This window comes from Cricetulus griseus, chromosome 6 (assembly GCF_003668045.3).
Source record: "Cricetulus griseus strain 17A/GY chromosome 6, alternate assembly CriGri-PICRH-1.0, whole genome shotgun sequence".
NCBI classification, from domain to species: Eukaryota; Metazoa; Chordata; class Mammalia; order Rodentia; family Cricetidae; genus Cricetulus; species Cricetulus griseus.
This window is the reverse complement of record NC_048599.1, coordinates 105,617,665-105,859,988: the sequence shown is the minus strand read 5'-3', so window position 1 is coordinate 105,859,988 and position 242,324 is coordinate 105,617,665. Positions and strand designations below refer to the sequence as shown.

At 41.5% G+C, this 242,324-nt stretch overlaps 2 protein-coding genes and 1 non-coding gene across 3 annotated transcripts; 1 reads left to right on the top strand and 2 right to left on the bottom strand.

The window, feature by feature from the left end:
* Positions 1 to 2,936: 2,936 nt before the first annotated feature.
* LOC113836291 lies at positions 2,937 to 3,042 on the bottom strand. The gene has a single exon (XR_003486357.1). It is a non-coding gene; the product is annotated as a U6 spliceosomal RNA (small nuclear RNA).
* Positions 3,043 to 40,028: 36,986 nt separating this feature from the next.
* Dhrs9 (dehydrogenase/reductase 9) lies at positions 40,029 to 66,966 on the top strand. Its single transcript, XM_027420246.2, has 5 exons — positions 40,029 to 40,214; positions 53,520 to 53,899; positions 55,015 to 55,273; positions 57,645 to 57,808; positions 61,214 to 66,966. Exons 2-5 carry the CDS (start codon positions 53,578 to 53,580, stop codon positions 61,435 to 61,437), a joined length of 969 nt encoding a protein of 322 aa, XP_027276047.1. The 5' UTR covers positions 40,029 to 40,214; positions 53,520 to 53,577; the 3' UTR covers positions 61,438 to 66,966.
* A 21,108-nt stretch (positions 66,967 to 88,074) lies between these two features.
* Positions 88,075 to 217,711, bottom strand: Lrp2 (LDL receptor related protein 2). Its single transcript, XM_035447068.1, has 80 exons — positions 217,654 to 217,711; positions 212,215 to 212,286; positions 203,555 to 203,662; positions 201,791 to 201,913; positions 199,989 to 200,105; positions 191,250 to 191,360; positions 190,813 to 190,926; positions 189,612 to 189,728; positions 188,613 to 188,762; positions 187,344 to 187,463; positions 182,868 to 182,996; positions 181,025 to 181,194; positions 179,578 to 179,801; positions 178,770 to 178,976; positions 177,701 to 177,903; positions 176,903 to 177,043; positions 174,851 to 175,054; positions 173,333 to 173,525; positions 171,658 to 171,783; positions 170,931 to 171,061; positions 168,729 to 168,866; positions 168,087 to 168,368; positions 166,597 to 166,839; positions 165,499 to 165,618; positions 165,302 to 165,418; positions 163,438 to 163,815; positions 162,138 to 162,386; positions 160,843 to 161,054; positions 159,957 to 160,141; positions 159,181 to 159,409; positions 158,377 to 158,554; positions 157,045 to 157,173; positions 154,589 to 154,755; positions 153,961 to 154,104; positions 151,229 to 151,338; positions 150,504 to 150,681; positions 149,116 to 149,329; positions 148,021 to 148,260; positions 146,711 to 146,899; positions 143,587 to 144,507; positions 143,293 to 143,458; positions 142,844 to 143,002; positions 141,734 to 142,023; positions 141,041 to 141,244; positions 140,225 to 140,467; positions 139,715 to 139,840; positions 138,253 to 138,375; positions 136,038 to 136,169; positions 134,281 to 134,482; positions 131,363 to 131,658; positions 128,934 to 129,450; positions 128,054 to 128,206; positions 127,467 to 127,637; positions 126,301 to 126,524; positions 125,069 to 125,246; positions 123,574 to 123,770; positions 122,707 to 122,952; positions 121,635 to 121,763; positions 120,692 to 120,808; positions 119,335 to 119,451; positions 118,530 to 118,646; positions 117,674 to 117,811; positions 115,603 to 115,725; positions 112,752 to 112,880; positions 106,803 to 106,934; positions 105,926 to 106,057; positions 104,084 to 104,227; positions 102,621 to 102,786; positions 101,217 to 101,345; positions 100,321 to 100,541; positions 99,512 to 99,688; positions 97,175 to 97,294; positions 95,200 to 95,290; positions 94,415 to 94,482; positions 94,159 to 94,276; positions 93,530 to 93,659; positions 92,703 to 92,804; positions 90,981 to 91,109; positions 88,710 to 88,781; positions 88,075 to 88,559 (listed from the first exon to the last, which is right to left on the bottom strand). The coding sequence occupies exons 1-80, from the start codon at positions 217,709 to 217,711 to the stop codon at positions 88,401 to 88,403; spliced, it is 14,028 nt and encodes a 4,675-aa protein (XP_035302959.1). The 3' UTR covers positions 88,075 to 88,400.
* Positions 217,712 to 242,324: the final 24,613 nt, after the last annotated feature.

The window sequence follows — 242,324 nt, the reverse complement described above, 5'->3', positions numbered from 1 at the left end:
AAATTAGTGTGTTGTATACTTCATTCAGATGGACTTTGTGCTATGTAACTTATACCTCCACGGGCTGTTAACATGCACACAGAACACTCCAGGTGAGAAGAGTCCACCATGGAGAAACAGAGCGATGAACACCGATGCCCAGCTAGCTCTCTCCTTTTTCTGTAGTTTGGGACCCAAGACCATGAAATGTCGGTATCCACATTTAGGATTTGACCAACCTAGTCAAAAACATCCTTCACAGGCATAGAGAGAGGATATCGAATCTACATAATTCCTTCCTCACAAACAGGCTCATGGGTGATTCTATATCTTGCAAGGTTAATAAATTACTACAATTAGGAAGTACAGAAGCTTTGATATATTCTTATTTGACACCAGTGTGTCAAATCTGAAAATAAGAACTACATTTAAGTTACAACTGCCATATTTATGAAATTTGACTAAATTTCATAAGACATTAGATAAATTATGCTGAAGTGAGCTAAAGGCTTCCCCCATACCAGCTTTCATTAGTGCTAGAAGGTGCTATACAGGTTACTGGAGGAGAAAAGTTATCAACAGTCTTCCATAGCTGTGGATCCTGCAAACTATAATAGTGACTTGCCAGATACAATGTATCATTTAGTGCAACACTATCATGGCTATTATGGGGACAACTAACTTCTCTCTGGTTGAATTTAAGGCCCACTTCACAGGAGAAAACTTTACTTCCTAGTCAAGAGCCCATGGCTGAGGAGGTCATGGGCCATAGTGAAAAACTTCTACTATTATTTTCCTAATTGTCATGTTGTCAAACTGTCTTCTAAATACTCAAGTTTGTATGCATAGACAAGTGCTATGCCCAGCCTTCATCAGAGAAGCTTCTAGACAGTGGTTAACACAGAAGCCCATAACTGGTCACAGGTTCAAGAATGTTTGGGTGGTGGAGTGTTTAGCCCTAAATCGGAAAGCTATATCACACCCTCCAAGGCCAAAGATCATCACGGAAGAGGGAGCAGAAAGAATAAAGAACCAAAGGATGAGGAGATGTGCAGCAAACAGACATCTTCTGGGCATGATACAGCCATTGCACTCACCAGCCCACTGAAGCTATGAGTTCTCTGCACTAGACCTGCACAAGGCTGGACCTCTCAATGTTTCCTCATGCATAGGGCGGGACCCATGAGGCCCCACCCTTCCCTGAGATACTATAAGCAATTAACGGCTGTCCAGAGAGGAGGCGTCATTTTCTTCAGTCAAGTCGTCATTGATGAGCTGTTCTTGCTCCAATAAGCAGCTTTCCATCTATGCTCTTTTATTTATTTATTTATTTATTTATTTATTTACTTTTCCTTTCTTTTTAGAATTTTTTTTTTATTTCATTTTACATTCCAACCAAAGTTCTCTCTCCCAAGTAGAATGGGAAAGTTGAGGATTCCAGCAGGAGAGGGAGGAAGAAGTAAAAGGAAAATAGGTGGATTGAAGGATGACTAAAATTCATCATAAAAATGTAGGAAATTATTAAACAGTTAAAAAAGAAAAAACCATCTGATTACTAATAAGAAAACAGAATTTCTATATATAGCTATATTTTTAATTTTTATTTCAAATTTGCATATAAAATATATTTTGATCACAATCTTCCCTCCCCCTGATAATTAATATTTCTATATATAACTTTTAGCATATATTCTGGCATCAATGTAACTGAGTAAGAAATAAAATATTGAACGCTATTAAACTATACACATTTGTATTCAACAAAATTGTGTGTGTTATAACTTTAAAATGCATGCATGCTAAAGATGAACTCACAATGAAAATTAGGAAACACTCGGAACTTGATAAAGACAGAAAAGCTGTGGGACCCTGCTAAAAGGACCCTCAAAGGTTTGGCTGTAAACATAAATTGCACTTAATATTTTAAAAGATTAATGAAGGCCTGGCGGTGGTGATGTATGCCATTAATCCCAGCACTTGGGAGGTAGAGGCAGATGGATCTCAGTGAGTTCAAGGCCAACCTGGTCTACAGAGCGAGTTCCAGGACAGCTAGGACTGTTACACAGAGAAACCCTGTCTTGAAAAAACAAAACAAAACAAAAAGGTTTTTGAAAGAACCTTTCAAAAACAAGGTTAAGGGCCTGGGGATGATACCCTGTGGTACAGAATTTGCTCAATGTTAGAGGCCCTGGGTTCAAGCCTCAGCATAACAAAGGGAAAAGGGGGATTTCAAAATTAGTAAGATTAAAAGAGAAACATTGAGAGGGCAGAACAATTTAAAAGCTGTTCTTTTCAGATAGCTGAAGACCAGACAGAACTCAAAAAGAAAAAAAAACCATGTCAAGAAAATAGATGTTGCCGGGCGTTGGTGGCACACGCCTTTAATCCCAGCACTTGGGAGGCAGAGGCAGGTGGATCTCTCTGAGTTTGAGGCCAGCCTGGTCTCCAGAGTGAGTGCCAGGATAGGCTCAAAGCGACACAGAGAAACCCTGTCTCGAAAAACCAAAAAAAAAAAAAAAAAAAAAAAAAGAAAGAAAATAGATGTCACAAATAAACAATAGAAAACAAATTGATAGAAGACTAGGCAGAAAAAGTTAAAATCATAATTAAACACTATAAATAACTTTATAGTAATATACTTGAAAACCAGGATAAAATTGATTTTCTAGAAAAGCTATGAATTATCATACTTTGTTCAGAAGCAAATTTTAAAATGTAAAACTAATAATTATTAAGGTCATTTATTTAATAGTCACCAAAACCTCCAACCCCCCCCAAAAAAAATATAGGGTTAGATTAATGACATAGACAAGTTTTATCAAACTTCAAAAACTGAGCGATTCTAATATTGCATATAAATTACATTTTCATTTGTAGGTTTTTGAAAGAACCTTTCTGTTTTAGTTAACTTGTACCTTATATGAAACAAAAATACAAGAAGCAAAGAACAAAGTCATCAAAATATGGAATGCTTCACAAATTTGCACGTCATTCTTGCTCAGGGGCCATTCTAACCTCTCTATAGTGTTCCCATTTAGCATTTGTAGGGCTTATAGAACACTATCAATTGTTTTGTTAAATAGCAAAGTAGGATAACTACTCCATTTATTTTGTAAGGCGACTTTAATCTTGACATCGGATAGAGAATATTATATGGGGAAATAAAAGACTTATCAGAAATTGATTTTTAAAAAACTAAGCAAGATATACTAAATGTATATTCAGTAGCTTACAAAATAAAATGAAATGAGGTTGATTTGTAATGGTTATTTAGTAAGACAAATGATCATTTTTAACAGATTCAAAAAAAAGGATTTGATACAAATAATATCGATTCCTGGTTTTAGAAGACCTATTAAGTTGGAAAAAAATAAAGTTTTGCAAAGGTAACAAAGAAATTCTGGGTCATGATCAAGAATAGGTACTAAAACCATTGGCCAACATATAGGGGTGAACTAAACTCCAACAGCACATAGTGCTGTGAGGACAGAGAGAGAGCTCTCTGTCATACAGCTAATAAAAATATGAGATGATTAGATAGCTTTGGAGAGCAAATTGGAAATACAAGCAAGACTAAATATGTTAATGATAGGTTGTAGAATATCCTAATCTATAATTTTCCCTAGTAATTAAAAAAACAATTAAAACTGAAATGGTATTTCGGAACACCAGGAATGTTCTTTATATGCGTCTTGACTTTAAGTCTTTCAATAGGGGACTAGTGAGATGGCTCAGCCTCTAAAGGTGCTTGCTACCAACCCTGACTACCCTAGTTTAATCCCCAGAACCTGATGCCCAAATGGTAGAAGAATAGTAGAATGAATCCCACAAATTGTCCTCTGACTTCTATCAGCATGCTGTGGGATGCACACATGTGAGTGTGTGTGTTCGAACACACACACACACACACACACACACACACACACACACACACGGTGGGGGTGCTGGGGGGGACAAAAAAAAAACAATCAAATCCTTGTCTCCTGAGATGGAAACTAACTCTTTCCTCACTTTCCAGACACTAGCTCTAAGGCATGAAGGGATTAAGCTACAGGCTCAAGAGCACATTAGTAACTGGTTGGTAACTGACAGAGCCTAGATTCAAACTCACATCATATGAGATCCATGCTGACACAGGCATTAGCATATTTACTACAGCATGTCTTTCGAACCAAAAGCTTGAAGAAAATATAAAATAACCAGAGAACGAGTTCACAGTGTACTAGTGTACTAAACTTTCGTGATTCAGACTAAATGAAGTGATAAGGTGAATCCAGGAAAAGTATAGATTGGAGAGATATATGATAAATCCTCTCTCTCTCTCTCTCTCTCTCTCTCTCTCTCTCTCTCTCTCTCTCTGTGTGTGTGTGTGTGTGTGTGTGTGTCTGTCTGTCTGTCTGTCTGTCTGTCTGTGTGTGTCTCCCTCTCTCTTTCTGTGTGAGTGTCTCCCCCTCTTAGCACCTCCCCATTCCTATCAACCTTTACTTTCCCTTTCCCAGATTCATAACTTAGTGTTGCATTGGGTGACCTATTTACTTCAACCAGAGCCACTGGTGTGACCACTGAAGCCTGGTGGGGGTCACAGTAGACACTGAAGGCAATGATTCCCCCTCTCCCTGATGCATGACAATAGCAAATAGTGAGGGTAGGCTCCCTTGAGACTAGCAAGATGTGTTCTTTTTTATTCAGTCAACAATTATTTTTCCTAACTTCCTCCTTCATTTAAGAAGTTTCTGCCCACTGCTGTGCATATCTTCGGCAGTATCAAGAGGCCAAAAATGCCATGCCTTCCCTCAGACTTTGGATGTTCACAGACTCTTGCTGTTGCTTGCTGCTCTACTGATTTTGGACTGAGGGCACACTGGGAGTTGACACAAGATCTTACTTACTATGCAGCTCTCTGGCCAGGAACTCACTATGTAACCCAAGGTTTGTCTTTAACTTGCCTCCTTGAAGACTGGGACTATAGATAACACCACCAAGTCAATCATGTTTTGTACATTATCTCTGAGTCCTGGCTAATTGATCTTTAGCTCCAGAAGCTGATCCTGGTAAAATCCACAAAGGAAGAGAACACAGTTTCTTTGCCCTTTACATTCCTACACCTACTCCCGTCGACCCTTCCCTAACTCTGCCTTCCAGGGTCCTGTACAGTCAACCCACTAACCTGAGTTTATTCTCCTATCCTAGTCCCTTGGCATCCCACACATGAGATTTTCTACAGTTTGTGCCTGTCAAGACATCCTTATAATTTATTTCTGTGCTTTATTCTATTCTGGCAATGAAACATTCTCAAAGACAAAGCTTTATTTCAAGCATGGATTTTGATCCTCATAACATCACTAATGTCCTTTAGCAAAGACCATCATGAACACAATTCTGAGTCAACAAGTTGAGTTACAGAGGGCACATTGGTGGTCATGAGATGTCTCAGTTGAGAGTGTCAGAAAGGTCCAGTTATGGGACTTGGGCTTCCATTAGGTCATTTGAGGAAGAGCCTAAGGAAACAAGTTGCCTCTAAATAGATGCTGTCAAAAAGTTGGGAAGCTTTAAGATGGGTTAAAAAAAATAGCACTCACTCATGCTCTGCATCTTGTGGCAGAACTGTTAACTGTTCTTGTATTGTCTCATTTTATTATGTATGTTCTCCAAATAATGTCTGAGCATGGTGTTATGTGATTGCTTATGTCTTATAGGAGAATAACAGAGCTTGACCAACGTAGCAGACTAGCTACTGGATGTCAGAGGGTGTTTTCCTATTCCCTCTTCTTCATTACTCTGAACTACATAGTTGCATTCTCTTTTTTGACATATTTCACAAGACACATGTCTCCAAGGCCAAAGACGTTTTTTGTTTTGTTTTGTTTTGTTTTGTTTTGTTTCAGAATTGGAAGGTGCTGCCACAATCTCTGGTAGCTTAGCCAGGGCAAGGATGATTTTTTGAAAGCCATTGTGCTGAAATTTTAATGACTTCAGGTCACAAAGAAACTGAAGTTTTTTAACACTAAGTGTAGGGGAAGTGCATGGAAAATTGAAAATTAATAGATCATCTCCAGAATAGATTGTCTCATACCATTACAACATAGAATGCAACTAGCCCGTCATTAGATGATGCTTTCATCCATTTGTTTTAAGAAAGGTCTTAGAAAAGGCTTGCAGCAGTCCTGGAAGACATCTCTGCTGGACTCCAAAACCCTAGCAATGTAGAAATAGTGTTCCACGATGAACAGACATGATTGACAGGATCTTGAGGATGCTCCTCCTCCTTCAGAAGATCCCCTCCACTTAATCAACAGAAGCAGCCACATGCCCCTGAATCCTACTTTCTCAGCTAATACGTTATAATGCTTAACACCTAAACTATTTTATCCATTGCCAAAAGCTGTAATCAGAATGTCTTAATAATCTGCTATAATAATTTTTTAATAAAGGCAAGAAAATTCAGAGGGAAGGAGGAAGAAAGGGGAGGAAAGAAGAAAGGAGAAACAGACTCTTAGAAACTGGTTTCAGTGTAAAGAATCCTACAATCCTATTGAAATAAGGGCAACCAGCCAGCTGCCTGCTTGCTCAATCTTTCTCTCTCTGAATCATGGTTTTATTAGAATATAGTTATTACACTCACTCATTTTTATTTTTTTATATTTTATTTTTATGAGTATCTCTAGCATAAACTGAATGTCCTTTGCTGTATTTACTCTCTGGCTCTTTACAGAAACCCCTTCTGCTCCAGTACCACGAAGTCAGTTTGGAACAGTGAGAAAATTCTCAAAGATGTGATTTTTCAACTAAAATATTGTCTAGAGTACCAAGCTTCTAACTAGATTCACTCTCATGGAGCTTCTTGAGTGAACAAAAGACTGGTGATAGACTCACGGAAAAATTGCAGGTGTGATTACTGTAAGTATTCAGGCGTCTGTACTGGCCTGCTCTTGGGATTCTGACAGGATACGCCCTCAGCTGCAGCCACTAAGAGCACCACCTGTGCACATTCACTGTGTTCCCTATGTTGCCTTTTAGAAGGGCCCTGCCTACCTCTTCTCTCTCTCCCTCTCCCTCTCTCTCTCTCTCTTCTCTCTCTCTCCCTTCCTCTCCCTCTGTCTCTCTGTCTCTGTCTCTGTCTCTGTCTCTGTCTCTGTCTCTGTCTCTGTCTCTCTCTCTCTCTCTCTCTCTCTCTCTCTCTGCATCTCCTCTTCTACCACTCCTGTCCCCAGAAGCTGGTCTCTCCCTCCCCTCCCCCATTTTCCCATTCACCTTCCCCCAGTAAAAAGACCCTCCACCCAAGCTCTGTTACATGGCATCTTTCTCTAACAGACCACTTTTTAAAATGAGCACAATGACCATAGGTGAAGGGGATGCACGAGCACTCACTCGGGAAGACCTGGAATTCACCATGAATTTGCCCTGGAAGGAAACCCAGGGGAAGAGCAGAAGGAAGTGAGGAGCCTATGGAAGGACCAGACCCCAGAGACAGACAGGGGCAAGGGCTGAAGAATACCCATGCCTCTGGGAAGGGGTTGGGATACAAGCCACCTCTGGAGCTGCTGTTGGTCTTTAATACTGGAATCTTGGGGCTTTATCCCGTGAACAATGGAAGCTAATGAAGGGTTGTAGGCAAGAAAAGAATAACTGATATCTTAAAGTCTCTGATAAGGCTTGTGATTTTTGTGATTATTAGTTCAAACACAATCATGCTTTTATAATGCCAAGTTTATAAAGCATCTCTCTGGTATTTTTACTTTTACTTCGGGTGATCATTTTTTTTTTTATCCATTCACCCATGTTTACCACACACACACACACATTTTCAAGACAACTGATGTACAAAATAACATTGCTATAAGATAATCACCAGGCCTCCCGCATTGAATATATCAAGAAATCAGCCATGAATATGTGTGAAGACACATATACCCAAGGGCTATAGCCTTATCTAATATGACACACTGGGCTTTTGGTAAATCTGAAACACAACCCCCATAAATTGAGATTAAAAAAAAAAAAAACAGATTTGGAAAGCATAGACTTAAAACACTACAGGCAAATGCAAGTCACTTACCTCCGGATGTGAATTGGAAGATAGCAGAAGCAAGAGACTCCACTGTGGAAAGTCAGGGCTGTACACCCCTTTCCCAGTTCAGTTTTCATCGTAATAAGGCACTGAACAGAAATCGGGCTTTTTCCAAAACACTGTTTGCTTACAGGTCAATGCCCTAAAGTCCAGATCTAACACAGTTCAGTGACATGAGAGGAAAGGTCAACCATACTCAAGAGTGTACTAGGAGGGTATCAACAAGTTTTAGAAACAGCTGCTTTGCCTTAGGATGAGGCCTAACCACAGAGGGCCTGGCAAGAGGCCTGACTCTTCTTTTGTAAACCCTTGACTTTAAAAAGTTACTTACAAGAATCTAACAATACAAAAATACTTCTAGTCTTCTCTCCTCGCTTTGAAGTGGCCTTTGTGACATCCTGGGGTTGCAGGCCCTTGGTGATCTGGAACCAGCCCTAACATTTGGTGGAGAATTGATAGCATGCAATTGCCTTCTGCTCAGAGCTCTGAGCACACACATGACCCTTGAACCCTGGTCTGATCAGTCAATAACCTCGGGCTCTGCCCACCAAATGCAGTGGAAATGCTTGACTTTGAAAACACATTTCCATTAACGAAGACTCAAGGAAAATAAATTCTTAGAGCTACCCAGGTCTCCTTTTCTGCCTTCTTATTGTTAGTCTCCTCCATGCATTTCTAAAAAAGGATAGTTTTTTTAACATTTTTTTCTTCATTTTTAATTTGAATTACATTTTAAAGTAATATAGTCATATCACTCAAAATGCTATTTATTTCTTTTATATTTCTCCTTGAAAAGGGAGGATAGTAGTTGTGACCCCTACTGAATGTGGGGTCACAACTCATGCCTAAAGTCAGAACTGGCCACCTGTCATTTATAAGCCAATAAAAATAGGCAAGCTAATAGTAGAAAGCAGAAAAAGAAGATTTATTCAGTGTTCCACGAAGAGACAGTGAACACCCAGTAACAGGGCTCCTGAAATGAGATTGAAGTTTAAATAGAGCACCATGGAAATGCACATCTAAGTGGTACAGTCAAGCTGTGGTCCTCCCCACCACTGACTGTGCTTCAGTCCCATCCCTGTAAGGTGGTTTGAACAAGTCATTAGAACTGAGTGAAACCTCAAGAGACAAGTCTTCCCACCCCAACCCACCCCAACCCACCCCCCACCCCACCAACCCCACCCAACCCCACCCCACTGGTATCTCTTCCTTCTCCCAGCATGAGATTCTCAAGGACATTTCCATTTCTTGGCGGTGCGCTGTTTCAGTAGTCTGAATGTCAGATTGAGAGACACAAAGCGTCTCTTTAGAATGTCTTCACTTCTTCCAGGCCAGTCAGAGGACTATGAAAAAAATCAAATCTTTACAGGCAATCGTTCTTAAAGCCTGTCCACCATGCCAGGAGATGGCTATTGAACAAAAAGGCTGGATGTTGCAATACAGTAGCATGCATGTTTACCTAAGGAGGTGAAGGCAGGCCAAGAATGGCTTTCAGAGGCAGGGAGATGAGTTGCAGTCTGAGATTGGAATGTCAGCCCAGTGGCACAGAATAACAGGGAATGGCTAGCAATGAACTCTTTTGCCTTGTTATTTTCACCCCATGGATCAATATGAATTGTAAAAACTCAGCAAGGACCTAGGATGACAAAGCTTCTGTCATGATGATGTGGCTCTCAAGGTCTCCTGAGATATTGGCATCTGACTATCACACAGGGAAGGATGACATGGGATCTTTTACCTGAACAGTTTCCATGGGTCAAATCTGGGAATGGCATTTATTATTTATTAGTTCACATTCCATTCACAGGGTCTGTGTCACCTGGCCACCCCATACTGAAAGACAAACTAGGAGAATAGGTCTAACTATGTGCCTAGAAACTCTGGTTAAAAGTTAGACAACCTCGGGAGATGGGTTTTGAAATCATGAAGACTATAGTTTATGTAGTACCACCTATATGACTGAGTCAATGACTCAGTCTCAAGTAGTGTCAATATCTCCATCTGTAAAAAAGGAGTGGGAATACCACACTCCTCCTGCCCCCTGCCTGATGCTATGCATTCAGGGTAGACATTCTGCAGGTATACAGTGTTTGGATGCTGAGGCAGAGCAGGTTCTCTCTTGCTAAGCATGGGTGCTAAAAAACAAACAAACAAACAAACAAAAAACCAGTTGGCCTAACTGGGAGCTTCCCTGGGATACCTCCCAGGGAGCCTGCTGCAAGGTTAGCAAGTATAAGGGTTGAGTCAGAAATTCACAAAGAAACAGAAGGGCAACTCAGTAAAAAGAAACCCCACTCAGCTCCCTGGTAGGGGAATGATAGCAGACATCTCATCCAAAAGCTAAGTCAGGTGGCCAGGTCAAAAAGAGACTGACAAACCCACTCACAGCTCTACAAAGCTCCAAGTCCGGTTGCAGACTTTGATGAACCAGTGACTCCTGCAGCGACACAGGCCAGTAAATGGAGAGGAATTTCCTTCTGCTTGAGACAGAACGTAACTGCTAAAACTGAGACAGTTTGAGACCCCCGGTAATGAGGAGTAATCAAAACCAGGGAGACCAGCTATAACCCCCAAGGTAAAAGATAGACAAGGGAGACAGTGGCGACAAGTGCTGAAGGCCAGCTATCTCTATGCCTAAAAGTGAAGACTGAAGGAGGCTCAGAGAAGGCAGTGGAGTGTGCAAAGAACAATAGCCCTGCCCTTTGTGGCTAAGAGGAAAATAATTGAGAGTAAATCTGGAGTTTAGTACCCCTGAACCTGAGGAGAGTGGGTAGACTGCTCTCAGGAGCCAGCTATGTGCTGTATGGTTCACTGAGAAATCTGAAGACCTGGCCAATGACTTGACCTCCACAGCCTCAATGAGCAACCCCTTGTTCAGGTCAGCTGTTTCTGTGGGTTTCTCCAGCCTGGTCTTGACCCCTTTGCTCAGCAACTGGATTCCAGAGTCCAGCTCAGTGTTTAGCTGTGGGTGTCTGCTTCTGTTTCCATCGGCTACTGGATGAAGGCTCTAGGATGGCATATAAGGTAGTCATCAATCTCATTATCAGAGAAGGGCATTTAAGGTAGCCTCTCAACTATTGCTTAGATTGTTAGTTGGGGTAAAACTTGTAGATCTCTGGACATTTCCCTAGTGCCAGAATTCTCTTTAAACCTATAATGGCTCCCTCTATTATGGTATCTCTTTTCTTGCTCTCCTCTATTCTTCCCCTGACTAAATCTTCCTGGTCTCTCATGTCCTCCTCTCCCCTCTCCTTCTCCCCTTCTCTTTCTTCTAGCTCTCTTAGGGTCCTTCTTGTTTCCTAGCTTCTCTGGTGGTGTGGTTTGTAGGCTGATACTCCTTTGCTCTATGTCTAAAATCCATATATGGGTGAGTACATACCATTTTTGTCTTTTTGTGACTGGGTTACCTCACTCAGGATGGTTTCTTCTAGTTCCATCCATTTGCCTGTGAATTTCAAGATTCCATTGCTTTTTTCCACCGAGTAGTACTCCATTGTGTAAATGTACATTTTCTCTATCCATTCTTCCATTGAGGAGTATCTAGGTTGCTTCCAGGTTCTGGCTATTACAAATAATGCTGCTATGAACATGTTTGAACAGATGTCCTTGTTGTATGAATGTGCTTCTTTTGGGTATATGCCTAAGAGTGGAATTGCTGGATCTTGTGGTAGACTGATTCCTATTTTCCTGAGGAACTGCCATACTGATTTCCAAAGTGACTGTACAAGTTGGCACTCCCACCAGCAGTGGAGAAGTGTTCCCCTTTCTCCACATCCTCTCCAGCATAAGCTGTCATTGGTGTTTTTGATTTTAGCCATTCTGACAGGAGTAAGATGGTATCTTAGAGTTGTTTTCATTTGCATTTCCCGATGGCTAAGGATGTTGAGCACTTTCTTATGTGTCTTTCAGCCATTTTATATTCCTCCATTGAGAATTCTCTATTTAATTCTGTACCCTACTTTTTAATTGGGTTAGTTGGTGTTTTGTTGACTAGCTTCTTGAGTCTTTGTATATTTTGGAAAGCAGTCTTCTGTCAGATGTGAGGTTTGTGAATATCTTTTCCCACTCTGTGGGCTGCCGTTTTGTCTTGCTGACTGTGTCCTTTGCCTTATAGAAGCTTCTCAGTTTCAGGAAGTCCAATTTATTAATTGTTGATCTCAATGTCTGTGCTACTGGTGTTATGTTCAGGAAGTGGTCCCCTGTACCAATTCATTTGAGGACACTGCCTACTTTCTCTTCTAAGAGGTTTAGTGTGGCTGGATTTATGTTGAGGTCTTTGATCCATTTGGACTTAAGTTTGTGCATGGTGATAGATATGGATCTATCTGCAGCCTTCTACATGTCAGCATCCAGTTATGCCAGCACCATTTGTTGAAGATGCTTTCTTTTTTCCATTGTATAACAAACTAAAAATTTTGAAGAAAGAAATTAAAGAGGACATTAGAAGACAGGAAGCCTCTGTGCTCATTGATTTATAGAATTAGCTGTGAAAATAGTTGTACTGTCAAAAGCAATCATAGATTCAGTGTAATGCAATCCCATTAAAATTCCTACAATATTCCTCATGGGACTAAAATAAGTAAATAAATAATAAATAAATGGATAAATAAATTTCATATGGAAGCCATAGATTACCAAATAAAAAGCCCAGTGCTGTGTGGGGCACCTCCCTTCAAATTATTGTTCAGAGAGGTCTCTCAAACACCCAGAAAAATGCAAATCTCTGCCATTATTCTTGGTAGCACAGGAGAACTTGATGGTAAGATCCTATTGCAGAAGTTAGCACACATTAGTCACAGGATATAGAGAAATCACGTTGGAGCGCACCAGGAAGCTTCTTCTCTGATGGCTAGCTTTCATAGTATGGAAAGGTGCTACATAGGATGCTGGGGACATGGGGGTGGATGGGTCATCAATTCTTATGGGTCCTATGAGCTACACAATGACTAACATGGCAGGTTATGCTTCTGGGTACAAGGTAACATGAATGCTAGCTATATGCCGAATCAACTCTTTCTGGTTGGACTTAAGGTCCTTTCCACAGGAAGAAAAACATGCCTGGTACTGCAGATCTGGCCAAGAATCAACCACAAATGGGTAATCTCCCTCAAAGAGTTAGGGACCATTGTAGGGAAGGGTAGAAAAATTGTAAAAATCAGACGTTGGGAAGAACCAGCAAGAAGCAGAGTCTTCTGGAAATGCAGGACTTACAGTAGCTGTGGTTGCCTGCATAGGTCTTGTACAAGGTCAACCGGTCAATACTCTTGCATGAAGGGAGAAGGGATTGCAGAACTCCCACACTTAACTGAGGAGCTGAAGCCAGTTGATGGCTTCTGGGAAAGTCAGGTTTTTTGTTTTTTGTTTTGTTTTGTTTTTTTAAGGGTTGACCCTGGTAGATCAACGATGCTTAAATGACACAAATTGGATATGAAGGCTTATTTAAAAAAAAAAATGAGGATGTGAATTTGGGTGTGGTGTGGGGAGATAGGATGGGTGAGTTCAAAAGAATGAGTGGCAAGTGATTCTGATCAAAATACATTGTATGAAAGTCTCAAAAATTAATGAGAATGTTACTGCTTTTAACAAAAAAAATTAGTATGGAAGCATAAAAGACCCCAAATAGCCAAAGTCATGCTAAGGATACAGAACCATTAGAGGTATCACAGTGTTTGATTTCAAATTGTACTGCAAGCTACAAGACCATCATGATACTAGGACAAAAACAGACATCACCAATGGACTTGGATAGAGGACACACACATCTGTAACCACTCAATTTTTGACAAAAATGAGAAAGTCACATGTCAGAGAAAAGACAGTCTCTTCAACAAACAGTCCTAGAGAGTAGATAGTCATGTGTCTAAGAGTGAAACCAGAACTTTATGCCTGGTCCTGAAGAAAGATCACTTGAAACTGCATCAGCAACCTTAATGTAAGACTGGAATCTCTGCCACATTAGAGGAAAATAGGGAATACTATATTACAGTGTGTAATACAGGCTAGGACTTTCTGAAACAGGGTCCAGTAGCACAAGAAATACTGCTAAGAACTGATGTATGGGATTGCCTGAAATGAAAGGGCAGCGCAGTAAAGGAAACAGTTCCCAGTGTGAAGACAGGCTAGAGAATGGGAGAAAATCTCTGTGAGCCTCTACAAAGAACTTTAAAATATAGGAGAAGACCAATGATCCAGTCAATAAATGTGCAAATGCATGAAACAGTTCTCAAAGAAGAAATACAAATGGCCAAAAGGTGTTTGAAAAGCTATTCGGCATCCTTAGTCATTAGGGAAATGTTAGATAAAACTGCATTGAGATTCTATCTTATCCTAGTCCTAGTCAGAATGTTTACTGACAAAAAAAAAAGAGAGAGCAAATAACAGCAAATGCTGTCAAGGATGTGGAGGAAAAGGGACCTTTATACACTGCTAGTAAGGGTGGAAACTACAGCCACTATAAATCAGCATGGAGAGGTGCTGGAGAGATGTCTCAGCAGTTAAGAGCACTGGCTGCTCTTCCCAAGGACTTGGGTTCAATTCCCAGCAACCACATGACAGCTCACAGCTGTCTGTAACTCCAATTCCAGGGGACCTGATACCTGTGGCAAAACAAGAATGCGCATAAAATAAAAATAAATAAATAAAAAAAAGAAATCAGCATGGAGGTTTTACATAAAACTAAGCACGCCACAACTGTATCATCCAGTTATACACTCTAAGATATACTTGAAAGACTCTAATCAACTTATCACAAAGATACCTGCGTGTGTATTCCTGTTTATTGCTGCACTGTTCACATTAGTCATGTTGTGGAACCAGTCTAGATGCCCTCCAACAGATGAATGGATAAATAGAATGTGATAGATATAGGTATAGAGAGATATAGAGTGTGTGTGTGTGTGTGTGTGTGTGTGTGTGAGAGAGAGAGAGAGAGAGAGAGAGAGAGAGAGAGATGAATTTTATTCAACCATAAAGAATAAAATTGTGGCATTTGCAGGAAAATGGGTAGAACTAAATATCATCATATTAAATAAAGCACCGTAGGCTTTATTTAATACACACACACACACACACACACACACACACACACACACACACACACACACCTGACATGGAAATAAAAAGGAGACTATGTGGGAAAAGAAGGATCTAAAAGAGAGAGTAGTAGAGGAAGACAAAATACTACATTTTTCTCATTTGTGGTATCTAAGTTTAATTGTATGTGTATATACAAATGTATTCATGACATGAAAAAAGGGGGGAGGGACTACTTGTGAGAATAAAGAAGACCAGTGATATGGCAAAAACAAGGAAAGAACAGAGATTTATAAGTGTGAAAATGTCATAATGAAATATTTGAATCACTACTAAAAACTTAATACACATGTGCCTGGTGCATAGTCATGCCGGATACCCAAACATAGAAAACACTAAAATAAGAATCCAAAGTTTTTTAAATAAATTAAAAATTTATACAATAAATAGATAAAATGCACTGGTTTCTCCAGCTACTTGTCATCTTTAGCACACAGTTCTTGGACAGAAATTCTATTTTTAGTTCCCTCTCTAATGGAGAATAACGCACGAGATTATAGACTTGATTCTATTGGGGGATATTCAATCACACTGTGAACCCCAAGTTTATATTTATGTTAATTAAATAAAATTAACCTTGGGTGATAAGGTTGAGTTAGCAACTAGTTGACAGAAAGTAATCATAGAGCAGCAGAGGCATCGGGAAGAGTTAGATGTACAGGAAGTAGCCAGGAAGGATTTGGAGTGCCACTGTTTTTTATACTTTGATGGAGCAGAAGGACACTCTCTTTCCAAGACCAGCAAAGACAGAAGGTTAACTAGTTGCTACTCAGCCTCTCTGAGCTCGAAGGTTTTCACCCCAGCCTTGGAATCTCGAGTCTTGTTGATAAATAGAATGATAGAGATTTAGTTAAAGCTACCTTTAGTGGCAACAGCAGAGCCAGTGCCTGAAAGAACAGAATTCATGCCAGGCTTTGTCCTGAGAGGCCAGGCTGCTGCTAGAGATACAGGCTGGTAACTTCGGAGTTGCAATTGCTGGCTGAAATAGCAATAGATTAAGGTGCAGCCACAGTGCTGAATTTAAAACAACATGATTTATTAGTGAATCTTTTCTTCTGGACAGATGTGGTGGCAGATACCCATGATCCCAGCACTTAGAAGGCTGAGGCAAGGATTTATTGTAAGTTTGAGGCTAGCCTAAACTACATAGTGAGACCCTGTTAAACAAACAACAGACAAAAAAAAAAAAATACTTGACTGTAATAGTTCTTGTTTTTTTCTTTCTCTTTCCCTGAAGCACTATCACAGAAAATGTCAGAGATTTTACAACAGAGAGAAATAAGTAGAATAAATGGGGAAATGGGGAAGAATTCTGCAATAGAATAAAAGAAGTCATTAGTAAGTACTTGTACAATGGTGTGGAGTCATTACTCCTGTCACATGAATTCTTTCATCCCTAGAGGGGAACCAGCCTGCCTGATGCCTTGGCTGATGGGTTTTCATGTCTGGGCTTTATCCAGAGCACCTCCCTCTTAGTGATGCATCAATCTTGGATACGATCCTTCACTGGTGCTTGTTTACAGGCAAGCACGGGTCACGGAGATGCCTGCCAAGTGATTATAAATGTGGCGTGGGTGTTGTCTATGACTCCCTAGCTTAGAGCAAGGTGGTTCATACTTCACACAATGTAGACTGGTATTGGGGAATAGCTTTTCCAAATTAGTCAACCGCATCTTGAAAAGCAACCAAATAAACTCCTGAACTCCGTATCTATCTTTCTTTAAACATTCCAACCACACATATAGTGAAAATGAGACAGGCACATTGTTTTTATTATTGTATTTCAAATGGCTTCTTAGAGCCTCTCAACCCTTTTTTAAATTAATGCTGTGGCATCTTAAGAACCAGGAACTTTGGCCTGTGTGTGAAATGTTGTTGCACCAGTCAGGGTTCTCTTAAGGAACCAAACTGAGAGAATGAACATATAATTATAATAGGGGATTTATTAGACTTAAGGATGTGGTCCAGGTAGTCCAACAAGGTCCAGTTCATAATGGAAAGGCCAAGAATCTGGTAGTTGTTCAGTCCATGAGGCTGAATGTCTCTACAGTCCTAACTCTGGAGCCCTGGAAAGTTGCCGGTCTTCTACTACCTAGTCTATGTGTTCTCCAATCAAAAAAGAACATCAAATTCCTTCAGAAATTAGTGCTGCATCGAGGACTTGAAAGATGGAGTTCCCACTGTAAATCCCTTTAACTCTCCTAATTGACCTGTGCAGAAGACAAATGGATCATTGAGAATAACAGTTGATTATCACAACCTTGATCAAGTAATGACTCCAATAGCTGCTGTACCAGATGCCGTGTCCTTTCCTGAGCAGATTAATGCATCTCCTGGTGCATGGAAGGCAACCACTGATCTAGAAAATGTCCTTTTCTCAGTGCCTGTTCATAAGGACCACTGAAGTCATTTGTTTTCAGCTGGCAAAATGACAGTCTATGTTTATAGTTTTACCTCCAAGTTATATTAACTCTGCTATCCCGTTTTATAACTTCATAGTTTGAAGGGATCTTGAATTTTGTCTCTTCCACAAAATATCACATTGGTGCACTATATTGATGACATTATGCTGATTGGACTAAGTGGACTTACTGGTAACACATGTGTGCATCAAAGGATGGTAAATAAATCCAACCAAAATTCAAAGACCTTCTACCTCAGTGAAATTTCTAGTGATCCAGTGGTATGGGGCACACGGAAATAATTTTTCTAAGATTAAGGATGCACCTGGGCACTCCCACCACTAAGAAAAACACTTAGTAGGCTTCTTTGGATTCTGGAGGTAGTACATTCCTCACATGGGTGTGTTTGGCCAACATGTCAAGTAATTCAGGAAAGTGCTAGCTTTGAGTAGAGCCAAGAACAGGAGGAGGCTTTTCAACAAGTCCAGGCTGCTATGCGGTGCCATTTGGACAATATGATCCAGCAGACCTGATTGTGCTGATGGTGTCAGTGGTAGATCAGGTTGCTAGCTGAAGCCTTTGGCAGGCTTCTGCCTTAGTTTGCTTCCTATTATTCTGATAAAGACCAAGACCATAGGCAACTCCTCAGAAAGTAAAAAACTCAAAAGCTTCAGAAAGTCCCTGAAACTGACCAGATTCACTAGACTCTTCCCTCCCCAAGTTTATATAAATAGTAAAAACTGCTAAGAGAAATATTATACAAGTAGAACTGCCTGAGATAAGCAGAGACCAACTAAGATTCCTGAAAAAGACATTGCCCAACCTGTTGAACTGCCTGCAAACTATGCACTGAGCTCCAGGTTTCTAGAATCTGTGTTTCCAACTTTTCCATGCTAGGGTGGGCTTTTGATAATGTAGTCATCTTTGAGTCATTTCTGCTCCTGTAAGTAACCTTCTACTCATACACTTGGAAGGAACCCCAATAAAACTCACTATTTCCACCAAGTCAAACTTCAGTTGCATCCTTTCTTTGGTCTGCAGCTAGCTCCATATCTGGGATGAGCAGACATTTTTTTTTCATATCTCTTTAAGAATGCTGTCATACAGCACACACACATACAATGTGTGTGTGTGTGTGTGTGTGTGTGTGTGTGTGTGTGTGTGTGTGTGTGCACTGTACACCCAATTATATATACATTCTGGAGATTTTAGCATAGGGAATTTAGGAAGTGGCACAAGAAAGCAAGAAAAGGAAGGACAAAGCAGTCCAACTAAGAGACCCTTCAATGACACATCTCAAATCTTTAATCCAATGACTCATCACTTTAATGGTCTTTAACTTCCTTCGTCTCCTTCATGTGAAATCCCAATGTGTCACTACTCATTCACACCCACTTTTACAGCAGTGAGCATCCCTGTCCTCCTCACTCCATTTCCTGAATCTTTCTTGTTACCTATCTCAATTACACTGGCTCAGCCAGCCATTCGGGTTGTCGTCATGCTGAAGTCATAGTCCGGTCTACCCATAGCTTCACTGAGAAGACTATGATGATGATGAGCTTACGTTTAGGCTAAAAGTAGGAACTGAAGTTTTGACAATGCCACCAAGGTAAAGTTATCTTGTCCGTCCCCTTGGTGATGCTTACACCTACCTCAAGACCAGAAAAAAATATCCTGGCTCCAAACAGTTGACAGTGAAAGAAGCTGTGCTGAATGCTAGAGTGTAGACATGCCTTTTTATCTGTGGGATCATAAGCAAAAGATTGGTAAAGACTAGTCTCCAACACTGGTTATTTTAGTTTATTATCTGAATGTTGTTGAACCATGTGTGATCAGACCTTGATCTACATAAAATAGGATTGTGGCGGTGGGGGGTCCATCCCTTTTCTTCACATCCCACTGAATTCACTTAAAAATATTTCCCCCTTTCAAACAAATACAGAGACCCACAAACAGACAGGCAGACAGAGGGAAAACAGACCTTGGAACACTCAGCTCTGAATGGGATGCCCCCATCAAATCCTTCCCCTCAGAGCTCAGGCAACCCCATAGAAGAGGAGGCAGAAGGAGAGTAAAAGCCAGAGGGGATGGAAAACATGAGGAGAACAAGGCCCTCTGAAACAACTAAGCAAAGCTCTTATTACCTCACAGAGATCACAGCAGCAAGCACAGGGCCTGCATGGGTCTAGACCAGGTCCTCTGTTTATATATTATGGCTCCCAGTTTAGTGTTTTTATGTGACTCCTGAGTACATCAATGACTGGGTTTCTAATTCTTGTGCCTTCTCCTGGGCTCTTTTCCTTCCGTTAGTTTGCCTTGTCTAAATTTGATGTGATGGTTTATGTTTTTTGTTTGTTTTTTTCAAGACATGGTTTCTCTGTGTAGCAGTCCTGGCTCTCTGGCACTGATGGTTTATGTTTTTTTCTTATTATATTTTATTTTGTTATGTTTGGTTGTATCTCTTAGAAGCCTGTCATTTTCTAATAAGAAACAGGAAGGGAGTAGACCCAGATAGGAGGGGATATGAGGAAGAACTCATATGAGGAGTAGGAAGGGGAAACCATGATCAGTATATATTGTTTGAGAAAAGAACCTATTTCTAATAAAAGGGGAAAATGTAAAAATAACATTTTTTAAAAAAATAAGAAACTTCCCCTTTCAAGGGCTTGCAGCTGAGTTTTTGTCCAAGCTGTCATATTGTATCTCACTTCTTGTGACTTTTGTTCTCATTTTCGTTTGATTCATGTTATCCAAACATTTCTGATGAATTTCTCTTATTAATCTATGGCCTTAAAAGGTCCCTAGACAATCCCGTGGGTTTAATTTCTCTTCTCCATTATCAGAAATTTCTGACTCATCTTAAGCCTAAGAAAGACTTCTCCTTATCCTTGACTGACTGACCTCAGTTTTTATTTCCTCCATCTCAGAGCATAGACTCTGGGAGGCAACTCACATTCATGACACACATAGGGAAGAAAAGAACCAGGACAGAGGGGTTAACTAACTGTTAGGATGTATGAACATGCCTTGGAAACACGCATGGCTCATTTCTCCTTAAGGAGACCCATACTGGGATATGTCTTCCCATAACCTGGCTTCCTTTCATTTATTCATTCAACAAATACTTTTTTAACCCAAGACTATTGGTCAACAAAGAAAAGCCTTTGTTGGATAGACACTGAAGACAGAGATAGTAAGCAAAGCAGGTATGGTCTCATAAAACTTACAGTCCAAAGGAGAACCAATAAAAAAATAATAAACTATCATAGAAATGGACATTCGAGTGAATTAAAATCCAAGAAGACCTATGAATAGTATATGTCTAGCTTCTTTGTCTTTGCTAACGTTGTTAAGCTTTAGCTATTTGGATAAACTGGGTCATATAAGAAATTGTGGTATTCCATGATGGTGGGCTATGAAAGGATCAAAAAAGTAAAGTTCTCAGTCTCCATATGGATTTTATTTATGTTTAAAGTTTTATTTTGATGCTAAAGGATCTTCAGTTAAATCTTCAATTGAAATTTTTAAGACTCAAAGTTAATAGCTGTAAAATCTTAATCTTAGAAAAGTGACTAACTTTTTGTAACCTGCTAGAGATAATTAAGACTTGAAAATTAATGGCCAGTCACCTTATAAATGATCAAATTCTTTAATGTGCTCAGAACAATGCTTGTAGCCATGCAAAGCACAAATGCAATTAATTCATTATTTAGCCTCCTCCATGTGTTTTCAAGGTTAAGCTTAAAGCAAATAATTAAAAATAAGTAAAGTTCATTTAAAATCTGGTTTACTTAATAGATAATGGTCATCAAACTCGTCAAAGATATGCTGAATATGGCATTTAAAATATTTAATGGGAAAACTTTCCTATGATAAACAGACATGCCAGCTCCTAGCAGCAACCCTAAGATCTCCAAAGAAGATGATGGGGCACAGATGACTTCACCCAGATTGTGGTAATGCTAACCACTGGCAAAGAACTGGCCCCTGCCTCGTCTGATGCCAGGTCACTGTGCACACAGTGGACACGGTTGGGTTGACTGCTCTACTCTGCCTCTCTAAGGTAGGACAGTTTCCACAAGTTCCTCCTCCACAGGAAAATCTCTCAGACCTTCTGGGTCAGGCAGCCAAAAGACCATGCTGCACTGTGTGGCAGCTGAGGACTTAGTGTCATCCTGTGTGGCAGCCAAAGATTGACAAACTGCTTCCAAGGGAACCATTGAGATTACCGTAGGAATCTAGGGTAACCGTTCAGGTAGCAGGTAAATTGACACAGACGTGATTTACTTCACACTTCCTGCTCTGACTTATCCTTCTCAGAATTCTGTAGGTTGGTCGATTTGGAGACAGCAGGCACCCAGCTCCTTCCTTCCCCAAGGGTTGCAGCTGCCTTGTCTGTTCATTTCAGATGTAAAAATCAGGTCTGGCTTTTTCAAGAGCTGGCAGATCTGCTGCTGAGAAAGGCTGACAGTTTACTTTGCTGGCAGGATTTACAGGTAAAGAGATAAACTGACAAAACAGGTTTCAATGTAAATTTTTATTGTTTACTTAAAGAAACTTGCTTTGCAAAGACGGCTTGCTGTCAATAATCAACCACTTGTGTCTCATAGTAAATTATTGAATGGAAAGAAAAGGTGTTAAGTTTATGTGAGTGTCTCAAAAGTAATTTATGGTATGTAAGAAATGTTTCAGATCGTTTCTCCCCAGCTGTGCTTTTGTTCTATGCCCTATATTAAGACTTTTGTTTTGCTTTGCTTTATTTTGTTTGTTTTTCAAGACAGGGTTTCTCTGTAGCCTTGGCTGTCCTGGAACTCACTCAGTAGACCAGGCTGACCTCAAACTCACAGAGATCTGCCTGCCTCTGCCTCCCGAGTGCTGAGATTAAGACTTCTAAAGTTCAGAGTTTTAACATTAATTAATGGAGCTTTGATAAGCTATTAATCTATCTGGTAAAGCACTGACTACTGTCATGATCACAAGCTCAAATTTTAAAGTTTCCTAAATTTGTCTTCTAAATGTAGACTTAAAAGTGCCAGCCAGGCGGTGGTGGCACACACCTTTAATCCAATCAAAATTGGACAGAGGAAAGAATAGTCATGCTTCAAACCCCAAACCATAACTTTTGCTATGACTCAAAGTTATGAATGTACTTCAGCTGTTTATAGACACTTACAATGAGGATTTCAGTACAGATTACAGACAGTGGTAATGTTAATATATCTAAGAATTTCATCTCTTTGTGAACTTAAAACATTATCTAAGCTTCAGGGAGCCATGAGCCTTGGAGCCAGCCACCTGTCACAGGTCAAATGGATTCCAGATAGGTCTACCTGTCCATTAACAGCCTAAGCTTTCCCCCTGCTATCTACCCTCTGAAAGTGAGTTCCTCCTGCTCCTCCCTCTCCCTGGTCTGGGGACTCCTCTCCTCCTTCCTAACTACCAGGACCATGCCCTGAAGGTTTCAAGTATACACCCAAGATAAAGAATTTCCCTTAAACTCCTTACCTAGTCTTATCGATATCTGTCCCAGCAGATATCCAATCCACTACAGACAGCAGATGACTGGTGCAAACTCTCCAGCCCTGAATTTCTGGCTAGCCTGAGCCCCTGCATCCCAAATGCTCCAATGTGGTCTGCACTTCCCTAACCCCAGGTGATCCCTCAGAACCTGGGCACCGAGCAAAACAGATGTCCCTCAGCTTGTGCTCCTCTCTTCCTTCCAGGCCTTGACCAGCATTCCAGGAGCCTTCCCGGGCCCTGACAATGACAATCTAATTTCAACCAAGAAGCAGTTAAGTTGCCCCTTATCATCAACAAACAGATTGGAATGTTAGGCCCAAAAGGAACCCCAGGACAAATGTCTAACTGTGATGCCTATTAGCAGCCAAAGCACATGCTGGCCCCTTGGCTCTCTGAGCAAGTGCCTGCTACAGAGTCCATGATGGCATCCTGGCTCTTCTTAGCTTGTCTCACCCTGCCCCTACCCTAAACTTCTCCAGCTCATGACTTTTACTTCTCTTCTGGTTTCCTATAGAACCCTGTCACTTTGGCTCTTTGCCCTCTCCCCTCTTGTTTCTCTGCTCTACCCTTGGTCCACTTGCCCCTCTCTCTTCTCTTCCTCTCTCTCCTCTCGTGGCTTGATTCAGTCTACCAACCATGTTCGGTCTACTGCTTTCTCTCCCTGCTCTGGACTCTTCGAGATAGATGCCTCTGGTTGCACTCTGCCTCATATCTACAATAAGAGCCTTCTCCTCAAGCATACGTTAGAGAAGCTGTGACCTCATTCTCATTCGGGCCAAAGGCTGATTATGCAGACCTTGTGAGTCACATTATGACTTTGACGCATGCAAAGAGCATGACATTTGGCTCGTGCTCAGTCTGACGGCAGGTAGTTTGGGTTGGGCGAGCTGGGAAGCAGAGAAGTGAGTAGGCTACTTGAGAGATCCAAGGAAATGTGGTCTGGCAGCTTTATCTTGTTTTCCTATGGTGGACTTGGCAAGGAATGGACACTTGACAGAGTATCAGGTTATCTTTTATTAATTATGGAAGGCAATGGGAATCACTTCTCTGCCAGTCTCATTCGACAGTCCAAGTCATGTTGCCACACGAAAGCTACGCTTCTCCAAAAAAGGTCTCTTACCCTAGAAGACTTCCTCTGCTAAATCTAACCCCACTGATGACTCCCTTCCTCCTGGTTTCATTCCAAGGCCACTCAGCCTTTCCTTGCTATTCCCTTCTGGCTCTTATTCTCAGTCCCTGTGACCTTCCTCTCACAGATGCTGTGGAAACAGCCCCTGCCCACGGGCCTTGGAAATGAAGCAGCTGGCTGAAGAGTCAGGGGCAACTTTTTTCTCTCCTGCATAAGATAGTAGGAATGGTACCTGCTTGCTGGGTGTAGCTCTCCTTGCTAGCCAGATTCCCAGCTACAATCAGGCCTTAGCCCGAGCTTCTGAATGGTTGTGCTCTCTTTCTCCTCCGACCCAGCTCTGAGGCACTGGGTACAGGTGGTGGCTCCCTGCTGCACTTCAAGCTGGGACTTCCCTTTAGCTTCTCCTGTTTGAGAGCTTCTCTATAAAATGTCCATGTTTCTCCCTTCTCCTGTTCCATTTCCCCAAGCCTGGTGCTGACACCAGGCATTTCCCATCTTCTTCTGCATGTGCTCTGTATGGCTAAGAAGGAAGAAAGAAGGGCTGGAGAGATGGTTCAGTGGTTAAGGGCACTGACAGCAGTGCTCTTCCAGAGACCTGGGTGCAATTCCCAAAACCCACATGGCAGCTAACAACTGTTTGTAACTCTAAGATCTAACACCCTTGCACAGACATACATGCAGGCAAAACGCCAATGTATGTAAAATAAAAAAATAAAAATTAAATAAAAAAAGAAAGAAAAATATTAACGAATTTCTATTGCCCCCTCCTTGGATACGCACTACTAGTCACTGTTTCTTGCAGCAGAAAAATGCTATCATATCTCAACCTCCAATTTCCCTTCCTAGACAGATTTCTGTTTTAATATATATTTTGATATTATAATACTTCTATACCATTTTTCCTTTTCCTTCCCTACCTCTAACCTTTTCCATGTGAAGGGACCAGCTCCCCATTTTAGCAGCCATAACAGCCGAACATGTGTTTGTCTGACCTTGTCTTAATCACTAGGAGGTCAGATGCCTGCCTTGTGGCAAGGAACCAATCAGAAGTTAGCTGGTGGTGCTATGCTTTATGGCTCTGGGTGTGCTTTTCAGACAAGTGCACAGCAATGACGCACAGAGCATAGCAACCACCCTGGGAGGGCCCATGGGCCATAACAACCAGTTGACCAATCAACACAGGGCAAACCCTCCAAGCCTGGAGGCACACCAATCCTGAGCCTGTGCATACCCCTAGACACTCCCCTTACACCACCCTATAAGATCTCTATGCAGACGCTTTGAGCTGTCTTTTCTAGTCATCCGCCATGATGGGTGGATGATAGACCTGAGCTAACATGGGGTTAGCTCGTTAAACAACTATAATAAAGCCTCATGCTATTTGCATCAAGCTTTTGACTCCGCCTGGTGATTGGGGTGACCACGGTCCTGGGTTGAGATCCTGGAGGCCTGAGCTTCCGGGGGTCTTAAACATGTACCCCCTTCTTGCTTTCACTCAAATTCATGAACTATTTTTCTTTAATTGTTGTGGTATACACAAGTGTGTTATGTATATATGTGTTATATAAGTGTGTGTACTCATAAATCTATGAATATAACCTGCTCACCATGTGTGTATTCATGAATACAACTTGTTCAGTCCATATAATGTTGCTTCTATGTGTGTTTTCAGGTATTGGGAAATGAATTGTTCTGTTCTTCCCCAGGGAAGATAATTGCTCCTGTTCTCAGCATTCCTTAGTTGTCTATAGTTCTTTGTCTAGGGCTGAGGCCTTGTGAGTCATTAAAGACTTGGAGCAATCAACTTCAGATGAGAGGTACCATTCAGCATTTGTCTTTCTGGACCTGTGTCAACTCACTCAGCATGATCTTTTCTAGTTCCATCTGTTTACATGCAAATCTCACTAGAAAACTGAAGACATTGCATGCTTATACATTGGTAAACATAATATTATGAAAATGAAATCCTACCAAAAGTCATATACAGATTCAATGCAATCTCAATCAAAATCCCCACCTCATTCTTCACAGAAATTAAAAAAAATTATCCTAAAATGCATATGGAACTGCAAAAGACCCCAAATAGTCAAAACAATCCTGTGCAAAAAAAAAATAGTGCTGATTACTATTTCAGACAGATTATATTACAGAGCCATGATAATAAAAACAGTATGGTACTGGCACAAAACCAGACATGTAAATAATTGAAACAAAACTGAAGATCCAAACATGAGTACATGTAACTTCAGCCATTTAATAATTAACAAAGATGCCAAAAACATAAGCAGAAGAAAAGAAAGCATCTTCAACAAATGGTGTTGGGAAAACTGGATGTCAATATGTATAAGAATGAAATTAGATTTGTATCTATCACCTCACACACAAAAACAAACTCCGAATAAATCAAAGACCTTAACATGAAACCTTGAAACACTGAAACCAATAGAAGAAAACATAGGCAGTACCCTGCATGATATAGATGTAGGAAAGGACTTTTTGAAGATGACTCCATTTGCCCAAGAATTAAGGCTGACCATTGACAAGTGGGGCCTTATAAAGCTAAAAAGCTTCTGCACAGCTAAAGAAACAATCAATTGATTGAAGAGGAAGCCCACACAATGAGAGAGAATCCATGCTAACTATATGAAATAGGAAAAATTAATAAAAGTCTAAAAACTTAGACTTTCAAGCTCCTCTGAGCTCCCAAAGGCAGCCCAACAGATAAGACTAAACAAAGGACTGGATACGTGACTAAAGGCCTAAAACCAGAAAACACACCCTAGTTGTGTCAACATTTTTCTGTCCTGAAGAAGACCAGATAACCATTAACTTAAGGTTGTAAAAATCCCTGGCCCAGGAGATAAATAACAAACTTATTTCCCTTACAATGTCCTGCTCAATTGTATCCTACTTAAACATGCAGTTATTGTTTTATCCTAAGTAAGCATGGGAGCTTTGTAATCTCAAGACTTTTAGTCTTGTGGACTTCCCCCCCACACACACACACACACTTAGCCGTAAGTGGCATTCCACTTGCTCCTAACAGAATTCTTGCCACAGCTTGATAATAAAGAAACCTTTGTTTTTGCATTCGCTGAGTCATCTCCTTGGCAGTGGTTCCTTTGGGGTCCCCCCGAACTGGGCATAACACTATACATCTAACAGAAGACTAATATCCAGAGCTAATAAAGAACTCAAGAAAAACAAAGAGTCAAAACCACAAATGACCCACTCAAAACATGGGCTTGGGATCTAAAGGAAGTTCTCATAAAAAGAAAAGTGGCTAAAAAAAAAATCTCAAAAAAAAAAAATTGTCATTTCTAGCAATTGAGGAAATGCAAAACAAAACCACTTTGAGATTTCCTCTTACCCCAGATGGCATAGCAAAAGCCAAACCAACAACAAACACTGGAGGGGATGTGGGGAAATCTGGAATTGCAAACCAGTCCAGACATTGTGGAAAACAGTTTGGAGAATCCTCCAAAAGCTAAAACTAAACCTACCATGTGACCCAGCTGTATCACACAAAAGACCCAACATCCTCCTCCATTTTCCATTGAAAAGCAATATTCGCACTTGGACATGACTTATGCTTTTTTCTTAAGACCCTCTTTTTTATCCCTCATGCTTCAGGCTATATTAAAAGATACTCTTCTAACTAGTCTAAAATTTTCTTTCAGTGGTGAAGCCATAAATCTGTTTGATCTGGGTCGAAGTCCCTAAAATCTCAGAAAAACTCCTTAGTCTGTTAAAGGTGGCCATGTGCAGGTGTGTCCCTGTCCTCTCTTTTCTGACATTTCTGGAGGCCCATGTTGAGATCCATCTTGAAGCATCCATCTTGGTGAGATTCCCTTGGCTCCTCTACCCTGCTGAGTATGACTTGCATGGTACCTTGGTTTACTTTCCTTCCATTTTTCTGGTGTGAGACCCATCAAGTATTTGGTAGGTACCACTGGCACCAAAAATAGAAATCCCCTAGATTCATCCATACTCTGTTCCTGGGTCAGATGGAAGAGTGCATGACTTTTCCAGGGGACAGCATAAGCACTGATTTCTCCCAGATGTCTTAAACCAATCTCTTGCCTCTAAAAAGAGCAGCTGGAGACACAATGGAGAACTATGTCCCCATGGAGCATATTAGGAATAACTGCCTCTATGCCTCTCTTAACCTGAATTCTTAACCAACTCTCTCTGCTTCTTTGCCATCCTGCCTATCTCCTCTGCTTTCAGTAAACTAAGAGCTTGGACAAGGGGAGCCTACTGATGATTACACCTGTGGTGTAACTTTTATCGTCTAAATAGATCAATTTAAATTCCATTTGTTCTCACTTTTTGAGAGGTTTTCTTCTTTCCTTCCTTCCTTCCTCCCTCCCTTTCTTTCTTTCTTTCTTTCTTTCTTTCTTTCTTTCTTTCTTTCTTCCTTCCTTCCTTCCTTCCTTCCTTCCTTCCTCCCTTTTTTCCTTTCTTTCTTCTTTCCTTTCTTTCTTTTTCTGTATCTGTATCAATAAACTTTTACACCAGACAGAAGCATTTCTGATCAAAGGGCCTCTAGGATACCTACAGGAAGAAGAAGTCACACGATTATTGCTGATGACTAAGTGATTGATAAATGGTTACATGGGACAGGCATGTGTTGCCTAATCCAAGATAAGAAGCAGGCCAGCTCTAGAAAGGGAGCTCCAGGTTGACACTGGGTGGGGAGAAGACCCCTGATTCAAAAAACAACTATACTTTTACTTCTTTCTTTTCCTTTCCTTTATCTTTTAGATAGATACAAAGGATGTATTTTAGCCTCACTACAAATTAAAAGAGTAAACAAAGAACCAGACAGATAAACAAAAAGTAGCACTGAGAACATTTTCATCAGTAGAGACATCTCCCCCTCAGCTACTTAACTCACAAAAAGAAAAATGATATCCCCTTATGTCTGCATGACAAATATTACCCTTTGATCGTGTACACTATTAAGTCTTTTTCACACTTTACAAAGATGGAAATTTACCCTTTCTATCTTTTTATTTTATGGGTACATTTAGATTTAATATAATTATGTCTTGTGTGTATATGATCATTTTTTCATTCATTGTTTATACCAAAATACATATGTCACAAATTGTGGAATAATAACTTTTCTTACTTGCTGGTGTATTTTCAATAATGTTTATGAAAACAGCTTAGAAAAACAAGGACTTTAAATAAAATGACGAAAGTTTAAGAATTCATTAGTCTTCCTTAAAGGATAAAGAAAACCAGATGATTTCACCAAAGAAGAGATTCAAAAGGACTTCACATCAAGACTATTCTGACTGAAAGAAAAAGACTGCATCAGGAGCTCCGGACTGAGTGCTGCTATAAAGGTCAAGGACACTGTCTTGGAGTTTCTATTGCTGTGAAGAGACACCATGACCACAGCAACATTTATAAAGACAACATTTAATTGGGGAGGCTCGCTTACGGTTTCAGAGGGTTCTTCAGTCCATTATGAGCATGGTGGGGTGGGGGGGAGGGGGGAGCATAGCAGCATGCAGGCAGACATGGTGTTGGCTACATCTTGGCTTGCAGGAAACAGGAAGTTGACTGAAACACTGGGTGGTATCCTGAGCTTAGGAAACCTCAAAGCCAACCCCAGAGTGACACAGTTCCTCTAATAAAGCCGAACCCACTCCAATAAAGCCACACCTCCTAACAGTGTCTCTCCCTGTGAGATTATGGGGGTCAGTTATATTCAAACTACGGCAGAGATGAACATCAGTCATTTGCTAACTTCATCTGAGAACACATCCATGTGGACTTCAAAGTTATTGGATGATCCTCATCTTCAACCTCATTGACAGTTGGGTACCCCAAGTAACTGAACATTTTCTCATTTTTTGTTTCTTAGACCCTTTTATAAATTAGATTCTTTAATGGTTTGTTATATTTAATATTTCACTCCAGATATTTCTAAATGGAAAAATAATGCCAATCTCAATATTACAAATGAGAATATTATTTCCTTTCACTAATCATGTTTTTATTATAACTGTTTTCCCCACCTTACTAATATTTAGTTTGAACATATTTATATTCATGTCTAAGAGATTCAAATGTTTTCACTGTCTTTGTTAAAAGAAATTCCTCATTATTCAATATAATTTTGTTTTGTTTTGTTTTGTTTTTTGTTTTTTTTTTGTTTTGTTTTTTTTCGAGACAGGGTTTCTCTGTGTAGCTTTGAAGCCTATCCTGGCACTTGCTCTGGAGACCAGGCTAGTCTCGAACTCACAGAGATCCGCCTGCCTCTGCCTCCGGAGTGCTGGGATTAAAGGCATGTGCCACCAACGCCCGGCTAAAGTTTAATTTTTAAAGTAACAAAAACTTATTTTAAATCTTCCAAAAGAAATTCCATTTATATGATATCTAAATTTTAAATCCAAGTTCTTAGAACCAAAACAAATAAATATTTTTGTATTACAAAAAATTGTATCTCTCTCTCTCTCTCTCTCTCATATATATATATATATATATATATATATATATATAGTAACTGGGTCTAATCAATTAGATTAGTATGTTTTTATTATTGCTAAAAAATGTCAAGATACAAAAAAATTAAATACTGTAGTTGTAACTTGAACTCTATATACTAGAGCTGGGAATACCCAAAGATTGGTGTTAATTCTTCCTAACCAAACTATACAGAAAACATCTGTCTCTAAGAACAACATTCATGATATTTCATACCCTAGGTGCTGATGTTTCTTGATTAAAGGGGCATTAAGACTCATCTATAATTCCCAGAATTAAAGAAAAGTTAATTAAACAACATCTATATTTTGCTAATAAAAAAGAAATGGACAATAATACAACGACTCCTTTCAGAGTCTATTTTCATTTCTAACCATTAAAATAAAAGAAAAATAAGATTTGGTTCCTCTCTCCAAGACCTATAAAATTCTGATTTCTAACAGGATCTCACCTCTTGCTCCTATCACTATTATAAAATTTGATAATATTTAAAAAGATAACTTTTTTAAAAATTAAAGAAATACTAACTTTATTGTTATCTAATTTCTTCTGTAACATGGATCTTCATTGACTTTTCCAAACTAAACCTTTTTTTTTTTTTTTTTTTAATTTGAGGCAAGGTCTTTGTATGTAGTCCTGGCTAGAATTTAATTCACTGTATGGACCAGGCTGGCTTCAAACTCACAGAGATCCTCTTAACTCAACCTCCTAAGTGTTAGGATTAAAGGCATATTCTGTACCTAGCTTCCAAACTAAATCTTGTATGATATCATTATAATAAAATAGATCAAGTCAGTAACCACAGGTAAGAATCATGAAGATTTAGAGATTAAATACCAGTTGTTCTTAAAATTTGGAGTTTGCTGCTCTACATGAGGCTATAGCTATGAGATCAAGATAGACGAAAGAGAAAATTTTAAAATAAGAGTGTGTTTACAAGCCAGGTGGTGGTGGCGCATGCCTTTAATCCCAGCACTCGGGAGGCAGAGGCAGGTGGATCACTGTGAGTTCGAGACTAGCCTGGTCTATAAGAGCTAGTTCCAGGACAGCCTCCAAAGCCTCAGGGAAACCCTGTCCCAAAAAAACAAAACAAAACAAAAAAAGTGTGTTTACATCAACTACAGTTGAGCTCATTCATAAAATACAAAAACTGTAAATACAGAAAGAAACATATAATCAGCATAGCTATATATATATATATATATATATATATATATATATTGGTTATTTAAAAACTTGTGTTTTTGCTGGGTAGTGGTGGCACATGCCTTTAATCCCAGCACTTGAGAGGCAGAGGCATGTTAATCTCAGTGAGTTTGAGGCCATCCTGGTCTACAGACCAAGTTCCAGGACAGCCAGAGCTGTAACACAGAGAAACCCTGTCTCAAAAAACCAAAAAACCCTGCTTTTTTTATCTATTACCTTCACATCCAAGCAGATGTTTTTGATTATTTTAATTTTTGGCATATTACTCTTAATATATGCCAAATACAGAGGATTAAATACTAAACCAATCTTACCCAGATCACAAAGTCTAATAGATCTTGACGACAGGTGTCCCCTAATGGCTGTACCAGCTATCCCTGTCTTCTGAAGGTTGTCCTCCTGCCTCCTGTGGAGGACTTCAGATCCTGGGGAGCATTTCCTAGCAATGTGAAACATTAGTAATATTTAATAAACATGTGGTCCTTGGTGCTCAGAACCTGCTGATGCTTGGCCAACAGAAGGAAGTATGGACCAGAGTCCTGGAAAAAAATTTCAGCTAAACCTTCTGCAACATTGATTAACTGATTAGGTCATTCAGAGACTAATTACAATTTATCTTGGACTATATTTATTCCCCCTTAACAGCCATTCCTTGCCCAGCTCTAAGTCTGATTTCATGTCCTGTGACTCACAAGCAAAACTTTTAAATTGCATTAACAGACCTCTAGCTTCCACCAACCAGGTAGCCCCCCTGAGGCCCATAGCAGTGATTTCCCACTTTATCCCACTGACCTAAACTTTCCATAGTGTATTTGGCTCTCTTTGTTCTGTTTCTATAAAAACCTCATCAAACCATTACCATATTGGAACATGGAATTTGAAGTAACCTAAATAGGTGTTGCTCAGTAGAGACCCACAACCAAAGTTCAAATTGAAAGTCTATATTGAGCCACCAGAGTCTGCCTTGAGAGAACTACTACTCACTTTGCAGCCAGGAATGCATATTACAGGGAGTTTTAAAAGACAAAGAACACAGGAAAACTGCATCCTGGTTGGCAGTTGCAGGGGGAAGCAATCCAGCAGTTTAATAAAAGCCAAGAATATGCAGTTCACTGGGGCATTTCGACCCATTTCTAGAATGGGGTTGGGTGCTTTCCCAAGGGACTTTTCAGGGCAGGGGATAGAAACCAAAGATGGATTTGGCTGAGACAAGACAGAGACCCTTTGCTCTGTTATTACTGTATTTCCAGTGGATGGTCAATAGTATTTGGCTCACCAGTAAACTATCTCTTATCCCTTTGGAGGTGGATTGCCAGCATCCATGTAAAAAGCCAGTTCTTCAGTGCAAGCCTGTAACTCCAGCTCGAAGGAGGCAGAGGCAGGAGGCTCCCTGGTTCTTGCTAGTCAGCCAATGCAGTCAAATTTATAAGCTCCAGGTTCGTGAGATACCTGGTCTCAAGAATTAGGAGGTGAGTGATTAAAGAAGACAACTTGGGCTTCTGGCTTCCATACGCATATGTACCTGCACACACACACACACACACACACACACACACACACACACAGACATGTATACACATACACAAGCACACACATGTACACATACACACAGGTATACACACACACAGCACCAAGAGAAAAGCTAATGATTGCATGCATGATTAACAGCTAGTTTCTTAGAAGATGGCATGGAAGCCAGAATGAACTGAGATGGCATATAAAGCACTGGTGCATTTTTTTTTAAGTTAAAAAAAAAGGTTAAGAAACAATAGGGCCTGTGTGATCAACAGAAGATACTGTTTAAAAGGAGAAGAATGCAGGAACAGAATGGAAATGTGTGTCTGATAGGTATCTGGAGCCTCTGGGCACAAAATCCTTGACCAGACACCTCTCGGTTATTCCTGTAGCCTGGAGTCACAGAGAATAGATGACAAAGTTTACATTCCAGGCAGCAGCTTCAATCATGCTTAAGACACGATTCTATATAATGAGCTTCTGACTCCATTTTGAAGTTTTTCACAGCTGATTTCCCTTTGATTAACCACATAAAACAAAATGAAAATGAAAGGAGAAAACAAGCATTCTCTAAAACTAAGTGAACAGAAAGTATGTCTAAGACAAACCTGCAAGCTTATCTAATCCATAAACGTCGTTTCGAAACTTCCCATTTCAACTGGTGCACGGATGACTAAACAGTGATAGAGGAAACACCCTCCTCCACCCGCCCCCTCCAGCAGTGCTCCACCCCCCACCTCACCCACTCCACCCCCCACCCCCGTGCTACCCACAAGGTGCTCGATGATAAGAAAGAAAACTATCTGTACAGTCAGGTATTGCTGTACTTAAATCATCCCCCTTCCCTCAAATTCATACATTGAAGGCTTAAGCCTCACAATGGGGGTGCAAAGAATATAGCGTTTAAAAGATGTAATCAAGTTAAAATGAGGCTCTTGAGGGTGGAGGGTTCTAGTCTTATATAAGAAGAAACCTGGGCACACGAAAGACACAGGTGTGAGGATAAGGGCACACACAGAGGACCCAGTGTGAAAGGGTGTGAGGACCCAGTGAGAAAGAGATCATCTGCCAGCCAGCAGGAACGGCCTCAGAAGAAACAGAGCAGCTTGGGCACCCCTACCCTGCCCCCATCCACGTGGGCACTGTTCCCACATGGTGCACAGACATACGTGCAGGCAAAATGGCCTTACCCATAAAATAAAAATAAATAAAATCTAAAAAGAACATGAGAATCATGCCAATGGGAGAGAAAGTTGACCAAAAATAATGTGAATATGATGAAGATTAGCAGTGTAAGTGACAGAAAGTGAAGACATAAAGAAAAGGTGAGATTGAATAAAAGATAAGAGCAAGAAAACTGAGGAACCAGGGGATGTCTAATTTTTCTAATTGTGGTGCTGGTGGGGAGGCAGGGGTCAATAAGAGCAGAATATACCTGGTTAGCTCATGGCAACAATTTCAAATCACAAAGATATTAGCTAACCACTGTCTTCTGGAATATAACCAGTTGCTTGCTGCAAAATAAATTAGGAATTTTGCTACCAAAGGAATTAAGAACTCTCTGTATCTTTAAAGTGCATACTAAATGGCCTGTGTGAGGGGAAGGCCTAATGAGCCACCCTCTGGCAGACATCAACTTGCCAAGCCCCACTGCTGTCACATTCCACCTTGGAATGGCACATGACTCTGTAGGAACCATGTAAGACACTGCACATCTGCTCGCCATGCATGTGTCACCTGGCCCTCCATAGAACTGCTGCTCACCAAAATTGGTATCTAACAGTACCATTGAATTCACTGATGTTAGAGAAGAAAGGTGATGTCTTTTCCCTACCTATCACAAGGTGTCAGGCTAAATCCCTTACAGAATGATTAGCACAAGCAAAACACGAGGCCCAGGAACTTTCACAAATGAAGACCCAAACACCTGGAGAAACTATTTGTATGGACTGGTATGCAGACACGAGAAAGGAAAATAATAAGGTCTGAGCTGAGGGACTGTGTAGCAAAGCTGTTCCTCCACGTTCTTCTCTGCTGGTGGGTGGAGGGCAGCACATCCTCTGGAATGAGGATCTTGAGATCTGCTTACAGGAAACTAGGTCAAAGAATTATTTTTCTGGGCAGCATCAGGAGGAAAGGTGGGAGAGGACCAGCCTGAGACCTCTCATCTGTGATACCCTGAGTTTCCTTCAGATTAAGACACTCAGTATGCCAGTGTCCTGTGTTTGGGGATACTGTGTTCTGAGCCCTGACACCAGACAATTCTGTGGGTTGAAACTGAGTTAGTTTCCACGGGATGAAATGGTCCCTGCTATTACACAGGTGTTGTGGTTGTATGGTATCCACCTAGGACCGATGGTATGACACGTTCGATGCTAGTTTGGGGCTGGCTACTGACTATGCCACAGGTTACCAGCAAGCCAACCTGAAATGTGGTGACAGCATTCTCAGGGGAGGACTAATGTATTCTTTTCTAGGGCTGTGCTCACTGATATCTCACTGACCAGAAAAAAATGGCACAGCCAGAGCCAGTCTATGTGGGAAGGGGCTGTATCCAAGAATATGGACATATTCAGGCTTGTGCAGTTCTCAACAGGGTAACACATACTTCAACCATGTCAACATGCTTCAGTGGTCCAACCTTTAGAAACTGGTATAAAGAAACAACTGGATGTGTATAAGAACTTTCACTCATTGATGCTCTTACAAGTCTTATTCCTAATAAAGATAAGTTAGAAACCATCCAAATGTTCAATGACAGGGTTTGGCCAAGCAAGTCTGTGTGATTAGTACAACACAACCATTTGTTCTTGTTGTTGTACACATGCGTGCATGCATGCTTGCGTGTGTGTGTGTGTGTGTGTGTGTGTGTGTGTGTGTGTGTGTGTGTGATAGACCTTATGACATAGACCAGAGTCACCTTGAATCAACTTAAACTAGGCCAGATCTCCTTTACTGAAGGTTCTTCCAACTTATCTACAACCCACAACATAATATCTGTGAACAATGTCATCTGGGCTGGAGAGATGGCTCAGTGGTTAAGAGCAGTGGCTGCTCTTCCAGAGGTTCTGAGTTCAGTTCCCAGCAATCACATAGTTGCTCACAACCATCTGTAATGGGATCTGATTCCCTCTTGTGGTGTGCCTGAAGACAGGTCACTCATATACATAAAATAAGTAAATAAATAAATGTTTAAAAACAACATCACCTATTTCTTGGTTTCATTGACAACATTGGTATTCCAAGGATTAATAATCTTTCTTGGCGCATACCTAGGATCATGGTTGGTGTCCCTATTTTTTTAATGAGGTTAACAAGGTTAATGTAAGTTTTATGTGACATGGAAGCCTTCAGAAATGTAGATCCTCAAGAAAGCAGGGAAACTTATGTGTTTTTTATGCTGGGCTAGGTGAGAAGTGGTAGTTGGGCAGTACTATGATTGGACATGATTTAAGGGCAATAAAACCAGGGGAGCTCAGTAATGCTGGCATGTCCCTGAGTTCCCTAAGATGAAATCACTCCTTCCTTCCCAGGATAAGATGGACACCTCAGGATCTTGTTCAGGTCAGCGGGTACCATGGATACTTTCAGGGATGCTTTCTTACTATTGTGGTTACACTGGAAGGAGTTCCCTCCTCCTCCCCTCTTCAGAGTCACATTTTTCTTTCTCACAAGTCTCTATTGCTAGGAAGCCCTACTCTTTCTGGTCAGTCATTACCTCCACTATCACCCACCTTTTTCCTGGACAATGGTTGTCCCATGTAATCTTCCTCACCCCACTTGTTGAAGCCAGACCTCTGTGTATAGCTAAAAGGATGTGTGTTCTGCAAATATGAAAAATCTTTCTTCAAAGAATTCTCCGGATGTTGCAACAACTCGTCCTCTTACCATTACAGGGGAACAAAGGATTCGCCCAGATTCATCTTACAACTGAGAGAGTCAGGAAATAACAAATAAAAACAAAGCTCCTAGTTTGGGTCCAGCCATGGTACTCAAGTTTCTCATAAACAAAGGTCCTGTTGGTGTATAAAGGGGGACTAAGAGACAGGTGCCCTTTGTAGAGAAAGTAAGTGACCCATCTGTTGACACAGGGAGGAAGAAGGAAATACAAAAGTCTATTCTTGCATACTGGAAGTCATAAAGCCATTCAGAGCAATTCGAGATCTGAGAGTGGCCTGTACAAAGCACTGCCTGATCCCACCAGGGAAGAGAAGGGCAGCATGCATGTCACCAGCTGGTGTTGCCTTGCCAGCCAGCCTTAGGGAAGCCATCGCAGACATCCTCGGAACTGGGGCCACCACAGCCTGCTGGGGGAGAGGAGGGTACGTGCTTTTCTCTACAGGACAGTTCTCTATGGTTGGATCAAAGATTCCCTCATGTCAGCACATGTCCAAGGAGTCTGACAGATGTTGGCTAGGAAAGCTGGGGACCCGGGTAGTTGCATCGTGTTTGGGAAAAGGACAGTTGGAGAATACACTCTTAGGCAGATAGATATATGGAGGGCATACAGATTAATACAGATTAGAAGAAAGGGTGAGTTGGGTGTTTAGTGTGTTGCCTTCATGTGTATCTGAGCACACTCCTATATAGCTACAACCCTACAACCCAACCAGAAAGTAATCTTCTCTCTCTCTTTCTCTCTCTCTCTCTCTCTCTCTCTCTCTCTCTCTCTCTCTCTCTCTCTCTGTCTCTCTGTCTCTCTTCTCTCAATTTTGTTTTGTTTTTTTGAGACAGGGTTTCTCTGTATTGCTTTGGAGGCTGTCCTGAAACTTGCTCAGTAGCCAGGCTGGCTTTGAGCTCACAGAGATCTGCCTGCCTCTGCCTCCTGAGTGCTGGGATTAAAGGCGTACTCTACCAATGCCTGGCCACACCATAACCTTTTAAACAAGGAACTAAAAGTAAAATCAAATGTCACTTTGGTGGGATACATGTAAGTCAACTTTGATGACCATTGGTCTGATGCAAGGAGAATCTGAACAAAGTATTTTCAAAGGTTACACTCTTTTACTTTGAAAAAAAATGTTTATTTCTGTCTTTCTGTATTTAGTGTGTGTGTACATGTATGTCCCCAAATGCACACACACCACAACGCACATGTGCTCAGAGGACAACTTTCAGGACTTAGTTCCCTTCTTCCATGTGGGCCCTGGAGATCCAACTCAGACTGTCATGTCTGACATGTCTCCACGTGGGCCCTCAGGTTGCCTGTTTGAGGAATCTTTTGTCCTCTCAGCCATCCTACTGGCCTTCACAGGTTACATCCTAAAGGGACAGAGTGAAAACAGAGCAGAGCTAAGCATGTGACTTTGAATGTGGCTGTGATTTCAGTCTGGGGACAGTGCTGCTGACAAATGATCCCACTGATGGACACCTTTATCAACAAGGCGAGGCTGGGGGTCATCCTGACTCCACCCAACCCCCACCCCACATGCCAGGGTACTGACACTGAACTCTTCAGTTTAATCCATCAGTACTGAGAGACTTGCCACATAGCTGGCAAGAATTCTCGACCATGGTATGTAAATTGATCTTGACATTTAATTTCTTTTAAAGTCTATTTGGGGAATTTTTTAAAAACAGAGCTGCATTGAAGCAAGATTATTGAGTAAAACTTACTAAGGTATAACCTTTCCGTTGCCCTTTCCTTCAGTCCTCCAGGACTACCCAGGTGCTGGAGGGCTCTCCACCTTTCAGACAGAATAGCTGCTTATGAGGCGGATTAATTATCATAGCTTTCTTCATATGGGTTTCCGCCTAGGATGTTTTTCTCTAAGGCTGCATGTTTATGCCTTTACTCTGTCTTATGGATTACTAAAAAAGAAGAGTATATATGGAATACATTGGGTACCCCAAATATTTATCTGGATACATTTTTCTTTTCTTTGTTTTGAAGGAAAAGGAAACCCACCCATTTCATTCAAAAAGGCCAAAGCAGGGTGTAGACTCCATTAGAGGGATGGGCTCCTTCATTCTCTCGCTCCAAGTAAACAGTAACTACTTTTCAAGACTGAACAGAGAGCCGAGGAAGTAGGAAGAATTCAACATGAAATTAAATTGAAACTTCTGGGCACCGTTGCCTGCCTGTACAGTGCAGTGCGGGGAGGTTTGGCAAGCTGGAGGGAAGGTGGGCGGCATCTCATCCCCCACCCTTACAGGCCCAGCTGGCACAGGGAGAGCCAGGTCTGCTGGGAGAAGCACTAGAAAAGGCCAGCTAGGGTGGGAGGGGCAATTCTTTCCTGTTTTCACTTCCAGAGACCCTGTCAAGTAGTTTTGTCATACCTTAAAACACAAGTTAGGAACCACAAATTATTCCCATGCCATGCTTCCTTAACATTTATTATGTTGAACTTCTTGCTGATAAATGTTTGAAAAAAAAAAAAAAAGAAAGAAAGGAAGGAAAGGGGGAAATGATCCATTCGATATACCAAGTGTTTTCGGTTGCCTCATTTGGTCAAGAGAGTGTAAGTCATTTCTCCAGTTAGAGTTACATTTAATTAATTAAAAAAAAAAAACAACAAACCCTGATGATTCCTTTGGAAACCTGTGACCCACAGTCTCTCCGCCCTCTGTCCACTGAAGAGAGGCTTAGTCACCACTCACAGAGTGTTGCAATGGGTGTGACTCACAGAGAGAAGTAGAGAAGACTTCACATACACAGGTCGCAGATCTCCCTGGACACCTTGAGAGGATCAGCTTGCTGAGGGCGGGCAGCACTTCCTTCCCCTGGGCAAGTCAGGAAGGTGAAAAGCAGCTGTCCAAGTCACCAGCGGCTTCTGCATCCCCAGTCATCTTCAGTGAGGTAACTGCTGACTGTTTGGTCATTTGTCCCTTCCCTTACCATCTCAACCTAAACTGTCTTTGATTTTCCATGCTCTGACAGAATGAATCAGGTTGTATTTCGGTTATGGTCAACTGGTTTTCTTTAATATAGTATGAGAATGATGGGAGCAGAGTCCATCTCATAAGGAAATGATTTCAGTGTGAACCAGGAGCCTGACTGAAATTCTTCCAGGACTCCGGACTCTGAATATCCCATAGCATCCTGTAGTCACAGCTAAATACTCTCTCTGTCCCTCTCCCTCTCTCCCTCTCTCCCTCCCTCCCTTCATCCTTACAGCCCTATCTGATGCCTTCTGTGAGTCTTGCGGCCAATGAGAAATAGGAGAGCACAGAGACCTGAGAGTTGTAGGCATCTTAACAGAGTATCTCGGGTGGAACAGTGATGGCCATCTGTGGCCTGATATGTCTCTCTCCCTGCTTTCCCAGTATCATCGGTTTCCATGAGCACCTATAGACAAACACTCACCTGGAAGAGAAAAATTGTTGGAAATGAAGAAAGGATATTTCTTCTTTTTTTAGTAAAGCTTTTTTTTTTCATATTAATTCCAGTTCCACCCTCTATCCCCTCCTCCCACTCCCCTCATCCCATCCCTCCTTTTGCTCCTCAGAGAGGGTAAGGCCTCCCATGGGGAGTCAACAAAGTCTGTCCCATCACCACATTGAGGCAGGAACAAGGCCCTCCCTCCCGTGTCTAGACTGAGCAAAGTATCTCTCCAAAGGAAATGGCTCCAAAAAGCCAGTTCATGCACTAGGATAGATCCAGGTCCCACTGCCAATGGCCCCACAAACTGCCCAAGTCACCCTCTGTCACCTACATTCAGGGGGTCTAGTTTGGTCCTGTACAGTCAGTAGTCAGTGAGCTCCCACTGGCTCAGGTCAGTTGTTTCTGTGGGTTTCCCAGCCTGGTCTTGACCCCTTTGCTCATATTATCGCTCCTCTCTCTCTTCCACTGGACTCCAGGAGTCTGACTCAGTGCTTAGCTGTGGATCTCTGTATCTGCTTCCATCAGATATTGGATGAAGGTTCTATGATGACAATTATGATAGTCCTCAATCTGATTTCAGGGGAAGACCAGTTCAGGCACCCTCTCCTGATATTACTTAGAGTTTTATCTAGGGTAATCTTTGTGGATTCCTGGGAATTTTCCTGGTGCCAGGTTTCTCGATAATCCTATAATGGCTTCCTCTATCAGGATAATTCAAGAAAGGATATTTCTAAGGTGCGTGCACAGCCTGACCCCCAGGTTCTGGGTTGGTTCTGGGTTGTCAGTTAAAAACAACAAACAAAAACCTCTCCTCAGATAGTTACTCCACATTTTATGAGAAAGTGACTTGGTGTTTCAAACACCTGCGAGCACACTTGATTTTTGGCAGGTGGGGGCAATAACTCTGTAAAGCCCCATGACACTCTCAGTCCAGAGCTAAGGGTTGGGCTTTATTTATCATACAGTCGCTGGGCACATATTAGATGTCTGAAATATCCTTGGCTGGATGAGGCATGACGTGAGAAGGAAAGGCTCTTTCATTGTCACTGTACTGTGTACTTTCATGTTTGAAAACGGTGCCCAACTTTTAGAATAAATCTCAGTGTTTCGATACAAGGAAAATTTGTTGCTTCATACATTTCAAAAGGAGAGACCCTAATGACAAATGCCACTTTCTCAAGGGACAGAATTTTAAAACACTAACATTTTCACCTGGAGTAAAGCTGTGGCTGAAAGAAATATCCTGAGGATTCGGATGTGCTCCCTGCATTGATACACATCCGCTCTATTCGGAACTTTCTCTCAAGTGTTGTGACTGGGAATTATATAACACAAAGCATACCATCCCTTCCAGCTAGCAGTTACTATTTTGTGGCCATAACTGAAGAAACTGTAGATTTAACAGTGATTCCTAATGTGCTATTACTGTCTGGAAGCACAGAGACAAAACAATAAATGTAAGAGGACCTGGGGTGATCAGTATTCATTAGCAAAGATGCTTAGTAAATTGCTTTAGTTTAAGAATGTTTACCTATCTATGGGACCTGCTGTAGTAGTTCAGTACTTATCCCTAGCATAGGTGTGGACTTTGGGAGCCCATTCCAAACAGAGGAATACTCCCCGAGCCAAGACACACGGGGGTAGGCCTAGGCCCTATCCTAAAGGATATGATAGACTCTGATGGCACCCTATGGAAGGCCTCACCATTCAGGGGGAGCAGAAAGGATATGTGATAGGTAGGGTTTTAGTTGGGGGGGGGAGTGGTAGGGGAGTAGGGGAGGGAGAAGGAAACTAGGATTGTCATGTAAAACAATCTTGTTTCTAATTCAAATAAAAAGAAAATCTGGGAGAAAAAAAAAAAAAGAATGTTTTCCTGAGATGGGAGTGGGTTTGTACACCCGGGGAGGCAGGACAGCCTCTGGTGCGAAGCTGCTGAGGAAGCCTATGTGCCCTTCTCCCACCAGGCACTGGGTGTGGCGCTGAGCCCTCCCGGCAGGAATTCAGGTGAAATGTAACTAAGGAAGTTTTGCTTCCTCCAGTTATGGGAGGGAACTCACAATTCCAGGACACCGACTACTATCTAATCTCAACTGTGTCATCTTTGTGGTCAAAATGTTTCTCAACAGAATAATTGAGTGTGGGGGTCATTGGCTCCTTTTTAAAATTCATTTCAGAGTTTTCAGGTGCCTGCTTTAATCTTCCTTGCCAAGTGAGTACACCTTCTTCCGTGTATAAGCTCATTTGTAGCATCAGGCTCTGGTGAGAAGGGGAGCAGATGTATCTGAAAGGCCACCTAGGCTTAAAAAACAAGAATTTCTACTTCAGTAAAAAGGGCACCAAATAAAAATGAGTTCTGAGTAACGAGCCATATATGTAACATCCAAATATAAGAACACGTGTTCCCCGGCAGTCATTATTAAGAACACTTGCATAAGAAAACTCACAGAGGGCTGGAGAGATGGCTCGGAGGTTAAGAGCACTGGCTGCTCTTCCAGAGGTCCTGAGTTCAATTCCCAGCTACCACATGGTGCCTCACAGCCATCTGTAGTGAGATAAGATGCCTTCTTCTGGTGTGCAGGTGAACATGCACATAGATCACTCACATACATAAAATAAATAAATCTTAAAAAAAAAAAAACCTTACAGAATATTTCAGACAGCCATCAATAGATGTTTTATCTTGGCAGAGCCACTCAGTTGCTGATTCAGAGACTGCAACAAATTGAAGATAAATAAAGATTTAATAAACTCCCAGTGTTTTCTGAAAGAAAACCTTCCATGGAATTATGTAGACATACAGTGAGTTAGTCTGGGAGGAACCATTTAGAAAGAGCTTTACTACCTAACAAGGACTTCAAACGTTAGCATCTATTTTTGTCCTGCCACCCACTTCCTATCAGCAGAGGAAGGGCAACTAATAGAAGTCAAATCAAAGGAGTTTATTTTAAGTTTCTTACTAAGAAACCCAAGATGAGAAGGCAGAAAGCAGAAGTGGGGACCGCCGTGGAGCAGTGTTTTCTGACAGATGCTGACACATGGTTCCAACGCTAATACTCTACAGGGCCAATGAAAACGGTAATCAGTCTCCTCTCATGGTTCCTTCTGATCCTCTGTTGTATGGCAGAGAATTTCTTATAAACATCATTCCTCCTAGTGACTGAAATGTGTTCATTTCCCCACATCTTTTCCCTCTCCTCTTACACAGTTTAAGATTTCAAGGAGAAATTCAGTTCTAGATACCTTTTAGCAAACATTCTAATTTGTGATATTCATCCCAATTCCCAAAATATCATGAGGATTAAATGAGATACATGTTATGAAATTTATAAGATATGACCCTGGACTTTCTCATTGTCTAAACTGGAAGTGAACACATTGCACGATTGTCCTTGTTCTCCTCCTTTGTCCCAGAGTTCAACGATCTCAGTTATTGGTCCAAGTGCCATCAGAGCCCAGGAGCCAGAGTGGATCACTTCCTTCTCTTCCTTCTGTTCTTCCTATTGCTCTTCTGACTAAGGTCACGTATCGCACACACAGCACAGAGGTAGTTGAGATGTAGGCACACATCTAGATGCTAGAGCACAGTGGGAATTAATACAGTCCAGGAGGGACCAGAGGGGCCTGTCCCAGAGTCACCCCAGAATCATAGCTTGTGTGGTCTTGAACCAATTAGCCTAAGTTCCTGAATTCAACTCTTCTGTATAGAGATGTGTTTGTTTTTTGTGTTTTTTTGAGGCAGGGTCTCACTGTGCTGCCCAGGCTGGCTTCTCCCTTCTATCTTTGGCCTCTGAGTGCTGAGATTATAGACATGAGTTGCCACACCCAGAACAAGAGGAGATAATTTTATCATGAAGTTTAAGATAAATTATTTATAGGTCCAGGCAACAACCTAGAACAGGGTTTCTTAAACTTTTTCCCAATTTTGACCCCTTTGCATCCAAGAAATATAGATCTGTAAAATGGGCATACAAAGCAAACACATACTGACAAATCATAAAGAAATTTATTTTGAAACAATTCTCTTGGGTATACAATTATTGAAGATGAAAACAAATTTACATACTGATGATAGACATGCTTGGTTATTTAAAAATAAAGAACTAAGTCTTAGTCAAATATGTGATGCTACAGGGCACAGTATCTTCAGTGTTTTTCAGAGTGGACCTATATTTTGAGTTTTGATTGTGAATACTGAGAATGTCATTTGGCATAAATATGTAGTGCAAAATAGCAGAAACTTGTCTAAGACCATTTCCAAACTGTTGAAATTTTTGTCCTAATCCCAAACCCAAATTCATTTAATGATTTTAAAAAAAAAGAAACTCAAGTCAGCAAACTCAGTGATTTTTGAAACGATTTACTTATTTTATTTTTATGTTTAAGAGTGTTTTACCTGAATGTATACATGAATACCTGGTATCTTTGGAAGCCACAAGATGCCAGATCATCTGGAAGTTGAGAGCCACTGTGTGGGTGCTGGGAACCGAACTTACAAGAGCAGCAAGTGCTGAGCCATGTCTCTGTCCCTTCAAGTAGTAATTTTTATAATCAAATGGCCTATCTCAATCCAAAGACATACCAATGTGATATTTACATGAAGAAGAATGACTGTAAGAAAATATTAAGCCAGAACTTTGTGTAATTTAACTGTTACATTCCAAGGAGTAGAAAAACCTCCTATGTATACTGAAAATTCTGCACATCTTTACATACAATAAGTCTCAAATCTGGGCCTGAGCCGAGGTGTTTTAGGCAGCATTGGCTGGCATTGCATGCACAAGGCAAAGTGTGTGTGCTGTGTGTTCAGAACCGAAGCTGCAGTGAAGTCATTCAACGCAACAGCGACAAGTGCTGACCAAACAACCTTAGATCCATTATGTTTGGTTTTGAAGTAATTTTTAGTAATTGTACATTCAAAACCATTTTATTGTTGCTTTTAAAAAAACTCCTACATTCAGTCACAATACCCTATATTGGGTCTTTATCCATGGTTCAGAAAACCTCAGCATTCAGTCAACCATAGCTGTTACTCACACATGTACCTGACTTTATAAACCAGAAATCTGAGAAAGGTGGACTTCCCAGGAGCATTTGCCCAACTCTACAGGGTCAGTTTGCTACCCAGCACAAGGTGTCATGGCCCCCACTCAAAAGGCTCAGTCAGAATCCAGACCTTACAAATGTTGTGAGTGCTAATGTAGTCATTTCTAAATCTACAAATGGTATTATGTATAATTTGGTCTTTTGGGTGTCTTCTATCCTCATAGTAAGAAAAGTAGATATTTTTTAGATTGTAAAAATTAGTGCTTGCCAAAGCAGGATATGAGCAATTTTATAAGCAACAAGTCTTTTCCGTTCAAGTCATAAAAATATACTCATAGAGGGAACATCAGTAAGAAAGCAATGACCAGATTTCCAGAGAAGTGGTCCTGGGTACAGGGACACTCTGGACCTTCCAAAGAAGAACCTCTGGGTCAGCAGTTCAAAAGTATGAGCAATTTTGTCTCCTAAGGGACATTTAGCAATGTCTGAAGAATCTTTATCAGAAGTGCTACTGGCATTGAGTGGATAGAAGCCAAGGCCACTGCTAAGCATGCTGTAATATACTCGACAGATTTTACATTGTTCGTTATATGGAGTCCAAAAATATCAAAAAGACTGCAATTGGAAAGCCCTGCTGACATAAGAGCAACAGAGAGAGCAAGCCCTTTCAGGCAGGGGAGGTGGCTGGTTCTTCTCATGTAGCAGGCATTAAACTACATCAATTCACCAGGTACTCTCTGACAAAAATATCCCATCACTGTCCTACCACTGGGAAAGGCCCAGAGGAGATAAGTAAATTGCTCCAAGGTCTGAACTCCTGGACACTGCTCTAATGCTGGGGGCCAAGGGACCCGGACTCTTATTAAACAGTTTGTTGTGAGATAAATTGAAAGACATAGCTGATAAACAACTAAAGCAACTGAGGTCGGTGTCATCCTGATAAATGGCTGGCATCGGAGAACTGCAGAGAAATGACCAGAGTTCGTGGAGAATGGTTGAGGTCGTCCTGTCAGCAGCGTTACTCATTTACTTCTCAGGGGAACTGATTGGCTGACTGTCCATCCCTTTCTCTATGCAGGCCATGGTCCTGAAAGCCCTGACCTGGGATTGTTGTTCATGGTTGGTTTCTTGGCTAAGTACTACTAGGGGTCAAAGATATGTGTTGGTTTGTTACTGACCTGGTTCAATGACCTAGAAGAATGCAAAATGCAGAGATGAAAAAAAGAACTAACGTTTTTAGATAATAAAAAGGACAGCCCTCATGAATCAATTATCCTCAAGATCAGGATTAGCAGTAAATAGGGTTCAGGCTACTGGCTGGGACACCGACCTCTGTGATGACCATTAGCCCAGAAGGGTGCACAATGACAATACACTTTCATAGGGTGCATCCTTAATGACTAGAGAGTTCCCTCTCTCCTCTGTCACCAAGGAAAACTGTGTTTGTTTGGGGAGGAGGTTAAGTGGGAAGTGGAGAAGATGAGGCCGAGGAAGAATTGCTTAGGTTTTAGTTTTTCTTTTCTTCCAGTAATTGTAAAAACAGGCTTTCCAGACGACAGAAGGCAGGTGACCTAGTATCTCAGGTCACTTCAAAACCCTGGCATTTTGTTTTATACATAGAACCCAAAGCAGTTCAATGAAGTCTTTATAGGGGAGGGAGGGGCTTCATTTTTCTTTGCCAAATTTTTACTTTTTTGTTTTGAAATGTAGTCATTCATATAGGGGAGCTTGACTCCAGAGCCCCTTCACACATGGACATCCAAATCTGGATTCTCAAATCTCTTATACAAAATGTCACAGTGCTTGTGTATGACCTGTACACTTTAAATCACCTCTAGGCCATTTTTAATACCTGGTATGAATGCTGTGTAAATAGTTACACTGTTGTTCAGGGAGAAAAGAACAATGGAAAAGTCTGTGTTCAACAAAGATTCAGTGTATAAAACTACTCGTCTGCCATTGGTTGAATCTGTGGGTGTAATTAGAGGAAAATTAAAAGAATGCTACAATCTAGAGTCTCCAAACATTAGCATTTTTTCACTTTCATTTTTCATTTTTATTCTCACTTTGTGTGTGTGTGTGTGTGTGTGTGTGTGTGTGTGTGTGTGTGTGTGTGTATGTGCGTGTGTGTGGTGTTTATGCATATTATTCTCTGAACTTTGTATTTGTTTTATTAGGTTTTTGTTTGTTTTGTTTTGCTTTTGAGACAAGTTCTTACTATGTATCTCCTGCAGGCCTGGAACTCACTATGTAGACCAAACTGTATTAAACTCACAGAAAACTGCTTATGTCTGCCTCCTGAGTTCTAGAATTAAAGACCTGTGCTCCCATACCCAGCATGAATCTTTTGAAAGCAAGTTGAAGACATCCTGCACCTTAATCTTTGGGTAGTTCTATATAAATTATTGAAAAAACAGGGCATTTTCCACAATATAATTTTCAAAATATGAATGGTTCTGAAGAGCACAGGGCACAACATTCTGTAGAACTGGAAGATGTTTTTTCATGCACGATTAGCTGGGATTTGTGCAGAGTGCTTCCCTGTCCTTTCTGGCATCAACCAGGGGCACATACTGTTGGTTTGCTCCATGACTAAGAATAACAACTTATATCTCTGTTGTTAAAGAGATCTCTCAGATTTCTTCACTGTGGAATCACTATTGTTCTCTTTTCACTTAGTAATTGTCTCTGGGGGACATCTTTTGAGATTCCACACTGTCTTTATAACAGCCATTGATAATCCTTGCTGGAAACAATTGTTATTATGTCAGCAGCTAATACTGATTTTCTAACTGCATCCTTCCTTTGACACTTGTCAGTTAGCATGACTTCCTTTGTTTTATATAGTTGCTTATTGATGTTCACTAAAATGACTAAGTCTGCATCACAGTCAATGACTTAGGATCCATTGTGATTATTATTTGCTTGGATGCTCAATTGTGTCATACTTTGCAAGTAAAGACCCTTCCAACTGGCTCTTATGTGTTTTTGATATGTGCCCAACATTATTTGAGTCTTTTCTTTCTGTGTGGCATAAGATACTCCAGAATCATTTTATAATTCCTCAGACTAATTTAATCCTCATATTGACTTCTCCAAAGATGATAATATTGAGAAAATGGGCTCTGGGACCTTGGTCTGTTCATTGTTCTTAGGTTTTCCTTATGCTTTATCAGGTAGATCTAAGTAGATAGTTGTCCATTTATTCATGTATCTACATGCACATATTCAAAACCATCAGATGATGCTGTGTCTTCTCTCTAATTTAACTCCACAGGGCCCATGCCAGTATCCCCTCCCTTTCCCATCTTTGCAGCTCCTCTCTTTGAGAGGGTAAAACCTGGCACCTGTTAGCCATATATAGTTATTTATTTCCCCAGTCAAGTAATTTGAAGTTTGAAGATTGTCTGTTGTCTAATGCATGGATTCCATGTGATTTTCTTGTTCTTATGTATTTGGGGTGAAGATATTCCAGAATTTTTTTATTTATATGATTGTCATAACCATCTAGAATTGTAAGTACTTTTCAATGCATGAATTAAAAAACATAAATTGTGCCGGGCGTTGGTGGGGCACGCCTTTAATCCCAGCACTCAGGAAGCAGAGGCAGGCAGATCTCTGTGAGTTAAAGGCTAGCCTAGTCTATGTGGCAAGTTTCAGTAGCCAGAGCTACATAATGGGACCCTGTCTCAATGAAAAAGAAGGGGACACATACCATATTTTGTGATAAGTAACATAAAAATACGAGTGGTGGTACACACCTTTTATCCCAGAACTAGGGAGGCAGAAGAAAGCGGATCTCTGAGTTTGAGGCCAGTCTGGTCTACAGAGCGAGTTTCAGCACAGCCAGTGTTATACAGAGAAATCCTATCTTGAGAGACAAAAGCAAATCAAACAAAAAACCTGCGGCTGTAATTTTGATAACAAAGTCTCAGGTACTGCAAATACTACTGAAGTGTCTTACTTGCTTCATAACTAAAAGATGTGCTGTTTCAGTAACAAATTAGAAAAAAATATAGAGATTCTCTTCCCTGTCTAAGTGAACCATTCTTCTCTCTAATTTAATTTAGAGAGCCTTGAATTCTAAGCACAGATTATCTCCAAGTTCTACGGGAACCCCAAAAGGCTTTCATTGATGTTCTCTCCAACCATCCTAATTCAAGCCTCTTCTGTTTGGGAACTCACACCATCACAGGAATAGCACCCACCTTCCTCATGGTTTCCAAGGCTCCTGGTCCCCTGGGAACTAACCCACCAGTTATTATACATGAACAGAGGAGGCCATGAGGGAAGATGATGAAAGGAACAACCACTTTGGATGTCAGAGGTTGTTTTTGTCCAAAGACTTGTAGCCTTGCCTCTTAGTACCCCTGGCAAGGTGCCTGTGTTGACTCTATCAGCTCAGCTTGGACACTGTTCATAGCTACCAGAGAGTTCAGGGTTTCCAGTTCTCTCACATGGGAAGTCATGGTGCTCCAGGTTACAACAGTCTTAGCAAATCACCTTGTATCTTTGAACCTGTTTTATCTTCTATAAGTGAGAAAAATAATATGTTCTCTATAAGGCTAGTGAGAATCAGATGAGATTGTGTGCAGCTTTCCAGTGAAGAGGCCTTTGCCAAGGTGAGTGGCAATCTCACTATTTAGCCATCTCAATTCTGCCCCTGGCAAAGTTGACGACAGGAGAAGTTACATCCTTTGTTGTAGGAACATTGAAACCCACAAATGTTTTGCTTTCTTCAAATAATTCCTCTGGAAATTTGATTTACTATTATAATTAGACAGTTCAATATTCAATAACTATCAAGGGCAGTTTTAAATAAACACTATAACTAATTGGATTTACAAGTAAGAAATGTCATTAAAATCTCGAAATGTGTCATTTCGTAAATGCTCTCTGCTTCTCCCCATAATTAGACATTTTAAATTATTATGTATTTGAGAAGCAGAAACCCTTCTGCATGGACATTTGTATGCAATAAACCCATTCCTACACAAGAAAGTTTTGGGGAAACTAAACCAGATCAGTAAGTAATTTAAAAACCAGTTTTTAAATACCTAAAACTGTACCACAAGTCAGCTACATCCCTATGCTTCCCATATTTTAATATTTCTCATTGGTTAATACCTGTTAGTTGTTTTTATTTCTTTCTTTGTAAGTCTTTTAGGGAAAAAGATGAAAGCAGCCCATTTTCCCTTAAGAAGTAAAGAAGATACACTAAATTTTATTTATTTATTTATTTATTTTGGTTTTTCAAGACAGGGTTTCTCTATATTGCTTTAGAGCCTGTCCTGGAACTTGCTCTGTAGACCAGGCTGGCCTCGAACTCACAGTTCCCGAGTGCTGGTATTAAAGGCGTGTGCCCCCAACACCAGGCTTATTTTTTATCTTAAATATACAGTTGCACCAGGTGGTGGTAGTGTATGCCTTTAATCCCAGCACTGGAGAGGCAAAGGCAGGTAGATCTCAGTGAATTCAAGGCCAGCCTGGTCTACAAAGCGAGCTCCAAGACAGGCTCCAAAGCTACAGAGAAATCCTGTCTCAAAAAATAACCAAACTAAATAAATAAATATAAGATTGCTTATACAGTGATAGAAGTTAAGTACTCATATGTATTTGAAATCCTATTTATGCATTTGTTCATAGATGCACTTATTTATCAAAATACTGAGTCAAATGTAATAACCACTATTTTAAAGGGGGGTGTTAAAGAGAAAAAAGAAAAGAAAAAACTTCTTAATACCCAAAAGTGGGCATGATTCTGGAAGTATCCACACAGGTCTGCACTTCAGTCTGTGTCTATTGGGTTTCTTCTGTGAAACATTCCTGACCTGTGTGAGTCTAAGGAAGAATGAATCTAGGACAGAGACACTGTTTGGGGCTGGAGAGACGGCTCAGCAGTCAAGAGAACTTACTGCTCTTGTAGAGGACCCAAGTTCTGTTTTCAGCATCCACACTAGGCTGGAACAAGAGCTTCAGGGGATCCTATTATCTCTTCTGGCCTCTGCAAGCACCTGCACTCCAGTGCAGATTTTATGCACATGCACACGCACACGCACACGCACACGCACACGCACACACACACACACACACACACACACACACACACACACACACATATTTTAAAAAATAAATCTAAAAGGAGAAAACAAAGTACACTGTGTAGATATGGTGGGGAACTTTCTAGGCCTCTAGACTATGGGGAAAGAGAGAGCTCGTTCCAAAGGCAATGTTCTCTCTGGCTCTCTTCCCTGCACTGTCTTAGGGGGACTAACACACAGTGTTCCTACGTGGAGAGGGAGCTGACCTCCTCTCCTCTTGTTCCCCCTCACCAGAAGTTAGAAGGGCAGGGCCGCCATGACCTCAGACCTGAAGCAGCCAGAGAACAGCAGCAGCCTGCCCTCTGACTCTTGTTGACTTCCTCCTCCTGAGTGGAGTGCCATCCACAGGTGCCAATGCCCATGGTAAGCATGGCATGCTGAGGGAAAACAGAGGCACAGGTCCCTGAGGAAGAGTCCAGGAAGCCCTTCTTCTACTTGATATGAAACACTGAACTACTCCCAAGTCACAACAAAATTCAAATTCCACTTGGCTCTCTTCTGGGAAGTTTGGCCAGTTTTACAGTATAAAGTTGTTTCATTTTGTCCTGTTTGTACATGCCTTTACTTTTCTTCCAAGAGGTTAGTGGTGAAAACAGAATTGAAAGAGTTGAGATACCAGGCATTCATTTCCACCTTGCTCTTTAACTTACTGGGATCTCTCACTTCTGTTTCTCATGAATACAGTAGCAATATTCTCTGGGCCAGATGGAAGGGGGACTCTAACACATTTACAAATAAGAAAATGGAACCCAGTGATGGTGGCACAGGCCTTTAATGCCAGCACTCAGGAGGCAAAGAGAGGCGGATCTCTGAGTTCAAGGCCATCCTGGTCTAGGGAGTGAGTTCCAGGACAGAATCCAAAGCTACAGAGAAATCCTGTCTCGAAAAATCAAAACCAAAACCAAAAAATGAGAGAAAGAAACCACACTGGAAATGCTTCCTTAGTGACAGCTGCGCTAATGCTCCCCTCTCCTGGATTCTGAAAATAACTGGGAGTCTGGCAGAACAGGAAGACTGAGATAAGTACAGTGGTTCTTAATCTGTGGGTCACGACCCTTTGGGGGGTTAAATGACCCTTTCACAGGGGTCACCTAAGACTATCAGAAAACACAGATATTTACATTATGATTCATTGGTAGTAGCAAAATCACTCTCATGAAGTAGGAATGAAAATAATTTTATACTTGGTGGTCACCACAGCGTAATGAGCTGTGTTAAAGGCTCTCAGCCTTAGGAAGGGTGAGAATCCTGCTCTAGAAGACTTTGATCCTGTTCTGCTCTCCAGTTTCTCTAAGTGATGAGATGTAAGATTTTACTGTGAGAATCTGTCTCTCAGATGGATGAGTTCATGTGTGAGGTTAATGCCGCTACTCTATGCAACTATGGCGGCTCCTTCTGCCCATGACCCATGCCAGCTTTACTTCCACCCCATTTCTTACCATCTGGATTTTTCTGAACCCTTCATGGTTGGCTTTGGCACTATCTTAAAAAAAAAGTAGTGTGTGACGCAAATGACTTGTCTTTCCAACAAGCAACTGAATAATCACTTTAGCATCTATTTGTCTACTCAAATTCTCACATTCGTCAACCTGTGATTGTTCTAATTTGAATTTCCTTTCTAATCTTGAACATCTAGGACTCCATCTTTTATTGTGCATGAAAGAAGCGTCCCTATCACGTACAGGAGAAAGAAAATGTTGTTGTTGTTGTTTTGGGTGTCGGCCCTCCTGGTCCTCTGTGCTTTTCTGTGGAATTACAAAGGACAACTGAAGATAGCAGACATCACTGACAAGTACGTCTTTATCACTGGATGTGACACAGGCTTTGGAAACTTAGCAGCCAGAACTTTTGATAAAAAGGGGTTCCGTGTCATTGCTGCCTGCCTGACTGAGTCAGGATCGACCGCTTTGAAGGCCACAGCGTCAGAAAGACTTCACACAGTGCTTCTGGATGTCACCAACCCAGAGAATGTTAAGAAGACTGCCCAGTGGGTGAAGAGCCATGTAGGGGAAAAAGGTAAGAGAAGAGATCTGTGGGGTAGGGTGGTTGAGAGATGGGGAAGAAACTAAAGCAAAATAAAACAAGTTCAAAGCTTAAATGGCTTTTCCAGAAAATGTCTCCTAAGGCCCAGCAGCATATTTCTTAGTCTCCACAAAGCTTCTGAGTGATTCCAGTGTGAGGGTGTGAGATATGCCCCGAAAGACTGCCTTGAGTCTCAGCAGGTGAATCTAGAACACAAGTGAATGCCCTAACTGTCGCTGATCTTCTCCAACAACATTGCAACAAAGGGAGTCGAGGTTCAAGCCTATAGGAGAATATGGAGTCAGCATCCAGATGACCACTTGGATTACCTGGGATCGACATCTCAACAGATGGGTTCCAGAGTGTATACATCGATAGTGGTCTGTAGAACAGGACCCAGGAATGTGAGGCTGAGGGTCCTAAGGTGTCCAACTGGTCCCCTGAGCAATAGACATTCCCATTGCTATGGATTTTGTTAGATAGCTTCTCTCTGAATTGGGAGGGTTTTGCCAGCTTTGAATATTGAAATATTCTCATAGAAGATGATAGCACGGCCCACAAAGGAGAAAAGCAAATACATGTGCTTCAGTAACATCTTTGACTCTAAGCCTCTGAGCCTCAAATGCAATGATTTAATAAAGCCTCTGAACAAACTTGAATTCCAGCCCCTTTAGCAATGCTATATATTTCCAATCAAGAAACAGCCAGGTGGATGACTTCTTTTTCTAGAAAATTTCAGCATCAAATAGATCCCTATCACTTTTCTGTCCATACAAAATAGTTTATAAATAGGCACTGGCTGCACCATCTTGCAAGGCAGGAAAACAGACTCATTTTCTCTACATCAGAGATGAGAAATCGGAAAGTCTGCCTCAAAGGCATACAAAAATATGACACTTGGAACCAGAAATAGAATAGCAGTGAGACTGAATTCCAGTAACTAAACATGAACGACCTCAACTTAGTCTCTCACTCTGTCAGCTACCACTTTCCCAAGATGCAAAAATATTTCAAAGCAGGAAAATAGCACCCTTGTGTAAAGAAAGAACTCTATTTCCATCAGAGATGCCCGTATAAATGACATCTCCTTCCCTCCCTCTCTGCTCCAGGTCTCTGGGGACTGATCAATAATGCTGGTGTCCTTGGAGTGCTGGCTCCCACTGACTGGCTGACAGTGAACGACTACAGAGAACCCATTGAAGTGAACCTGTTTGGACTCATCGACGTGACACTGAATATGCTTCCACTGGTCAAAAAAGCTCGAGGGCGTGTTATCAATGTCTCCAGCATTGGAGGCAGGCTTGCATTCGGCGGAGGGGGCTACACTCCATCCAAATATGCGGTGGAAGGTTTCAATGACAGCTTAAGGTAAGGTGAATTAACTAGAGTATAACTGCTGCTAACACATCCTGGACACTTAGTATATATGAGGTATCCATTTTAGCACGTTAAATGTTTCCACTTGGCCAGGGTTACACAGCTCATAAGTGGCAGAACTCAGATTTGAACCCAAGTCTATGTTGAGTTGAACTTTTTTTTTTCTTCTTGTATGAATGCATGATGCCCATTTACAGTCAACAGGCCAATTTGTCCAGTAGAGAATCATCCAGGGTTGGGCTTGCTATTGTTATTTCTGGAAGGTGTTAACGGGATTATCTATGCCTCCAGCAGAAAAGCATTAGCTATCAATGGCTGCCCAATACACTCCAGCCTGGGCTCTGCAGTTGTATCCGGTGGCAGAGGCAGGAAGGGGATGCTTGACTTGTCTTACCTAGAACCAGAATTTGTGACTATCAGTTCAAAGCCCATAAATGTTTCTTCAGTCAAGGTTCTAAAAAGAGATGACAGCACATTAAAATTGTGTTAAGAGAACAGAGCTTACTTAAAGGACAATTTCCAAACATGTGGGAGGTGTAGCAGGAATAATGGTTAACCCCACTGGGGTTAATAGAGGCTGATAACTCCATTCTGCCACATGATCTAGGTGCCAAGCTTGAGTCTCCTAAAAATCAAACTCAGTAAAATTCTTCTAAAACATTAGCATGAAGCTGAATAGCCTGGAGAACTTGTTAACGATGCATATTTTGATGGGGGTGGGTCTGGGATGTGAGCAGAGAGTTTTTCTACAGAGTTAACAGATGCTGTTGATGACTCGGAGACCATCACACTTCAAGTAACAGTCATTGTAACCTCTCTCAGTCTCAGCCAGCCTTTCATTGCATTGTGCAAAAAGCAGTATCATAACAAAACGCTAGTATTTAAAAAGATATTTTGACTGGAGTGTTTATAGAATCTGTTAAGTATCTAGACACTGTCTGAAAGTAATCAACAGAAAGTGTCTATGTCTTTATGGACCATAGAGCTGGTATTTGACATGGAATTATGCATGCAGCCTAGTCCAATGGCTGTTCCAGGATATCTACATATATAGAGAAGGACTGAGGGACCACCGTCCAACAGAGAGAGGACTAGGACTCTGCGGCTGTCTTTGCTCAGCAAGCATATTGGTTTCATGTTGTCATAGCAACATGTAGACCTCATAAGCTTAGCAGAGTGGCCTGTTTCCTGTCCCTGTGTCGTTTTCGTGAGTAATAGGAAAGAGATCTTCTTAAATACCTCCTTAGAATTGTCGTCTCCCAGATCCAACAGACATCAGTTGACAGATGAATGAAACATAATTAGGTTGAAAAATCACCTTTAAGATTTTAATGTAGCATACCTTTCAGAATCTCTCAGGGTCAAACTGATTTACATTGCCAGTCAATTATATTTCAAATAGTGAAATAAATAGTTTTGTTGCTAAAAAGCACAATCTGGAAAGGATTCAATTACATTTTAAGATTACAACTAGAGTTTATTTTTAAAAAAATACCTTATGATGAGGAATGGGGATGTAGCTTACTGACAGAGCTCTTGCCTACGGCTACAAGGTTCTGGGTTCAAACCCCAACATGGGTAAGATGTCTATAACATGAGTAATTGCCTCTTTATACATTCCTAGTAGAAATACACATTAAATTTAGGAACTAATTATTCATGAACTGCTCTGCAATACGTTTTTCAGTTGACAGGAAGGAGGCACCAACATCTCAAACCTGTGACTCACTAAATATGTAGATTTGAGGCTGTCTGTAGTGGTGTGAAGGGAAAGCCTGCTCCACAGCACCACAGGGATGAGGGTGGCATGCCAGGGACTGTGATGCTAGATCTTCCAGCATCCTCAGTCATGCTGCAATCGGCATTCCAAAGCCCAAGGTATACTTGCCCATCCAAGCCAGTCACTCACCCATTTCTCCATCAGATACTTTGAGCATGGAGAAGAAATAGCCTTAACCCAAATGCTTATCAGTTTAACAAGAAGAATGTGGCTTAAGAGGCAAACACTGGATTAGTGTGGGGTTATTCAGAGGGTTGCTCCACCCATATCCATTTCCTGTTCTGTCATTCAGCATCACTGGACCACCTTGAACTCCAGTTTCTTCACCTTTGGAGTGACAGGGTAGAACAAGATGTTTGTTGCCAACACAGCCACTCTGTGATTCTATGAAAAGATTTATGAGAAACTAATTAACAAGTAGTAAGCATTCTCTCTCCAAATAAATTTGAATGAAACAACAAAGCCTGGAGATGTGATACAGAATGCTTGCCCAGAATGAAGGAAGCCTTAGATTGGACCAAAGCTCAATGAAAATATGTTTTCTTAATTAAAAAAAAAAATCTTTGATTGTTCTTCTCCCAGGCGGGACATGAAAGCTTTTGGTGTGCATGTCTCATGTATTGAACCAGGACTGTTCAAAACACAACTGGCAGATCCAATCAAGACAACTGAAAAAAAACTAGCCGTTTGGAAACACCTGTCTCCAGACATCAAGCAACAATATGGAGAAGGCTACATTGAAAAAAGTGAGTCTGGGGTTAGATGTAGTATCTTCTGGGATTCACTGTCCTCGTCCTCATGAAGGAGTCATAAACACAGTGATGGGCATGTTTAATATGGTTATTAAGTCCGGCTCCCTCTCTTGCTTCGCTGAGTGATTTTAAGTGCTTACTGAGAAACTAAACAATGCCAAGGTTTATGCTAAACATTTCTGAATTACATCATTTATGCCTCAAAAGAAGTACTGGAGAAGTGAATAGAGGCTTCTCAAGGTAAAATGTCCTTACCAGGGTGATCCAGTATCTCCTGGTCATGCCAGATGTGAAGCCAGGCAGCCTGGCTCTCAGAGTCTTCATTTCTATGCATATTTCATCTTGTTACTAAACCCAAACCACTCATTCAGCATTGTTCAAGGGTCTGGGGAGGTGACAATGATGAAGAAGACTCAGACTGTGATCCTTACAGTCCACTATGGCTGATTACAAAGAGTAACCAAGTAAAACTGAGAAACATGAGGCTACACAGCATCAAGAAAACAGATCATCTTTAGGCTGACCCGGAGAGTCAAAAGTGAAGCTGATGGTGCAGTCTCTAATTACCTCGGAATATAGAGCAGGAAAGGAACCCAGCTAGTCAAGAAGCCTTAACAGGACAGGACAGGTTTGAATAAGGCTTTAGAATCCAGGAAAGAGTCATTTGGGTGGAGGATGCTGTCGGGGTCAGGAACACGTGGAAGGGGAAGAGGAAGAAGAGATAAAATGAGTCAAAAGATGGAGTCAAGGGGAGAGAATAGCAATGAAGATTACACAATGATGATTAACACTGTGAATATTTACAAGCACTTGTCATCATTCTAAGTGCCTCACACACCCACTTTCATTTATTTACAATCCCCAAACTCTATGGAGTAGATGCTTTCATGTCGTTCCTGAAACTGCGTAGCTAGATTTGAACCCAGCATAATTGTGCCATGCATTCTCGAGCACTCTAATACATAGGAAGCAACGTAGTGAAGACTTCAGCCAAAGTTCCCCTTCAAACCTTCCTCCCACCTCCAGCTGCCTGGACCTGTAACGCTTGCCCGGTTAGTCCTCAAACACTGAGCTCTTGCCTTCAGGGAGCAAGGTCCTGCCTCTCTCCATGTCACACCACCCCTCAAAAATGTGACTCTGCCTTACCACTAGTCACGAACACAGAGAACTATGACAAGGTTGAAGATCAGCTGTTTGAGTGTAAACGCAAGACTCAAGTCAGAAATACATGGAAGTTTTCAGAATGACAGACATCCCCAAGCACCACCTCAATATAACACACACAAGAAAAACAACCTCCTGAGGTTTTCACTAGAATGTCTGGTTGACAAACTTGCCAAGGAGTGTCTCTCTGTAAGCTTAGAGCCATCGCTGTTAGAAGCTGTATTTCTTACACGCTGACTCTGAAGGTATTATATAGGTCAACTTTACCCTGTTAGACTCAATACTTCAGAGACAAAATCCTTCATTTAAAAGAGTTTTCTATATTAGATAATTATAGTGATACTGATAAATGCCTATGACTATCTCACAAAATTTCATGCCAAAATTTTTCTATTCTGGCATATAACAATTGTACATATTTATGAGGCATAGCATGATCTGGATACCAAAAGTAATAAATAGATCCAGGTGGCTGGTATATTGATTTTCGGAAACATTTGTCATTTCTATTGAAAATTGTCTATCAAAATTGTCTTTTCTAGGAAACACAAAATAGCACTGAGCCCAATTTTATATTGATTTGTCATATTAAATATTTCCAAGTCAGAATTTAGAGATGAGCCAGACTTACAGCCCCATCACAGACCAGAAATTTAAGGTCACCTTTCTTTGTTTCCCAAGCTGAACAACAATGTAAACTCGTCATTAATACTTACTACATTCTTTGAACAACTTGTGGCCACTTAACGAATACCATTGTCACTTATTCTTTGAATAACTGGGGGCCTGAGATCTAACATGGTAGGTTTTCTCCCTGAGAAGACACGACTCGGTATGTTTGAAAGCTGGTGAATATCATATGGTAGTCCTACTTTTCGGTTGTTTTGTTTTTGAGGAAGTCCATACCATTTTCTATAATTGCTGTTTTAGTTTACGTTCTCAGCAACCACATGCACAGGGTCTCTTCCCTCCCCACCCAGGTCAACACTTCTTGTCTTTTGTCCCATCAACACTCTAATTGTTCAATGTAATGTCTTGCTGTGCATTGAATTTGAGCACTGGACACTGGATCTGTTCATGCATTGTGAATGACAGTCAGGCATCCCCACCCCCACCCCTACTCCCATCCCTGTCTGTGGCCTCTTGAGAAATTTCTGTTTGGATCCTTCTCATGTTTTTTTCTGTTAAATTGTTAGCATTCCCTTTATATTTCTTTTGGATATCAACCCTTTATCAATGTATGGTTTGCAAATAATTTTCTCATTCCATGAGTTGTCTCTTTATTTCTTTAACTGTTTCCTTTGATGTACAGGGGAGTGTTAGTCTGATGCAGGATTCTCCATCCATCATGGATTTTGTGGTCTGTGCTGTAGGGATCATCTTCAAAACTTACTGCTTAGTCCAATTTCAAAAAGCTTTTACTCCATATTTTATAGTTTTAGGTCCTACTTTAAAGTCCTTGATCTGTTCTGAGTTGACCTTTACATTTCATACCAATTTCATTCCCTTGCCTGTAGATAGCTAGTCTTTCCAACACTTTTTTATGACAGTGTCTGGCACTCCAAACCATTCCCAATCCCTTGTGAACGCATTTGCCTCGTTGTGGGGGTGGGGGCGGATCTTAGGACAACTAGGAGACTTTTCACTTCTGATTCAGGACAGAATTGTAGAGGTGTCAGTGGTATAAGTGTCCCCTCCATCCCCATGTGTACACATGAACACTCATGCACAAAAATGTGTACATAATCGTGTTTCCTACGACACAGTACTCTCCAGAAAGGATTAGGAATCCAAATCATAACTCCCTAGAGGCAAGGCCCTCATGGACTCTATACTGTGTCCTTTCCCTACTGCCTTTAAAGAAACAGTCCTTGAAGTCCTCAGTCCAGCAAAATCACTTGAAAACATGTAGAAAATGCAAACACTAAGTAAGACTTCATGTCATGCCTACTGCCTCAGGAATTCTGTATGTAGAACCCAGAAGTCTGGGTTTTCATAAGCCCTCTAGGAGATCCTACTGCCCACTCTAGTTTGAGATGAGACCAACTAGCCTAAAGAAGACATCCATCATAGCATCCTTTTCTGGAGAATGGAAACCCATCCCAGTGAGTCTCAATTACAGTGGCAAATTCATAATAAAAGTCCCTGTCATGTGTCTTCCTGTTGCACCCTAGCCTCCCACTCTGCTTCTCCTTTTCTGCAGAAGAGTAAGCATATTTTTGTCTCTGTTTATAGGTCTACACAAACTGAAAAGTAATACATCCTTTGTGAACTTGGACCTCTCTCTAGTGGTAGAGTGCATGGACCACGCTCTAACAAGTGTCTTCCCCAAGACTCGCTATACTGCTGGAAAAGACGCCAAGACATTTTGGATACCTCTGTCTCACATGCCAGCATTTTTACAAGACTTTTTATTGCTGAAACAGAAAGTAGAGCTGGCAAATCCCAAAGCAGTGTGACTCAATGGACTACAAATGCCTGCCCCAAGTCTTGGGGTTGGCTGATTTCAAAGACTTACCATTTCAATCTCGGTCTTTACCAGACCCAACGTGGACTCATTTTGACCATGCTTCTGTGTATAAAAGAGGGAGTCCCATGGTCCCTTAACAAGGTCAGAGAAGACCTATCATATATGCCATTCTTGCCTGATACTGAAGCCTTGGTAGGATGAAAGGGAAACTGAAAGACTTCTCAATCCAAAATATGTGTGCTGCTACCTGGCCCTTGCTGTTTCAGTAATCCAGAATGTTAAGAGTTGTCTTTTATCAAAACACTGAGAGATAAGAAGTCTTTCGTAAGTGGGCCTGATGGCTCTGGTAGCTCACAGAGGAGAAGGCTCAGGCTGGAACTCACTAGGTTCTGATAAACTTTGACAGGAACAAGAAAGTGATAAAGCACACTGTCACACAGAGCACTGGTATGAAGTGAGAGGCGGTGAGAAACAGACAGAAGAAATGCAAATAGAAGGACAGAAACAACAGGGAAGGCAATGAGAGGCAGGGACTGCAACACAAGCTCCATACTCCAGAGGGACACAGAGGAGGCACTACAGTGACTACTGGGACCACCATCATCCCAGTTGGTCCTAGTCCTGGAGGCACTTCACATCTGGCTTCATCTGTTTCAGTCAGCCACATCACGCCAGAAGTTCACCAGCTCTGTTGGCCACAGCCACTCCTCATTTCAACAGCCAGGCTCCATTTCACAGCTTCAGACTCTGTCTGGCTTGGTGTCCTTTGACTTTCCAGATGTCCCAAGGCTGCCAAGATCTTCGGAATCTGAAGGAAACTCCTTTGCTGATCTTCCCACCATACTAGTCTAATTGCTCAACCTTCCAAGTCTGTCTTCGTTTTGCCTTTTCCTGAGATCATTTTGATTTTTCTTATTCTTTTAAGTAGCTACAATTTGCTGCGTCTTCCAACCAAAAACTAAGTGGCATTCAGTCTCCCGTTAAGATCAAGCTTGCCGACTGCATTAACCGTGTTAGCAGTGTGCCAGCTACTCTTCTGCAATGCTTTTGAGTACTTCCTCCTTAGCTGTAGCTCTGCCATCAGCTTCCCCTCAGAGAAGGCTCAATAGACCATGGTGGTTACACTTCACCTGTTGATTCAGAGATACTGTGAAGGAGCCTGCTGCCATAATAAGCCATCCTGAGCCCAGGGGTCACCAAACAAGTCGAATGAGTGTCAAAAACAAATTACTTATTTCTGTGGCTGAAAGCAGGGCATGTCTAAACTGTCCAGAGTAAAGAAAATCTCTTCCATTTAAAATGTCTTCAAGAACCCTAAAACATCTGTGGGCAGCTCAGCCTAGTGTATGATAAGGAAAATTCCCAGGAAGATTCTAAGAAAAATGCTCAAATTTCACCCTTCTTTGTGGTATTAGTCCTAACAGTTTTTGGTGGTATATGATATCTCGAAGATTCATTTACTGATGTGGAGGAAATAGCCAGACATTCTCGAAATGAAAAAAAAAAAACAAAACAAAACAAAAAAACCTCTGGTATCTACAAGTGATTTATACCAATTTTAATCTAAGTGACCACCTCCTATATTCTTGCATGCCAAACAAGACAATTCTGATTTGTTTTGTTTTGTTTAACTTATTTTTATTTTATGTGCATGGGTGTTTTGCATGGGTGCTAGCTCCCCTAGAACTGGAGTTTACAGACAATTGTGAGCTGCCATGTGGGTGCTGGGATTGAACTCCCGTCCTCCAGAAGAGCAGTCAGTACTCTTAACCACTGAGCCATCTCCAGTCCAACAATTCTGATAGTTAAATTTTTCCTTAACCCCACGGTTATTTTTACCCTTCTTTTTGTTACTGGGAGTCAAATATCCAGGCTCTGACACAAGAGCCCATTGAATACCACTGAGCTACACCACACTCCAGCCTTTAATTTATTTTTCAAAAAGAAAATGTTTATAGTTCCCACCATACTTTCTGAAGCATTGTACTAACCAAAGCACTCCTGCCAGCTGCTTAACAATTTCCAAGCTCTCTTGTTAGTACACTTTCCAGAGAAAGATCCAGATCCACAGTCCAACTGTGTGCCTAGAAATAGGATATAACCTGAAATAGGTCAAGCAAGGACAACCCAACCCTCTGTCGTTCTCTGTAGTCAGTAACTTCCCTAAAGTGACCTACTTCACTTCCGTTAGAGAAATTTAATCCCAGCACTCAGGAGGCAGAGGCAGGCAGATCTCTGTGAGTTCGAGGCCACCCTGGTCTCCAGATCAAGTGCCAGGATAGGCTCCAAAGCTACACAGAGAAACCCTGTCTCAAAAAAAAAAAAAAAAAAAAAAAAGGATTCCACTATGGATTTGTAGCCTACATTGTAGACAACAGCCATCTAATCATCCACAGGGAAAAGTTTACTCTCAGTCTTTGGTCTGGTTTTCCTCCTCCATGGCAGTTATAACTTGAGTATATATGAACCAAAATGGCGGAACCTGGGTTATGAAACAGACAATGCAGAAAAGAGCCTTCCCACTAGAGTAATTAGAAAAGTAATCCAGTTGGTGATTTAGTGGATGCTCTGTGTGTTTCAGAGTCTTAGTGCAGTTGCTATGTGTTCCAGGAACAGTTTAATCTAAACCTCACCATGTCTCAGTCAGTTGTGCATTTTAGACATGGGGAAATGAAATCATAGCCGACTGGGTGATTTTCTGTATTTTAGAGTGCTAGTCATCTTGGGTCAGGACTCACCCAGACAGCCTCATTTGAAAGACCATGTGATATAGTATATAATAAAGAATCCAAGGCTTGCAGTCTTCATAAACACTGATTCTGACTGCACAAAAATGAAACCTTCATTAAAGTCTAACATTAGTCTTGCCTACTCAGTAATGATCGTAAGTACAAGTGGCACATAGTTTTGAGAAATGTAAAGATACACTCATTTTTGTTTTTATAAATTCTACTTTTATTTTTTCTCACTTATGATAAAATACCATGAGCATTTATACAAAGTATCTCCCATCTTAGGGGGTTTTGAAATTTCTGAATTTCTTTTACCTGTTTCTCTTTTCTTCGTTGTTATTGTTGATTTTGTCCACATGTTGTTACCTGCTTAAGGAATTTATTTGTGATCACTTTTCATTAATCTCAATAATGAGCTTTGGTAACCTCTCCTCACCCATCTAAAAAGTCTTTAACTTTTAAAATCAGACAAAAAGATAAACACCAAAGATTAGCATATTAGCAAAAAATAATAATAAAAATGAGCATACAAATACCAAGTTTCTTATTGCTGTTTTCTTTTGTTTTTGCTTTTGCTTTGAATAAAAACTTGGTGGACTGTCCTGGTCCCTGTGGCTAGAGACAACCTAGGAACTCTAGAACAGACATCTCCAGAATGAGCTAAGAGCCTCAAGCACTACCACACTGCAATCTAAGAAAATGCCAGGCTCTTACTGAACCTTATACTTTGATGGGAAGAGACCAAGTAACCCAGTGTCTGTCTCTGGAACGTGTCCTGGGGAACATTCTCAGTGTCACACACTTCAGCCCCCACGCTACTGAAGAATGAAAGGCCACCACTTTGTAATTACCTTGCCAACTAGCTCCAGCTGCTAGAACACTTTTATTATTTTTGAGTTAAGTCTTTTGGGGGAGAGGAAAGAAAGGGCACCCACTCCTGCTTCCATCATCATAATAAGGGTTTCCATTAACTTTCCAGACGAACCCAAGCCAAGCCCCAGCCCAGAATGGTATCCATGTGTTTTCTATAAATTCTGGCTTTTACCCAGAAGATGCATTTAGCATTCTCTTTTACAAATTAGAAACCTAATATCCAGTCTTCCATCTATAATAATCTAAGATCCCTAAATTCTCCATCCTTGAAGTGCTGTCTGAGAAAAAAGAAAGAAAGGGAGAAGGAAGAAAGAAGAGCTACCTATCACACAATGAATTTTAAACTCAGTGCTTCCTTTGAATTCTTTCTGGCATTCCAGAGCCACCGTAGATTAGCAATTTTCAAACTCTGAGTACTGAAAATTATGTAAGACAAGCCTCTTGGCTAATGACTCCAAATATTTTCTCCATTCCATGTAACTGTTCTCTTTTTTTTTTTCACATCTCTGTGTGGGGTGGGGAAAGAGAGAGAAAGAAGAGAGAGAGAGAGAGGGCTGTGTGGTGATCAGAATATAACTTGTGGGAGTCAATTTTCTCCTTCCACTATGTGACTCCAAGATTTCCACTGGGTAGAACTCAAGTAGTGAGGCTTAGCAGCAATTGCCATTACCCGAGGAGTCATCCAGTAGACCCCACGCCCTGGGACTCTAAGAGGATGGTAGAGAAAGGTGAGCAAGTGCTTCTCTTTCTTCCTGCTCTCCAACCCCTACTGCAAGAATCCGTGTAAGAAACTCGGATTCTCTTCATTAGCATCAATACAAACTGTCATTTTCATGTTTCACAAATTGCCTTCAAAAAACTAAGTAAAATTTTTCTGGTCAGATCCTTAGCCTCCAAGCCCTCAACTGTTATTTAGAACTTGTCTCTCCTCCCTCCAGGCCCCTCTTTCACCTCCACACTGGGAAGGGATCGGGTCTGAGGGGAACCTTCCATCCATGGCCCCACTGGAGACAGAAACAGGTTGTGTTGACACAGAAGGTGATATGAGGACATAGAATCTGGAAAAAACAGTTCTGTAAGTTCAAACCACAGAAGACCTCGATAAAGGTACAGATTTATCTGTGTGTTCTGTGCAAGAGGCAGCTCAAAACGAGTCAATAGTGATGTAATCATGTGATATAACCATCCCTCTACCTCCATAAGGAAAAAAAAAAACATGAATGATACCCTGATCTTGGCTAAATTTGTTCAAAATTTCATCTTGTGTAATCATCATAGGTGCTACTATTTACATAAAAGCATTTCATACATATATTACACATTGAGCATAGATCCCACACCCTCTGCTCTCTCTTTCTCATCCTCCCCACCCCTGTTTGTCCCTAGACAGTTTCAAGTCCACTTTTATGTCATTTATACAGATAAGATACAGATATGTATGTGTACAAAATCCAGGACTCAAATGAAAAAAAAAAGATATTTGTCTTTTTGAAACTGGCTTATTTAGGTAAGTATAATTATCTCTGGTTGCATAAGCTTTTCCGAAAATAATGTTCTTCTTTATGGCTGAAAAGCAATTCCTTTTGTTTAGGCTACAATATTTTGTTTATCCATTCATCTCTGTTGCTGGATATGTAGTTTGGCTCTGTAACTTAGCTACTATGACTGGCGACACAAGAAACAATAATAAGTATACATCTCTGTGGCTTGACGTCTTCTGGAAAAATACCCAGCAGTTGTATAGTAGGGTCACATGGCAATCTATTTTCAATTTTTTAATAAAGTGGACTAGTTTACATCCCACCAGCAGTATATACGATAAAAATTTGCTTTGATCCATATTCTCACCAGCATTTTTTTTCTTAATGTCTGCTTGGCCTAAAATTTAAATAAATAACATACAGAAGAAGGTTGATGATGGCTGTTTCTATTCTCACCTGCTCAGGGCACTGTTGGGAGCTCTGCGCATAAGTAACTGTGTATATTCCATGCAGGTGATCAAGGGTAGCTGAAATCTAGGTTAGCAGCAGAAGAAATGAAGAGGCTGGGGTGACCACCTTGGGAAGCAAAAATAGGGGAGACAGAATAGCCCACTTGAAGGAGGACAGACAATAGAACAAGGGCCATGGGTGGAAGTTCCATGGAGTTCAAATTCAAATCCTCTTTTATGAAGAGGATTTTTATACCAGTGGGTTGACAGTTACTGTGTGGGTGGGCAAAAGAAGATTGCCCTGAAAGACTACTCTGTGACACAAGGATGCCAAAGAAGGGACTCAAGAAATGTGAGGTAGAGCTTGCTGTCTCAGTTGGAATTTATAAATTCTTAACCCCTCTGATTCTATCATTGTGGAAGGGGCCCTCCTCAGAATGCACATACCTGTCCATAAATAGCTAAACTTCTAGACTCTAAAGCCTGAGGAAACAATTCAGATGTGTCTTATCCCAGCTGTGACAAGATGTGAAACTGTATTCCTCCAAGCCTTGAAGGCTTGCCTTAGCCTCAAATAGGAGAAAAGCGGGTAGTACTAAAAAGGGGGTGGGGGAGAAATCTAGGCAAGGTTAAGCTAACTTCTGACCTTGTTTAGAGAAAGCCCCAAGATTAGTACAAGAGAAGGAAGCAGGAATGTTTCTGGAGCAGCTCACAGCCTGAGGGGCATAGTAGTTCAGCTGTGTGTGTGCTTATCAAAGTTAGCTCTCTCTTTCATCCATGGGTTCTGCAACAATGGGTTCAACCACTCATAGGTTGAGAAGCACTTTTGGAAAATGCACCTGTATTGCATATGCACACATTCTTTCTTGGTTGTGCTAATGGGATCATCCATCCATGAATAAATGGTTTCCAAGGTGAGTTGTACCTCTACAGGAATCCAAGTAATTAGTTTAAGCAGCCATTTAGAAAATGCCACATTGCCCTGCAGGGCTATCTAGTTCCCAGAGTGATTTACTGAGAGCTGGGCCCATGGCATGACCAGTCACAGCCTCAAAATGTTAGACACCGGAGCTAGCGAGATGGCTCAGCAGTTCTTTACCTGATTGCTGCCAAGCTTGATGGCACACACGAGTTTGATCACAAGAACTCACATGGTGGAAGGAGAGAACTGACTCCTGGCAGTTGTCCTCCGACCTCCAGCCATGTGCCTCCTTCCAACAATGTAAATGTTGGACATTTACTGAAACTCTCCTTGTATTTTTTTTCCCTAATCCCATGCTTTCTGTTTTGTATACTAATATGCACAGATCAACTCACTCGACTATTGGCTAAAAGTACTATCAACAAAGTTGTTCCATATGATTCTAAAAGCCCAAATTTTTAACCAGATACTGTGGTGAAGGGACCAGCTCCTCATTTCGGCAGCCATGACAGTAACACATGCTTGCCACGATCTTGCCTTGGTCACTAGGAGGTTAGGCTCCTGCCTCGTGGCAAGGAACCAATCAGAAGTTATCTGGTGGTGCTATGCTTTACGGTTCTGGGTGTGCTTTTCAGACAAGTGCACAGCAATGATGCACAGAGCATAGCAACCACCCTGGGAGGGCCTATGGGCCATAACAACCAGTTGACCAATCAACACAGGGCAAACCCTCCAAGCCTGGAGGCACACTAGTCCTGAGCCTGTGCGTACCCCTAGACACTCCCCTTACGCTGCCCTATAAGATCTCTAAGCAGACCCTTCGAGCAGTCTTTCTAGCCATCAGCCATGGCGGGTGGATGAAAGGCCCGAGCTAACATGGGGTTAGCTCATTAAACAACTATAATAAAGCCTCGTGCAGTTTGCATCAAGCTTTTGACTCCATTTGGTGATTGGGGTGACCGAGGTCCTGGGCTGAGATCCTGGAGGCCTGAGCTTCTGGGGGTCTTACAGTGGCACACACCCTTAGTTCCAAAACTCAGGAGATGGAGGCAGGTGGATGTCTGAATTGGAGGGCAGTCTGGTCTATAGAGCGAAAGAAAAAAAGAACGGTCAACATAGGGAAAGAAAAAAAAAGTTCTCTGTTAACAAACCCTTGCTATGAGGAAATGGAGCCATCATAATGATTATTGCCTGGAAATGACAGGTGGAAGCTGTCTGGGTTTCTAAAGCCCTAGTGTCTCAGAATCTGACCTTGCCTGAAGCCAGAGTCTCTGTAGAAATCAAGTTAAAATGAAGTCTTAAAGCTGATCTCGAAAGCGCACGGCTTTAATCCCAGCAACAGAGAGGCAGAGGCAGGGGAATCTCTGTGAGTTCCTGGCCAGACTGATCTACAGAGTGAGTTCCAGGACAGTCAAGACTACATAGAGAGACCCTGTCTAGAAACAACAAAAAGAACAAAGAATCAAGTCTTAGGATTGGTGTACTCCTAAGAAAAAGACATTTTAGCCAGTTGGTGGTGTCATACACCATTAATGGCAGCATTTGGGAGGCAGAGACAGGCAGACCTTTGTGAGTTGCAGACCAGTCTGGTCTGTTGTCTAAGCCACTAGTGAAATAAAAGTATCCAGGTAATGATACAGCAAAACTGTCAACTTGTACTTTGCTAACTTCGTGTAATGAAAGTGGATACCACAGGAAACACTGTGGGCAGAGTGGTGGTTTGGGGTTTTGTTTTGTTTACTTTTTCTTCCTTCTCTTCTCGCCTCTAATTTCTCAAAATTTTTTTTAAAATCCTTGTGAGGGTCTGCAGAGATAGCACAGTGGTTAAACGTGCACACTGCTCTTGCAAAGGAGTTCAGTTCCTGCCAGCATGCTTTGGGTGTCTCACAACCAACCACCTAAATAATTCCAGGTCCTGGGAATCCTTTCTGGCCTCCACGGGTGCCTACATACATGTCCACATACACACACACACACACACACACATACAACTGAAAAATAATAAAAATCAACCTTTTTTTAAAAATCTTCATGAGGAATTTATGTGGGAGCACTTCTCATGGGGTCATGGAGAAAGACTCAGAGGTGAAACACCCTTAGTGAGAGACCAGTGCTGCCATTCACATTGGCTTGAACACTAGCTGGAGAATGAAGGCAAAGGAAGCAACTAGCTCAGTCTTTAAAACTGAACAGTGACATTTGTCAAATCTTGGCATACTGCTAAGGAATGCCAGGCGTTCTTCATTTGTATGCACATAGTAAAATAAACTTAGGTTCATGGCAGAACCCATCTCAACCTATGACTTGACTAGGCTGGCCAAAGGCAAGAACAAGAATGTATCGTGACTTTTGTTCTTCTCAGTTTTGTAAGTGTGACGCGAAGGGCCTGCTGAATGGTGAAAAGAAGAATCAGGGTGTATGGGATAAAACATCGTCACTCAGCATTTTCTCAGCGTCTCTTCTGCAGAGTCCTACCTTGTGAGACTGTGCAGATGGGAAGTAGAGTTAGAGTCTGGAGGACTGGTCTCAAAGGATGCTAGAGTATCAGGGGTTGTAGAACTGCAAGGCCTTTGAATCTCTCACTCACCTTGCAATTTCAAAGAAAATTGTACCAGGTAATTTCAAAGAAAAGGGAACAGTGTACCGGAAAAGCGGGGGTGGGGGGTGGGGGGTGGAGAGACTGGGAACATGTTCTTTGCCAGATTCAGGACAGAGTCAGACTTGGGCAGGAAGAGACAGGTTTCTTGTATTTGGGAAATGATAGGAGGGCTCTATTGCATAGTAAGAAAACTGACCTCAGAGAGTGACCAGAACAGAGAAGTAAGCCCAGGGCCTCCTCTCTGAACACTTGTAGAATCAAGATGGTGGCAAAGGTGATGGTAGTGACGACAATGATGATGGCTGATGCCCAGTGTCGAACTACTGTTATGGAACAAGGCTTTGTGTAATATAATTGCTAATTATTAATTAAATTGTGTTCGTTGCATGCATGGTTGTCTCACTTATGCTTTATACAACAGCCTTGCAAAATTCCTATGAGGAAAAGTCGAGCCTGGGTGGGTTTCACAATTTGCCCTACATCTTATAACCAGGGCAGCAGTTAAGACTACCGGCCTCACTGTCAGTGTTCTCCTAGAAGCAGTTCTAGTCTTTCTTGTGAGATGAGATGCTTTATCTTCTACCATCAAAGTCAACTCATGTAGGGTTTGAATTCTAAGTACTGTCATTATCAAAAAATAATGGCCACAGTTATCTTGTTGTTCTCATCCAGTCTTCAGTGGCTTTCAGTCTGATACTGATTGCCATTGTAGTCCCATGAACCGTGTTGCTTTCCTAGGTAATGATACAGCAAAACTGTCAGCTTATACTTTGCTAACTTCATGTAAGGAAAGTGGAGACCACAGGAAGCACTGTGGGCAGAGTGGTGGTTTGGGGCTTTGTTTTGTTTGCTTTTTCTTCTTTTTTTTTTTAGACAAAGTTTTTCTTTTTTTTTGTTTTTGTTTTTTTGTTTGTTTGTTTTTGTAGTCTAAGCCAGCCTCAAAGTCCTAACACAGCTTCTGTCTTAGCCCCTAGGTTACTGGGATCATTAAGTGTGCACCACCATATCTAGTTTATGGTCTTGAACTTGAATTTTCACCCTCAACCTGAACGTCGTAACAAAGGTACCATGATATTTCTTTTTAAAGAGAAAACAAACTGGGGAGACCCCATTCTTTCTTTAGGTAATGAAATAGCCCAGTGGCAGCAAGAGAGACTTCATGAAAGTGTGCAAGTCAGATCTGGTAGCTCACACATGCAATCTCAAGATTTGGGGAGCTGAAGCAGGAGACTAGCTTTAAGTTCAAGGCTATAAGTGAGTTCCAGAACAGCTTGGGCTACAGAGTGAAACCCTGTCCTCCCAAACAAGGAGGAGGGACAGAGAGATGGCTCAGTGGATAAGAGTGCATGCTCATCTTACAGAGAACACAATTTCCAGGATCCACATTTGGCAGCTCACAGCTGCCTATAACCCCAGCTCCAGGGGGATTCCATACCTTTGGCCTCCACAGATGCTGGCATACATGTGCACATGCCCCCACACACACACACACACATGCACAGATGTAATTTAAAATCGAGGGAGAAAAGAAGGAAATGCCAGAGGGAAAACATAAATGGCTGCAGAACAGCTGATGCGGACTTTTGTTTGCAGCCATCTCCACAGAAACCCAGCCGAGGAGCAAGCAGAGATGGCTCCTTGCAGAGCCGTGTAAGATCTGTGCCACTGTTCTCTGGATGGCTGAAGACACAGCTGCATTTCCATTTCAACAGGAAGTGAAGCAAGATCACCTGTACTTCTGAAAAATGCCAAGGAAACTTGCACAAGCTGCCGTATGAACCCCAAAGAAGCCAGAAAGAGTGAGCGGAGAATAGAAAAAAGAGACCGTTATTAGACACTTTTGATGTGGATATATGTACAATATGCATGGACTGATGCCTTCTCAACAATTTTATGACAAATTAAGTGACACCATGAGGCCTCATTTCACAGGTAAGAAAACTAGATTTGGAAAAGACTGAGTGTTGTGCTCAAGGACACAAAAAAATAATTAATAAAAACCATTTAAGCTTCAAAGTATGGTGGCACGTTTCTACAATCCTAGCATTTGGATGGGTGAAGCAGGAGGATCATAAGTTCAAGACCAGCCTGGGCTATGTTCTGAGGTGCTGTCCCAGAAAACAAAATCAAAAATCAATTAGAACAGAAAACAACTGAAAAAACTCTCTTGCTGTATTTAGTGGGTAGAAATAGCCATTCACAAACACAGTCCACAGAGGGCCTTTCAAACTTAGATAAGATGCAATTGGAGCTGAGAAGGATGTTTCACGAGTCTCTCACTCTCAAATACACATATTGCAGTCACCATTTTGAACATTGCCCTCAGATATATGAAACGCTTTGAAGGGGCCAGCTCCCCATTTCGGCAGCCATAACAGCCGAACACATGCTTGTCTGACCTTGCCTTGGTCACTAGGAGGTCAGATGCCTGCCTCGTGGCAAGGAACCAATCAGAAGTTAGCTGGTGGTGCTATGCTTTATAGCTCTGGGTGTGCTTTACGGACAAGTGCACAGCAATGACACACAGGGCATAGCAACCACCCTGGGAGGGCCTATGGGCCATAACAACCAGTTGGCCAGTCAACAACACAGGGCAAGCCCTCCAAGCCTGAAGGCACACCAATCCTGAGCCTGTGCGTACCCCTAGACACTCCCCTTACGCTGCCCTACAAGATCTCTATGCAGCCCCTTCGAGCTGTCTTTGCTAGCCATCCGCCTGGCTGGTGAGTGAAAGACCCGAGCTAACAAGGAGTTAGCTCGTTAAACAACAATAAAGCCTCATGCTGTTTGCATCAAGCTTTGGACTCCACATGGTGATTGGGGTGGCTTCGGTCCTGGGCTGAGATCCTGGAGGCCTGAGCTTCTGGGGGTCTAACACTTTCATCCCAGGACTTCTCCAAAGCACCTTTCCTCCCACATCTTGATCCAACCCCTTCACACAGCACTATCAAGTGAATACTAGGAGGTGCCTGATGCTTATTGAAAGAAAGAAAGAAAGAAAGAAAGAAAGAAAGAAAGAAAGAAAGAGAAAGAAAGAAAGAAATCCTAGCAGGAGCCCTTCAGATTCTGCCTGAGCTTAAACCCTGGGAAGCTGCTATCAGGGCTAGCAGCTCCTCCCACTTCCCCCCAAAAGAATCACCCATAAATGAAGCAAAGCCTACCTAGCATGTCTCCTGTGAACAGTCCCCACAGTCTGAAGGAAAAGGAGGGATCAAACTAGCTCTGTCAACCCTCATGATAACCCAGAGCAGCCCAGGAGGCAAACAATCAATGATGAATGTAATTTTTACATGATCAAAAATACTCTAAGGAGCCGGGCATTGGTTGCGCCTTTAATCCCAGCACTCAGGAGGAAGAGGCAGGCGGATCTCTGTGAGTTCGAGGCCAGCCTGGTCTCCAGAGTGAGTGCCAGGATAGGCTCCAAAACTACACAGAAAAACCCTGTCTGGAAAAACAAACAAAAAAATACTCTAAGGTAGAAAAGAAAATTGTCTCTATCTGCCAAGTCTGCTCCACTTTATAAAGAGGAAGCACAGAGGAACCAGTTGGCCACTTGGAGAAGCTATCGCTCCTTGTGCTCCATGAAATGTGGGGAGCAACAGGGGTTTTCTCATTTTGCAGAGCTGCTGCCTGAGGCCCTGTCAAAGCTGCTACAAAGCTAAGCTCTTGGCAACAACCTTCACAATAACTGAGTGGGTGTCAGTCACACAGGTTTGGAATTAACATGCAAATAAGTATGCCCAAGTCCCCCCTCTTCATGCTTTGGGGGCTTCTTTTAAAATCCAGTCACTATTCATAGCTATAAAAGAGAAAAAAATATTGGTGGGACCTTTGCTTGATTTTTCTTATTGATATGCTAGAGCCAAGGCACTTTTGTGACCAGAGAGAGAGAGAGAGAGAGAGAGAGAGAGAGAGAGAGAGAGAGAGAGAAGGAGGGAGAGGAGGGAGAGAGAGAGAGAGAGAGAGAGAGAGAGAGAGAGAGAGAGAGAGAGAGAGAGAGAGAGAGAGAGAGAGAGAGAGCTTGGGTTTACCCAGGAACCAGAGACTGCTACAGCTAAAGACATTTTGCCTCCTTCCCCCACAAAAGCTTTGCCTTGCATAAATAGCTGCTACACGACTCTGTCAATCAACAGCAGTAACTATTTTCATTGCTGCCACCATGTATAAAAAGCTAAACTTTGCTACAAAGCCCCTCTCCATGTATTCAGGGAAATCACAGGGAGGCTTAACCCAGCCGTGTCTGTAAACTGACCAGGCTGCTAATTGTGCATATCGTTTCCTTACAGTCTTTCCGCCCTGTCACTGGGGCCTGAATAATCACTTTGGCTTCCATACATCTGGCTTTGTTTTCGGGCTCCCTGGAGAAGGGCCTGTGGGGAAGCCTCTCACATACAAGCACATCTCTATAAAACACGACAAAGACTTCAGGGAATTTGTTAACCGATTATAAGTATGAAAACGAATTTTGCATCATTAGCTGTGCTTCTCTGAGACTGAATCATGAGTGGCAAGGCATTCCTATCCCTGTGACTGTGAGGGCAAGGGCAAGCACAGAGCAGGTATTGACTGGCCAACCCGAAGCCAAATGCAGCCCGCCATAGTGGGTACAAACAAACAAACAAACACTGTAGTTTGAGAGTGCAGAACCAGGAAGAGTTTAATGGCTGTCAAACAGAATATAACTACCTCATTAAAATGGATAAAAAAGAACTATGCCAACCTCCATTTCTGGCTGGTAGAAAGTTACCAGATATCATGTTCCCAACCCATAATCACTCTTCCAGCGGCATCCTCCTGTTTTAAAGCTGGCCTTGATCTGGGGGTAAAACACAGTTACACACTTGCTGATATGGAACCATCCATTGACTGTGCTTAGGGCCTCCACCTCAGTGTTGACATATGAAAGAAACAGTAGAAGTTGTCCCTACCCCTTCTCTCCTGAGGCAGTCACAAAACTCAGGAAGGATTTTCTGCCCCCCCTCCCTCCCCCTTAACAGAACGTAAGATGAGAACAGCCAAAGGCCTTGGACACAGAACACAAAGGTCCTGCATATCCCCATGCATCACCGTGGGGGTTTGTTCTCCAGTTGTATGCCACCATTGATCACTTTTCATCAGACCTAACACAGCATTTAATGAACTTCCCTGCTTCCTTGCCCTTCATGTCTGTAGAGTCCCTTGTGTGTGAAACTTAAATGGTTCTGTATGCTTTCTCTTGGTAGCCTGTCTTCTGCTACAGGACTAGCAACCATAAACCTAGCAATGAATGAAAAATAAACCTTTAGGTGACAATACCTCCTAGTGATAGCTTAGATTTTATCTTCTTCTATTGAGATGGGGGCACTTTTAGAAATTATATTTTTTAAATAAGGAAAATGACCTTTACAGGGACAGAAATCCAAACTAACATAGGAACCTCAGACTTCCCTCAGCCGGCCTGTGTGCTGCAGTTACCTCCTGATGGAAAGGATGTACTCATGCTTTTTACCATCGGCCTTCCTTCTCTTGCCTCCTCTGGCAAATCAGCTAAGTCACTTGGCGCCCCTCTGAGCAGGGGACATAAAGCCACCATTTTCTGGCATTTCTCCTGAACTGGGCAAAGGAGTCAGTTTCAGGATTGCCTTCTGTCCTCTTTTGTGCAGTATTTTCCTCTGTTTTGCTATTTGAGACAATTGAGAGCAATGACACATAGAGGGAGGAAGGGAGGGAGGAGGAAGGGAGGAGGGAGGGAGGGAGGAGGATGGGAGGGAGGGAGGGAGGGAGGAGGATGGGAGGGAGGGAGAGAGGGAGGGAGGGAGGGAAAGAACCCAATATTTTCAGGATTGTGAAAGGGATTGTGATGGTCTAGAGAGACAACAATCCAAGGGTGTCAGAAATTCTCTCTCTCTCTCTCTCTCTCTCTCTCTCTCTCTCTCTCTCTCTCTCTGTGTGTGTGTGTGTGTGTGTGTGTGTGTGTGTGTGTGTTTCTGTCTTTCTTTTTCCTCTAGTCTATTGACAATCACTCCCAGCATTCTTTCTGGAATCAGAGAGAGGGGAAGGAGATAATGAGACACAGTGGCTGTCCTTAGAGGGAAGCTTTCAAATCAGTTGTCTGTGTCAAACCAAGGGGAACAAACAGTTGTGTCTTATGTAATCTGTTAGACTAGACAATAAGGTTACATTTTAGTAGAGTGGGCAGACCACTGCCCTACTGGCAATGGCAGGGTTGTGAACACCAGTTGTCAGCCTCAGTCCCTCAACTCCTCTCCTGGTGACCAGGTGGGCATTCTTGACTGTTAAGGGGTAATCTGGGAATTCTTATCACTCTCCAGTCCTGGCTTAGTTGCTCACTCCTCCCTGAGAGGTGAGAAAAGCCCCTCCCACCAGTATGGTAAGCCATACATGGTTTAATTATGCCTTCCAAAGGCCACAGAGGCTCAGTCTCCCATGGTGACACTGTTGGAAGGTAGTGGAAGCTTTAAAAGGTGGTAGGACCTAGGGAAGGTGTTTGAGTCATTGGAAGGAGTGGCCAGGTCTCACTTTTACCCTTACTAAAGAGGCTGTCCTTTGTTGGTTAGGCTCAAACTTCCGAATCTGAGCACTGAATATCAAGGATTTCACTATAGTGACAAAAAGTTCACTAGTACAGGCACCTAAAAAGGAATCCCTAAGGTTCCTCAATTAGAAGTGAAACTACCATTTGATCTAGTTGTACCACTCATGGTAAAACACCCATCATAATCTAAGTCAGCACACAATAAAGGTACTGGCACATCTGTGCTTATTAAGGTATTATCTACAGTAGACAAGTTATAGAATTAGCCTACATGTCCATAAGAGATGAACAGAGACAGAGTAGCATGGATACAGAGTGGTGTTTGTTTGGAGCCTCTCAATCCCCAAGAATGGTACTGGAGGCCCCATTCCATCCATCTCTCTCTCTCTCTCTCTCTCTCTCTCTCTCTCTCTCTCTCTCTCCCTCCCTCTCTCCAAACCCTGCCCCCTCAGAGAGTCTCTAAAGAAAGAAAAAGGCTCCAAAAAGCTCCATAAAGCCCCATTCCAAATTCTTAGTGGCTATTGCAGCTTCCCCTGAAGTTGCCAACTGCCTAAGTCTCTACCTAAGTGCTCAGCTTTTGACTATAGTTGGTCACAAACCCAGCTTGTGGTAGACACATCATCACTCCTCACCTACAATCTAGAAAACTTTCCTGCCCTGGATCAGATATACAACTTCTCTGACCTTGATCTCTTGGACCGGAAAACCCGCCCCAGAGTTGCTTTGCTCAATACACCTGATGTTATGCTTTTTCAGTTTGGCTTGATCTAGCTCACTGAGTCTGAGGAGAAACCTATGGGGAGGGGGCAGAAAGACTATTAAGTGGAGTATTATTTAGCCATAAAGAAGAATGAAATGCTTGGAGGGAAACAGAGTGAACTGGAAAGCGTTGTATTAAGTGTAACAAGCTGAACCCAGAAAAGCATGACATATTTTCTCTCATACTTGTAATATAGATTTTAAAAAACATAAAAATAGCCCTTTCCCCTCCGCTCTTGCTCCAACAGCGCCATGTGAGCCACCGGCAAGAGAGGGTGCCAGCGGAAGGCATCCTCTATAAGATAAGTCTTATAAAATATATAGATTTATGATAACTAAGACTGAGCTAACAGGTGAGAAATCCTAGTCATTGGCCAAGCAGCTTTGTACCTAACATGTCTCTGTATTATTTTGTCCATCCACATGTTGGGCAGAACTCGGGCGGCTGGCAGTGACCACCCATGTGGTGGTAGGGCTCGGCAGCTTTGGTGGAAAGATTTATCCTAACAGAATGGTGTCAGTGAGTGGGATGACCCCATGCCCCAAGGTTCCTAGAGAAAGAGGAAAACCTGCCGCCACAGCGTGCCCTGTCGGGCTGCTGAGAGGCACTGGAGCAGCTTCCATATGCTTGCACTGTCCCAGTGCTCTTGGGATTTGGACTCGGCACTTCTGAGATGATAAAGACAGATCCATATAAAGAAAAACCTCTAAAGGTTTACAGTGAATTTAAAAATATATGTAGGCTTGTGAGAGAAAAAATAACAGGAGGAAATAGAGTAGCCGGTTGTGGTGGCCAACGCCAGTAGGATTTGCTGAAGGAAGCAGAGACAGGCAAATTTCCACAGAGAAACCCTGTCTCGGGAAAAAAGAAACGAAAATAAAAGTCAAATAGTAAAAAAGCCACCTAAAGATAAAAAATACACAGAGAATCTGGATACTATATGCCATATTGTTGTCTTTAAATTGTTTAATTGCCGAGGAAAGACCTTACTGCTACTAAAATACATTTGATTATAAATGCTGCTAAATTAATCCAACTTATACATTTTAAAAATGCTTTGACTTCAGAATTTAAGTCTAAGGACAGGATACTTGGAAAAAAGTTTTTACTTATGTTTCCATAGAAAATCAAAAGCTGTTGATTCCTTCCAGACTAATATGGTTTGATCAAGCAAGACCCCCCTGAAGCTGAGACGATACAGCATTACAGACTACAAAAACAAGGACTTGGTCAGGTTTCTATGTTTCGTCATGATCCCCATGGTATATGAACATTGCCCCCAATCAGCAGGAAGCAGTTTAGAAAGAACTATGCCCAAATCCCAAAATATTGTTTATAAATGTTTGTTTTCATTTAAATGGGCTTGGTTATAAATGATAATGAGCATAGTCAATCTCTTTTTAAAGAAAGAAAAGGGAGGAAAGGATATAAGAATGATACTTTGCATTGGTGTGGATTTTCATTTATTGATACAAATTTAAGGTCAATTTTGTAATATGTATATGTCTCCTCTTGCTTAGGTATTGTGTTTATACAGATCTTTTACCTATAATAGTCAGAATTTATAATTAGGTTAGTTAGGTTTTCTAGATATACAGAGATGTATTTAAGATGGATAGGAATTCTTCAAACCTTTCAAAGACTTACAGAAATATGGCATTTAAAGGTTTAGGGTTTTTCTTGGCAGTGAGACACAACTGCTCCTGGCACACCAATTACATCAGAAAGGAGGATGGGCATCGAAGAAACTCTTTATGGAGTTTGTTTTCAACATGGCAAGATTAACCATTTGGGCAAGAAACTGCTCTTGCCTGGACTGTTTGTTGCTGTATAAACTGGACATGCAGGACCCACAAAAAAGTGACTGCTGAACTTACAAAACAATACAGTACTGAAGGGTTCCTGTTGAAATGGAGAAGTGTGCTAGACACACTGTGGCCTATGGGCTGAAGATGAATGCCCCAACATTACAGAGGAACTTTGGGTGACTGTCCAGATAGCCAGATGTCTCTGTCAATTCTAGAGTTTATATATTATCCTTCTGTGGTCTTTGATAGAGTTAAAGACAGATTGTTATGGTTATAATTTTCTTCAGTCATTATAAAAAATAAGTTATCCTTTTTATTTAGACAGAAAAGAGGAAATGATGGGGGAAGTGCTTATGTGTGTTTGTCTTACTGGATGATAAATAAAATACTGTTTGGCCAATGAGGCAGCAAGTTAGGCAGGACTAGGAGTCAAAGAGGATCCTGGGAAATGTAGTAGAGAAATGATGTTCCAGGCAGGAAGTGACATGGCAAGGAGACTAATATTTAAGAAAGGAGAAACAGGAAGTTTCCCCTTTCCCCTCCGCTCTTGCTCCGGCAGCGCCATGTGAGCCACCGGCAAGAGAGGGTGCCAGCGGAAGGCATCCTCTATAAGTCTTATAAAATATATAGATTTACGATAATTAAGACTGAGCTAACAGATGAGAAATCCTAGTCATTGGCCAAGCAGCTTTGTACCAAAAAAAAAACATAAAAATAAGAGTTAATATGATCAAAGTGCATCATAGATGCCTATTAGCAAGTCAGAAGGAAACCCATTATTTTATGCAATTAATATATATTAATATGATAAAGGAAAACAATTTCTAGATGGGGTTTCCTCTATGTAGCTCTGGCTGTCCTGGAATTCACTCTGTAGACCAGGTTAGCCTTTTAACTCAGAGATCTGCCCACTTCTGTCCACTGAGTGCTTGGGAATTATAGGCATGCGCCACCTTGCCTAGCTATCAAGGGAAATACTTTTAATTAGATTTCCCTCTCTGATGACTATGTGCTTTTTTCCTGTTTCCTTCCCCAGGGAGACTGTGGGGATGCTGGACAGGGACAGCACTTAGGGGGCTACTTTCATAACATCTGATGCTGAACTCAGCTAATTTCTGGATTTGTACACACTCCCCTCAAGATCCTGTCCTGCTGGGACACTATCTGGAATGTCACAAGAAGTGTCTTTGGCCTCCATTTTCTGCCTCTCTGAGCTGTTGAAGAATTTCCAGCACTGAGCCTGCCTGCCTACCAGGCCCAAAGGTTACCTTCCTCTCCCTCAGGGAGGAGGAGGTTCTTGCTCTGCCAATGAAACTCCTGAGGCCCTCTCTGAAATTGAAGTCAGGCCTGACTTGTCAGGGGATCATTGAATAGGTTTATTCTGAGGCTTACACCATTAATCACTGTTTGGAATCGAGAATAGATTTCTAACAATGCAAGTACTGGTTCAGGTCCAGCTCCAGCCAGCAAACAGTGGCTCATCTGTAAACAGAACTGATTTGGCACTAGGTGGTCCCATGATCAGGAAAATGCAGAAAATAGAAGGAAAAAGAGATGGGCCTTCTCTCCTTTTTGAGGCTAGTCCTGGGAAAGTTCCTAAAAAAGCCTACGCATTTTTGACTCCCTGCCAGCTCCCCCATGCACCCCTTCACCAGCACCCAGCAGCCTCTAGGACCCTTGCTGTGTGAAATCCCACAGCCTGCACTCTAATCAAGCATAACCCATGCCCGCAGCAGCCTGTAGGAATCACTAAGTCTCTGCTTCCCAAGCTGCACAGACCTGTGTCAAAAGGGGGGTGTTAGCAAGCGAGCCTCCAGACAGGACATCAGCACAAGCAGTGTTATCATCCAGGCAAACCTGGCCCTGCCCCTTGGGGACCTAGCAAAGTGTGTCACCCCTGCATGCATGGCAGGCAGTACCCTGGCTCTGTATGCAGGTGCAAAGGAGGTTCCTTTAAGAGACAAGTTCTGTCCATTCCCTCTCTTTCTTTCTGACATTTCTCTGAGGAGGCAGACAGATCTCTCTCTCTCTCTCTCTCTCTCTCTCTCTCTCTCTCTCTCTCTCTCTCTCTCTCTCTGTGTGTGTGTGTGTGTGTGTGTGTGTGTCCTCCCCTCTCTCTTCTCTCTACCCCCTCTCTCTCCCTTCCCCCAACAAAAGTTCCGTCCCATGTAAGTTCTATCTGATGATGTATTTGTCTCTGCATATCATAACAGGCAGGGTGTAAGGACTAATCACACCAGCTGCTGGGCACTGAGCCCCTGAGCCAAGCTGTGTTCCTAGCCATTCTAGTTAAGTCATTTATTCAATAGATATCTGAGGTTCAAAAACAGTGGTGGGGTCACCAGGGTTACAGCACAAATGAAACAATGTCTCTAAAGTCAGGTCATATAATAGATTCATCCATTGTTAAATGCAATATACTCTAGCTAGGCAATTGTTCTGTTGTGTTCCAGGCCTGAAAATAAAGTATCCCAGGGCATCACCAGATGAAAGTTAAAGACTCAATAGTCCCCTCTATACTCACTTGCAATGCCTAAGAGTCCTCCAGCTGCAGAAGAGTGTTTCTGCGTGAGCTTGCCTTAGCAAAGATGCTGCCCCACCCAAAGTTGTGGCCATCATCAGTGGCCAATGCCTGACTGATCCAAAGACTTTGTTGTTTGGAACAATTCAGAATGACATTCTTATCTCCAGAACATTCTACCACTGGGGTTTCCATGGCAGCAATTTAGCCTTCCGTCTACCCTGTCCTAGAGAATATTCTAGCTGTCTCCAGAGCTCTCCTGAGGCCCTCCATAATTAATATTTACTATCATTAAACTATTGATATGAGCATCTTTCATATGCATTTGGCTATGAGGTCTTTTCTTCCATTCATTCACTTACACATTTCTGAGTTGAAAGGGTATAGTTTAGCACTGAATTGCTATTTTGCCATCAGCTAGGATTTTAACAGAAGTTCTGTCACCATGGAGTCTCTCTGTAACAAACACAGTTGTTCTGTGTCACTTGGCCTAGAGTCAGGAGGTACCAGCAGGTGGCACAAGGACAACCCTGACACTTTATGAATTGGTTATCAGAGGACACAGTATAGTACTTAGCCTTTTATGAATATTTCCAGTCAGATTCATAAAGAAGGTGGCTGGATTATGAAATTACAAAGAAGCGATCAATCCAGAAAGTTCCACACAGAGTTGTCAGATTTTGAAAAAGCAGAAGAGGAACTCTTTGACATTTTAAAAAGCCAAATTGACACTTGGGAGGTAGAGATAGGCGTTTAAGGTCACCCTGAGCTATATAGCATGGTCAAGGCCAGCCTGGGTTACATGAGACCCTGTCTTAAACACGCAAAAATGCCAAGTTAAAATGTTACATTGACTAGTAAAAGACACTAACTGGCTCATACACACCAATTATTCACTTGACCATTTAAATCAATCAATTCACAGAACATCCCTAATGTGACAGACCCTGGAGGGACAGAGGCAGCGTAGACAAATGAGTCCCTGGCCGATGCTGAGCTTATTATCCAAAAGACAGACAAAAATTGAGCAAAGAAATGAGCTTATGAAATAGAGGTGGTGATTATATTATCCAATTCTGTATCGAGATAACCACCCAAAGCAGATAACGGTAAGAGAAAAGGGTTTGATAGGTAATAGTTTGGGTGGGTCAAGAGTACAGTGTCTATACTGGCTTCATTTTAATAAGAACCTCTTGGAAAATGGCAGATGACCTTGGCATTTAACTGTGTAAGATCAAAAGAATCACCTGCATCTCCAACTAGGAAGGAGAGGGACCTGCATCCCACAATGCTTTAGAAGGGTGTGCCCCAAATGAACTAATGACCTTTAACCAGGTCCCACCTCTTAAAGGTCCCATGTCTCAATACTGCTGCCCCACAGACCAAGCTTCATTCCCAGATCCTTGAATTCTTACAACCACATGGTGGCTCACAACCATCTATAACTCCAACTCCAGGGATATAACATCCTCTTCTGGCCTCCACAGGTACCAGGTGTGTACACAGAAAAATGTGAAAGAATTTTCTAGGGCTATGTTGTAGCTCAGTTGCTAGAGTAATTAATTGTGTGCCCAGCATGCATGAAACCATGAGTCTGATCTGCAGTGTTGCACGAAATTGGGTGTGGTGACACACACCTGGAATTCCAAGTAGAGGTAGAAAGAGGAAAAGTTTGAGACCATCCTCAGTTACATAGTAGATTCAAACCCAGTTTAGGCTACCTGATATCCTGGTTTAAAAAAATAAAAAAATAATGACTTTTTTCAAAGCTTCATCTCAAAATTGACTGTGATAGCAAAGAGCCAGACAGTTAGCCCTATGTTGCTTCTTCTTTTGTAATTCTCTCAGTGGGTCTTCATACTTTCATGAAGTGGGATGCCTGGCATTTGATGCTCCCAACACAACCTTCCAACTCACCCCCAGTATCTCAAAGGAACATGACTGTGCACAACCCCTGATGTTTGAACCTGGCACTTACTAGGCACAAAGTCAGAAGATGGACAAGAGTGTAAAGACCACAGCAAGAAAGAAATCTAGAGCCCCTAGCAACAGATCAGTGATGCCACAAGCACATGTGTGCCCTTCAGACACCACAGGATGGTGGGCCATGACCACTACTCCTATCAAGGATTTCGTCATGTAATGTTACACTATTTGCACTAAACTTATTCCTTGACTTTTTTATTTAGGATCTTGAGACTTAGGCTTCTAATTGGGTAAAAAGAGATTACTGAGAGGTGATGAGGAATGGACCAAAAAGTTCACTGAGACAAAGGTAAGGAGGAAGCTGACCAGTGATGCTGTCCAGATGGAGCTAGAGAGAACAACACAGGGTACCACACTGGGTTTCTGGCATTTGAGACCAGGCTAAGTAGAAACCCAAGGGTACAGCTGTTGGAATCTCTCTAAGACTTATATGCTACTCTGCCTCCACACAAAGGTCTTGTTCATCACGCAGATGAACTAAAAGCAGATTTCTCCCTAGGATATGACATTGTATCAGGCATGTAATGTCATAATCTAAGGTCAACAAAGCATCCTTCTGTGTGTTCTCTTATTTCCCTTGTCTGTAACAACATTAAAATAATACTTCCCTTGTTAAGTTTCCAGAGAGTTAAATGAGAAGCTTTACATGATGTTCAGTGAACACCACCTATTGCTGTTTGGTAGGTATTTTATTCAGTATTAATGAATGAATATATGCCATCCTCCTGTGAGTCGTGAAGAGTGGTGTGTTTGTCTCTTTTGTGTGTGTTTGTTCTGGGTAGTGATGTGCTGCTAGGGCTAGAACCCAGGACCTCACATGAAGTCTATATTTCAGAAACATCTCCAACCTATCTTTATATCTTCTTTTGTTCTCTCTTTCTTCCTTCATCTTTTTTGTTTGTTCTTTTTTTCAAGACTTTTTTTTTATGTTTAACCAAAAATCAGAAAAATTCAGTAGTTTAACCAAAGTCTGTCAGCATGAGAGTCATGATTCCCCCACCTCTTACCTGACCAATCCTGAACTTAGCAGCCACTGCTTTAATGACTAATGTAGGTGGATTACACTCTGAACACTGTAGCCATGGCCCATTCTGAGATAGTGTTCACAGGATACAATAGTTGACTAGTGACTTTCTGCTGGACCAGGATAGGCTGAGTGTACTTCCCTTTCATGAGCTCTAACGCAGTCTGAACTTCAGAATACCAGGCCTCAGTGATTCCCAAAGGCTTTAATAGGCAACCTACCAAAGGCCTCTTAAAAAACAATAAAAATTGATATGGATAAAGACTCAGTTTAGCTGGGCAATCTTAATCAGAACCATGAATTTGAGGCTAGCATGGGCTATGTGGCAGAGACTCAACAGCAAATAAAAAACAAAAGGCAGGGTTAGAGAGATAGCTCAGCAGTAAACATGTTTGCCATGCAAACCAGACACCTGAGTTCCATTGTTGCGTTCTATGGTGGAAGGAGAGAACAGACTCAATTGTTCTCTGGCCCCCATATGTACACCATGGCATTTGAATATGCCCCCACACACGCAACGGTACTAAAACATTTTAAAGTGTAAAATTTCATATCATGAATTTTATTATCATTAAAGAAAAAATTAACTCTAACTTCTAAAGAACAAAACCTGTTTTGCTCCTAAGCTTCTCTGCTGTTTACTCTGGAGCCCATTTGACAACTTTTCATCCATCAGAAGTCACTGGTTCTTCCAAACTCACGCCCTATTTAGGGCCCAGTTGGTGCACTAGAAACTGCAATGTGGGACCATAGACCCACATTGCCTCCAGGGATATTTGCAGTGTTTCTTTGCAAAGAGTGCCACATACTTTAAAAACAAAACAATTTCCCTGAAGTGCAGCATTTTGACAGCTCACCCAGAGAGAAGCAACATTTGAAGATAAAGTCAGGATGTGATCTGTTTCCTTGGATGTTCTTGTAACAAGCTTGGAGCTAACTGAAACAGCCTCAGTGAATCGGAATGAACTGAGACACTGCACCTGAAAGGTGGAGATCTTAGAGAGAACACAGCCAACCCTTCCATTTTCCCTGTGAAGGTCTGGGAGACTGCAATCACACATGCATATTCAATTAGCCAGAGGTTTCTGGCTCTAGGACAAATACTGCCTCAGCCAGGACTGGAGTCTGCCTCTACCACACTAAACAAAGGAGCCATGGATTCTCTTGCAACTATCAGGGGTGTGTGTGTGTTTACAAGTGTGTGTGTGTTTACAAATGAAGTCCCATTGCCCTTCACGGTCTGAATTCAGTTTCCTTAAAATGTGATGAAAGCAACAAAACACTGCCAACAGCAGCTCAAGGTTCCTTATCTTCCAAAACTGAAGTGTCCCTCCCAATACAATTTTCCCAAGTTTCCAAAGAAACATGCAAAAAACTTTAGAAGCGATAAACCCACAATTGCACTCTTGGAGACTAATACTTTTGTTTTCTTTGTAGTAAAACTCTCCACAATGTCAGGGAATGATCAGGACTTCCTATTGTCCTCCAGAAGTTCTTCCAGGAAAATGATTAATTGTAATAGGCTCCAGAGAGACTAACAAATAAGCCAGTTAAGAAGAGGCCCTGTGTAGCTGGGTCTAGGAACTGGAAATAGAATAATTTCACATATCAACTTCTTTCTGGTACTAGACACTGGGAATTGCACCAGTGGGGGCAGGCTCTCCACCTTTTTCTGAAATGTTCTTCGAAGAATACAGAAAAGATGTAATTCTGTAGTTCTGTTCTCCACACTGTGACATTTCAAATACCAAGGACACCAAGACAATAAAACACAACCAACCCTTTTGTCATCTCCATTTCAACTTCAGATGAGATATAGGATTCCTTTCAAGGGTCCAGCTAAACTCTGAAATGTGGGTCATCTCCATAATAGTCTTCACTAAAAAAATTCATCAAGGAGTGGACGGACAAAAGGGGCAAGGAATAGGTGTGACAGAGTCACCACACAAACAATTTAAGTGATTTATGACCAAAACTCAAGAAGGATACAGACACACAAAGGACATCTGATAAAATACACATTTATTAGAAATTTTCAGCAGCATAATTTCCAGTTGCTTTTTTCCTAATCAAAGTAATTACAATCGGTACTCAAACTATGAGCAACGAAGTATTTTGAGAACTGGAGAATAAAATAATCAGTAGTATATTTCATTCATTCATTCATTCCCCCACCCTTCCATTCATTCGCAGTTTAACACATGTGCAATATTAGCACAGAGAACCAGGAATGCTACTTGCTATGGAAAATGTATGTTCATGCCATGGTCCCTGTCTATGTAGAGGAGCTGGGGTGTACAGTAGATCCTGACACAAATGTACAGGTTTAGGCAAAGACCTGAAAAAGGCTCAATAAGAATGTTTTCCCTTTCTATTAGTTGTCAACTGAGGAAATAAATAGTCAATATAATAATATTTTGCACACAGAAGCAAACACCCAGGTTAACTGGTATCCATTTGGCACCCTACTTTATGGAGACACAGGTTTGGTTTTAGTAAGCCAGCTACAGAATTCTAGTGGCTAAGGTAGGTGACACCTGAGATGCCAGGCAAGGGCATACATAAGTTGATTTAAGGTCTGTCAGGCAAAGGAGCTTATTTAGTGAAATAGAAACTCAATGTGGGACATGAGGTGACAGAAACAAATGCTGACTTGGCAACTAGGGACATAGTACATTCAAAACGTAGCTGGGGTTAGAAGACAGAGGCACACAGAAGGGTCCAACTGAATACTTTTGGTACCTTCTGTGTTGTCTGAAGCATCTACAGTCTGTGTAGCCAACACTAGCTTCTATCAGTACACTTAGTAATCAAGTTGACATGTAATGCTGAACGTTATTAATTTAAGTGCTGATGTTTAAAAATGGACCCACAAATGAAGCTTGGATGCCTCCCTTAGGTTGCTTTAAAGGAAACATGAGTGGTATCTTCTTTAAATATAAAGCCAACTCCTTATTCTTCAGCTCACCAGTACTCTCATTAGCAAAGATGTGATAATCCTTCCAAAATTTACAGAAGTACAATATATTCACAGCATCACCCTTGGACAACATCAGTGCAAGATATACACAGTACCTCGTGATAGTTGTAAAAATATGAAATGGCATGAGTAAAAAAGACACACAACACACTTCCAACTATAGGCAAACAGAGAAAAATATATTTTTTAATAAAGTACTGAATGTTAACTTTTTTTCATTTGTCTGTAAAAAATATATGTGCAAAAGTGAGTGTCTAATCATTCCCTAGAGAGCTGGCACAGCTATACATCAGAGTCTTCTTTAACGAGACTGGCAGTGTCTTTAAAGGTGTCTTCTGTTGCAGTGAAGCCTGGAGTCGAACTTCTTTTTGAAGTTTTAGCAGGGAGAGAAGGAGATGGAGGGGGGGCCACAGCCACGCCTTCCTTTTGCTCACTGTCCATCTACAATCACAACAAGACACAGTCATTTACATCCCAGCACAACCAGAAACAGTTCTGTATGAGGACTAACCTTTTCCAGTTTGCCCAGAATAATCTCAGTGTGTGTCAAAGCAGTGAGTGTCTGTGCTTAGAACAGGGACTAAGAGTTACCTCTGCGTAGATTGGATTTTCAAAGTTGGTGGTCTGTTTGGGTTTTCGTTTGAAGATGTTCCATTTTGTACCCTAAATGAAAAGAGGAAATGGAAGGCTTTCAGTAATGGGGTTTTCTATTTTTTCTTTATGGGTGTCTTTTCCTGGCTTTTTAAATTCTTTAGTTTTCATTTTATTTAAATTAGAAACAAGATTTTTTTTTTACATGTCAATCCCAGTTCCCTCTCCCTCCCCTCCTCCCCTGCCCCCAACTAACACCCTACCTATCCCATACCCTTTCTGCTCCCCAGGGAGGGTGAGGCTTCCATGGGGGATCTTCAGAGTCTGTCATATCCTTTGGAATAGGGCCTAGGCCCTCCCCTGTGTGTCTAGGCTGAGGGAGTATTCCTCTATGTGGAAAGGGGTCCCAAAGTCCATTCCTATGCTAGGGATAAGAAGCCCCATAGATTTCCGAGGCCTGACTTTTTAAATTCTAATTGGAAAGTAATTTAAGGGTGTGGCTTAAGTCATATATTGTTCAATTCCTCTTCCGGTCCCTGGACAGTAACTGAGACTCTCTCAGCTGTTTTCTTGTAGCAATTTCAAAACCCTTCCTTAGTGTGAATGTACAGCTTGTGAATCTAGGCCTTGCCATCAAGAAGATTTGCAGTGCAGCTAGTTGGTACAGAGTATCCAAAACACTAAGATACTCCGAACAGCCAAGAAGCTCAAGAAAAAGCCAAATTGTATCTCTTATCTCAAAATCATGGCTTGGCCAGAATATCCCCTCTCACTCCATCACATCCAACACCATCGCTGTTGCCGTCGTCATCATTTTCGTTTAACAACTAGCATTTACTGAGTGTTTGCTATGTGTCAGGAATTGCTTTAAGAATTTTATGAGGTTCTGATTTTATCCTAACAATCCCTTGATGCGGGTTTTTCTGTTCCACCAGGATGATACATACTGAGTCACAGGAAGACAAATAATTAAATTCTGGTAGACAAGCAGGGAGTCCTATGTACTGAATAACCCAAAGACAGCTTTCCCCACAACAAACACACGCCAGTGGGTCGGCCCCACCCTACTGAAAAAGTGACTGCAATGCTGGCCACCTCATTGACAGGCTCCCTCTACAGGTCATGTTTGTTATATAGCCCACATGTTTTACAAGATGGCTTTGAAATTTGGTACCAGTAACACATAACTATGGAAGAAAGGCAAGACCATTCACCCAACCCACACAACTATTCCATATGTCACCAAACAAGAGAAGATGGAAACATACATGGAGGTCAAACCCTGCATTTTGGAAATGTGAAGTCAAGTGGAGAAGACCAACAGTCATTGTCTCAATCTGCAATAGTTCCTTGGAAGTAATTGCTCCAGAGGAATGTGGTGGCCCTCATTTCCAAACCTCCTAGGGAGATCCCAGCAACTTGTGACAGGACTGAGTGATAGAGAGTATTTTCTACATATTTACTAAGAAAGTTAAACTTGTGGGACTCCTTTGGACATTACTATCCTCAGTGAGCTAACCAAGCACTTCTGCTGTCTTCAGCCAAGTGACTATTTAGTGACCTGGGGTCACAGATACGGGATCATGGGACAGACGGTAGAGAACAGAACTTGGAGGGTCTCAGCCTGCAATGATGCAAGCACAAGAACCAGTGGGCTGCAAAGATGGAGCTGAAGAGCTGGGCTGCAACTAGGGAAGCTTGGCTCTCATTGCCAACAATTGCTCCATGCCCAAGCATGTAGACCTGGGATAGCTACATGTGTGTTTACTAAAGTTAGTAGTCCACTATTCACTAATAGAATACTTGTTGATTTACAGCCAAAATGAAATGCAAAGATATAACTTATATAACAAAGAAAAATTCTTCAAGTGGTGTTTTTCCCCTCTTTAAGTCTCCAGCACTAAATAGTTTGCCTGGAGCACTAAAGGCGATAATGTTTGTGGGATAGTTAGCTGGACAATTAGGTGTATCTAGATTTAGAGGAAGAGGGAATAAATAAGTAGTGCCACCTGGTGGTAGATATTTGTAATATCAGTAAAGCTGTAAACTTGCAAACAGTGCATCCTCCAGGGAAGGGTATTTCTATGTACCCTCAACACATCACTCTTCATGCTGTGTAAATGTCTCAGATTTGATGTCCTTCTTCTGAAGATATGCTGGATCTAGAATTCTGTTTTCCATTCTTTTTACATGGTCTCCCACAGATTAATATCAACCCAGATAGGTCAAAGCTCTTTGCAAATTTCTCTTCATGAGTAGGTTATCATTTACCTGAATTTCATCAGCACCCGGGGAGGCTGGCTTTGGATCCGGAACTATCTCAGAAGAATCCATGGGACTTCCATAATTCTGGTTTTCCACATTTTCTGTTACAGTCACCTGTGGATGTATTGACGGCCCCTACAAAATTTTGAAAGAATAAATGACTAAATGAATTTTGAATTCTGTTTGCCATCTTGTTCTCCACAGACAGGGTCAGCTACCTTTTTAAATCAGATATGTGACCCTGGCAGCTATAAATACCACTCCCACTTCCCCCAAATAAGAGCAGTAACTATGAAGTCACCTAATGTACCAACCCTGGCAGGCAAGTATATCCCCCACTGGCAGGCAATGTAATTCTCTATACTCTTCATTCCCACTGTTGACCATAATTTTAGATAAAAGATATTCTAATCACATACTAGCAACCAAGTGCTTAGTAAACATGACCAGTCACACAAACACAGTGAACAGGGTCCTCTTTGAATATTGTGGCCAGGTATGGTGTCATACACCATTAATACCAGCAGAGACAGGCAAATCTCTGTGGGTCTGAAGCCAGCCAGGGCTACATGGTAAGACTGTATCTCAAAAGATAAATGGATAAATAAATAAAAAATAAATGAGCAATCTGAGGACTGCCTAAAAGAGAAAAGACTTTTTTTAAAAAATAGGCTTAATGCTTAATTCTATTTTTGTAAAATTCCATGTAATTCTTTCTTAAACCTAAATGACCCTGGCTATATGCATTACAGGGAAGATAATATACTCCCTTTTTTTGCATTTTACATCCACTATTTTGTTTCTTCTTAAACTTGTATGTGTTTGTATACACTCCTCCTTTTATTTCATGTGAAAATACCAGATGAAATTTCATCTCTGCTCCATGATGCACTATCAAGGAGCAGGTAAGAGTTTTTCAAGATCCAAACATTTTTGCTCTTAAAAAAGCTATTTTTGAGCCAGGCAGTGGTGGCACACACCTTTAGTCCCAGAACTGGGGAGGTAAGGTAAGGCAGATCTATGAGTTCAAGGACAGCCTGGTTCCAGGACAGCCATGGAGAAACCCAGTCTTGAAAAACCAAAATCAAAACAAAACACAAAAGCTATTTTTGAAAGAAACATTTCTATCATATAATATTAAAGTATACCAATACTGAATTTGAAAGAAATCTAGTCACTGACAAATACTGAAGGCTATTTGCTGTAGCTACTTAGAAAAAGGAGGCACAGGTCAAGTCTAAAGGTGGCATGGGCTGTTAGTCCAGACTAATGAAAAGCATGTTGTCTGTCTCTTCTCCCAGTTTCTCTTAATACAGAGCAATAGTAAGCCTTTGCCAAGCAAATCTTAATTTCTGACTTCTGTGCAGTACAGGTCATCTTCCTGCTCAGATTGTGTCCTTGGGACACCTATCTCCTTCTTACTCATTTCTGACATAGTTCCCTGTGTCTGTCATAGAACCCTGTGTCTCCTGCATCTCTAATAGACTCATACCCCTTGCTAAGACTGATTCAGAATGACTGAGCACAGAGAACACCCCCAGCAAAGTCTCTGCTAAGACACAGTGCTCTAACTTTTTGCAGGGCTGTAAACTAGGGCAGCTTCATGACTGTGGACAGGGAATCTGAGATGAAGGTCACTGTGTTTCATCCCTTTAGGAGGGCAGGTTAGAGGCAAACATTCTGAACACGGGAAGATTCAATGGCAACAAAGGCAGAAAGACATCTCACCTGAGCTGCCAGGGCTGCTTTGGAAGTGCTGTCCTTAGCTGCATATGTTGGATTCTCAAATACCACAGGCTGCTTCCCCACCTCCATGATGAAGTTTTCGTTCTGGTGGGGAGGAGACAGAGAGGTCACACCCACTGATACCAGACAGAAAGGTGTCTCCCTCATACCTGGATGCCTACCACACTTTCACAAAGTCACCCAAATAGGAGGTCTTAGAGAGGCTGGGGGAAAGATAGCAGCAGCAGAGACCCATTGTAGCAACCCACTGTTTCAGCTAATAAATAATGAGCCACGCCATTTGCCCTGGAAAACACAAATACTCTTTCCACAGCTGAATTCTCTATGGTTCTCTAACGTATGTAACCCACTGTGGTCAGAACAGTGGAGAAAAGGATGCGTGGTAGAAAAGGACAGGAAGGTAGGCAACCGGGGAATATTGTTCTTTCAGGCAGGTGTGGGGATGGAAGATTGGAGGTGGAGACAAAGCATTAGGAGTGGGTTTTCAGATTACAGAAAGGCCCTGCTGGGCCACAGCTGTGCTAGGCTCATCCCTGAGTGTGCCACCTGCTGCTCATAAGCGGCAGGCACGTCCCTATTCTACACAAGAGGCCAGAAGGACCAGAAAAGGTCAGCCCTTGACTATCTATAAATAAATACTTAGATGGTAGAGTCATAGTTTCCACCAACTCTATATGGCCTACAGAGGACAGACTGTGTTTCTTTATTTTAATATCCCCCAGGGTTAGTTTTGTTCCTTATAAGAAGGGTTTCTTCCATAAGTTACTGTAAAGGAAAACTTCAAATAGTCACATGGAAGACCCACTCACCATTGCCATTGATCTATCAATAACTGTCTCCGGGCCAAAAGGAGAAACACCAATGTCCATGCTAACATCAGCCCCTGATCTGAAAGTCACCCCATTTCCATTTTCAGAGGGTTTCGCAAGGCTGCTTAAACTGGAATGAACCAAAACAATGTTGTGTTAGTCGGGTGGTGGTGGCACATGCCTTTAATCCCAGTGCTTAGGAGGCAGGGGCAGGTGGATCTCTATGAGACCAGCCTGGTCTACAAGAGCTACTTCCAGGACAGCCTCCAAAGCCACAGAGAAAGCCTGTCTCAAAAAAAACAAACGAACAAAAGATATGTTGTGTACACATGTCAAAAACACAGCAGCGCTGGGCTGCTGTTTTTAATCCCAGCACTCGGGAGGCAGAGACAGGCAGATCTCTGTGAATTCGAGGCCAGCCTTTCTACAGAGAAAGAGCCAGGACAGGCTCCAAAGCTACACAGAGAAACCCTGTCTCGAAAAACCAAAAAACACTGCAGCAAGCCCAACCCTCACCACCACCCCCACCCCCGTCTACCTGAACACACAAAAGCACAATCCCAGATACAACATCAGAACAAGAAACAGAGGTCACTTGTAGAAAGCCAAGCCAACACACAGAAACTGACCTTGGCAGCTTGGGCAGAGTGGGTAAAAGGGTGCCAGTTTTTCTGTAGTGAAAAAATCCAAGGAGTATCAGAGCCCCAATGATGATGATGATCAGGAATGTCAACAGCACAGCCATTGCTGCACAGGGGACAGAAACAGAGAGTCAACATCACCACATGACCAGGAGGGCTAGAGCGGCTAGAGCCCATGAGCCTGGGGCAAAAGGAAGATGGAGGGCCGTGACTATTGCAGGTCACCCATATTCTGGACACTTACTTGTCCCTGGAGGGATGCCTCTTGAGAGCCCAACCTCACAGTATTCTCCGTTGTAGCCACTAGAACACCTAGAAGCAAGAGGAGACTACTTAGTCACCTTCTAGAGGCTCCTAGTGCTGTGGCCAGTGAAATGCATGAGGAACAGGCGATGCAGCCGGCATCACAGCTGCTTCTCCTGCCAGCCTAAAAGCACTGCTCTGTCCGATTCCAGAAATTCACTTATGGTGGAGTGGCATCTATGAGGGTCAGCCTCACAAATAAGGCTTCTTTGCACTTCTTCCTTAGAGAGAATTGATAGGCACGGTGGCAGCATTCCATCCTCCAACAGCTTTCGGGAAAGCGACCATTCCTCTTGTTCTGTGGTGAAGGTTTCCCACAGGCTAGTCTGCTTGTCATAAGCCTTGTATTGAAGCATCTATCTCTCCTGTCAGTTGCCCTTCCGTGCTCCTTCCTAAGCCATCATCCCAGGTGAGGTGGGAGGTGGCATAGGGAGACACACTGCTATCCTTTCTTTCACTCCTTGCCCTTCCTTGTGACTCTGCCATTCCATTCAAATGCACATAGGCATTTGAGCCAGATCCTCAGCCAAGGCTTATGCCAGGTACGGTTTGGGAAACATGGCCTCACCTTCTGCAGACTCCCCCAAAGGAGGACAAGCTGGTTAGACATGGAAACGGAAACGGTGAATTGGGCAAGCTTCCTGCACTTGTTTCCCCAGCTATAAAGAGCTCGGGTTCCCTAGAAGAGCCAAGGCCTACAACTGGGACCTCAAGAGTCAGACTTACTTGCATTTGGGGAGGTCATTCTCATCAAAATAGCAATTTCCTCCGTGCATGCATCTGCATGGGGGAGGCATGATGACGGGAAGTTCGATGGCTGCAGAAAGGAAGAGCCATGCATGGGTTAGTCAGCCACAGGCAAGCAGAGCACTACACCATGCAAAACCTGCCCAGGACTGAGGCGGGAGGGGTAAAGGGGATGTCGGGCCTCCCTGCTGAGTTATCACCTGTTCCCAAAGGCAAATGAACTTCCTAAACAATGGTGAGATCCTGGGGAGTGATAGATAGAAACTTCAGAGTACTTTCTTCCTCTAAGCAGTGAGGTTAAACCCAGAGTATATATTGTGTCACCCGAAATCCCCCAGATTCTCTTCTGGGAACCATTAGAACCAAGAGTTTCATTTAGACACAGCTTGAAACTGCAACCCAGGACTCCAGATCATCAGCAGAGGACCAGGCAAGTGGCAGACACACAGACACAGATAGATGGGAAAGCAGCTGAGGGAAATCTAGCCACTGGATTACTGCACCTGATTCACCCCCGGCATACCACCTGGATGATTTCTTTACCACATGTGTGCTTTATTTGATGAGTTTGTCTACTGTCTCTACTCAGAGTTCCTTTCATCAGAGAGGCTAGGCAAGCCAATCATGCCCGCCCTGTGCCTACTGCATGTACTTTAGCCACCTGTCCTATTACATACTTACAGGGTTCCTGGCTTATTATCCTACTAGCAAGTAAGCTCAATGAGAGAAGGGATTTGCCTGTTTTACTCACTTCTCTCATCTCTGGAACTTTCAGTCACACCTGGTACAGAGTCGACACCCAATAAATGCCATTGAACTAACTGATATGTTCATTAACAATAGGTCACATCAAGACCCTGTATATGCAACATCTGTTAATAGTCGTTAACAGGCTTACTTTGGATAAAGCTCTTTTAAATGACAATCTCAGAGTGTTTGTGTTTTCCTGCATGTATTGTCTGTGCACCACATGGCTGTAGCACCCTCAGAGGCCAGAAGAAATTGTCAGGTCCCCTGGGACTGTTGTCACAGGAGGTTGTGAGTCATTGTGTGGGAGCCCGGGATTGAACAAGCAGCCTCTAAGCCCCCCTCCAGCCTCGAAATAGCAGAATCTTATCAAAAGCACCCAAGGAAGACTGGAGTGAGCACAGGGGCAGAAGAGATGAGAACCCTGAGCACTTTCTCCAAAGGAGAGGAATCCTTGTTAAAGTGCTTGCTCCCCCAGCCGTAGGAACTGTTTATACCTTCATTTCCCCACCAGCTTACACCTCAGGAAGCCCCCAGGATGTTAGCCATAAAATAGGCTGCAGGGTAAACTGAAGAATGACTTTCTGATAGCTTATTACGCAGAAGCTATTGGTTAAGGACAGTAGTTATCCCCATGACAAGTTAACTATTTAGATGAGCCACTGAAGAACGGATCTTTTATGCACAGCACTGCAGGAGAACCAAAACACAGCATCCACCCCTTACCCCACTCCCTGCTGCCTTATTCTGGATTTCATTTCTCAGCCACATAGCCAGCCTTCAAAATACAAAATTCTACAAAATTCAAAATTCTAAAACGGGCATGTGAGAAAAGCAGGGGGATACTCAAGCATCCCTCCTCCCACCCACCCCAACTGCCCCATCCTAGCGCCTCTCCTGCTCAGGAAATGGTTCTGTACCTTGAGCAAATTCTGGGACAAGGGAAATCTACTGTATGGAGAAGGAAGGAAGGAAGGAAGGAAAAGGGAGGGAGGAAGAGCCTTATGGAAAACCCACTCTTCAAAATGTCTTTATAACACAAATGGCAACATGGCTGCCCTGCAGAGTCTCGCCCAGTTCGTTCTTCTCGTGTTTCCCTCATCCCCTTTCCCAGCTACTCCTAACCTGAATCGGCCAAGGTCACAATAAAGTAGGATCCTCTGGTCTACTGAGGTCCCAAGGCTTCCTAGACAGTGAGTATACTCACCTGCATCACACGAGACGGTACTGCCACTTAAGAAGCTGGAACCTTGGGGACAGGCACAGGTGTATCCTCCTGGTCTCAGCAGGCAGAGGTGGCTACAGACCTGCTTGCAAGGGTTGGGCACTAGAAAATAGATGAGATCAGAGTTAGGTCCTGTTAGGAGACTGAGTATCCCAACATAGTATGCCTAGTAACTGGTGTGGCTCTGTCTGGCATTGGCAAGGCCCAAACCGCATCCCAGTACTTCTAGGTCACATGTTACCTGGATGCCCATACTCGCCTACACTACCAACTGTGCCACCCCACCAAAGTGGCACAATATGTCCATCTGATTTCTTTGCTATTCACAGCCTCTATCATTGCCTTTTATCCCTGCTATCAGAAGGTGAAAATCTTCTTGCTTCACACCCAAATTTAACATCTATTGGTGCTAAGGTATTTTAAATGGCTCAGAAGACCAATGGGTCCTAAGTCTTATAGCAAGATTTGTCATTACCCAAATCTGAGTGTGTCATAACATCAAGTCTACCCAAAGCCCAACATGGATGAGCTTTCTAAAAAACTTTCCGGGAACAATTTTATTGCAGGCTTCAGTTTCCTCATTTGCAAAATGAAGGGAACTTAGCTGATTTGACAGAAGAAGCTGGGAGTCACTCAAAACAGTGGGATGAAGCCCAACTAGTACCATTTTAAATTCTGTGTAATCCTAGAATCATCTGAAATATGCTTCTATATGAATTGTGAAGGATCCAAGGGTTAAATTAGATTCATGTTCCTTGGATCCATTCTCAGACTAATGTTCTGTGATCCTGATTCTCTGCCATCCAAAATACAATAAAAGTTGAGAGTAGCTAACAATAAAAGTTGAATGTAGCTATAAAATAATAAGATGCTTTACAAAAGCCTCATTCAAAGTCTACCCATTCACTATTTTGTAGGCCTTCTGGAGTAGAATTTTTTGAATTTTTTTGTTTTGTTTTTCGAGACAGGGTTTCTTTGTGTAGTTTTAGAGCCTATCCTAGCACTCACTCTGTAGACCAAGTTGGTCTTGAACTCAGAGATCCACCTGCCTCTGCCTCCCAAGTGCTAGGATTAAAGGCATGCGCCACCAACACCTGTTGAATTTTTTTAATTTTAATGTGATAAAGAATATAGAATATGTGTAAATTCAGATCCTAGGCATCCCATTGCTAACCAATCCCATCTGATGTCATCGGTCCTCAGTAGCCACTAGGTAGTAAAGGACTGGGGAACTGGTTTCCCATTTCCCTGAACCACCAGAACCCACACTAACACAGAACTTCAAACACCCACAAGTAGGGTGCAGCCAGTCATGTATAACAAGGTCGGTTAAACAGTCTGATACATGCTGAAATTTGAAAACTCTTGGTCCAGAGTGAATTGTCAATGTGGCACATTTGGGATGGAGTAGAAACCCAAGCCTTCATCTCTAGTCAGCATGTCCCCAGCTGGGACCCAGAGTTTCAGCAGTCCTCACACTTTGTTTTTCTCTGAGCCAGATCACCAGGTCACTGAAGACACAGTCTATTACATTGAGTTTTCAGGTGACAAGCTGGGAAAAACCCAGCATATAAGCCACTCAGGGAAACTACGTCCTAGAACACACATTGGCCACCAGCTCTGAGCTGTAATTTCCTGAGGCTAACACGTGGTGTCAGAAATCAGAGAACTCTGTCCTTGATACAGAAATACAGATTAGATGGGAATGACTTATCCAAGCCAGAGCCAGGATATAAACAAACCACCAAACCAGATGAGAGGAAAAAACGAACAACAAACAAAAACAAACCTGAGCTTTGGATTGGTTAGAATTAAGCTTAAAGGCATCACATTACATATATGACAAGTAGCAGATCAGGTTATCTAAAGAAGTAACCTGGCACTGGATAGTTTGGTAAAGGCTCATTTCTTTCCTCATTTCAAAAGCATCCTTTCATTTCCTCCACACAATGCTGAGACATGATCTGGCACCGGGACTGAATGTTACAGAAATAAGAGGGGGATCAACATTCTAAGCTGGGGTTCACAAGACTAAGTGCCTAGTTTTTGCCATTTTAAGAATGGACACAGTTTCTGACATTCACAGACAGACCAGACCCGCATGGTGATTTCTTAAAGCGCAGGTCTGGTGTCTGCGAGATTCTGGGGATCTAAAAAGTCTGTCTCCCTAATGCCAAACAATGATTTATACCATTTTACTTAGCCTACAATGTTCTCTTTCTGCATTCAAATGTTTGAAGCACCCACTCCCCCTTTGTGACTGTCTCCTTCCAAAACAAGGTGTGTGGTTCATCTTCTCATCCCAAGACGTCTTATTACCTGACTTATTGTATCTCAGCTGATGAAATACTCGAACTTGAGTGAGCCAAGGGTTCACCACCAGCACTTTCTCTTTATTTCCTTTCCCGAATTTATTCTGTCTCCACACTTCTCCCTTTTCCTTGGCTACCCAGTAGAGCTGGTCTTCAAAGATGTCCAGGCTGAACGGCTTCATTGCTGCTTACCAATAGGGGAGAAACAAGTCAGAGTTAATAAAACAAGGCCCAGCACTACTGCTGTAAGTAACAGCAAGTACACTGGGCAGACTTTCTGAAAGGGCTACATGGGGAGTTCAAGATCAATGAACCTGGGTTATTGTAAGTGGTCTGACTTTAAAGCTGCTGATTTTATTCCATTTTTTTTTTTTTAAACAATGTGATGGGCTGAGACCCTCCATGACTCCTCACACTTTGAATATGAGACAGTTGTAGCCAGTTAGGGGAAACGTGCTGTGCACTGCATTGTTATAGTCCCATTTTTTGATTTTGGCTAATAAAACAAAATACTCCTTTCCTTCTACATGTTTCTAGCTGAACACAAGCATGGCTAGCCCATGGGAAATGAATGGGTCTAGAAGCAGTAGGATGGAGATTATAAGGACACACACGACTTAACATATGGAAGACACAATCCCAGAGGGACCTTTCATTATCTGATCCTGGTACTTAAAATTATGAATTCATTTGAATTTAACATAGCAGTTGGGGATTGATGGGAACAAATCTGAGGAATTACATAAACCATATCCTAAGGCACATTGAAAATCTGTTAGACAATGATTAATATATAAATCCTGACTCATTCCTAACCTTCATTTAAGATGAGTCTCCTGTCAGTCCCATCATACTTTATGGTTTCAATGACATCTTCTTTGGAGTCACTCCAATAGATCCGGTCATCATTCAGATAATCTATGGAAAGGCCATTCGGCCAGCCAAGGTCCTCAGAGACCAGAACACTGCGATGTTCCCCATTCATCCAAGCAGACTCAATTTTAGGCTGTTTTCCCTGGTCAGTCCAGAACATAAGCCTGTAACAGAAAATGTCCTGGTTGGAGCATCTCACCTAGTGGTGCTTACCTAGTACACCACAGCACTGGCGCAACCAAGAGTTTTCCTGAGTGTGAGCTGTACTGTTTCTACAAAGATGTCTCTTTACTTCCAACACATGTTATACATAAGAAGCAAAGTTTGATGCTGAGTAGATCTTCTCAGGGAAGCACATTTTAAGCCATGATTTCACACGTGGAAAACAAAAGAATGAAAGTAATAATATCTCATCATGTTCCATATATAAATACAGGACACTGGTCCTGTCCAAATAGGGAAACTACTTGGGTCTGCTCAAAAAAGGAAGAATTCAGATGTCACTACACAAAGGCTAAATATCCACTTAAATGGCAAAAATGAAGAGGGAAAGACCAAGCTAGTTCTCATGGTAAGGTCAACTACCAATTTCTATAAATAAGCAATGTATATGTATGAACATGTCTTTGATGCATATTTCATGCTTTGGAAAAAATTATATGGCCAATGTAATACAACCAAATTGCCATCTGAATTTCTTTCAATTAGCAAGATTTTTTTTTTAATGCATCCAAATGAAAGTGCGGGAAAGGATTCATGTAAGCAGATGGATTCTTGTGTATATCCCAAAGTGGAATTTCACCATTAGAAACTACATAAGCATTCCTCCAAATACCTACCCCAGCTTAGGATTCACAACAATGGCACCTGGCTGATCCAGGTCGGTGGTAATCAGCCACTTCCGGTACCTTCCATCAAGTGTAGCCACCTCAATCCGTTGGCTCTTGGCATCTGACCAGTAAATATGCCTGAATGTGGAGGGACAGAGTTAAACGATAGAAAACTCTGGGCCAATCATTTGAAAAGACATGCGAACCTGAGAAATTTTAGTTTGTAAGTTCTGGCCAGTGCAACAAATACTCAGATGCCTGTAAATTACTCAGATACTGTATGTGTGCTTGCTGTGGATACAGCAGATGCATTGAATTTTTTGGAGTCACATGTTTCCACGGGCATGTGGCTTTTAATTGTTACAGACTGTGAGTCTCTTCCCCTTTAGCAAAGAGCCCAACTGTAACCAAGGAGAATTGAGCACCCATCCCAAAGATGAGCATTTCAAAATTACAATCTCAGCAAAGCTACCCTGTCCGTATATCCATGTCTAAGGCTGCATAGCTTCTTAATTCCCTCATCCACTGAGGCTCAGAAAGAGGCAAAAGTTCAGATGAGAGAAATGTGCCACTCCCACTTCCTTGCTGGGGTGACTTAACATCTACAGGTTTGTGTAATGGTTCTCTAAGGTCTTGCTTCCTGACAGATCATGCTGAGATTGAGTCTCCTATTAGCCTTCAGGCACTTTGGGGACCCAATTGACTTCTTTGGAGAAGCTCAAGTCTCTCATGACAAGACTGTTAAGAGGGAAAGATGAATTTGTGCTTCAAATGACTCTCCATTCTCCAGGAGGGTAGGGAGCCACTGAGACCTCTCAATTTTCCCATGAGTGTCTTGCCAGTGCAAGTCTCCTCTAGAAGGAAGGCTTATTGGTGACACTTCCATACCAGGCTGTGTATCAGGCATCTGTGTGAGCAAGATTCAGTTTCTGAGTTAGAGATCATCCAAACTGTGAGCCAGATGGTTCTAGATGGTCCAACAGAATAGAACAGGGACTAAAAACTCAGTAGCACTCCAGTTGGTACTAGCTAGCTTGAATACTAAAAATTGTGGCTTGTTCCTTTTCCCAAATAATTACCAGAGGGAGATGTTTAATCTCAAGTGATACTCTTGGAGAATTCTCCCAATGAATAATACTACCATACTCAAAGTTCCTTTTTAAATACAGAACTCTCACATATAACAGAATCTTGACCTGGGTGCTTTCCTAAACCCTTCTGTGGCACACTGAATACAGAAAAGAACAATGTTTGTATTGCATGCAGGGGCAAGCAGAAGTGCTGTGACCAGAGCAGGCTAGGGCACAGTTGAGCTATGTCAGTTTCTGGGTTCACAAGTATAACTACAGTGAACTGAAACCAGCACTCCCCCATGAAAATGAAACAGGCAAGAGAGATGAGTGGCATATTTACCTTCCAACCCAGTCCACTGCTAATCCATCTGGCTGCATTATGTATTTCAGGCCCAGGTCAACTTCACGAATGGGATTATTGCTCCCAGATTCAAAGTCAGGAATGTAGGCACGTTTGATAGCACCAAATTCAGAGCCCTGTCCCAGCACAGTGTAATACACAACACCTAGAGAGGAATGCACATAAGAGCGGATCGTGAGTCAGTTACTGAGCTCTCTGCCTCCTCATTTCCATAATACAACTAATTCCCTTACCCCAAAACTCAGTGCACATCATACCCACACTACTAACAAGAAAGGCTCAACTTAGAACTTAGAGATATTTTCATAATCTCTATCAGAAGATAACTCATTTAGATAGCTTAGCTAAGGGACTAATTTCCAAAACAGGATACATAGAGAAATTAAAAGCACACTCATTGTGACAATTAAAAAAGTCACATAGGTAAAAGTCCTGTAATGATAGTATACAAAAGTTATTTTATACTTGGTCTTAACCAAAAGGCTAAGAAGTGACACAAGGAGTAGGTTTTTTTCCTCTCTTCAAGACACGGTCCTGCTATATATTGGAACTTGTAATTTGCCTTCCCTCACCCCTAGGGACTGAGGTTAATCTAATGACACACAGATTAAGACTGAATTTTAGAGCATATTGGCATATGCTTCTTCCATAAACAGGCATCATTCTTGAAATAAACATAAATGTGAAAATACAGTGAAAAAATCGTCTTTAGTAGATCATAAACATTCATTTACCCTTCAAAAAGCTTCAAGTAGATAAGAACAAGATTACTACCAATACTTTACAGTTAAAAGTTGATTTTAATAATTGTTAACAATTGCTTGATATTATAAATCTAGGAAATGGAGCATAAAGACAGAAGATGAATCTATAGGCAGAGAAGATTATGTTCAAGGGTAGGTATCATTCACTTTTTTATAAATTCAGTTAGTCTCTTTTAGTGCCCACTACATATATGTCTGTGGTAGATATCAGGTCAGGAGCTGAGAATGTAGAGACAAATTAAGATCAATCACCAAAGGGCACACACAATTAGAATAAGAGAAAATCATGTAGACAACTAGCTGGAAAAAGCAATGTAGCATGTGTCTAAAAGCATGTATAAAATGCTATGACCTCAGGGTAGGCATTTGTGGGACTCTATCAGAGTGTCACAAAGGTGACGTTGGTGCTCAGAACTTTGCCAGTATGCTATGGTAGAAAAGAAGGGTGGCTGTGTGAGCAAAGACAGGGATATTAAAATACAAGGAGATGTGAAGAGAAGTTTCAGTGGGAAATCAGGAAAAGCCAGCAGGGACCCAAGCCCACAGTGAAAACCCAGGGACGTGCTGGACAGGAGATCCCACTTCCATCTAAGCAACAAAAGTCTACTCGGCATAAATTCACCATCTAAAAACCAAGAAGAATCAATGCAATGACCAGTGTGCAGGTTTTACACTCACCGAGGCCAATGCCCTCGGGGTCCCAGTCATAGTCAATAGTTTGGATATGTTCCTCCTCTTCCAGGTACTCTGAGAATTTCTCTGATGAGACATTGTACTTCCGGATTCGAACATTCTCAGGCAGGAGCAACAGAGGAGGGTCTCCTGTAAACAAAGAGCTCCTTTGTCTATCTGATTCCACTGGTACTTTTAAGAAGTCAAATAGGTATTAAATGCACTATAGGTATTTCCCTTTGGGGGCAGGAAGGAAAGGGAGATGAAGAAGAGGCAGAGGGAGAAGTTAGATTTAGAGAAATCTGACCATCAAAGCTTATACTACCCTGTAAGACTATATCCATAGGCTATGAGCATCATTCTTTCCTTCCTTCCTTCCTTCCTTCCTTCCTTCCTTCCTTCCTTCCTTCCTTCCTTTCTTCCTTCCTGCCACCAGAGGCAGTTTAGACAAGATTGAGATCACAAGTCTTTCTCTCATCCACTGACAGGACCATTAGACATCCAGTCTCACAGGAGAAATACAGTATTCACAGCCTAGAGCTTACCAGGGAGCTATCAACCCTCACTGTTGACTGACAGGTTTTGTGATTGTCTTAACAGGTAATCATCCCCACAGCCCAATTTAACTGCCAGCTAATGAGAAACAAGCCAGCTTGTTCTTGAATTTTCAGGGTTTTCCCTAAAGCCTAAAGTAGCTCTTTCAATGGTGATTCATCCCAAAATACTCCTCTAGAATTTTAAAATTTTAATTTGCTTGCAGAACGTCAATCAATTGTGATTTTAGTGACTTTTAAAAGTATTTCCTCAGACTTGACATTATGTTTTATATGAATATTCTAATTTATTTCAGCTACCCGCTTAGTTAAAAGATTTAAACATTCTTTTAAATTTGCTGCTTAATTGCAGGACCAGCTGTTCAAATGCCTTCACTCTAGTTTCTATTCACTCTCAAACAGGAGGATAAAACTCTTAGATATACCAGCCAAATGTGTACCTTAAGCACTCAACTTATACTATGTATTGGATAGAGCTTTTGGCTGCTTTAACTTACTATTTTCTGAGTAAGTTTCTTAAACTTTTGTATCAATTTCAAATCCTAAACAAGGCCATATATCCTTAACTGGGAAAAGTTGCTTTAGTCCAGATCTCTGAAATTTGGAGCATGGTGTTCCGGACTTGCATTCCCTTTAGCTTTTTTTTTTTTTTTGGGGGGGGGGTTGAGACAGGGTTTCTCAGTGGCTTTGGAGGCTGTCCTGGAACTACCTCTTGTAGACCAACCTGGTCTCGAACTCACAGAGATCCACCTGCCTCTGCCTCCCAAGTGCTGGGAGTTCTATCTAGTGTTTATACTGTTCTTTCTTTAACTAGGTTCTTAAATATAGGCATTAACCTAAAATGTAAAACCAATGATTGATTTCTGAATGCATCAGACTTTCTCTCTGTGACCAGCAGTTCATCAGCAATAACAAAGAAATACATCAGCACAGTTGGCCCAGTTGTATGTGTTTTGGCTCACCTTGGGTTTTGTGGCTTCAAATCAGCAGTTTGTTATATCCTGCTCCACCCTTCTGTCGTTTGTGTTTCCTACAGACTAGTTTCTGTCCCCTTTTGGGAGTTTCTATCCTGAAGTTAAATTCAGAATAATAACTAATGTCTTTTAATTTTACACATTTCTTATGGGGCCATAGTTATATTTTTAAGCTGTTACACAGAGATTTTTAAGCTAGCAGAAGAGGTGAAAGAAGTAATGGAAACTTTAAAAAAGGGAAGTTTATTTCCTGGTACATCATACTCTTCGGTATTTATGTCCCCTGGAAGTAATTTGTTCCAAACATGAACCCATCGTACCATCAGCTGCACACCGTTCTCCAAAATGACTATCCATAGACTTGAAGCCATCTGCACAGAGACATTCATAACTTCCTTTGCTATTTCGACAGCTCTGGGGGCAGATGCCAAACTGCTCACACTCATTGATATCTGCAGGCAAAATAAAAACCAAATATGCAACACATATTCTGGCCCATTCAGAATTGGAATTCACAAGCAGAGAAGACTAAGAAGAGTGCACATGAAAACAAGCAATGAAACCAAATATGTTGAGGACTACCATTGACCCTAACGCTGGTCAACAATGGACAGAGGGTTATTTTAACTAAAGCAGTATAACTTCATACAGTGTTAAGGCAAATGTTTGCTTTCTAATAACATCTGTATGGTTGATATTATCATTGCTTCCCCTCTGATAACTAAACAGCTTCAGGAAGACTCACTTATTGGTGTAACAGCTGAGTTGCTTTAGTAACCAAAAGAATTCTTTAAATCATCTCTGAAGGGCTAAAGCTATACCTTTGTGGTAGATTGCTTGTCTAGTTTACATGGCGTCCTTGGGTATGATATGTGAATAGACACAGTTTATACATGATGAAAGATACCTAAAAATCATACTCTTCACTGATAATCTTGTCATAACTCATTTATGTCATAACTCATTTATGACTTTCCTAAGTAGGTATGTGATAAATATGTGGGTTGTGACTTATGATGAAGCTTTGTGATTTCTGGTGGTTTTACTTCACCAAGACCTTCATTAATTGACACTGTGTGTACCTGAGTAAGGAAACCTCATTAAGGAAATTATACAGTGGTTAATAGCAAGGCAATAGATGGACAACATAAAAAGTGTAAATTTCTCTAAATAACAATGGAAGGAAAAATATTCTACCTTGGCATGAATTTTTGTCCAAAGTACTAGATTTGAACCCAGGAATACAGGAACAGATAAATCCTCCATTGCTTAACTGGGTACAGTTCTGTTCACATATGTTTTCAGCACATGTTCTGTTTTCTCCTAGATCTGAAAACAAAATCTCAGCATTATAAGCGAAAGGTACAAGCCAGATTAGCCACAAATGCACAGACATATAACCAACTCCACAGCACCTTCAGATGGCCCTTTTCCAGAGGCCCTGAAATCAGAGTGGATCTTTGTTCTGAAAGTGGTCTGGATCTCCACAAATGTGAAGATGGTCCTTAAGGTCATTTCCCATCATATGCAGCACTAACAGGCTCAACCTCAGAGCATCCAACCAACTCCAGGGATTCCACAGCCACCAAATGCTCTAGCTCATTCATCTTGTGTAAGTAGGTATATAGATGGTAGGTAGATTACACACACTCACATACATGCATGTACAAATACAGACTAGAACAAAATTATAAGTATAATATTATAAGTATAATTTTGTAAGTTTAATTTTTCCAAGTATTGAACAGTTAATTGGAAGGATGTTTATCAGGGTGTAGTAAAATGACCCAAAACTTACAAATCCATACACAAAATGCTTATAAAGACTGAATCCAAACTTTCAACAGCCATACATTTCTAAATAAGTCCATTCAGGTTTCCTTTTCTATCTTTTTCAAGGACACTTTAGTCTTTGTGTTAAGAATTTGTTTAGTTCATATGTAGAGCCTTAAATTAGTATATGTAAGAAAAATTTTATAATATATGGCCCTTTTAACAATACTGTTATCCTATTTTAACAATACTCTTGCTTGGCTGCCATTGTAGCTTAGTGATAGAGAATTTACCTAGCATGCACAAGGCTCTGGGCTTCATCACTAGCAACACAGAAAATAATCAATAAAAATAATATATTCACATTTTTACTCAGTTACTCTATTAATGAGTAGAGTAAGGGGAAATACATGCATTGATTTGTGTTTATGGATTATAACACTGATATATAAAATATTGAACATAATTATATTTTCAACAGTAAGGAAGAAATATAATATACTGTATTGTCTTAAGTGACCACTTATACACCATCAACGTTATGGAAAATAATTTGCAGTATAAAAAGAAGCATACAAGTCAGAAATGATGTGTTTTGATTATTTATATGATGGGTTGTTATTAAGATTCAAGGCTTCAGTAGCACAGACACTAAGATCTGGGACCTCCTAAAACTGAGAAGTTTCTGAAAGGCAAAGGACACAGCAAGACAAAATGGCAGCCCACAGAAAGGGAAAAGATATTCACCAACCCCACATCTGACAGAGGGCTCCAAAATATACAAAGAACTCAAGAAGCTAGTCTCCAGACACCAAACAATCCAATTAAAAAGTTGGGTACAGAACTAAATAGATAATTCTCAATAGAGGAATCTAAAATGGCTGAAAGACACATAAGTAAGTGTTCAACATCCTTAGCCATCAGGGAAATGCAAATCAAAACAACTCTGAGATACCATCTTACTCCTGTCAGAATGGCTAAAATCAAAAACACCAATGACAGTTTATGCTGGAGAGGATGTGGAAAAAGGGGAACACTCCTCCACTGCTGGTGGGAGTGCCAACTTGTACAGTCACTTTGGAAATCTGTATGGCAGTTCCTCAGGAAAATAGGAATCAGTCTACCACAAGATCCAGCAATTCCACTCTTAGGCATATACCCAAAAGAAGCACATTCATAACAACAAGGACATCTGTTCAATGATGTTCATAGCAGCACTATTTGTAATAGCCAGAACCTGGAAGCAGCCTAGATGCCCCTCAAATGAAGAATGGATAGAGAAAATGTGGTACAATGGAGTACTACTCCGCAGGAAAAAAAAATAGAATCTTGAAATTTGCAAGAAAATGGATGGAACTAGAAACTATTCTGAGTGAGGTAACCCAATCACAAAAAGACAAACAGGGTATGTACCCACTTATATGTGGATTTTAGACATAGAGTGGATTTTAGACAGCCTATAAGCCACACTGCCAGAGAAGCTAGTAAACAAGGAGGACCCTAAAAGAGACATACATGGTCCCCTGGAGAAGGGGAAAGGGTCAAGATCTCCTGAGCAAATTGGGAGCACTGGAAGAGGGGGGAGGGAGCTAGGAGATTGAGAAGGGGAGAAGAGGAGGGGTGTGGAGGACATGAGGGAGCAGCAAGGTTGAGTCAGGGGAAGAACAGAAGATAACAAGAATGGAGGTACTATAATAGAGGGAGACATTTTAGGTTTACAGAGAAATCGGGCACTAGGGAAATGTCTGGAGATCTACAAAGATGACACCAGCTAACAATCTAAGCAACAGAGGAGAGGCTACCTTAAATGCCCTCCCCTGATAATGAGATTGATGACTGACTTATATGCCACCCAATAGCCTCATCCAGCAGCTGGTGGAAGTAGAAGCAGACACCCACAACTAATCACTGAACTGAACTGGAATCCAGATGCAGAGAAGGAAGAGTGAAGAGCACAGGGGTCCAGACCAGGCTGGTGAAACCCACAGAAACAGCTGACCTGAACATCGGGAACTCTTGCTCCCCAGACTGATAGCTGGAATACCAGCATGGGACTGATCCAGACCCCAGGAATGTGGGTTTCAGTGAGGAGACCTCAGAAATCTATGGGACCTCCTGTAGTAGTTCAGTACTTATCCCTAGCATAGGTGTAGACTTTGGGAGCCCATTCCACATAGAGGAATACTCCCTGAGCCAAGACACACAGAGGTGGGCCTAGGCCCTATCTCAATGGATACGATAGACTCTGATGACACCCTATGGAAGGCCTCACCCTCCAGGGGAAGCAGAAAGGATATGTGATAGGTAGGGTTTTAGTTGTGGGGGGTGGTATGGGGAGGAGGGGAGGGAGAGGGAATTGGGATTGTCATGTAAAACAATCTTGTTTCTAATTCAAATAAAAAAAATCTACAAAAAAAAAAAGATTCAAGGCTTCAAATGATACTGTGCCATGGGGAATATCTAAAAATAACTGGATTAATGTACAAAAATTAATGTATAAAAAAGAGCAAACCTTTCTTGGTTATGAGGTTCAGATCATTTCTTTGCTTCTGGTGCTGAGGATTGAAGCTGGAACCTCAAACCTTGATTCCTTGTTCATGCTAAATATGCATGCAACTCTACCTGAGCCTCTCTACTTATGATTATTATTATTAATATCCCTAGATTCTATAGCTTCTGCAATAAAGCAAAAGATGACCAATAGTTTGTGCTGGGGTTCTGCTAAATGGCTATTTTTATCCCCAATCTTCTGGGGTCTTGATTCTCTAGGCCTCACATCTTGGATTCTGTCCAAATACTTCTTGGCTCATCTTTGCCTGCTGATCTTTGTCCAGGTCAATCCCTGCAAGTCATTGTCATTCAGTCATCTGGCTTCAGTCTTGTCATTCTCATCAGGTTGCCTCAGTCTCCACCTACTCCCACACTTAAGTCTCGCAGAGAAGATGAAGAAGCTGAGGCAAGATAAAGGAGTGGTGAGCAGTGTTCATCTCCGTGAGGAGTCAAACCTCATGTGTTTCAGCTGAAGAAACTGTGGGATCTCCTGGTTCAGGTGAAAATAGACATCAAGTTTCAAGAGTAGAAAAATGCCACCCAATAGAACATTGCCCTTTGCATGCATACTAAGTATGAGTTACCAATAACTACATATTCCTAAATAAATAAACCTCCCCAGGTTTTCTAGTTTTTCTTAGTAGTTTCAGTGTCTTGGATGTGTCTGTGAATTGTCTACTTGGCATTCATGGGCAAGATCATAGCAATTCTCTCATCTTTCCAATGCCATAGTCTCTCTACTATTCTCACAACTCTGTCACTGAACTTTGTGGTCCTCTCTCAGCTCTAGGGTCCATCTGTAATTAAGAGGTTCAAAATGCAGAAAGCTCTCCCCCGACTGAATCATTTTCTTCCAAAGTAAGCACCCTTAATAAAGTAAGCATTTGAAATGGAAGATTTTCATACAATGCCTTTCATTTGAAGAACAGAAACATCAAAAGGAACATCTAGCTAACACCTTAATCCATGGAACAGTGGCATTAGGGCTGGGCATGCAGCTCAGTGCCAGCAGTTGCCTAGCAACCAGCCTCTATGAACAGAAGCTTATGGATGCTTACAACACAGCCACTCTCTCTAGTTTCCAGTTTATGAAAAAGGAATGAAACTTCACAAAAATATTAAATTGCTCTTCCTTTATGATCACAGAAATTATATTTGTGACCTGACATCAGCTTATTTCCTTTATAATTGATTGGTGCTAGGAAAATGTTCGTGTCTTTCCATGCCTATAAATGTGTGACTAAGTAGGTTTTGGGTGCTCCAAGCACACACACACACATGTGTTAAGCTATGATTTCACTCTGGTATTTTAAAATATCATAATGCATATCTTAAATACTTAAAAGCCGAATATTTCAATAATTCTATAGAATGTAAAAGAGGGAAGAGATGGGGAGGTTTGGAGGGACAATAGAAAAGAAGACAAAAGGGGCACAGTGGCACAGTGGCACACACCTTTAATCTCAGTACTGAGGAGGCAGAGGCAGGTGGAACCAGCCTGGTCTACATAGTGTGCTCCAGGACAGCCAGGGCTACATAGTGAGACCCTGGCTTGAAATAGGAGGAGGAGGAGGAGGAGGAGGAGGAGAGGAGGAGGAGGAGGAGGAGGAGAAGGAGGAGGAGGAGGAAGAGGAGGAGGAAGAAGAAGAAGAAGAGAAGAAAAAAAGAAAAAAGAACTTTACACCTATGTCAAATAGTACATAACTGACTTCTGTATCAAATCCACTCATTATCTGAAAAGAAGTTAATACCATACTGCTATCCTCTAAATAAACCTACTGCCAATGAAATTCCACTTGAATAGAAAGTATTGTCCTAAACACAGGCACAGGCACAGGCAACAAGAGAAAGCCACACTTAGCTCAAGTCAAACTCAGAAATTTGCCGGCTTCCTGAAGCTATTTACACATCAGTGTCTTCATGTCAAAAGCCAAATCTGGCACCCAGCTTCTCAAATTCTATCAACAGTTTAATCAACTCATTTCATTTTGTCAAGCACTATGTGAGATATGTGGCAAACCAACTCAGTGTGGTATGGTATATAACTATCAACAAGTCCCCTGCATGCCTCAGGGTGGTGCTAAAAACACATGGAGCTAACTAACATGGCCAATCTCAGACTCTCAGCATTTAGAGAGCTCCTTCAGAGACTGGGATGGCACAAGTCTGGTGCCTGAATTCCATCCCTGAAACCTATGGAAAGATGAAAGGAGAGAACCTAACCCTACAAAATTGAACTCAGACCTCTACATACACACACACACACACACACAGAGGGGTAGGTAGAGAGAGACTATGGCATGCATGGGTACACATACACACAATAGCTAATTAATTGATTGATTAATTAAGGATTAAAGAGGTCTGACTGTGCCAAAGCAGCACAGTTGATGCCAGAAGGAACCAGAGGCCACTCTTCTTGCCAAGAGTTCCATAGATTCTTAATTTCTTCTTTACCCTTTTTTGCTCTCCAGCAAATAACTTAAACTTTTCGAACATCAGTATGGAGGTAGACAATAAATAGCAGCTGTTCAATGGGGCAGTAACAATTAGACAATATATATTTGAGCTATGAAGGGACATCAAAAATGTGGACTGCTAATACGTCCTCAACAGTTCCAAACGAACCAAATCCATCCCTTGATTGTGTTACAATCTCTTCCAGCCCACACTATAATCCCAGCACTTGGAGGCAGAGGCAGGAGAATCTGGAGTTGTATAGGTAATACTTGACTACATGGTATGTTTGAGGCCCATCTGATCTATTTGAGAGCATATCTGGTTATTTTACCATAATGAATATGAAGCTAAATGTTTACTTACTGCAACCACTTTCATCAGAAAGGTCACCACAGTCATCGACATTGTCACACACATAGTGCTGAGAAATGCAGTTTCCATTGCCACACTTATATTCAGTTTGTGTACAAGGTTTGTGGGTTGGTTTTCTGCCTGCAATTTAAAAACAAGTTAAAGTCAAACTTTGTCTTCATTGAAACAAAATGCTTCACTTCCTCCATTCACAAATAAATGCATGTTTCCCTACTTTTCCCAGGCTCCCTTGAAGCTAGATTGGGACCAAATGACTAGTTCTAGCCAATGGCCTGTGAATTACTAGTGACATACATCACCCTTGGACTAAAGCAGTTAAAAAGCCCATGAGCCTTCACAGTGTCTCATAAGCTGTACCCTTGGCAGTCAGGTATGTCAGGTGGCTAGCTCCAAGCTGGAGGATGCTGCACAAGCCCTGCTGTCCTTTATACGAATGAGAAAGAAATCTTTATTGTGTTAAGACTCAGAGATTTGTTGGTTGCAGCAACATCAATTACTCTGAGTAATTCAGAGTGATGAGAGAAGCAGAATCTTTCCAAATCAAAAACTGAAAACATTTGGAGATCCAGGTTATATGTATACAATAGCAAAGCAGTTAGTGAAGAGGGAGGCAGATCATATGCTTATGGAAAGTGTGTGTTAGCAATATGTCCAGCCTGTCCTTGCTTGGTAAAGGTTTTTAACAAAGAGAGAAGGTCAGTGAAGACCTGGTTGGTTGTATAGACAGAAATGCCAGAAAATAAAGGCAAAAAAACAAAAAAACAAAAAAAAACCCTCCACAGTATGAGACAAGCTGACTGCATATAAGTCCCAAGGAGGAAGAATATGTAAGTTAAAAGGCTCTAAGTGAGATCATAGTTGGACAAAATGTCCTTCTCCTTTTCTAAAGGTATAAGTGGCAGTGAGCTTCTACAAGAGTGGTAAAAGAACAAGATAAAAGAGCTCTCTCAAAGGGAACATTTAATGAGATTATTAACTTTAGAACTGAGTGGAAGAAACAGGGTGAATGCCCACCATGCTCCTGAGAGAGATATATAGCTGAATAAGCCAAAATGTGCTAACTGCCTTCACCATGAATTTTAAAAATGAATTGAAATATGAAATAATGAAATGAAATATAGTCAGGAGGATTATAACCTATGTATGATTGTCTATGGGCAACATTTTTACAGTGAGAAGAATGGATCCAGAGCAATGCCATCAAATAGGCCAAAGAAGAATTCTAGAATTGGCATTTTAGAAGCCAGATTGGTGAATGAAAGAAGTTAATTTATAATGCTTCAAATAGAAGATATATTCATTGGATCATCAATGTATGGCTAGAATTATAAAAGTTTTTCCCAAAACCATGTGCTGTTTCCTGTATTGTACCTACAGAATTCCCTAAATCCATGGTAAGTACAATACTCAAAAACTGGATTAGTTATATAAATTCTTTTTAAAAAATGACAATCTAGATGCATTTATAGCTTGTCTCAATTAAGATGAAGTACACTGTGTCTTCCTATACATCATTAATGAAAAATCTTTTCTTTCCTGAAAAAAGTCTTGGGTTCCAACCTACTACAAGGCAGTGACATTAGATAGTTGTACATCCCCTAGAGAGGCACAGTCTACATAGCACCTTCATATGAAGAGGAAAACAAACAAGGAAATACTGCCCAAGAGGAGAACCAGAGACTAACTAGGAAGCACAACAGGCATAGATGTTCCTCTCAGAGAGGTCCCTTCACAGCATCTGCATGGACTGAACATTCTATTTACTGCCTGGTATCTCCATGCATTAGAGAGTGTGCAAGGTGTTGTTAAGTATTGATTCAAGCAAAAGCCAGAGTTGTCTATGTCAACAGGTGTCACCCTAGCCCAGTTGTCTTTCAGAACTGCTACTGGCGATGGCAAAGAGTCTAATTCTTTCATTCCAAATAGAATGAAATATGTTTATTGCTATCATGCTTTTATTGGGGACAGGAAACATAAAACTAGCTACTTGTATCTGTTTTCAACGTTCTTCTCAATGGCTTCTTTCTAAACAAACTAATTTCCAGAAAACTCTCAATAGACAGATTTTTATACAAAAGTACAATCCAGTTTCTAATCTACTGGAGTTGAAGATGTCTCAGTGGTTAAGAGCACTGGTTGCTCTCCTTGAGGACCTGGATTCAGTTCTCAGCCCCCATAATGCAGCTCACAACTATCTATAACTTCAGTTCTAGGCAATCTGACACCCTCTTCTGACCTTCCTGGGTACCAGGCATGCCTAAGGTGCAGACATGCATGTAGGCAAAACACCCAAAGACATAAAACAGTAAAATATATACTTTCTGTCTTGTCTGGGAAATGGATTTACATATTCAGGAAGGATACTAGGTTAGCTGTGTTAACACCAGGGGTGCCTTACTTACTATGATCTTTTCGGCTGAGCATGAGAAGAAACCCACATTCACATACCAGATTAGCAATTAGCAACTACCGGCTGTGGAGTGGCCAAGCCTCATCTTTGACAACAAATAATCCATTAACTTGGAGGGTAACTCAACCAGTATTTAGTCTTTCCTCTCATTTTCTTATAGACATATGAAAGCAACTTATTAAATGCTTAAACACAGACTGGCATTTAAGGGGCATGGCAACATCTCACTCCAATGAGATAGGAAGGAGGTGGCAAGTTGGTGTCTGAGCCATGTATGTCCTGTCTGAGCCATGTATGTATTGTACTGTCTATGATATACTACCACAGATGCAAAGCAAGCCTCCTCAGCAGGACAAACAGAAACCCCAGAGGAACATCTTAAAAGAGATCAGGACCCTGGTTTCTGCCTTCTCCTTTCCCCATTTTGCTTACAGTGTTCTTCTCTCTCATCGGTTCCGTCTCCACAGTCATCCACACCATTGCACAGCTGGTGGCCATAAATACAACGACTGTTGTCACACCGGAAACGATGTGGTGGTTCACATGGAACATTGACTGAAAAAAAATGAAAAACAAAACTAGAAGTAGAAGTGACAATCTACCATACTCCAGGCTATCCCAGTACCAGGACCACTTCATTCATCATTTATTCATTCACTAATCCACTTGCTTATTTGATTACTCAACAAACACGTCTTGAGTCTCAGGTATACATACAACACTGCCACAGGTGCTAGATATACCCTAGCTATAAAGAGGAGCAAGAAAGACCCAGTCTTTATTCTCATGGAACTTCATTCTAGCAGGAAGAGACATTACACACAGATGAATCAATTACACAGGGAGCCCCCTCCTAGGGAATATATATGAAATACAACACAGGGATGTGGGTCAGAAAAGAACCCACAAGGGAAAGAGATGAATAAGGAAAGAACATGGTAGGCTTGAGCATGGTAGGCTTGATCTCTATGGTCAGGGCACAGTATAAGGAGAACATGTGTGGGTCATGGAGCTGGAAACTGCTGGTAAAATGACTACTTGAATTATTTGCTGTGAATGTCTGGTGCAACATTAGAAAAGAGTGTTAACGTGTCTGTGTGTGTGTGTGTGTGTGTGTGTGTGTGTGTGTGTGTGTGTACAGGCAAGCACACAAGCACATCCTTGTATCCTTACTTCCCCCAACTTAGCTGTAGATATTTTGCTTTACAAAGAGAAATATCTTCCTAAGGGTTTCTCTGAAATGTCAAGTCATGAAGTTAGAAAAAAAATAATAATAAGGCCAGGCAGTGGTGGCTCATGCCTTTAATCCCAGCACTCAGTGAGTCCGAGAACAGCCAGGCCTGTTATACAGAGGAACCATGTCTTGAAAAACAAACAAAATAAGAAGCAGAGCTAATTACGAACACCTAGGACAATATCAGGCAGTGCTAGAAGGCCACTGTGAAAATACAACTGTCATTGAAGTTCTCCGTGAAGGAAAAAAATATTCTACCATCACTCCCAGGAAAGAGAGTGAAAGGTGACATGAAGCAAATTCTCATAGCTACTTCACACAAGCCATCAGAAGAGGTCAGGCAGATATGACTCTCGGGTCCCTTATGAAACTTCAACTCGCCTGTGAATCACTTCCTAACTAGATTGCTGGGCCACATGAACCTAGCCAAGCCCATGAATTTGTATTTCTCGTATTTTCCTGACAAATACCACCATTCCCAGCCTGGGAACTATCACACTAGCTTTTCACAAGTGACTCCAAATGACAGCAACTTCACTCACTTTATTAAAGTCAGTAGTTCTCAACCAGTGGACCAATCCAAAAAGCCCTGGAGCTGGAGAGATGGCACATAAGAACACTGTCAGCTCCTCCAGAGCACTAAGGTTCCATTCCCAGCAACCACATGCAAGCTTACAGCCATCTGTAACTCCAGTTCCAGGGACTCTGATGCCCTCTTCTGGCCTCAGGTAACACTGTTCAATGTGTCTCACAGACATACATGTACACAAAATACCCATGCACATATTTGTTTTTAATTTGAAAAAAGGCCCCATTCTTACAAAATTCTACCTTGGTAAAATGAAGCCAGAAGAGTCCACTCATTAAAAACCAAATAAATACATACATATAAGATGGCCTTGAATTATTATGTAAATAGAAGATCGGGTCTTCAGAGGACGATGCCCCGGAGGACAGGGGGAGAGTACATCAGAAACAGAGCAGTTTACAATTTACCCCTACTCCTCCTCAGACTCCAACCTCAACAGGCCTGCCCCTATATATGTGCTCAGCCTTAATGCCTAAAATCTTGGATGTTCACCTGACTTCCAGAAGCTTCAGATGGAGAGCTGAAGCAAGAAGACTTAAGTGAAATGAACAGGATTGATGTGTATCCATCTGGCATCAAAATGCTACAACTGCCCTCCAAGTTCACACACTGCATTTAGGGAACACTGAGATATTGCCAGTCAAGACAATATCCATTCAACCCATCCCTCTCCCTCTTACAGCACAGGTGAAGCTCCTCATCAGAACCATCGACACAGTCGTTATCTCCATCGCATATCCAAAATGACTGGATGCACACATGGTTTTTACACTCGAACATGGCAGCTGGGCAGTAGGTACCATTTGGAAAGCGAGTAGCTGTAGGTAAGGAAGGGACACACACAATATATAAATGAGATTAACATACCCTACCAATTAGGGCTCCCTCAACTTTTGCTATTGTGGCTCCTTATTATTCATTACCCTGTTGCTGTGCTTTGAGATTAAAAAGGGATGTGTCTTGGCTGAGCATGGTAGTACATGCCTTTAATACCTGCACTCAAGAGGCAGAGGTGGGTGAATCTCTTTGCGTTCAAGGCCAATCCGGTCTACAAGGAGTTCCAGGACAGCTACACAGAGAAAAGGGGTTTTCTTAAGGACATTTCTCTGAGCCCAGTTTTCAGTGACACAAATCATTCCATAGGCACTTGCCACCTATATCGGAACTGAGGGATTCTGTACATCATGCATACATCAGAACACTTTAATGCTGTAGACTTTCAACCCAAGTTCTGTATGTGTTCATTCACAGACAGAGCTTTCTTCACCTGAAATGTTTTTGTCCAATTAGTGATTTGTATAATAGCTAATAATTCATAGTTGGTACTCTATTTAAAATATTCCTAATTTTCATTTTTCCTTTGTGTGGCCACTGCAAACAACTGGAGATCCTAAGACCATTGGGAAATGACTCAGGCAAACTGAAAATAGTCAGAAGGCTGAATAGAACACACTTATACTTTTAAAACTAAGAAGTGGATTGTGTCCAAATTACCATTCCCATGCACACAGAACCTCAAGTTAAGTAGGCACTTACGACAACTGGATTCATCAGAAGCATCCAAACAATCTGCTCTCCCGTCACATGTCAATGAATTTGGCACACAATGTCCACTCGTACACTGAAAATGTTCAGGATGGCAGGTCTTCATCTCTGAAAAGATCATTATTCCCAGAAGATCTCATGGTATTAGATGCATGGAGAGACCATCAACAACTCCCACCCACACCCTGTGGCTGACCCACAGCTCATTCACAGTAAAAACAGAAAAACTCAAAATTCAGCTCTCCATTCAGTAAATGGAGATAAGCAATCCTACTGCCCTATTAGCTAATCTCACCTCTTAAATTTTTCCTCAAATAATAATTCCCCCAAAGCCAGTATTTAGATTTTCTATCTCAATGCTCTGTCCTCTACAGCACGGTGATCTTTGGTGGAAAACTAATGTGTTTATTTGGAAGCACATGGGAATGAAGGTCTGCTTCTAGCTTGTATCTAAATTAAAATGAGATTTACAGATACCCTTTCTTGCCCGGAGATGATGGTGGTGCATGCCTTTAATGCCAGCATGTGGGAGGCAGGAAGATCTCTGTGAGTCTGAGACCAGTCTGGTCTACAGAATGAGTTCCAGGAAGGCCGGGTCTACACAGAGAAATCCCTTCTTATTTTGTCTAGCATTATGATCAGAAGTTAAACAGAGAGTACAGAAAGTGCAGCAGACACTGTGTGAGAGGGAACTTCAATACTGCATAACTTACATGTGTCATTGCACACTAAAGAACCGCATCAACACTAGAGTTTGAAGTCCCAACACTGCAGAATGTAAGCCCCTCATACTTACCACAGTCCCTTTCATCTGAGTTATCGCCACAGTCATTTTCTTGGTCACAGACCCATCGAGAGGGGATGCATTGCTGATTAGCACACCGGAACTCACTCTCTGAGCACTCCCGAGGAACTGAAAAGGAAAGCCCCATGGCCATCAGTGTGCACTGGGAACCCCGTTGAGGAGACAGGCCTTGGGAGCTGTACCCAATTCTGACCTGAGATCCAGTCCCATTCTAAAACAAAATCTTCTGCCTCACTGGGCATGGCACACAGCCTTTAGTAGCAGCACTTAGGAGGCAGAGGCTACATACTGAGTTCCAAGCCAGCCAGAGCTACATCGTGAGACCCTGTCTTTAAATAAGAAACAATCCTCTGCCTCAAATCCAAGTCAAAAAACAACAGCCTAACTGTCATCTAAATGTGCTTTAATTGCAAAACTCTAGCTGACCTATTACAATATTCAAAATGAACTTTATTTTCTTTTTTGTTCATGTAATAGTAGTGGAGATTAAACCTGGTGCATCATCCATGAAGGACTAAACTAAATTCTCTAACTCATGCCCATAATTTTTTTTATATAAACCTATAGGGTCTCACTAAGTTTCCTAGGCTGGCCTTGAACTCACACAGTGTGCATGTGACCTTCTTCCTACAGACTGGGAAGTACTACCCGGACTACCCACTTTGTATTAACAAGTATAAGCTGGTTGATACTTTCAGGTGTAATCAATACCCTAATTCTCCCAATTGCCTCTGGTCAAGCTGAACACTTCTTATAGAAGGTAGCTAAAGTATATAATGAAAAAGAAACCTGAAATTGAAAAATCTATCTTGAGCCAGTGATAACTGCTCAGCTGGGACTTATTTTCCAAACACACTTTATCATTCAAAACTGAATACTGAGTGTAGTGTGACCTATGACTTCCTTCCCCTGGCTCATGTCCCATCCCTAGTTCTCATTAAACATTCTAAGAGAGTTAGCTACTGCAGGAATGATAACCATGCAAAGAGAAGAAATAATTCTTCCCCTGATATTAGGACCACATTGGGAAAAGGTCCTTAGAGCCAGCACCTTCCCCTACTTCTCTTTTGGTTTTATTCATCTTATTTTATTCATCTTTTGCCAGATTTGTTTTAGAAAAAAAAGTTAAGAAAATAAATGCAACAGACTAAAAAAAAAAATAGACTTGATCAGATAACCTCTTCACAAATACCTTCTCCCAAAGCTTAACTTATTAACATTTCAGAAGAAAAATATATACTTTCATAGCCCAAAGAACTAACACCCCACCCTCTGAGGATGAATGGAATTAGTTGAATTATAAACAGACATCCCAGCCCTGGTGGCTCATAGGGTCCGGAGCACTCACCACAGTTCTCCTCATCTGAGCTATCTCCACAGTCGTCATAGGCATCGCACTTCCAGCGGAGAGGGATGCAACGGTGATTTCTACATCGGAAATCCCCGGGATTGCATGGCACCGACTCTGCAGAGAGCAAGCATTTTCAAGAATTCATAAGCCGAGTTCCCAGCTCCCTTATGACACAGTCTGAGAACTATGTTTGCAGGCATATGGATGGCCCTATCTTTACTTTTGGTGAGGGGTAGGGGAGGTTGAGACAGGGTATCACTATGTAGCCTTTGCTGTCTTACCTACCTCTGCCTCAAAGATTAAAAAAAAAGGCATGTGCCACTGTGACTGACCCTGAGGCTATCAGGTTTAAAATTGGCAAGAGGCTTAAAATGGAGTCAAAGGAACATTGCATTTCATTGCCTCTAGTAGGTTTAGAGCCAGTGTTATTAAAGTAACCCATTATCTTTTTTTTTTCTCTTCTAAACAATACAGACTCAGACACTTTGGTTTCAAGAGACCGTACATACTTAATTTTGACAACTTCCATTAATTTGTTTGGTCTTTTGTCCATAAGTTCTTTCCATGTTGCCAGAGTGACTACAGCTGCCCAATAGATGGTTATTAAAAAAAATCACAAAGACACTTAAAATATACCAGTCATGAAATAATACATCTAGATTTGGGAATACCTCCTCTGAGGCATGTTGCACCTTCTACCATCTGTGAGATCAGACAAGCTATTTAGACCTGTCATGTATGAGTAAGGATTCTACATCTGGGAGAAATTAAACATGTTCTTTAACTTATTGCATGCTTTGGGACCAGATGTCATTTCAGATGACATGAATTAAGTTTCCTCCAATAAATTCTTTTCAGCAGCCTACATAGGAAATCTATCCTGATGAGAGCAGCACTTGACACTGACATTCTCCTCCCCAGACCCTGGAACCCTTCCTACCACAGCCTTGCTCATCACTGTTGTCCCTGCAGTCATCAACACCATTGCACACTTCCCACTTTGGGATGCAGCGGTAGTTAGTTTTGCAGCTGAATTCGGTGTGGTTGTCACAGTTATAAGCAGCAGTCACTGAAAAGCAAGAAAGCAAGAAATGAGAACCGGAGTGCCAGTCCTGTAGGAAACAGCACCAAAAGGCTCCTCACTGTGGTTATACAGAGGACATGGTACCAGCAGTCAACAATTACCAGTACAACAGAGCCCTAACTTTTCTGGCTGTCTCTGTACCATTCATTAGTGTTGTGGTGGAGTTTCAAATGGAAGGGGCCTGTGGTGGTTTGAATGAAAATGGCATCCATAGGTCCATAAAGAGGGGCACAATTTGGGAGATTTGACCTGGTTGAAGTAGGTGTGGTCTTGTTAGAAGAAGTATGTCATGGGAGTGGGCTTTGAGGTTTCAGAAGTCAAGCCAGGCCCAGTATCAATCTCTCTTTTTGCTGCCTGGAAGATCCAGATATAGAACTCTAGGCTACTTTGCCAGCACCATTTCTGCCTGTGTGCTGCCATGCTTTCCTCCACAATGATAATGAACTAAACCTCTGAACTATAAGCCAGTCCCCATTAAATGCTTTCCTTTATAAGAATTGGTGTGATCACAGCAATAAAGCTGTAACTAAGACAGGACCTGTACCTAATTTGGGTAAAACCCCTGAACTGAGATGATGCTTCTGTGTGTGGCAATATGACCATTCACTTATCGAGAGCCTCACTTTATTCACATATAAAATGGTTAAACCTCAGGTTCCTGAGCACAGTGTTTCTCAAATGAAAGGTGCTCCATATACCTTGTTATTATCATGTTCTGCATGACACTTAGTGCCATGCTTGGGAGGTATGGCCAGGGTTCATATAAACAAATAAAAGCTACCCCAGTATGCTTTATCTGGCAGTGATGGAGTTTGCAGGGAAAGACAAGAAAGGGTATCCCTTTCCCTTGGACTGAGGTGGAGGGGTGTGTCCCCACCTGCTTGCCTCCCTGCTCTGGTTTTCCATGGCCCTGCCCCAGGGAACTCACTGCATTCTTGGACAGGCTCATCTGAATAGTCTCCACAATCATTGTCTACATCACACTTCCAGCTCTGAGGGATACAGCGGCCATTGTTACACCTGAACTGGCCAGGCTTGCAGGTCCTGCTGGCACAGTGTGAGCTGTCTTCATCAGAGTTATCCTGGCAATCATTCACCGAGTCACACTGCCAGGCCTCTGGGATGCAACGCTTGTTGGCACACTGCCATTCATTGGATTCACACCGGTGATGCTCTGCAAACAAGGCATTTAGTCAAGAATGGGAGCACCCAGTTCACACTAGTACAATCTGGAGAATTCTATCTTAACTTCCTTTCACCGGGTCTACATTCTAATGTATTAATTGTTGCCAAGGACCAATATATGGACAGATCTTCTCATTAGAATAACTAACAGTCTCTTATTATTATTTGTTGTTGTTGTTTTGAGACAGGGTTTCTCTGTGTAGCCCTGGCTGACCTGGAACTCATTCTGCAGACGTCAGACTCACAGAGATCCTCCAGCCTCTGCCTCTCAAGTGTTAGGATTAAAGAGTATGCACCACTACCACCTGGCATATGACTACTCCTGATGTATTGAGGTAACCCTTTTAATAAAAAATAAATAAAATGAAGTCTTTGTTTTATTTTATCTTTCTCAATGTCAGCTCAAGGAGGATTCTATCCTAGCACATAGTGGAAACCACCCATACAGGCAGCCTACAATTGACCCTAGAAATTACAATCAAAACCTCTATCACAATAGATACAGGACAGGCCCTAACTTTTCTCCAAGTTTTTTGACCATGATTTTGGATTGATTCTACAGAATTAACTCCAGAAAGGGGCAAAGAGGGCATAAAGGAACCCAACATACCACAGAGAACCCGGTCTTCATCAGAGCCATCAGCACAATCCTGGTGAGCATTGCACAGGGCCTGGGGACTTGTGCAGTTGCCATCCCGGCACTGGAACTGTCCCAGACGGCAAAAGCGGTGTGGGCACAGATCTGATTCATCAGAACCATCAGCACAGTCTTTCTGTCCATCACATTTCCACCATATGGGGATACACCTGTAAGGAAAGTATAAAGCCTGTAGAAACTCACCAAGGGCATTGACATAAGCAATATCCACATAGAGAAAGGAATCAGACCCAGAGTCCAAAGTAATGGGGCAGGGAAAGGGATGGAGTTTAGACCTATGCTTTTAGAAACTCACTTTCCAGAGTGTTTTCTGGAAAGCTGGAATGTTCTAAAGATTACCGAGTGCTTATGTCACTACAGAAATATGCTAAAGTCTCATGGAGGCTTCTCCAAAATTGATAACATCGTGGACTACAAATTAAGCTTTAACAATTAGGAAAAACTGGAGATAATTTCTCTTTAGACAGTCCACAGAATAGGGAAAAGACTTTATCTACTCTAATTCAGATTTTGGGCAAATACCCAGAATTTACAACGAACTGCAATACCCAAAAACCAAAAATGACAAATCAAACAGACAGATCTTTAAAGAAAAAACACAAACCACCAAACCCCAGTCAGAATGGCTCTCATCAAGAAATCAGACAACAAATACTGGCAAGTATTGTGGAGTGGAGAGTCCTACTTTACTGCTGGTGGGACTGTAATCTAGTATAGCAAGGATGGTAAATTCTTAAATTAGAAATAGACCACTGTTCTCCTATACCCAAAGAACTTCATACCCTGCCATAGAGATACTTGTGCATGTACTTATTACTTCTCTATTTACAATACCAAACAAATGGAACCAGTTATGAAGAACTAAATATGACATACATATACAACAGGGTTTGCTCAGCTACAAAGAAAAAATGAAGTTTGTAGGAAACAGATGGATATAAAAAGCAATTGCACTGCTTCCCAACTAACTCTTGATTGAATTCCCCCAGTGGCTGACACAAATGGACAGCAGATGGAACCCCTGGCAATGATAGCAGTGTACATTTAAATATACTCCAGCCCCAATCCTCAGTTTATCAGAAATAATTTCCTTCTTAATAAACACTAGCCTATTTATTATAGGCATTATCTCTGTTAGTAACAAATTTCTTTTACTCAAGAAGACAGAAAGTTTGATACCACCAATGAACCAAACCAATTAACCAAAATCTCAGTTGATGGAAACCTATACCCACAGTACTCAGAAGGCAGAAAAGGAGGATTGCTGTGAGTTTCAGGTCAGCCTGGACTACATAATGAGCTCTAGGCCAATATGAGTTACACAGCAAAAATTCATCTCAAAAATCCAAAAAGAAAATTCCCTACCCAATTCACTTAGCCTCAAAGGTCAATGTTTGCCCAAGAAGAGACAAGCAATGTGAAAGGGGGGAGGAGGGGTGTGCCTCACTTTTCATTGTTACCACACAGGAACTGTGTGCTGGAGCACATGGGCATACAAAGTGTTCTATCTCTCAGCTGAACAGTCTGGAAGTCATCTGGACATGCGCAGGTGAACCCTTTCCCTCCAGCTTTGATGAGGCACAGATGAGAACAGCCACCATTGTTGTTACCACAGGGATTGTTCACTGTGAAAGGCAAGAAACTTTGAGGTCACATACACAGAGCTAGACATGGAATTTATTACTTTTTAACTAAAAGAAAGCTATAAGATTTTTATCATTTTCCCAATTTGTAAATAAGACCGGTAGTGGTTCTGATGTTTCTCAAAGTCCTGGGAAGTAAACAGGTTGCATTCATGTGCAAGATTTCCAATGTGAGTTATATTTCTCAGCAGACACTATCAATTTCCCCTCTCGCCCCAATGATTTGGACAACTGAACACTGTCTTAATTTTTCCACTCATTGCTTGAAAACAAAGATTAACTTAACTTCCAGGAAGACTATATCAAGAATACTAACATTCAGAAAGAAATACTGAATACCATTACATTGATAGAATTATTTTCCCTTACTTCTAAGTTTTTCAGATGTTTGTGGCAAGACAAAGCAGACCCAAAAGGCCAACCTGTCCCCTGGAAGTACACTGCAAATCTCTTCTGGATTATGTCTAAAGCATTACTTAATTTTAATTGAGTGAACTAGAATAAAGGTCCACAAAGAAAAAAATGTGTGCTCTTCCAGCCACCATTATTTTTTTTAGAAGATGCAAATAATAACATTTGGATGATACAAAACATGCTATCATATGCAGACATTTAGTAACTATTTCAAAATGACTACAATTTCCTTTTAAATTTGACTTCCATATTAAGGGATAATTGTTAAAGGTGTTACAATTGCATACTGATAGAGATACAGAATGTCCTCATTTCGGTTAATTATTTAACTCAGCTTAAAATACAACAGTCCTCCCACCAAAATACTAACTGTGGGATGCCTATAATTTGCTTAGGAGGCGTGGTCGGGTGAACTCAGCTCAGGGTCAGCCTGAGTCTAAAAAGTTAAGAGCTTAAGCTGTAGCACAATGATAGAGTCCTTATCTAGGATGAACAAGGCCTTAGGTTCTATCCCAACAAACAAAATATAATGAACTCCTCTTAACTCTCATAATGTGTTTCAATAAGCTCCCTGCAAATCCTGTTCCATAAAGCAACTGAACCTTGATCATCACCTACTCACCAATTGGCTGCCTGTACGGATGGTACACGTGGATGTCAAAGGGTCTGTGCGTTGTGTTTACCAGCACTACCCTATTTGATCCATCGTATTTGTTGCCCTTTTCAACCGTCCTTGTATTCCAATCTGTCCAATAAACGGTGTCTTCAAAAATGGTGATAGCATAGGGGTGAGGCAGTGTTCCATCATACACTGTATGCCGATGGTGGCCCTCCAAATCAGAGAACCTGGTGGCAAGAACAGGGTAACCCCTCTTGTCTAAATGTCATCCAGCATCAGTGAGTGAACCCATCAATTAAGAAAATTTTACCCCTCTGAATCTCTAAGGAAAACAACAACTAAACTTTAATGGCAAATGACATAAACACTGAAACACTCAAAAATTGGAATAGCCACAGATATTGACAAAATCACCAGTTCCTAGTTGTGATGTGGGTATTATGGGTTAATAATCTTTTATGCTGATTCTACCTGATTTCCTAAGATGGCCATCATTCTATTCTTGTTACCTAGATCATTGTGTGTGTGTGTGTGTGTGTGTGTGTGTGTGTGTGTGTGTGTGTGAGAGAGAGAGAGAGAGAGAGAGAGAGAGAGAGAGAGAGAGAGAGAGAGAGAATTGTATGGGTGTGTGTGTGCATGAATGGGTGTGCATGAGTGTGTGTGCATCAGTTCGTGTGTGTGTGTGTGTGTGTGTGTGTGTGTGTGTGTGTGTGTGTGTGTCTAAGTTTGGGTATATGTAGATGCCTTGGGTATATGTAGAGGTCAGAGGCATCAATCAGATTCCCTGGAAATAGAGTTACAGGGAATTGATTGTGAGCCATCATGCATGGGTACTAGGAAGAAATGAACCCAGTGCCCTATTCTGAATTGCTAAGTCAACTCACTAGCCTCTTGTCATTCTATCCTCACTTTGTAGGCAGGCAATAGCCATACACTCATTCTCAGACTCAGAATACAGCTCAATTAGTAGAAATTCAAAGTCATCCCTAGCTGCATCGAAAGCCTGGGACCTATCAGGTATACATGAGATCATGTCTTCCAAAAAAGGAGAGAGCTCAGAGTGACTCAGAGGGCAAATATAGTTGATGAGATGAATCCCCTGAAAGCACAGCCTTGCTATTTTGTAATTATTTACTCAGTCAGCTTGATTGTTTTCTCAAGATACATACTCAATGTAACCCAGGTGAGCATCTGCCCAGTACAAGAGATCGTTGGTGTAATCAATGGTGATGGCATTGGGCCATGTTATCTTGGTAGAGATAATCACAGACATATTGGTTCCATCCATGCCAGTTCTTGCAATGAATGCTCGAGAACCCCAGTCTGCCCAGTAGACATGCCTGTGGGAGCAAACACAGAGGGCTCAGGCCCTGAAGCCAAAAGAGACAGCTGTTCTCCATCCACAGAAATGAAGTTCCCCTGTCTCTCAGAAAGGAAAAAGAGCTGGCAAAAAGTATCCACAACAGCAATGATGGTGAACAGGTGATCCTCAAAATGGACAATAGTGGATTTCAGTGACTTTTATGCCACTGAAATTTTTTATGCTACTGAAATTTTTCCATGCATGCAACTCAAAATATAAAAAGTTACATCGTTGCAAAAACAAGTGTCCAGCTGATGGGTATCATTTAAATGAGCCACACTAACCCATTCACCAAGCAGCAGAAACAGAAGACAGATCCCAGCCCATAAGCAGCTACATGAACAGGTGACTAGATACATAAGAAAGGGGTTCAAGGTGACAAAGGGGCAATACCCATTTTTAGGATGAAGGACAATTCCCCTGGGATTTCTAAAGCAGAAGGTATTGTTAGCATCCACACAGTGCTGGGCTAGCATTTTGCGGTTTCGACCTTCAAGGTCAGAGACAAACAGGCAATCCAGGGTGGCATCCAACCAATAGAGTTTTCTGCAATGAAAAGATAGGGCATACCATTACATACACATACAGCCCAGTTCCCTATCTGAGCTCTCTGAGAGTCACACATACAGCTGTTTCAAGGCACTTTTCCCAAACAAAAGATGGCACAGGGAAAAGGCTATTAAATGTTTCTATGTACCCCCGGTGAAAGGACCAATTCCCCAGTGACCTGAAAACAATTAGAACTTTTAATGTTTTTACAAATTGCATTGATGGGGGATGTTCTTCTTCTCTTATTGGTTGATGAATAAAACACTTTTTGGCTAGGCTAGGAGATGAGAATTCTGAGAAAGGTAGGCATACAGAGCCCACCAAAAAACAGTCACCATGTAGATAGCACAAGGGAGTAACAGATCCAGGCATTCTCTGGTAAGCCAAGACCATTAAAAATACATAGATTAGTAGACATGGGTTAATAATTAAGAGAGAGCAAGCCAATAAGAAGCCCTAGCCACCGGCCAACAGTTTTATAATTAATATAGCATCAGTGTGTTTATTTGGGGCTGTAGCGGCTGTGGGACCTGGAGGGAAAAGAAACCAGCAACATTGCATGGTTGGAGGGATGTCTCTTTGGATAAGTAGGACCTGAATCCTCAGCAAAGACACAGCAGTACACTTCTCCAATCCCTGTGTCTCTACATACACAGCCAGCCTGGCACATACAGTGGTGAACAACGTGGAAGGCAGGAACTCATTCTAGAGGTTCTTTTCTTACCTGCTGACCCAGTCTACAGCCAGACTTTCAGCACGCAGTAATCTGTGGCTTATGATCGTCTCCCGGTTTGTCTTATTCAAAAACATGCGCTCAATGATTTTCTTATCGGTGTCAATCCAGTACAGCCTCTTTTCTACTCTATCAAAGTCCAGAGCCACAGCATTGCCCAGTCCTTGCAAAATCAGGGAGTAAAGTACACCATCTGTAGTTAAGTTTCTCAGATAGTAACGGTTGCTAAAGATGAGATAGGGCTCGATGTTACTATTCTGCCGACAGGTCTTCCCATCTGGCTCACGGATGTAGCCAGGGGCGCACTTACAAATGTAGGAACCTACTACATTCTCACACTTCTGGCTACAGAGTTGGGGTGACTCCTTGCATTCATCAATATCCACGCAAGTGCGTTTGTCAGACATGAGCTTGTACCCAGGGAGACAGGAACAGTAGAAGCTGGTTATGGTGTCTGTACAGTTGTGGTCACAGCGACTGATTGAAGTGTCCTGGCACTCATTAATGCCTGCGAGCAAAAGACAGTTACTAGAGAACCTAACCTAACCATGAGCCCACAGTTACACTCAAAATCAGTATTCCTACTAGACAGTGCCAAGTCTTAACGAATCACAAATAAGAGAGGCCGCTGGGATTTTCAAGTCAGTAATTTTTCAATTTCCTCCCTAGCATACTCTCTAATTATTTACACAATGTCTTAAGTTTCTATAATCAAACTCACCTAGATAACACATCACATTTAAAACTATTTAAACATACTTAAAACCGGAGAAAAACTAAGTTTAATGTTTAAAGTCTAATAAGGCTGTTAATTTCTGTGTAACACAGTAAACTTTCTTTTCAAATGTGTTTACAGCACATTTGAAATTTTTTAATAATAATACATGCACACATGGATTTATACATTAATATTAACAGTGTGATATGCATTAATAACTGCCATTCATTTTTCCAGGTTCTTTTGTTGTTGGAACAAAATTATAGGATATTCAGCACACTCTACCCAGCTCAGCCCTTCACCAAGATTTTAGCAATTAATACAACCAGTACTTTCAAGTTGACATATTCTTGGACTCCTAAGCTAAAATCATCTTGTATCAGTCTCCCAAGTAGCTGGAACATTAGTCACAAACGACTAGGCCCAGTTCTCAGTAAGCTTAAAAAAAAAAATGATGAGGAAAGAAACAGAAGACAAGAGGAGCCCCGGGACTCTCACTTGTAATATCTTTCCATTTCTGTGGTGTGAAACCCACACCCGGATGAATCGCTACCAATGTGATGGATGCATTTGCCTTATGGGGTGGAACAAGCTCAAAGACAGGTATCCCAGCACTGACACTGTAACAGTGTCCCTCCTCTCCCTCCCCTCTCTCCCACCACCAGAAGAACACATACTTGCAAAACCCATGAGTCTGGGTGTTTTAGTAGGCTTGTTTGTAAGTGGTCATTCCTTTTCAAACCAAACATTTAAAATTGGGTTCTTTGGTTCCTACAGAGCACCAGAGATGGCCTGCAAGCCTGTAATCCCAACACTTCAAAGGCTGAAGGAAGAGGATTGCCTGAGCTACATAGTAAGATGCCTGTCTTAAATACCAGCACTTGAGAGGTGGAGGCAAGCAGAGCTCCATGACTGCTAGGACAGTCTGGTCTACGCATTGAGTTCCAAGCCAGTCAGAGCTACAAAGTGAGGCCATCTCAAAATAAAATAAATAAATAAATGAAATGGGACTCTTCATTAAAACTAAATATTAAAAACTTCACCATATTCATGTGTGTCATCTAAATAAAACATATCTTTGTAAATTGAATTTTTAATATTGATTAAAACATAGAATTGCTTTGTGTACTGCAGCAAATAATGAATGATATACATATATGTTCACTTCCCCAAATCTCCATAGCATTTTCATTCTGGATTCTCCACATACTTACTTACTTTGAGTGAATTTGGCAAATGTATTTGATAATAACTGGCAATGAACCAGTGGTGGAAGAAAAATGGATACATTTTTTTTAAGCCATTTAAATTTTGTCACAGGAATGTCATCATGAATAAACTCCAAAGACAGTATGAGCCATTGGTAGTAGTAAGTTGAAACAGGAAGAATTCATTATATAAATTTTTAGCTAGCTTCCTTACATTTGGTTCCAGTCTTCAAAGATGAAAATGAAGAGCAAGTCAATAACTCAATCTGAGAATCCTAGGAGAACCACCATGTTCTCTGCATTCTGGGTGCCTTATTGAACACCCTGAATATTGTTCTACATATACCAAGAAACCTTTACCTATTAGTATGTAAGCAATGGTAATTTTTTGGGGTAAATTTTCTTTGTAGATAGAAGACAGATTGGAAAGTCCTGAGAGACCTTAAAGGGGTGAGAATCTACATACACAGTTCCCTGCTCCACCTTGTACTCACCACAGCCTTTCTCATCGCTGTTGTCCAAGCAGTCGTCCACATGGTTACAGACTTTCCCCATCTCAATGCAGTGTCCATTGTCACAACGGAACTGATGAGGTGGGCATGTGGGTTCCGGGGTATGGCATAGGTGCTCCTGCTCATCCGACCCATCTCCACAGTCATTGTCCTCATCACAGACAAAGAACTTTGAGATGCATCGTCCATTCTGACAGGTAAACTGATCGTCACGGCAGGGTGGGTATGAGCAGCCTCTCTCGTCACTGTAGTCCCCACAGTCATCACGCCGATCGCAACTGTGTTGTGAATTGCAGAGCCACAGTGACCATTTTAACAAGATGACAACGCCTTAGCCTTCTACCTACAAAATATCCATCAATCTCCAGCTCTGAAACAATCCATGACATTCTACACAACTTCCCCTGGTGCCAGTGGCTGCATAACAAATATGGCTACAAATTTGTTCGCTCACTGTGGTAAATTAATATGACTCATACATTTCTAAATTGTGGGATAGCTTATGAACACTGGGACTATTCCAGATAGACACGATGTATAGAAGTCCTTAGCATGAATTCTGTGTCCTATATAATTGTTGTTGAATATATCTTTTCAGAAAATCTATCTTCCCACTGGGGTAATGTTTGCATTGGCAGATCCCTTCATATAATTCTACCAGTCATGATATGTGAGTTAGTTATGGTAATGGGAAGGAGAATAAAACCAGTAGATTAGCTAGAAATAGTGGCAAAGGAAGAGTGTATGTTGTATTCCTAATTCTGATACCTAACATTCCCAGGTTCCTAAGGATGACACAGTTTCCTGATATAGCATGAGCCATACTGGTGTATATTCCTTAGGATATCCTAAGATCCCATAAAAAGCTATGTTTGCTGAACAGGGTCATGGTGACTGTTGGTCATATGTATAAAAGAATTTAGGATAAATGTACACAAAGCAAATATTTGATAATTCACTAAACAATAGAGGAGGGAGAGGAGCCAGAGGCAGAGTACCATGAGATATTAAGGCACCAAAGATGAACCTAGTCAATTTTAACAGCTGTGCACTGTCCATGTCTACTAACTAGAGCTGCCATCATGAACCTGGGGTTCTTACTGCCAACACAACTTAGACCTAAATAGAATGTATGCATAGATCTGTGACAAAGCCTCAGTCAAAACAAACTGGCTTAGCCCACTTAACATTCAAATTCAAATAATGCCCAAGTGGTCTGAGACAGCAATGTTTTCCTCTGACTCAGGAGAGACGTGGAATAGAACTAAATCACCAGATTTCCAGACACAATTGCATCCCATTATTTCAGCAAGTATTCCTGGCATAACTTGTCTCGCCAAGCACAATTGCAATGTTCCCTTGTCCCACACTGCCAAATGGAGGAACATACTCTGCCAAGCAAGAGGATGTACACTCACTTCTGGAGTCACTCAGATTGTATATACAGAGCATGGGCCCTATATCTCTGGTTTCCAGAGAACAGTTGCTTTATTTTGTCTTGCTTTGTTTCCTTATTCTGCTATGGTAGTGACAAAAGCAGTTCAGAAAGAGAATAAATACAAGACTGAAAGGAATGAGGGAATGCCAGAAAAAGAGACAGTGATGATGAAAGCAGAGCACAGGAAGGGAAGTGCCAATCAAAAAAAAGCCCTGGGTTTTCAGAATATATTCACATCCAAGAATGATGGATGGTACTGACTACTTGCTGTATGCTAGGAGTAAAACCCTTAACCAGGTAGGAAGATGATTCACTTCTCTACCCAACCAGCACCAGGGCACAAACTGCACCAGTTCAGTGATGGCTATCTGGGCTTCAACCCACAAAAACACTTCCTGTTTGTCCTTTCAATCTCCTTCTATAGTAGTGTGAAGGTTCCTGGTGCTCTCAATAACCCTTGTGCTTTAAATTTAGCCCTTTGGGAACAATATCTCTTCTACGTTTCAGTTCATGTATCCAAATGCTTTGATTTGTTTTTGTGTGTGTAGGGGGGAGGGGTTTCCCCTTGGATTTTTTGAGACAGGGTTTCTCTGTGTGTAGCCCTGGCTGTCCTGGAACTCACCCTGTATGCTAGACTGGCCTCAAACTCATAGAAATCCACCTGTTTCTATGTCCACAAAATGCTCAATATCTATGTTCATCTAGGAACGTTCTACAGTGTTCCATCAGCGAACTCTTGTCGAGGTTGTTTTATTTTGATTGAGGCTTCTATTTAGTCTCTTTATCCCTTCTAAACTTCCCTCTATAGCCAAAGACTTACTACACATATGGGCACTATAAAAGAGACCCATTAGGATAAGAAGTCACTCCACATGGAATTACAGAATACCCCAAACCAGCAAGCTGTGAGCTGAATCTATTTAGGACACACAGTGTTAAGAATTTATATTCTGCATGAGAATCTGTGTTTCCAATCTTTTCCCAGAAAAAAGATTTCAGAAGCTTTGGACTTTCCACCCGACATTCTACAATCTTAGCTGCTCTGAGCCAAGCTGTGCTTGTTGGAACTGTTATTTTTCTTATAGTAGAGAGCAAAGAGAAAAACAGTTCTTATATACAGGCCTGGTCCCAAGTGGAAAACTAAAAGGCTCGTGTCAGGTTAAAAGTCAATCATTTCGCTGCCTTTTGGAGGGAGGCCATGTTATGGCTTTCATGAACTCTAGGGTCTTCTTGGACCATGTCATCCACAAAACACATAAATTACCATGTTGATAAAAGGTGTATTGATGTTACATATTAAATTTTTAAAAAAAATCTGATGTCAAAGGAATCCAAATATCTTCTCAGATAGCCAAGAATGTCACGAGCAATAGGCCCTGTGACCATTGTGCCTAATGTGTGAGTCAGTCCTGCCCTCATGAATATTTGGGGTGTAGAGAAAAATGTTTGAATCCCAATTCACCGGAAAGATTGCATGATGCACCGTCCGTTTGCACAGGTGAATTCTCCTGCGGAGCAGGTTCTCCTGGTGCAGTTCTGCAGCTCATCAAGGCCATCACTACAGTCTGCATCACCATCACAGACCCAGGATAGTGGGATGCACCTCCTGTTCGAAGTTCTGTCATTTCTACAGGCAAACTGGGAAGCTGAGCAGTTCCTAATCTCTGAAACCAAAGCAGACAAGAATCTCTCAGAGCTCGGAAATTCTCTTGTAGTCTTTAACACTTTTATCGAGACAGGGTTTTCTCTGTGGCTTTGGAGACTGTCACTCTTAAGGGTGAAAAGAAACAAGAATGAAGAGGACAGTCAAGTCACATGAAGCAAAACATCAACACAAAAAAAACTCCACTTAGTTTTTCCATAATGTATAACACTTCAGAAAACTACTCCCATTTTAAAAATTCTAACAAATTTTGTCAACATTCTTCATATCCTACTGTGTAATCATACAAGGGAAAAATGAGATTAGTATTTTGTTACCAATTTGATGGGTGAGAAATGACATCTCAAAGTCAGACAAGAGCCAAAAGGACAAAGAGATGGCTCTTTCTCCTCTAAAGCTGGGGCTTCTCAATACACATAGCAAGCACCCACAAACAAACAGTTTAAGAGAGGTCAGAGTTGTCAGTGTGGCATGAGGAGGTGAGCAAGAGATGAGATACTGATTCAGAATCATTAATGCCTTGTCTAATCCCACCACAAAACAAGGCACAAAAGAAAAAGAGAGAAAATAGTTCCAGTAAGTCATCAGTGACAGAAGGGATGTAGAGTTGTGTCCAAGCTTCAGCAAACTCTGCCCCTGCTGTTCTTAGAGGGAAAGACATGATGCTAAAGCCCCTTGGGCAGCATCTTCATATTTTGCTGGAAACAAAAAAATTAAAAAAACAATGTTATGGGTATAAAAACACTTCTTTTCTTTCATTTAAATTAGTTTTTATTTGCTGGGTGGTGGTGACACACTTCTTTAATGTCAGCACATGAGAGGCAGAGGCAGGAGGATCTCTGTGAGTTCAAGACCAGCGTGGTCTACAGCATGACTTCCAGCACATCCAAGGCTACACAGATAAAAGTTTTCCTATAGTATATTTTAATCATACCCCCTCCCCCAGCTGCTCTTAGATCCTCTCCACACCCCTACCCAATCAGAAAAAAAAGATAAGAAACAAAATTTTTAAAAAGCGAAAGTAAGAAAACCAAAAATAGACAAAAGACCAAGACAAAAAAAAAAAAAAAAAAAAAAACAAAGCAAAATGAAACAAAAATCCATAAAAATTCCACTGAGTTCATTTGTGTTGGCCACCTAACTACTCCTGGGCAGGGAGCCTGTCATAGAGTGTTGATATACCTACTTACACTCCATTAGAGTATCAGTTGCAGATAGTATCTCAGTTAAGAAACTGGGAGGATCTGAGAGGAGTTGAAGGGGAAAGAATATGATCAAAATATACTGATTGAAAAAAATAATGGTACTTAGTAATTCATTGATGAATACTACAGCTTCCCAACCCTGGGGCTTCCTGGGTGATCAGCTGAGTTCCCTTCAACTACTCTAGAAATTTAAGACAGAATTTCCATTAGCCAAATGTGAGTGAAAATGAGCATCAAGTAATTTCGCATCATTGTAAAGCATGTGATGATGTGCATCCGATTAAACAGTTGGATGCTCCAACCATCAACTCTGAGTTTCCTGGGTATGAGAATTAACCTGACTTCACTTACCACATTGATGCCGTTGGTCCTCGTCACTCATGTCTCCGCAGTCATTGTCACCATCACAGACCCAAGTACTTGAGATGCACCTGCCATTGTCACACCTGAACTGGTTAGCCGTGCAAGTGTTCACAGTCGGAGCTGAAAAGAGAGAAACAGTCAATGAAAAGACTGGGATGTCCACTTTTTAGCTTGTCTCAAGGATGTTCAAATCTGGTTTATGTCGATGAGAATCTTCCTCTCATATACATCAGGAATAGATGAAGAGTCACAGCTGTCAGATCTTTGAACTGATTTTACAAATGTTGTGGAAAGACACAAGAGTGGTTTATAGTGCAGCAATATAACATGAAATAAGGCTGCCAGTGAGGTGCATATCATACCTGAGAGATTCAGGGGAAAATAGTGAAGTACAAAGTATAAGTTGTATGGACAGAAGGCTGCCAGTGAGACGTACATCACAACCAATTGATTTAGGGAAAATATAGTGAATTAAAGTGCAAATATGAGATATATGGGCACTATTACTGGCTTATTACAGAGAGGATTATATATTTTAAAATAAGCATTAGAATTAATTTCCAAGTTATATACTCACGTAACAGTTGTTATTTTTCCCTACAGACTCTCAAAATTCTCTTTATCTTCTACACATTTTTCAGTGTTGAGGTAAAAAAAAAAAAAAAAATATATATATATATATATATATATATATATATATGAACCTCAATGCAATCAGTGACAGAATTAAACTTTGCAAAAGTCAATGGAAATACGCATGAATTTAACTCTAGAACTATGCTAATGACACCCCAGACAAAAGGCTTATATGATGCTATATAGTGTAATACTATAAGGAAAAATAAATCTAAATGCTTAATGATTCCACTCTGTGCCTGTGCATGTGCATGTATATGTGTAAATAAGATTAGAACTCAGAAGCATGTAAGTGACCAGCTGGTGAAAGAGGTTATATGGAGAGTTTTCTGACCAAACACCACCAACAGAGGTTAAAGAAATTACAGGGTTCTGTATTGAAGTAGGCCATGCCCCATTCTTTTGTAAACCCTTGGTAGGAGACAGGTCCATTGATTGAGTGGTAAATAAACTTAATGATGCTTAATATTAAGAGAAGAAATGACCTCTGAATCCAATTCACCAAGAGAAACTAATGTTCACCAAAACAACTCATATAAATGTGATTGGTTGCTTTATGTTCTAAGCTATAAGAAAATTCATCATTTACTAAACTGGGAAAAGTTGGAGCAGATAAGGTATAGGAGCCAAGTGTTTGTTTTTGGACATGTAAGTATATATTGCTTATTTGATAACTTAGTGGCAATCGAAAGGTTTGATGTTCTGGCACAGATGGAGAAGATTAAAATACATAATTGGGAATGGATTTTCGATAAAAAAAGAAAATAATAATAATTTCACTCTGAGGAATACGATATATCACTAAAGAGGAGTATGAAAACTATACCTAGGGATGAAAGGACTTTTTCTAATGTTGGAATATTGATGTGTCTTTGGGGCTGCATGTCTGTCACACCTAGTTGGTATTGCCATTACAGCAAAGAAAGTAACCATGGATTGATATGTGGCAACATTCATCTATAAAGACAAGTCCCTGGTCCACAGCCGCACTTTTCAAATCCTACATCATAATATGATTTTCTGACAGATTAAAAAAGCAACCAGAAATCATAACTTTTAACCCTTACAGTGACTTATAAATAATTATAAGAATATGTAAAGGTAAATAGCAGTCTTTGAATAAAAAATAACGTACAAATGCTGTCAGGTACTCAAAAGGGCCGGGCCGGGGCACCTTGCTCCACAAACTGATGTAGGAGAAAACAAAGTGGGCCTGCTACATGCCCTTCCCTGTGTATGTGAAGACTCCAGTCACTTTTAGATCCTCCTACGATCTTAAAAGGCTCAGACAAAGATTCACGAACTCCCACTGCGAGTCAGCTACAACTGAGCTCTGCAAGCCAGGCAATCTACTGGATGCATCACCATCCCCGCTTCATCAGCGTCAACTAACAGCTTCCCTATTCCCTGCACTAGCCTTTTGATGAACACCCACGGAATGGTTTTGGCATCCCTTCTGGGAGCAGGAGGGCGAGCGCCTAGCTGTGTAGCTCCAGCGTTTGAAATGTGATAGGATCCCCAGTTGCTCTAACTGCACCCTAAGCTTCTCACGGTTGCTGATTCTTACCACAAGAGGAAGGTTCGTCAGACTGGTCAGCACAGTCGGCTTCACCATCACAAAACCAAATGTTTGGAATACAGCGCCGAGGGGAGACACACTGGAACTCACTGCTGCTGCATGTTTGCGAGGCTACAGGACAGGCACAAGATTAGAACACAAGCAGGCTCCCATCTGCTGACCATCTGCCTGTATCTTTAAACTGGTTAATTGCTGCCAGAAAAGGAAGGCTGGGCTTGGGAAATGGCCTTTTCAATAAGCTTCTACAGGGATGAATGAGCATAAGATACAAGAGGGAATTATTTCCAAGTTCTCCTGGATTTTTGTTCAAGACTCCACAAATATGAGATACAAGTAAAAGTCTCAGCTATTCACAAGGCTAAGACAGGAACATCACTGAACACTGAGTGAAAGGACAGCCTAAGTGAAATAGCGAGATTGTGTCCCAATAATTTATTGATTTTGATTAGATAATAAAATATGTAAAATGCCAAAGAATTGTCTTTGTGGTAGAAAATTTTGTATAAGTCTTGATTTTTTTCTTGCTTATTTGGTTTATTATTTATTTATTATTTTATTTATCATTTTGGTTTTTCAAGACAGGGCTTCTTTCTGTAGCCATGCCTGTCCTGGAACTCATTATGTAGCCCAGGCTGGCCACAAACTCAGAGATCCTCCTGCCTCTATCTCCCAAGTGCTGGGATTAAAGGTTATGTGCCACCAGCTTGACTTTTTAATTAAGTGAATTTTATTAAAATATTAATATCAATTCTGTCCCTCACCACAACCTCCTAATCATAATTCTCAAAAGTTAGCAAAATTCTTACCTATTCATTGTAACTCAGAATTGTTAGGGTGAATGAGAGACTGCTACTTTTGAACCTTACATGGCTATGGTCATGTTAGATTCTAATGTATGGGTGCAAATATTAAAATGAATAATATTGTCCCAAATGAAGTCTTGTCCTTCTACTATTACAAGGCTCTCCCTGCCTGGCCCATAATAACTGGTGGATTTGCCAGTGAACATTTATTGGGAAAGCAGACACTCCAACTTGCCCAGCCCTATGAGATACTACAACATGAATTTTAGTTGTTTGTGCTGCTGCTACTGCTGTACCTGATTACTTCTCTGGCAGATTTTTGTGCTGGCCTGTGGTTTCCTGAGGGTGGGATCAGAAATTCAACTACAAGGAATTGGTAAAATATTAAAATATACGTTATTCTCAAAGTCAAGCTTAAGGAAGATCTTTTCACTTCCACTGTTCATAGAAGAAATTGTTTTAATAAACTATGTTACTCAAGCTCCATGGGTTTCCAGAGAAATATATTTGAGGCATGGGACTTCTTATATCCTTCCACTCACACCTTAAAGCAACTGCCTTCCACATCTACTTCCAAACCAGCACATTTCTCTGAGGTACAGTCACTCTTCTGGAATCACAGAGACTTTTGAACCTTACATACTCACCACAGTAAATGGGGTTTTCATCACTCATATCTCCACAGTCATTGTCTCCATCACACAGGAAAGCTCGGGGAACACAAATATTTGTAGTCTGGCATTTTGTGAATGAAGGCAGGCAAGTACGGGGAGCTTTTAAAAGACAAAATCAGATAGACGTTTGGAACCGAACTATCAAATACGCTATAAACAAAGTCAATGTTACCAGACCCAGAGAAGGGTCCAAACCACAGGGTGGCCTGATCAAAGTGAGCAGAAAGGAGCAGCTCCTGTGAGCAGTGGTAAATAGAGTCCCAAGTTGGCTCTGGGGTGGCAGAGAAACAGGTTCATGAGGTGAGTGTTAAATCTAGCAGGCACATACAGATCCATCAAGTTAAGTAAACAACTCAAATATTAGGTAGATGTATCTCTTAAATCGTTTAGCGACTTGTAACACTTTAGTTTTTCTTTTTCCAGAAAGCAATAGTTCTTAGGGGAAAATTTCATCTCCCGTGTCCTAAAGTGAGACATACTTACGGCAGTTTTTCTCATCTGAGGTTCCATTATCATTACAGTTGTTTATGCCATTGCAAACAAAATCAAGGGGTATGCACCTCCCATTGCTGCAAGTGAACTCGGTGGTGCTGTTGCAGTTCCTGAACAGGCACCCTGCTTCATCGCTGTTGTCGCCACAGTCGTTGTAGTAATCACAACGATAGCGATAGGGAACACATCGCCCATTGGCACAAGTGAAGGCTGTAGATGGGCACGTGTGAAAGGCTAAGAGGAAGAAAGGAGGAAGAAAAGAGGTTGAAAGAAGATAACTTTCCGTATCTTCCTAGAGTTACAATTTGTCTACCTCCTGAGATAGGAATGTCTGAAAGGCAAACTGGATGCCGAATATTTTATGCACTATATTTCAAATGAACAAACCACTTTAAGTGAGCAACTAACTCATTTCTGTATATTGTAAAGTGTGCAAAGGCACACTGCTAGAGAAAGGTACCCAACTCCAAAACCCCTTGGAAGTCCACTGTGTCTTACTCCACTGATGGACAGTCAGGAACAACGTAATAAAATGATAGTGCTTTCCCACTGGTGCCCTTAGTACCATGTTGTCAGGCCCCACAGCCTGCTCTCTTACAAGATCCCTGGTGACCACTCAGTTTTATAGACCTTTGAGTCTAGGTAATGTTTCCAGTCTATTCAGAGACTATAAATGTTAATGCCAGGATTTTAATCTAATGACTTTACTCATATACACACAGAGGTGACCAAACACAGTAGGATTTTGTGCCAAACAGTTGCAAAATGACATCTTGACTCCTAACAAAAACACTGAGTCCAGCTTACCACAGAGAGTCTGCAGCTCATCACTGTTATCACCACAGTCATTGTCATTATCACATTTCCAATCCTCAATGATGCAGCGCCCATTGAGGCAGGTGAACTGAGACTGACTACATCGGGAACCTGTGTCCATGATGCAGTACTTGTTATCATTGGCCAGATACCAGCTGCCTTCATGTGGACACTGACACTCGGCACCATTTGGACCTGGGGTGAGGCAGAGAGAAGCAAAGCATAAGCATAGGAACCAGGATGGCATTTAGAAATGAAACACCATCCACCTTTCAACTATATTCTGAGCTGTCCTTCCAGTAAAAATAACTGCTACACACCTACAACACAATATTTCATATTCCTATGAAACTGTCCTCACATTTAACTATAAAACTATAAACTATATCTAATAAACAGAAAAACTACATTAATAGAATGCCTGTTCAAGTCAAGAACATCTTACTCCTTCCCCGCAACAAGCTTCCACTTAAACTGCCTTTACAAAACCAATCCATGAAGAGCACAAGAGAAAACCACACTGCAACTCTCTCAAAATATAACCCTCAATTAACCTGCAATTAAGAATTTCAGTCTGTTTTCTTCTTGGAAACAATATGCTCACGGGCTCCCTTACCAAGTGTCAACATTGTTGCTGTCATTGTCACTCTACTCTAGTTTTCATGTTCTTGCTCAACCCTTTACCTGGTGCACAGATATGGCTACATCCTCCATTAAACTGATCACAAGGGTTGCTGCACTGTTGCGGCTGGTTCTTGAGAACTCTGGAAATACCCCTAGGCTGGACTGGCAAACGAGTGGTCATTGCAATCAGATCTGACCCGTCATACTTGTTGGCCCGGTAGATTTTTCTGGTGAAGTAGTCTGTCCAGTAAATGTACTGGCCATAGACAGTCAAGCCAAAGGAATTAAAGGCAGTGCTGACGATGACTTCACGGTTAGTGCCTGTGAGAGAACTACGCTCTATCTTCTGCCTGAAACAAAGAAAAAGAAAAGCAATTTGTAAAGTGGAGAAAGAGTCATAATGATTAGGCCTAGCAGTTATTTATGCTGCCTCCAATGGCTATTCAAGTGGGGCAGACATATGTGGTGCATGGCATGTGTTTCCTTCTTGTTGATAGGAAGTCCTATTTGTTTATCACACGCTGGCCTACATATATCATTTAGAAAGAGCCAGGCTAGTATGAGAAGCTGGGGTGGTCCATGAACAGATTCACATACTGCATGGGGCCTGGAGTGAACACAATTTAATGATCTTGATTATTTTGAGGAATTTACTTAGAATACCACAAAAATATCACTTATGTGGTTCAAATGAGTGAATGAGGGGGAAAAATCAGAATATTTCATCACAAAACCAAAATCTGCAAGAGAATAAAAATGTAGATAAATAACTGTAATGAACAAAACCCCTTGAACTCTTCCATCCAGATGACTGCAATGTGCTTATTTGAAGACATCCCATAATTGCATTACAAGTGCTTATAAGGAAGTTGTAAAGTGGAATTTGCTTAAAAAAAAAAAGTTCACCAGAGAGAAAGCATTGGTTTGAAAAGAGGCCCCCCAAACCAACAGACACCTTATTCAAATCTAAGGCCTATAGTCAGTCAGAAATGGAGTTATACCATTATAATCATAGTTACACCTAGGGATGCAGATTTACATGTCTTAGGATACAGTCACAATACTAGAACATAAAATAGGTTCCTAAAACTTTAATTCTATATTTAGACAATCTCTCTCTGGTTTATCACATTCTCATTATGTTAAGCAACCCACAGGAGAGACACCTACCGGCTAGCATCTGCCCAGTAAAGAAGGTCAGTCTCAAGGTCCAAAGTGAGGCCATTGGGCCAAACCAGGCTAGTATTCACGATGGGCACCCGGAAGTTTCCTGCCAGTGTGGCTCTCTCAATTTTGGCATTAGTACCCCAGTCAGTCCAATACATGTACCTAGTCATCAAACAGAAGACAAAGTTAATTCACAACAAGGAAGCCTTTACAGACCTTTCCACTTTTCACTGTGGCAACATTATTTAATTGCAAATAACCATCAATTTGTAAGTAAAGAGTACTCCATTCCTTTTCACACTACATTAAAAGTGGATGCACTGAGTCAGACCATGTAAAAATCACTTCAAGCTGTTTCTGTATAAGCTCAGAGAGTATTATTATTCCCTATGTACACATAATTTCTGGTCCCCACTCCATTAGGCAGATAAATCAAGAAGACTGTGGCATACCCTCGGCAAGGATCTAATACAATCGCTCTTGGTTTGGGAACATGGGCTATCACAGCACGATTAGACCCATCTTCAGCCACGGAATTGATCGTCTGGTTTGAATAGTCACTGTAATAAATTCTTCTATTTATCCAGTCAAAGGCAATCCCATCAATAATGCCTATATCTGGATACAGACAAGTAAAGGCACACAAGCATGAAGATGTTAGAATATCAATGTGCATTAAGAATATTCAGTATACTGACTTCCTTATATCTACTGACAAGGTAAACCTCCACCTAGTATGCACGTACCTGAAAGTAGGACAATTGGAGAGCTGGTCCCTGAATACAGGCTTACATAGGAAATCTGGCCACTGACAGAGTTTAGTTTCTGTGTAAAGAAGATTCTATTATTTCTCCGGTCATAATCCAGTGCAATGGCAGTTCTTCCCACATTCATTTCTTGGAAAGGTGGGCTATGGTCTTGAGGGTCAAAGTGTAAGCTTCTCAAGGAATTGTTCAAGGCATAGATGAGGAAATCTTCTCGTGAGGTAGCACAGCTCTTGCCATCGTTTTCCAAAGCCCCAAAGGCACACGCACATTTGGGGGTAGACAATTCAGGTAGAGCAAAGCAGAAGTGGGAACATCCGCCATTACTTTGCAAACAAGGGTTGTTGTTAAGCTCTGCTGCTGAGAGGGGCTGGGCATGCTCATCAAAGATGGTCACATCCCGTAGCAGGTTGATATTGTCTCTTATCACTTCAGGTGGATCTGTATTCCCTGGTTCCTTGCTAGCCTGGAAGATTTTCTTCAAATTTCTATCAACCCAGATGATAGACTCTCCAAAAACAGTGATGCCATAAGGAGTTGGATAACGACTGCCGTAACGAACCACTTGAGACTCTCCTCCATCAAGATGGATCCTGGCAATTATATCTAAGGAGTCATCAACCCAATAAATATAGCCAGTGCTGTGGTCCATTGCCAAGCCCCGAGGGGTGACAATGCCTTCAGAAACAAGTACAGTTCTATTGGTACAGTCAAGAAAAGAGCGTTCAATCTTTGGTTTCTGCCCATAGTCAGCCCAGAAGAGGTATCTACTCTTGGGGTCAACAACAATATGCCTAGGCATATCCACAGAGACTTTAAGGAGAACACGGCGGTAGGTGGTATTGATCCGTAGCACTTCTATCAGTGTTTCAGATACAAAAGCATTGGTGAAATAAAGATTTCCTACAGAAAAAAAAAAAAAAGAGAGAACGCTGATGAATGGAAAACCAAGGAGAAGAAAAAATAGGATACACCATTTCCAAATATAATAATGTAAGATTGAGGTGTGATCAGTATATGTTGTCTTTTCCAAGGCAATAAATGTCACTCATAAGTTTATAAATATAAACATTTATGTCTGAGAATTAGAGAGTACTTTTTGAAATTTAGAGAAATTTTTATTTTCTCAAAAATCCTCAGCTTCCTTCTCACTCATATGAGAATTCAGTCAGCTTTGCAACATCACAACTCACTTCCTACTAAAAGTGTTTTCTTTAACATATCAAAGACTCTAAATACACTTTATCATGGTATATAGCGTAGCCTAAAGAAGTCCATGTTCTCAAATCTCTTTGTACACAAGATCAATGTGAAGTCTTTTCTAAGGCTTCCTAACTAGATGTTTCTATCCATTGACTTTCTAAAAGCTGTCAAATCCAAAAATCCACTTCCTTTTGGTAGTAAAGTATAATATAAATTCTAGAATAACATACCAACCATGTGAAATACTATAAAATGAATGCAGTATAAAGAGTAGAGAATGCTAGATCCTAAATTACTGATTCCGTGTAAAATCAGTTATTGTACTATTTTTTACTGTGCACATATTGTTCCTCAATATGCCTTAAAACATATTCAGAGAAATTAGTGCAATGTGAAACATGTAACTAATTGTATTTTAAATGGGGTGCTGGTGATACTGGGTGCTCATCTCAAATAGCGTCAGATAGTATTCCAGGCTTTGATTGCTTGTTTGTTTGCTTGTTGAAATGAGGTTTCCGTTATCTCAGCCTTGCCGTGGACTCACTATGTAACTGAGGATGCTTTCAACTCTTCATATTCCTGCCTTCGGATTACAGAGGCAGGAGATAGTGCCAGGATAGGCTTCAAAGCTACACAGAGAAACCCTGTCTCGAAAAAAAACAAAAACAAAACAAAACAAAGCAAAAAAAGAATCTGCAACTACCGTCACAAAGTGGGCCCTGCACCTCACGTGGGCAGCACTGTAGGCCCGACCCTGTTGATGGCACAAGTGATCCAGCCTGAGGGTGTGAGACTAGGAGAGCTGACCCTGTCACCCCCTCATATGCCATCTGGTGGCATGAGTGAGGGAAAAATTCCCTCTCCCTATACCCCTTGCCACCTGCAGCAGGAGGAAGAGCTGGATTGGGGGACATGAGAGTGGGAAAGCTGGCCCTGTCCATCATCAAATACAGCACACAAGAAAGTAGCCCTGCATTGCACCTGGGTAAAACAGTAGAGCTGGCACTGGTAGTGGGACACTGGTGAGAAAGGGAACTGATCCTGCTCATTGCTGCCTGCTATATTGAGTGAGCTAGCCTGGGCAATGCTAGAGAGCTCACCCTGGTGGTGATGGTGATGGAAACTGACAGGCTGACCAATCCAGCTACCCCCAGAATCAGAACCAGGGCTATGAGTTGGCCCACCCCCAGCAGCCACCTCATCTATGAGCTGCTACAGCATGTGAAGAGGCAGGACCTGCTGATCCAAAGCTCCAGGATCTCCAGGGCAACAGCAGGATATGCAGGTAGAGTCCCAGTGAGGGCCCAGCATGGACAATGCAGCAGAAGCCTTGAACCAGACCAATGACTCATTGCAATGAACACTTGCAAGTGAATATGTGTGGAAAACTTAATGTGTGACTCACTGTGTCACACTACAGAATCAATTTAAAAAGTTTAAAAAGAGTGTAGAATGTGCAAGAATGTGCATGCAATTACAATTATTGACAAAAGAGGCCATGAATTTGAAAGAGAATGGGGAGGGGTATATGGCAGAGTTTGAAGTTAGGAGAGGAAGGGGGAAATTACATAATTACACTAAAATGTCAAGAAATACGAAAACTAAAGAAAAAGAATCTGCAACTACAATTGCTTGGCTTTAAAGTAAGTGAATGCCTTTCCTCTTCATAACTTCAATAATTCTAATCTAGAAATTTGCTGTCAACCTTAGGACAAAAATTACTAAACCACAATTTGATATATTCCTGCTTAAGTGATTCATCGATAACTAGTCTGTCAACTACAATACCTCATCTTTCATTTAATGAGTGCACAGCCTAGATCTTAAATGATCTTATACATTTGTGTGGAAAAAACGAATTTGCACGACAGCGATGAAAGGAAGAAGGCTCCAGATCACGTACCTGCTACCCAATCCACGGCAATGCCCCGGATTCCATTTGCTCCTATGCCATAGGTAACGATGTTGGTAAAATTAGACCCATCGGGTTTGATCCTACGGATTCCGTTAGAGAATCTCGCAGAGTTGCTAAAATCACACCAGTAAATAAAGCCAGAGGCAACATCCACATCCACATGCAGAACGTTTCGTCCTAGAACATTTGAGAAAAATCAGCCAACTGATTTTTTAGCATTCCACCCCCTATTATCATAGTGTACTTCTCTATATTCTTTTTCTTTTATTATTATTATTATTATTATTATTATTATTATTACCTGATACATATATTTATTCTACAAACTGCTGAGTCTGCTGAGTGTTGCTCATATGCACTGACCACTTAATCTGGATAAACAATTAGGGGGCTCATCCCTTGAAAAAACTAACTCTCGTTCTCTCAGCAATTCCTCATCTAGGGAAGGGGCCTTGTGAGATTTCCACTGTCCGCACTCACAGGTCAACTGCTGCTGTTATTGCCTTGGCAAGGCTACCGAATTGTTGGGATTTAATAGGAGTAGAAGTTTGCTTCCCCTGAGTGTGTTTCCTTCTTGTTGTTGGTTTGGTTTTGCGATGCTGGGGAGCAAATTCATGGCCCTTTGCTGAGCAGACACTCTTCTAACAAGCTCCAACACGCCCCTTGGTGTTCTCAATATTCCTGCATGATCCTCACGGTGCTAGGAAACTCTTCGTGTGCTCATAAACTGCCCCACACTTTGGCATATCAAGAGACAAGTTATTGTTTACATTCACATAATCCTTCCCAGCACTCAGGAGGCAGAAACAGGTGGATCTCTGTGAGTCTAAGGCTAGCCTGGTCTATATAGTGGGTTTCAGGTCAACCAGGGCTGAGACTTTGTCTCAAAAAAAAAAAATGAAAGAAAGAAAAATATGATTATTGGGGACTACTACTGAATTCTTTTAATCACTTCACCAAATATATACTAATAAGTAATAGGATACCTTCAGCTTATACCTCATTAACAGAAATACAGAACAGTTTTCTTAAGCACCCACTTTGTGATACTTCATGAAAATCCATGATGTAATTTATATCCCTCTAAATCTCTCATGAACCAACAAAATCTGGCTCCATTAGATATGCAGATTCTCTAGCCACAACCCACAACTCTAAGTGAACAAACTCCAGGGATAGAACTTAGCTAGCTCTGAGTTTGACAGCCCTCCAGAAGATTCTGATGGATTGGAGTTTAAAAACTGCACTGGAGCTGGCACCAGCTGGAAGAAACTTTACTTGATTAGGAGTGCCCATACCTTGGCCAGCCACTGGCACCATGGCCTCTGCATGATCAGATAACTCCAAGCTAAAGCCTCTAATTGCAGACAACTTGGAAACAACAATGAAAGAATTATATGGAGTACAGGAGCGATGATCAGGACCGAGCTTAAACCCACTGGCACAGGCACAGGAGAACATTCCACCTGGTGTGGGCAGGCAAATCTGCTGGCAACTATTTGGGTTGTTGCTACAGCCATTGGAAGAGTCAGCAACATCTAAAAGAATTCAAAATTAGTCTGTAACCTTATGTACTTGGCAGTCCAGCACATTTTTAATGAGTCAACCAAATACTATAAAAGTAATAAATGCATAATAACTAGATTAGCAGATTAATATCAATACTGAAAGACAGGAATTTGTTTGCTTTTTGTCCCCTTGCCTTTCAACCTATGAGATAAGGATATAGAGAAGACTTTTAAATCACACACAATATGCTATTTATTTAGGAGACAGAAGAGTTGACACCCCTTGGTTAAAGTCTAAAAATTGTAAAATGTCAAAAGTAAAAAAGAAACTCAATATTAGAAAGCTAATATTAAAGTGTGGGAGCAGGGGCCAGCAGATTTCTATGGGTTCAAGATCTTACTCACATAGTAAGATGATGTCTTGATAAACAAAGAAAAATAAAGAATTTGTTTGTTGGGGGTATTCTGTTAAGAATAAAAATTCTGTCCCAAAATTCATCTAACAAATTCTTAGGCATAGAGCAGTAAAGAAAACAGAAAGTGACTGTCCTCATGGAGGCTCTATTACATAAGAAACATGGTCAATAAAAAACAGGTATTATGCTGGTGAATGTTATAAAGTACAAGCAAAGTCAGACTTAAATTTAGGAGAAAAGAAGGGGAGTAAATTTATTCTGAAACTAATTATGGCCTTTGAGATGACAGATTAGTTACTGACACTTAACTGTCAAATGTTCCCAGTAATTCTGCATACGCATGCATGCACCAGGAACTGCTTGTGGACAGAGGCTTCTGGTGTGAGTGTATAAACATGTCTATGTACCAGGAACTACATACATGTGGACAGGGTGAGACTGTGTAGATGTATGTATGACAAGTACTCACTGCGTCGGTGATAAACCCGAAGACCCCTCAAGTTCGGAATATTATCTCTCAAGATTACTTTGTTGCTCCCAGAGAACTTGTCAACTCTTTCAATGACCTCATACTGTTCATCAGAGTAATAAAGGAAGGGGCCATGGAGCGCAAGACCCCACGGGTGGGCCAGGTGGTGCACCAGGATGATCCGCTCCGTACCATCCACATTTCCTCTTTCGATCTGAAGGAGACCAGAATTCTCGTTATTTCCCTGATTCATACTGAGTGAAATAAGAAACCCATGTTCCAATTAACATTCTCGTGCATGTCTGTGGCATGCTATCATTTCTACATACCTATGTTATTGAATTGGTCCATCACAAGTATGATGAACAGGCAAACATTCTTGTCTTTGAGAGAGCACTCAATGACTCACAGCATGCTTAAGAATACATAGAAATGTCTGAGCGCTATCATGCAGTAGCTGACAGACACCAGCTGTAACATCTACACCCACAACTTCCTTAACCAGGATAGGAGGCATGTTCCCCAGAATTACAGGCCAGCCCTACTAGATGGGAGCCAAGCAGGGTATTATGGTGTAGACTATTTCTGGGGAGTGTGGGGATGTAGCTGTTTAACTTGCGTTCAAAATTCTGTCTGTTTGTGCTTTGTTTTGCACCAACAGCCCAGCTGGCCACTACTGACAGAGACAGTGAGATCTGAATTGCCTGCTACCTCACAGACAAGGGAACCCAGGTTATATGCCACAAATGACAGAAATTCCAAAAACCTAGAAGAAAGAAATCATGAGCCTCCGAGCTGCCAGTGACTAGAGAAGCTGAGAAGAATCTGCTGAAGCCCTGAAGCTGCTTCTGCAGGGCAGCATTGGGCAAACATCATAAGCCTAGCAGCAATGGTCAAGTGTCAATAGGATCTCACAGTGCACTTATTGCAGAGTATAAGTATAAAGGGTTCCATATAAGGGTTTAAAATAATCAGTAGAGGAAATTTCACATGTGTACTAACCATGTCTTCAGCTGCTGAGCTGAGATGCTTGCTTAGTCTCGTGTGTGTGTGTGTGTGTGTGTGTGTGTGTGTGTGTGTGTGTGTGTGTGTGTGTGTGTGTGTGTGTCTACTCTGCAATGGGAGAACCTAGAGTCTTTTCAAGAAAAGCATGACATCACTAAAAACATTAACCCATGTCTCTGAAGGGACAAGTAAGAAATGGCAAGTAGTGATGGCTTATCCGGAATGAAACCTAAGGTTGATAGGAAAAACAATAACCAGCATTCTGGAGGGACTGTTGTTGCACATACCAAGGAGAGCATTGTGATTCAGGTTACCAAGTAACCCAAGACATTCGGAATCACACAGTAGTGTGAACAGGTAGTGAAAACTAAAGCTGCTCATACCACGCCTCTGCTGGTGACCGCCCAGTAGAGTTTCTGCGCCTGGATATCCAGGGTGACAACCTCCAGGTGTTCCAGGTTCCCAGTGAAGAGAATTTTTAAAGATGTTCCATCCATGTTAGCACTTGCAATCTTGGCAGGAACTCCACTGTTTGTCCCCTGGTCTGACCAATACAGTTTCCTACAACCATGAAAAGCATTGTGGTTTCATGAAACAGAAAATAGATAAGGGCAATACAGTTTTACAGAAAAACCTTAAATGTATGGCAACAGGCAGTGACTTTTTTGTATGTTTACTCATCACTTGGGAAGAATTTTGCCTGCATATATATGTCAGTCTCTAGAGTTCTGTTATCTGAGTGCTACAGGCCATTTTGAATAGTATTGAAGATTTAAATAGTGCCGAAAACTGGATAGTAGAATCTTTTATCCACTCAGCCTTCGAGGTCCATTAAGTCAGAATGTATTACCCAGGCTTGTATCATGGTTAATTACTAAAATTCTTGCATAGGGACCATTAAATACTCTTCTTTACTTGAACTTAAAGGAAGAAAGAGATTACATCCTTCACATTCAACATAATTTTGAGTTCCTGCTCTTCCTCGCTGGGGTCTTCATTGTTCAAATGACACATATCCTACAGTTTGAAATGTTAACAGGACACTTCCGAACAGGGCCTTGATAAGGGTGGTGCAGACAGAACATACATACCACTTGGTATCACTCACCCACGTACAGGATCAAGAGCTATGCTCATTGGGAAGCCAACGCCAAGAGGGGTGCCATCATTGGCAATCAGTGTTTTTCCATACCGTGTATCTCCCTGGAGGGTCACCACCTATGGTGCAAAATCATGTATTAGAACTGAATTTCTTTCTTGGAAACAGAGGGGATGCAAAACTAAATCTAAAGCATGGCCAGTGATGGCACGAGATACCCATAACCTCTGTCTAATCGTGTTTACATATTCCCACTTCCACTTTCTCCTCTGGGGCTGGGAGGAATAACCTCAGCAGAAATGAGAATTTACAAAGCATGATCAGGGCTGGAGAGATGACCTAGTATTTAAGAGCACTGGCTGCTCTTCCAGAGGACCCTGATCTAAGTTTCCAGCACCTACATTCAGCTCACAAGTGCCTCTAACTCCAGATACAGGAAATTCGGCATCATAAGGCCTCCATGGGCATTGCTTCAGCAGGTTGCAATAACACATAGGCAGGCAAAACACTAGCGTACATGCATGCATCTGCGAGAGAGAGAGAGAGAGCGCGTGCGCACGCACGCACACACACACACACACACACACACACACACACACACACACACACACTGCCTTTTTCCCTCATTCTGCACTTTGTCTGGCATTTCTAATTCCTGCTTGAACTACAATAATTTTTCTCATATCAAGTTGCCCTTTTCTATGAGAACCTCCTACCTTCTCTGGGCCTAAGGGTCTCCTTGGGTCACGTTAAGTCCCTTCTTGACTTCTATTCTACCTCAAGTTCTCTCACAAAGCCGCCTGCAGGCTTCATTTTTAAGCTACACATTTATTCAAGGAATAGGCACACAGCTACCCCTAGTGGAAAGCAGGTTCAACATCACCTATTTTCAACAAAGAATGGAGTGTGAATCCCACGCAGTCATCAGAAAGAACTAAGAGGGTAACCAATGCAAACCCTTGGATTATTCATCTCCCATTTTGAATACAGTGATAATTTACACCCTGTTTCATAAGAGGTTCAAAGTTAAGTGATTTGTCCCAGGTCAAACAGTTCATGAGTGGAGATTAATATTTTTGCCTCCATTCATAATATGTGTTTGGTTTTGCTTTGGTTTTCATTTCAGGGTTTTTATCCCTCTGCCTTTTCCATACTAGAAGTAGACATTGGTTATCCTTGAAGCTCCGCTCAAATAAACATTAATAAGCTTTCTATTGCCCCTCCCTCCACATAACACTTCTTTTACTAATCCTAGCAAAATTATTGGTTGGTGTGTGAGCTACTTAAAAGGAAAAAAATGTTTTGCACATCTTTTTAAATATCCAGGACCAATCAGACTACTGATCCATATGAACCATTTAGCAAGAACTGCTGGATGAATAAAATGCATAAGATGAATAAGATGCTGATTTGGATTCTCCCCACTGTATAATACTGTACTGGAGGCTCAATCACAAACTAGATTTCTGCATTGCCAGTGACTATGTCTCTCGATACGCTTATATGCTCACTCAGGCGCTCCCCAACAGGCTACTCATTTTACCGGTTGCTGCTGGAGACCTATAGTGATACTTTTGGAAATTTAAAGCAGTCAACCAAGACACCAAAAGAGAGAGAGTGCACTCATCATCACCTTTCTCTGGGGGCCTTGGGTTTAACTGTGGGATTCTCAGCAACACATCATGTTTTGATGAGCTTCAGATTATGAAAAGTACCCTCTGCCACTGTCAAATGGGATTAGATAGGTCTGGGTTTCTGGCACTTATTCCTGGCATTGAAGCCAACCATTTCAGCTATTTCTTCAGATGGGCCCTCAGGATCGCTTCACACCAGTTGATTCTATTTGCTTTGAGACATTCCACAGATTGGCATTTATGCATATTGCAAATTTGTCACTCATTGTGAGTCACTAATAAACTAAGGACTCTACCAAGCAGCCATGCAATTCCCTCATAATTAACAGGACTCTCACCCAACAAACCAAAGGACAATCAATGGATCAGCAACGTGTCAACTCTGAGGTCTACTGACTACTCCTCTCAAACCCCTTCTTTCTCCTTAGGGACTCACTTTCAAAATTAGCATGAAGTAATACTCCCACACATACTTGTCCTTATCCCAGAATGGAGAAAACCAATACTGGAGGCACAGACTTAATTCATGTGAGGTCAAGCCTACCCTGCATCTAGAATGTCTTCTGGGGACTGAGATATAAAGAGTACTTATCTCAAAGAGGAGAGAAATTAGAATCAAGTTTCTATTTTGTCTTTCACTCTTAGAAAAACTACATTGGAGCCATAGTGTGATGCTTATCTGAGAACAGAGTTAGCTATAAACTTGGTTGATAATTGACAAAGTATTTCTTCTATGATTTTAATTAGCTTTCTTGGAATGTTGTGAATTAAGCAATATCCTTTATAGGGGCACAGTACAACTGATAGTTTGTAGGAAACAGAATAGAATTTTCTATTATTTTTTGTAAGATGGTTTTTATTTCCTGTGGAAATATATTTTGTAGTAGTTTTTGCTGTTTTGTAGATGTTTTTGGTTGTACATTTTGGCTCTGGGTTTGAGACAACAACATCTCATTCTGTAGCCCAAGCAGACCTTAAAATCATGACAATTCACCTGCCCAAGCCTCCCAAGTACTGGAATTAAAGGACTGAGCCACCATGCCTGACATTATATTCTACATTAATCTGAAAGCAATATTTGTAGCTATATTATAATAGAAGCATTACCTCAATGGACCGACTTGCAGAAGTGGTATAATAAAGGTTTCTTGATACCCAATCTAAGGCCAGGCCATAAGAAGACCCCAGTAGAGACAGAGGAGCAAACACTGTCCTGTTGCTGCCATCGGTCTTCACTCTGTGAATTTCACCCTGAGAAGAAAGACAAGAGAGGTGAGCTGACCTGAGGCAGGGGTACAGCCCCTATGCAGAAGCCCTCTTCATACTACAGCCATTGCCATCTGCTAGTGTTTTCTTGGTGCTCCTCACTTATTGGGAAAAGAAAGCAAAGTTGAGTACCTGACCTTTCAGGGAAGAAAAGCTCACCATACAGCCTTAAAAATAAAAAATTAAAAGCACATTCTAAAGTGGCTCAGAGGTCAACGAGAAACACAACGCCAATCACAGAGCTCTCTTCAGCCTCCTTTCTTTCTCCTGTCTCTTTCACCAGAGTCAGATTGCTTCCATGAAGGAAGAAAACAAAGAGTCTCAAGCTAAAGGGGGCTAGAGAAATGTTTGCCCCCAAGGAGCAAAGATTTTAACCCCCAGGAGTTCCATCAAATGCCTTCCTGGAATTCCCCGAGGTTACTTTGTCTTAAAATAATGACCATATACATTGAATGTATCCAAAACTTACCGGGTTCTCAACCCAATAGATGAATTGCTCTGAGTCATCAAATTCAACATCAAAGCCATTCTGTATCCCTGCTATGGGAACCATAGCATCGTTGCTCTTCACCTCAGGATCAAGGGGTATTCCAAAAATTACACTGTTTCTTACAGACATCAAGAAAGGTTGCTCACCTGTAAAAACAACATTATCACAAGCATTGCAGCATTAACTACAACAGGTGTGTCATAAGTAACCACAGGCCTCCCCCTAGGGCCCTCAACTCCACATAAGACTGTTTGAGAGTACAGCCCAGTGCATAGTTCTCAGTTTCTCCTTCCTTACTCACACTAACAAACTATCTTCTCTCTCTACCAATATATAACCTTACCAAGAAGTGACTTCGACAGGTAGAGAGGTGAAACATAACTTGGTGAATAGTATCTTGCTTCATGCCTCTCAGACATCATTTAGTTAATATATGCCTTCCTTCTAATTCACAATGTAACACAATTACTATTGCATTTAATTTTCTCACCATTGTATTTCTAGAGCTTGATTGGGGGATGGAGAAGTAGAAAAGTAAGAAAATTACCTTGCTTTCAGGAGACCATTGGTTGTGTGTGTGTGTGTGTGTGTGTGTGTGTGTGTGTGTGTGTGTGTGTATGAGTGTGTGTGTATGAGTGTGTGTATATCTGTGTGCATTTATCTGTGTTCCACTAGAGTTTGTCTACTTGGTTTGGTCATTTTGGGAAATGTATTTCCTAAGTAAATGTAAGAAAGCACATCCCTATAATTTTAGACTACAAAATTAGAAAAAGTGAGTCAAATGGGATGGCTCGGTTGGTAAAAGTGTCACACAAGCCTGGCAACCTGAGTTCAAACCCTGAAACCTACAGTGGAAGCAAACAGCTGACCCCTGAGAGTGGTGCTCTGCCATCCGCCCACACATGCTGCGACATGCGCATTCTCCCATGTGCATAGGCACTCGAGTCACACATAGTAAGGTAAAACTGTGAAAAAAAAACCAACCAGGAGACTCCATAATCCCCCTATCCACCAATAACCACTATTAGTTTACTGATACTTGCTTGGTTTGGTTTTTGCTTTTGCAGTGCCCCACACAGGCAAGCACCTCTCCCATCACCCCTCCCCAACATAAACCATCTGTGTATCATGTACAGTATCAGAGAAGCACTGTCATGGCCATTCCAGAGTCTTAGCAAAGGCAAATGAGCACCTAAATCAAGCAAATGTTTTATCTGCATGTTAGTAAATCATTTAAACTTATTGGTGGGGGGATCGGGGGAGATGTGTCTTTTCTTAATGGCCATATAGGCAGTCGGGCTACATGTCAGAAATGAATAGGGGATACTAGAGACCACTTCTAAAGCCAACTCATGGAATTATTTGTAAACTGACAAGTGGTAATATTTGGAATCACCATCAGATAGTCCCCAATGAACAGCTGACAATCTTTGGTGAAGGAATGCTTTCTATCTAAAGTATCTATGCACAGATTAATCTTCTCTGAAAGACTCAAGGACACACTGAATTAAATAGTGTCAACAAGGATTAGTAATGTAATAAATCTCTCAAGAAAAATAGTAAATGCCAATCCCTTTGTAACTATTGCCAATAATTAAATCCTTTCATCATGGATTATCAGTGCAGTATGCCACATATCTGGATGGGGCTTCACCATCAGGACCTCATCTGCAAACACTATAACCTGTAAACACTATAAATGACCTGAATCCATAATGTATTTTCCACTTGAAAGCCCAGTTTCACTATAGATTCAGGCTTCAATTTAAAAATTAAGTGTAACTAACAGTTTAGTTTCGACTTATCTCTAGCAATTTGTATCAGTTTCAAAACACATTCACTCTTCAGTGAGAAATGATCATATTCAGAGTAACTTTTTAAATTTCTGAGCAATAGAGGATGATTTTTAAGATATATATGCATGTAGACACTCTTGGAGAAATCATTTCTCTTTCCCTTTGCTCTCTCCAGAGCACTTGACATAATACTCCACATACCCTTCAATCAACCCACTAAGATAACTAAGATTGAATTGCTCAAATAGCCACTTGTAATATTTCTCAGAGACAGTACTTACTTCTGAGGTATCAGATAATAATACTAACAATTCTGAAATTGGAGTCATAAGACACAGGACAGATCACTCGCTATTGTTTAAGAATAAACGGACCTGAAAAAAAGTACAAGCTGTACACAAACAGATTTCTACAGAATTTGAAAACTCCCCTATCAGAAAAGGCAAGTGTAAGAAATACGAGGTTAAAGATGGTTCGACCACATGCACAGCTAACAGTAGAGATGTTCAACTGAATCAGCCCACAGGATCCCCACTGAACATAATGGGAAATACCACTCTCAGTTTCAGTTAGAACTGGGTTGAGGGTTTCATAGCCCAGCACCCACTATGGCAGACTTGCTCATCAAAGCACACTTACCTCTCACACAGTTGACAGAATCGTCAGAGAGGTTCCATCCTGAAGGACAGGCACAAGAATACTGTCTAGTCGCCTGTGCCGAAAGCAGGCAAAGGTGACTGCAGGAAGCCAAGGCACACGGATTTGGGGCTGTGGAAGAAAGAATGCATGTGTAAACAGAAAACTGCCTGCACTACAGTGCTCAGGGTCATGGTCCTCCCCAGAGCTCCCAATGTTACAAAGGGGAATGCTTGCAGAGGCACTAGAGAAAGGAAGGGCTTTCAACAAGGTCCTAACTTAGCAAGTTATAACCAGTCACTGAACTATCTAGAACTCATAATATAAATATAAATACAATGTCTCCTTGCTGGACCTAAAAATGATCTAGCTGCATGGTATACATCTATCCAAGTTCATTTTTCCACCTATGCATGTGTTAGTTCTCTGGTCTCACAGCGTGTTTCTTAATCCTGTTTCTTCTACGTATGGTATGCTCAATAATTAATCTATTCTTTTCTTAACACACACAAAAAAAATATTGAGCATCTGAGACGTCTCAAAGACACTGAAGGTAAACATGGAGCATAAATTCTAGAAAGAAAACGCACCTGTGAATTCATGTTTGTGGGTGATAATTTAGAATGTGAGGATAAGATGTAAGAACATGGTGAGAAGACAGCTATCTTGTGGGGGGGGCGGCTGGTTAAGGACAGCTTCTCTGATAAAGTGACACATGAGCAGAAAACCCTAAATGGCACGAGGCAGCAATTCTGACAGAGGCAGAAAGAAGACAGATGTTCAAGACAGAACAAATAAATACAAAAGTTCAAAGCTGAGAACTCGCCTGGCGTGCCACTAGACCATGAAGTAGTCCAGCACGGTGAATGTAAGCCACAGAAGAAACAGGGCCAGACTCTGAGTGTGGGACACCACTGGAGAGATGTGAGGAGAGAAGAGTATGGGACGATTAAGTGTTGTCCCTCCCACCAAGGCCAAATCTTTACAAGCTCTGTCCACCCACACACCCGTGCATGAAGGTGACATGGGTAGCCACAGCAGAACACCTACAAGGAGTTGGTATCATAAAGACTCCAAACAATTACAAGCTTAACAAGACCAAAAAGGAAGTAGCTAATTGCTGAATCAAATGACATTATGAGGATATGCGGCTGTCACCTACAAAGGACTGCTTTCCCGGTAGGAAATAAAAGCAAGGAAGATGCAGAGGCCAAGGAAAAAGCATGGAGACCTGAAATCAGTGAAAAGAAACTGCATTGCCCACGCACTTAACACGTCCAGAAGATGAAATGACCATGCTATTCCCAAACAGGCTGTGTATGTGTTATCACTTACAAGAGGGCTGCCTTGAAGGATGAATGGCAATAATCCCAAGAGGCTGGTTAATGCTATACATTACAATTGACTGGTTCCCCCCATGCCACTTGTTGGCCTGCATAACCCGACGGGTAGCACGGTCAGTCCAATACACAGAGTCTTCAAACAGAGTCAGAGCGTGAGGATGGCGGAGAACCTAGAAGCAGAACCAGACAATGAGACCTCAGCCAGAAATGGAAAGGGATGTCTGGTCAAGGAGACTTTGTCAGCATTTAAATACTGATGACACCAGGAAGTAGCTAATACAAGTGTCTAGCTAGGAAGGACCCTGGATATTCGTTTTAAAATTGTTCCGGGGCTATTTCTGCCACTCAATCTGTTATATTGTAGGCATATATTACCCAATAGCAGAAAGTCTCCTCGTGGGACTAAACTGTGACAGCTACTTGGTAATCTACATAATTTTCTGCACTGGCAAACTTGTAAAACATAAGCAGAATTCATTGAATAAAAGCATATTAAAGGTAATCACATAACAGGCTCTAGTTTCATTGAGAAATATGAGTCTAGTTTCTTACTTTTTATTAAACCATGATTTTTTTAATAGTCACATTGGCTATTAATCTTATCCTGGACATGGTACGATCTATGACTAAGATAAACATATTAATTTTCTTGTTAGGAACAGAAGGTGGATTATACCTCACCATTGTTTATGGGTTGTTTTTTTTTGTTTTGTTTTATTCTCATTGTGCATATTTGTTCTTGGTTGTCTTAATACTGGTTTCTACCGTAGTTTAAATGTGTTTATTGCAAACTTACCAAATCACTAGCAATGACCTGCCTTCGACTGTGTCCATCATAATCACAAAATTCAATGTAATCAAGATAGGCATCCATGAAGTAGATGAGTCGGTTGGGATAGTCAATACTTAAGCCGCAAGGCCAGTATATCTTTTCCTGGACAATGACTGTGCGCATGGTGCCATCCATGCTGGCTCGCTCAATTCGAGGGTGACGGCCCCAGTCAGACCAGAACATTAGATGGTTACTGTGAAAAGAAGGAACATATATTTACAGGGAAGATAACTTTCACTTAACCTAATACAACACCTGGGTCATGACTCTGATCATAATACAACCACAGGCCATCTAGATATTTTTATAATGTACATAAAACATGTAGTACATCATAACAGGGAAATGGCCTGATGAATTAGTGGATTTATTTCTCCATCTTCAGAGATTCATTATAAACTTCACTGATGTATAATAACTCTCACTATCTGGGAAGTCAGCATCATACTGAACATAAACTAACTCATCATCTTATAGAAAACTCTGTAACCTACAGAATCTACATAAAAATCTAGGAGAGATTTTCAAAGCTTCTGAAATACATGAGAGAATTTTTCTTCCTCTTCTTCTTTTTCCCCTTACACCTAAGGATTCTCTAGAAATGAACATGAACTTCAAGCAGACATTAAAAGTTTGTTGTATCAAAATCACAGCTAAATGAGGCATTACTGCGTGCCTTAATTTAAAATCTAACAGTCGTTCAGTACTTAGTCGTTCACACTAGTAAGTGTCTTTCTTACCCTATTCTTGGATCTAATGCTAGTCCCCTGGGGTTTGAGACATTTTTGCTAATCAGCACTGTCCTGTGGCTTCCATCAATTTTAGAAACTTCTATTGTTTCCAGAGCATAGTCAGTCCAGTAAAGATTGCGACCTATCCAATCTACTGCAACCGTTTCTGTCACGGAGAGACCACTGTCGTGTACCTACAGACAAAAAAATAAGTGGTGGATATTAGAATAAATGGAGACAAACATAGACATATGAAAGTCTAGAATAAGTCTCATAATGTAACTAACCAGTGAGTCAACAGAAATGTTTTCAAGGATAAGTATAAGCATTCATAGTCTTAAATAATGAGACATAGCTGTATTAGTGAGTGGTTTCATTTTGATTTTAAAGGTTTCGGCACTTGCTAAGAGCTCTACCAATGTGTGAGCCCTTACAGAATTCAATAAAGAAATTGTGACAGTCAGGAATCAAGAAACAAACTCAGGAAGTTGAAGAGATAGTTCAATGACTAAGAGAACTTGCTGCTTTGGCAAATGACTTGTTCTCAGCACCCATGTAGCAGCTCACCAATGGGGACCAGATATCATCTTCTGGCCTCTACTTGCAACCAGACATAAACTCAGATGCATAAATAAAAAAATAACTAATCAGACAAACTCAGTGCAGGAACTCCTTTACTCTCTTGCACTTTCCTCCGCTTTTATAAGAGATCCCCATAGGATCTGCATCACAGGGCATAGAATCATAGAGAGGCTTGAAGAGCAGACCCACAGCACTGAAGTTAGGAATATCCAGACCTCACACATATGATGTGCTGCCTGGAACAAGGGAGGGTCTGACCTTCCCTTGGAGAGGAGTAATAATAAATACAGAATGGCTATAGAAGAGCACTTACAACTCTCTGGTCTGTTCCATTTTGAAAGACACTCCAGGTTTTGCCCTGCTGTAAGTCAGACCAAAAGACACGACCAGTGACTGAATCAAAATCAAGAGCGACCACAAAAGAAACATCCTGGACCAGTGAATAGATGTTGTGCATGTGGGCAGTGATATTGTCCACAATGATTTTGTCACGACTTGCTATAGCCAACAACAAACTTTCAGATGCTGTGCAGGAAAAGGAAAAAAGAAATTGTCAATGAACTGAAAGGAAAACACATTAGATACAATTAAAGGGTCTCTTCAACATCCAATGGGTGATACCAAACTAGAGAAATGGGGGAATAAGACACAACAAGTAATCTGTTCATTCTTAACTCTGCAGCCATACCATTATAGACACCCCTGATCTCATCAGAAGCTAAGCTGGGTCATGGGACCTTAATTGTTCATTGACATTTATTAGTATGTAATTAAAATAGTTGTGTTCTGAAGCAGCTTGCTGTCTTGAATTAATGCAGTGTACATCTGAGTACCAGTCTGGAGTGAGCTGTACTTACAGTCATCCTAGCGCTGTTTTTACTGTTGTACTTTTCTATCTACCTTAGCAGAATGTAGGCTTGATTCTTGGCAGGAATCAAGTCTTCTATTAAGCATTTAGTTGTAGCAGAGAGTTCTGCCTGTTGACTAATATTCCTTTCCCCCTTGTCTTTTTAGTTATACATCATAGATTGGCCTCTGCCGCCACTGTAGCTGCAGTAACCCAATGACTGAGTTCTGACCAATAGTATACAGATAACAATGATGTATCTACTTCCAAGATACATCCTTAAAAGGAATTTTGTTTTCCTAGCCTGCTTCATAGGGAAAAGAAAAGATTTCTTGGATCTTGGATGGAAACTTCATGGTATTAAAAATCAGTCTGTCCCTTGGACCACTCTCATCAAGCCTAGTTGAAAACAAAAGTTGGCATTTTAAAGCAGAGATTCATGTGGTTCAGGTTGGCCTTGAACTCACTATGAAGTCTAGGCTGACCTGATGCTACCTCCCAAGTGCTGGAATAACAGACATATGCCACTGTGCCCTGCAATAAGCAACCTTTAAATCCTCCTCTGTTGAATCAGTTTGAAAGCAGCTGGATCAATATTCTAATACCTAGTATGTTCACTTTCATATAGGTCAAAAGGCATTAAATAAGCTGACTAGGAAGACTAGTCAGGCTGAACACTGATCAGCCTTACCAAATGCTTACACTCTAGGAGAGGCTATTTAATTTCCTGGAATTAGTTCACTTTTAAGCTTAATGATTACCTGTGACTTTGCAAGTCCGCCTGTCACCTTCCAATGTATATTCTGGATCACAAGTGCACCGGAAGGTACCTCTCATGTTTACACAGTGCTGACTGCAAAAGCCTGGACTATCACATTCATCTATATCTTCACAGGTCTTGGTATCGTTGGCAAGTTGGTATCCTGATGGACATACACATGTGGCTCCAAAGGGCCCTTGGACACACTGATGAGTGCACCCACCATTATAATGTAAGCAGCTGTCTTGATCTAGAATAAAGAGTCACAGGGGGAAAGTCAAACATTCTTGCTTTTTGTTTTGTTTTGTTTTGTTGGCTCACTTTGATGTAATCCTCTTCCAACTTTAATGAGAGTTATTAAGAGCAACATTCTCATGGATAATCTGGTTAGTGTTTTCTCTGAATTGCCTGAGGATAGATTATCCATTGGAACAGGACTCTACAACCACCCTCCAGGAAATAAAGCTGACATCAAGAAACTGTCATTGATGAAGTATACAGAGAAATCTAACTTGCTCCCTCCAGGATTCCCCAACCTAACTAGAAACGGAACAATAGGTCTTAAATGTTTCACAGAAAAAGTGGGAAGTGATTAAATGGAAAGGACACAGATTTTCTAACACACCATCATTCCTTACTCTTAGGGCCAACATGGCAATGACTGAACCTGCCCAAAGCCAGGTTATGTGCCTGGGTATGAAAATACCCTCTATGGCCATGAGCACCACAACTTATAGGTAGTCATAACACAGGACATGCACTAGAAGAAGAAGGCACAGTAATTAGTACAAGTTCAGCATTTACATGACACATGTGAAATCATAAGAGTCTAAAATATTTCACAGTCATACCTTGCTGTGGTTCATCTGAGAGTGAGTGTTAATTAAAGAGGAAAGAGAAGGGACAGTAGTTAGGACCACATGCCAATCAGAACATTTTAATCACAGCAAAACAACTCCCCAGATTTTGGCTGTTATAAGACAAGTTCTGATTAAAGTTAGAGAAGTTCATGAACACATTACTAAGAGAGCTGCATTTAACTTGATGATGTGATGTCCGCATTTAGTTTCATTTTCCTAAACAATGATATAAAAAGAAGGGAAAACACAGGCACAAGTGCAAAGGACTTAAAGAGAAGTGTTATGCAGACATGATTTATTAGAATTTAATTATCAGGGATATGAAGTCACAGAGAAACTAAAATTCCTTCCCAAAATACTATTTGGGGACTGTGAAAGTGCTGGGTTACAGCAGACACTGTCCAGAATGCATTTATAGCAGTAAAATGTCAGGAAACTCACTGCAAAGTGGGGACTCATCAGTCCCATTTGGGCAGTCAAAGTTGCCATCACACAGGGCACTCAGATTGATACAAATGTTGTAGCCTGGACATTGCCAATGCCGAAAGGGACAACGAAAAGGCGGGGCAGGGCAGTCCTTCTCGTCACTGTTATCCCTGCAGTCATTGTCCCCATCACAGACCCAAGGTCTGTAGACGCAGTTTCCATTGTCGCAGAGGAAATGAGATGGAGAACAAGTCTTATAAACACAGCCATTGTGCTCATCAGATCCGTCGATACAATCCGGATGTCTATCGCACTCCCAGGTGTTAGGGATGCAAGTACCATCTCCTTGGCACTGAAACTCATCTGGGTGGCACATACCAGGAGGTCTGGTTGCTAGGAGGAACAAAGGCATATGTGTGATGCACATGGGATGACAATTTATAATCCCTTTTGTCACATAGATTCAGAGAAAATTATTCTGAACAAATGATAGGTTCATAATAATGACCAATACTAAAGAAGCAAACTAATGAGTAAAATAATATGAAATGTTCTTGCATGTTGTGGTACATATAAATATTTATGTGTGGGAGACTAGTGGGTGCAATTGCAAACTATGCACAGGATATACTCTTCCATACAAGTACAAGTCAGAAAAACTTTCTGGACTTGTTTCTTCCTATCAATAAGTTTACATACTTCCTTTGATTTCTTGGGATTGTCTAAAATGCCAGTGTTTGTTTTGTTTTGTTTTTGAGGCAGGATTCCTCTATGTAGCCTAAGCTGTCCTAGAATGTTTAGAGATTTTTATAAATAAAATTCATTTCACACAAATAGTGGACAAAAGGGGGCGGGAAATCATGTTAACATAGGTCTCTAACCTGTAAATATAAAAATAACAGAATCCTCCTTGTTTATTAGCTTCTTTGGCAGTGTAGATTGTAGGCTGGTAATCCTTATTCTATGTCTAGGTTTCTGTGAGGAAACCTCAGAAATCTATGGGACCTCCTGTAGAAGCCCAGCATTTATCCCTAGCATAGGTGTGGACTTTGGGAGCCTATTCCATATAGAGGAATACTCCCTGAGCCAAGACATTCGGGGGTGGGCCTAGGCCCTATCCCAAAGGATACGATAGACTCTGATACACCCTATAGAAGGCCTCACCATCCAGGGGGAGCAGAAAAGATATGTGACAGATAAGGTTTTGTTTGTGGGGGGTTAGGGGAGGACAGGTGGGAGAAGGGAACTGGGATTGTCATGTAAAACAATCCTGTTTCTAATTCAAATAAAAAAGTTGGAAAAAAAAAAAAAAGAATCCATCAGACTTGCAGTCTTCCTTACATCCTTACTTTACTTGCTTTCTAACCCTTCGTAGAAGTCACTTCTAAGGCTTTCTGCCTGACTTTAATTACCTTAGACCCATTATAATCACTTATCCTGAACAAATGGCTAGTCCCACATAGGCCCATACCATTTCAATTCCATAAACTGGCTTCCCAATTGTGATTTCAACAAAACTGCATTCAGATGGGGCATAACAGATAAAGTCTAAGGACTTACATAGTGGGAAAAAAGAACTGACAACCACAATGTAATTTTTAAAAAAACACATTGGGGGATGTTCTTGGAATGTGAAAAATACCTAAGGAATTAAATATTTGAAGTATTCATTTATGTAACATTGGCTGCCTAACTACAAATCAATCAATATACAGTAACATTAACCCTGTAATACTATTTTTCATGTCAATAGCTCATGAACACTTTGTGCTTTGTCTTCCCATAGCTTGTCTAAATTTTAAAAAAACTACATAGTAATACCCGATACCAAAACAAAGGGTCCCTTTGTGTAAACACGCGCTGTGTATGTGGTACTTACGACAGCCTGCCTCATCAGAGTTATCTTTGCAGTCATAAACACCATCACAGCGATATCTGCTGCCAATGCACGCACTGCCATCAGCACACTTGAATTGGGAACTTGTGCAGTTTAACACTAAAAAGGGAAAAAGCACAGTGTTTGAAAATAACTCCAAGATAAACAGAGCACACCGGAAAGTAAAGCCATCCACTTACCGCAACCTGCCTCATCAGATCCATCAACACAGTCCTTGTCCCCATCACAGACATAAAACGGACTGATACAGCGGTGGTCGGGGCAACGAAACTGTGTAGGTTGGCACGTCCCTGAAGCTTCTAATGATGTACAAAAACAAAGCCAAGTTAATTCCGCTCAAGAACTTCTCTCAGTTCTATGTGCTCAGCTTCTTCAGATCAGCCACAATGTCAAAGTCAGCACAGTAAGAGAACTCAAAATGAGGGTTTGGAATAAGAAGACTCCAGGGCAGAGCCAATGTTGGAAAACAGAAGACACTGATCATGGAATCACCAGGTGTCTAGCCTGGTGCTGTTTCTCATGAGTCTGTGGCTCTACCAAATCCGAGCAACATGGTCAGCCTACCACATGCCAAGCAGCAACAACGCTGGATGCCCCATCCACTCCATAAAGTGAATGAAAAACGCGGGCTCCTAGAATCTCCTCCAAGAGGAAAGTGAATCACCTAATCTGCAAGCAATCCGAGAATTTAGTTTGAGAACTCTGCTGCATCTTATTATTATCACTCATAACATTGAGATTTAAAAAGGGGGCTATGCCTTTGTTCTGTATTAAATGAAAATATGGAAAGAAAATCAGCCAGATGTCTGATACTTGATAAAATGTTTGAATTTTAAAAAACACACATATGTGTGACGTGTTCATACATATGCATGACCATATATGCATGTGTAAAGAGCACACTCGTGTATGCATGAATGTGCTCATATACGTGTACTCATGCATGCGATAGCCAAAGGTTGGTGTCATCCTCCATTGAGTGTCATCCTGCTTTCTCTTCCCTTTATTTACTGAAGCAGTTTCTCTTGCCTCCCTCACAGCAGAGATTATGGGTACCACCGCATACAGCTCAGGTTTGTTTGTTTGTTTGTTTGTTTGTTTGTTCCTCTGGATGTAGGACATATGTGTTGTGCTTTGATGAGGTTCAGTACCTTTAGGAGAAACATCCAACATGTACCAGAGTACTGATCCAGAGGTTGGCAAGAAAAACAGAATTTTAAGAATTCAAAGCCTATTGATTATTCAAATCAACTAGGAGAAAGCACCTCAAAACTCACCGCAGTTCTTTTCATCTGATCCGTCCAAACAATCATTGTCTGTGTCACAGACCCAGTTTCTGGGGATACACATGTGATTGTCACAGGTGAAAGAGGTGGATGGGCATGAATAAGGTGCACTCGTGGGGCAGTTTTGCTCATCACTGCCATCTATACAGTCATTGTGTTTGTCACAACACCACTGGCTAGGGATACACTGTCCACCATGGACACAGGTGAAAGCTGAAGGTGAACAAGTATTATCTACAAAAAATAAATAAATAAAAGTAAAAAAACCACAAAGGGGTCATGACAATGTTTGCTTTTACAATTTTTTAAATTGTTCCTATAAAGACCAAGCTCTTTTCACCTTTCATCAATACCACTTTACACAAAGTAAAGAGAATGTGAGAGTGGTTATGTTTGCTGATTACCAAGCATAGTATATGCATCTATCATATATATACATACAAAATATCCTCTCTCAACCATCCAAAGAATATTATGATGTAGTTAAATTATCTTAAACTAGACTTTGAGAGATATGGGAAGACTCAAACTCTAGTTGGTATAATTCTAGTCTCATAGGTACCTTCCTCAAATGATAATCTCAGGAAAATGTACAACTTTTCAAAGAGCCTTTCTAAAACCTCCAGTTATTACTACTACTGGCCTCATTTTAATATATGTTTCTTAAGACCTCAATTGTCCGTTTTTTAATGGGACTCTTGGGTGGTGTGGAATAATCTTTTTGAACACTGAAAAAGTGTCACACAGATTACTTAAATAAAAAGCTGAATGGCCAATATCTAGGCAGGCTTCCAGGCACAGAGGATGCAGGGAAGAAGTGTGGACAGAAGTGGGAGGTAAATGAGCCTTGGGGCAACACATAGATTATTAGAAATGAGTTAATATAAATTATAAGTGCTACCTAAAAACAAGCCTAAACTTGTCGTGATTTGGGAGCTGGCTGGTGGGACACTTGAGTCTTCTACAGTGGTAATTAGGACTGAAACATCATGGATTAAAATGCAATCAAAAGTGTGTAGAGATGGAGACCCATTCTACTTCAACACATTTCACTCCAAAAAAGGGGGATAAAACACACATAGGACATGATGTTTTCTAAGGCTGCAGTTGCAAGTACCTATGATACTATTCTCTCCAGGGCCCTCTTCATGCCTAGAACAGACTGAGCCCTATCCTTAGCCCTAATTTGACTTTCTGAAGAACTTATCAAATGAACTAATATCAAAAGGAACTTATTGACCTGTAACATTACCTGTGAATCATGCACAGTGCTTAACTTCCTGTGAGTCTTTGAGGGGAATGTTATGAATCTTATATTTTTGGTTGTGAGTCTAGCTTTTACCAGCTGAGCCATCTCTCCAGCCCATGCTTGTTATGAATCTTATACTCTAAAAATACCTTAGTGATATTTTCCCATGCACACAGTCCATGCTTTTATATGACACCTCTGCTCTTTTCTCCTCCAGCACACAGATACTTACTAAACGCTCCACACTGATGTTCATCACTGTTATCATGACAGTCATCCATGCCATCACAGCGGAAGGAACTGGGCACACACTTGCCATTGTCGCAGGCAAAGGAGAAGGAGCCACACTGCTCTGTGGGTGGCTCACTGGCTGGATCTCCCTCGCATGTTCTTTGATCCCTCTGAAGCTTCATTCCATAAGGGCATCCACACACCCTCTGGAAGTTCGGTACTGGGTAGCAGAAGTGGCTGCAGTCTCCGTTGGGATGGGTGGGCTCCCTGCAGTAGTTAGACCCTGAAAATGCAAAATAGACTAGATCCAAACTATGATTTGTGCAGGGAAATCAGAAAGAGAGGGGGGGGAGGAAGGAAGGAGGGAAGGAAGGAAGGAAGGAAGGAAGGAAGGAAGGAAGGAAGGAAGGAAGAAAGAAAGGAAGGAAGGAAGGAACCATTCCAGACCCAACAGTTGGAAATCAGCGCACCAAAGACAGCATTCCATTTAAATATAGAAAAGTACTAAGATGTGTATTTCCAAGAAGCCAAACTCTTGCCATGTTAAACTATGTGGCTGATGGGAATATAGCACTATGTTGATGAAATAGTAGAAGAGAAAGGAGCCATCAAGTCAGATAAGTATGGAGAATACTGTCCTCACCAGTCTGGAGGTCAACGTCATATGCTTTCACGTGCATTATGCTTTCAATGCCACTTCGAATAACTGTCATGTCACCGCCATCCGATTTCCTGACCCGAATAAGAGCACCCAGTCTCCAGTCTGTTAAAAACAGATTATCTGAGGAGGAAAAAAAAGATTGGTATTTCAGTCACAGTTTGAGGAAATGCAATAGGCTTACATGAATGCAATGGTTCAAGAAACCATCTGTCATCTGTAACCATTTGGTCTGGAAGTCCATATTTTATTGATATGATAGCTCAGGTGAAGGCAGATGCGTAATGGCATTTCATAGTAATTGGGTTTAAATGTCTATAGATAAAAATGTCTATAGATAAAAAAAGAATCTTAAGGCTGAGTTCTTAGCCTGTGTTTGCATGAGAATAATTACTACTTGGTAGGGCCAATTTTAATAGGAAGTTTTTAAGGAAAAGTATAGATCTCATTCCCAAAAAAGGAAAAATATCAGGCTGGGCAGTGATGGTGGTACATGCCTTTGGTCCCAGCACTCAAGAGGCAGAGGAGGATCTCTGTGAGTTCGATGCGAGCCTGGTCTACAGAGTGAGTTCGAGAAAAACCAAGAAAATAAAATACCAACAATCCTAATAATTTACATTTCAGCAATGATTTCCATTGCAATGCAATTCCAATGCAAGACTGTAACATACAAATAACATACTTACAATGTCACCCCTGTTATAAAATCAAGTTTTCTCATCTGTGATCCACACTAGTGGGTTATTGAAACCACTAAATCTTATCTCCCTGTATTGCAAATTTCAGTTTCTATCTCATTGTATTGAAATAGCTAAGTCCTGTGCAGTATACACTCAAAAAAAAAAAAAAAAAAAAAAAGACTAGCTGGTCTTTCACTAAAAGATTAATGATTTGCATAGTGTTGTGAAATAAAAGAACATCCACACCAAATTTATAATGAGGCTAGGCAAGGTGACATTCATATATTTCTGAGACTGAGGTAGAAGCATTAAGGGTTTGATTGAGTGAGCCTAGGCTATTTAGGAAATTTAATTTTCAAAGAAAAAGAAAGAAAAAAGGAGAAGTTTACAGCACAAGTCAGAACTGATAGAAACCAATATTATTTGGGGAATATAGTATTATTCTCATGACTATGCACTCAATATTTTTCACAGTTAAACCAAAAGATGTCCAAACTTCCCAGCATATAACCAAAAGATTATCATTTTTAAATCTTCCTGTGTACTAATAACGTGTCTGATAATATTTGAAAGATGGAGTAAATACACAAAGGGGGACTATTTATAATTGACTCATCTCATCAAAAATATCAGAGCATTCTAAAAATACAACACACTCCATGGATAGACAGCAAGATGGAATATTCAGTATGACTAGCCACTCTAATTTGTCTAAGGCACTATGCTAAGTATTTGAGTAGGAGGTTTCTACAGGGACACAACTCGCTTAGTCACGGGGCTTTTGGTAGCTCAATACCTAAGGTAACAAATTACAGTTGATCACGTATAGCCAGGATAGATTTCAATCTCTTCTCTTTCTCTTGGCCTAGCACTTTGGGTAGACGTTGTTCATTTTTTTGGGGGCAAGGTCTCACTATTCAGTTGATGTTGATTTTGAACTTGCTCTGTAGCCCAAGTTGGCCTCATAATTCTCCTACTGCAGCACTCTGAACATGCGGATAACAGCACCATGAAATCAGGGTTAGCATTTGTGTGCCATGCACAAGCTACACAGAACCTCACTGCAGGAATAAACAAGCCACCTGTTTTATGTTGCATGGTCTTGCTCTGCAGGCTAGCAATGGCTTGAATATGTGGCCCAGGCCTCTTCTCCTGCTTCAGCCTTCAAAGCAAGTGTGTACCCCCAAGCCTGGCTCCCGAGATTACATTCTAATTCTCAGCAACTCAAGTCATAGATGTAAATCTCCACTGAAGAAGGTAGTTTGTCTACAATAATGGTGGCTATTGTTTCCCACAATTCCATGCCTCTCAGAAATCTTTACAGGCAATATATTGTATCGAAATATGAATGAAAAAACAATCATGTCTCTTATTCTTCATGAGTCATATTTTGGAGTGGTGATAGAGTTTTGCAGCAAAATATATTCCTGGAATGTGTAAGACTATTAGCCTAATTTTCAATTTCAAGTACAAAACATCACATGCCTTTTATTCCTCCAGAACATACCTTTAAAAATGGTGAGTCCAAATGGATGTGTCATCTGATCTATATGGCCCAGTCTTTTTCTATCTAAACCATCAAAGGTGCTGTGCTCAATTTTATCAAAAAAGGCATCTACCCAGTACAATCGTGAAGCACTAAAAGAAAAAAAAATGTTATCTAATACCAAGAAAGGAGCAGTGTCCTGAATACTGAGGATATTGGTAGTTGACTTTCCACTAAAACATTAGTTGTATGCTTCCACAAATACAGTAAACTTGGAACTTGAAATCTGCTTTCTTTCTAATAAACCAGAATATTGATGTTAACGTTTAAAAGACTGAATATACTTCTGCCCATAAACTACTTTAATAATATATATTCATAATCTCATCTGCCTTATTCCTAGATCTTGAGAACTCTTGAGAACCCCCCAAAGCATGTGTAAACAAATAGATACTAGTAGATTAATTCAGTATTCAAAATTCACTTACTAATTAATTATTATCCTTAAGCTGTCTAAGAAATTAAACACAATCTAGCTACGTTTCATCAGCTCCAGTAGCTGGAACTTCATCAATCTTGAACTGGCCAATTGTGTTTGGATTCAACATCCATCACCTATCACCTGTTAGTGACCAAAAAGTCTCAGAAAGCATTCAGTTCCCTTTTCCTTTTGTCTACAGTGTGTCCAGTATAATGGAACTGTTGTCCAGTATGCCCTTTCCTTGCTCTTCAGATGGCATCTACTTACCTCCAGTCAATGGCTAAGCCATTGGGCCACCCCAAACTACTGTTGACTATAGGCATTATGTGAGATCCATCACTCCATGCTCTCATAATTTTAGCTGGTCGTTGCCAGTCACTCCAGAATATAAACCTAGAAAGTGGGAACAAATCCAGGAACATTAGAACAAACTGATAACTTACAATTGATTTTACTCTCCACACATTCGGTCAGATTTGGCATATTTAAATCTAAATATGTAAATATGTAATCACAGTCACAATTATAAATGGCATTAGAATGGGCATCCAGAACAAAGAATAACTAGACTTTAGGCCCTAAAAATTTTGTCATCCAAATAATCTTAAAAAAAAGAGTTTGTGCCAGGCATTGTGACACATGCCTTTAATCCCAACACTTGGAAGGCATCCTGGTCTACTTAGTGAGTTCCTACATAGTGAGCTACATAGTGAGAACCTGTCTCAAAAGACAAAATAAACAGTATTTGATTTGTTGGGTTTTTTATCTTTAAACCACCTACATAACCTAGGTGAGATTAAACATCCAGAACCCAATTAATTCTCAGTTCATTCTATAAGTTTACAAAAAAAAAATTCAAGGTTAGAGAGATGATTTAGGGATTAAGAGCGCTGGCTCGTGAGATCTGGAGTTCAAATCCTCTTCTAGCCTCTAGACCATTCAGAGGCATTCTCACCTGCACACACACTTATACAGGCACATACAACATAAGCAAGCACAAGCATGCCCACACACATACATACACACACACACACACTGAAATTAATCTAACTGGAAACAACAGCTTTTTCTTTTACTTTTGTGTAGGCAAGTTTTCTCTGTGTAGCCCTGCTGTCCTGGCACTCACTCTGTAGACCTCTACTTCCCAAGCACTGGCATGTACCACTAACCCCAGCTTCTTTATCTCTTCATACAACCTCTAGGAATCAAAACCAACTCTTTCAAATGTAACTTCTAAAATGTGATGGCTTCATATCATTTTTTAAAAAAGGAAACAAGAGCTTTTAAGATTTAGGTTATATACATTAGAAGAAACTCAATGGTTAGGGTTTATAAAGACGAACCACAGACTTTGTTGGGTGTTGGGGGGGGGGCACGTCCAGCCTGGCCTAGAGTTTGACAACAGATTTGGCCCTTCATAGGCCATTATACTTCATTTATTCACACACACAGAGTTGATATCTGGTGTGTCCCCCTCCCCCCATGAGAGAACCTGGCTTTGATGATTCACAAGACATTCAAATGCAACTAAATATCAAAGGCTTGCTCTGCATGAGCTACTGGACATGCCCAAATAAGAAAAGAATGGAGAAAGAACACTGTAGACTGCTCTATTTCCTCCTGCCTGACCCAGCGCTAATGGTAACACAAAAAAACAGGGATTTGAAAGTTTCCCTCATCCCCACCCCCACCCCGGCAAAGCTTCATATTATTACATTAAAGCAGGACAAGAATTACATCATTTCTTGATAATCTTGCCACTTATTTTCCTTAAATCATACATCAGAGAAGGGTTTTGTTTTGTTTTGTTTACATTTTTGAAGGAGATAAGGTGACCAAAAAAGCTTATGCCAAAGGGATGAAATTGAAGGTGAAGTATGCAGTCTGCTCCACAGGGCATCACTCTGTGGAAGGCATACAGGAGTTCCAAGCTCTGACATACCCAGCAGTGGGATGCACCACAATGGACCTCGGGTTGTTTAAATTGCTGATTATCTGTCGTCGGGACTTATCAGCCAACTTCATGACACTGACACTCTTTAGGCCTCCATCTGTCCAGTAGAGATTTCTTGAAATCCAGTCAAAAGTTAAACTTTCGACATTTCCCAACCTGTTGGCTGCGAGAACTTCTTTTCCTAGAAGTAAAAATATAGTCATATTATTTAAGACAAACTTCCCAACTGCTACACATTTCAATGTTGGATGAAAGGGCATACGTATTTTAAAAACACGTGTGGAATTCTTTAAAGGGAAAAAAAAAATCTGCAAACTGCTGAGCAACAATGAGATAAACCTAGAATCTACCCCTTGCCCACAGTTTGGATCTCAAAGAAGAGATACGGTAGTGATAAACAGAACTGGGTCTGCATTTACTCCCTTGTTCAACCTTCCAGAACACATGAGAGAGAGATACCTGAACTCACCTATTACCACTCAGAGACGGCTCTGAGCTGACACTGCCAGGTACAGTCGGGGGTAGCCCACAGGCATTACCACCCAGTCCTCCTCTAGCAAGCTTGTACAGCCACGGGTAGCCAGGATTGCCAAGGAACCAGAAGAGCTAGTTACGTGAAAAAAAAAAGACCACTCTTTCTCTATTTCTTTCCCTGTGAAAACCTTGTGGCTCTCTTCTCTCCGACTCATAATAAAAAGAAAAAGGGCTCTGGTTCTTCTTCACTAATACATCAGACCACTAAACAGAGGGGTCTTCTGTTTTAATAAAAAGGTGTGTTGCTTGAGTACTCACCAGGTACTTCGCATTGATCCACTCATCCTCGTGGGTACTATATTGAGTGGTGATTACTACTGTGCCTGTTCTACAGAAGATGATACTGGGAGGTGAGAAATGAAGTGTTGGGTATTAGGAACACGGAGACAAAGGAGAAAAAATGGGAGTCTCCCATGCACATGGCTTGATGATGCATGGCAAGCTAGAGGTTCCCATGAAAGCGGAGAGAGGGAGAGAATTCTGCTTGCTCTTGCAGCTTAGCTAGGGGCTGGTGAGTTAGTGACAGAGACTGAAGGATGCAGAAGTCAGTGGACCAGCAGGATGGAGTGCCTAGGACTTTCAGTCTCAGTCTGGGAGGGGGGGAGGGGCTGTGTAGTATGAGCCCATAATCCCAGCACTTGTGAAACTGAGGCAGGAGGATGGCTATGAATTAGACAGCATGGATCAAGACCAGATGGGGCATAGTAAGAACATGTCTCCAATAAATTTACGGATAAATCTAATCTCATTTATAACTTTTGAAAATAGAGGAGAGATATCAGGGTAGTTTGTACCTATTAACCCAGAACTCAGAGAGCTGAAAGCAAGGTGACTCCAGCAAGTTCCAAACCACAGCAAAGAAGAGGAGTAGGTTAGGACAAACCCACTATGTTTTTTTAAAGCAAACAGAATGAGTAATTGCTAATATCAGGGGAAAATCAAATACATCAACATACATATACCCTCACTCACCTGTGCCATCAATTTTTTGTTTATATATGATATCTTTTGCTATGTCTGAGAAAAAGATGGTGCTGGACTGGGCATCAAAATCAATTCCAGAAAAGTAGGAAGGACTCCCAGTGATAGGAACCATGACATCTTCCTGGGTGGAGAGGGTAAACGGGATCCCTCGAACAGCTGTTTTTGATGAAAAGAGCAGGAAGTTCCGAACAGCTGTAGAAAGAGGAAAGAAACATGAAAGTTAGCAGCAATGCAGCCCGGCCCTGTTCCAGAGACGGTGTTTTTATGTTCATTATAAGATCTAACATATGGCCAGGCATTGGTGGCTCACACCTTTAATCCCAGTACTCGGGGGCAGACAGGCGGCTCTCTGTGAGTTTAAGGCCAAAACAATACAGAGAAACCCTCTTGAAAAAGAAAATCTAACATTTATTAACATATAATGGGAAACGATAGTCTCAAAGAAAGGGGATAAGTAAAATTAGTAGTCACACAAGTACTAGTCTTTGTTTTTCATTATTGCATTTTTATGCACAAATATCATTACGTTCTCATCCACTCCCCTTTTCTTGTGTTTGAGGTGGGGTGGATGCACTACCAAGAGATCAAAGGTGGGAGGAGGGTTGCTAACCCTTCCTATTCCCAGAGTCTGAATCTGGAACTCACCATGTTTAGGCAGGCTGGCAGCCAGCAAACCCTAAGGTTCCCTGACCCTCTCATACTCTTCCAGTACTGGGATTACAAGCACTCAAGGCAATATCCGGCTTTTTTACAAGGCTGCTGCAGACCCAAACTCAGATCTTTATCTCCCCAGCCCCTTCATCATAATCTTATTTCTTCCCAAGACATTTAAATTTATTCTTAGGGTCTATTCATATAAAGAACAGTGCCCAGGACTGAGCATATACACGGTCCAGTAATAGAAGTGTTACCTAATGTGTATAAACACTGAAAACCAGCAAGTGTCCATACAGTTTAAAATGTTTAAAAATGTAATTTACTGCCAGGTGGTGGTGGCTCATGTCTTTAATCCAAGCACTTGGGGGACAGAGGCAGGCAGATTTCCGTGGGTTTGAGGCCAGCCTGGTCTACAGAGAAACTTCCAGGACAGGCTCCAAAGCTACAGAGAGAAACCCTATCTGGGGAGGGGGGAGGGGAATTTACTATGTTCTAATATAAAAATGCCAAGTGGGAACTTTTTAAACAGAATTCTACCATCAAGAACCTTACTACACTAAGGGAGGGAACAGCATGGTCTTCTATATATCAAGGGAATCCAGGGCTACATAGAAAGACTCTGTGTTGAAAATCCAAAAAAGAAAGTTCAAAGATAATGGAAGTACAGCCAAATTAAAGAGAAAAATTATATGAAGTTGATCACAGCAGAGGCAAGAATATCCAGAGAACAAGAATATGTCAACAGGATGAGGAGAGTCACGAAAGGGAAATGAGCAACAGGGTTAGTGGCATGCATGGTCGTCATGATTGAACAGATGTGCAGACAACCCCAGAAAAGCAGCAGTCTCAAGGAGAACCAGGAGGAAGAGCGCAATGAAAGAGACAAGAACTATTGTAGAACAAAGCAACAAGGCCAGGTGATCAAGAAGTCATTCACAGGAGTTGGCTACTTCCCACCCCATCAAAATTAAGGCTAAGTGGAAATGACAAGATGACAGGCACAGCACAAGACCCAGCACTAGGGGGGGCAGGGAGTCGGGGGATCTGAAGAACCCAAAATAAGTTCCAGGCCAGCCTGAACTACACTGGTACACATCGGTGATCTTAGCACTCAGGACTGAAACAAGACCATGAGTTATATAGAATCGAAAGGCCATAGCTAATGAATGATTCATGGTAATTAAGTGAGGCACCAATTTCAGGGGAAAAGATCAAAAAAGCCCTGAACAAAGAACCAAAGGGAAATCTCAATCTTCAGTTTGAATGTTTCTATACCCAGAGAACACTGTACCCTTCTTAGAAAGGAGAGACTATCTGGGCCAAAGTATGCACACACAAACCATGTGATGTCTACTGGAAAGACAGGTAAGGCAAATTTCTTACCAACACAGTGACGCTCATCAGTGTCCAGTTCAAAGCCAAATTCACACTTGCAGCGGTAGCCCAGGCCACCATTATCTGTCCTGTGACTGAGGACACAGACCTGCTCACATCCCCCATTGTTACTTGCACATGGATTGCTGGCTGGGAGAAGCACACAAATTAAGACACACTGAGAAAACAAAAGTGATACAAGACATACACAACCATTTGGGTACTCTCCAGCAGCTACAACTTCAGAGTCGTCACTCCTACTTACCACTGTGCCTCCACTCTTATATAGTAACGGCAAAACCAGGGCTCCTGCAGTGAGATTCTTTTTCTGAGATAATTATTAGTATGCTAGCCTCCAGTATGTATATAAAGCTTCTATGGCTCCAATTCAGATGATATCCAAATAATTTATTCTTAGTATATAATTTTTTTCTATTACATAGTGCATATTTTGCAAGTAAGTGTACCACCAGTAACTTTGAAAGAGAAATATTATTATCCTTGCTGGTTCTGAAAAGTTAAGTTGCCCAAGATTGAGTACTTGGCTAAAACAGATCTGATTCCAAATCCTATGTGTCTGTCACACAAACTAGTGTATGCCTTTGATAGCTCACAGTAGCCTGTGCAAGGATGCCACACCAAGCTACTTTGTCTGCTTTATAAATTTTATTTTTTGTTTATTTTTATGTATGTGAGTGCTTGCCTGCATTTATGCACCATGTGCATGCAGTGCCCACGGATGCCAGAAGAAGGCATCAGATCCCCTAGAACTGGACCAAGAAAGGGGATCATGGTCCAGAGACTTACCATTGGGCTGCCTGAGGGCATGGTAAACTGTCACTCCATAAGGCCTCAGAGAAGACTGGTAGTACACTTGAGGGTTGGTCTCCGTGAACTTGTTTGCTTTCATCACAGCCAGCTTTGTCCAATCAGTAAAGAACACATGTTCTTCAAACAAGCTTATTCCAAAGGGATGGGGGACAAGGGAGCCTCCTCGAGCTACCGTCATCCTGTTACAAAGGATGCATGCAAGCGTCAGACCATTGTTGCCTGTTTTTATTTTAGTGAAGGGGTAATTTCTTCAGCTAAATGTCTAAAATCCTAAATTGTTTCTTGTTATAATAGAGAACATGTTGGAAAAGGCATATTTTAGGATGCTTTTGAAATCCTTTCTCATTACGTAAAATTTTGTTTCTTGGGGGGGAAAAAAGTGAGAGTTGTAGCTCACAGGTAGAGAGTGCTTTCCACCATGTTAAGTTCCCAATAACCACCAACACAAAGGAAAGGAAGACTGGGAAGAGATAGAAATTAATCCTCCAGTTTGCTTTTACATTTGAGGGAGAAATGACTGCTTTCTCGCTTGCCCTTCACACTTGCCTCACATATAAAAGCTAAGGTGTGAGACTGTATTTTAAACTCCGTACATAGATGGATGCAGTGGGGATCAGAAATCTGGATGACGTTTCCCCAACAATAATTCCACACTGCACCATGGACCATTCCTCAGCAACTAGGCGACAAGACAATGGAATGCAGAAGTGAATGCCTGGCAAAAACCCGGGGCTACCACTCTTAGCTGTGTGAAACTGTCCACAGATCATAATTGCAGCAAGAACCCAATCTGATTAAACACAGGAAAGAAGTGAGGTAGACAGGGGTTCTGAAGGAAAGGCTATTATCTGAAGGAAACATGTTACCAGGGCCCAGAAAACAGTACAATGGGGCTCTTGAAAATAAAAATGCACCATACAAATAATAATGACAATACATTTTTTTTAAAGTACAGGTCACTGATCAAGCTGTCATTTCACAAAGTAGTATTTTAATTCTACTCCTTCAGATTTACACAACCATTTAAAAAACAAAAATGGCTCACCTTTGAACTCCATCGTAGGTTACAGTTTCAATGTAGTCATACCGAGAGTCTACCCAGTAAACTCGCTTGGACACCAGATCCAGAGTTATCCCAGCAGGCCACCCCACTTTTGTTTTTACCAGATCCTTCCGGTTGCTGCCATCCATGAAGGCTCTTTCCACCTTGGGTTGCCCAGAAAGGCTTGCCCAATCTGAGAAAAATAAATAGCTACAAAAGAAGAGTAGGAGATGAAAGACTCTGTTTAAGAGTTTACCTTAGCCTCCCTCCTAAAACTCTCCTGTGGAGATCTAGAACATTTGCTTTTAAACCTGAAAGAAAGTAGGCCAGGTTGATGTGCTGTGCTGGTTCACACTGTTGTTCAAGCCAGGGGTGTAGATCAAGGGCAAACCAGAATACTCACACCGACAGTCTTCCCCCTTTAAAAACCATGTCAGCTGGTTCACATCCGAGGCAGCCCCTTAATAGGGGTGCAGCATACTAATGTTCTATTGTATTGTAATAATTAATTAAACTGAACCAGAGCCCAAAGACAGTTCACACCACAGGTATCTTCAGGACACCACAAGGTGTGCTTGGATTACATATCCTCATATGAACTTATTACATATTACATAGCCTTCTGTGGACTTCTCTTTATATTATATATCCTCATATATGGATGTATAACTCTGCCAAAGCCTCAATACCTAGGAACCTAGTAAACATGGGTTCTAGTGTATAGAACCAAAAGAATTCATAATTAACCTCCAATGAACGCAGTGGGGGGTCAGATGTTTAGGAGGAATAGGTATACCCTGACATCACTTACCCTACAGTTGGGTCTACGGCAATTCCTCTAGGACGCCCCAAGTTTTCAGTTATAAGAGTAATACGTTGACTTCCATCCAAGTTGACCATGTCAATGCGGTTGACTTTTGTCTCTACCAGATAAAGTTTATTATTAATCCAGTCCACAGCCAGATTCTCTGGAGCTTCAACAGAAACATTAAGGATTTCTTGGGTATTTAAGCCATTAATGTCTGTGGAAAAAACCTGGAAAAAAAGGCCACAATCAATAAATATGCTTCCTAGCCTGAGCACGAACCCTGTTTTCATATATTTCATTTAGTGCATATATTTTGTATGAATAAGCTACCTCAACCTTACAAACAGCTGGCTATTATATTTTACATTGTGGGTTACCAGGAGAAAAATGGATTTTTGTTAAGAGTACATATACGGTACATTCATAGTTGGATTCTGTAGGGGTTTTTCTATTTTTTGTAGAGGTTTTTATTTTTTGTTTTAAGCCTGCATCTTTTTTATCTTTGGTGTAGATTTTCCATGAAGATGATGGTGGTCTGTTTTATTTTAGTTTTGTTCAAATCAGAATTGCTAATGATCAAAACTCTCAATATTGTGCATTCTCCCTTAATTTGAGCCCTATAAAAATAATTGGTTTCCTATTAAAAGAAATGGAACAAGAATAAGGGAATAAAATTCCATGCTCTTCAGGAGTTTCTAAAATATGTTTAGGAATCTGAATCTGGCTGGGTGGTGGTGGTGCATGCCTTTAACCCCAGTGCTCGGGAGACAGAGACAGGTGAATCTCTGTAAGTTCAAGGACAGCATAGTCTGAGATCCAGGGCAGGCTCCTAAACCTACAAAGAAACCCTGTCTTGAAAAAAAAAAAAAATAATAATAATAATAATAATAATAATAATAATAATAATAAATGAAGAGTAGTGGTTTAGTGCAGAGTGGATCTGTATTGTATTCAACATTCTAACAAAATCAATCATACTTTCTAAGTAGAACATTGTAATGAAATCTTGGCCATCACATCAAAAGCTTCCAACCCTCAATTGTACAGTTCCATGTACAAACTGAAGGTTAAAAAAAAAATTTTGCTTTTTATTATGCAAGTAAGAGTGCTTTTTATATTTTAATGATCAAGTTTCAAAAATGACTAGTAAATATCTATCTAGTATTGGAAAGTCTATGATTTCTTTTAATTATCCTTTTGGACTCCTTTACGAATAAAATTAAAAGTTGCTCAAGTCTAATCCAAATAATGGCTGTCTTTGTCTCCCAGGTCACATGTAATAGTATAGCATGCAAAAGGTGCTGATTAACATAAAATATCTCAAGGGCCTTTTTTGTCAGAAAACAAAGGAACTTTCCCCTATACTCCCCCCAAAATGAAAAGCTATCAACACTTTGTGCTTTAGGTTCCCTTTGGCTCACAAGCTACACCCTTGATATTTTCTACCTACCTTATCCTGCACGGGGTCTGTCCAAAAGACTCTTCGCTTCTGATAGTGAAAATCCACACCCATAGCCTGTCCACGGTTTTTAGACTCTACTAGAATCTGGAAGTTTCTTCCATGAAGATCTCCAATTAGTAAATCCCGACCATTGGAGAAGATAATGGAGGCCACACTGACTACAAGGAAAAAAGAAGAGAGCAAGTGAAGGGAACTGATGTCAGCTTCTGTTTCCCATGAGATAGCAGACTGCAATCACCCTCACTGCTGGTCCAGCACAGTTAAGAATACAGTAAGTCCCCTAAAGATTTGGACACCCTAAAATCACATGTTCCTTCATGTTCTGTTAAATACAGAATACATTTTAAAGACTCTGGGGATGTATGTCTCTGGTAGATGCAAATCTATACTACATACTCCCAAATAAGCAAAATAACAGGAAGAAATCACTGAGTCTTAATTTGTACTAGCTTAAAATATGTTTGGCTGGTTTAGAGAGTTATGTGCCAGGCTGGAGGGATGGCTCAGTGGTTAAAAGCACAGACTGCTCTTCCAGAGGACCTGGGTTTGATTCCAGCACCTGTGTGGCACCTCAGAACCTTCTGTATCTCCGGTTCTTGGTTTTCTGATTCCCTCTTCTAGATTCCCGGGGTACCAGAGGTGCATTTGTTGCACAGACACACATAGGCAAAATACCCATATGCATAAAAAATACATAATTCATAATAAAAAGAAACTGACGCAGGGAGTGGGGGTTCATTCCTGTCATTGCACTCAAGAGGCCGCTGAGGCAGGAGAACTCTCCAGAGTTAGACGCCAGAATGTACTACCCAGTGAGTCCTAGGCCAGCATGAGCTACACTGTGAGACACTGGCTCATAAATTTCAACCAAAAATAATAATAATCAAGAAAGAGTTAATACAGAACATGTGACATTATCAAAATGCAGAACTGCATGCATAGTTTACTTGTACATGTTAAAACAGGATTCAATATCTATCATTGTACTTTTGCTTTTGCATTTTTTAGTTTTCTAATGAAGCAAAGGAATTATTTGTGGGAAAGGAAATACACTTGTAAGAAAGAATCAAGGATGGAAGGATATGTTTATATTAAATATGAATATTCTTAACTTTAACATGAACATATTTTTATTTTTGCTATCTGGATCCCAGTTAGTCCAGGTTAGTGCAGACTCACTAAGGAGCTGAGAATGACCTTGAACTAGCGTATCCCAACAGACAAAAATAGCTAAAATTCAACATTTACAGAAACTATAAACCAAATTTAGTATGTTCGTTTTGAAAATTTCTAAGTTATTTCTACACATAACTCTTATTCTACAGTAAAATTAATTGGGCAGTACAATGGCCTGGGCCAATAAAGAAGATGTTAAAATGTCTGGAACTCCCAACACTTGGGGGCAGAGGCAGGCGGAACTCTGAGTTCAAGTCCATCTTGTTCTGTAGAGTGAGTTCCAGGACAGCCAGGGCTACACAGAGAGACCTTGTCCCAAAACAAAACAAACAAAAAAGGAAAACCAAACCAAAAAAAAAAAAATGCTGAAACTATCTTTGAGTGCATGCTTGAGTCTTAGATTCAATACTTAGTACTGAGAAAGTGTAGGGGAAGAAAAAAGAAAAATATTAGAAATGTTCAGCATTAATATAAAAATTGGACCTTAATAACATACAATTAAGGCTCATCTTTTCTTCCAGGCCACAAGGCCACCTCCACTCTCTGACAACAAATCCTTGCTGTGGTCAGAAATGCTGTTATTTCGTCTGTCACCAGCTAAGGAAGGGAAGTAGCAGAAGACAACTGGTCAGAGATGTAGGAGTCAAATACTCACAGGAACTATTGGCTTTGCAGTGCTGCCCACGCTCCAAGATGTACCCTTCCTCACAGAGACACTGGTGACGGCCTTGTCGGTTTTCACACTTCTGGTCACAAGTTCCCCATATCTGGCAGTCATCAAAATCTGCCACATGAGAAAAAAAAAGTTCATAATCACGTTCATCAGCATTTCTTGGGGATTCTCAGAAAAAAATATTGAATTCTATCTCTAAGAAGTACACATAAGCCGGACATTGGTGGCGAATGCCTTTAATCCCAGCACTTGGGAGGCAGAAGCAGGCAGATCTCAAGGCCAGCCTGGTCTCCAGAGCAAGTGCCAGGATAGGCTCCAAAGCTACACAGAGAAACCCTGTCTCGAAAAAACAAAAAAAGAAAAAAGAAAAAAGTACACACAGGAACACAGACATTTTCATAAGGAGAAAATCCATAAACATTTTTACAAGAACACTCACTTTTACAGATGGTGAATGGCACTGTACTCACACGCTCTCATTACTATATCTCATTACTAATATTAATTAATATTGGCTAAGAGGATTCATTCATTTGGGTAAAAATGCTTCCCTTAAAAACCTTTGCTTTTCCAATAGCAACCATTTGTCCCCTAGTTTCCTAGTCTTGTCTGCCTAGTCAAGTCCTCAAGAGCTACATAATTACCAATTACAAAAGTGAAGATATAGCCGGGCACTGGTGGCGCATGCCTTTAATCCCAGCACTCGGGAGGCAGAGGCAGGTGGATCTCTGAGTTCGAGGCCAGACTGGTCTCCAGCAAGTACCAGGATAGGCTCCGAAGCTACACAGAGAAACCCTGTCTCGAAAAACCAAAAGAGTGAAGATACAGAAATATTTGCATTTGCCAGAAAGTCCTATTGGCAACACTATTTTTGTATGTGTGAGACAAACCCTCATGAAAATGGTCTGTGACTACAAATGAAGTATTTAGGAATTTCTTTTTCTCCATATAGAGATATGTTTTGACATCAAAGTAATAAGCAACACTAAATTTATCTTCTAAAATATTTGTTGATTGTCCCTGATATAAAAGGTATGCAAAGTCACAAAGCAATGTCAGTTCCATTGACAAAAAATTTTAATGTAAAAGACACATAACAACATTGTAAGTTTTGAGGGATGCACTAATTGTCCTGCCCTTGGTAGGCTGGTATATTTAAATACCCTTCCTAACCATGACTCCTCCCTATCTAACAGTAAAAGCATAAATGATCATAATGTCTTGTTTGCTTATTTATTTAACTTGGTTTTGTTTTGTTGAAACAAAGTCTCTATGTATCTGTGGCTATCCTGGGCTGGCATTAAAGGGTATCACTATACCCAGCTACCACCTATTTTTTAAATTACTGTGTGGTGTGTGTGTGTGTGTGTGTGTGTGTGTGTGTGTGTGTGTGTGTGTGTACATGTGCATTCCATTGTATGTGTGTGAAAGTCAGAGGACGTTGGAATTAAATTCAGGTCATCAGTCTTGGAGGCAATCACCTTTACCCACTGAGCCATCTCACAGGCCCACCATCTAATTTTGATTGCAAAACTAAGGGTCTGAGTCAGATAGCAGCAGGAGTATGGATGCCAATCAGAAGGAAACTAGAACAGGACATCCGAGGTACAAATGCCCTTCCTATCACCTTGCTCTGAATATGTTCCACATGTGGATATTTCCAATAACTGGATATTATATTCTTTGCCACTCACCAGTGCCAGTCAAGACAGGACTACATACATGGTAAGAAACCACCACAACAAAAAAGATTGTACTATTTAGATCCCTCCTGTGGAAAATGAAGGCTAATTAAACATCTATCATCAATTGAATACGATAAGAAAATGAAAGTAGCCTGAGGGACTGTCATGAAACTAGGAATGAAGTGGACCTGAAATACAGCCCATGCCCAAATACCTTCACCTTAATCTCTTTCTCTTCTTTTCTTATTCTTTGCCCCCCACTCCTACCAACAAACACTGCTTTGACAAAATTCAAAAACCTTTTTGGCTTAGAATGCCTAAGATAACTCTGTCTGGCTGTGTGAAACCCTGCATGCTGAATGACCTCTGTGCCCTGACCCTGCAGCACAATGTCATTCTGTCAACAAACAGCATGTCCTGTCAATCAGAAACAATGAGCCCAGTAAACTGTTTCTGGATGCCACAGAAACTCCACAGCCAGGTCAAGACTACCAGAGGCCAATGAATAGTGGAAAGACACCAGATTCCGTGTCAAGATTACTCCATTTTATTCTTGATTAGTACCAAGGCATTCAATGGAGAGACAGGTCGAAGAAGGCAACCAACACCTGAAGTCTCAGTAATGAGTCAGCCATGCAAAAACCATGCAGAGGATTTATTGAGTTCAAATGCTTGAGAGAACAAACTAAAACAATTCTCCTGAAACCTCAACTCAGCTTAAACAAGTGTATATCTGATTTCATAATGTCCTGTATTTAAACTGGAGCTCACAAAGAGAAAAACAGTCATCTTTGAAACGAATATGGAAGGGTTTATTTAGCCGGCCTCAGAACTCAGGGTTAAATCATGCATTCATGAATCCTGGACAGGGAAGGTCACAGAAAAGGCCCCTGCAGGTGGCAGGGGGCCTTCCAGTCACAAAGGCCCTCAAATGTAGACTTTTAAGCTTATCTCTAAATGAGGTTGTCTGTAAGAATGTCCCAAAAAGAGACTGGTGGGGGGACTGAAGGATGTCCCCTGGAATTTAAAACGGGTCCCTCACTGTTCAAACAGGCTGTTTCTATTGTGCTTCAGGCTGAATGTGTTTGATAAACCCTAAAACCTGCCAGCACCATGAGGAAGTGTTTCTGCATGGCAACATTCGCAGGCTATGTGTAAAGTTTTATGACTCAAAAACTTTTGCGATGTCAGCTTTTCACTTCTCACACAATGAAAATGGAAGAGACCTGAGCCTCTGACATTTAAGAAGCTCTAGTAGACACAAGCCTCAGTTCAGAGTTACATATAGGAAACGTGCTACATGGGTGAGGAGAAAAAAAAAAAAAAAAAAAAACAAGAACAGGTTGTGGGCGGCACCAGACAGGGCACACTGTAAAAGCAAGTCACTCAAGTTTCCACAGCAAGACAGCTGACACCCAACCCCCATCACAATCCGATTCCCAACCCGCTTCCCACCCCTTACTCCCCCCATCCCCCACCTCAGCCACTTGCTTTGGGGATTGTGAAAGGAAAAAAGGAACGCTGATGTAATACTGAGAATGTGGTTTCTGGTATTTCTCTTGGAATTCCTTTTCTACTGAGAGAAAAAGGAAATAAATGCCTAGAGAAGGAAAAGCCTGGAAATGGGATTGGCAGCATGCTGGCAGCCAAGGGAGCAGAGGTGCCTGACACTTGCCAAAGTAAAGGGGCAGTCTCACCCCACAAATGAGCACTGCCCCAGGAAACAGAATGCCTCTCGGAGGAATGCAATGAAGAAGTCTACCTGCCAGATGAAGATGGGCCTGTGTGCACAGTTTAACCCTTGAGCAGATCCCAATGCAATGAGAATAAGCATAAGAAAACATCTCAGTTTCAGAGTATATTTTATCTGCAAAAATGTCTTGAAAGTACTAGAAACCTGAATGGAGGTTTAGAATAATTTAGACTTCTCAGTCCCCTTGTGAAGGAATGAACCAGAGGGTCTCATGTAGTCCAAGCTGGCCTCAAAATCACTCGACCAAAGTCAAGGATGACATTTAACCCCTGATCTTCCTGCCTCAATTTACCAAGTGTTTATCTAAATTCAACGTTTTTTTTTTTTTAAAATAAACTGGAATAAAAATTTTAGAATTTTTTTCAGAAGAAATACTTTCCTAAAGCAGAGTTTATTTATTATTTATTTCTTTATGTGTATCCGTGCCACAATGAGTGTATGGAGGTCACAGGAAAACCTGCAAGTGTTGAGTCGCTCCTTCCACCATGTGGTCTGGGAACTGAACTGAACTCAGCAGCAAGCATCCCCACCCAATGAACCATGGCTTCTTTAAAAGGTTTTCTTGTGCTTATTTTCAGTGTTTAAAAACCAGCATGGCTCTACGCCCTGGTTTATGTTTATATGTATAAGAATGGGTTTGAAAGGCTGTGAAAAAGAGACCATGAGTGGGGGAAAGAGGCATTGTGGAAGGCTAGGCATAAAGCAGGTTAAGAGAGTGCAGACGTGTACACTAAGTGTTCAGGGAGATGGATGGAAAGAGAGTGGAAGGAGAATCTACAAGAACAAATTTTTGTCTGAAAACGCCAACCCCATAGTGTTCATGCTAACTTTAAAAAGAAAACCAGCACGCCACAGCCTCTAAATATTTCAGGTGGTGAACAGGTACATGTCACTAGTCAACTCCACTCTCCAGCTTGTCATTTCACAAAAGCCTCAGGGCAGAAGCTGCCCAGGTTTCAGAGTTTGCAGGCCATCTGGGACACTCTGATGATACCCATGGAGCTCCTAGCTGCCACTTACCAATGCAGGTGCGGCTGTCATTGACGTTGATGATATGACTTGGGGGACAAAAACATTCTCCTCCATATGGTGTCTGGTGGCATTGGTACTCGCAGTTTAAGACCGAGCAGATACCCGTACCTAAACAGAGAAGGAGAGAAACTGCTAAGTGGATAGACTATGGACAAGTTTGATGGACAAGACTAAGTTTGCCTAATAACTTTCATACAGTAGAGCAAGAAAACCAGCATTACTAAGAAAACACTGCATTACTATGTAGCAAATGCTTCATTTGTATTCCTTAAACCTTTTGTTTTAATGTTATTTATTAACTGCTGCTATGTGTGGGGCATAAGTGGCTACCAGTGACTACTATCGCCATTCATGAAAAATGGGGTCATAGGGTTGGTACTGCTAACTTGGCTGGCTTCAAATAGTATGGTTTCAGAAGATTAGTTTGTTTCTTTCTGTTATTTTCTAAATTATTACATGTCATTTGTTTATTATTAAGTAAATCTGACAAGTGTTGTCGGTGGGGTGGGGGTGGGGAGGAAGATCCTTGGAATTAGAATTACATGTGCTCATCTGTGAAATCACCAATTGAGTTAGTGTCCAAAATTGTGGGATGTTCTCAGAACAGATGGGCTAGGTGGAGTAAGGAGATAGAAAGGACACGAATGTGCCCTGAATAGCTAGATCAGTTTTACCGTTGGAAAATAGTTCGCAGTACCTATCCTAAGAACCAAGGAAGACAACTGAACACACGCACACACCCTAGAAACCAGAAGTTTCTTTTCTTCTAGTATATCCTAATAGACCATAAAAAGCAAATATCAAATGTATGAAACAGGATAGAGGACAGAGTTCAGTGGGTAGGACATTTGCATAATAACACTATTGAGTCCTAAGTCCTAGAATCATACAAAATAAAAATCTCCCACATTAGAGTCATCGTGATCGTTATTGAAACGATTTTCCCTGGCGGCATGCACTTTCATTCCATTCTGGCCTCAGCCATATGACATGCAATGGTCAATAAATTAGCAAACATTATACATGCAAAGACTTAAAAATGGTCAAATGCAAGGGCTTACTCTTTCCATCACTGTCAAACCAAGTGTGGATTAGTACAGACAAGAATCACCACAGAAATAATAAATGTTAGACCCTGAAGCAACTAAATGGAGGTATTTTATTGTGCAAATGCCAACTGATACTGCATGCATTTGAGAATCTGCTCTAGAAACATTGGGAAACAGGGAGCAACCCTTATACAGTTGCCACACTCACCACATTGTCTTCCAGTAGTGGTGTTGGTTTCATCTTCTCCGCCTGGGCAGTCTGGAACTCCATCACAAACTTTGTCAATTGGGATGCACCGTCCAGACCCTGGGCAATGCCATTCTCTTGGGTAACATGTATGATAACGTTGATTACTTTCTGAAAGTGAAGAAGAGAGCGTTCTAGACCACCCTTAATGACCCATGGTTAAAAGAAAATATGGGTCAGGTGAGAACCTGACTGTTGCAGTAGAGTCTACCACCAGCCATTTACTGAGATCCTATGTGATCAAATGGAATTATTTAAGTTCCACGTAACTTTTCCTGAATGAGGCAGCCAACAAACATTGATCATCCAAGAAAAATGACAGAACATAAAATCACTAGATGCTTCCAGAATAAGAGAGACCCTGTATCTGGAACCTGCTGTATGGAATGGATACTAGATAAGTGACAACTGTGGGAGGAACCACTGGTGACAGTGGCAGAGTGAATACCAAAGGCAAGTTCCTTCTCAAATGACAACATATAGGGAGCTGCCTGCACTTGCCCACCCTGAATCCCATTCCAATGTTCCCAGCATGACCTATCTATCCTTCACATGTTACTGCAGGCCTAAGGCATTTTTTAAGGCTCTAAAGTCTAATAATAAAACAAATGGCCTTTTCCCTCCTTCCCTGGCAGTAGTAAAACAAGTGGTTTTGAAGGGAAAGAAAGGTGGTCTGGAGAAATGTCTCAGAGGTTAAGAGCACTGGTTGCTCTTCCAGAGGTGCTAAGCTCAATTCCCAGAAACTACATGGTGGCTCACAACCATCTATAACAGAATCTGATACATAAATAAAAGTCCTAAAGAAAAGAAAAAAAGAAAGGTGTAAAGGTCAAGAAACTATCCTGCCTACTATTTCTTAGAGATGGGAAAGTAATGGATTAATTGATATTGCATCTGGGTTCTAGTGTGGTTACCTAAAGGAGAAAAATGACCTTTGATGGAATCTTGCCTAGTTCTTACCACATCCATCTTCATCACCAGAATCTTGGCAGTCATCCTCTCCATCACAGACCCAGTTCTGGTTAATGCACTGGCCATTGGAGCAAGTGAAATGATGGCCCCCGCAGGTGTCATAGGCTATAAGAGAGCAACAAGAGAGCACTACAAAGGCACAGTCACTGGTGAAAAAGTGTTCATTCACAGCCTGCAATCAGCTCTTAGAAACTGATGCTTCTACATCAGTTTGAGCCTTAGTAGCTTGACAAACATGAAAAGAAAAAAGCAGGCAGGCAGGCAGGAAGGAAGGAAGGAAGGAAGGAGGGAGGAGGGAGGGAGGGAGGGAGGGAGGGAGGGAGGGAGGGAGGGAGGGAGGAAGGAAGGAAGGAAGGAAGGAAGGAAGGAAGGAAGGAAGAAAGGAAGGAAGGAAGGAAGAAAGGAAGGAGTAAAGAAAGCAAAAATAGCAGCTTTGACTCCAGGAAATGAACTTGGGTGCCAGAGAACAGAGATGTGCAGTGATCAAGACGCTAGACATGCCAACACTCAGCATTTCCTGGTTTTGCCCTAGGCACTGTAGCTGTCATCTACACCAAAATACACTCCACAGTGCCTCATTCTCTTTAATTAACTCCCAGAAAAACAGGGAGATGGGGCACTATCCAATCAAAGCAAGTGAGAGATTATTGTAGTAGGTAGACAACCCCAGGAAGCTGGTGACTCATGGGAGCTGGTAAAACAGTTATCATGATGTCTTCTAACTTTACAATATTCCAATAAAGGAAGTTCAGAATACAGCTAAGACACAGAAATATTGGTTGGGTCAAAAGGACAGATGCAGAGACAATGAAAGTCATTTACACCAACCATAGAAACTTTCTTGGCCTTCTAATATAGTAGGAATTTCAAAATTGGAGCTAAAACCCTTCCCTCTCAAGATCTACTATCAAGATCAGAGTCCTGTGACATATTGTGACTTGCAACTCAAAGAATGTAAGAAAGAATGCAAGCTATCAGCAAATCTTTGCCTCTACTGAGATCCCTGGAGGATAAAGGAACCCAGGTCAAGCAATACTAATAAGGTTGGAGCAATAGCCCTTCCATTATCTTTTGGCTTCTTCTACCATCAAACAGAGATGTCTTTGAAGGAAAAGATGCATTATGTTAGTATATGGGAGAGGACAAAGCACCCCTTATCACATGACCCAGCATAAGGAAATCACCGTACTGCAATTGTGTTCATCGCTGTTATCTTCACAGTCATTGTCATGGTCACAGACATAGGCACGAAGGATACACTCTCCACTGCCACACTGGAATTCCTTGTGTGAACAATGTGTAGCTGAGACACAAGGTTAAAAAGAGGAAGAAAAAGAGATAATTGTCACCATCTAATTTCATTGGAAGGTTCTACCTCCTATTTTAAAAGTAATAGTTAGGCAGTGGGCACTGATACAACCAGTCCATGGGGGAATAGAGAGGACCCAATTTGTAACTTCTACCAAAATCCATGATGTAAATACTGCCACTGGTGGATGATTTTAAACAATTAATTAATATGGACCCGGTGTACACAGGCTTGAGAAGAATTGTATGTATTTGTCCCTCTCAAGTCAGTAGAAGCCAGCTCCAGCTTACCACCCGCCTCTAAGTCACATGACTTACTGCAGTTGGCTTCGTCAGAGGCGTCCCTGCAATCCACTTTCTGGTCACACTTCTGACTCGTGTTGTAACAGGCTCCATTGGCACACGTGAGTTGATCACATGTTGGGTAATCTATTTAAAAAAAATAAAACCTTAAATTAAGGCATCAGTTTAATATTTCCTGGGTGACTGCAATATGCTAGGCACTGAATGTAAGATGGTCCCTGACCTCCTTGAAACAGTGAGTGAGGGAAAGGGGAGATAAAAGCTGAAGAATTAGAATATAAAATGATTCAAAATGGAACTTCCTCCTACATAATACACACTACATCCTAGGAAACTCATGTACTGCCATACATGCTATGGGAAATGAAGGGCTATTTCTCATTGGAGGGGAAGAAAGAGAACAAGCCTAGAGATCGGGAGACCTTGGCCTGGGGCAGAGATAATAGCCATGGCTTTTTACTCAACCTGCTCATTTTCTGTCAACATACATGAATACCACACAGGGTAGATGGTCCTAAGAAAACAATGTCTAGTAAACCTTTATTATGACCTTTACATAATAACATTCGAGCTCACAGATCCTGCCTTACTTATTTTAGAATCAGGAATTGAAACACCACTCAGTGTATGTTACTCAGGGATGGTAGCTCAGAATTGTAACTCCAGGAACTGAGGTAAGAGGATCATTTTAAGTTGGAGGAAACAAAGCCTGGGCTACATAGTGAGTTCCACACCAGCCCGAGACACAGAGTGAAAATCTGCCTGGGAAAAGAAAGAAGAAAAGAGGAAGATGAGGAAGACAGGGGAGGAAGGAGAGAACAAAGAGGAAGAAAGAAAAAGAACAAGTCAATATTGCTATTGAGTTACCTATCCCAGGTAGGCATCATAGATAAATGCCTTTTCTTGAACATCTGCTTTGCTTTGTTACTGTTTGTTTTATTTGGTGGCAGGGTCTTTCTATGTAGCTCAGGCTAGCCTGGAATTCACTATGTAAATCAGGCTGCCCTCAACTCATGACCCTCCTGTTTCAGCTGCCCTCGTACTGGGATTACAGGTGTGTGGCACCAATATTTTTTATGTCCTTCACACAAGTGTCTTCTCATTGAGATTCTCAAGTTGTTTTCAGATTTATTTTTAACTAAGGAGAAGGCAAGTCTCATAGTGAGATAGCACATCCCTACCTCGAAGCTAAGACTGTGCTGAGCAATTTTAAATTTGTTCTGAGTTCATCCTTGAACTGCTCCTTCCCTTTCATTATGGGGATGCTACATTTCGAAAACGTGCCTTTAATGGGCCACACAACTCTGTTTATTAACTCTGCCTCCCAGAGATGCAAATGGTCAGGTGAGAACCTCACTCAAATCCCTTCCCCCTTATCCCCCACCACCGTGTGCCAGATAGTTCCAGGAGTCAACATGTTATCTAGCCTTCTGAGAGCAGCATCAAGCTGAAAGCCAGCTCTCTGCCAGCCCTCTGGCCAGATAAGCCTCCTGTCAAGGGGAAAATTTATTTGGGTTTGGACTGTGGCTACCACATTTAAGGTGATTGTTATGGCTAAGAAGGATCTGGAATCAAAGTGCTGGGTAGGGCTCTTGTTCTCTCCAGCCATAAAACTTAAGGGAGATTTAAATCAGTATCCCCTGACAAGGCTCTTTCCCTGAAGCTAACAGGGGCCAGCTTGATGTCAGCAGGGTGGTATCAGGATGGCCAGAGGTCAGCAGTCTGAATGAAGAACAAACAGCTATTTTGTCTCCATCTAAGATGATAATGAATCTCTCTCAAACAAAGGAGGAACAACTCCCAACCCCAGACCCTGTATACCTTCTGGTCTTTTTTGTGTGTAGATAACTTGAGGTGTTCCCCCTTTGGATATCTTCCCATATGAAACAGGCCCAAATTTTCCTTGTTAAAAATATTGAGGAGTTTCAAGCTAAGCCATAGAACAGCAAGTCATAATTGGATGAGTTTCCCACTGGGCAATATTTAACGCCCTTCTTTGTGAGTTTATATATTTGGCAAGCCTGCACCTAACCTTACACTTTTTTTAAACCATGGAGCAAAGCCATTCAGTGATCATGATGTCTTGCAAATTTGTCAAGCAGAGAAAGTTCAATTGGAGGAAACACCCAGGAAACCACCTTCTTTCTTTTTTTTTTTTCATTTTTTAATTTAAATTAGAAACAAGATTGTTTTATATGTCAATCCCAGTTCCCTCTCCTTCCCCTCCTCCCCTGTCCCCCACTAACACCCTACCTATCCCATAACCCTTCTGCTCCCCAGGGAGAGTGAGGCCTTCACAGGGGGTCTTCAGAGTCTGTCATATTCTTTGGGATAGGGCCTAGGCCCACCACCATGTGTCTAGGCTGAAAGAGTATCCCTCTATGTGGAATGGGCTCCCAAAGTCCATTCCTATGCTAGGGATAAGTACTGATCCACTACAAGAGGCACCATAGATTTCTGAGACCTCCTCACTGACACCCACATTCATGGGGTCTGGATCAGTCCTATGCTGGTTTACACCACCTTCTTTCTGTGCCTTGAAGGAAAAGACTGACCCATTAACTAAGACAAAAATGTCATACTTCCTCACACCACACCCTGCTCCTCCCCAAGCAAGGGACTTGTTCCCCACAGATTGACATCTGCCACAAAATATGCATACAACGCTGTTCTCCCTTAAGTGATTTGGTTTTGGTAAGAAGCTTTCATGCTATAGTTATGTAAGTAATAGAGGGAAAAATTAAAGAATGTTCATGAATGGAACAGCCATTAAAAAAAAATGTATTCACCAGGCTGCAAATATGAGGCCAGAAAAAGTGAACAAAGTGATTCCAGACTAACCTGATCTACAGAGTGAGACAGACTCTGGATGGACGGACGGATGAACAAATGGAAAGAAGGAAGAAGGGGGAAAGAGGGGCAAGAATGGGAGAGGAAGAAGATGGAAAGGAAAGGGAGTAGCTCGAGGCAGTGGGTTTCTTTCTCTCAACTTTTCATGTACTTTACAAAGCCTAGAAAGTTGATGCCAACTCCATGTTCTTTAACTTCATGGTGTTATTCTACAAAGATGTCAACTTGATATGTAAAGCAGGGTTTAAAGTCTATCATCTGTGTGACCTGGGATTAGACTCAGATGTGCCTGAGCTACTTTAGCCCTCCTCCACTACACACATACAAACTTGCAACCCAAGCTCCGATACTATAGTAAATGGTGCAAAGACTGCAAAAGTACAAAATACCCTCATGTTACACCCATTTATTTGCACACATTTATAAATTGTACCATATTTAGTGGCACTGTTCCAATATAGAAGGAGCTGTGTTGTACGAGCCAAACACCTTGATCCTATTCCTGTCTCATCCTCATGCTTGTCCCCAGTGGCCAGCTGCACCAATCACCAGAAAGAGTGCAGCTTAGCACAGCTACTAGGAGCCCAAGTGAGTATGCCTTCATCTCAGTGCTGTATTCTATTTCATTCCTAGTCAACATTTAAATATTGAAATCAACTTTCTTGTCTGAGTTTGAAAACAGTTTAGACTACATAGCAAGGGGGGGAGAGAATGGCAAGTTAAATGAAAATTCTTACAGCTTTTAAATTGTTTCAGACTATCATGTATAATTAATATACATAATATACTAACATAGCTGACCGTGGTGGCACACCCCTTTAACCCCAGCTATCTGGAATAGATATATTCCAATGCATTCCAGGTTAGGTTGGGCTACATAGAAAACGGATGTCTCATAAAACAAAACTAATATAATAATTATTATTATTTCATACCACAAATATCAAGGCATTTTAGCTATGTAATAAAAATCCCTGCTCTTGTAGAATTCTCATTCTGTTCGAGGGCGTGGAATAACCGAAAACGCAAATGCTACCCAGAATATTACAAAATAGAGTAATGTACACACTAAAAAATTACAAAAGTAGCCGAGCAGTGCTGGCATACACCTTTAATCCCAGCACTTGGGAGGCAGAGGCAGATGGATCTTTGTGAGTTCCAGGTCAAACTGGTCTACAGAGCCAGTGCCAGGACAGGCTCCAGGCTACACAGAGAAAATCTGCTTCAAAAAAAAAAAAAAAAAAAAAAAAAAAAAAAAAAAAATGGAGTCCTTAGGGACAGCTGTGTGTGGCTTTGCTGTGATGGGGATAGAGGAATTGGGCAACAGCTAATTGTGACCCTAGAATGGTTATAAAGATGGGAGATATATGTTTGATGGAAACTAAATAAGTTTTTTTTCCTCTTTTTCCTCAAATTTCAGGACCCAGAATCCTGGCTGTATGAATACTAAGTAGGTACAAGTGTACTGTGATATGAGTCCCAGGGTCACTTGAACAAGGCTCATTGGGCAGCCAGTTGTGAACTGAGGCTGAAGAACAGTGTGTTCTTCAAGAGAACCCTCACAGTCCAGAGTGACTTTAACTGTCATCATGACTCCCTTCCAACTGCAGCCCCAGCTGGAGTTTCCGCAGTTAGACACATAAAGAAAAATGTTTAAATTCTGAAAAGAAAGTCAATAGAAATGAACCACTGGGGACAAAGCAGTCCGGGTTGCAGGCAGACCAAATACCTCTGCTTGCCCGCAAGAAAGCCTCCATTGTAACAGGGATTTTACCCTTTCTTTGGCATTCCCAAGTAACAAAAGAGAGGGCTGCAAACCCACGATAATTAGCGATAGTTTTACTCCCACCAAAATCGTTCCTATCTGGTGCCCAATAAAAAGAAATAATCTTTTTTACTTCCCTGAAAATGGCTACTATTTTTGAGCAAGCGAAAGTCACTTCGGTATATTAAATGAATGGCCCATAATTGGTGCATTGTTCTGATGTTTATCTAGACTCTGCCTGAGTGCTTTGGCTTGAAGCTAATCCCATTACAAGTAAAATGGACTGCAGTTTTGAGTCTTTCTGTTCCTTTAAAAAAAAAAAAAGAAATGGACAAGCTTTTTAATATCAGGTGCCATTTTACAGATGACCAGATTGAGTAATAAAATAATGGGAGGGTAGGGGTAAGGGGGGAGCCTATAAAAGCTATTTCAAAGCTTTTAACATAGGTAGAAATATTCCTCAAAGTGTGGAATAACCAACCAACAGTACCTAAAGCATTTGAAAATATAGCAGGCAAAAAGGCCAGATACATTAAGTATCTCTTACGTCATAGGAAATTTATGTAGGGGACGGAGCAGGAGGCCTGGCCTCAAACTCAAAGTCCACCTGCCTCACTCAGCCTCCCTAGTTCTGTGATCAGATATGCATCACCAATGCCTATCTCAACTTTGAGGTCACAGATGATCCATTTATTGGGATCTTAATCCTGTTGCCTTCCTCCCATCCATTCTCTACCTCCCCCCACCCTCCACCTCCCTGAGAAGACTCCAGCACATCATTCTCTGTTCTGGAAAGGAATTCCTGGAATGGACACAAGGTGTTCTGTCTTGGAGGGCAAGGTCTTGGCTTTAGAAACTTGAAAGAGTAGGGATCATAACACAGAGGTCTGGTCTCACTGGGAGAGCTACAAATAACAGAGCCAAGCTTCTTGGTCTTCAAATACTGGAGAAATAAATTATCTGGAGTTTTTCCTACTTCCATTATTATCTGTGAGTTATTTCTAAGTATCTGACAGATCAAGACACATTTCTGATACAAAGTTATTTCTAAGGAAAAAAGGGGGGGTCAAACAAAAGCCATAATCATAAGCCTGTTTAGTGTTTATCCACAAGCAACGACTCCAGGGCAGAATAGTTACAGAAGCAAGAGAAAAAAGTGTCTGGCTTCTGGTTAAGTCTCAGTTAACCCTGATCACATAGTAACACTAAAGCAACTAACAGCTGCTACATGTCCAAGCCGATGTTAAAAAAACAGCTAAGCATCACTGACAAATGGATCTCAGAAATGATTGACATGACAAACATAGAGACAGCTTGGCATGGTACACTACACAGAAGACTGTTGCTTTGATGCAACAATCTAGAAGGTCCATATTAGTCATTTTCAGCTGGAGCAGCAAGAGGGTGGTCTTGCTCCATAAGACATTTGACAATGTTTGAAGGCATTGTGAGTTATCACAATAAGGACATGCTACTGCAGCTAGTAGGCAGACATATCCTGCAATACTAGAACAGTCTAGAATTCTAAGATGTCATTGGTGCCAAAGTCAGCAGCTTTTTAGATCCAGCTAATTTCCAGGAGACAGAAAAGACATGTGAAGGACAAAAGCAAATACAACAAATAAAACCTAATCTGGAAAATTCTAAGACAACTTCCTCCTCCTCCCCCTCCTCCACTCCTCCCCCTCCTCCTTCTTTTTCCTTCCCCTCCCCCACACCTCCTTTTGAGGTTTTAATTATTTATGTGCATGAACTTTTTTTTAAATCTTCCACAGTAAAGAATAACTTTTTAGAATACAAACTATCAACTAGGTGTGGTGGCACACACCTTTAATCCCAGTACTCAAGAGGCAGAGGCAGGTGGATTGCTATGAATTCAGGAGCAGCCAGAGCTGCACAGTGAGAACCTTGTCTCAAAAAACAAAAAAAAAAAACCTATGTAAACTTCGAGCCAATACATTTTATACACTTTCATTCCTAATACGAAGCTTAAGTCGGGTGTGATAGTGTGTTTATGATCCCAGCACAGTAAGTAAGATCACAGTAAGGCCAATTTGGGACGCATGAGACATGTCCATTCTGTTGAGATGTGATTAAAATTCTGACTTCTTCCTTATAGTCCCTGTGGAATGGAAGTGCTTCTCACACCAATTTATAGTGATAGTAAATATCAGATACTGCTGTGGCTCCCACACACACACACACACTGGCATTTAAAAGATTTTCAATTATGTGTATCTCAGTTGGGGCATTATATGCAGGTGCGGGCAGTTTCGCACTAAGTCAGAGGTACCAGAGTTACAAGTAACTGGACTGTGTGTTGGGAGCAGAAAGTGCTGTCGTTTGAGCCCACAGCAGATCAAAGCACCAAGAAGGAAGTATGAAGGCTCCTCGGTTCCTGATTTATGAGAATTGAATATATAAAAACAAATGCAATTTAGCAAAATGGGATTTACCTAAGGCCTGTGTGCATACAGAGTGCCTAACGCATCTCATTCCAGAAACAAGGATCTAGACTATGAATCTCTCTCCTCACCTCACCAAGCACTCAAAAAGTGGTTAAGGTCTGGTGAAATGGCTCATTAAAGAAAGGAAATTGTCACCAGGCCTCATGACCTGAGTTCAATCCCCAGAACCCCCATGGTTCTGGGAGAAGTGATCTCCCCACACGCATGCACACACTACACCACACACAGAAACACACACTAAATAAACTAATCTAGAAACTCAGTCCCTTCCCTTTCTCACTGTGGCTACTTGCTTGCTTATATTCCACCCTGTTTTTCCAGAAAGATCCAAAGCAGTTGTACTAACAACATTGGACTTGGCTGGAGGGTACTCACATGGAAACACTCCAAAGACTTTCACTCTCTCAAAGTAGCATTCCTTCAGCCCCAGGACATTTGGAATAAAGCTTCATTTTTACACATTTGTAAATAAAGGATAAAGGCACACAGCCTGTGGGCTGGCAGTATAGCTCCTGGTGCTCTTTTTGTGAAGATGGGCCTTTCTCTTTCTGGTAGTGGCCAGACTCTGAACTGGAAGACAAGGTGTGGCCAAGCATGGCAGTCTATACCCTTGAAGTTTTAGTTCCTTTATGTGCAAGAGAGTATGATGCCTGCCCTGCTGCCCTAACAACTGGAATTTATATTGCTCTGAATTCAAAAAGTGCCATAATATGCCATTTATCACCATCGTGTTCATTCACAAAATGTTCATGATTCATGAACACTCTAGGCACACATGCACCCATCCTTACCAACTCGAAAACTACCAGAGTCAAGTCAATTATCTGCATAATGTCCAAAATGAGAGGAAACAGAAATGAGTTCCTGGTCCTCCTGCATCATGATGATGGATCTACCACAACACCTGATTGATGCATGGCTAGGGATCCAACCTAGGTCATGATGAGTGCCAGGCAGACACTCAACCAAACTTCTGTGTCCTTATACATGGTCTCCTGTGTAACCCTGGCCAGCCTAGAATTTGCTATGCAGACTTGGTAGCCGGCCCGGAGCCCCTAAAGACCTGCTTGCCTCTGCACCCCATCAAACCCAGCACCTGACAGTTTCTTATAGACCTCAAAGATTCCTCTTCGCTTATTTCATAGTACACAATACAGCAGTTTCTGTTTTGACTGTTATTATTTATACATTATGCAGAGAATGTTGTGATTTATATACCTTACCCCAACAGTTACAAATTGATCTATCTGTCATTATACAGAAATACATTTTCAACATGTAACTATTTTCCAAAGTAATCTGGAAAATATAGTCAAAAGGATAAAAACTGAGAAATTTTATCTGGTTACTTAACCAAAGCAATGTAATAAAACTGTAGATTTTAACCAAAATGGATCTTGCACTCTATTATTTAACGAGCTTTGGGAATCCTGTTAATGTTTAAAGTTTCTTACTTCAAAAGCTTGATGTGCTAAGGCAGGGCAAACATAGTGTCTTAAAAATAGACTGCCATCAGACCATCACCCCTAATCCACAAAAGAATCTGCCAAGAGATTTCAACAACAAGAGGCATATTGTAGGCGTTTCTGTCCATCAACAACTCTAACAAGTTGATTAAAATGCCAAAGGTGAAAGAAACTAAACACTGTGCAAAGACTGAAGCAGACTCACAGCAGTTTCTCTCATCAGATCCATCCGAGCAGTCGCTCACGTGGTCACACCTGTATTCTCTTGGAATACACTGGCCGTTGGAGCATGCCATCTGCTGACTTGAACACGTGGTCCCAGCTGCAAAGAAGAAAGAGAACTTCATTTATAGTCATTGCTAAATACAGGCTAGCCCACCAATGTTTACCAAATATGAAAGATGACACCGGAGGACAAAAATAGGCAGAGACCATATATTTGATATAGACTTCACAGTGACACACGTAAAAGCATGGCATTATGAAGTACAGACACTTATGTTAGCTAATGTGTTTGGTACAATATACATTTAAAGGGTGTATAACAGAAGGTGAACCAGATATGGACATTAACCAAAGATATGTACAGGGGTAGAAGAAGGATAATTCAGTGGTTAAAAGCACTGTTGCTCTTGTAGAGAGCCCAGGGGTCAATTCCCAGCATCCACATGGTGGCTCACAATCACCCATGACTCCTGTGTTTCACAAGCTCCATCACCCTCTCTGGCTTCATCGGGCTCCTGCATGCACACAGTGTGCACACAATCACTCAGGTAAACACACATACACATTAAAGTAATGAATGAATAAATGGAAAACCACAAGAGTGGCTCAGACACACAGGAATTCCAGCATTAGTGTCACAGGAAGGAATGATGGATGACACATGCCTATACTGCCAGGACCTGAGAACGCAAGGTAGAGAGAGCTAAGAGGATCAGAGTTCCAGTCTAGCCTGGGCTAATTTACAGGAAGAGGGAGATATTTGGGGTCAGGGGAGAAGGATGGCAAAGACATTTTCCTCTCTTACAGATGGATAGACCAAGATATTCACACAACAGGCTGGGGGGCAAAGAGATAACTGACCCAAATGCACAAAAAGACTCTTTCACAATAAGCATCCCTCCCCCCCCCCACACACACACACCTGGCAGCATGCAGAGAAGGCTGGAACAAGGAACTGCAAGGAACGGTTTTTAAGAAGGTACCAGAAAGAAAAAGACATGGAAGCATAAGCATTCGTATCTTCCTGGAGGTCACTGAGAGCCATACCATGGCTGGTAAAGGGTTTATTGGATATTTGTTTTTTGTTATATTTGGATCTCACTCGGTCACCATGGTTAGTCTAGAACTCATTGCGCAACCCAAATGGCCTCAAATTCATAGCATGTGCCGATACCCAGTCTAAGTGGACCTTTGCAGCAGTGTCAGGCAACACCTCATGCACCGGTCACTCACAAAGCACCCCGTGAGTGGAAGAGTGAATGGGAAAGTAGCACTAAGCCTTGGGAAGGTTCAGCCAGGAGCAAGAGACTGAGCGTAGCATGAGGGGGAGAGGAGGATCAAGAATAGCTTCTGTGTTCCCAGCACAGGTTCCAGAGGGGCTGTGATTTCTTTTTACACCTGTCAATGGCATCCTTCCTTCTACTCACAGAAATCTATTTCAACAGGGTACAGGCAAAAGATCTGGGACCTACGCATAGACTTCAGTTCTATCAGGCCACAGAGCAAAGAAATGCAGGAGGGGCTCACTCACTGCTACTATTTTAATTTCAGCTATACTTCAAATTAAAGCCTGATGAGCTAACCAGTTCCAAGCCTCGGGGGTCTAATTCTGTAGTACAGCCACACTTTGTATGACCCAGCCTCTTAGTGAGATTACCAGCATATTACCAGACAGTCTAAGGCCTGGCCCAGTGTTGACAAAGAATTTGCTCACCTAGCTCTAACAGGCTAGTCTTCAGGTGATAAAGAACCAGAAGAAAATACCACGCCCTCAACACTTACCGCAATTCTGATGTTCATCGGCGCCATCTGAACAATCCTTTTCCTGGTCACACACCCAGGAGCGGGAAATGCAGGTCCCCTCAACAGGACACAGGAAAAAGCCTGTCCCACAGGAATGGGGAGCTGAAACACAAGAAAAGAGGGCTTATGCTGGCACACATCTGCCCCATATACAAACAGCAGTGCTTGAAGAAACCCTATGTCAACCCTTGCTCCACACGGTTAAGGGTAATTAGTCAATAACCATTAGAGTAGCCTGCCCAGGTTCACTGTCAGATCATCTCAGCAATGGCATCCAAATACATATAAGCAGAGAATAAAGCAAACATACATACACACAAATCTAAGGAAAAATCATCAAAATCCAATTTATGTAAAAAAATTAACTAACATCCGGTAATAGTGTCACGATGGGTAGTAAATACACTAACTGTAAAGAGAAAACCAAGAATAATTATTTCCACATTTACTTGTTTTAGGAATCTTACTGAGTTCTGAGCCTTAATGTCTACATCCTAAAAATGAAGAAAATGATGTATGCAAAAGAGCCATGTAATGCTAGCTGTCATTTGTCACAAACACTGTTGTCATTGTCATAGGACACCAAAATGTCTAAAGACTTTGACTGTCCATGTACGCTTGCATTCTGCTGCTGTTACTTAAAAACACTAAGAACACAGGAGTCAAAGTGGATTACTACAAGATCATATGGTGGTGTTCCACACTATCATATTCCATAACTACAGCTCTGCTCATTCAAGGGATGACTCAGAAAATAAAAGCATCAACTAGACACTAGTAAGAATGCAAAAATAGCCGGGCATTGGTGGCACACGCCTTTAATCCCAGCACTCAGGACTATCCCCAACACAGAATAAAAGTTTGCAGTTTTACAAGCTCCCAGGTGGTCTATTTATGCCTGAAGTGTGAGAGACCCCAAACTCTTGCTCTTCATCCCTCCCATTTTCAAATGCATCACTGAAATGTGACTGCTCAACTGTGCCGTGGGGTGGCCAATTCAAAACTCATGTTGTCACCTGTTTGCATGCCTGTTGATCTGTCAGAAAGAAGAAGCCCATTGACTCATTGCCTATGAAAAGTCAGGGGGAACAAAGGACTTGAGGACAGTGACTTGAGAGCAGCCTGTGACACTTGTGTGGCACCTGTACTAAGTGACTCAGCTAATCTGAAATCCACTCAGGACAATGCTGAATGATATATATAAAGCAATATGAAGAAATGTGTGAAAATGGTTTAAAAGTAGATAAATAAAATAAATTAAATGTTGTTTTATTTAAATATTTTAATAACATAAAACCAAACTAGCCATTATTATGTTCTTCATGGTAACTCACAAGTTGTTCTGCACACACACACACACACACACACACACACACACACACACACACACACACACACACACAAACCACAGTAGTTCACATAACATCTTTAGATTTACAGAATTTTCCAGGTGATTAGCCAGCAAACCATAACTTTCAAGCTTCAGAAAACCAAGTATAAATTCATTTTCAGTAAAAGTCGAAGTCACAGACTCACAGCAAGGAACTGTGTAAACTGATGTAAACTGAGGCCTTCCCTCCAAAGGGAGTAAAAGCTGACACTAACACCAGTTCACAGTGTTAGCCCAGCCCTGGGTCTCTCACCCGAGCACAACCTCTTGCTCTATCCTCTCATTTTCTCTCTGTTACAGCTGAAATCATGCAGCACTCAAAACAAAGCCACGTCTGGCTCCTCATCACTTACGACAGCCAATTTCATCTGTGTCATCCAAACAGTCTCGAGTCCCATCACACCTCCATGCTGCAGGGATACAGTGTCCATTGTCACAGCGAAAATTCCCACTGCCACATTCTGTAATAACCAAAAAACAGACATTATTTGAAGACTTAGGATATTGAGAGACCATGTCTCAAATAATAACAACAAAATCTTTTAAGATATTGTATGATGGGAGGGGAAGCAGGGAGGAACTGGGAGGAGTAGACCGAGGGGAAACTGTAATCAGAATGTGAGAAAAATATTTTCAATTAAAAAAAAATAAGTTTTTCATGAAAGAAATACAAATTAGGGATGGAACGAAAAAATATTCAACTATTTAGTAGCAAAAGAATGCAAATTATGTGTAAAATTAGGAAAGCAATTTCACACTGATAACATAAAAGACATTTGTTTGGACATCTGCAAGAAGGATACTTTCATACACAGTTGATTAGCGTACACCTTGACACAGCCTGTCCAGGAATCAATTTGACAGTGTGCACCTTGCTGTTTAAAAATGTTTACACTGCCAGCCATGGTGGCACATGCCTTTAATCCCAGCACTCAGGAGCTAAAGTTGGGACTTTCCCATCTACTTACTTCTCCTTTTTCCTTAGGAACTGGAGATGAACAAAGTAGCCTATTCCCTAGGAATAGATCACTTAGTGAGTTTGCACATTCCTTGGGGAGCATTTTTGCAAGGGAGGTTGTTCAAAAAACAAAATAAAGATCAAGATTTGAAATACTTTCATCACAAAACAAACTACAACACTCCTATCCAATAACAAAGAAGTTGTATTTTCTTTTTTTTTTTAATTAGTTCAAATTAAGAACAAGCTTGTTTCACATGTCAATTCCTTCTCCCGCTCCCCCCTCCCTCCCACCCCTCCTCCCTACTCCTGACCTACCCCCCACCCCATCCACCCTCCACTCCCCAGGCAGGCTAGGGCCCTCGACAGGGGCTCCTCAAAGTCTACCACATCATCCTGGGCCGGGCCTAGGCCCTTCCCCATGTGTCCAGGGCAAGCAAGAGTGCATCCCTTCACATGGGATGGGCTCTCAAAGCCCCTTCTTACGCCAGGGAAAAATACTAATCCACTACCAGGGGCCTCTAGATGTAGAGGCCTCCTCATTGACATCCATGTTCAGGGGTCTGGATCAGTCCCGTACTGGCCTCCCAGACAGCAGTCTGGGGTCCCCCCTTGTACAGGCCAGCTGTTTCTGTGGATTTCACCAGCCTAGTCCTGACCCCTTTGATCTTCATTCCTCCCTCTCTGCAACTAAGTTCCAGAGTTCAGTTCACTGTATATCTGTGGGTGTCTGCCTGTGCTTCCATCAGCCACTGGATGAGGGCTCTAGGATGGAATAAAAAGTAGTCATCGGTCTCATTATAGGGGAAAGGCATTTAGGCTATCCTCTCCACCATAGCCTATATTGTCAGTTCATGTCATTCTTGTAGGTCTCTGGAAATCTCCCTAGTGCCAGATCTCTCCTCAGACCTATAATGGCTCCCTCTAACATGGTATCTCTCATCCTGCTCTCCTCTATTCTTCCCCCAACTCAATATTTCTGCTCCTCCATTTCCTCCTCTCCTCTCCTCTTCTCCTCTCATTCTGGCAGCTCCCTCTCCCCTACCCTCATGCTCCCAATTAGCTCAGGAGTTCCTGCCCCTTCCTATCCCTGGGGTCCATGCATTTTCCCTTAGAGTCCTTCTTGTTTCCTAGTTTCTTTGGTGAAGAGGAAAAGGTTGCATTTTCTTATGTCTTTGGTATATTAGGGATCAGTGATAACGGTTTGAAAGAATTTATCGAAGACACAAGTTAGCACGGCTATATCATCGTTTGCTTAGATGTGGTGTTTTAATCCCCTTTCTTACATCTATTAACTGGTGTTTAAAGTCAGACCAACTTTGGCTGCTTTTTTCAAAAACTAATGTGTATGTTGTCAAGTCTACAAAACAAATTTTCTGCAACCAGAGGGCACAAACCAAAGATTGGCACATCTCAAGTGGCCGTGAAGTTGGAAAGGGGATATGACTTAAGCTCATTTCTTTTTTTTTTTTTTTAGCAAATATTTCCTGCAATGGTCCTTGGGGACTAATCTAACAATATGTAGCCAGAGATCTTCCCAAGAATTTTGTGCCAAAGAGAAAAGTTTCTTCAAAGAGGGTGACCAACACAAATCCAACTTGGAGAAAATTCAAATTTATTTCACAAACTCAAGGAATAGTAGTATTTTTCAAAGTTGGAAAATTACATTTTCCTTATTTATTTGAGCAATCATGCTAAATGAGAAAATTCAGGTTTCTGTCTATAATTAACCCCACCTTAGCTAAATATACAGATGAATTATCTACTCCTAGAATAAATAAACAAGATGTTATCCTGACTGTGTAAATGCAAGCGTATCAACAGCAAGACATAAACAGAGCTAAGTGATCTATTCCTAGGGAATATAGGCTACTTTGTTCATGGAATGTTCAAATCTGATTGTCTGGTAGTGACACCCTGATTTATAATGTATGCTGCAAATGGTCAGAAACTTCCCTTGGCTAGATGGTGGTACCGAGTGGTACAGGAGTACGTACACCCAAATACCTTCTATAGACTAATGCATGGTGGTGGTTGGTGGTGCGGGCCTGGGGTTGGTGGTGCAGGTCTCTTATCAACTACCTTTAAAACACAACAACCTCCCTTGCAAAAATGCCCCTAAGGAATGTACAAATTCACTCTGGAATCCCAGAACTTCTCATTGGATTTTGTTCTACAAAGCAATATTTCCCTGGGAGATTAGGGGCTTTGGAGGTTCAGCTGTTAACACAACATATATTAAATCACTTTTATCAATCAGGTCTATTGTTAGCAATCCAACAGAATACATTTATGAGCTTAATGTGCTGTGTCTCTTAATAGCTAATCACTACTGAATGAAAAGTCATAATCACTATAAAGGACAATCTGGTCAGAGTTTTTATATTGTTGCAGAAAGAAAATTCTTAGGGTAGCATATTGCCTGTTTTGAAAATACACACAATTGATAATATTTCTTAAGTATTTTTTGAAGTTAATTCAAATAAAGTTTGTTTTTTATTTATTTTAATTTTGCTAAAATGCCAAAGTAAAATACTATAAAATATTACAAAGTAGATATAAAAATTATTTTTGTGAAATACTTCAAAGCCAATTATTTAAAATTAAAACTGGTGGGGAATGTTACATTTAAACTATAGGCCATGATTTCCAGTTTATCTTCCAGTTGCTACATTATCTAAAGTAAAACCTAATTTACTCAATTTGTCAATATTTAATTAATTAATTCATTCATTTGTCAAAATCATCTTTCAGTGGGAACTTCATGCCTGTTATAACTCTCAAATGACCATTGTTTGAAAATATCTTTCCAGAAAAAAACAGACACTTTATCATTGCTGTGTGGTCTAGATTAGAGCTTGATTACAATTGCAGATGTCCCCAATTTCAATTGATTCATATGTATTTTTAAGTGTCCTGTATTAATGAAGCAGCCTTAACTCACAAACCCTGCAAAGGTACCTATTAATCCTCATACCACATTGCAGAGTGCATTCAGCAGCAAATAATAAAGATACTGCTTGAAACTGGTAGTTCCACACCAGTAAATAAGCCCTATGACCACTGCACTGTGTTCTCTTTCATGCACACCAAATTACTCCATATTTAAAAATGAACATGGGCTTTTCATTCATTTTCTACAAACCTGCTATCACTGAGTTCAGGAGTCAGAGTTGTGTGGACTTCCACAGAACTCATGCACTGTTGGGAAGGGAAGCGTGCACTACTCTTGAAACTAATATTGCAGTAAGATTTGGGGAATTTTGCAGCACTCAGAAACAACAGAGAGAAATTCAAAAGAAATGTTGATACAGTCTGGAAATTTAAATCAAACATGGAGATGGCCTTCACCACTTTAGAACCCACGGGTGTTTGTGTAAGAAACGGCAAGTTTTCTTCTTCATAAGTAGCTGAATCCAAAGCTTCCAGGCCTGAGTGTTGGACTAGGAAAATGTTAAGATAAGACCTGGAGTAGCAGATAGTGTCCAGAGGAGGTAAGAAGTCATTGTTTTCCAGGGCAGGGGATGGCCACTAGATTGACAAGGTCATCATTTACAGTGTCTAGCAGGACTCTGAGCAGTGTGGAATAATGAAGGCACACAGGTTAGGAAATCAGTAACAGAGCAAACAATGAATGGGAATTTATGATCCGAAAGTTTTAAAAGAATGAAGCCAGGTATGGTGGCACATGCCTATAATCCCAGCACTCAGGAGGTTGAGGCAGGAGGAGCTCTTGGGTGAAAAAGCAAAACCGTGTCTCATGAAGTCTGCATCGTGCTTTCAAGTCTGGAGTAAGCTACACACTTAGCAAAACTCCAAAGAAAGTGAAAAGAAAACAAATGAACTAATTTGAAATAAAGACCATAAAGAAGTTGTCTTTTAAAGATTTTATGTGTATGCGTTTGCTTACATGAGTGTATGTACAGCGTGTGTATGTAGGAATATGCAAATACACAGAGCTGGAACAACAGGCAGGTGTGAGCCACCTCATACTGGTGATGGGAAGCAAAGTCCTCTGCAAGAGCAGTGTGTGTTCTTAACTGCTAAGCCATCTCTGCTACCCCATGAAGAAAAAAAAAAAATTAAAGAGAAAACAGAGCATCATTATAAAAACCTTTCCATTCTTTTTTCTAACTTTATGGGTGGCTGTGTGTGTGTGTGTGTGTGTGTGTGTGTGTGTGTGTGTGTGTGTGTGTGTGTGTGCAGATGCATAGAGGTAACAGCTCCCTTGAAGCTAGGTGGCTGTGAGCTGCTCGTCAGGGGTGCCAATAAGAAATGCACAAGCTAATCCACCTGTCCAGTATTTTAACCTCCTGTCCTAATATGTTAGGTTGTGTTAAAATGATTCTTGCACATGATATTGCATTAATTGGTTTTGTGGGCTTTATTCCTAATTATTTGATATCTGCAAATGTCCTCTTAACATTCTGAAGTGCTGAAAAAGGAGCCTAATAGTTTATAAACTAGGTTAAGCATACAAGAGAATTTCAGGTCCCATTTAGTGTTCTGTTATGAAAACCAAGCAGCTAAAATGTTCCACAGAAAGCGAGGGTGTGGTCTTGCTTCAGTTTCATTAGTGAGCACATTACTCTCCAGTCATCGTTAGGCTGGGCAGGATGGTCCATATGATTTGTTACCTTGGCTGTCAATGAAACGGCATAAAGTTATAAACAGATAACCCTAAATCTCCAAAGGAGACTGACCTTCTATGTAGGTCAGAGGTGGAAATTATACTGAACCATTACTCATTATAAAAATTAGAGCTTAGTCTATCAGCTTCAAGGGATTTGAAATGAAGTATAGAAAATGTGAAGCAAAAAACCATGAATGAATTAAGGAATTGCTCTACATTTGTTTTTTAATTCAGTGAAGGAATTGTCACTGTGATTTATTAGTTGCACACATTTTGAAAACAGACACACAAACTTCAATCCCCAGGGAACCAAGTGTTTGGGAGGAAAAAAAATGTGAAGATATAGAGGGAAAAAAGAGGATTGGGGACAAATAACTCCACTGTGTTGACTTCCATTGACTGATGTTTGCCTCTTTTCTAAGAAGAGAATTCGTGAAAAGATTAAGAGAATGGAGGAGGAGGGAGCTGTGATGCTCAGTCAGATAAAAGAATCTGACCTAAGTTCGATCCCCAGAACCCATGGCAGGAAAGAGCAGATTCCCAGAAGTCATCTTCTCCCTTTAGACTTGTACTATGGCATTTGTACACACATACACACACACACACACACACACACACACACACACACACACACACACACCTTAAAATAAGAGGTGATTTCTTTTTAAAAACATAAGTAAGGGGTGGACAGATGGCTCGGCAGTTAAGAGCACTGACTGCCCTTCCAAAGAACCCAGGTTCAATCTCTAGCATCCACATGGTGACTCACAACCATATGCAACTCCAATTCTAAAGGATTGGGGCCCCTGGAGAAATGAATCAGCAGTTAAGAGCACTTACTGCTCCTGCAAAGAACGAGAGTTCAGTTCCCAGCACCCACACAGTGACTTATTTCCAGGAAATCCAGTGCCGTCTTCTGACCTCCGAAGGCACCAGGCATGCACATTATACACATACATACAGGAAAAACTCATACATTTAAGATAAAAATAAATAAGTCTTAACAAAATTTAGAAATAAAACCAAAAAGTATCATGTCAAAAATCACTAAAGCCACAAAAATAAAACACCTGATTCCTATGTGCAAACATTATTTTACTGTTTGTGGAAGAAATAAGGACAGTACTCTTTTCCATAGAGCTCACAGACCATTTAAGACTTATACAGCAACTACTATTAATTGGGTACATACATATATCCATTGGACCCCCTGTATCAATGGTATTTTCTTCTTAATATGACATGACACTAACCAACTTTCCCAGAGTCACACAGGGAGAAATGTCAGGCCAGTTCAGACTCTCGACCTGTGTGATTCAGGACCTGTATTCATTCCATCACCTCATTTCCCACTACTCTAGAACTTGCCTGCTGGATTTCACATGGTTTCCAGGGAGACCTTGCTGATCACCACAACCCTGTGAGAGTATTAACAGCCCCATGTATGTCACAAATGAGTTCCTCAGCTCATGGGTTCACACCTAAGCAGGCTGACTCCAAGATTAGACTGTAGTAGTAGATAATTTAGGTCTCAATAAGTAGTAAAGACAATGCAATGACAACTAAAGGCTAGATGGGATGGCACATACTTGTAATCCCAGCACTTCAGAGGCAGAAATAAAGAGTTCGGCCAACCCAGACTAAGCTTAAAAAAAAAAAAAAAAAAAAAGTGTCCTGTGGGATGGGTGTAGAGAGTACCACAAGTCACCAGATTCTTGTGTGTGAAGCCCTTGTAAAGCAGAACAAGACTTTCTGATTTTTATGGGTACTTGGTAGATAAAGAAGAAAGCCAAGAGGATGGAGGGCATACTGAGGGGGAGTACTGAAAGAGATGACTAGAAAGGGGAGCTTTTGGGGGCCAGGTAGAAACTCCCATGAATCTACAAGGATGACCCTAGCTAAGACTCCTAGCAAAAGTGGATAGATAGCCTGAACTAGCCATCCCTAGTAATCAGATTCGTGACTGCCCCATTTGTCGGAGAAGCTTTATCCAGTAACTAATGGAAACAGAGACCCACAGCCAAACATTAGGCTGAGCTTGGGGAATCCCACTGAAGAGAGGGAGGAAGGATTGTAGGAGCCAGAGGAGTCAAGGACATCACAAGAAAACACAGAATCAACTAACCTGGGTTCATAGGGGCTCAGAGACTGAAGCCTACATGGGACCAACCTAAGCCCTCTATAAATGTGACAGTTGTGTGGCTTGGTCTATTTGTGGGACTCCCAGGAGTGGAAGCAGGGGCTGTCCCTAATGCTTTGGCTGACCCTTGGGAACCTATTCCTCATACTGGATGGCCTTGTCCAGCCTAAATACAAGGAGGTGCTTAGTCTTACAGCAACAGAGTGGTAGAACAGAGGGGGGGAAAAAAGGAATGTTGGACGTAATAATGCATATTCATGAGTCTGGCAATCAAGAGGCCAAGCTGGGCTACATAGATAGTGAGATACTGTCTCAAGCAAACAAAATGACAGCAAATGGCAGGATGGTCATGGTCACTGTTGTGGGCTATATTAAAACTATAAGAAGATAAACCTAAACTAGTGTCCAGACATGGCTATGAGGATTTCACTGCCCAGACTCTCATGCAGAGTAGAGTCCAGAGAGTAGGATGCTGGGCGGTCCCCATAAGACTGCCAGCAGAGATAGGTCCAGATCTAAAACATCTGTTTGCATGGTGATTGTTAACAGGTCCTACTTCATAGGGCACAGACACCTTAGTGACTCTTGCCCATCATCCTCTCCAAAGTGAACGTGTGAGAGGACCCAGCCTGCAGAAATCGTCATAAGATCAGTTCAACTCCAAAGTCTTTACATAGGTATACCCAGGCTTTTCCATGACCAAAAGCCAGCAGAATGTGGTGTAGCCTGTCTATGCTGAGCAATGAGGAATTGAGGAAACCAAACCACCATCTTTTATAACTTACTACTCTTCTCCTTTTTCATCTAACAGTAACTAGTCAGTCTGCATGCAGCCTTGATCTCTCTTTGGGGGTCTCTTGTACACTGCTGTTTTTTTCATTAGGCAACTCCCACCATGCAATCATTGTGTCTGTCAGCACTAGAGGACATTATAAACTAAGTCACACTTCTCAAGGCTTCTAGAAAGGATGCTATTGATGTTTGAAATGGAATAGTTATCCATCTTTTAGAACAGTCCTGAGCAACTCAGAAATCAAGGCACACCAGCTCTGACCTGGGCAATGTCAAGAGTGTCCACCCCACTGTCTCAGAAACAAAACCACTAGCTAGCGGTACCACCCACACCCAGTAGCCACCAAATCCCAGAATCTAAGCAGACCAGATACTCAAAAAACTTCAAAATGTCTTAACATGAACGATCATCTAAGAAAGCCCCTAAAATAAATTCTTCCCTTCTAAAAGATAATAAAATTTCTTAGACAGCAATTGCACTCCTTCTCACCCATCAATAAGATCTGAGATTGGGAAATATCACGCCGCAGCTGCTGGTACCAGTAACGTGAAATGAACTCCCCTGGGAGTGCGATAAAGAATCTTAAATTGCAGGGAGGCCTATTTCACCCTGGAATGTTCCAGAGTATCCACAGGCTTCCCCATTCTAGGGGAGGGAGAGGTCAGGCCAGGAAAGCAAAGGACCAGACATCAAAAACCCTAAGGGACTTCTTCAGTAATGTGAAAGCTCACTGCTGTGAAAGCCAGAGCCATAAGCATACCTTCCTTAGGATGAAGGCATCTGACCCAGATAATTTCCTCATTATCGTCCTCTCACTCTTCACCAGATACACTTACAAAAATGTATCTAACTTGGAAATCCATTATGGGTCTAAAACATCCCTCCTAGACTGACCCAAAGAAGTGGAACTGGGTCCCATGGTTTTCCTGCTAGTCTGAAATCCCTGCAGCTCTGCCCCTGGCTGCTAAGTCATGGGGGTTTGCAGAGGGGTCCCCCATACATGGAACAGCAGCCCCGAACCTCCCTCTTCTCTATAGGAGAACTCTCACAGAATGTCAAAAAGAACTCTCTCTCACAGAGGAAAATTTAAGATGGTCTGTTGGCCCCCATAAATAAGGACCCAATGAATCAAACCCTTTCAGAAAAGGGTAAAATACCCTTCAACACTTAATGATTTAAAATACTCAGAAAAAAAAAAACTATAAATCACCCATTCACACACAGACTCAAGATGTTTTCTAACCCAGATCAGTCAAAGGCTGTCTATTGGCTTCTTAAATATATTAATAATATTAAAAAAATAATTGAATGGACTCAAACATTACAAACAAAATTAGTTATTCATGAGAAACAAAAACACACATCTCCAGGCAGGCACTTGCCTGTTGAAGGGTTTTAAATGGACAAGAGAAAAGCCCAACGCACCACAGCATTTATAGTATCAAGCCAGAGGAAATATAAGAGAATAAAAGAGAGAAGGAAGAGTTCAGAAAGAAAAATATTATTCCTAGACACTGAATTCAACGACATTGGGCATCCGAAGCACTAGCCTTTGTTTTAAAGTTAAATCTAGAGCCAGGCAGTAGTGGCACACATCTTTAATCCCAGGACTCGGGAGACAGAGGCAAGTGTACCTCTGTGAGTTTGAGATCAGCCTGGTCTACAGAGCTAGTTCTATCCAGGACAGCTATGGCTGTTTCACAGAGAAACCCTGTATCAAAAAAAGAAAAAAAAATTATGTCTGGTATCTTATACCTTGTTTTCAAGTGGGTACAAAATAGCAATTCAACCTTATTTACTATGACTCAAATCCATATTTCACCAGCATGTCACTGCTATATGCCTTTCTAGGTCACAAATTACATGGTAGGGACAAAACTGCTTCTCATTCAGAATGTATTTTTAGAAAATACATACCAGGTATTCATACATACATTTGTGTTTGTGTGTTCATTACACTTAGTATGTTACTATCAGTTTATTAAGGGACACAAATTAAATAAATATAATTTTAATTGAAGAGGAAAAAAGCTTCAGGTTATCTGTTGCAAACCACAGTCATTTGGCCCTGGCTCAAATAGCATTTATAGGCCTTCAAATCATTCCCAGGCACTATAAATGTCATCACGTCATATTATGTGATCATGATGACACAATTCAGAGGCTTGTTGACACAAAACCACAGCATTGTATTTCACCAGCTGATACTCATGCATGATATACTGCTACCCTATTTTCCGCCTATGTGTTGGGAATTATGCTGTCCCAATATGAATAACTGCTTCAATAAATTAAGCTTACGGCCAGAAACAGGAAGAGGAAGAAAAAACATTTTACCTGATGTGTTTTAAGTATCATTAGTAATTAAAGATTGTGTTACGATAAACACAATTAAATTTTATTATTACATTTGTTTACTTGCAAGGGTTTATATGGAGGTCAGAGGATAACTTGTGGGAGTCAGTTCTCTCCTTCCACCATGTGGATATTCAGTATCAAACTCGGGTATTAGGATTAGCAGCAACTTTACCCACTGGGCTCACTCACTCACACACAGACAGACAGACAGACAGACAGACAGACACACACACACACACACACACACACACACACACACACACACACAAATTAATGTGAAGTTTTAAAAAGCATTAAAGATATACATTAGCTACATTATCAGAGTCCTCAACCTTATATGGTAGAAAAACACAATTGCAAAAATGTTCTCTCACTGAAAGAACATTCACCAGTGCCTTTCCAAATACAGTGAAAAGAAAACTTAATCATTCTAAGCCATTCTTTTATTTGTGGTTGGACATGAATAAGAAAGGCCATCCAACTCCTCCTCCAAAGGTGAACCACTGCCATGATCCCATCACTGCTAATGAAACCTCGGAACTTGGAAAGCAAAGGCAGGCTCTCTGCTAAGTACCAGGGAAGCACAAACTAGAGTGAGACCATATAATATAGATGTGTGTGTGTGCTTGTGTATATGCGTATATATTATAGTTAGTTAAACTAAGTATTCTTCATACAGTAAACTCAGCTCAAGCAAACAGACAATTATTAATAAACAGGAAAACCACTGCTGGTAAAAGGACAATTGTCAGCAAATGCGCCATCTTTACAACCATTCATTCTCCTCCAGTGAACCAAGTCAACTAACCAAGATCCATCTAGAATCTAACAAATCAGAGCAAGTCAGTCCTTGCTTGCAAAGCTTATACTCGGTGCTTCCTTTCACTCAGCCCTTCCTAAGTCTGCTGGGTAAGTTAGAAAGGCGGAAAGGCATCTAAGCTTAAAAGGCTTTCCCAATAGTCCGAGAATTAGAGCCTTATCTATCTAGTCAAGGGATCCTACCTCCACCTCCCTATCTGAAAATCCCTTCTCTCTCCCTTGGCTTGCCAGGATTTCTTGGCCTCCAAATTCTCCCCCTAAATGAGCTTGTTCACAGAATATTTTAAAAGAATGTTTTCCAAGAGCATGTGCACTTGCTGAAATAGGAAGTCCATGAGGGAACTCACTTTGCAGTTGTGGCCATTTCCCAATGCCCAAATACCTTCCCTGCTGCTCAATGAGGCAGACTGGAGTGAAACGGTATCTTAGAACAGTCCTTCACGTCATATATTGTTACAAACCTTTTGCTGAAGCCAAAAATCTCATCAGGTTAAGCGTTTTTCTATAAAAGCACAGAACAGTTAAAACAACGGTCAAAAGGCTTCCCAAGAGGACCTAGGGACCTGTCTAAAACAGTGTAATAAATCTTAGGTTAAACTTAACTAAAAAGAAAAGGCCATGGGGAATATTGGAGGGGCAATTTGACTTCCAAGGCTTTAAAAGAAGCAACAACAACAACAAAAAAAAAAGATGAAATAGTGATTTGAAACCCCTGCTGCACTGCTCAAGCAGCCACTTTCACTGGAAACACAGGATTCACCAATTCCACCCAAATAGAGCTCACCTCAACACGAAGCATCCCCGTGGCACAGGCTTCCAGAATAAGGGAAGGACTCATATTTGTGAAACTGCCATGTACAACCATGTTTGTTCTCATCACTGAATTAATTCAGGTGAGTTTCTCTCCCTGTTGGTTCATCTATTGCTACATAAGGAATCATTATTTGTTCATGTGTGAGTTTATGTATTCCTCCTTCCTTTAAGCCTCTCCTGTCTAAAAGCCACCAGCTCTCCCACAGAACGTTAAGAGGCTAAGTGTGAATTGTCAGATGGTCGCACACTACTGATAATGCCCTGTAAAATTACAGTGGGGTGAGGAAGGGGCAGAGAGAAGACTACTTAGAAGCTAAAAACACTGCCGAGGGTTAAGTCCCTGACATCATATACCCCAGACTCAGACACCAGCTCTGCCTCTCACCCTATGAAAGTCATGTTACTTACTGTCAGTGTCTGGTTTTCCTCAAAGGATAGTGATGATAAAAGCCCTTTTCCAGAGCCTGGCAATGTTGGCTCACACCTTTAATCCCAGCTCTTGGGAGGTGAAGGCAGGTGGATCTCTGGTCAGCCTGGTCTACGTAGTAAGTTCTAGGACAACCAGGGCTATATAGTACAACCCTGTCTCAAAAATCCAAACAACCACAGCAAAAATCCAGGCTGCTAATGGAATCACTGCCATAGACACTGCTGAGCTGGGGGTCTGATATTTCAAAACCAGAGAACACACACTTTTTTTTTTTAAGGCAATGTCTCATCTAGTCTTTATAAAATGGAGACATGGCCAACTTGGTAAAGTACTTGCCACTCAATCCCCTGCACCTACATAAAAAAGCCAAGCCCCGAGGCAGAAACTGAAATTCCAGAGCAGGGGAGATGGAAGACAGAGATCTTGGAAGCTTGCTGACCAGTCCAGCCCAATCAGTGAACTCCAGGTTCAACAAGAGACCCTGCTTTAAAAGATAAGGTGGACATCGGTTGAGGAAGACACTGATGTCACATTCGCCTCCACCTGCACATACATGTGTGTGCACATAGCAGCACACATACATACATACATACATACATACATACATACATACATACATACATACATACATACATACATACTAAACAAACAACATCTGATCACTATACTTCCCAGCTTACATTTCTTCAAACCCACCCAAATTCTCAGCTGGTCAGAGGAAGCCTTCCCCATGCAGCATTCCAGCTCCAGCTCCTGGCACACCCTCCTGGAAGACTGAGTTCAAATAGGCCACATATGAGTCTTCCTGGCCACCTCGAACAGACTGGATTACATCATCCCCTTTGCTGTGCTCCCAAACCTCTGGTACAGCACCATATATGTTTCCACATCTCACCATCTATGTGCAACTGGTCCATGATACCACATGCAAATACTTGTATAAGAAACACATGAGTTATCGCTCTAATGGGAATGATTAACCCGACATACATAACCTCCACTCCCAAAGTCAAAGTCAACTTTAACCTCATGTGCTCATCTCTCAGCAAATCCTTGACCAGAGAGGGCATGCGGCCCTCTGACTACACCTGTTCCAACCAGTCTCATCCTCAGGGTTGGAAGGGCACAATAAACTAAAGAAAGTCAAATGGACAGGATCTCTCTCCTGAGAAATTTGAACCTTTTCATAATTTGGCATTGTGTTTTCACCTTAACATCTGAAATATGAAGATCCAAAGTGTCCTTGGGAACAGACAGGCAGGTGGCAAGGCCTTGTCTTCCACCACTGCTTTGTCTGGTAGTTTCCCTTCCTTTAAGAAGCTGCATGTTTCCCCCCTCAGCAGTTTCTATAGATAGAAGTTGACAGGTGGTTTCTGCATTTCAAAAGCCCACATTGGCAGGCTCCTCAGCAGCCCTGACCCAACCAGGAACTGGTCAAATGTGAATGATTTGGCATCAGGTTCCCTGTGGGGCCAAATATTCACTGAACACTCACCAAGTGCTAGTACCTTGCATGTTCACAATGACCTGTAAATATTCCCAAGAGGCAGCAATCAGGACCGACATTGTACCATTGAGGAAACTGAGGTTCAGAGGTCAAGTGACTCACAGGAATGCTGCTGGAAGACAACCCTCAGCTGAATCTCCAAGTCACAGCCTATGTCTCAACATGAGGCTAACTCAGGCCCTAGGCTAACTGACATTCAGGATCTTTGAGCAGACTGGGAAGGGTTTGGAGTAGCCAGGGGGCCTCTAAAATCATAGAAAAAAAAAAAGCCAAGTTTGGCTTGGTAGCAAGAGCTGTAAACTTAGCCCAAGGCAGGCCATGTGTGTACATGCATATTCATGTGTACAGTCTGTGTGGACATGCTTACAGTGGTCAAAGATCTATATCAGGATGTTCCTGCCTCTCTCTATCTATCTATCTATCTATCTATCTATCTATCTATCTATCTATCCGTCTATTTCTGCCAATGACTGAGCTGTGCCCCCAAACCTGAGGCAATCTATGATCAGTAGATTTGAGAAAACCATGGGGAGTCTCCTTTCCATAAAATAGAAGTGATTTTAGCATAGAATTGTTGCAAATATATAAATATTTACAACTTAGATATTTCTTCCTGACATGGCCCTAAACAATTTATATCATCTATCCTAAGGAGATGAATCATCCATGGTGTTCTCAAGGGCATGGGATATACTTTTGTAATATTCTGACTCACAATTAAAGACTAGAACATTTGTCATTTAATGTCTGACTCGGTGATATGTCCCCATAGTTATATCCCTATGAAGGCTGAAACAAGAATTTAGCTGTGTTGTTTCTATATTTTCAAAACATAACCAAATTTTATAAATGAATGTGTCTTTATATAGCCCAGTAAGCAGGGGGTGTCCCTTCAAAGGTAGAGCAACTTGCCAAGCATGTTCTTGGCCCTGTATTCACAAAAACAAGCAAACAAACAGAAACCTATATTTTGCCCCTGCTAGGAATAATGGTACATGCCTGTAATCCTTTAACCCCAGCACCTGTGAGGTAGAAGCAAAAAGAACCAGGAATTCAAGGTCATCCTCTCACTATATAGTGAGGTTGAGGCTAACTCAGGCTACATGAGGCCCTGTCTAAAGTGTGTGTGTGTGTGTGTGTGTGTGTGTGTGTGTGAGAGAGAGAGAGAGATAGGCCTGGCCAGATAATTCAGTGAGTGGAGATGCTTGCTACTCAGCCGAAGGACCTCAGTTCAATCCTTGGAATTCAAATGGTGAAACTAGAGACCCAACTCCCACAAATTGTCCTCTGCCCTCCATACTCATGTCATGTGCTATGGTAGGCACACACATACACAGAGAGAGACAGATACATAGATAAGCTTACTCTAGCCAAGAATCAAGCCCTGTTCATCACTAATGCAGTTGAAAAGTTGATCTTATATTAGACTGCATCTCCCTAGTGTCACCACGGAGGAGTTGGCTTAAGTTCCTCCTAGATCCATCTCCTGAAATGTGCTAAGATGAAGGGGCAAGGTCCCTCAAGCCTGACTTTTCCTTAAAACCATGGAGTAAAAGTTACCCTGGTGTGTCCTTCTCAAACTAAAGCCAGCTTCAGCATCCACATAACCAAAGTAGGGCTGGCAGAGAGAGGATGAGACAAGAGAGGGACCATCTCTAATCCATCATCGATAAAATGACTCAGAGATCAGTCTTTCATCTAAGTGTACAATGTACTGATTTAGTAACTTATTCACAAAATTGATGGAAATTGTTAACAAGGAGTTAGTTGATTTAAGTCACCTGATTACCACAGTTAATTAACCATGCTAACTTAATCTTCTTTGCAAACATCAACTAATCATTTCCCAGGTGTCCAGGGAGTAATTCCTTGAATAAAAAATACCCCTCTCCCCACTTCGAAGGAGGCTCTTGAGTGTTTTCTTTTCAGATTCCAACCAAACAACAAGCAAGATCTTTTTCTTACATAGCTATATTGAAAGGGCTTCCATCTTTCCGTGGCTTCCCTCCCCCCCACCCTTCCATTATAATAAAGGAGATCCAGCCGTGCGACTTTACCGACCATGTCATTTTGAATTACTTCAAAAACCAGCAGAGAACACTTCTTGAATAAAAATGAACAAATGAAAGGCAATTGAGACTTTCATCTAGGAAAGTGAATTTCCAGAAAAAAAGACTTAAAAATGCTTCATTTGCTGAGGCTGGTTATAAAGGATAAGCACAAATGAATGGGGGCGGGGTTGAACCGTCCTAATCCTGACTGTGGAGGTTGTTACACTAATATATATACATATTAATATTTATAGAAATAGAGGCTGGGTTGTAGCTCACGCTCAGCATGCAAGGGTCTGTCTAGCATAGTTCCAAAAGATTACAATAATGCACACACTTAGTCTATGTTAACTTACAATAAGACGGAGCAACTCATAAATACAAACATTCAAAGCCTGCTGCTGCGAAACCCGTAAAAATGTATTGACTTTTACATATATAAAAAAACGAAGGTTAGTGGGGTATGGTGGTGCACGGCTTCAATTCTGTCACAGAGGCAGGGAGATCTGTGAGTCTGAGGCCAGCCTGGTCCACATAGTGAGTCCAGCCAAGACTACATAGTGAGACCCTGTCTCAGATGAACAACAATCTCTCACCCCTGCCACAAGAAATGGTGAGCTAGGAAAACAATCAATGTTACAGGGGCAATCAGAAATAGCCCATGGACTTCCCTATCTATTCAGTGAGTGGTTCTGCCATTTTTCTTTTAATAAAGAGAGCCAACGGTCTTTGATCTACCCAAGCAAATGTGAAGCAGAGAACCTCTGGAAGAGGTCATGACAATAAGGCACACTTAGACCCCCTAGAGAGTACTGGGACTTTAATAAAGGGCCATCTCTCTTTACTTCTCTTTCTAGTTCCTTCAGTCACATCAAAATGTCTGAAAAATAATTGTAAATTACAAGAGGATTCTGCTACACACATTGCCCTCTGCAACTGTTGCATCCCTTCTGGGGTATCCCCTTGCAGGGAAATGGCGTACACTGTGCGTTCTTCTTAACATCTCAAGTCCTTCATGGTGCTGCATTCTCTTGTCTGCACTGATGGGTTTAATCATTTACAGTGAGAAGCATCAAACCTTCAATTTTTAAGCCACCCATTTTGTTTTTCACCAGAACCTCAGCTTCTATTGACTGCTTAGCAAATTCCTTCTACACTTCACTGCACCAAATATTAGGGGAGAAGTAAATTTTTATGTCAAAAGCATACTAGAAAAAAAAAGTCAGAATTCTGGTACATAAAAATTAACCTTTTAGCAACTAACTTGGAGCCAGGCTTAGTAGAACAGAACATTCAGAAGGTTGAGACGGAAGGAATTCAAGGCCCTACCAAAACCAAAAATAAAAGCAGCAACCAACTTGGGAAGAATGTGTACTAACTTGCAGATTTTTTTTTATTACATGCTAACTAAAAAAGAAAAGGGGTTCTTTTTATTTTATTGGATTTGTTCATTTATTGAGTGGGGAGGTGGGTATGGGTAGGGGTATAGGTATGGTTACCAGTGTGACATAGTTGCATGGAGACACCACAGACAACTTAGTTCTATCCTTCTACCATACGTGTAGGCCCCTAGGGATCAAGCTTGCAAGTGTCTTTACCCTGTGAGCAGTCTTGCCTGGCCAGATGAATAAATAGTTTTCTATTAGCAATCATTATGTTCTAGAAAAATTGCTGCATCTACATCCCAACCCAAGAACCTTTTCTCAAACTTAACTACTGCTAATGGATCTTAACAAGTGCTTTCTTTTCTTTCTGTCTGACGGATGGAGGTATTATTGAAACCCAAGCAGACCAGAAACTCACTATATAGCCCAGACTGTCCTCAAACTCTCAACAGAGGTCAACCACTACATCCAGCTATAACCTTTTCTAGCAATTCTATTTCAATTGAGCTAAGTATGGGCCATGCCACAAAGTAAACTGTTGTATTTTAGAGTCTGCTTAACTGTTCAAACAGGAACTCCCTTTAAAGGCATCTAAAGAACAAGTAATCACACACACACACCACAACACACAAATACACACACATATGCACACACATACCTACATATATACACACACATAGATACATGAGTTGGCTTCCTTGTGAGACTCCCTCTCACCTTCTGGAATATTGTACCCTTCTTTATCTCATAAAAACATGCCAACATGGGACTTTTCTGAGTCCACAGGGAAACAATGTCCTGCTCTGATGAACTGAATATAGTAATGACAGAACAGACATCTTCAGACATAGCAGAAATACCCCAATGCATACCACACGCTATACCTCCCCTGCCACACAAGAGCAGCCTCCTCCTGGATGTCAAGAGACTCAGCCCTTCTTTACTCATTCATCTCTTATAGAACATCAAATATCAGAACCTGGAGATTCCCCGTCAATATTTTGTCACCACTCCATCCCTAAGTAAAGCTGGAACAGAGAGAGCTCTCTAAATTAAAGAGCTTAGAATTGAGAAGCACACAAGCTCTCTCCTAGGTAATAGTAGCTAGAAGAAACTAACCAGACAGAAAAACTGAATAGCATGGGGAGGAGGCGGGTCAGAGAAGAGATGTATTTTCCACATAAAGGGTATGTATCAAATGTCTTATAGCTCCTGGTTCCATCACCCCTGATGGCAAAGTTGCCATCAATGCATGAAATATGCATGAGGGAACTGCCAAAAGCAGAGCAAACCAGACCAAAGGTTGAGCTGCTCTGAAATGAGGTCCACTAATCACAATACAAGGGAGGGTTTGTTTGACTAGGACTAGGAACTGTCTTCCATTTTCTTCTACTTTCTCTTGCTTATCCATGGTGACAACATGAGATAATCAGGATTCTGGGCTCAAGTCTCAGTTCCACCACTTAACTACTGGATAAGCCCACCTGTCTTGCCTTTGTCCTTTACACGTAAAATTTTATGCTGGATCTTTGTGAGTTCAAGGCCTGTCTCAGAAAACGAAATGAAGAAATTGGGCTATTAATAAAGCAGGTGAATTTATATCTGAAAAATATTTAGTTAGGAACAGACACTGAAAATCATGCTACGCAGTGATTGCACATGCCTTTACTCCCAGAACTCGGGAGAGTCCAACCTGGTCTACAGAGCTAGTTCCAGGACAGGCTCAGTCATTTGAGAAGAATTCAGTCATTACTAAGCTCATTTTCCCAGCTTCTTTACCTATGTATGCATGTGACTGGGTCATTCCCTGTCTCCAACCTAATTTTTTTTGTCGTTGTTGTTGTTGTTGTTGTTGTTGTTGTTGTTGTTGTTGTTGTTGTGAGCCTTGCATTTAATGACTAAGACATCTCTCCAGTCCTCCAACCTATTTTTATGTATGTAGAGACCAGGTCAGCCTGGGGAGCCATTCACAAAAAAAAAAAAAAAAAATCCTGGGACTTGCTGCTCACTAGTCTAGGTTGGCAGATCTTTCAGGTTTTTCCATGGGTGCAGGAGATTGAACCCAGGCTTGTTGTAAGGCAAACACTTTTGCCAACTGAACAATTACCAACGCTGCCAGGAAAGTCTGTGAGCACAGGACAAGTAGCCTTGGCCTTTATCAGCAGCCTGGGCCCCTTCCCTCGGGCCTATTTTTCCTTCATCCATCAGAAATAAGACTGAACGTCCTCCCCACCTCAGCCAGCTGCCTTGCAGGGTTGGGAAACCACTCCCCTCTTCAGAGAGTGTGTCTTTTGTCTCAGCTGCTGTTTTCACTGTACCAGGGTCCCAGGCAGCTTTCCTTTGTGCTCTGTTTAAATACAGAATGACAGTCCACTAACAGAACATGGAAAAACTTTGGCTTATCTTTTTGTAAAAGCTACTGTATCAAATGTGTAGTAAAAATGGCAGAATGACCCATTGTGTATGGACAGGAGAATTCTCACAGGATAACCATGGATCTGGAAGGAAGCTTGAAAAGGAATGAAGAAGCCGCTACTCTCAGATGCACTGGGGGTCACCCGTGGGTGGAGTGGGGAGTGTGGGGGGGGTTCAATCAAGAAAAACAGTGTTGCTAAGCCACTTGCTTTGGTTAAGACAACAATTTTATTTTTCCTCCCTCAGGATCCAAGAGGGGCCTCTACAGACCCTAAGATATTAAGGGCTGGCAAAACCAGGATAGGATGCCCGGCCGCTTTTCAGTACTGGAGGTTGAATACAAAGTGTTTGTGCATGTTAGGCCGGCAAGCACTCTTCCACTGACTATTTTGTGAAGTTTTGTTTGTTCACTTATTTCCTTGTTTTGAAACAGAATTTCATGTATCCCATGGATGGATGGATGGATGGATGGATGGATGGATGGATGGATGGATGGGATGGATGGAGAGATAATAGATTATCTCCAAGGATGACCTTGAATGTGTGACTTTGCCACATCTACCTTACAGGTTTGTTCTTTATTTATTTATTTATTTATTTATTTATTTATTTATTTCCTTTTTTCTGGCAGGGTTTCTGTAGCTTTGGAGCCTGTCCTGAAACTTTTTAGACCAGGTTGGCCTTAAACTCAGAGATCCGCCTGCCTCTGACTCCCAAATGCCTGGCACTTTGAGACTTTTTTAAAAAGTGTTTTGCCTGCATGTGTGTCTGTGTGAGGGTGTTATATTATCTGGAACTGGAGTTACCACCAGTTGTGAGTTGCCATGTGGGAGCTGGGAATTGTACCAGAGTCCTCTGGAAGAGCAGTCAGTGCTCTTAACCTCTGAGCCATCTTTCTGGCCCCCACTTTTTGAGACGTTTAAACAGAATCTCACTAGAGTGGAGAATGGCCTGGAACACAAGGCAATCTTCCTGCCTCAGGCTCCCAACGTCTGGGATTACAGGCATGAGCCATGTCTGGTTAAAATGATTGAGAAATGTTCTTTTTAAATCGACCCAGGCTGACTTCAAATTTGTGGTCCTCCTGCCTCAGACTCCAGTGGAGCTGGGATTACTGATATGTGCCACTACACTTCCCTGTTGAGGATACCCTCTCTTAATATTCATGGGACATCCATGCCCGCATCCATTTGACTGTATTTGCCTGTTGTGGAGCCTAAGGCTAAAAAAATGAATGGGAGAAATGGAAATCCTTGCCTGGAGGAACTGATCTCTTAGGGAAGACAATAAGTAAGTAAGCAAATAAGAAATTATGTAACTTCATTAATACTTCAGATGGTAAGTGATGTAATGGAGAAAGTGAAAAAATCAGTAAAGACTTGTTGGATGTTGGGTTTGAGCTGATTGTCAGCCTGGGCTACAGGCTATATATACTACAAAGTGAAGCTCTATCTCAAAAAAAAAAAAAAAATTAAGTTGGGAGGGAAGGAATGGTTAGAAAAAAGGGAAGGAGGGGAAGGAAAAAAAGATAGTGGTATCAAGTGATTGCTGAGGTAAAAGAAAATGATTATGAACATGAATTCAAAGCAACTTAAAGCATAGGAATTTCTTCCAGAACACAGACAGACGATGTAGGCTGAAGGGTGAGCAGTAATGGCTGCCATAATAGGCCCAGGCAACACACACACACACACACACACACACACACTAAACTTTTTTCTTTTTTCTTTTTCCTTTTTTTTTTTTTTTTTAATTTTTGAGATAGGGTTTCTCTTTAGCTTTGGAGGTTGTCCTTGGATTAAAGGCATGTGCCACCAACATCCATTTTCATGACTTTAGTTTCATGTTGTGCTATGTTATTCTCCTGCCATGTTTAGACACAAAGAAGCAGGTGTGGAGAACCTGTTTTAACCAGGATTGAGGTTTTGCAGAACAAGATAACAGAGCCCAGAGTTACCTAAGGAGTGTATGAAGGAAGTGACTTTAACAATGACTCTGAGCTGGGCAGTGGTGGTGCACGCCTTTAGTCCCAGGACTCGGGAGGCAGAGGCAGAATGATCTCTGTGAGTTCAAGACCAGCCTGGTCTACAACAGCTAGTTCCAGGACAGCCTCCAAAGCCACAGAGAAACCCTGTCTCAAAAAACAAAAACAAAAAACAAAACAAAACAAAACAAAAAAATCCCAATGATTCTGAAATATAAACTGAGGAAGTAAATGCATAAGAGGTCTGAAGGATAGGGAAGAGGTGGTAAGATCAACAGATTCTAAGGATATAAAGGAAATGGGCTTCCATTGCAACCACAGAACACAAGGATGTTCTAGAAACCAGTGGGCTGTAGTGACTAAAGAGTATAGTGAATTGCCATGGGAAGGGATTTTTACACTGCAAGCAAGCTCATCTAAGTCTCAGTTCACAATGAGAGAGAGATTCTTCATAACAGCTGATCTTAAATTGTCTGAGGCCAGAACAATCTAGAAACTCTTCAAACTACAGAGGCCTACGTTCTTAGTTCAGTGACTGTAGCCCTGGCCTGAGTGTACATGCTTTATAAAGCTCCTCAAGTGATAGGTGTGATATGCCAAGCTGGCTGACATCTACCTAAGGCCCTTTGAAAGTACTATAGCATTCTAAGTTATTTAAGTAGTTATACTTTTACAAACACAACTGAAGCCTGGCAGGTGGCTCATACCTATTACTCCAGACTTGGGAGGTAGAGGCAAGAGTATCAGGAGTACAAGGCCACCCTGGTCCACATGAGGCATTGTCTCCAAAAGCAATAAGGCATAACAGAAATCAAGCATTGGTGGTTCATATCTATAAAGCCAGCACTGAGGGTCAAGTGTTCCAAGACTAGCCTGGGATGCACAGCAAGAGCTAAAAGAAAGAGGGGAAGAGTGAAGGAAGAGAAGAGAACAGGGAAAGAAAAGGTAGGAAAGGAGGAAACCTTCTGGGTTTCATTTCTCCAAGACAAGATCAAGAATACATGTAACTGCATTTGTTCTGGCATTACAACCACAAGAAAGCTGCCTGAAAGCAAGCCTGACACTAGAGAGGAACAGAGTGAAGAAAAACACAAATGGAAACCTTGCTAAACCTCACCCAAACTCCACTCCAGCTCAGGATTTTTCATATCCAGGAGCCAGCAAATACTCTATTGTTTTATCTGGTGTGGCTTGGGTTTTCTATTTCTTGTTTCTTTAAACAAAAAGTATTCTCCACACCCTTCCCACATCAGAATTAAAAGAATGTAAAAAGTCCATGCCAGCTATTTTTCTTCTCCTCTTCAGTAAGGTTAAAATAAAGCCAATATTGACATATCCCAGATAAAATATATCCATTCTTAAATCCAATGTTTTATTGGGCCTAGTAGTTCACCCCTGTAGTTTCTGTACCCAGGAGACTAAGGCAAGAGTGCCAATGGTTCAAGGCCAGCCTAAGTGGGCTACATAATTGTTCCAGGCCAGCCTAGGCTACATAATGAAACACTGTCTCATAAAGTACACACCTGCAATTCCAGCACCTGGCAGGTAAACACAAGAGGATCAGGAGTTCAAGGCTAGCTTGAGCTAATATGAGACCCTTAAAAAAGCATTAAGCTGTCTATCATGATGGTCTATGTCCTTAACCTCAGCATCCAGGAGGCACAGGCAAGCTAGCCTGGTCTACATGGTGAGTTTCAGGACAGGCACCATTACATAGAGACCCTGTCTCAAAATTTTTAATGCAACTGTATTTAAGAACATGAAACGTTTTCAGCTTTTACTCAGAAAAATGTCCTTATTAAAAGTCATACAATTGAAAAAAATCATACAATTGGTCCCAAAATACATGCAAATGCTTGATACTTTTAAGACAACTGCTTTTATATGAGGATTCAAGAAAGTCTAGCCTAACAGAATTATAGTTACTCTCCATCTTTTTTCAGATTTCAGCATCCTTTGGACCCTCAGAAGTACATGCATTGCTACTTAGTATGCATGCAGTAAGTGATAAAAGCTCATTTTCAAAGTTAGGCATTATAGGATGACAGTACATCTATCTGCTTGAAAGAGCACATTGGTTATTGCTTACAAACTGGGATCCCAAGATCCCATAGAAAAAACAAACCATTTCATCCATGGTAACAGTGGCTTAACTTTTCAATACACAAAATGGTAATTGTTTTCTTCTTTCATTAATTTCTCACTGTTTCTTATAACCTTGGGGTCCAGCATGATCTGAGGGCTAATGACCAAACACACTGAGATCTCAAAGTTAAAACTGCATATTGTCAGCTACACAATGGTGGTTCACACCTTTAATCCCAGTACTTGGGAGGCTGAGCTAGGTGGATCTGTGAGTTCAAGTCCAGTCTGGTCTACAGAGTGAGCTCCAGGACAGATGGAGCTACACAGAAATCCTGTCTCAAAAACATCAAACAAAAATTTCATATTGTTCTTACTATCATTTTCTGGGAGACATGTACTTTATTGCTGTCCTTTTAAATCGCAGGTGACCATTGTACTTTAGGAATGAGAATGTCTCCATTTTCTTAGCATCGTCTATAGAAATAAGATTTTTAATTAAAAACTGACAAAATCACAATCAACATAAAGTGAATTTATTTGGCAAGAAAATATTTTCTACCATTTTTAGAATAAGCCTCTGGCTTAAATGCTAATGACTCCTTCAAAAGCACCAAGAGGTCTTCACAGATCTTTTTTCCTTTTTTTTTTTATTTAGAAACAATTTTGCATATCAATACCCTGTTCCCTCTCCCTCCCATGCCCCCTACAAACCCCCAACCCACCCCCCACCTGCTCCCCAAGGACGGTGGGGCCTTCCATGGGGGATCATTAAAGTCTGTCACATCATTTGGGGGAGGGCCTAGGCCCTCCTCCACTTCAGAGATCTTAATGTATCTCCAGATACTTCAATTTTCTATCTCATCCCCATGGTCAAGAGCTTGGAAAAGGGACCAAGTCCCAGAATCATAAACAAATGAATGACGCAAACTAGATGAGAAACCACAGCAAAATGAAGCCCTATGATGAACTGAAGAATTCCATGCTCTAATCTTGCCACTCATTTTTTTCTCTTCACATTCTCTGAATAAGAAAACTTTAGCTGGGGTCAGGTGTTGGTGGTGCACACCCTTAATCCTAGCACTCAGGAGGCAGAGACAGGTAGATCTGTGATTTGAGTTCAATGCCAGCCTGGTCTGCAGAGCAAGTTCTAGGACAGCCAAGACTACACAGAAAAACCCTGTCTACTAAAACCAAAAAGAGGGGGAGGAGGAAATTTTTAGTTGACAAATAAACTTTCTAGAAGATCTTCCCTCCTTCTAAACTTGAAAAGTTGTGTCGGGGATAGGGCTCTGTAATAGAAAATCTGTCTGGCACACAGGAACCTATAGCTTTAATCTTTGGTATGGCCACAGTTGTTAATAATGAAAACAACAACTTTAAAAGTTGCAAAATGATTGATTCCAGGCACATAGAATGTCCCATCTTTTACCTTAATGTTCCTAATATTTTCCTCCTCCTTTCAGCTCTAGAGAAATTTCCATATGCCTTTCAAATCTGTCTTCACAGTCAAAATTAAAATAGCATCATTAACCAATTTCGCCTCATAAGATACTATATCTGATTTTGCAGCTCAGCCTGTGTTCACTGTTCTCCTCACAGCTTTACTCTAATACCCTTCTGAGGCCCACATTTTATCTGCAAAGTCTGGGACCAAGCATGTGGCATAGCTCTACTGATGGCAACACTTCTTTTCCCTGAGTAAGGTGTGATCAATTATCCAATAAGCTTACAATTAAGAGAAGTCATTGAAAACACTGTTAGATATTTCCATGATTCACTCTGTGCGGCCATTCTAATAAGTGGATATGAAGAAGCCCATTTTACAGACAAGAGTGACCCAGGGCACCTCAAGCTGTGACAGTAGATTGCTTGGGTACTAAGAAAAAAAAATTGGATTCAAACCAAGAGTCTTAAACCAAAATCCCAAGCTCCGCTCACTTCTTTTCATGGACCTCTACAGAACATGAGCCACTAAAGCAAACTCAGCATTTCAAAACAAACCACTACTAATCATTTTCAAGTAGAAGCCCAAAACTGATACTGAAGCATGTCAAATCTTTCTTAAACCCAGAGAGGTCCTGGGAGGGGTAACTCGAAACCAGTCTTACAGTAGAGTTGAAGTACATTTTAATTATAAAATCCCGACTCCTTTACTGGCTACCAGCCCACCTACATACTATGGATTTGTAAAGCATATCACAGTAGCAGCAATTCCTTTTGTTTCTTCAAGATCACAGAGTTAATGTGAAAATCAGTCCAGTTATACCAGTGAGTGCTCCATCAATCTCATTTTCTCCATTCTAGAGTAGAGCTTCACAACTAGTGTATTTGTTCTACACTCATACTCAGAATCCCTCTGCCTGTGTGTAAGAATGTACAGTGGAGGACAGGTCCTACATAGCCCAGGCTGACTTGGAATTCCCTATTTAGCTGGAGCTAGACATGCATTTCTGATCCCACTGCCTCTACCTCCTTAAGTAAATCTAGAATTAAAACTCTCCAACACCTGCCTTTAATCCCAGCACTAGGTCATCCAAGGCTAAATTGTGAGACCCTGTCTCAAAAAATAACAACAAGCGGAGCGGTGGTGGTGCAGATCTTTAGTCCCAGCACTCGGGAGGCAGAGGCAGGCGGATCTCTGTGAGTTCGAGACCAGCCTAGTCTATAAGAGCTAGTTTCAGCCACAGAGAAACCCTGTCTGGGGGGAAAAAATCAAAGCCAGGCAGTGGTGGCACAGGCCTTTAACCCCAGCACTGGGGAGGCAGAGGCAGTTAGCCTGGTCTACAGAGTGAGTTCCAGGACAGCTGGGTTGTTACATAGAGAAACCCCATCTGGAAAAAACAAAACAAAACAAAAAGACACTCCACCATACCTAGCTTCATTTTGAGCTCAGTTATTTGTGGGCTGGGGGTGCACACAGCTCAGGGGTAGAGCAATGCCTAGCATTCCCTAGAACCAGAGTGAATCAAGAAATGAACATTTCCTAAGTATTCTTGTTACCCTGTTCTAGCTGATAAAACGTAACAGCCAAAGCCCATATGACAGTGTTTTTACAATACTGGAAAATAACTAGGCTCTTGATATCAATATTTTAAATGTAATAAAAATGTACTAAAAAATTTAGACTTCAGTGTTTGGGGGTTTGGGGTTTTTGTTTTCTTGTGTGTTTTTTTTTAATTTTGTTTAGTTTTGTTGGCTTTTATTGTTATTGTTATTATGTTTTGCTTTCCCTATTTGGCTCTGGCTGTCCAGGAACTCACTTTATAGACCAGGCTGGCCTTGGAGATTTATCTGCCTGAGCTTCCTGCCTCTGCCTCCCTGCTGGGATTAAAGGTGAGCACCACCACCTGGCCTCTTAAGGAGCTTGTCTAGAGACAGTGATTAACCAGGACCTAATAATTACCTTGTTATGTCCAAGACAATGTCTACACTACAAAACACAAAAGATCTTCAGGAATGTGCATTGATGGCACAAGAACTTACAAAACGGATCTGAAGGAAGACATTGGGGCACTGATGAGGCACAGGTTCTCAACCAAGCTGGAAGCTGAAGTCCCGAGTCTGCCTTAACCTATAGATTCCTCTTTGGCCTGACATACTGCCATGGCCCCTTTGGTACATCCAAGCTTGTTAAAGACTGCCAAGGTCATCTACTTGTCATTCTTTGCTTCATCTGATAAGCGTGGATCACCAGAAAGGAATCTAAAAGTCTCAACTAAAGAGGGTGGGACTTCTAAAACAGGAGATAAGCCAAGACAACCTGACTCCATCTGGGCTCTATCACAGGTTCCATGCCCTTAGGCAAGGAACTTAACCTCATTCTTTCACTCTTTCCAGGGCCTCCTCCTCCCTGCTGGGTTAACCACCCATCAGTATAAAACAATACACAGACTTAGATAACTAAGGTTCCCTCAAACAGTCACAAACACTTGCACCAAATCAAGATGACTGAAGAGTTGAGGCAGAAGCCTATTTTAGCCAGAAAGAATTCCAAGCAGAGAAGTAGAAGGCCACCCAGAAATAAATGCAACAGCAAATAAGATTTCAGAGACAGGTGATGGACCAAAAAACTGTGGCCTCCTTATTACAGGTCCCATTCAAGTGTAATCATCACAAAAGTTCCAACTCTTAAAAACATAACCAAATTGTATTGGATTAAAGAATATACATTTAAAGATGGATAACGGATTCTTTAAAAAATATAAAAAGGAAAGAAAAAAGAATCACTTCAAAATACAGTCTAAGGTGCAGGAAATCCTCAAAGAACTGAGTGGAAAATGTTTAAGACTGTCTGACCAACAGGTAATGGTGCTTGCCACCAAGCCCGACCGCTTGAGCTGAATCCCGGCCAGGATCCACATACCCTCCACAGACACACTGTATTCCCACATACATAAATAAATGTAAACAGAAAATCCTTTTTTGTATCTTTGAAATTGTGTTAATAAACATAAGATTAGTCACTAGTCTATTTTCATTGTCTATTCTTTTCACTGGGCTAAGTATATAAACATAATTTCACAAAGTCTCTCTGTAGCTTTGGAGTCTGTCCTGGAACATGCTCTGTAGACCAGGCTGGCCTCGAACTCAGAGATCACCTGCCTCAGCCTCCCCAGTGCTGGGATTAGAGGTCTGCGCCACCAATGCTGATCTCAGTGTATTCTATAGTTTACAAATCTTCCTGACTCAAGAAGCTGAGACAGGAGGATCACAAGCAGCAGTGATTGTGATTGCAGGCCAGTCTGAGCTACACAGAGACACTGGCTCATAAAAAAAAAAAAAAAAAAAAATCATTAACTAGAATAATCAAATATAAAAACTAATAATAAAGCTTACGTTCTAGATTTAGAAGCCTGAAGAACTCCCAGCATTGCACCCCTAATCCGAGCACTCAGGAGGCAGAGGCAGGCCAATCTAAGTTCCAGGACAGTCTGGTCTACAGAGTAAGCTCCAGGACAGCCAGGACTAATGAGAAATCCTATGGAGGTAGAGGAGTCTGAAGAACATATATACACATGCACAAACGTGTGTGTTATTCTTTTGTTTAAAAAGAAGGAAAAGAGAAATGCTGAGACATGAGACATAAGACTATAAGTTTATTTTAAGGCCGGCAGAAAGGGGAGACTAAGAAGAGGAACAGGGGTAAATGGCTGACCGCCATGGCCGGTCGCCATAGAGAGAGGACATAGGTGAGAGAGAGTAGAAAGGAAGCTGAGAGGAAACAGAGCGGGGAAACAGAGAGAGGGGAACAGAGAGAGGGAACAGAGAGCGTAAATGGGCAGGGACTTGTCTTTTAAAGGGGTCCTCTGCACCTGCGTGCAGACTTAGTTCCCATGGAACCTTGGGCTGACCAGGGTGCTGCCTGTTCCACCAGGTAACAGGGGCAGGCCAGCATAATGCCTGAACCTTTCAGTGTGTGTATGTGTGTCCTCAGCCATGAACATTACATTACCATATCTGCTAAAAACAAAACTTGCAGATGATTCCCACCTTTTGTGATATTACACATGGATAGTAGCTTTCCAAACAGGGACAAAAGTACACTAAACACTGGGGCTGTATTTAGAGCATGATATATAACCCTAAGCACTGTGAACTCTCCCTACCTCACACACACAATAACAGTAAATCCCTTTTCTGTGTTTCCAATACTTTAGAAAGATGTTCAAAGAAAGAATCGTTAGTCATCGTCTCCTGCCACCCACCCCTCCTTCTGGAAAGATTTTTGCAAGCCTGGTGGATTTGTTGGTGCTTCCAAACTTCCCAGGAAGTCTGAGATGGGTGCTGCTCCGAGTTGCTGTATAATTACTTGATTCCCTCTAAGGAGCTTATGCTAAGAATTGAGGAAAGAAAGCAGATTAACCATTTGAATACATGCCACGGCCCATCCACAAGCCCTCCCCTCTCTCCTTTATAAATGGGGGCATCCACAGTCCTCACCCATCAACCCCCAATATGTGATCTAGGGAAATCAATTTATTGCTTTGACTAATCCTGCAACAATAGGGGTTTCATTTTTATTGTAGGGCAATTAAGTTGTCGGACGGGAAAAATGGGAGGGGAAAGGGGGGACTGGCCCATCCCCACAGACAGATTAGTCCCTGTGGTGGCAGCAGCGTCCGCTCTGTCTGTCTGGTGGTCGTGGTCGGTCACACGCAGCTCCAGGCTGCTACCTAGCAACGAAAGCCAGGGAGAGAGCTCAAGGGTCTCTCTCTCTCTCTCTCTCTCTCTCTCTCTCTCTCTCTCTCTCTCTCTCTCTCTCTCTGTGTGGTGTGTGTGTGTGTGTGTGTGTGTTTCTCCTCTCTCCTCATTTCGCTCTCCTGTATTATTTCTTTTTTTAGCTTTTTCTTTATTTTCTTCTTTATACTCTCCTATACTTTCCTCCATTCCCTCTTTCCCTCCGGTCTGTTTCGCGGCGGCGGCGGGGGAGGGGGGTGGGTTTTAACTCTGGGACAACTTGAAAAAGTTTGTAGCCACACTAGAAACTCTCCGCATTCCAGCCTCAAAACTCGGGCACAGCAAACCAGCTCCATTCATCAACACAAAAGCACCCGCTCTGGGTAGAAAAGGGAAAGCCTTCAAGAAAGTACTCTAGTGTATCAGTCGCTCTCTCTGCCAATCCCACCTCCCGGCCTTATCTGAGTTCGTAAATGATCGGTATCATGAGATGCGGTCTCATGGGGGTCACCGCGGGACGGAGTTTCGTCAGTGATGGAAGGAAGCTCTGGCTGGCCGCCCTGAGCGCGCGACGGGATCGGATCTCCCGCGCCGGCCGGACACTGCAGGTGGAAAACTGCGCTGGGAGCTGCGTGGAGGACCGCGCCGTCCCGGCTAGAAAGCTGCAGACCGACCCACGCGAGAGATCCTCATTCTCCAGGTTCCAGCCTGAAAAGCGTTAAGGGTCAGGACTAATTCCCGTGGGAACAAAGGCGCAATCGCCGCGGGGTGAGCTGTCACAGAAGCCGGTGCGACCGCGTTCCCCAGCCAGCAGAGACACTGCGCTGCGTTGGTCACTCCTGGGATCACCCGAGCGCTCAGCCGGAGCAGCTCCGCCGCCGCTCACCCTCGCCCCGCTGCCCTCTGCAGCCCCTAGGGTGGACGGCGATGCGCGCGTGGCTCCCGCAGGTGGCCGCTTACCTTGGCTACTGACTGGAGCCAGGTAGGCAGCAATCACCAGTAGCAGCATCCATGCTGTCGCCACGGCCGGGCGCTCCATCCCCAGGGCCTCCCCGTTCCTTCCCCGGGAGGTGGGCACGCGTCGCAGTCGGCACAGGCGGCAACTCGGCTCCGGATCGCAGGTCTCGGCTCCGCACCTCTGCTGGCTGCTAGAGGCAGAAAGCCGGCCCGGATCCCTGAGGCATCCAGTTTTCTACCCGCGCCAGTCCCCACCCTCCAGACAGTGCATAAAGCCCTTTAGACCAGACCGCCCCGGAACTAGCATGCGGGAATCCAGTGGGCCAGGCCCCCTGCCGCCCGGCCCGCCCCCTTGCACTTTGCGACTCTGGGAGGAGTGGGCACTCGAACACTTGCACACTCCACACGCGCTCTTGAGCATCTAGGCGCACACGCACCGGGCACACACTAACTAACGGCCTTACACGTTAGAGAGCGCACACTCCTCGCTCGCACACGCACGCACATTCCACGGTCATTCTCAATCACTGACAATCACTGCTACTCACTCACCCAAGAGCAAGCGCTGCCCTCGCCACTCAGAGAGATTTGCCCCGGAACTCAGGCAGGCTACACAGCCAAGGAAGTAATCTGCTACCGACACAAACTCTAGAACTTAATCTAGAGTTTGAATGGAGATAGAAAGGAAATGGAGAAGGGAGAAGAGAAGCGACTAAAAAGAAAAGTAAAAGATAGAGGGGGAGAAAGAAACAAAAAGATAAGAAAAGAGAAGAGAAGGAAAGAAAAGAAAGAAAGAAAGGAAAGGAAAAGAAAAGAAAAGAAAAGAAAAGAAAAGAAAAGAAAAGAAAAGAAAAGAAAAGAAAAGAAAAGAAAAGAAAGCGACTCCCCGGGAAAGTCTGGGCAAAGGCACAGAATGGGCTGGAGAGTCGCATAAGCTTCATGCCCTGGCCTGAACTCGCTAAGCTCCCCGCCCTGCTTTCCCCTGACGCCCGTGCAGGCTGCTCACATGGGTTTGCTTGTGTTTTGAGGAGATTCTGTCTTTGCTGTGGAGGCAATATGTAGCTAGCTAGCTTCTTGAAAGCCACATCTACAGGTGTCACTGCCAGACAGCTTCTCTTATAGTTCTGTTCCTCTTGAACAAAACTTGGGAGGAGGATCTGTCTTCTCCTTGATGCCAGTAATGAAACATCAGGAGTTCGGGAGACCTACGTTTTCCCCTCTGGGGGCCACACTGAACCTGTTAACTGAGGCACAACCCTATTAAGAGGGTGGACCTTCAGGCCATGGTCCCCAGGTGTGTGAGACTCTGAGGCGCTGAGACTAGGTGCAATTGATTGAAGTCGCTGGGAGGATGGGCTGTTTCCTGGTCTCAGACCATCCCAGAATCTTCAGCCACCAGCAGTGGCTGGTCCAAGGAGTCATTTCTTGCAGCCAAAGGGCTGTGACGTAGGGAGGAGGTTATCCACGTGGGGCCCTAGTAGGATCCCTCAGCCTCCCCTCCCTGGAGTGACAGCCTAGCAGTCACTGCCCGCCTCTTCTCCCCCTGCATGTAGTCTGGACTTCTGCAGACCACAGCAGTCCGGGTAGCTAAATTTGGCGAAGCTTGGGATAGGGGACAAATTAATTGTTACTTTTGGAAGACAAATCCAACACACACACACACACACACACACACACACACACACACACACACACACCACTTAAAACTTAAAACCAACAGGTTTGTGAAAATAGTGAAGTCCGAACTGGGAAATGTAAAGTTCGATGCTTTGGCCAAAGTCTCCTGCTGTGCTGCGCACAAGAGGAGGGATAGTTGAGGACCCCAGAGAGGAGGTTTGATGTGTAAAGGGGACAAAGGGAGGGGGCTGGTGATGGGGCGCTGTACTGCAATCCAATGGGTAATTTATGTCTGTTCCAGAATGATGGGACAAGACCGAGCTAGGCTTGAAGGTTCGAAGCTTTCTGGGACCAGGCTGCACCGTCATCATCGTTATCATCACCATCACCATCATCATCCTTGAATCTCAACCATTTGCAGAGAACATCAACCCGGGCCTGGGAGGCACGTGGTGTGTGTGTGTGTGTGTGTGTGTGTGTGTGTGTGTGTGTGTGTGTGTGTGTGTGTGTCCTTTCACTGTGGTGGTCCAGCATTCCTTTCTGCACTGAAGGGTTTTCCTCATTGTTGCTGCCTTTGTGCTCTAGTGTTGCCAACTTAACCGGAATTCCAAACGTGGTTGCACAGCAGGGCTCAAGCTGACCATACCAGCCAGCCCGGCTTGTGCAGGGGACCACGCAGTGTTAATCCCAGAATAACGCAGAAAGGGGAGGGGGACATAAAAGACTGTGGGGATGGGGGATGACTAAAAAGAGCATGATCCATCCTTCCTCACACTTTTCCAGTAGAAAAGAAAATACGCTGTGTCAGCGTCGTCCCAGATCTGTGGTCCTCGAAGGAGGTCTATGCCACACATGCTTATCTCAGATACTTATACCTAAGGATGCTTGTGACTAGATTTGGAAACTAGTCTATGGGTCAGTTTCTTTGGGAAGGCCCAGGGTAATTCAGTTGCGACTTAAGCCAGCACTGAGTCACTTCTATCTGATGCAAAAGTGTAATTTGTTTCACATTTCTTTCTCCATAAACGTATATAGGCTCTACAGAGCTCTCATTGGAAAGGGACAGGGGAAAGCACTCAAAAGTGAACTTTACTGAGCTCATTTATGCCAACTGGCTCTCTTGATAAACATTTTTTGTTATTTATATTATCCTACTCATTCATCTCAATATCAAATTATTAGAAATATCTCCAAGTATTTGTTTCTACCATGAACCAATTTTGTGCTTCCTGCCGTGGTCATGAGGTTGTACATCCTGTGGTAAAATCCAGCCTCCATTGATAATAATCCAACCCTGAATTTCGTCCTGAATTGGTCCCAACACACTTGCCCAATGGACAGCTCCAATTTAAATCCCACAGGATTCAACCTGAACCATAAGCTCTAGGACTTCAATAAGGGGCATCACCATCCACTCCAGGTCAAGCCAGAAATCTAAGACATTCTTGAATCCCCCTGCTTCTCACATCCAAATGCAGCAGACCATGAATTCTGCGAAATCCAGTTCTATTCACTTCCTCAACCAAACCCACTTCCTCAATATTATTGTCATAGTCATCAAACTCTCATCTGCATTATAGCAAGAACCTTATTATTGGTTCCTTACTTTCAACCCTACCCTTCCTACCTGTTTTCCATTCAGGAAAGAACTCCTTTTTTTAAACAACTATAAATGTCATACCTATATTTATTTATTTGTTGGGGGAAGGAGGCTTGCACATGTCACAGGTCACATGTATAAGTCAGAGGACAATTTGTGGAGTGGGTTCTCTCCTTCCACCATGGCTTCTGTGGACCAAATTTGGGCTGACAAGTTTTGTGGCAGTCACCTTTACCATCTGTCTAGAACCTTTTTTTTTTAATTATTTCCTTTTAATTTTGAGAGAGAGCCTCATTCACCCATGTTGTCCTCACTATGTAGCTCACATAGCTGTCCAGCCACACAGACTCTGAGGGAGGGGTAGAAAGATTCTAAGAGTCAGAGGACTAGGAAGTCTGCTGTGGAGTCTTATCTTCTAGAAATGTCAGGGAAGGGACACCCATGACACCCCGACAATATACATATCTAAGCAGGAACTGAAGGATAACATATCAAAAGATATGCTATTATAGAAGGGAGCAATGTCGCAGGCCCTTATCCATAGACTACAGGCAACTAAAGACTTCTGGAAGGGGGAGAATTGATCATCCCTGGGGATGACTCCTTAATTGGTTATCCAATTCCAAATTGTCATCCCTGAAATCATATAGATAAAAGCAACACTTAAGAGACTAAAGAGACATAAATACATGTGTATTCATGCACTTGTAGATATATGTAATGAGAACAAGAAAAAGAAGCCATGAATTTGAAAGGAAGCCAGGAAGGGATGCATGGAAGGGGTTGCAGGAAGGAAAAGGAAGGGAGAAATAATTGTATTTTAATTTTTTAATTAAATATATATGTAGATATATATACATATATATATATATATATATATATATATATATTTAAATTATTGAAAGTACTACCTGCTTCCCCAACCATGTAGGCAAAATTAAGAGACCTTGTACAGATCCAAAGGTTTTCAGAGTTGACTAACTCTCTGGCAAGTCTCCTGATTCTAGATCCTAACCTGGTGTCCCTTACAACAGAGTGAGAAGTTGGTAAGCTTAAGGAGAAATATGCCTTCTGCAAAACAAAGCCAGACAAAATCCATCAAAATGGACAGTAGGGATGGAAGTGTAACTCACTGGCAAACAGAACACTTAGCATAACCAAAGCCCTGGATTTCATCCCTAACACCAGAAAAGAAAATAAAGTCCAACAAAATATCAGAGGAGATCAAATATGTTACAATTGGTCTGTGACCCAGCTCTTGGGAGACAGATGCAAAAGACAACTAGAAGTTTGAACCCAGCCTAGTCTACATATTAAGTGCCAGGCCAGCATTCCATGTCAAGATCCTGCCTTAAGAAATAAAAGAACGCCTAGCAGCAGTGGCACACACCTTTAATCCAAGCATTGAGAGGCAGAGGCAAGTGGATCTTTGTGAGTTCGAGGCCAGCCTGGTCTATAGAGTAAGTTCCAGGACATTCAGAGCTACACAGAGAAACCCCGTCTCCAAAAAATAAGGACAAAACAGCAATAACATTTTTTTAAAAGTCTTGGCAAATGCTAAGAAAATCAGTGCTCTAATAAGTCTCACTGACGGGGGAGGGGGGGAGTTAAGTAAAATTAGAATGCCCCCCAAATTAATATTTAATGATAGGGTCACTGGAACTCCTGGAAGTCTCCAGGACTGAGACAAGAACACATATTCTGATCCAGCAAGTATCACAAGCACCTGTTCAGGAAGATTTTGCAATGCTGAGTGATGGAAAGAAATACAGCAGTAGGGTCAAAAGGTTCAACGTCCTAGGTTTTAAATTCCTCTCTGGGGAGCAACCTGCAGGTAAGAGTCAGTGAAAAATATCAAACTAGATAATGAGTCTTGAGGAACAGAAGACCAACAAGATTCCAGCCATCCCAAACCTTCTTTTATCTCAGAAACTGTGGTTGTACCAAGCTCTGTAATAAAGACTATCCAGACTTAGGAAAAAAGAAAACCTACATACAGTCAGATACATACATGATCCTTGAAGAGAAATTAATGGAGACAATTACCTCAAAGTTATCATGCAAATATAGTCTTCCATGTTCAAAGATTTGGAGACATGCAACAGAATTCAGCCAAGCCCAAGGGAAAAAAACAAAAACCTTCACCGTCAGGTCCCCAGAACCTAGTATAAGACTTGATACATTGCAGTCCTTCAATAAATAATTGGAGAATGAATGAATGAAATTAAGCAGGAAATACACTTCATTTGTCTTCTGGCATTTCACCCAAGTCAGAGTCTAAACACTGAACTGAACTTAGAGGCTCCGCCTTGTGCTAAAAGGATCTTGAGGTCTTAAGTACCAGGAGAAGCATCAAGTGTTTCAGAGTGTTCATTGCTCCTTAGCAACCTCTCCAGGGCCCACAGTTAACTTCTCAATATGCACCAAAGCTCAACAGTTCGTCTCTACTGTCCCTGGGGACAATTAGTAGAGACATTTGTTGTTGTCACAACTAGGGAATTCTCCTGTCATCTAGAGAGGAGAGGCTAAGGGTTCTGACAAAGATTTTACAATGGACAGGAAAGTGCATCACAGTAAATACTTATTTGTCCCTAAACAGTATGAGACTAAGAAACTCTGAAATAGAAGATCAACTCATTATAGGTTGAAAGTGATTTGGCATTCCTGTAATCCCAGCACCATAGGAGAATTGCTATGAGTTTCTGGTGAGCTTGGGCTGCATAGTGAGACTTCAAAACAAATAAACAAAGTCTGGCAATAAAACCATTGAGCTGCTTTTCAGTCTTTTTTTATCAAGAATAAAGTCACAGGGGCTGGAGAGATGGCTTAGTGGTCAAAACACTGGCTGCCCTTCCAGAGGGCCAGGGTTTGATTTCCAGCACCCACATGGTGGCTCACAGCCTCTGTAACTCTAGCTCCAGATGATCTGAGTCACTTTTCTGGCCTCAGTGGACATCTGGCCTGTATGATGCACAGACATAGATTCAGGCAAAATACTCATACACCTAAGTTTTTATTTAAAAATGTTTTTAATTGTTTGAAAAAGAACCATACCACAAGGGGGTGGGGATATAAGTGGGCAAGAAAACTTGCTATACATCATTAGGACCTAATTGGGCCCCCAGCACCCACATAAAATGGTCAGTCATGGCCCCAGTGAAGGCTGGAGGGGAGAGGTAAAGGAATAAAACAACATCTCGGGGTTCAGTGAGAGACCCTGTCTCAGGGAATGAGCAGGATATCTGACATTCTTCTCTGGTCTACTTGGGCATTTGGAGAATTACTCTTGCTGGAGAGCATGTATACTCAAGCACGTATGCGCGCGCGCGCGCGCGCGCGCGCGCGCGCACACACACACACACACACACACACACACACAATCACACTACAGCATGCAAACACGCAAGAAAAAGCAAAACTGTAACAAAAGAAAAATATCAAAATCATAGACTACATTTTAAGACCCTTCTTGCTAATATCTTTCTTGAGTGTTGTTTTATTTTTTTAACAGTACTGGCTTTGAACCTAGGGCCTCTCCCTTACTAGACAAGCACTCGGTTGCAGAGCCATCGTTTGCCTTCATCTTTCTAACAACTAGAAAAAACACTGGGCAAAGGACTGAAATTTTGTAGCCCAAAGACAAGCCAGTTATGGAGTCACATGCCTATAACCCCAGCACTTTCTATGGTTAAGGCAGTAAGATTGTTGCTAATGGATCAGCTTGGGCTAGATAGTGGGCTCCAGAAGCAAAGCAAAACAAACACAAACCTGAAAAACAAAAACCTCAAAGTCTAAGCAAAAGAAACAGATAAGCCAGACTTGGTGGCATACACTTCTAGTCCCCACAACTGGAGTCTGGCATGAGTTCCAGACCAGCAAGACAGGCAGAATCTTGGGGTCCTTCAAGATTGGTATTTGTGGATAAGGACAAGGAAGAGCCAGGCACCCAAGTAGCTTCTAAGGAGCTGGGATCCACTGTCAAATGGGGAACCATAGATCCCAACACAACGAGTTGGCAAAATGTTCAAGGATCCACCAGCCTTGCCCACAGCTGGCAGGAGGCTTTGGAAATTGTCAACAGAGCTACAAAACGTTGTCTACCCAGAAATAAAAACTTCTTTCCCTTCAATCCACTTACTTTAAGAGTTTGACCTGCCCGAAGAGCACTGATTGCACACACCCCTCCCCTTGAATGAAGTGATTCTCAAGACCCTCAATGCCCGAGAGAAGACTTGAGAGGCTGTTACACTTGTCCCCCACTTCACCCAGGAAGAAACCACTTCCTCCATGGGAATCTGATTTGTTGCAGTCTCCTTCCAGCATTCTCTAGACAGCGTGGTGGCACAGGCCTGCGTCATCTCAGCACAAGGAAACAAACAACAGTGGATGGGCCATGCCAAA

What these genes read in the sequence shown, in the direction of transcription:
- Dhrs9 (XM_027420246.2), top strand. Translation starts at nt 53,578, where the DNA reads ATGTTGTTGTTGTTGTTTTGGGTGTCGGCCCTCCTGGTCCTCTGTGCT. An exon ending in GGTTTCAATGACAGCTTAAG is followed by an intron (nt 55,274 to 57,644) that starts GTAAGGTGAATT and finishes TTCTTCTCCCAG; the next exon opens with GCGGGACATGAAAGCTTTTG. An exon ending in AGAAGGCTACATTGAAAAAA is followed by an intron (nt 57,809 to 61,213) that starts GTGAGTCTGGGG and finishes CTCTGTTTATAG; the next exon opens with GTCTACACAAACTGAAAAGT.
- Lrp2 (XM_035447068.1), bottom strand. Translation starts at nt 217,711, where the DNA reads ATGTCGGTCCTGATTGCTGCCTCTTGGGAATATTTACAGGTCATTGTG. An exon ending in TGGTGATGAAGATGGATGTG is followed by an intron (nt 188,763 to 189,611) that starts GTAAGAACTAGG and finishes CTTCACTTTCAG; the next exon opens with AAAGTAATCAACGTTATCAT. An exon ending in GGACAAAAATTCATGCCAAG is followed by an intron (nt 106,058 to 106,802) that starts GTAGAATATTTT and finishes TTTTGCCTGCAG; the next exon opens with ATATCAATGAGTGTGAGCAG.